This window comes from Siniperca chuatsi, linkage group LG8 (assembly GCF_020085105.1).
Source record: "Siniperca chuatsi isolate FFG_IHB_CAS linkage group LG8, ASM2008510v1, whole genome shotgun sequence".
NCBI lineage: Eukaryota > Metazoa > Chordata > Actinopteri > Centrarchiformes > Sinipercidae > Siniperca > Siniperca chuatsi.
Window position 1 is genome coordinate 12,133,562 of NC_058049.1, and position 288,358 is coordinate 12,421,919.

General features: G+C 40.3%; 6 protein-coding genes and 1 long non-coding RNA gene across 15 annotated transcripts in view; 3 read left to right on the top strand and 4 right to left on the bottom strand.

The window, feature by feature from the left end:
- LOC122880892 (transmembrane 9 superfamily member 2) overlaps positions 1-3,543 on the top strand; it is an 8,863-nt gene extending 5,320 nt beyond the window's left edge. For both annotated transcript variants that reach the window (XM_044206454.1, XM_044206455.1), the window contains 5 exons: positions 49-208; positions 325-476; positions 596-707; positions 992-1,163; positions 2,872-3,543. In XM_044206454.1, coding sequence (XP_044062389.1) covers positions 49-208; positions 325-476; positions 596-707; positions 992-1,163; positions 2,872-2,939 — 664 coding nt within the window. In that variant the 3' untranslated portion in view covers positions 2,940-3,543. The remainder of the gene's footprint in view (positions 1-48; positions 209-324; positions 477-595; positions 708-991; positions 1,164-2,871) is intronic.
- Positions 3,544-4,821: 1,278 nt separating this feature from the next.
- Positions 4,822-9,269, bottom strand: gpr101 (G protein-coupled receptor 101). 2 transcript variants are annotated; one of them, XM_044206458.1, is made up of 2 exons: positions 8,953-9,269; positions 4,822-8,466 (listed from the first exon to the last, which is right to left on the bottom strand). In XM_044206458.1, exon 2 carries the CDS (start codon positions 8,380-8,382, stop codon positions 7,027-7,029), a length of 1,356 nt encoding a protein of 451 aa, XP_044062393.1. In that variant the 5' UTR covers positions 8,383-8,466; positions 8,953-9,269; the 3' UTR covers positions 4,822-7,026. The 2 variants fall into 2 exon arrangements, with proteins under 2 accessions (XP_044062393.1, XP_044062391.1); XM_044206456.1 differs by having other exon boundaries at positions 8,909-9,269.
- A 19,134-nt stretch (positions 9,270-28,403) lies between these two features.
- On the top strand, positions 28,404-110,204 carry LOC122880897. The gene is made up of 6 exons (XR_006379052.1): positions 28,404-28,793; positions 35,233-35,291; positions 89,446-89,556; positions 91,435-91,575; positions 93,050-93,147; positions 98,071-110,204. It is a non-coding gene; the product is annotated as an uncharacterized LOC122880897 (long non-coding RNA).
- Positions 68,923-74,216, bottom strand: zic3 (zic family member 3 heterotaxy 1 (odd-paired homolog, Drosophila)). The gene is made up of 3 exons (XM_044206460.1): positions 72,945-74,216; positions 71,963-72,126; positions 68,923-71,301 (listed from the first exon to the last, which is right to left on the bottom strand). The coding sequence occupies exons 1-3, from the start codon at positions 73,933-73,935 to the stop codon at positions 71,119-71,121; spliced, it is 1,338 nt and encodes a 445-aa protein (XP_044062395.1). The 5' UTR covers positions 73,936-74,216; the 3' UTR covers positions 68,923-71,118.
- Positions 76,935-85,940, top strand: zic6 (zic family member 6). The gene is made up of 2 exons (XM_044206459.1): positions 76,935-82,497; positions 84,458-85,940. Exons 1-2 carry the CDS (start codon positions 81,540-81,542, stop codon positions 85,081-85,083), a joined length of 1,584 nt encoding a protein of 527 aa, XP_044062394.1. The 5' UTR covers positions 76,935-81,539; the 3' UTR covers positions 85,084-85,940.
- On the bottom strand, positions 104,475-137,177 carry LOC122880896. 2 transcript variants are annotated; one of them, XR_006379051.1, is made up of 5 exons: positions 136,465-137,177; positions 135,290-135,452; positions 125,718-125,787; positions 109,457-110,798; positions 104,475-108,631 (listed from the first exon to the last, which is right to left on the bottom strand). XR_006379051.1 is itself a non-coding variant. In XM_044206461.1 (4 exons), exons 1-4 carry the CDS (start codon positions 136,478-136,480, stop codon positions 110,439-110,441), a joined length of 609 nt encoding a protein of 202 aa, XP_044062396.1. In that variant the 5' UTR covers positions 136,481-137,177; the 3' UTR covers positions 104,475-110,438. The 2 variants fall into 2 exon arrangements, 1 of the variants encoding a protein (XP_044062396.1); XM_044206461.1 differs by having other exon boundaries at positions 104,475-110,798.
- A 59,411-nt stretch (positions 137,178-196,588) lies between these two features.
- fgf13a (fibroblast growth factor 13a) overlaps positions 196,589-288,358 on the bottom strand; it is a 98,950-nt gene continuing 7,180 nt past the window's right edge. For 3 of the 6 annotated variants that reach the window (XM_044205570.1, XM_044205571.1, XM_044205569.1), the window contains exons 3-7: positions 246,306-246,473; positions 220,543-220,653; positions 214,500-214,603; positions 201,760-201,958; positions 196,589-198,534 (exon numbers count right to left, since the gene is read on the bottom strand). In XM_044205570.1, the coding sequence (XP_044061505.1) occupies positions 198,398-198,534; positions 201,760-201,958; positions 214,500-214,603; positions 220,543-220,653; positions 246,306-246,473 (719 nt within the window). In that variant the 3' untranslated portion in view covers positions 196,589-198,397. Of the gene's footprint in view, positions 198,535-201,759; positions 201,959-214,499; positions 214,604-220,542; positions 220,654-223,713; positions 224,685-226,071; positions 226,377-246,305; positions 246,474-288,358 lie in introns of those variants that run through there. The other 3 variants (XM_044205574.1, XM_044205572.1, XM_044205573.1) reach the window with 3 other exon arrangements.

Genomic DNA, 288,358 nt, shown 5'->3' on the forward strand with positions numbered 1-288,358 from the left:
TATTATCTTTCTCTGTGTCATTGTCCTACGTCCACCTCTCTTTTCTAGTATTGTGTTTGCAGACTTCTTCCTGATGAACCTGATCCTTTGGGTGGAAGGTTCTTCAGCAGCAATCCCCTTTGGCACTCTGGTGGCCATTTTGGCTCTGTGGTTTGGAATCTCTGTGCCCCTCACCTTTATTGGTGCCTACTTTGGATTCAAGAAGGCTGTGAGTTAGGCCTCCTAGTTTATTAATTTCTCTAGCTTGAAATTATTGATTGTAGATGAAATGTGTGTGTTTTGAGAGTTTGTAATCATTTCTCCTCTCCTTCTGCTCCTGTGCAGTCAATTGAGCAACCAGTGCGAACAAACCAGATCCCCCGTCAAATTCCTGAGCAGTCATTCTTTACAAAGCCTATTCCCGGTATAGTAATGGGTGGCATCCTGCCCTTTGGCTGCATCTTCATCCAGCTTTTCTTCATCCTCAACAGCATTTGGTAGGGAGACAGGAATATTGTCTTTCCAGTTTGGTCTGCAATTCTTGTTTTGAACAACTAGCACTCTTTACAGCAAGGAGAAATTTGACTCTGCCACATGTTGCCTTTTTATTTTTCAGGTCTCATCAGATGTACTACATGTTTGGATTCCTGTTCCTGGTTTTCATTATTCTACTCATCACCTGCTCTGAGGCCACAATTCTGCTCTGCTACTTCCATCTATGCGCTGAGGTACCTGAATGTTCAGAGAAATTTGTCTCATTTCTCAAATTTGAGTCTGGAAAAATTAATTACTTCAACTTAAAAATAAATTCACTATTAACAACACATACTGTTGTGCCCTTATTTTTCATCATACAGCCCTGACTACATGTTGTGCTAATAATATTTTTGCATAGGGTAATTGTGAATATGGCTTTTTGTTTCTGGATTTTCCATCTGCTCCAAATTTCAGTTGACATATCCTCATTACTGGGTCCTAACATGTCATAACATATTTTGTAATGTGTGTCCAGGACTACCACTGGTGGTGGCGTTCCTTCCTGACCAGCGGCTTCACAGCAGTCTATCTGTTTATCTATGCTGTGCATTACTTCTTCTCAAAGCTGCAAATAATTGGAGCTGCCAGCACCATCCTCTACTTTGGATACACTATGATTATGGTCCTCATCTTCTTCCTCTTCACAGGTGAGGCTTTGCGTTAAGGACGTGTCAGCTCTTTAAGCAGCCACAATGATTTCCTGCTTGTCTTGACACATTGCAGTGAGATTGTGATCGGTTGCTTTTATTGTGGAGCTCAGGGGTGTGTAGCTTCTAGGTGTGAATGACATTGTTTGCTTTTGTAAAGTACCACCCAACATCAGTTCAACTGTATTGTGAAGATTCAGGACCTCCATCCTGTTCCTATGAAGACACCAGGAAGTAGTCCACACTATTGTGCAACATTTTTTTTCCTTCGTCATTTAGTTAAAGCCAAGTCTTGGCCTTTTTATTTCTATACTGACAGTACAGGAGCACTGTGTCAAATACAGTAAAGAGCATATTTTGCAAGGGTCCCATTTTAACTGTCAAATCAGGGAGACTGTGGGAAATGAGACTAGAATGTCCGTCTTGGTCAGATCTAGTTTTGCAGACTTATTTGGGTCAATTTTACTATCTGGTTTACAGTTTGACAAGCCAGAGCCTAGTTTTATCAGGGAGTTCCTTTTTTTTGTTCTTTTTTTCTGTAGATCAAAAGATACAAGCACCACATTTACTCGTTGCTACGGATAATAAGTCTGTATGCACTCAGGATTCCTGACCATCGCTGTTTAGACAATTTCCCTGTGCTTGCACTTAAAATCCAGCTGTGTGACTGAGGTTTTTTCTAACACACGTTATCACAAAGATGGGATGAATAGAACATTGTTGCCGCTTTTGTCTCCATGTTAAAAGAGACAAAAATTGACACATGTTGACATGACAACAGAAATCCTGGCCCTGTCCAGCTCTCTTGCACACCCACTCATATGAGACTAGGGGTGCGTGTGAAGGATAATATACAGGACTAGATAACAGCCTAGTCTTTATGCCGCCCAGAAATATATTGCTCACCATGATGACAGATGATGACATTTTTTTCTGGTGTTATACTGTCATTAGGCCAGATAAAAGTTAGCCCGTAGCCCTGCTTGTCACTGCAGCACTGCTTGACACTATCTTAAGACAGAGCTGTAAGTAGCAAGGGGACGAGATGTCAAAAGATTATCACCAAGAAATAATCCAAGGATTCAAGGAAAAGATGATCAGTTTCCCTCCTTGCTTCCAGTTTTGATCTAAATAATCCTAATCTTTCTCATTCCCCATTTTTAAGTTTTTATTTTCTTGTCTGTCTTTTTCACCGCATCCCAACTTTGATCACAACTTAATTCGGGATTGGGCTGCTTGGCTCCCATTGAGCAGTCAGATAGGACTTTTATACCCACATGAATTGATCCAGGATTTTGACCAATCTGGCTTCTCAACAGTGGGGGAGAATATTCTCTCTCCCTGATAAAATGAAGTGCTGGTGTTTTTGCGGTCTTGTGGAGATTGCAGTCCCAACCCTGTCAAAAGTTATTTTTCAAGCTTTTAGCGGATGAAATTTGGTTTTCCTGCGACAGCAAGCTGGCTGTACAATTTGACACTTTGGTTATTTTTTGTGTCTTTGCTCCTGAAGTACATTAATTTCAGGACCTCATGGCTTTTCATTAATTTTGTGCTTTACTCATATTTGTCCCAAACAGATTTCCAAAGACAACTAGTCCCACTTGGGTGTTTTTAAGTTTGTCAATGTGGTTGCTTGGTTTTTGTGTTATTTTTACCTTTTGTAATAACATTTGTCAAATAATTCCTCTAACCTGTCTTTTCTTCTCAGGTACAATTGGCTTCTTTGCCTGCTTCTGGTTTGTAAATAAGATCTACAGTGTGGTCAAGGTGGACTAGAGGACTGAGGGAAAGACTGACTTCTTGCTGTCGCAGTACTGGCCTCCCCAGTGCTGCCTGTGGGATAAAGTGGTCTGAATGGACCTGAACTGAAACCATCACTTATCATAGACAAAACCCGAAGAGCTGAGCCCGTCCTCTTTTGTGCTTTAAACCTATGTTGCTGTTGTTTTCTTTTTAAATATATATATAATTTTGTGTTCACTGTTGACCGTTAATATTTTGAGTGGCTCCTTGCAAATCAGTGTGGGTTCCAATGATCTAGCTGTCATAGTGAGCAGTTTGTTTTGGTCAGTTTAACAAGAATGTTTTGAATTTTAATTTTCTGAAAAAAGTAAAATGTTGTGTATTTTGCTTTTCTACTCCCATACGGCAAAATGTTCTGTTTTTCATTACCTGTACTGATGATGGAAAAAATGCGTGTACATATACTGTATAGAGAGACTGAGCGAGAGAATGCTACTTAAAGATTGTCACCATTACGGAATTTTCTGTAGGAGTTGTTTTTCTTTTCTTTTTTTAAAGTAAAGATGGGGCTATAAATCCTTAAATATCAGCCTGTATTGTAGTTCAGAAATTATATAAAACACTGACATTACTATGATACATGTCCATTCTTTTGTATTTGATGGCTACATTTAAGTTTGAATAGAAACAAAGGGTACACTTGATTAAGAAGCATATCTGTATCATAAAAGAATATGCTACAGTATGTTTCATATGAAGGATTATCTCTGTGACATGCCTGATTTGTTTGGTCATAAGAAGATTCTCGCCTAGTTATCGTAACACAGTCCATGCATTTACTGATTAAGTACATATGCACCACTGAGATACATTCTTTTAGATTTTCATAAGCAATTTGCTGAACTTTAACTACATAAAACACTGCTGCCTTTTGCTTCGAGCAGTGTGGAGTCATCACCCAAGGTGATAACATTTTTACAAATAAATGCAGTTAATTCAAAATGAAGGCCACCTGTTTTTTTTCTTGTAGTCACTAGAATGCATGCGTCAACAATTTACACACAATTAACCACGATTTTTACCTTTTGAGGCTGGACATGAGGCTATGGGATTCAGTGTTCAGCACCTACCCATAGTTTTTCTTGGCTGAAACCAAAACACAAAGCAAACTGAGCATGCTTACAGGAGACAGAGTTCTAAGGATAAATATGCAGTAATTGCAAGAATTCTCTGAGTCTTAACGATTTAATGCAGACAAATGCAGTGTAGTGCGCAATTTGAGACCCCATCTTATTCTCCTTCCTCGGTCACAATTATTCACATATTGTATATAATAGCCTTTGCATCTGTGTGGGGATGACACCTAATTATATGAGGACAGGAACAAACATTAGCACCTTCTAAACTTGTTCATCTAATTGTTTATTAATTTTAACAACTTATACACTTTTTTGTCCTGACTTTTAAAACCGTAAAACTTTACCACAAATGCACAAAAACCTCAAAGAATCTTTGACTTTTGATAATAACTAATTTAATTTCTAGCAAGTATTTTAAAAGTGCTGCACAGTCATGATTCAAAACTGTCCTAACATCATCTGATTTAGATCTCATTCATGCATTTATTTAGTCTCATTTTGATTTCTGGAATTTCCTTCACTCATGCCTCACTCAAATCCCCTGGTTATACAGAATGTTGCTTTGCTTAGTGTCAAATGCAGAGACCTGATTACACAGACGTCCTGTAAGTTAGTAATTCTTTGAAGATCCTACTCATCAAATCTAAAGCCAGGCATTGGTTGATGGGGGGCAAGGAAGAACCCTGACACTCTCATGCACACATATTGTAAGCTTAGTCTCAAGCAAGGATTTGATATGAAAAATGTGTTGAATTGAATATAACATTTTGCACATATTACATTTAATTCACTTTTATTAAACAACAGACAGCTTTTGATGTTTGAGCCAGAAATAATACAAAAGCACAATAGAAATCACAAAAATATGCAGTTTTAAAGCACTTAAAAACATTATTTTCTCTCATTTGATGATGAATTTCATTATACTGTACTGTACCCCTTTGTCCTTTACAGAGCAACACTCTGACAAACATATTATACAAGTTTGATTGTCATTTATAATACTGTAGTATGGATTTATCCAGTGGCCTTTAGTATAAAACCAAGGCTCAAAGTCCAGTCAGGTCCGATACATATTGTTCCCACTTTCCCAGAAAACTATCAGTTTGATAATAATAATAATAATAATAATAATAATAATAATAATACACTGGGAGCACCCTGGCTAAATTATGTTCCCAAAAGGTTACAAAAACATGACAAAATGGGGACTAGACACACTTCAAATAATGCACATAATGTTATGATGCACCTATGACATCCTTTGGCAACACATCATCTACCCAAACAACTCAATGGATTGCCTTTCTCTGAGATGAGTCATGGCAAGCATATCAAACTTACATAAGTACTCACCCTTGCTGTGGCTTTAAACAGACAGGGTTTTCTATTACAAATACTGTATCAGGAGGTATCTTTTCAAATCTACATGTGTTCAGTGGACTATAAGAAATCTGTTACATAACATCTTGCGGCATCCAGCCTATGTTTAATAACAGGTGCAAGAAGTCCACTGGAGTTATGTTTTTATCATACCCTGCTCTCTATGCATGGTATTTTTTCAACAAAAATACCATGCTTCAAATAAAGGTAGGCATTACAAAGGCAGCAAATACCAAATATACAGTGGCACACAGTGAGACATAAAATTTCAACCTCGGCTGAGCTAAAGTTCAAGGAAACAAATAGGCTAAGACAATGCAGCCATGTGTGGCCATCCCATCAGTAAGAGGGAGTCACCAACTCTTGTGTGTTCTGTAACTGGATAGCACAATAAACCAATATTCTACTCATTTACTCAAAAGGCGCTTTGAGACTAACAACAGTTACTGCGACAGGGAAGTAAACACACATGTTCACTTGCTCAACAAGATTCAAGAACAGGGATGGGCATTACAAATATTTTCGCAAGCATACCCTGAGTTCGTTAGTTGTAGGCAAAGCTTGCTTGTACTAACACAAGGACAGTACATCCTATGCCCTCAGGCAGGAATCACAGAGAATACAACACACAAAACGTTTAAAGGACATAGAGTAGTTGTGCAGAGAGACATCTATGGCCCATAATTAGAGCAAAGTGGTCAGAACACCACCTACTTTGATCCAACATAACAATTTGTATCTCGACACGAGTAGGTTAAAAAAAACAGTGGCATTTATAACAGACCTGCAGGCAAAAATGTTAAATAAAAATTAAATGTGGTTTTACTTTAGTTTTAATATTTTTAAAAATTTGAGTGATTTTTAGTACAATAATTGCCAGGGTTCCCACAGGTCCTTGAAATCCTTGAAATTTTGTCAATTTGAGGGGCTTGAATTTATATGTTTTGTGCAAGAATAGAAATTGAAGTTCTTTTTTTTTAAACTTAAAGTAACATCACTGTAACACAGCAGAATTGAGAAGTGTTCACACATTCAAGCCTCTCTCTCTATGCTGTGTTGGGTCCTTGAATTTGAGGGAATTGGGCTTGGAAAGTCCTGGAAAAGTCTTTGAACTTGATGTTTAAGAAGGTGTGAGAACCATGAATTGCATAAATGTAAAACAGTAATGGTTTGTAGAGACAAAATATAGTAACAGCTACTCACATTCTGACTTATCTGACATGTGGTAACTCTTAAAACTACATTTACATATAAAACCCTCAAAAAACATTATTCGTTTCTCAAAATTTGACCAAATGAAAATAAAGTAATACTCATTGTTTAGGATTTCTTTCACACAGCCAGTTCTATTATACATTCATAATGCAACAATGAATGGACCTCAAGTTAATCATTTAATCAAGCTTATGACAAAATAATAAAAGATCATTATGTTGGTGATCAAGTAGGTAATACCACTATTCCTAATGCCAGCGACTTCAGAATGAATAACCCTGTTGTCATGTAGGCCTATTAGCTTATGTGTGAACACACTGTATGAATATACATATCTTCAAGTAAGACCAAATATGGTCTATCCGATGAATCCTCGAGGCAGTTTATGTGCTTTGTTTGCTGTGGACGGTGAGCTCCCTCTCAGAGCTGATGCTGGTAGAGGTGGTCTCTTTACGGCTGTCCCTCGACTTCCTCTCACAAGTGGGAGAGGAGGATGTTGTGCACTCTTCCCAAGTCCGCAGAGGGAAGACTCGAGCAGTCAGGCTGGGCACGTGAGAGTGGGCACCAAAACGTCCCTCTGTAGTTGTGAAGCAGCTCTCCACGGCAGAGCTCTGGCTGGGACGACCCTGTTTGCAGAATAGCCCACACAGCAAAGCTAGGAATTCCTTCCTCACACTACGGTGCATGTAACCGTAAATGTACGGGTGGAGGCAGCACTGCAAAAAGAAGAGCACAAGGGCAAGGGAGGACAACCATGGGGGTACAGCTGCTCTGGCACTCATAGATATTGTATTTAGTATGCTGTAAGGCCCCATGCTGAGGATATATGAAGCCATAATCACAAAAACTACACGAGCTGCCTTGCAGTGGTAGTGGAAGCGTCTGTGCCTTACTCGAACAGGGTACCCCCTGGCTGAGTAGGGGCCATCAAGTGAACTGGCCTGCTGGGGCTGGTGCTGGGGCTGAGGCTGCCGCTGTGGACTGCTAGGTCCCTGGAAGTCCTGTGGGCAGGGCTGGGAGTAGGATTGTGTCTGTATGGGGTGCACAAGTGCATTTTGCCTCCGAGCTGCTCTGAACACCATCCAGTAACATCCGAGCATGATGAGCACAGGCAGCCAGAAGGAGAAAGTGGACACCACAGCAGAGTAGGACAGGCTAGAGGACCACACCACTGAGCACACGCTGTGGTGCCGATCAAAGTCAATGGCCCCCCAGCCGTAGAGGGGAGGCGTGCTCTGCAGGAAACTGAGAACCCAGGTGCAGATGATCAGGTTGGTACCCAGATGAGGGGTCATGCGCGTGGGATAGGACAGAGGGTGGATGATGGCCAGGTAGCGATCCACAGAGACAACTATGATGGTGTTGACTCCAGCAAATGCAAAAAGGTGCATGAGCACCACCAGAGCCTGGCACAATCGGGCATCCAGGGGCCACACACCTGGCACAGTGGCTGCAATGGCAAAGGGCATGACTAATATGGTCTGAAGTAGATCTGCCAAGAGGAGGTTGAGGACAAAGCGGTTGGCCACGTGAAGGAGCTGAGGCTTCCTCTGGAACACCAGCAGAACCACCACATTCCCAAACAAGGACACACACACAATGAGAGATATGAGCACCATCTTCACCACACTGTTAGCAGTGGAGGACCAGACTGGGTCTTGACTGGAGCCGGTGGAACCAGGCTCCCAGGGAACATCAGTGAAATCCGTGCCCATACCGGGCGCCTGAGAGCTTGGCATTGTTCGTCCGACAGCAGGGCCAGTGAGTGCATGTGTGGCCTCACATCCAGCGTTGACATAAAATCAGGTTAGTCCCATCTTGAGCTTCAGTAGAATGACATGAGAGAAAACCTGCTCAGGTTTTGTTTGCTTTTCAGGGTGTCAAACAATAAGCTGCTGTAGCCTGTCCTGTTTAATCAGTGGATTTCAGGTGCTAAATTCAACACGCATCTCACATTATTCTCATATGCATCTCACCTAACATGGAATATCAAACTTTACATGTCAAAATAGTTCAGGAGACACATCCTTGAGTAGCCTGTAATGCTGCACATTATCAACACTGATTCGCTGTTCATCGTGATCAGTGATTAATCCCTGAACGTTTCACCCATCGACTAGGCCTTATTCTTCTTGCAGCCCACATCTGCAGAACGAAAACTGGAATTTGTCTGGCGACAATAAATGCCACCGTTCAGCATCGACTGACAATGTCCAGACAGTGGCAAATATCGCGAATTGCTAATCTGTAAATGATGTATAATACCTTGAAATGATCAGTGATGCGATGTTTGGCTTGATGATGCTCACCCTCCAACGCTCGGTTTTCATCGTTTTGCTCCCATTTCAGCCTCAGCTCCAGTCAATGGCAGCGAGCTTTCACGGCTCAGCTAACATACGCTGCGTGTCTTCACCCAGCGGGGGTCTCTCATCCAGACGAGCATATCTTCCCTTTGCTGCTCTTTTCGGATTTCATGGCAGATCAAACATTTATTATTTTATCAGCCTTGATTCCTCCTCAACAGTCTTAGGCTACTTACGGTCGGGTCTTGTCTCCGAGGTGTCAGGGGAAAAAAGAAAAGCAAGGACACCTGCACTGAAATCTCCCCCCGCTGGAGCTTGTCACCGACCCCCTCCCATCCGTTTCCCCCTTTTGTTGTGGATGTGCAAGTGCGTTTCACGATCCTGTCTGACACTTTTTAAACATGGTGGAATCATAACATACAAACTCTATCCCCATTTTCTATTTTCTTTACTGGATGTTAGAAGAAAGAAAAACAGCACAGAGCATCAATATGAGCGTTAAACATGTTCAGTTATTATTATTTATTTATTTCAGCAACATGTAGCCATATTCCTATTTATAGGAATTATAGAAATCAGTTGTTGTTTTTTTGTCTTTTGCTCCCCACAATAAAAAGGGCTGATTTTCCATTTAGCCACAGCCTATAGTATCTCAACCAGTCTCACAGATCTCCTTAGTAACACCCAGTGATTCAATCAGATGGCTGTTTATGTGATCTTCACATAATAGGATGGCTGTCAGGGCAGAGAACAACATAAGACTAAATTCAACCTCCATTGTGGGAATCTCTGCAGAGGATGTTTATATTTTGTTTATAATGATAAGTATCAGTATTTTAACATCCAAGTTAGTACACCTGTTTCCTGGTGAAATATTTTTTAACACCTTATGGCACTATGAAAGCAAAATTAAAAATTCAATCAAAACTATAATACAAACTAGAGTGTTTTAAGCATTTTCTATTTGAATGAGCCCTGAAACACAACACAATTAACATTTTCTCAAAGTTCTTCTTTTGGTAATATCACAGCACTACCATATAGTTGGCAAAACAATCTCACCTCAAGGTCCAGTTACTACTTGTTCTGGAGCTTTTGGTCATATCACACTATCTTCATTAGCAGATGTAGTTTGCCCAGTTGTCATGGAGTTTTCCAGAGCACTTTAATGACCTCTCGTCCATGTTGGCTTAAGATGCTGAGCTTCCGAATTCATTCTTGACTTTGGAAACAGCATTTGACAAAACAATGTCTCTTAAAGGTCCATTTAGTAGCTGCTCTGGCGCCTTCAGTCATATCACTTAATCTTCATCAGCAGATACATACCTATTTTCATGCTGATTTCTTCTTTCTTTCTGCACCACCTCAGATCAGCTCTCCCACCTTTTCTACCAAGGATTCATACAGACAGAATTACACTACCTTTTTTAGTGTTGCACTGGTTCACCTGACATATAGCGTTACAGTAACAATCCCAAAGTACTGTAGGAGAATTCATATTTTATCTTAAACTCCATATTCGCTGTTATATTTGGCTGTAGTTCTGTCTGATCTGTACCAGACTTGCTACATCAATACAACATTTTAAGAAGCACTTGGCATAAAGCAAATCATTTATTTGTCAAACAAGCAATTCGTTTTGACATTAAAACCTTCATCATTTACTGATGTAAAAAGGAAATGAACTGCATGTGTTCCAGTATTACAACTCTTTCAGGCTTCATTATTCAATCTCTGACAGGATGAAGCTGAAAACTAGACCTCAATTCGTTCTAAATGTAACAGAGGCTGAATAGATAAACAGAACCCCATTGTACCAAGATGAAATGTATTTACATGGAACTTCTGACGGTTCTTTTAACACAAAAAAGCTTTCGCATTTGGTGTTTATGAATATGTGGATAGCTCAGTTTTGATCAAATAACTCCAAACTGAGAGTTGAAGGCTCTTCTATGAATGTTTGTATAGCATATTCCTTTGTATAAGCCACCATTTTTATTGCTGGAAACACAAAAAATGCTTCAACATTTCGGCCTTTCTAGCAAAAAGACTTCATTAAGATACACAAAAAACAAAAGCAGTACTACATTGTGAAATCCAATTAGTCTGTAGCTTACATGGCCTACTAATCAACACTCGTAATTAGCCATTTTATTTCAAGTCTTTGCTCTATCCGAGCTATCAAAAAGCCCTTTGATGTGACTCTCGAGCACCCTGTGTTTTAGATTTAGATTGCAAATGAAATGCTGGTGACTGTAAAGGGGTGGGGAGATGTTTCCCTGTTATTATGTTGAATGGACTGCGGTTCAAAGGGAGACCCACAGGCCTGCTGCCTCATGGGATTATTATACTGTTAATACAAATGAATTTTCACAGTGGCCTCAGGTGCCCATCTTTCTGTCTCTACCTCTGTCATGCAGTTTGTCTCTCATTCACTGTCAGTCAGTGACACCTATGGGCCAACAAAATCAAACACAATGGAGGACTAGATCTGCAACCTCACAACTTGTGCATAACCTATTCTCTCTTTCTCTCTCCCCCTGTCTATCTCTGTGTCTATTTTCAATTTAGTTCATCTGTCAGTTAAAAGGGGCTTTATTGGCATGACTGTAAATGTAAATTACAGAAGTGTAAATAATAATGTAAGAATCTTGTATTATCACTGTTATTAATGTAATGAAGAGAAAAAGACAAAAAATACATTATAGAGCTAATCAAGTCCCTTATTCATTTAAACATAAACATTGCAAAACTGACATAGTTTCCTTTTTCTAACTTAAAAAAGTGGATATTTTTAATTTCTTAAAATCTCTCTCTAGCTGTTTATCCTCCATAAACTGGCATCTTTATCACAGTCTCTGCTCCTTTGATTGACACAATTTTAGATCAGCTTGCCCCTGACATTGCCTTATAAAAGTATTATGGCTGACGTGACAACAATTGCCTATTACTCACTGCCTAAAACTTGCCTGCTCCTGAGAAAAATATCTGGGTCTTTAGACTGCTCTTCCGTTCATCACTAACACTTTCTGTCCGGTGTTTGGTTCAGTGTACAGTGGTGGTGTACAGTGTACAGTGGTACTGTTTGCTGAAAACAGCTCCCTGTTGCTGCTGGTATCAAGAAAGCAGCAGAAAAGCTTTGACTCACCATATGCTAGCTACCTGCCCAGCACCGAAAGCCATACAAAGTAACTCAAGACAGCAGCTAGTATCTAGTATTGTTCTTTCTTCACCAACACTGTCCGTCTGCTGTATGGGAGCTACTTGCCCAGCACCAAACGGCAGACAAAATAACCTTATGCCTGGGGAACACAAACACTAGCATCTGGCTAGATAAAGACCCAGATATCTCAGGAGTTGGTGGAGACCAAAATAGAGCTAAATGGTCAGTAAATGTTAGTGGCCAGAAACATGACTCCAAATTAATGATAACGTTGCCATGACTGCTAGATGTGAAAGTATAGGCTATTGTTTCTCATTTTAAATGTTTACATTTAGTAATTTTTGGCCACTAGGGAAAAGAGTAACTATAAAACAAGCTAATAGTTAACAGCCCTGACATATCACTTTATAAAAGGTTTTATGGCTGATATAATGCCTGCTCCTGAAAAAAATTATCTGGGTCTTGCACTTGCTAAATGCTCTTTCTTTCTACACTAACACTGTCAGTCTGGTGTTTGTTGATTGTACTATCTGTCACTTTGTTTTAATGTGTTCTGCCCTCTGCTGGCCAAAACTAGATTCATGCAGCTTTAAGGGTTTTGTTAAAGACAAGCTGAACTTGAGCTATGAAACAGAGAGAAGAGGATTCACTGCCACAACCACTAATCGTCTTTGTCCCTCTGCTTATGTCAGCAATGCATCTGTTGGCATAAACAGTCAGGAAAACCACTAACCATATACCCAGATAACAACACCCAGCACTGTTGCAGGTGAGAAAGGGCCTCTGTCTGTTTCTGTATTAGCATGCATAAGTATTAGCCATTGTTGCTAGACCAAGTATATGGCTCAACATAAAAACAAAAACAATAACAATAACAATGAGAGCAAACATAACCCAAACAATGATTAACATTGATTTATTAAGTATTTAATGATATGTATATACACATATAAACAGTGTATTTACCTGCAAATTACTCATACACATACTATACACATACAAACATGTATATACTGCAGTCTGTACATTGAATTAACGGTGGTATCATTAGACAGCTCTTTTCTCTCTTGGCTGATTGCAGGTGAAGATGTAATATACAGATGTTTGTGTTGTTCCTTTATTTTAACCCAGCAGAACACAGGCATGCTCCTCACAGCTTAGTTCACTCAAATATGTTTTTCTAACATTGTATATTTTGAGCAGGAGAGCAAAAACACTCTCTATGTGTTTTAACTAAGAATGCAATGTTTACATATTTTTCCTGGGGCAGCCAATCACTTTTACAAACCACTGCCTTATAAAATAGATTGAATTATGTAAGTAAAATGGTATAACAATTCTTATTGGTGGATTTAATTCATTTTTTAATTTTTTTGATAGCATGATAAGTCCTGTGGTTCTTTCCAGTCAGGCCCCACATGACCGTGTCAAACCGACGAGATGGGCTTATGGTGAAGCTAAAGTAGGTGACGGTGGTGTTGTGTAAATCTGCACTCAACAGTGAAATGAAAGTTACTACATGAAATGTCATTTCTTGTCTGTATTGTCTTGTCTCTTTATTGATAATCCTTGTATTAATTAATAATCTCTATATCTCACACACATACACATATAAAGCATGTGAATATGGTGTTTGAAGCAAACAAGTGTTTGATATTTGATATTAAAGAGATTGCAAGGAATATTGAGGTCTTATGACATTAGAACCATTTTCTTGTTGTCACAGGAACGGTTTTAGAGATTACAAAGATTATGTCTAAGTGTCTCAGTCACAGTAATCTAAACAATTTTCTTTACTGATGCAATAAACAGATGTCTGATTGGCTGTAAATCAAATAATTTTGTCAGTGGGGCACTCTTTAATGAGGCATAGAGAAAAGGTCAACAGGTTACATTAAAGTCAACACTGACACAGGGTACTTTTAACTGATAATGTCACAAAAGATCAGTGTTCACCCCAAGAAGAGAAAAATTATGGCATCACAGCAACGGCTCAACATCATCACTGTGTACCCACACACAATAATATATTTCTTAATGCTTTGCAGTTCCTAATATTTTGTGTTGTGGATCTAGTATATATTTTTGTTTATAGAATATGGCAGTGCCAGCAAACCAAAACCTTTAAGTAAAGTCTCTGTACTACATGCACCTTAATCCATAAATACTGTGGTAATTGTCAGTGTTGGCATACATGACGCAGGAGTTCATCTAAGCTGCTCTGCTGATCTACCAGCTCCGGACCTGGTAAGATAAATCTTTTACTATAGCTCTTGTGGAAACAAAATTAGCAACATTCTTGGATATGATGTGATACAATGACATTCTTAGCTATGACAGTTTTAAGTAAGCATTAAGGTGATTAGAGCCATTAAAGTGGCAATAGATTTGCCTGTTAGTGTTACTGAAAATCATACCAAAAAAAATAAAAAATTAAGAGCACAAAGCATCCTTTACTTTTTTGAAAGTATTTCTACAATACATAATATTTTGATAATTCTGCTAGGTGATAAACATTTAATTTGTTGCAAAATGTATTTTGAAATTTGTCATTTTGAAGGCTGTTTGAGAATTCAGCATAATGTTAGTTTGTTTTGTCTTTAATTTCTATCTTGCTGCTTTTCTCCAGTAGTGCTCCCACCCATAATGAGCGGAAATGGACATGTCATGTGGTAACAGAAATGAGACGTATGCTTGATCATTGAAAACTATATTATCTCATCAGTGCAGTTCAGGAAATAGTCTTAGACATTCTCCCATCGCTCTCATTCAGAGCCCAATAGAGGATGAATACAGGTTGAATGCAGGAATGTGCTTAATTAACATACTCTTTAGGAGTGGAGGGAACATTACATTTGTTTAATTGTGTAATTGAAATTAAGAGACTCTTCTTAATATTATAGCTTATACAATTCAAAGTGTGTTTTTGTATGCATGATGAATGTCCTTTCTCTGGTCAGGAATACAGACATAGAAGTGCGTAAGGGGACACGCATACATTAAAACACATGCACACACACGCACATATATGATAAAGCATGGCTGCAGTGGGCAACTGCAAAGAGAAAGCTCTGTAAACAAACAGATGACAAAAAGATTGAGAGCAACCATCACAGCACTGCTCTCTAAAGGGAGCCTTTCATTTTATTGCACAATAGCAGTTGTCTCCGAAGCCCAAACAGTTTAGAAGTAATTACTAGTGTTTTCCCCAGAAGGTGATTACTTTGCCACACTTGGCAGCTATTGTCACCGGCCGGGCACCACACTCATCAGCCATACAAAGGCGAGAAGTGCTCGATTGATGATGAGCCCTCTGTGGCTCCGGGAGAATTTAAAAGTACTTGTATGAGGCTCTTTCAGGAGATTAACTTGCAATAAGGGCTACCTGCCATGGACACATTCCCTGTATTCATGGTTCTGGCACAAAGACTTTTTTAAGAGGGGCACAGCTGCATGAAAGCAAATGGTGAATGGGGATAATAGTCACAAAAGACAACAAACCTCAAGTGTAAAGAAATAAAGTGTTTTTTTTAAGATGGGAGGCTTCCATTCAAAGCCAGACCATTCCTTCTTTTGACCATTGAGGATCCGGCCACTCCACCACCCAAGGCCTCAATCTAATTATTTTAGGACAAGACATGTTATGGTGCAAAGTGGCAAAGAGAGAGCACTTCGGACCAAAGTGCACTTTAATTCAATCATTCTATTGGACAGATTCCCCCTTCAAATAGATGTCACACACCAGTAGACTGGCACAATCGGGAGGCTCCTGGCAAGGCCTCGGGCACATTTGGCTGAGGTAAATAATAGAGAAATCACATGCACTTGTATATATGAGTAAATGTATAAGTATATATGAGTAGAGGTCTTATTTGCTGGTGTATTTTGCAAAAGAATACAACTGTATAAGGAGGTTCGGGTTTAGTTTTTTTATCGGAAAATTGTAGAAATCTTCAAAGGCAGATTAGACTGCAGCCACGGGGGCCCAGATCTGATTCCATTCATTAAGCAGAGAGAGAGAGAGAGAGGGAGAGAGAGAGAGAGAGAGAGAGAGAGAGAGAGAGACTGCATGTGTCCTTGCTTGCCTAAATGTGAAAATTGCTCATGCCATTATTTCAGATGAGAAAGTAGGAACTGAATGGGTTTGCTTTAATATAACAGACATGGGATACCACATACAGAGAGACAGGGGGGGGGCCAGACTTCTTTGCTTTTGCTCACACAGTGGAAAGGCCCTGACAGGTGTGCTTTTGTATGCGTATGTCTATGTGAGGGTGAGGCAGATTTCGTGTGTGTGTGTGTGTGCACGTGCACTTGCGAACGTGAATAAACACAGACATGATGTGTGTATGTGTGTGCATTTGAGAGTGTTTTAAGCCTCTTCATGTTGTGCTGCCACTCCCTGGTGAAGAGAGGGGCCTTCTCACTTCTTCTTGGTCTGGTCTTATAGCAGGCCAGGATTCAGTGCTGACCTTTTTAAGACTCAAACTAACTGATCCTGAGATGGAAAGAGAGAAAAATTTAAGTGTGAGCATGTGCGCAGTGAAAAGCCAGTGGTAGCTGATGAAGAAAATAGTATTTAAATAGCAATTAAAGTAAGTAACTTGATTCTTACTGCCATTTCGGAGTATCTCTTGTCTGGATTAGTTCAAAACTGTGCAAGAAAATCGTCAATCCCAGTTTGCATCTCGGATCTTTGGTAAGAAAATTTTAATTGTCTGCTTTTATGTTTTTACTCTGCATTTCATCCAGTTTTTTAACTCTACAAACTATAATGTAGTATTGGGCAAGTTATATGTATAATGGTTGTGTGATGGCAGGTCTTGCAATTAAAAAAATGCCTGTCTCGCCAAGCGTCCCCGTATGCCAGTTCATGCCTCCTCAGAAAGGTATCAGCTCTTTAATTTTGATGTCAGTGCCACGGTCAATGAGGTGAATGACACTTAAAGGTCAGAGGTCACCTCACCCAATTTAGTGATCAGGGATCAGAGATCAGGGAGTAATCTCAAAGCTGAATCTGGATAACCTCTTTGTTGAAGGCCTATTGTTAGACATGTTAGGCATAACTTATATGTATAAGTTTAAATTCTTTCTATAATAACAAGATACATTGCTCAAGAAAAAGGAAAAATGCTTTTCTTTTATTGTGGCAGCTGGAGACTGATGCAGTTTTATATTTGACCACTAGATGTCAGGATTTGACTAGTAACCGTGCACTACCCCCCACCTTTCACCAACACCTGAGGGGGAAACTTGTGAGTAGCCTACACATGGTGTGACAGCTTCCCCAGGAAGCTCGGGTGACATTTGCCTCACTTAATGACACAAGCTAATTAATCATTAGCTGTCCCAGAGGTATTGCTGTTTGAGAGGCTTTGTCGTGCCTCTCCCCAGTAGGGGGTCCCAGCCTCAACATGTTATGTATGCATAACTGCCTCATTCCACGCTACAACATCTTAATTCTCACTCGTTTAGCTACTTTGACTGAACTACACTCGTTCTTTTTCAACCCTTCATCTCGGATAAAGTATAATCTGCTGAGAGATAGAACACCTTAATTTTTCTCAGCCTCTTGCATGTAACATAGTAGGCCATGGAGTCTCTTTCCCTATGTAAGGTAGGGCTTGGCCAGTGTTGTAATTGTCTGCCATTGTGAAGAGGAGATATTTTATTGATAGCTGATTGGGCAGACAAGGGGATGGGGGTTTAGATTTGCTGCATCAATGGTTTTAACCACATCACTTTATCAAGGCCCAATGGACACTTTCACAGACATATCAAATTAATGCAGGGTTACTACGAGTAGCATTCCTGTCTTTTTTTAAATGATTGTCCTTCATGGTCCTTGTTCTCTAAGCTGCTGGTGGTTAAAGTTTGTCTTATTTTTGTATCACTGTCTATGGACATGTAAGGGAAGCTCACTCTCCAACTCCAAGCAAATGGAAATGTTTTACTGCGGCTCTGCTTGAGTAAACCTAAGATGATAGAACAGTTGAAGTTTGAGTGAATGTGTATATGAACCCAAGCTAACAGGGCCATGTGGGTTATGAGTAATTATCTCTCATGGGGTGAAACCCTCTCTGGCTAGGCTTTGAGTCCAACAAGTATGTGCGAAAAGTCTTTGTGAAATATGGAGAAAATGAAATCTGCCCCCTGTATGTGTTTCTGCCCCTTCAGCATCATTAATGCTCCCCCCCCCCACTGGGTCTCAGGCTTGTTTTGGACAGACCGAGCCTGTTTGTCATGCACTGGGGGCTCCAGGTGATGCACTCAGGTTCCCCCTTCACCTACCAGAGAGGAGCGTGGGGAAGTGCATATGTGCACAGGGCCATTGGGGCACTCGCTGATGAGGGCCTGGGCTGCAGGAGGGCTTTGAAAAATGTTAGAGGTTTTGGGATGAGACTCAAGGTACCCTTGGGATGCCGTGACCCCTGACACCTGCTCGCTGGCCCTGGTACTTTGTTCTGTGACCTGAGAATGGTGCGTACATGTGGAGAAATACAGGCCAGTTTACAGCTAATACAAAAGTTTCATCGTGATGCAGGTTGCAGTGGTGAGTCACCAAATGATTGCTGTACACTTTAGCACTGACGTATGTCCACTCTACAGTGGCATTATCGCTGTGTCTATTTTGCATGTTGTTAAAATATGTTTCTCTGTATTTGCATGTAATGTTTACCTTTATCCACTGCCATCTGCGCTAATGGCAGCCATTATAAAACAAGGAGTGGCAACATGTTTTGATGCTCTCTTCAAGTTCTATTTGTTATTCATTTTCTTTTTTGATGATTATTTTATGTATGTCATCTGGGCTGGCTTTGCATGCAAGTTGTGGCTCGAACATCAAAAATAATTATTGTAGTCCAATACACGCATGGTTGAATTATTCCATTTCATGGGAGCGCCTACTTATTGATATGCAAAGGAGTACCGGGTGAGGCTTTAGCACCCCTGCTCTGCCAGGTGCCATTTAATATCACTTGGATATACACAAGATCCTTCATTTCCACTCTAATCACGGGCAAGATTTCACTCTGCCGCGAACAGCCATTGTAATTCTGCTAGTATAGAACAAACACAGACCCTTTTACTGCAGTGAAGATATAAAGTAAACTTGAGTTCTGATCCATAGTGGTGAGAAAGAAGTCTGTAAAACAAACACAGGTCCCTGAGTAAACCCATCCTCCAAAGATGAGAGCCACTGAGGTGCATTTATATGCTATTACCGTGCTCACACTATGTCACCTTGATGAAACTCTACATGAGTTTTCTCTGTTACAATTAAAATGAAGCCTACTAAAGAAAATCTTTGTGCAAGACATCTAAGCCTTGACCTTGTGGATACAGACACTGTAGTTTCCACAGCGCTAGCAGGAGGCCTTTGGACATGACACTTGACGAGACAACAAGAACTTGCTGTTCTCAGCTATAGAAGTATCTGCTGAACCTTTAAGATGCAAAGATGGATCTGCCACCATGTTTGCCTTCGTCTCTGTCTCGGAAAACACCGGGGCGTGTCCCTCCTGTGGGAACCCCATCTGCAGGCCTAAAGTGATGGCACCACCCTTTCCTCCACACCCATCACCATTCACTGTCAGTAAGATAAACACAAACACACACACACACACACACACACACACACACACACACACACCCACCTGCACACACACAGATTGAACAGGGAGCAGGCTGTGCAAATGTACCTGACAGTGGCAGCATTTGTGCCCTGGAACATATTTAACAATGCACACTCGACACCCGTACCATCTCAGCAGGAGGCCACAGGAAATAGATGAGGACTAGTCAGGTTGATCAGGAAAACTCCAGCCTACATATACTTGCCATGCACCATGCTCGCACTGCCAACCCCTGGGCTTATTAACAATGAATCAAAATAATTTTCTATAGAAAGCAGTGTTCAGACTCGAAAGAGCCTATACCATGAAGCTGATAGTGCAGCGAAAAAGGGGAGGGGAATCACTTGTCGCTCGGTGCGGTATCCACCCTTCCTGATTTCTAATGAGGACAGCGAGTCCTCCTGCATCTGTCAAGCTCCGTGCACAAAATTACCTTTTCCAAGGCAGCAAGTGGTGGATTTGTACCAGGACCTTTAAGATAACTTATTTACTCACTTGTTTATTGTGCATCAAAATGAAGTAAACTTTTCTGCCCCACCCCCTTTGCAGTTGAAGCTTCACAACCCTTTCATGGTGTCAGGGGCAGGGCTAAACATTGCATGTGATTCTCTATCTCCAGGAACCCCGCAATTACATCTGGCACAACTCAACATGAAGTAACGCTTTATAAGCCTTTGTGCATTGGTGCTTTGAAGAGCCGTGGCCCTCTATAAGTTTGCTTTTTGTCTCCCCTCTGTTGTACCCCCCCCAAAAGTACCCCCATCCCCCACCTCGGGACAGAAGACAGAATGTGATGTGTCGTCTCCCTCCCCACACAAAGCCCCAGTGCATTGGACACACCTTGGACAGCACAAAGGATGAAAAGCACGACGAGGCTTGGACACGCAGGACCACGCTGCCAAGCCCGATAAAGACGCTTCAAAAGTCGAGCAGCAAACAGTGGCCTTCTTCTCTTCTGCTCTCTTATTTTTCTTCCCAGGGCCTTGCAGTGAGAGAGAAAAAAAAGAGACAGAAAGAGAGGCTGAGTAAAAAGATATTTTTGTCTTATGTGTTTTTACTCGCATTAGACCTATGAATGCAATTTTGGGTAATGTTGTGTCTACGGCAAAGTAGACAGTGTAAATGTGCGTGTAAACACATAGATTAACATTTGTATGTCTGCTTTTGGTATGAGTACAGGATTAACCAAAAACATCCCAGCTTTGAAGCAGGCGGTCCATAAATAAACTCTGCTGCCCCATCTCCAATCCCCTTGTCTCTTCAGCCGTCTGCTCACAGCTAGACTGAAACCTGCCATTTAAACTGGAAATGGACGCCATTTTACCTCTTGTCTAGAATAAGTCCATATAAGGCCTATTTGTGTTTTTACACCAAGTTTGGTTATATGGCAATCATTTTCACACCCACTCATTAATTTATGGGCCTAAGCGTTTTTTGCATCAAACGTTTTTTATTCTACTGTCATTGTGAATTTAAGACAAGCAAGAGAGTTGCAAATGTCGCTGTAGGCTACATTACTTTTTCTTCCCCTTGTTAGTATACAAAATTGTCCAGACATCATAAAACATGACTTTTCACCGGTAGCTCCCTCCTCCTTCTCTCTCCCTCATTGAAACAGATGGTGTTTTATGCTGGGCACAATCAGGACTATTCAGCGTCAGGCAGGGCAGGCCCTCCCCACCTGCGCTCAGCCCAATCACAACCTAATGAACACATTGGGAGCAGTCTGTTCCAAATTACTCCCAGTTGGAGCCAGGGCCACAGGTAACCCCCCCCTTGCCATCACACTCTGCCCCTTCCCTTCCACCTCATCTCCTTCGCAACAGTCTCCCTGCCTACCCACCCAAATTGATATTGGCTCCAGCACTTAGACCCTCAACTCTGACTCATAATCAAATCAAGATTCATATCTCTGTGCTGTCAGCATTCCAACACAGCTCAGAGAAGCTGTGTATGCAGCAACAAGCATATAAATTACATGTGGATTGACAGCTAAGGTGTTTATGGATTGAAACTGAATTGGTTCTATTTGATATGCCTCTGAGAGCTGTTTTTCCATATGTGTATAGAGATATGCTTTAATCGTCTCCCTGACCTGTGCACAAAAGCACACACACACACACACACACACACACACACATGCATATACGTACACATATTAAGGAACATTCAAGGTCCCTATAAATGCTGTGGTGTTAATCACATCTGTGTGCCATATCAGCATGTTTCTACTGCTTCAAAGGGTGTCATTTATGCATTTGTGTTCAGATTGTTTAAACTCTTAGCTTCATACAATCTGTGTTCGCAGCATATAGGTTCTGTACATTCATGTTTTATTCATGTAATGAGGTTGAAACAAAAAAAGAGAAAATTACTGTTTTTTTCCACCTTCTAAGACACAGTGTACTTGTACATCACAGCCACTTGAATATAATTTTTCTTGTTGGTGTATGTGTGGGCAGACAAGGGGCAGTTGTATATCGTAGGAAGTTGACACCAGAAGTGTGCTGTAGCCAAGAGCCTCTGACATTCTGATACATCCTCCAACATCCCCAGGGACAAAAGAATGAAACCAGGGCGCCTGCCTCGTCATGTCCCATCAATTGCTATATGACCTGAGAAACTGCAGGCCAACTACCATCCCCCATGTGGATGTCCATCACTGGATTTGACAGGAGCGCTGCCCTGCTGGTTGCTCTTCTTCACTGTCCCTCTGGTCAATCTGCACCTCAATTGGCCCTGCACTGGTGGGTGATGCCTGCTCCTTCTGCTGCATGTCAAAAAGAGCCAGGAGCCACAGAGGAAGTGCAAATATCCTCTAATGGCCTTGATCCAGATGGATGTGCCCATGACAATAGGCCCCCGTGCCTGTGGTTTGGGTTTTTGTCAGTGAGTAACGCACAGGCCACCACAATAACACAGCAAAATTATGCATGCAGGCCAAGTACCATTGACATGTTAAAGAGCACTGCCAGTTGCTATGATAATTAAGTTAGCTCATTCCAAGGCAGAGAGCTCTTTTCTCTTAACATGTCTTTAAAGGCACTTCGGGCTCATAGGGCAGGCTTTAAGACAATGGATATTGAAGGAGAAATAATGGTTTCAGTGGGTCACCATTTCTCTGCCCATTTGCTTAACATTGAGCTATACATCTCTTAGTGAATGCTGCTTGATGGGATTGCCTTTAGGGGGTGTTTTGTGAGTTTTACATTCTATCACTCAAGAGATTGACACATTCTATGAAGTCCATATGGACGTTTAAGGATAAGGTAGATTAAAGAACAGAGTATGAAATATTCAGATAACCGCCCTACTTAATGACAGTGACAACATTTGAAGAGGCCTCTGGGCTTGAACCATTGCTCACAAGTATATTACTTTCTGTAATATCACACTTGCCATGGGTGAATGCTGACCTGTTTAAGCAAGCAATAACATCAATGGCATCCCCTCTGTTCACTTTGCTTTTAACTGGGATGTTTGGTTACATCAAGGGGTGTCTGATCTCCCTCTGCCTCCATAGGGTCTCATTGAGAGTGGCCACTTTGTGTACAGCTGGGGCGTGTTTGGCCAGTAACGTAAAACCAGGAAGCCTTTGAAACTTAACCAAAGCCTCTACAGGAAGAGGTTGGAAGTTCACTCTTATTTGGACACTCCAAAGCTTTCTCCTTGGACACACTGGGGTAGGTCAGGGACGCCAGAAGCCACCATTCTTCCTGCATCCATGCAGCTGTAGGATGAACTCAAAGTCAGGGAAAGTGTCTGTGTCCTAGTTTTTTCTCTGTGGATATGTCTGTGTCTAGATGGTTTTCTTTCATCATGTTTTAGCCAGACATCAGTACATCAAGAATGGCAAATCAAAGTTACCTTCAGTGGTCACTATCCTGTTCATTCAGATCAGAGACCCATGCATGAGGAGTGTACACACTTTCACGTTCATTTTTATATTTCCTCTAAATGGTGCCAATCTGCCACAACAGACAGGCGCTGAGTGAAAAGATTTTAAAATGCGACTCCAGCACTTTCAAGGCCGGTCCTCTATGTTAACAAGATGGTAGTTAATGGTTCTGCTTTTATGGCGGTGGTCGCATGTATAATTAAGCTGCTGTTGTATTTGTCATAAAAATCACCGGGGGTGCAGGAAATGTTGCAGGAGCCATTTTTACTTTGAGTAGTGGAAAATTAAAACCGTCAAACCTCACAATGTTGTTTTGACATCATTCCAATGTTTATGGATTTTCCTGTGTGTGGTTGAGGTTTTGGTATTAAAAAACACTTAAGTGCCTCACCTTGTGTTTGTTGGGGGAACAAAGGTTGCAGTTTTTGCACAATGCAGATTGTCACTTCTGGGAGGTCTTGCCTCTGGTGCTACTTGTTGGGAAACATGTTGTATGTCTGCCATTAATGGATGCCTGGCTGTTACCTGCATTGTTCCTGAATTATACAGTTCATGTAATGGATATTTGATCCATTTTTGATACAGCCATTCATAACATCATATTGGGGATTTGCTTCACTAGCATGTCATGGGTATAATGCCAGGCCAACTCTTTAAAATCCTATTGAAACAGATATCACCACATCTTGAGCAGATGTGTAATCATGCATGCTAGAAGCAAGGATATAAACACTAAGTAGCCTCTCCAGGATTATCTATAAGTCATGCAGTTTGTGGAAGCAGCCATCATTCCGTCACTGTGCGACCATTTAAAAACAATCACTCTGACAGCACAGCATTTTTAAGACGTGTTTCATTTCAGCGTTTTGGGGGCACCCGATGCAGTATAACGAATGAATCACTTACAAGGATTACTGAAACTTAAGGTGGCAGCTTGTTGGCAGAATGTCATGCACTACAGACGTATCTTAGATAAGCCTGATGTATGATTTACCTGCATGGCCCCAGTGATATCTATGGAGATGAGTTGGGGTGTCGTAGCCTTTATGTCACCCCCACAACACCAGTTTCCTGCCATGCTGGTGACAGTATCTATGCTAATATGGGGATCAGTGGGGTAGAAAGCTCATCTGGCTTGTGCTTTTGCTTTATCTTATCACTCTACTCAGTCTGCTCCTTTCTTCACTGCATCACCACACACCTGGCATGCTGCGCACATGAAAAGAGTGCCGCCTCTTCTCACTCTTCCTCCATCTCTCACCTTCACACTTTTCCTCTATTTCACATTTCTACATTTCAACTTTTGCTTTCACTGCATCAACTTCTGTAATGCTTTATTAAGTTATCACCCACTGTTACCTAGTGTTATATGCTAGACCTGGCATTAAAATTACAGGCAGTGCTCAGTCAGATTTATCTAGTTAATTTCAGTTCCTGATATCCTGACAAAGTAGAAAAGCTTTAGTTGGATCTTCTATGAATGTAACAAACCAAACAGTCAAATCAAAAGAACATCCAAAAAAGTTGTCATGTCTTCCATGTAAATGTTTAGTCAAGAATGGGCCCGTCCAGACAGTAAATCCTGTCTGACTTAACTAACCTCCCCGCCTCATCCATCTTAGCCTCTTTGTCTCCATCGTGCCCTCCCTCCATGGCATGATTATTTCTTATCATGTATTTATTTGTTTAATCCACCCCTCCCCCCACAACACTTGGCGGGCCTCTCCCTATGCACGAGCTGCCTGTCTGGCAACGAGGCCCCCTCATCCCCCACCTCCTCCTACTTGTCCATATCCAGTCCCCATCCCATCCCCACCCAGCTCCAGGCCAGCCACAATGGGCGGATGTTGCTTCCAGAGCCTCAAAGCTTCACTCGGGGGGAAGAGACACCCCTCACTTCATCCTTACATCCCTCCCACTTGAATGTGGCCACCACTAGCCAGCCTCTATGCACACTATAAATAATGGATGCATTAGCATGCATGAATATCTTTTTAGAAGGGGGGTGGGAGTACCTTAATTCATTATTAATCCCCTTCAAGGAAAAATGGGCCGTGGCTCTGGTAGAGCTGGGCCCCTACTAAACCCTGCTTTTGGGACTTCACTTGTCTGTGCTGTACTCCTCTTTCTCCCAAAATTGGTGACCAGCTCCACCCACGTAACTATACCCAGCCCCCTCTTTATCAAAGCTCCTCCTTCTGACCCCTCAATCTCTGCAAAAACAGATCTCGAAGGGTGGGGTAATCTGTCATTTTTTTTTAGGGGTTAGGGGGAAAATTTGGATCCTAGGCCGAACATCTCCAAAAACAGCCTGACGTGTGAGTAAGTATCAGTTGGTTGATTGGAGAAAGGTGGACACCACAGCTCAGTCAGCTGGTCTGGTTGTACTTCCCTAATGTTCTATAGCAGAGGAAACGGGATGTTCCTTTTGAAGGTTGGGTAGTCACAGAGCTCCTGACTTTGAAGTTGCCATCAGTGCCATTTGGTTCAAGAGCAGGGTTTGGCTGTGGGAGGACGGAAGTAGGAGCAGGGGGTGTAAGGTGGAAGGGATAGGAGGGAGGGCTGACATAACATTGCGTACAAACCTGGTTAGAGAGCATTAAGTCATGTATGTGGGTGGGTTGTAGGGAATTATCTGTTATTTTTAAACCTGGAACACTATGTCGGGTATTGAGGACATTAGATCAAATACATGAGTTAGAGGTTAAGAGCATGTGTTTCAAGGAGATAAATTACTATAGAGCGAATTAACAAAGCATATTGGTTTGACTGTATGTGTGTGCGCGTCGGTGTGTCTGTGACCAAGATAAAAAGTATGTATTTGTGAGTGTATCTATGTGATCCGTAGTACACTCCCCTCTGCACCATACAACCCTCTTCCACCACTAGGTTGCACTGCCTGCCTCTCCGCCTCTCCGCCTGCTTGCCACAGCCCGCTGACTAATCCAACCAATCGTAGACCTTTACAACAGAGCCACATGAGAGCATCTTCCTATCAAAAAATACTACATTACACACATGCATGTATACTTCTGCACAGGCTGCATACACCAGCACAGTCCTACACATACTGGATATCTGCCCGCTTTACTTAGATTGATACAATGTACATAATCCTATTTGTTTGAATCACTGTGGCATATAAATAACGAATCCACATAACAAAGTCAAATACAGCTTCATTATCCTTGTGTTTGTAATACAGTATGTGTAGATTTTTCTTTCAGAATATTGTTACAGTATGAGAAAAAAGGATGAAATTTAAAAAAATGCACGTTCTACCGGAAAACATGTTGAACATTTTCTTCTCGTTAGGTACTTTTAAGGATTTTATTATAAAGCTGGTGTTTGTCATGATTTTTTGAGACATAAAACAACCATGAGATGTGGTTAAAACCCCCCGACAAAAGCAAGCAAGACCTGCAGTTAAGATTTTTCTGTCAAACTGTTGTTTTCAAGTTCAAGAATGAACTTTCATGCTCAACAAATACAAATTCTTGTCTTGTGTTTCATTAATTCAGAAGTGACAATAATATCAATATGAATTAAACAGTGTAATCCACAACCATTATATAAAGAATAAATGTTTCCATGTTAAATAGTAGGGTGGGAATTTGAAGGCCAAAATAACATTTTTTTATGACTGAAATAAGTGATAGCTAAAATATTTTGTTAAAATATTTAGTACTAATTTCACCATTTTCCAAAGCACTTTATTCCAAATGTTTTACCTTATGGAGAAGTTTTTGAAACCTCATATCAGCAGTGAGTAGCACAACAGGTCAATACCAGGCAAACACCGGCCTAACCCTGCAGACAGAATATTCACCTTTTGAAGAAAACAATCTGTGTAATGTTGCACTCACAGAGGCTGCTGGGTCTCCAGTCAGTGTCCTCTGTGCTGCTGCCTGTCAGGCAGGACGATGGCGGCAGGGGTTGTTTTGTTGACACAGAGAGGACCTGGTTTCTGGAATGTTCTCAGCTGCATGTTTGGATCTCGGGTCTTTGGCATGAGGCTGGGGGCTGGTTGTGAGCTGGAGGCACCACACTGTGCCTCTGAACTTCACTCAACCCCTTAAATTCCTCTTCCTGGGCAGGAAATTGAAATATTGTGCAGTATTGGCATGCTGATGGTCATCTATCACAGGGGCCTGCGAGGGGACAGGGGTAAGAGGAGACCCTCTGTAGATCAGAGATGGGCTGCTGGGCCTGGGTTCAAAGGTAAAGAGGAGAGACCTGGGCAAGGAAAGAGGATAGTGCTCTTAGCAGGAGTCGACTCTCAGAGCGACTTCCAACACCCATCTTGCAGATCACCTCCTGTGCCTACCTCATCAGACAAGAGCAATCAGTCTCCCCCAGGCAGCCAGAACAGTAATATGCGTGTCCTCATTATGACTCTTCTGAGTTATCATGAATGTGTGTTAAAGGACATGCAGACGTCTTAAAGCAATGACTGGCTTGAAGCTTAAACAGCAGTGAGTAATAAAGTCCAAATAGGCCGTGAACTCTTTGTGAACAGAATTTTAACATTATTTTGATTTGACATCAACAGGTGTCCCAGGACTTTGTGATTAACTATAGCTTTTAGAGTGCCTTATGTGCTCCATCATATTCTCACCGGTTGTGATGCATAGTCAAAACAGCCAAAGTGATGATGCGCCTTCATCGTTGCATAACCGTGGCCGTAAATGCGCACAGCGTACCAGGAAATGAAACTCGCCGGCGCATCACGGGGGGGTAGGGTGATGTGGATGTGACTGGTTATATAAAAGTATAGGGCACAGTTGGAATTAACCAGATGGGATGATGGCTGTCATTTTAAAGACTAACGCGCTTCTTGTCTGCTTTTGGAAATGTCGCCTCTGCGTGACCTTGTGAACTTGCCTGCCGCGTGACCTCGAGAATTCCCTCAAACGGCTCCCCGAACACCCCTCCACATCTTTGTGCTCATTTGTACAGGCTATCACCCAGGCAGGAAGTGACATCAACGGGTCCAAACTAAAAATATGTCGCAGGACGGGCTGTGTAGGATGCCCAGGACCGGTGTTTGTAAAGGAGGATACCTTGCACCGGCTCTACAAAGTGATGCTAACTGAAGGATGCAGCAGAGCGCCATACAGGCGAGACAGACAGACGCACTGGAGACTGAGTGAGTCGCCTGCTGACTGAGTGCTTTAATTCCGTCACTTTCATTCATGCAAGTTCAGATATGGTGCCATACTTTGCCCCTCTCTGAAGCCGGTGACGCGGCGAATAGCAGAGGCGATAAGACTTATTGTGTAAATTAACGAATTGTGTCGGTGTCGCTCTTATGAGACGGAGCTGAGGTGTGTGGTGCGATGGAACAGAAAACACCACTGTTGTGACATGAATGGAAAGTGCAGGAGGGAGGAGTGAAATCCGTGCGGGGTTGGTAGTGCGCTTTTAGTGCGCATTTTGATACAATAAACTGTGCAGATTGTTTAAAAACTGATTTGTAATGATACCACTAATAAAAACACGCGGCTGTGATGACGTTTACCAAGTTGGATGTGTATTATGTAGCTTTGTAAGCGTCCTCTCAACACATGAATGGCGTCTATTTTTATCCGTCCAGTGCGCGCGTGTGTGTGTGTGTCGTCCTCACCAGGGAGGATCTGACAGACCCTGCCGTGCGTCCAGACGGAAAGTGCTGCAGTCACGTGGTGTCTGCTATTATCCACCCTCACGTCAGGTACAGCCTACCGCTGTGTAGAGGCAGTATGAGGGAGGCTTTTGTTCCACAATTAAAGATTATAGGAAGATGTTTAGAAAAGTGCGTGTAACTAAAATATAATATTATATAGATAAGAAACGCATTTATTGATCCCCAGAGGAGAAAGTCGGTTTGTTGCGGCAGCACAAGGACAGAAATATGTGGGCCACAAATAAACAGCCAAGGTGAAATAAAAATAATGATAATAATAAAAGGTATATTTAAAAAATAAATAATATAAAGTAAAAATAAAGGTTAGAAGAGCAAATTAAAGGAATTACAAGGCAAAAGTGACAGTGATGTATGATAGAATAATATAACAAGAGGTATAATATGCATGCTGATAATCTAACTGCACTGTAAAAAAAATAAATTAATTTTATTGATAAATGTACACTAAATTAAAGTTACACTGCACCTCATTGCAGAAGTGTGTTACAATAACTTTAAATACATCAAGTTTACAAGTCTCATCACAAAAAGCTGCCTGTCAAAGAAAGATGGACAGATGGACATTATTTTTGAACAGGCTGCTTGCATCACCTCACCACCTGCTGTCCTGACTGCCAGCACTTAGTCTGACATGAGGTGGAGAGGTCATAGTTTGCCTTACAGGTAATAATTATTTATGATATTACCTAGACACATCTTCAACTATACCTAGCAATCAATTCCTGTCAAATTAATATCGCTGGTACTGCCAGCTAATAGCTATCAAACTGACAGATGTTACCTTCCTCCTTGTAGTCCACATTTTCAAATAACCATCTTAAATTTAACAGTTGAACTGAAACATTAACACATTCACAGGTATATTTATTTATGTATCCACGGATATATTGTGTCAATGTCTTACTCCTGTCTAAATGGATAGTGGCAACTGTTATTTGAAGTAGTTTCCAAAGGCACTTGTGCAAAATTAGTGTGTAGTGGGGCCATGTAACACTTCTTTGCACCTGGGCCCCTCGGCTTTTCACATCAGTTGAATTGTCCTATTGTAAGATAATAGTAAAGCTAAGTTGAAGCTCTTAATACTAAAACTCGAGGCCATTGAAGATCTTTAATTGGCTCTACATAAGTGAGTCTTCTGCAATGTGAAATAATGCGTGAGTTATACAGTGGTGCTGCTACTGTATACGTTTGGCACGTGTGTGTAGCAGCCTATGGGATTACTGGTGTATATAACTCACACTGCTGTTGCCTGCCTGTCCAGTGTGATAGCTTCATTATTCATGGTTGCGTGTAGACAGCAGTGCTTAATCTCTGGGTTGAATGGGGCAGCCTGTGACTCTGGGAATAAATGCTCATGCTCAGTCAGCCTTATCTGGCCCTTGTTGAGGAATAGAGGAGCACCAGAGAGAGAGAGGACTGCTGGACTGGGCCTCAGGGTGGCAACAGCAGCTAAACGCTCCGTCCCGTTGTGGCTTTGTGGTCCAGTTTGAGGCCAGTAGCAATTAGCCAGACTGGACCAGAGAGCAGGGCCATATATTCTCTGTGGTGAAAGGGTCTGGGCAGGGGGTCTATTGGTGCTCGACAGGTGCAGTGGGAGGAAGGCGTCAGGAGTTTAGGGAATCGAAACCGGAGACGAGGGCAAACGACAGCGTCTCTGGCTCCTGGGGTCAGATGCTTCCTTTAACCCCTGGAGGCTCCAAAAGCCCAGCGAGTGCCTCTTCCTGCCCTGACACTGTATCTTTGTGAACGTATGTGCATTAGTGCATGTGTGCAGGGTTATCTTTGTGCATGTACAGGCATATGTGCTTAAATGTATGTGTGTGTGTGTGTGTGTGTGTGTGTGTGTGTGTGTGTGTGTGTGTGTGTGTGTGTGTGTGTGGGGGTGTTTTAGGGGTGTGTGACACTAGAATGAGAAGATCACAGGGGCATATTTTGACTTGCGGTAATCATCTGTCTTACTTTATCTAGCTCACACTTGCTCAAAGAACATTGGCAACACTTTCTGTATAAACACCCATGTGTCCACTAGTATTATACAACACTCCAAGAGGACCTTTGATCACTCAGCTGTAACAGTGGTGGGGGGGATAAAAAGCCATGATGAGTTTTGGCATGTTTTTGATGCCAAAAGTTGTAGCATTGATTCTGCTGTGCAATTATATTGAGGAATAATATGGACTATTCTGTACTGTAAAGGTCGACGCACATGAGTCTTTCTACTGGCTGTTAGAGGGAGGAAAAGCAGTGTTGCCGACCATGTCATGTTTTTTTTTTCTTGCTTCCTGGCTGTTCTGCTTGAACTCAATAATCCTGGATACAGCCATTACAAATCCTGCTGTCTTGACTTGAGACCCCAGACAGGAGACAGGCTCTGCAACTTGGTTTCATTTAGCATTCCTCTGGGCTTTACGGGCAGGTGTTTAACATTACTGGCAGGATATTTATTGGCAACTTTAAAGGCAACTTTTTTGCTTACCTCTCAATTAGGCACACACACATACAATGTGTGTACTGTAGATGCAAGTGCACACGTACATGCACGCAGACAAGGATGTTCCTTACATGCAACATACTAATATTGACAGTGTGGGTGCTTAATGGAGAATATTCTTACTTCTTTTTCCAACACTGTCACACACACTTTATGCCTTTTGAAGCACAGATCCACATCTTTAGAATTCACCCCTGACCCGTGACCATCTCTATCTCTCTGTATGCACCCCCTTCTCCTCCACCCATTATGCCATGTCAGTGTATGATGTTGGGTAGAAATAGGATTGGAAGCACGATAGGATGTGTGGCCTGTAATTACCGAAGCTTAGCGGAGCCAGTGGCTGTGATGTGCAATTCTCAAATCAAGGTGCAGCCTGAAGACTCAGTCGGTCCCACTGCTGCCCTCTGCTACTTGATTGCTGGCAGCTGGGTGAGCCATGTCAAGTGGCAGGCTGGGAAATGTGAAATCCCAGATAAAGCACAGAGCCCTAAAAAGCCATGAAGCTCCAGTAATGAGGAAAGCGATGGGGTTTGGGGTTTGGGCATGCTTAGCAGGCAGGCAGCAGCCAACAGCCAACCGTAACTCTTTCTACCTTTCCCTCTTCTTGATGTGTCTGTATGTGAGAAAGAGAGGAGAGGTGAAGGTGTTTGTATATTTGACTTTTCTAATCCTGGATTTAGAAGGATCCACCAAACTCCAACAATGCAGAACTGGTGGGTAGGTCGGCACAGCTCTAGGTACACCCAACCTAAATCCTTCTCGGTCACCCTCAGACATAAATCATAAACCTACAGTACATCCTGCCTATGCTTCTCATGTTTTCCCAGGACCAGTTCCTTTGAAAATCATGTTAAAAGCCCTGTAACGTTCCCTGCTCAAGAGCAGTAGAATAATTCCTGATATTAATGGCGGCAGTCCGATTTAGAACGATTCCGGAGCCGTCGTGGCAGTTAAACACATTCCTAGTTTTGTGGAGGCCATTATTCCTGCTTCTTAATCACCCCCTCGGCTTTTATAACCTCCCCAAGCCTTAGTGTGTGGCTGGGGGGGAACCACATGTGGGCAGAGACCAGGAAATAACGGCACTGCCGGGCCCTCCCCTTATCTAAACTAACCACCACTAACAACGCACAGGACACCGGCGCATATATCATGTCTTTTTAAGTATTTCAAATGCATATTTTACTTTAATGTTGAATACCAATTTCTTTGTATCATGTTGTATTATGTGTTCATAGAAATTTATGTTTTTATTAAACCTAGCTTCTTCCTCCAAATAGAGTTTCATATATTTGTCAGATTTAACAGGGTATTTTTGTTATTGTCAACAAATAACATGAAAAGACCAAAATCTGTCTGTCTCTCTGGCTCTCCACCTCAAGCCCATTCGTTCCTACTGAAGACGTAAATCTTTAAACATGAATCGCATGTAATCATAGAACATGTAACCCAGTGCTAGGGTGTGGCTCATTGATGTGTTTATAATAGATTGATGTGTTTATAATCTATAATAAATAGATTTTGGAACAAATCTATTCTATTCTCAAGTGTGCATTGACGTGATAGTGAGCAGCTGTAACGAAAGGGATTAATAAAGTATTTCTGATTCTGAGGTCTATGGCACAGATGAATAAGATATATCAGGATTCTGCTACACAGACAATAGAACAATACAATCAATTCATTGTTGGTTTTTGTCTTTTTATGAGACTTGTTGACAAGAAGAAAAACAAAGAATATCACCAGTCATATCCTTTAAGATTTCTTTGATTTTTGTGCCAAAACAGTGTGATTTTAGTTTGTATTGATTGTACTGTTAAATTGGCAGCAGCTTTCTGTCTTACTGAATAGCTCCTATAAAAATAAAATTAAAAAATCATCCTCTTGTGATAAGACAGTAACATATTGGTCTGTGGATATTGTGATGAGGGCAATGTCCCATGCAACAGAGAGCAGGAGAGGGAAACAGACCCAGAGTGGAAGATGGGGCAAAGTAGACCTCACTGTTTCCCTGCTTCCATCCATCACTCTCTCCTTACCTGCTCCCAGGATTGTGGAGCTACAGAGAAGATTTAGAGGTGAGAGTAGGCGGCACAGATTATTTGTGTTAACGAGCTGTTCTGAGTGGATCTTCCGCTGAGCTAACAGTCTATTTAATGCAGCTAGCCTTTAGCCTCTAGTTTCTAGTTGACAGTATGTGTGAAGTGGCTGATGGTTTAGTTACAGTTAACTGAAACGCCTGGGTACTCAGACACCAAACAGACGAAGTTCACTGTGAACGGTGACATGCTGTCACGCCAGGCTTGATGGCATAATTTACCCAGGTCACAGCCATGCATACTGTTTAGTGGGGTGGGATTGGGGGGTATAGAGAGTCATTGCTTGTTTATCCTGTGCCTGGTGACCCCCTGCCAGCAGCTACATCAATTATCACCTTAGAAGAATGTGGGACCCTTGTGTTAAATTCCCTTTGACCCCCCTGTTGGAGGAGGTCAGGGGGTGGGCATGCTCCCCAGGAGGGGGGGCATGCAGTCAGTGGGTGTAGGGTGAGTACTGTATGTGTTTATGTGTATGTGGTGGTCCAGGGAGATTCCCTAGATCTCCATCCTCTGTCCTGCTACCAACCACTGGGCCCGTAGACCCCCAACACAGTAAACAAGATTTGCATGGTGTGTTTACAATGTAAATTGGTTTTTAAAGGTCTAAATTTCACTAAGGGCAGCACCAAAGGTGGTCTGGGAGACCCAGGTTTCATGTATGATAGAGGGTTCTAGAAAAAGTTGCGTAGAAACTTGTAGTTAAACTAGAAGGAGAAATCGGTAAGTGTATTATGTGAAAAAAAACTGCTGTTTTCTGCACAAGCTTTTAACAACTATTTTTTGCCTCACTATTACATTTAGGATGCCTCAATAAATTAGCCCAACTGCTGGCACACTTTGAAGACCTCAGCATTTGTGATTTTAATGTGTTTGTTTGTCTCAAGCTGTTTTTAGTACACAAGTGTAAATCCCTGACTTTACAAGTCAGTGTAGCGCACTGTAAAGGACGGCTGTTAATGGGCATGTGTGTGAGTGAGAGAGAGAGTAAGTGAAAAAGAAAGAGAGTGAGAGAGAGGTTTAGACATGAGAGGTGTATTATGTATTATGTTCTTCTCTTAAGAGGGAAATTATTGTCAACATATATGTCTTGATTGGGCATGTAGCCAGACACACACATCTTTTTCTCCCCTCGGTTCTTCCTGTGCCCCGTATCAAATGTCTTCGTGAGTGTGAAGAAAGTCGTTGGGAAATAGTATCATATGTGCTGTAGGGAGTGAAGATACCATGGAAATCGATTGCGTATGGAATCACTATTTTCTGACCATGATTGATGCTCTGAGCTTATGCATTTTTATCTTCTCTTTTACAGGCTCTCTATCATGGCTGTCTGCAGAATGTGGTGCTGTCTGCTATCCAGTTATGGCTGAGGTAAGGTACTAAAATCATGAGCTTGTCTGCTGCTCTGTCTGTTTTAGATGACAATGTTGACATAATATATTGGTACAGTTTCTTGTGTGATGCATTGCTGAAGGAACAGTTTATGTGTTGTAATAGCTTCAAAGTCAGTGGGGGAAGTAAATGTCCTGAAATGTCTTGCTGGTTTTAACCTCAGTTACCCCGGGACCAGCAACTGTGCTCTGTCCTGAGTATTCTGCATTAAGCTGTGCATTGATTAACTCCTTAAAGGCAGCCACCCTTGAAATGTGAGTGCCTTTACACGTTGTGACAAACCAAAGTATCCCTGCAGTGTCATTAGATCACCCCACCACTTCCAATTAGTGGTCATCTTGGACCCTTTTTCACCTTGTTGACAGGATGGAAAAGCAGCAGCGGACCAGACCAGCGTCCTAGCCCTTTCCCAAAGATCCAACACACTCATCATTTATTTATCCACACACAGACAGACAAAACAACACACACCCATCCTGTACCAGGACCAACAGCTGCCAGCTGGAAGAGGGTGCAGCAGAGTTGGGGTAGGGTAAGGTGGAAAAGGGAGGGACCAGCTCAGCCAACACACACTCTCACACACAAGGCACAATCAGCACATCATCTGCACTTCTTGTCAGTAGTTGAACTTCTTCAGCGTTGTCATGGCGACGTAATTTTCACCTCCAGAGGGGCTGTTCTTCTCTGTTTCAAATTGCACTGTAATGTTGATGGTGGCTGGAAGTAAGGGGGGGGGGGTGCGCACTTGGCTACTCTGATAAGGAATTCTTTGAGGAGAAGGCTATGATGTGCTGAACTTGAGAAAGCCTTTTGATCTCAGTTTGTATGCTAATGAATCTGGTCTTGTGTATGCATTGTAAAGCAACTCTTTGCCTTTGTTTATTTAGATGGTTTTATGTGGAGCATTTATCCTTCATTATTGTGTCATTTCCATTACCCTCATTCCAAAAATAATTGCAGCGGTTGCAGGGTTTCTTTTAATTTGCCTGTGTTGTGCGTGCAGGGGCAGACACATCCGAACTCCTAACTGTGGGTTTTTGTCTGTTTGATAGCCTGACTGTAAGTAAGCCCCTCTCGCTTTGCAGACTTCTGTCTCCCTCAGCACACTCGCTGCCACAGTACACATGCACAAGCAGCACACTCATTCACACGTGCTTTCGCATGACTACACAAATGCACAAACAGGACTTCAGCCTTGACTGGCTCACGCACACAAAACACACTTGCTTACTCACTCAGGAATTATCGTGGTAGTAAAACTAAAGGAAGAGTGAGAGAGACAACAAGAGAGGAAGAGGGACTTAGATGGGGGCAGAGGGAGGGGAAAGGAGAGCGATTGCCCCAGCAGAAGTATTTATCCCCAAGTGGTTTTTAAATGCTGCCGTGTCCGTGACCCAGCCATTAGGACAAGCCATTGTTCTCTCCTGTAGCTGCTGTAGCAAGGACAGTGTAAGAAATGAAAGTTGCAGTAGTTACTTATTCTATACATTTTTATCTGCAAAGTCTATTCTACACATTGTAATAAAAAATACCGTTTTGTTCGTAACTGTGAAGTGTCACTGTTCTTTTAGTGGCTGGTTAAAGGCTGGACAGCTCAGTAGCTCACATTGTGCTTTGAAGGATGTGACAGACGTGTTCTGGAGTGTGTTGTTCTGCTGCTCCCACTTTTTCCTCTCTCTGTCTGTACTTCTCTTACTCTGGCTGTGTATGTGTTTGTGTGTGTGTGTGTGTGTGTGTGTGTTCTCTCTGGTCTGCTGCTTTGGCACAAAAGGAAGACCAGGCCACCCCATTCTTTGTTTTGCTTCTTGTAGGAAACTAGCAGCAAATTGTGGCTCAATGAGGCGTTGCTGTTTTGTATGGTCTGATAAAGTGCAAACGAAACCGTCTGGGCTGCACTGGCCTGCTGTAGTGTTTTCCATTGTAGCTGTGAATGTAGGTCTCTGTGATGCTTGGTTAGTGTTGAACATTAGGTGATGGGGGCTGCTGGGGTAGGGACCATTCACACAGTTTTAAGATGTCACCCAGTGTTTGAAGCTGCTGTCCGCTGTGTTTAATTGTGATGAGGGATGATTAGAGCTCTGCTTGACTGGAGAAGAGTTTTCTGTCTTGCTTGCTTTCAAGGGTTTCAAAATCCCAATATTGTAGAGTTCTCAGATAGCGCCAACATGACACACGTGTCAAAGTGATCAGAGCAAGGCATATTTCTGTGGGTGTATTGATGTGCATGCGGGAAATAGCCCAGTTTTTACTTCAATGCATTCATCCAACACCTGCAGTAACTACTTACGTTCGAAATGAAAAGGGTGACTCACTAAATATGCAATAATTTCATGAAGATTTTGCACTGAGCAAGCCAAGCTGGAAGCAAACAACTACTTGAACATGATCTTAAGAGTTTATTGCATCAAGGATCGAAACATTCCTAAGCAGTGAAGTATGGAAATATTATTAAATAACTTGTACTTTTTAAGAAAAATGTTGTGCATTGGATTACACATTAAGTTAAGTAGACATATGCATTATTCTATTATATTTTTTACACCTACTTAAGTGTGAATTTATGCTCTTTTACAGTAAATAAAAGTGAAAGTGCATCATCTTCTTGAAGCTTAAAACACAAGAGGAGAAAGAAAAGGCTAAATTGCAAAAATAGAAAATCAAGGTAGCCTTTGCATATTGCATTTTCAGACTTGTTCCATGGCTTGATTTAACATTTTTCAACACCACTAGGATGGACAGTGAACAAAATGCTGTAAAGATCCATGAATCAAGTTCATTAAGTCAAGCAAAACAAACACATAGCTTGGGAGATAGACAAAGAAAGAGGGTCTTGGGTGTGCCATGGCCCTTGTCTAAAGCGGTTATGGGGCCCACATGGGCGTTCTGCTCTCCAGAGGCTGTTAGGGTAATTATCTGCCAGGGTGCATGCGTGAGAGCGAGCGTGTTTCTGTGCTCATGCCTGCGAGGTGCACATGGGATTGTAGCACTGGATGTTTCCGAGCATCCTGTCCTGCATCCTGGTGCTATGGCCCCAAACAGGATGAAATGCATATCCGCTCAAACCTATATACTTCTTCAAGCTTGTGTGATCTATATGTTCCCCCCAAACACCCAGGACACACCCTTTATGTCCATCTTTTTTTACACCCCAGATTTGAGAAAGGGGACCTGGGAGTCTCAGAGTAGGAGAGTGGCTGGAAGAAGAGGCTCTGGAGCCATCTTTGACATGGGACATGGGGCCCGACGGCACAAAGTCCCATTCCCTGCTCCTTCATGTGGAAAATGGCAGGAGAGCAAGAGGAGGAGGCAAAAGAGTGGAGGAAAGAGGAGGAGGGAGCGAGGGAGCCACAATTAGTGGAATCTGCTAATCACCAGGGCAACACTCATGTAATTGACATGTGAATCTTGAATTTAAATAACAAGTCGATAGGCAGTTCGACAATAGACCAGTCGTTTAAGGTCTTCTGGTGGAAGCCAAGGAGTGGAAGCGACAGCTGAGGGCTGAGGCCAAGGTCTTTGTTAGAAGTAGCAGTGTTGTTGGGTGAGAAGGTTGTCCACAAGGAGATTATAACCCATTATGCATTTGACCCTTTTGGATAAGTAACTCAATGGCTGCCCTTAAACACTAACACACAACAGACACACACCATCACAAGGGTTGTTTATGTGTTTGTTATGTTCTTATTTTTATTTTCAGCAGAAGGCAGATTGAGTAAACAATTATTTTTTATACCACAATAAACCTGACCCTGATAATTCCAATAGCTTGGAAGAGAAACAACACAAAAGGAGGTGGGCAGTGAAAAAACCCCTGCAGTCTGTCAATTCCTGCTTTTGCAGAAATCAATAAGCTATTAAAGGTCATCAGAAAGCAGCATCACTGTCATCCAGCTGCTACTGTATGGGAAGCATACAACTCTCACTGTCACCTCAAGAAGTGACTTGGAAAAGATGCAAACCTTTAGTCACTGCTCATTTATTCAGGCTATTACAAAAAACACAGTGAACAGATGCTTCTAAGTACAGAACGGTACATACAGCCTGTGACCAACACATTTTCTCACAAAATCACATTTTAGGAAGCAATTTCTTGCCACACTAGGCTGACCAATTTGGTCCAGACTGAAATATCTTGATTAATATCGGATGGTTTGCCATGGAATTTATGTTTATGTTCAACATAGGATAGTCGGTAATGAATAGTAGTAACTTTAGTGATCTCCTGACTTTTTATCCAGAGCTGCCATCATGTCAAAATCTTCATTTGTCCAATTATTTGGTTTATGACTAAATACCTTCAAAACTATCAACATTCCTATCAGCCTCAGCTGTACTTTGTGTTTAGTGCTTATAAGCAAATATTAGCATGCTAAAATGCTAAACTAAGATAGTGACTATATTTTAAACATGAACATGTTAACATTGTCATTGTGAGTATGTTGCCACGCTGACATGTAGATGAAAGCACTACTTTGCTTAACCTGCACAGCTCAAGAGCAAAAGCATTTCAAATGACAGAACCACAGAAGGAATTGAATATTTTTAGGAAAAGGCCCTTTAAGTTATGAGCCTCCTACTTCAGGAAATACCAATTAACAAATGACAGTGATTTATCTGTTAATTTATCTAAATAGATAAATATGCTAAGTTAATAGTCACCAAATCACACTAAATGTGTAATCAGACCAAAAACTACTCAAAAACTAGTATTTTCTCAAAATACATTATACCCCCCCTACACCTATACCACATTTGGTGCATTCCCCCAGGAACACCTCCATAAAAGGAGTCCAAATAGACTGGAACTGGTTTGGCACTTCCTGGGTCTAAAACAACATGGTCAAGTGCAGCCTAGAGGAGAGGTAAGAAAATCAAACATGATAATTAAATAAAGATGTTGAAATATCCCAAATGTATGTGATGTTTCCTGCTTAACAAACAAATGTTTGACTTTGTGCAAACATATCCACAATAAACAAGACTAACACTATTGTCAACAGGCCTCAAACAGTCATAATCGGTCTGGTGGGCTGAGTAAAGTGTGTGTCTTACTCAGATTAGAACGCAGGGGGTGAAAGTTTCATACAGCCTGCATCATATTATTTATAGTTGTGGCCACCATTTCTGTTGGTGATAACCACAAGACACATGAGCTGTCACTTATACATATTTATACAAACCACCAGATTAGTCAAACTTGTTTGGAAGACAGAACAAAGGTGACACTTTCCACACTGTCTGCTGGAGATGTCCATCACAGTTTACAGACAGACAGACTTCCCAGTTCAACTTTGACCTACTGTACTAGCACACAGATTTCCTGCGCAATATGGGACTGTTAGAAACACTTTCAGAGTTTCCTCAAAATAAAGTGTTTTAGATAGGATGGCTAAACTGTTGCCTTGTTTACCACCTATATGATCATTCTTGCCCTGTGAGACTTTGTCTCTTGTTTGTAACAAAACTGTTGTATTTCCAAATCTCAGCAATTACTCTGGAAAATACAATGTCAATGTTAGACCCAGGTTGTAAAAAAAAATCCTTTAAAGTCTATTGTCCTTAACCCTAACAGACACTGATTGTCTTCCTGCAGCCTCCCTGGTCTGGTTGGAGCTGACTGACACATACAGTTCTGGATAGCATTGAACTGGCCCTCTGTGCCACTGGTGGGTCCCGTCCACACTGTAAACAGACCACATCCTGGGCAAATGATTCCAGTTTTCCCCATTTCCCCCATGGACATGCTTAGTCAACCCCACAGGCACTGCTCATCTGCTTATTCTGTAGCATACATCTGTTTATCTTTTGTTTGGGACATTTGAGTGACCTCCACATCACTACAGCATACTTCCCAAATGCACTTTTTGATCTATCTCTCTGCTAACAGATAGTTCCATTGTCAGAGGTGACTTTGTAGAAGTGGCAGAGAGTCAGAGGAGACTCAGGATACTTCCAAGTCTCTCAGCCAGTGTAATCCTCTTCCTTTATCTCTCTGGCTGATCTGGGCCAAAGTGCTGTGTGTGAGAATGGTTCAATGACTGCCTGCTTTTCTGTAGCTCTGTCACGTGTTCTCTCCCTCACTTACAGTCTCTCTCTCTTGTTCTTTAATTCTCAGTTATATGTGTATTGTTCTGTCATCTTGCAGAGTGACCTGTGCTCTGTCAGTGTTCACCTCCTCTCTGTTTTGTGTGTGGGCAACAATGATCGCTGATATGAAGCTGCTCTCTTTTTATGATAGAAGATCATCGCTTTCACTCACACACACACACACACACACACACACACACACACACACACACACACACACACACACAGACGCCACCTTCCACTACACACCAGACAGGCAACTTGGATTATGTCCAAGAATCACAGCTGGATTGATGTGTGTGCATACTGTAGATATTTGTGTGTTTTCGTGGGGGGGTTGGGGAGTGGGCTGCATCTGGGGCATCTGATTGGCCGACTGGCATGGGAGCCAGGCAAGATGCTGATTGGATAGATGTATGGAGACTAGTGTGCAGGTTTCTGTGTGCCATGTAGCTTTGCCTCCCAGAGCGCTGGCCAATAGCTCCACATATTGGATGCATTACAGATTAAAGCCAATGTGTGTGTGTGTGTGTGCACATAAATGTGTGTGTGTCTATGTGCAAGTTTGTGTCTACACAGCTCATCTGTGCAAGAGCACTTTTATCCTCTATGAACAAATCTGCACTGTCTCTGTTCATCGAAGTGATCACGAAATGCATTTGCCTCTCCCAGACTAATCATTAATTATTAACGGCAGATTTGACTTGGCATCCCAGATCGATGCAGTAGCTACCCGTCGTTAGACGATTAAGACTGCTCCTAAATACATTTTCAAACAATGAAAATGTGAGAATTTATTGAAAATTCCTTATGATAACGGTAGGCAATTACTACATGATTAACTGCAGAGTTGGTGAGCTCATCTTTCAACATCATGGTACAATCAGATGAGAAAAGATACACTGATGCAGCATTTTTAGCCAGCTTGAAATCTGTGCAGGTATTGAATCTGGTCAAGGGCCACAGTACCATCAGCTTGGATGTCTCACACTCAGAAAATTGTGATAAAAGCTATCCCATATTTACTGTTGTTCATGTGTTGGTTTTGTCCTTTGATTGAATTATATATCAAAGTGTAGGAATATTTCATACTTTTATCAAATGAAATTCCATTTTACCATCACCATCATCAAAGAGATTCAACATCAGTGTGAAACATAAAATGAAATTATTAAAACCCCAACCCACAATCTGTAAACACAGAGCATCTTCAACCATAGTGTGGATGAGTCTACATGGCTGATTCCAGATCAAGACTTTTAAAGAAAATTTGGCTTCATCCTTGACGGTATGACAAAAGCTCTCTATGGGTACACACACAAAAAAGTGGCAATAGCTTTGACAAGCTCATCAAGTCTTAAATTGAATCCCGATTCCTCTCAACTAAATTTGGAATTGTTTCTTACAGAGACAAAAAGAGATGGACACTCAAGTGACACGACCAAAACATAGTGTAGTAGTTTTAAATATGTAGTTATTGAATTTAAATCACCATCAGAATCGAGTTGTTCGGTTTAGTGCAATCAGGAGTTACCTCTTTTCTTCTTTTCTCAAGGAAAGAAGCAAAAATAGAGGCCAAGTGAGTGGAAAAGACGTAAGACGTAAGAATAGCACACAGAGAGGAGAAAAGAAAGGAGACATGAAGTGGGTGCTGCAAACAGTAGCTTATACTCCTCTCAGTGGCAGGATCTGGCCTATTAGAAATCCTAACTCTGTCATTACACTTGTCAACACCATCCACTGCAATTGATGCAAGTGCAGGGCTAAACCACCAAGGCTTACCATACATGAGACACACACACATGCATTAGAAAATAAACTAAATGTGACCATACACGCACACATACCGCCCATATGGACACACAGAAACAGAATAACAGACACACATACATATTCACACACAAAAACAGTCGCACCATCAGCATGGCTGCACATGCCACACGGTAAGACACACATGCACACACATACACAGCACTGCTTATGGAAAACATGGCAGCTCTGTCAGCCCCAGACGGCTCTTCTCAGCCCACCTGTCAAAAAAAAATTGAAAGGAAAAATTCACCTGGCTGGTATCTCAATCTTCTTCGGCGCTTAGCTTAGCTTAGACCAACCATCTGGCTCAGCAGCTCTGCTTCCCTCCCTCCCTCTTTACCAACTCTCACTCTCTCTCTTTTAAAGCATGTCAGCAGTTACCCGGCACAGCGGTCTTAGTAAGGCTGCTAACGTGGCTAAGTGTCCCTGGGCCTCCTAGTTAGTGGGTGCCGTCTTTCTTTATATGTGTGTGTGTGCTTCACAGATGGCAATGGGAGGGGAGGGGGAGTTGTAGGGGGTGATGGAGAGAGCTGTCTGAGGCTCCGGCAGCTCTCGTGTCTCTCAGGCAAGGCGGTCTGTCTGCGGGCATCTGCACTGGCAACCCCTCCACGTCCCCCCCTTCCCCGTCCACCGTCGCCACGGCCACCTCACCATCCAGTGCCGCGGCTTGGCACGGTGCACCCACAGCGCATAGCAGTCCCTGAAAGATGATTCCCCTTGACCTCAGATGTGTCACTTCACCGCCAAGCTTCTGCGTTTGCCCCAGCTGATGATCATTTTGATAAATGATAGGGGTGAATTATACATTATGGTTACATTTGGAGAAGAACAGGCTGTGACTGAGGCTAAAAGTTGCCCTGTGCGTGTGAATGCATGTCTGTGTACACATCTGCATATGTGCGTGCATACATGGACGCACATGTGCTGTGTTGTGTCTGCCTGGTTGTTGGAGTCTTTGATTCAGAGCTGGTTTCAAGGTTTGAGTTGGGCTGCGAATCTTTGAAGATGATTAGATGAGTCGTGTTTGTAGTGTACCCTGTAAGATTGCTTCGGTCTTTCTGCTGCTGGCTTATTGATCACAGCGCAGCGAGTCGCAACATTATATTTAACGACATGGCTCCTCACTATAGGCAGATAGGTCAAGGTATTTTTTTCCTTGTTACATTTTTCTTTGAACCTGTAGTTTTAAGTACCTCTCACATTTTCCTATCCATCTGCTCTTCTTCTGATTTGTCAGACAGAAGAAGCTGCTAGATGTGGAATTTTCTACAGGAATCTAATGTAATATTTAGTGGGGTTTTTTGTAGTTTGAATTCAACAGTCATGCCAGAGCACACTGTACACTTATTTGAAATTGTGTGCAAATTTGACCTCTTTGTCTCCAGGTGGCACTTGGACAAAGACGAGAAAGGACTTGTCGTGAATTCACTGCAGAGTGTCCCTAGTTCACTGACTGCAAAAAATACAGGAGTGTCCTTTTTTGTTTTAAGTGACAATAATTTATGCAACCATTCTCTTTGAGTAACACAGTTCTGATTGGCTTAGACACTGCAGCGGCACAGCATAGGGGCCGGCACAGTTGACACATCTGTTCCTGAGTAATTCATGGAGGTTTGGGCGCTGGAGGTGTTGGTATGCACTGATTAGCACAAGGCTGTCTTTACCCAACCGCCAGGTTTCCTACTGGGCTTCCATAAACTGTTTACTAAGGAGTCTGTTGCCATGGTTTTCAGCCATGTTCCAATCAGTGTTTTTTGACCATTCAGCTTTATTTATTCCTCAAAAAAACCCATGCCTTCTGCATCAACCAACTGTTGTTCCCCTCAGACCAATTGTTCTAAATCATGTATATACTGAATTTGATTTATTTGCAGGATAGGAGGCTTGGATGATGATTTGAGCCTGATTGGATGAGCTGTGGAGAGAGAGTCTTACAAGCTGACACCTTTGGCTCATGGGTGGTTTTGAAACAGAGGCTTTGATTAGAGAAAGAGAACACTATCATAATAACCTAATAACACCATGTCCTGTGTGTTTGCTGGGGTTCTGGTTAGAAACACATGCTAGCCATACTTTTTGATCTCCCAAGACAACAACATTTTCCAAAAAAACCTGGGCAAGATATGATAAAAGTGAGATAAGACCAAATATAACCAGAATTGTCTTTACTCTCGATCATGTGTCCTTTCTCTTTCATCCTTTCATTTTCCCCCCTCTCTCTGTGTCTCACTTCCTATTTTGGCTGCTTTAATAACGAGGAAAAACTCTTTCATAGATCAGACAAGGCTAAAGCAGCACAATCATGAAGCAGCTCCCGGAGGTCAGGTCACACCTGAGGAGTGGACTGATGCTCATTGTGTCAGTAAGGTCAGGGCTTTGTCCTTCTATAGACTGTAGGCTGCAACTTTAGTGTTTAATAGTCTTGTAAGCTGTTTATGTCGACCCTTTGCACCTCTCTTAACAGGAAGCCGTATCCCTCAATTGGATTACAGCTAATTAAATACTACACACGTGTAGAGTCAACAGACAGAGGTGTCATATACCCCCATCCCCAGCCTTTGTCATACCATTCCTCCACAGGAGCAAAGTTACAGCTCCACTTTGAGTTGTTCTTTTAACTTAAACATTCTGCTCGAGTATTATGAATTTTTAAACATTTACTCCACTTTTACTTGAGAGCTCTCTGCCAAGGAGGTTATATCTTCAACTCTCATTTTCTGTTTTATTAACAGATATCTGTTAAGGTTGGTGAACAGTTTGGTTATAGTCTTCTCAAGGAAAAAAATATAAAATGTGTTTGTTTGTTTTTTTGCCATACAAAAATTAACTGAGTGTTTTCAAATCTCACTGTGTAGCCAGGCCATGAAATCATGTTAAAGGAGTAGTTCAACATTTTGGGGAAATGTGCTTATTCATTTTCTTGCTGAGAGTTAGATGAGAAGATCCTGGAGACGTCACGATGATGACAAGACAGGGAGTCACTGCGACTAGTCGGTGGTTGCCAAGAAATAGTTATAGCACTTATGTTATTCACAAAAAACTAACTTAAGAACATGCTAATTAGTGAGCTTTAGAGCTGCTGCGTACTGTATTTTTGAACTTAGGAGTAAATTAGCCTAGTTGTTTCCTCCCGCTTCCACTCTTTAAGACTTAGCTTATTGACTCCCAGTTTAGTTCCATGCACAGACATGAGAGTGATATTGATCTTCTAACTCTTGGCAAGAAAGTGTATACATGTATTTCCAAAAATGTTGAACTGTTCCTTTAATCTAAATTTACGTGGTAGGAGTAATGTCTTTGGTTTAGTAGGTTAGTGTGTACAGTGCACCCATTCTATTCTTTAACCTCCTCCTGACCTGTAAAGCATCTACTTTCAATCATCAAGTTATTTCAGCGACCAACTGAATCCGTGTTTTTTAAATTTTTTTTATCAACCTTCCCCCACTCTTCTCAGCCCCTACCTTCCAAACCAGCCTTTCATTGGCCACCTTGTTGGCTCTGTGGTGACACAAGGTGACGTGTGACTGTTTGCAGAGTGTAAAGATAATCATTGGGCAATTAATGGTCACCAAAAGGGAACCATTAGTGAAGTGTTAACTTGCAATACCTGCTTGGTCTATGATGAGGGCTTGGAGGAGGAGAACTCAGAAGAAAAACAAACTTGGAATTTAAATTGCACCATGCAAATGCAATGAATTGCGATATAAAGTTCATTGGTCTCTGATGCATATTTATTTGACTGTATTACTGATGAGTGTATATATCTGCTGAATGAGAGCAGCTGTAGAAGCCTGTGTAAACTGTGGTGCCAGCTGTAGCACTGCTTTGACCTACTGTTTGTCTTTTTGGGTCTTTGCAAGATTTGCAAGGTCAAATGCATTATATTTACAGATAAAATGCAGAGTTTATTGCCACTATGAAATCCAATTTCTACTTTCATAGTGTTTTCCTTTGGAAGCATCTTCTCTCTACCAGCTTTCCTGCAGCTCACTTGCTCTCCTTTTCTTTTTTTCAATTACATCCCTGTCTCATTATTCAGTCAGTCAGCTAACTCATTTGTTCAATGTTTCAACTCCTACTTCTTCCATCTTGGAAAAGGAAAAAATAAAATGACAGGAAAGACATGAAATGATGGACTTCAGCAATTTGTTTTCCCTAGCAACAGGCCGCTGCCTGTCCTTAATCTTTGCCCTCCCTTGTGATAGTTGTGGTTGTTGTTATCAGTGGTTTGAATGTTCTTGAAACATAAATTTTGCCTGAATGGAAGTGAGTGACAGTGGGATCCAGTGATCACTGAGGGAAAGCAATAAATACAAGAACTTCAAGGATGCTGGAAGCTTAAAGAGTGTTATCATCCTCTGAAAACCTCTCCAATGGATTCAGGGCTTGCCTAGAACCATATACGCACACAAGTGGTCATGTGATTTCACAAACCTCCTCACACACATGCATACACACAGACACACACTCTCACAGACAAAGCCTTTGCAAGACTCAAGAGAGTTGTTCTCTTTTTTTTAAGTCCTAAATCTTTTTATTTCCATTGCTGTTTGAGTATAGTGCTTGTGTGTGTGTGTGTGTGTGTGTGTGTGTTTGTATTCTTCTATAATCAAAGGCATCTATTTTATGTTACTACTGCCCTACATATTGTAGCTTAGGTGGAGACCCATAAAGGGGAATGTTCTAATTAAAAATGCTGCCATTCTAGCTGACACCTCTGTCTCTGGCAATATCTCTTCAACTTCCAGTATCCTCAACTCAAAAGCATCCGTTCAACAGGGAATGCACAAAACACACACAGGGTTATGTGTATTCTTTGCTGTGAGGAATATCCTGAACACTGATCTGGACAGGAGTCATTTTGCTTCAAATAGGACAGTAAAGGGGGTTGGATGCAGGCAGGCAGGTTGCCACGAAGGGGAAATGCACACAGATGGCCTGACAGACTGACAGACAGAGGATGAGGAAAAAGTAGAATAACGAAGAGACAGACACAAAGACACATACGTACAGGATGCATATGCATGCAGATACCTGCACATAAGTGTAAGCACCTCTGTGTGTTGTAATTAATCCACACAGGATTTTGCATTCACACATATATACATGAGGATTAGACCTGTATGTTGAACCATTATTGGCTTTTTATTAAATATCTTCCAATCACTGTCCTCCACTTCTGATATGATACCCTGGTCATGGTCTATGTAGTCAGCAATACGTTCTTTTCTTTTGTATGGAAAATTAGCTACTCTGAATTAATTTCACATTTGTCAAGCAAAAATCCCAAACATTTGCTCTTTCCAGCTTCTCAAATGCAAGAATTTGCTACTCTTCTCTGTTTTATGTCACTGTAAATGTAATATTTTTGCATTTTGGACTGTCAGTGAGGCAAAACAAGAATTCACCCTGGGCTTTTTAATGGGAGTTTTTCCACATTCCATTGACATTTTATAAACAAAGCTATTAATTAATTAATCAAATAAATAATTGTTAAAATAATTGATCATGAAAATAATCATTAGCTGCAGCCATAGTTCTTCGTTTAAGAGTGAAAATTAATGTGTCTGTCAAGTCACAAAATGTTCATACTGAATGTAATGTTGACTGTCAATGTATTTAATCCTTTTCCCCACAATATCTGCTTGTGGCAAGTAAAACATAACTTCACATATTTTATGGTCATGTTGAGGCACTTAAAGCAATTTTCTAAGGTTAGTGAAAGGTCGTGGTCTTTGTTAAATATTCAAAAAGTCAACACTGATTTGAAGCATGAGACAGGACTTGTTTACGTTATTGTAACTTGTAATTGATCTTTCCCTAACATTAAGTGTTTTTGTTGCTTAAACCTAACTACATGGATGCGTCTGTGGTGCAGACCTAGCACTTATTTCATTGGAAAAAATATTGCAACTGAACATAATGGCAGCAGATACATTTCCATCAAAATCATATTTGGCAAAACAAACAAGTAATATATAAATGTACTTTTTAGGAGACATGGTTGCCCTACTATACCATCTCCATAACAACAAAGCAAACTTTCATCCAATGATGAAAGCCAGGATATGTGGCAAAAGCTCTGGAAAATGTCCAGTTAGTGAATTTATACATTTTTGTTAAATTCCGAACTATAAAATTGATGGACTGAGTCATCTTGCTGTAAAAGCGGCTAAACCTAGACAATTTCATTTTTCAGGATTTAAATGCCTTTTTTTCTGACATATTGACTTAAATACCATTCAGGGAGTTGACAAGACCATTCATGTAGGAGACATCTTTAGATTGTTGGCATGAATGAAAGCATATTGAATATTGACAAAAAACATCAATGTTCAGTAGCCTTAATAGAAAAGCACTGGTATTAGTTACATCTATGATAACCCAATGACACATAGGCACAGGTTGGTGGCAGCAGGCGGGCCCCTGCTTGTGGTGGCTGGTGTTATTTCAGGGTTGGGGGATGCTGGGTTGGATCCTGCTGGGTCTTTTGTCACCCCTGTTAATTGAGTGATCCTGGTGACCCTGTCGTCGCTGCCTGGTAACACGTCAGCAGGAGCCGGTGTCGTTGTCCTCCGCTTTAAGTAATAACTACATGTCTGCCTCTGTGATGGGTGGTGGTAGTAGGATGTACTGGTACATTGATGGATGAAATGATGGAGGGATAGATTGTAGAAGAAGGTAGATATACCAGCTATACTATGGTGTTGAAGCAAGGTTAAGTGCAGTTCAGTGGCTCAGCATTGATGCTGTTAACGTTTCTGCTGTGTTTCCTTGTAGGGCTGACAGAGCTAGAATTGACTGAAATCACAGTGCTTTAAGGCACATTGAGTAAAAGCATCCAACTACTGGCCTGTGACTTTATGAAAGTGTGGGTGGATGCATACAAGTGGAGGGAGAAATAAACGGTTTATTGTTCCTTGAGGAATTTTCCTTGCTGCAGGTATACAGGCATAATGACGAGAATGAAGGGATGGAGGGACTGTTGGACCGTTTCGAAATTAGTATGCTACGAACATATGAGAATAACACTTGACAGATGCTCACAGGGTGATGATATGCCCCATCTTATGATTTTTCATTAAGTATGCTATAACAGCTGCACTTGTACATCTCACTCAGTGGCGACAGCCATAGCATGCCAAGTCTTCACAAAAAAATCACTCATATTTCAATGCATGCCTTTGGAATCTCTTTCAGTGAACATGTGACACTTTTCAGATAAGTGTTTTTGTGTTAACAAAATGGAAATCTTAATTTTGCTAAGCTAATTATAGCTTGTAGCCCGTTGCTAAGCAACCTAATGACAGGAGACAGCGGGGAGTCAAGAATCTAACCTTTGGCTGGATAGACCCAAGAGGTGACATTTCCTTCATATCACCCTCTATTGATGCACTGCGTTCTGACTGTGGCTGTATTGCACTTTACAGTTCAAATGGTGTAAAGTGTGCTTTAAAGTAACTGTATTTTTACATAATAAGAAAGAAAAACAGTTGAAAGCTTTCAATCAATGTCAGGCAGATTTAACACAGTGCTGTTATGAAAATGATAGTCCTTTTTATATATGGATGTGCTTGAGTCATTCTGCACTGTAGAAATGTACATTTTGTTATGTCATCAGCAGCTTTATATTTCTACTCACAGGGCGTAAAACAATTGGTTAATCAGAAAATGTATACATCATGATTCTTCCCATAATGGAAAATGGAATTATATGTGAATAATGGGCTGACTTATGAGGCTGAGGCTCTTCCGTTGTAACCACCATACAAGATTCTTTACCCTGACTCTGTGGTAATACAATATTTAGAAATCCTGTCTTTTGAAGGGTTGGAGCAATAATGCACATAGAATTTAAATAGGGACCTCTGTTATAGCTTCATATATAGTCATGAATGGATTGCTGTATGTCTGACTTGGGTTAAATAGTATTTTTGATCTACATATAATGCAGCACATGCACAATCTTTCCATCTGAGATCCCCCAAAGACAAGGGCTGTATGCTCTGAAAATTTCCCTGTGGGTGTCTGATTTTTCCTCCTATCGAGGGGGAGTATTTGGGGGGGATCCATGGCTCAGCGCCAAAATAGTTTTGAAGTATCTGTGAAAAGACTTCTCTTAATCCGTTTTATTTGCTCTGCTACCTCCGAACCATTTGTCCACGCAGAGCTCCCAAACCCTCCACTCCACCCAGCCATCTCAGGGATTTAGTGTGGTAGAGCAGAGGTGCAAGAACCCACAGACAGTTAAAAAAAAAAAAGCCATCTGGCTAGGGGGGGTGTAGTGAAGTGGGGGTGTTGGGAGGTTTGGGGCGGAGGAGTCGTGCTGGGCAATCAAAATGACGGACAGCAGTGAGAAGTGTTTTGCGGGCTCCCATGTACATGCAAAGTAGCCCGACTTGTGAGCTTTCACAGCTCCCTCTGGTCTTCAGGTAAACAACTGACCGGCTGAGGTATGCGTGGTCTTTCCCCACCTCAGTCTGAGTGTGTGTATTTGTGTTTGTGTATGGTAATGATGTGTTTGTTGGCTTGCTTGTGAGAGGAAAGAGTGGACTTTCTTGTGTTTACGTCCATGTCAGTGACTCGTGTATTTGTGTGTTCTACAAGAAAGGCTGCCAAGTTTATTTCTGTAGTTTTTCTTCCTTTTTGCCAGCGATAGTGTTTGCCAGTGGAAGGTGTTTGACCAGAGAAGTCAGGGTTAGCAGGTGAAATAAACAGCATCCATATTTCATGAACCATCAAAAAAAAAAAAAAATCCCTTCTTGGATTCGACACAGACTCAGTTCTAAGGACACTGTGAAATGGGCACACAATTGTTCCTCTTCGCTCTGAGCAAATATTATAATCCTATTCTCTTATGCTTTCCATTTTGCCCTCTCTCCCTAATGTTCACCCCAATTGCGGCCCCTTTCCCTGAGTGAAAACCCCTCAGAATGTGTAGAGGCTTCATTTTTCACTCTCCCTTTGGGGCTCTGTTGTCAGAGAACAGCCCTTAGGAAGTCTTTATTTCTGCCAGGCAGGGCCTCTTGCGTTCCTCCACCCTCTCCCTCCGTTCTCATGGCTGTCCCCCCCACCTGCTGGGATCCTGATCCCAGCCGGGGCAGGGCTTCAGCGGGGGACAATTACTGCTGCTCCCCAGCTTTGATCATCTGACCACATGGAAGCATAACAGCTGACCACATGTTTCAACAGACAAGAAGAAGAAGTAAAGAGAGAAAAGAAGAAGAGTTAGAATAGGGTGAAAAGAAATCCCCTTTTCATTTAAGTTGAGCCCAAAGTTCCATTCCACTTTGGAAGCTTTATGGAGAGTTAGCCAGAATGGTCAAATCTGTGTTTCAGACCGTTTCCTTTGATGGTGATTATTTATTTGGATCAGGGCAACCATACTTATTGCGGACTATGTCTGGCTACAGCCTCCAATAAAGTTCAGTTTCACTTTGCAACTCTCTCTTTTGCAAGAGTGCCGCAGAGAGAGAAAGACAGAAGCAATTTGAGGCAGCAACCCTTGTAAAAAGTGAGTGCTAAGTCTGCTGGTATTGTCGGCCAAATTGTCAGGAGGCCAACTGGGCTCTGCTGTCGCGTTCTGAACACTGTCTGGCTTTTTTGCAACCTAGGCCACATCCACACCACGGATAATAAATAACACAAGGGAAATAGCTACCAAGACATCGAGAGCAACGGTAGATATAAAGGTGAGAGAAATGTGTTGTCAATCAGCCACAAATTGATTCAGCTGCATTCAGAATATCACTTACTGAACAAAATACAATCAAAGTACTTGTTATTCTGAAAGGATACAAGTGTTGTATGCAAATGGGTAAATAAGATAAAAAAAGAGTACAGATATTTTATGTTGATAAAATTATTTTTTGCTCTATAACTTCCCCATGTTGGGGGATATCTACCGGCAGGATCCGAGCCAAGGGGGTTAGATGGAAACTGACAAGGCTGAGGGAGAGGGGAGGGAGTTTGCTTTGCTCTGGTTGTCAGGGATGGCCTCTTGGAGTGTCCCAATTGTGGAGGAGATCACTTTACCACATTAAGGGTGCCTCAAAAGAACCTCTTCAACAGCACTTTGGCCCAGCCTGGAAGAACAGGGCTTGTTTTGACTGTTCTGCCACCTTTTATTGTCACAGCTCTGCCGACCAACAGCTTGCTCCTGCCTCAGCTATACTGCCACTGTGGCTCTTTGAGAGATGCTCACACAACATATGTGCACACGCATGCATTGCAAGCATTAATGCAAATGTGCGCATACACACATGCACACAGACATATGCACTCCCAAGTACACTTGTGTGCACCCCTCCAATCACACACGAAAACCCCAGGACATACTGAAGAGACTGGAAAGATTGGAATCGGCTTTGATAATGACACTGGTCAAATAAAGCATATGAACATAATGAATGTACTAAGGGTGTATGAGAAAGGGAGATCCACTTGTTAACGAACAAAAGAATCACAAGTTCATGTATCATCAAAAAACTGCAGAGCATATTTGAGTATCCTAAAATTACTATTACATAATATCCCTCAGCAGTGAGCGATATATCAGCTAAATTAAATGTTTGAGATAAGTGTACACAAATATTTAGCATTTAACAGTCTGCTAGTAAGCAGTAGCTATGATAAATTGTAGATATAAATTAATATCTGCATTTTTAATGAGGTGAAAATGGTCAGAGTTAATATTTTCTGACTTGTGGTGACAACTATTTGTAAAACTGTCTTTTGAATCCACTGATATTTCTCAGAAGCACTCTATGTATGTCTGAATCAGAGAATCAGTTAAATGCTTGTTTATTAAATTGGAAAGACAATTGGGATGAATAATTTTACTTACTGCTGTCATCAATATAACAAATAAATAAGAAATTACAAAATTTAAAATATGGTATGAACTCACTGTAATGCATTTTTTATTACCATCGATTTTATGTAGATATGTTTTTTACGGGTTTTTTTTCCTTTTTATTATCTGTTAATAACAGACACAAGCTTAAAAAATCAGGTGTGCATTCTTGAAGACAAAATAAATGTGTTTTACTAATCTTTACTTTCTAATCAAACAGGAAAAACTAACAGAGGTAAAACTTTAGTTATTTTTCTCCAAAGACAGGGGGTCACTTTATGATGTGGCCTCGGCCATTTGTGTATCCTGCCTTACTTCATAATCATTTTTATCCGGCAGTTAAAAATAATTAACAAGTCATACTCTTTTGTCGTCCACCATTTTAGGTTCTCGCTCCAGCAATGAAAGGCCTTTCCATCAACATGGTCGCGTAATAGTGTCAGGATGCATTTTAAAGTGCAGTAATTCAGTGGTTTACACAGCCTCATAAAATACCGACATGCCCCGATAATGAGAAGCATGAATGGAAACTTGGAGTTCCCTGTGGCCCCTGTGTGTATGTGTGTGTGTTTGAGTGAGTGGGGAGATGTAGATTGAAGGAAAAAAAGAAGAAAGAAAGAAAGACAGAAAGAAAAGAGATTTTTCAAGCCACACAGCTGCTTTCTAGTGTCCTTCTTTATGGCAAAATAAAATGAGATGACTGGAGAACTATACTGCTTAGATAAATGCATGTGCTCCAAAAATGCAGATAGTCTGAGACTGGTATGCAGGTTCAGAGTGGCAGGATTGGGACTGAGGCATCCCGAGGTTTCCTCCTCTCTGAGTGATATCATATGGACAAACAGCAAAGGTCACTCACAAGCTCAAGCACGTAACTCTTCGTCTTTCAGCCTGCTCTGACTCTCTTTATGGTGCCTTGACCTACTGACAGGCAGGCTGTGTGTGCACTGTGTGTGTGCACTGGTGTGTGCATATATGTACTGTACATGGATAAATGTAACTAAATCTGAATATCTACAAGCAGTGGGAGGCTGTTTGTGTGTGTGCTTAAATGCTTATGTACATGTCTTCCTCCACCAGGTGATCAGTGTCAGGCATCTTGCAGAACGTGTCTTAATTTTACAGTCCCAACGTCTTGCTGTCATGGAATAAATCATGATACAGCGTGGAGGTGGTGGCAGGCAGCGTGAGTCAGAGAAGCAGTCTGCTTGACTTCACACTCGCTGGGGATCTGGTAACTCAGCAGGTAGTCCGAGTACAGATTGAAACTAACTCTGCCTTTCTGCGCTCCACACACACCCCGAGAGCTCTATTCAACAGCATGGCTGTTCCTTTATTGTAGAATAAATTACAGGAGTTCTTTTTTTATTGTGTACAGATGGGATAGGTTCAGGGTTGCTCAGCTCCCAGTCATTTTCTCATAAAGTGCGTGTGTGTCACAGACTTGATGTCATTCAGATTTTACTGGGATAACCTGTGAGAATGCGACTTTATGATCAAAAAAATCTCTGCGTTTAAGGGATACTTGTTTAAAGAAATCAAGAAGGAGAACTGAAGTCATGGCCGGGCCAGTGATTTGTTAGTCTCAGATGGTCACTGGGCATTAGTGAGTTAAATCCTGGAATCAGCCTACGACCTCTCGGTGAGGTTACCACCACAAGGGCTGTTTTTCATCTCCCCTGTGTTTTTGTTAGCACTAACAAGATTGACTTATAGCAGATTTGCACTACTGTGCATGTCGTAACCGCTGACTAACTAGCAGTTATTCGTATGCCAAGCAGTATAGTACTGTCACGAATGGGGATGTCTGATTTATATTAACAGCTCAGCAGTCACATCTGTGTTTATCAGGCAACAGTTGTGAACATGACTCTTTGACAATCAAAACTATCTGTTTTCTAATATCTTCTATTGCTGAGGTAGTGTGTAAATCAGTATTTCTGTATAGCAGGCAGTTGCTGGGGCCAGTGCCAATGAGTGTGTGAATTACACCCATGCATAAAGCTGTCCTTGTGTCCCGCTGGCCAAGAGCTACGGGGAAGCTGGAAATGATCGTAAATTAAGCAGCACTTGGCTGAAGAAATCATACAAAATCTGGGATTGAAAGGAACATTTGGAAAGATTACTGGAGACCATAAGAGGAGTTCCCATAAAGGGAGGAAGGCCGACAGAGGTGGGGCACGGGATGTACAGTATCAGGGTGCTAGACTACATAACAGACTGGTGGAAGAGATGCAGGAAAGGTCAAATTTGGGATACGTCTCTCATAGCAACAGTAGTAGTCATAAATGGTTGTCCCAGCTGATGCCTGCCACTAGAGATGAATTATTCACTCACTTGTCAAATCAATAATGACCCGGTCTTTAGTGGCCTACTCTCCCCATGCCCTACTTATCGGTTTTGGGGGGAGAGGACACATTTTGATAATTTAGCTTTTTGCATTCTTTGTAGTGGACATGTGGCCCCTCGCTGAGGTAAACTGGCTGTCATTTGGTGATTTTAAGGATTGTTTCTGGAAAATTGGAACTTTGAACAGAGCGTAACAAAAAAAAACCTCACTGAAGCTGTATTGAAGTGAGCACACAAGATTAATATGGCAGTTTTGTTGAAATGGAATGTGGCAAATTGAGGGGGGGGGCTGGTGGGGGAGTTGAAGGGGATCGGGGGGATCAGGCAGTATGGAGGGATGTTGCCATGGCTTTTAAGGGCATGGGCATGTTTGGATGGCACAGCCCACCCCCTGCCCCTCTGCCTCTGTTCATGTGTCACTCACTGTCTTCCAGCCTGTAATTTTCCATCTACTGTAACAGTCTGGGCACATTGCCACCCAGGGAACTTTTAAAATAAATAAAGAATTCATTAAATAATTAGTATCTCCACAACAATCTCTTTCGTTCTGTCAATCCCAAAGCGCTCAAAAGTCACCCTGAGAGATGAAGAGAGAAAAAGGGTGAGCAAGCGAGAGAGGGGGTGGGAGAGAGAGAGAGAAATTAGTGGAAAAATCAATTAAAAAAATTTAAAGCATTGAATTTTTTGAAATGCTTTTTACTTATCCGCCATTGATTACATCTAATTGGACCTCATTTCCTGAAAAAAAGTGTGTGTGTGTGTGTGTGTGTGTGTGTGTGTTTACGTGCATGTGCGTGTACACACATGCACGTGTGTGCGTGTGTGTGTGTCAGCTTGTGTGTTTGTGACATTTCCTAATGGTTGGGTGCATAGATGATAACCACTTGGCTTGGAGACAGACAGATATGAAAGGCTGTCACTCTGAGCAGAGACAGCAATAATGGCCCCACGAGTGTCTGTGTGTGCGTCTGTACATGTGTGTGTGTATGCATGAAAGGGTGATGATACACTTGGGGCCCGGGCATGCTTCCTAATCAAAACCCATCCGCTTTTTGGGTGCTTGTGCATCAGTGTGCTTGCTGTATGGTATTTACATTGGGAGAGATGGAGCAGAAGACCCCACCACCAATGCTGTATGTGAGGCTAGCAGCCTGGAACATCCTTGTATTTATAAACAGCTTGCACAGGGGCTACAGAGAATAATGTAAAGCAGTCATGTAAAAAAAGACTTAAATGCTTGAAGCAACTTAATTAGACTCCTTCAGGGTAACAGGTTGATTTTCATATTATTTATCACATTAGTATCACTTTTTCAAGTGTTTACATTATTTTGTCTACTCTCTAAAAAAACGTGATGTTTGTGGGTATATGTTTGAATATAAATGTATGCCAAACTAAGTGTAATTTTGACATCTGACAACTGAGGTGTCATCCTTTTCCAAACTTAAAAACTGCTGTGTTGTTGGACTATACATAATGACCTCTGATGTATCTTTTTATGCTCAGCCCCAAACAGACAGGACACCTCCTTAAGTGCTTCAATAAAAAAGTACCTTTTAAAAAAAATAATAATAATATATCAATCAATTTGAAGAGCATTGTTACTACACTGAAAAATGGAGAAAAAGTACCCTAAAACCCCAAAAGATATCAACTTTTATGAAATTGGTGAAATAAAAGAATCTTAAGTCGTGTTCCTGTGCCTCCATAAATTAGACTTTTACTGACTGTATTTTCTGTATTTTAGTTGCATTAAATGTTAAACATCATATTACGTTGTTTTTTTTTCTAAACCAATATGTAGTCTTGGAATGTTGCCCTTCAACACTTTTTGGGCAACCAAAAGTACTTGTCGCTCCTGTCTGTCACTCCTGTCTTTTTATTTTGTCTAAGGCACTACACTGAGTCGACATTTAGTTTTTTTCTGAAATTAATGGGGAATTAATGATTCCGTTATTCCCCCGCTGTGCGAGGAAGGGGGGTTTGGGATTCTTTTTTTAATCGCCCAACCTCTAGAAACTGATTGGAGCAGAAAAAATACGCCCAGTCCCCTTCTGCCAGGCCTCACAATGGAGGCGCTGATTTTTTTGATAGGGTTCTATGCTGCCAGGGGGCCAGCTGGAATTAGAAGTGGATTAATAATTTTAAACAAGGCTAAACCGCTTGGACTGTCTGTCTGTCTGCTCTTTCCAATGCTTAGCCAATGGTCCGTCTGCTCCCCAACCACATCAAAACAATCTAAAAACACTATATCTTCCTAATGAAGAGGGTTGGGTTTGGTTTATGGGGTTGAGAGTACATGCAAACATGCTTATTTAGACAGATTTCATGAGGTTCTGACTCTGAAAACAAGCCAGGATTACCATGGACATTTCTACATCACCAGAACAACATCCTTAAAAGAAGCATTAATTTGACTTTACTATGAGTGTATAATGTGCTCTGTTTACCCAATAGTTGATCAACTTTTTTAAATTTTCCACAGTTTTTCTTCTTTTATGCTTTTGATTAAGCAAACCTTTTTTTGAACTATTAGTTTGTGATGAAATATGTGATAAATCCAAACACTCATCTACCTGATCGCTGCATTTCCAGCGCCGATTGATGCTCCTCCACCATGCCTTGTTAATACATGTATGAAAACAAATGAGTACTTCTGTCTGTGTCAGATGTGTGCTTTGATGTGCCACAGACTGTGGACTGAGTTGGTAGAAGTTGGTCCAGTGGCTGGAAAGCTAAGACCACCAGAATAGTGGCCCCAGTCAGAGGAAAGATTAGGTTTAGCAGCAGTGGGAGTGTTAAATGGTGAGTCGCAGGGATTTGGGGGGCTATTTGGAATGATCTAAAAGCAGACTATTACCAGCCACATTTTGGTATAGTAAAGCCTGACAAATCAAGCCCTGCTGGTGACATCTCTCACAGAACAGAACCATGTCTCAAAAATCCCCCATGTAATTTATGTGTGTTGGAGTACGTGTGTGTGTGTGTGTGTGTGTGTGTGTGTGTGTGTGTGTGTGTGTGTGTGTGTGTGTGTGTGTGTGTGTGTGTGTGTGTGTTACAAGGACAGACAGAGAAGGAAGAGGTTTGAGAGAGTTTGAAAGTGCATGTGTGCCCTCTCTGTGGTCATATATGGGACTGAGTGTCTTTGGAGGGACGAGGGAGCAGAAACAGCCTTCAATAATATTAATTCTTCCAACTGGTCCTGCTTTGACAAAGCAGGATGAGAGAGGAGGGCCATAAAGGTCCCAGATGAGCGCCAGGAAAGGCCAGACTGCACTGCACTACACAGGTTATTTCCATTTTACAGCATTGTGGATCAAAATCTATTTACACTGCTTAATCCAAACAGGACAAATGCACCTACAGAAAGCTAAAGCACAGATCAAGACAGCAATACAGTGGGGAAAAAAACCCACACTATAGCATAAATCTATACTTTTTTTTCCCATGTAATTCAGTCATTATAAAAATGTTCTGTGAATGTAGCAGGGACATTAGCCCCCTTCTGAGCTATTATCCTGGCTGTCTGGTGTTGCAATTTCACACTCCACTGATTCCGACAAGCAGTAGAGAGTCTGCATGCCCCAGATTTCACCTTATTTAGGTAATACAGAAAAATCATTCCCAAGACAAGGTAAATTAAACTGGGTACTGGACTGGCACACTGTTGCCAATTTCAACAGAATATCAAAAGTGTCACACAGAGAGGGGAGAGCTATATCACATAAAGTTGACTGTAAAACGCTGGAAATGAAATTGAGCTCTACACAGATTTTGCTCCACTTCATAAACCTGCAGATTTTGAGTTATTTTATTACTGAAACAATCTATTCTAAAATCAGCTATCTCAAAACCTACCAAGTAAGTTTGTTCACTTATTTATCCATATTCTATTTTTTTAGAGGGCCATGTTCTTTATCTCTTCTCAAGGTGTGAACTTTGTCGTTGTAGGTTGAGCCAGTTCCCAATGTCACGTCTTATATCATCTTTTACAACAGCTTCCACCACCTTCATTTCTAATGCATGAAGGATGGCATATTAAATGTTACTGACAGACAGGAGAGGTAATACATTATTTATTCTCGGCAAGAATGAAAACAAACTGCCTGCGTGGTAACGTTTCTCAGCATTAAACTGTATCCTGACCTACGCACAGCGTGAGTTATAGCCCCTCACCCTTTTGTTTTATTTAGAGGAGAAATCTATCTAAATTAAGTTATCTTTATTTGACTCTTTTTGCTGCAGAGAATAAAAGCATTGCGCTGAAACTATTCATTACAGAACAAAAACATTAATGATTTTGTCCTAAGAAAAGTCCTGTGAATTTCGTTTTTGCCGACGCGACGCGGTTATTAATTAAAGCTTTTATTGAAAGGGCTTTCCTCACTGTTTCCTCACTGTTGCACCGGTACTTAAAGAGTTCCTCTCTATAGAAATTGGCCCTGTTTTGATTGAACTCGGTTTCCTTGACTTCATTGCGCCCAAACCTTTGAAGGACAAGACAAATGGGTCGTTAATAATTATAAGTGCGCACATTTTCTTTTTCTGTTTTTTGAGTTGTGCAAGGCGGGAGGAGGGTTTTTGCAGCTGAAAAACTGAGGCCTTGTAGGTTTGTTTTAACTTTAAATGCGCTACATCTAACCATTAAATTAACAAGAATAAAAAAATAAAACATTTAAAAAGAAGAAGAAATAAAAGAATAAAAAGTTGATGTCAGCAGGATTTTACAACCCATCTGATTTCAGCATAATAGTAATAGTAATAATGATAATGACATTCTAATTCCATTAACTTAATAACAGTATTGTATTTGTATTTTTAGTCTAATTAGTATATATAATAATATTCTAATTAGTGAATATATTTACCATAGAAGTTAGGCAGATGGGCCCTGAAAAACAAAAAATGAAGGGAGAATAGCTTATTTAGAAAAAAAAGAACGAAACAACTTTTTAAAAATCACTCTTATTGTTAGAATAACAACAAAGTCAAACTTTCCATTGATTTGGGACTTTTGGGGGAACTGTGGAGAGAGGTTTTAGGTTTCACTGGCCCGCTGAGCTTCACTCCTTCTATCAGGAGAGAAATATGTCATCGGTCATCATAGCAGAGGATGGATAGGGTGTCTCAGAGATGCAAATGAAAATATTTGGCTATGTTACTTTTTAACAAAAAGGAGATTAGTTACAACCTCCGAAGGTCTCCTGAAGGAAAATGTGCAATATATTAAGGAAAGATCTGTCAATCACTCAGCCATGTACAAACATTTGAAAGCACACTCTGTCCGTCTTGCTGGATGTGTCTTTGTGGTATTATTTAAAATTCAAAGCCAATGCTTATGGTGTTTTACATAACGTATTAAGATAAATTGTACTCCTATTTAAAACTATATGGCGATGTGGAGGTGGGTTTGGGTAGCTGTCAGCTGCAGAGGGAGAGGTGGTGGAGTGGCTCAGGTGAGCAGCATTAGGCAGAGGTAATTGGCCCAGCTGAAACTGGTTAATTAATTATGCTCTCCCTAAATACAGTAGCATGCTGGACCTGAAGAGAGCCACGACAGCCAGCCAGGGAGGCTTGCTTTTCTGGACACAGAGGGAGAAGCAGAGGTGCAGTCGGAGGAACGGGTGATGCTATAAGGAAAGATTGTGTGTGGAGGAAAAAGAAAAGAATAAAGAATATTGCCTGAAAACGAGGTCTCACTGTGTGTCTCAGAGCCAAGGGAACTCACGGTAGCGCGATTCTGCTACAGGTGACTATATGGCTCTGAATACAATACACCACGCACTCTTGCAATGGTTGTGAGAAACAAAGTCCCTTCTCTTTTGTTACCAGCCCTCAGACCAGAATTGAAACAGGAAAAGCAATTATTGGCGAGATTGTCCCACAGGCATTGAAAAGCTATCAGCATGAGGGTTGGGATTGGCTTGGGGGACACCTATGGCCCCATGCATTATCCTGGCATGAGGTCGCTTTGGCAATCACCTGCCAATTTCCACCAGCACCTGGCTTTCCCCACCCCCACCCATTCCATCCCCAGGCCCTCCTACCTGGTTCCTTTTTCTCCTCCTACACCTCCTCCTCCCTCTCCAAACCCTGCTCGCCTGTTATTGTTGTCCCAGGATGGTGACCATTAATAGAAAGGAAAAAAAAAATCTGTACTGTCCAGTGAGTATGGCACAAAGTTGAAGGTGTGCAATCACATTGTATTGTTTCCCATCGTGATGAAAGTGATTGTTGATCCTTCTAGGGGTGAAAATATCTTTGACTCTGCTCTGATAGTCTTGTTGAAGACAGAATTGTGAAAATACCCAAAGACCAAAAACCACAGAATAATAGTATGTCTAATGCTGTGAAAATATGAGCTGGTGGTGCGCTGTTTGGGCCAAAAGGCACAGTGGGAGAGTCGAGTCTAGATTAGTGGAAAAGTGGGAAGAAAATAACTGGTGCTATGTCTAACACTTTTTATTATGGCTGTTGAAAACCTGTATAACACAGCTGTTGAATATCACTCTCCTTTATCAGCAGAACCCCCGCCACCCATCCACAAACCTGGTCCTTTCCTTTAAGGCCCAGTTATCTAAACACATGTTATTACAGGATCACCTCTGATCACGGGCTTACAAGAATACAACAAGGGTTGGGGCATTTCATAGGGAAAATCCAGGCTGCATTGTTGTTGTGATGGATTGAGGCTCCTGTTTGCTATTATGTGTCATGCTTCCTCTCTCTACTCATAGTCATCCTTACAATGGTGCCTGTGGCCATTTACAGCAGATGTTAACACACACACAAATATTTCTTAGCCTTGGTAATCCCCTTGAATGATGCTGAAAATGCACAAAGGGACACTTCTCGTTTGTTTAAAAAGAAAGTATTCTTTAACGTTTTTTAGTGGTTCTTTAAATTACAGAGGAACACTGAGACATGTTGTCAATGAAGTAGGAAATGTCCCCATGAAACAAAAGAAAATTATTTAAAGAAACCTTTTCATGTGTTCCTTTTCAGTGTTATTATTGAATTTCACTTATATTTGACATGTATATTCAAGGTCAGAGTAATATAACAGCTTCAGAAGTTAAGTATGATGCCAGCACTGATGGCCCCCCTACTGTAAATGTGTCATCTTTGTCTAATAACAAAACATTTATTTCTTTGTTTGTTTTTCACACATGTAAAGGAAAGTAAAGATGCATAATTTTATCTTAGCTCACCCTTAAATTTTTAATTTTACTTTGTGATGAGCAACTGCTGTGCCAGAAGTGTGTCTGCAGCACTTGTAAAAGTTTATCATGCATTCATGATGAAGAATATTTAGCTTAACAGAAGGCGCCAATATAGCACCACATTAGTCTCAATCATAACAGGTCTGTTCATCTTTCAGAGCCGTTAATGTTTTGGGAAATAATGACTCCGCTGTTCTTAGAGGAGGTGGCTATCAACAGCCGGTAATGTTGAATCTATTTGAATGAGTGTGATTAATTGGGGATGGAGACAGTAATGTAGAGGTAAATAAAAAGGTGGGTAAAGAATGACAAAATCTTAAAATATCTACATTTCCAATAAATTACTAATGTATGTCTTCAGGTTGAAAGACCCTCTATTATCAGCAGTGTGACACTTTACCATGATGTGTTCCATAAATTTACATCACAAAGATTATTGTCACTCTATAAAGGTGAGTGAACTAAAAAAATAGAGCGGTAAACTAGATCTATGCGGGTCCTGAATGGAGAGTTATGTATGTATTTATATATACAGTTGGGTGACAAATTAAAGGAAAAACCAACATCAAGCATCTTAGTAGGGAGTCAGGCCACCTCGAGCCTCCAGAACAGCTTCAGTGCTCCTAGCCAAGTCTGTGGAACTCTGTTAGAGGAATGAACACCATTCCTCCATAAGATATTCCCTTATTTATATATACAACCTTTATTTAATCAGGTAATTTCATTGAGACCAAGATTTTTTTTGCAAGAGAGATCTGAGTACAGCAGATAGAAAGAAAAACAGTCAGACATAACTAAAGGACATATAGTATCAGAGACAGTCACAGACATCACTAAATAGATTTGAAGATGACATTTTTTATCATTTCTTCTTATGGAGCTTACACTTACACGTTGTTCCAAAATCTTCCACAGATGTGAAACTGGGCTGAGAGCTGGTGATTGTAAAGGCCTTAGCATTTTTTTCACATAATTTTCATCCTCACCAAATCATCTGTATTTGATATGTTTCTCCACTGTTATATATATTTATTTATTGTTTCTGTGTTTGTGTGACGCCAGGAATCGCGCACACACGTGCTGAGGCTGTGGCAGGATCAAGCGGATTGTTATTCATAGTGCTATCCCTGCCTCATGCATATCCATAACGGATTAAAGATTGCGCAAACATTATGCAACCAGAGCTCGCTTTTTTTCCGCATTGATTGGCATTTCTGGGACACAAATCGGAATTGTGCAAGAGATATAGGCTACTTTTGTTTCTCGTTGTGTAGTAGTAGTAGTGGCATGTTTTTATTTTGTAAGGAACACATGATATAGACGGTGTATTTATTTATTGCTTGTTCATTCATGCACGTGATCTATCGGGAAATAGCTTTGTGCGCAACCACTGTGCACCGTGTGGGTGTTGATATTAAAACACATTCGCGTCCCTTCCATTCCCTGATGTTAAAGTAAACAACTTGAAGCTTTGCAGAACTCGACTCAGAGCATTGCGCAAGCGCGGAAAAATCACCACGAGAGAGGCAATGAATGAAATCTTTAAATAATGGAAAGGCACTCTCCAATTCTAATTCATTGTCTCCAGAAAAAAAGGGACATTAACGAGCATTGTCCTCTTTATTTTGAAAGGCTGATGAATATGTGAGCACTGCTGTCCGTCCCCTCAGGGGAGAAGCCGTCCTGTGAGGTGGAGGCTGTCCCGGGACGAGGCTGCCTCTCAGGTGAAAAGTTTGTTCAAAGTGCATGCAATCTGAAACAAATGCAACGTTGAAAGTCAAACACACAGTTGTGCTGTGGTTTTAATTAAAACTGTAATTACAGATGGAGATAGTTTATGGTACACATTATTTAACAATTTAAACCTCAACATTACACCTTCATTAATAATCTGCAGTTCAATGATTCATAAAACTACTCTTCACTCCTCAGGGAGACTGGTTATTATTGCGCCGGGTTTGGGCGAAGCATCACTACCACAGCGTGTAGGGCAGAGCAACGGGCCATTAAAAGGATGCCAATTGCTCATTTACCCATTTACCACCTCTCAGAAGTGTTGAAAATATATCTATCAAAAGACAAACGCAAAGCACAATTGCCGAACATCTGCTTTGCTGAATGAGCGTTTGCCGGAGCCCTCACTCGGGACCTATTAGCGTTGATTCCTGCGCCTGCTCTGATAAGGAATTCATCAAGTTTCTGACACCCCGCCAGATGTTGGGGAATTAGCGCTGTCTCCTGTTGGACATCCTACTAATAGTTTGTCTTTCAGCCATAGCACAATAGAAATATCATTTGAGAGGTGGATGTTCTGTGTGTGTTGGGGGCTGTAAATGACGCTCCGTTAGGACACCATTAACTATAAATCTGATTATGAGGGCCCCTGGGTATTTTTATTTTATTTATTTAGCCACTATATAAGGTAACTTATGCTTACTTCTGCCAAAGTACAGTATAAATGCTTTAGGAACTGAGCTTATTGAATAACTTCATATCGTTTTATAATGTTTCACAATTGGCAGGGCGACCACTTTCACTCATTTCCTCATCAGCAGAAATGCCTGCAGGCTGCAGTATACTGTATGATGGGGTATGTAAATGTCTCTGGAGTCAATTGAAGAATAATTGAACTCAAAGACAAAGCCATTGTGTTAATCAGTTTGCATCACAAAAGCCATGAAACACGTTAAGATATAAAAACACACCGTGGATTAAGGTACTTTGTAAATGCATATTCAACACCCTGCTGGAGGTGAAATAATCAACTTCCGTGCAAATGGAAGCCCTCGGTTAAGCAATTATCAGATGTTAGCTCTTATGCAATTATTTGTTTATCAAGCCATATTTTTCCTTATGATGTTACAAATCCATCTCACTGCAATTTAATTGTCACGGTGCGTTTATTGACAAAATATTCTAGTTACCCGTGCAGGCTTAATGTCTCGATTTAAAGACAGGACTGCCATAAATATCTACAGTAATCCACTATGTTAACTTGTTCTGTTGCTATATGTGGAGAGATAAACCCTGCATTTTCACACACGCATTCTCAGATGACTGTATTAATTCATGATGATTCAGTTTTGGCAGCGTCATGTCTATTTAAAGCGGTGATGGGAAGAAATCTGAACATCCTGGTGTGTTGCAGACAGCAGAGTTTGGTAATGCGCTGATGTGCAAGGGCCGTCCCATATCCAAAATGTCTCCGATTCAGGTCAAGGGCCAAGTGCCTTGATAAAGTGCCCTTGAGCAAGACCTTGCACCCTGCACAGCCTCACTCATTGTAAAGCTTTAATGGTGCCAAATAAAAGCCTCAAATAAAACAAGTAGTCTTGCATGTGTAGCTATAGTTTATACACACGGGTACTTTTGAATTCATTGAGATTCATTGATCTGTGAATATTGCGTCTAATAATTGCTAAATTATTAATAAGTGATAAATTAGCCACTGGGTTTATTAAGATCACAGCCTCCGTTGCGTGACAAAAGGCGTCGGGGACCTGCTTGTGTCAGTTTATCCTCTTAGAGCGCGCTCTCCCGCTTAGCCAGCAAATACTCTGCGACTGAGAAGACGGAGGAAGGTAACAGGGGTTGACCAATCAATCCGATATCAAACTTAAGCGACAGGCGCGAGCCAGGAGTATAACCAAGTCCTATTTTCTGCTCCCTTCCTACCTCGGATAGCCTACAACAAGCAGACCCTATAGGCAGAGAGAGATTATAGGCTACTGCACTCTGCCAACAGTCAGCTGCCATCCTCCGGCTCCACACACGGCAGCCAAGTATCGCAATCCATAATTTGAGATGAATGAGCGCTAACGTAGCCTAATTCAGAGCCAGTAGTAGTCTGCTGCTGCAGATGGGCATTGTTGTGATACAGCCGCTAGTCTTTACACAACTGCATCAACGTAACCGTCACTGCTTTCTAATCCATTGAGAATCCACCAGACATGAGCCTTTCATGTTTTTTTCTCTTTTGGATTGAATCGCCTGCTCTGATTTCTCATATAATGTGGAAACGATGATTTGTATTGGGCGTCAGCATAAAGCACATGCATGGGCAATAACATGGGCTGTTTTCGGTGGAGGGTAAACATACCCTCCACAGATGTAGGAAAAACAGATGTAAAAATGTTTAAGTTTTATTTACTTCTTGATCATATTTTGCTTCTTCCCTTATGATGATCACCTACTGCAGGTCAGAGCGCAGCCACCTATACGTTTAGCACATCCCAGATGCATGCGTAAAAGATGCAGCCTCCATGTGAGCCCGCCGTGTTTCGGAGAAAGCCGGGTCTCGGTTATTTTACGTCACGGTGTCTGAGAAGGGGGAACTTGAAATGTGCGACTAGACGAGCCGGGCAGAGAGGGAGGAGGGTGGGATGGGGAAGAGGGGAGGGAAGAAGGGTGAAAAGAAATGAAATCAAACGGAATGCAAGCGGTGCGCTTGCGCAAAAGTCAAAAGCAGAATTTGAATCAATATTCCTAAATCTGTTTATAGTTGAAGATATTGGGGAGTGTGGGGGTTTGAAGCACCTTGTGGGGGGTTGGTGTAAAATGCTCCTTTACTGTTTTACTCCCCTTTGGAATCTAAAGCAGAGTATTCACTTTACAGCAGTCTGACAAATTATACACAGTGTGTATTTGTTGTTTTTTTCCTGCATTTAAACGGATATAGCGTTATAAAACATTGGGTGAATGACGTTATATAATATTATAGATTTCAGGCCCGTGCATGAGCTCTTGTTGTGATTTAAACAGATTTTTTTCGCCGTTTAAATGCTTATTATGGCGTCCATTGATGTGTGGTAACTCCTTTGGTTGTTTTTATGAAGCGGTTCCTTGTTAATCGGGTAGTGGGAGACGCTGAGGCAGCGCCACATTTGGCAACATATCCCACTTCACTTTCACGGTCACTGTGTCCTCAGTTGCCCGTCTTCCAGTCTGCACGTTAGGATTATTATTTGTAAGCTTCATTTAAGAAAACAAAACAAAAAAAACTTTGCATGTGCAACTTTTGCAGCCATAGACGGATGACCCACATCCACCTCTAACCCCCCCACTCTGCCAAGAAGTGGTTCTCTAACTTGCTCCCCCAATATTCCCATTCACACGCACACACATACACACACACACAGCCAAGATACTAAGATGGCGCCTTAATCAGTGTCAAGTTCAAGTGACTCCTACTAGTCTGATACAAACAGCATGGCAAACAGTGCTATATGCTAGATGCAGGGAGCAGAACAACATGGTGATAATAATCAACGTCGCAGTCTGAAAGTCGCTTTTCATAATGTTTTTTTAATTTCAGTCAAAATTTCCGTTCACATTTCTTCATAAATAGTTGGTAAAACAAATCAACCAACATACAGTAGCCTAAAAACTACAAGGAACCTTTCCCTCTGGTAGCTAAATAGGCTAACGCATAGGCCTGCTGTTGTAACATGGTTTGCCTCAATGTGGCACAGTGACACAGTTCATCAGTAAAACATTTTTGCTCTTCAGGAATAACTTGGTGTGACCCATTTCTCCCAGAAAGTGTTACAACATCACATTCTAGCTGTATTACATCAGATATTTTTCTCTGACCTCTGGACATGGGGCAGAAAGGTGGTGGGAATAAGAAAAAAGTACTTCTTTTAAATTAAGGTATAGAAAATAGCATATAAAACATATATTCCTTAAATTATTTAAATAAACTTATTTCATATATCACTGTCACGAGGTACCATTTTTTTTTTACATTTTATTTTAAAAGTAGTGCTGGTGGTCTGAAATTGTTCTCATATGAGTACAATATACTTTGTGTATGCATAATATTTAATTCTTGAGAATAGGTTACAATGCAATGCTGTAACTCTTTTTGCCACTGAACGTATTCTCCCCAAACCCACATAGATCTAGAATTCCTTCCACTAAATTTTGTTAAACACAAAAAATGTCATCTTGACAAGTTATTCACACAAAACAAGCAAATGTGTAATCAAACTGCTCTATATGCAACACCACAACAAATAACACACTTAGTTTCACAGAAGAATTACATTTAAAACAATGCAAGCTGACAGACAAAAAACTTGTTTTATTTTTGAAAATACTGTGTTGTGACAGTTCCATTGTTGCCGATGCACACATTTAAACATACTTGCACAAAGACATTGCTGGAACTATAAAGATTGCCATATTGGCGCAAATATTTGGGTGCTTGACCCGAATTTAAAATACTCAAAATGCTGTCACCTTGATTTGGAAATCATGAACTTTGCACACTCGTCTAAGACCTGTATAGGAGTGCAATAGGCTGATGGGTTTCATCTTCTTCTTTTTTTCCCAATACTGAGTTTATGCTACGAATTGACATCTATTTCTGATTCTATAAAAGTAAAATACACAAAAAAGGTTTAAATTTAACCAAAAATAAAGATATCAACAGAACCGTTTTATAGCTTCACAGCTCAACTGAACTCAGTTCTACAAAGTCAATGATTTACATGTCAATGGTCTCATAAAGAAAATAAAAGTGACGGAAATATCTGCATTATATATAGACAAATCCATAATATTCATATAGATGATTTCTTCGATCCAAATAAGACACATGTAGGCCTATTGGTTAAAAAGAAAATAAACGATACAATCGGATGTTGGAGCTTTAGAGTTTATCATTTGTTCAATGTTAAGCTGGTTATGACCAAAACTGTACAGTTCTTGTTAGAAAACATTTCCATAAATATCATTTAAGTTTCAGAACTTATACCCATAATTAAATTACAAATTGATAAATATGGCATCATGGATATGTATTTACAACGGTATTAACAAAAGGCAACGTTATATTCAACGGTAACAATCGTAACCTAATACCACATTTCTCCACCTGAAAACGGACGTTGACAATAGATTCGACCCCATCAAACAAGGAAATACATTCACGAGTATAATATTTATTTAGGATTTTTTTTTGTGTGTGTGTGTGTGTGTGTTCAAGTTCATGACAAAGACTTTGGCACGTTTCTTAAGACTGTTTGAAGTTCCAACAATCAATTGAAGAGGCGACAATAGCGCGTCACCGTCATATAAAACAGCGTGAAATAATCTTCCTTTTTTATTCTTTTTTTTAAATAAAAATTTGAGAAAATACATAAAATGAAAAATAAAACATTTTTTTCTGAAATCTGTAAACTAAAAGATAAAAAAACATTTATTTATACTGAGAAAGTATTACGTTTATTTATTCGTGATTTATTTGATTTCCTCAAAACTGCGGAATAAAAGTCAAATTTCGTGATCCTGAGAACTGACGTGGCCTGCTTGGTGCTGGCTTTTGCTCTCATCTCCTGTTGTTGTTGTTGTCCCAATCCCATTTGTGTGTGTCTGACTGTGTGTGTGTGCGCGTGTAAAGTGAGCAGGAATAGTTTTTAAGGTTTTTATCCTCGTCCCCGTGGTCCACATTGAGAGATGGTTTGTTCTTCTGACTTCAAACGTACCATTCATTAAAGTTGGGTGCCAGTCCTTCGCTGTGGCCAGACGTGTTTTGTACGGCTAACGGCGGTGTTTTTGTCGGGTCTTCTGTGCTGGCTGAGACCAGCACTGGCGGTGTGGACGACTCGTATCCAGAGCTTGCTGCTGGAGACGATTCAGATCCTTGAGACTCATGTACCTGCAAAAAAAAAGAGGGAGCACGACATAAGCGATGAGTGAGTGAGACTGACATAGCCTGTAATATTCATTTATGCCCTAACAGTGCATTTAAAGTGGCTTGGTAGAAGGGTGTTGAATTTAAATGCGGATTAACCCTGGATTTTATAGAGCAACTATAACAGTAAACAGCAAACTTGAAAGAGGCAGGGCAACTTCTACACTGCAAAAATATCCACATCAATGCACCATTCATGCGTGTCTTAAAATGTAGTTTTTATGTATGTGATTTTCAAAAAAAATGTTAATGAAGAGAGAAAATGGAAACGATTTTCGTTAAAACAGGTTACTTTTTTAAACGAGGCAAAACGGAAGTTGTGAATCTAGCATCAAATAATGACAAACAGGTGAAATAGTCACAACTCATTCACTGCTACATTACTATATTTCAATTGTTTAAGTAAACTATTAGTGACACTAAGTGTCACTAATATAGACTGAATGACATCTTAAATGTTTTTGCAGTGTGACAGTGCTTTAACATGTTAAGAAATGCCTGAAGTTGTGATAGTCCCTGTCTGGAGGAGGGGTGGGGGTGGGGAGTGGAGTGTGTGTGTGTGTGTGTGTGTGTGTGTGTGTGTGTGTGTGTAATGTGTTTAAGGAGTAATGAAGACATTAATTACCTTCATGTGTTTCCTGAGAGAGCTGGGGTGTGTGTATGACTTGTCGCACACTTTGCAGATGTATGGCTTGTCTGATGTGTGCACATGCATGTGCTTTTTCCTGTCGCTGCTGTTGGCGAAGCGTCTGTCACAGCCATCAAATTCACACTTAAACGGCTTCTCACCTGCAAGATTAAATACACACACCGTGAATTACCCCAATAGCCCGCACAAACAAACTCCCTTTGTAACGCCACCTGTAAACCCGAAGCCCGGATCTGTAAATTGTCTGCAGCCTATTATATAACAGAGTAACCTACATTTTCGGGGCGACATGGATACAGCTCCACTACTAGGCTACACACTGCTCTGTCAGGCTTTATTTATTCAAGAGGCCTGCTCCTTTATGCTACTACTGCCTTGCTCTGTGCGTCTGCTCTTATATAGTAAACACTGAATCAACAGGGCATTTCTGCACTACGCGAAAGCACAGCGAGGGCGAGAATTATAAACACAGCAGAAACTGATTCATTGTAATTGTATATCACGTTCAGAAAGTAAACATGAGTCCTAAGGCTGCCTAAATAGCCAAATGCAGCTAATGCACCTAAACTTTGACAAGTGAGTAAAGTATCTATGTTTGTAGGCCTATATCACACACAACTTCTTTGGCATACACGCTACAAGAATGAATGAGGGTTAACACACAGAGTTGCTGAACAGAACCACGTTTGCTGCATTTGTGAGCTAACACTAATTCATCGCTGTTTCTTTTCTGTTTTTTAAATAAATATTTCAGGAAAAAAACTGCACTAACATCAATTTGGGAATTGTTCAACATGATAAATGTGGGCCGAAGTTCTCATATGGTTCTTGTAAACAGCAAAAACATACACTCACACATGCAAATAATGTCTAAGACACACCATTCCTATTCAGAATAGCCTCAGCCTTTTTAAATGTTATTTTACGGACGCCATGCCTTGATGTTGTTGGTGCCTACCTGTATGTGTTCTTTTGTGGATTTTCAAATTTTCCGATCTGGCGAATATTTTCCCACATCCGGGGAACGGGCATGGGAACGGTTTCTCGCCCGTGTGCACACGGATGTGGTTGACGAGTTTGTACTTGGCCTTAAAAGATTTCCCTTCTCTCGGGCAGTCCTCCCAGTAGCAGATGTGGTTGCTCTGCTCGGGGCCGCCGACATGCTCCATGGACACATGAGTGACCATCTCGTGCATGGTGCTGAAAGTCCTGTCGCAAGTCTTTTTGGGTCTGTTCATCTGGTTCTCGTCTATCCATTTGCAGGATAATTCTTGTTTAATCGGTTGCCTCATGTATCTAAAGAAGGCCCCCGGACCGTGGTGTGTCGGTACATTCATCCCCATGTTCATGTTAATAGGATGGCTGTAGTTATGGAGCTGAGCCCCGTAGGGGTCCGTCCGAGGGCTTGCGACCGGACGATACGGATCAGGTCTTCCGAAAATGTCCCCGCGTAAGCCAAGATGCATTTGGCTGTTAACTACATGTCCGCTCGGTGAAGTGTGGCTTACCCCCTGGTCGTGAAGTCCTGGAAACAACAGATGTCCGGGGTTATCGGTGATCCCGGGCGGCCCGTGGAGGCTCCCCGCCGAAGCTGCAAAGATCCCGTGCTGGGCGCTCGGCGCTGTGGACTCTCCAACACTCCGGTTCCGGAAGAGAAAGTCCCGTGTTGAATTGAACGCTCCTCCACCGTACGAGCCCACCTGCCCGCCGTGAGTGTGTCCCAGCGCAGCTGCATATCCAGTGGCTTGCGGGGTGAAAGCTGATGTCTGGCTGGAGGCGATATCGTGAGCCACGGGGCTGATTTTGAAAGCTGCGGAGTGGGACGAATCGGTGAAGGGATTCAGTCCCAGACCCGGGTCTCTGTTCCCGATTTCGTGGTGCCGTGGTGTCCCGAAACCCCCCACTCCTAACGATGCAAATTGCGGACCGCTATCAAGAAGCATAGTCATGAGCTTGAAGCAAACTTAGGAGACGGGAAGAAAACAGATAATAAAATTAAAATCCAGTTTAGCGGAGCGCGCAAACTGCAGACACCGCGCCGAGATTTACCACGTTTAGCGAAAAATCCTAAAATAAAAAAACACACCAAGCCAAAACGGGGAAAATCCTATGCGTAAAGAGTTGGGAGAAAAAAACTCCCGTTGACTGCGATCCGTGAGAAAGAGGATCAAACTTCCCCCCCTTTCCAAGCGGATGATGTCCTTGGACTGATAAAGTCAATCACTCACTCCCAGAACATAAATGAACTCGGGAGGCAGTGCTACGACAGCCAATCGGCACGCAGCTATCCCTCTGACACGTGACTGCGAAGGATGGTGTTAATTGGCTAGATTTCTGGTGATTGGCACAGTTTGGTATTGAAGATGGCAGGTCCTCTCAATTGGTTTCATTTGATTGGCTCTTACAGGCATTATTTTGCAGGTAACGGAGCACTTTAGCGCAGATCCCGTACGAGTTGTGTGTAGCGCATCTCATATGCAGCCTTTCCTGATTTATACTCCTCAAGAAACTCCGAAACAGTTGTATAAATATAAATAAATATAATCGGTACAGGCTGTAATACCTACTGCAGGATTTTTTTTTAAGCAATCAGATTCCGTTCAAACTTTTAGTGGACCTCTTATTTTATTTTACAGAAACAGTTAGTATTAACGAAGTTATTCTGCAACATAAAATGCATTTGGTTTGTCACATTTAGTGGGTAAAAAAACTTTTCAATATATTTTAAAGGCAAGTTTAACTTTTATTAGAGGGTCTGTATATTTGAACAAAAATCAGAAACTACTGATCTATCTATCTATCTATCTATCTATCTATCTATCTATCTATCTATCTATCTATCTATCTATCTATCTATCTATCTATCTATCTATCTATCTATCTATCTATCTATCTATCTATCTATCTATCTATCATTGACTTATCTGCATTATCTTTCTCTTTCATCTGACCAGTTTTGCTCTTATTAACTGAAAACTTGAATGTACTTGGCACAGTTCCAGACTGTGGCTTTCTTGAAGCCGCTTGAAAGGGGAGGGGGTAGGTTTTTTTTTTGCAAAAGCTCTATAGGGTGTAAGACGGAGGGATAAAAGACAGAAAGAAAGATGGCAGTAATTGTAATATCCTGAGATTTTTTCGCTCAGCCACAAATTCGTGCCATTGAGCAAGTTTCACAGGGCTGCCGCTGACTCGCTGCAGGACACATAAAATCTGATCAAGTTCAGAGACGCGCTGAGTGCTTCAAGCGGCGCTTTTTAACTCCAAGCTTTTCACATCCTTTCCCCCTCAGTCTGTCCCAGGAAGGAGCTCACATTCTTTATTTTAGGGGATCTGGACCAGAAAAATAAAAAAAAAAAAAAAAAAAATCTTCAAATCAGTCCTTCATTCTGCTTTCGCCCTCATCCTACCGCATTCACTCCAGAGCATTTCCTCGTGAAAGAGTTATAGATTGAAAAGGTGAGTTTTCTTACTTATCCGTCGTCTTTCTGTGTTAGTGAAAGGGGCCATGATGTAGGCCTGTGTGTACCGTGGAGGTCTGTAAATCTACAGTTTATTATATTTAGCCTGTGGAAGTTACATGGGATTTAGTTTTCTTGAAGTGAACATAGACTGCTCAGTGCTTAGGCCTGTTACTCATATGGTAATTTAATTGTTGCAAGGACCTGCATACCTCTGTTTTTATGGCCGCCGTGCACATTAGTACAACACTTGCGCTTTTTGTACATAACCTCAACAATTTATCTTGAAGCAAAACGACGAATGAGATTCACTTCATCTCTTTTTCCTCCATAAGCTTCTCTCTCTCCCTCTCCCCCCGCTCTCTCTCTCTCTCTCTCTCTCTCTCTCTCTCTCTCTCTCTCTCTCTCCCTCTCACACACACACCACGAAGGCATAGCCTCTCACAGTTTACTCCCCCCCTTTACTCTCACACACTCGTCTTCTCACACAGCAAGCGCGTGCACGAACACACACGCACAGTGTACCACGGTCACACACACAGAAAACACATAGCCTACACACACACACACACACACACGCACACACACGGTTAACAGAGTTTGCCTTTGCAGTTTTGCAGTATGAGATTTATGGCGACCTTTGTGAACTTTCACAAGTGACAAGCAGCCTGTTAAGTTTTCCTGTATTCCCTCCATATTTTATTGGCTTGTTGAAACGTGAAGGCTCCATACGCCACTTAAGGTTATGTGCCGTGTATTTGCAGCCACATTATCACTATGAAATAATTAAGTAACATGGTTTAGATGAGTCACAAATGTTTGTGAGCGACAGAGCAGCAGCGTAGGCACTGAGCTCTTGCTGAGAAAAAGGGGAGCTGTCATCAGCTAGGCCTAATGTAAAGCAACTGTTGCTTGAGAGTTACATTTAAAACTAATGCAGATCTCTTCTGGTATACTGGAATTTATTGAATATTTTATTATTTAATGAATTCTACAAATGTGGAATTTGACGATTGGGGCCTTCAAACACGCATTTTCTAATTATAGCCTATTTCTTTCCCCAGCATTAAAATAAATCTAGAGAGTCAGGATTGCAAGAATATTAGGTGATTTTTAAAAAAATATATTATTTTACTTTCCTATTAAAATAAATTACCTCTTCTTTCCTGAAAGGAGCAGACTGCCATGGCGCATTAATAATATGGAAAATGAGGGAACTTTAAAAGAGGGGGAAAGACAGCTTTATAGACCTCTCATAGAGCTGCACTTTTGTTAACCGTTTGGCTCACTCACACCAGCCATTTTCCCCCCCAAATATTTTACACCGCTTCTCGAGCGTGCCGCCCTCCGTTCAGTGACATTTTCACCTCCATTTTTTGACATATCTGTTTTATTTAATTCTGGTAAATGTTGGACACTTATATGTTCTGGTTGTGCAACCACACGATTTTGTATATTTACTTTAATCTGTAGAAATGTTAAATTCAATTGCATAAAGTGATTAGATGAATATGCATCCATTAGGCCTGTGTATTCTTTGGTTCAAATGTCCGACACAGTTTAAAATCTTTAATGATAATTTAAACGTAGGCGTAATGCAACGTGCTAAATTATAGCAATATATTCTGCAGGACTAAGTATAATTTGATGATTTAGTTATCTCTGCTGGGATTACCTCATTGAGCGTTGGGATAGCCCATTGGTTATAACATAATCTAACTGAGCATGCGCGTTACCTTAAAATATCACAATATTGTAGTGTGCATACCTCTGTGACAGTAAGCCCATGCTGTTGGAAAAGAGCAGAATATAACCATCAGCCTAAATGGTAAACAGCTCACATTTCTACATTTATTCTAACTAGATGTGTTAGAGTCAGTAGCTATAAAGGTTCTTTCAGTGCATAATTTGATAAATGACCTAGCTGCATGATAATTATTTTCTTATATAAACAAATTGACCAATGGCAGCCCAATTTTCTGGATATTTTTCTTAGAGCAAAATTGAGGGTTTTTTTTTTTTAGTCCATGTTGTCTGGCCTGTAGCCTGCAGTGCAGGGTAGTACTGTACTGTAGCTTGGCTGGCTCAGGTCTCTTGTGCTATAGACAAGTTTGTGGACTTGAAGTTAACTCAATAGTGACCAGATAAAAGTGAAATCTTCATTTCCCTAAAACAATGGCAAAACCATAGCCCAATATTACTTACATTTATTGAATACCACTGTATGTGAATGTTTTCCATATTTACATTTTAAACAGAAAATGGTCAATGTATCCCAACGGCACAGTTAAATGAATGATACCGTGATTCACTGTTTTGCTGAAATGGACATTGCGCTAAATTAACTTCCAGGTTTTTCTTGTGGTTTCATGTGGGATATCCCAACTCTCAGACTATGTGCTTTATTTAATAAGAAAATTAGTTTTTGTGTTCTGTGAGCTGCATTGGGTGTATTCTCCATGACACCTTTCCCAGTTCTCGTTTATTCTGCACAGCCCACAAGAGTATAAAGGTTCTGGTCTGCATTCATACCATAATCCAGTAGATTTCATACATTCTCAAAATAAAATAAATTACCATGTCGGCTCACATTTGTTTCAGAATACTGTTTATGCATTCAGGATTTGCATCCTCTTATTTTCAGAATGCTTAGTGTTTTCGCAAAACAAATATTTACATTATGCGTTGTATTTTAAAATACATAGCCTATTTCAAATGTTATTTTACATTTCTGTGCAAGTGTAGCAGCTGATTATGACAATGATTTTGTCACCATAGATACTAGAGCTTTAAATGACGAATGACAATTTAACTGTCTTGTAATTTGTAATGTCACAATGTAATGCTTGACTGTATTGCATTGCTACTGGGCATATTTTTGTGCTGTGTATGTGTTTGTTTTTGTTTGTAATTGGAGAAACATAGTCTCAGAAATGTTTTATCATTCCGCATTTGCTTCCTGTTATTCAACACAGGTTTATACTTGTATATAGCACAAATCGTCATGTATATTTCATAGATTATATGGTCAGTTGGGTCTTGAGTGACGGCTACAGTACTTGGTGTTTGCCTTCATATGGCTGATGGAGAGGGCTAATTGACTTCTTGCTGTGATTTACTGGAGCATCTGTCTGCAAATGGACTTATCCCAAACCTGTTAATTCATCTAAATTTCATAAAGTCATGGCAAGATGGTGCACTGCCATCCCTCATCAATTATAATATCTCAGCACACTCCATACTAATGCATGCAGTTGTTTAAAAGTGCACACCCATGCATAAACACACACATGGGCATTTGTACCACATACATGAAAACACGGTAACTTTGTGTCTGTCTGTCTGTCTGTCTGTCTGTCACACACACACACACACACACACACACACACACACACACACACACACACACACATGGATTTGGATACTTGATGAAATAATTTTGTGCTCCCTATCCTTCTCTCTTTATTATTTTTTGCAATGTTTTGTGTTACATTGACATCAATCACCAAGTGTAACACCCGGTGATTAGTATACAGATAGTTTATTATGGATAAACATGCATATTGACATGTATATTTATATATATGTGTGTGTTTTTATGTTTATTGCCTTTGTGTGTATAGTTTTCCCAAAAAGGTGATGTGTGTTATTTTGAAAGAATTACTAATACTGGGAAGATGTTATAGTAACAAGACAAAGTCCTCAATTAAGTAATAAATAATTGCAGTACATATTTGCATGTCTTGGCTTATAATTTTATTGTTTATCGCTGTGAAGCTAACCTTACCACTCCAAATTTGGTTAAACTTATTTGGCAAATTTTAAACATAAATTTAATAATTAAATATTACACTCATTTAGTTGATCATGTTGTTATTACCAGGCTTACATACTGTACTACAGAGAAATGAATAGACTTGTAATTTATGGGAAACTGCTTATTAGGCTACTCTAATTAAGTTATGACCACATTAAGGGCCATTTGAACATTTAAGCAAATTTAGATGATATGAGCATTTAAATAAACTCATTCCTTTATACAAAATTAAGTATAATCTGCAGATTAGGTGTAAATAGGCACACACTTCACTTGCTGTGACTCTGTGAAAAGGTGAGCCTAAACAGCCTTATAGAGTCGGCATATAGTATTAATTCATAAAAGTGCAGTTATTTTAGATAGTCCTCTTTCTTGTTTTGCCTTCTTGCTGCAAATGAGGACCTGCAATCATTTTGAGCGCAGGTCTGTCAGTCTTTTTGCTTCCTGACTGACAGATTGGAAACTTTCGGTTTATATGCCTTCAACCCTCAGTCATTTTCGGAAATGCATCGGGTTGAAGGTTGACAAACATGAGCGTCCATTACAATCATGACGGAATTAGGCCAGTTCTGGGCCTGTCTACTATTTTGCGGCATTCAATGTCAAGTGGGCCCCTTGCTTTGTCTCTGCAGGTGACGTCAGCATAACAATGTGGAAAAGGATTTTTTTCCTTTTTTTTTTTAAGAAAAAGTTGAAAATTCAGACAACTACAGTCTTTGGAAATAAGGGGGTTTTCACCTTAAACATATAAGCTGCAGTGCGGAGCCAACGCCACGTCGTGTAGATTTAAATAAAAGCAACAGATAAAAGAATTTGGCTAAACTGGTCCAGGTAGAAGAAAGTGCGTTGATAGAATCAGAGCCACGTCAAAGCGAGGAGGCTTGCAGAATATGTGCTGCACTAAAGGAGAGTGGAGAGCTTGAAGCTGCTGTCCTCACAGCACCCCAAAATAAGAAAGTTTATCTGAGTTTCCCGGGAACAGTGGAGCCTAACCACTGCTGTTTGTCACATTTCATAATTTACATTTTACGTAACCAGTTTTTACATCTGCGCCAGCCGGCAAGACGCATGGTGCACTCTTGATGATTATTTATTTCAGCTTTAATAAGAGGAGGTTTGTGTAGAGAAATTGTTCAGACTGGGCTCAAAGGTAAAATAGTACATCATGTTCTGTAGTATTCCACAGTGACACTGCTGGAAAATGTGTGTGAAATAAGTTTTTCCAAAAAGACGATCATGATATTTTGGTGGTCCGTTGCTTCATGTAGAACTACTTGTTGCTTTATCAAAGTTTTATTTTTCTTTGGACATGATGAGGCCAACAAGTAATTATGTGCCCTTATGAAAATGCATGTACTATAAAATAAAAGTGTAACGCAAACATACTCTTATCTCCATGAGAGCTCAGTCACCTATTAGGCCTATATAATAAAATAACTACCTTAAACTTTGTGGTCATACAGGATAATGACGCACAAAATGACGAACATAATTTCCAATTACTGATTTAATCGTAAGAATTAGTTTCCTGTAACTTTCACTGTTTTCAAATGTGGCACTCCACTCATAATGCAAGCCTTGACAATAATTGGCCTGGACACGCAATGACCAGTCTCTATTATTCTTGCAGGGCAGGGAGTGGGACATTTGCTTTGGCAGGATTTCCAGTGAAATAAAGGACGATAGATAGACTGTGATTGTCTTGTGTTTTGCTCATGTCTGCATTTAATCACTTGACTTTTACCTGATGATTAGTATAACGCATTAACCTTTACATTTTTCATATGTAGAGATTTAGAGAAGGGGTTTTATGAGAAGGCGCCTGAAGTTAAAGAGGCAGTAATATTTGCAACTATCGCGGCACATTTCAAAGCATTTTCTGTGCGATATTTGAAAACGGAGTCGTGCAGTGAACGCCTGCGTGTCCCTTTTAAAACAAACCCAGCGCCTGTCAATCACAGCGCATTCCAACCAATCCCAAAGCTCCCTTTTTAAAAGCAGGTTTGCCTGCTGTGCTTTTATATTGCACCATGGCCTGTTTCGAAGCATTTTTACTACCACGGTTATTGCCACAAATCAAGAGGGCAAAGTGAACGGCATGGGACTCACACCAACTTTAACGAAATTGTGTCTGGTTCGTACTTCCGCGAAGTTCACGGCCAAGAATTTCACATGCAGATGATATACAAACAAGGAAAATGGAAACTGAATTTCTAGGTGTATCCTGAGTGCTGAATTGGTTGATTTTGCAAACTCATAGCCAAACTCACAACAAAACATGACAAGCCTTTCGAGGTTTAGTGGCTGTCCTCTCTCTTGCGTCAACCCCGGGGAGAGCAATACTGAACCCAGCGTGGTGCTGCCACCTTTGGCAGGAGAGCACATGGGACACCCCACTGGCAGTTCCTTAAAACTCTGCCCCTCGCACAATTTGCGAGACTACCCCGAGACGAGGTCCAGTGCATATGTTGACCATTCGGTTCCCAATTTTGCAGACTCTGGATACCCCAGCCACCGGTTAGAGCACAGCCCTAGGGGCATTATCATTGGAGCCAATCTTTCTGGAGCCGGCATGCCACCCGTCACTGATCAACTGGCATCAAGAGCTAACCAACATGGCGGGATTGGAAGGTATCGTGACTTTCCTGGCTGCAGAGACAACAGAAGCCATGCTTTTTTCACAAGTTATCAGGAGCAGGCCCATGCCTCCACCGACGCATCTCGAGATCTCGGCAGCCAGATGATGCTGGGTCTACCTGGCGACCTCCTCACCCGGACTCACCACTATGGCCAAACTATCAGCCCCAAGGGAAACAGCCAGCAACTTGTCACACAATTCCTGGGTCTGTACAAACCCCTCAACATGGCAATTCAGCGTGGAGGAGGCGACGCTTTCCTCAGGTGCTCCAGACAAACAGTGAAGCATGAGCTGGTGTGTAAGTGGAGTGACGGCCAAGAGGGGGCTGGGAAGCTGCCTTGCTCCAGAGCCTTCGGGACCATGTATGAACTTGTCACCCATGTGACAGTGGAACATGTCGGAGGACCAGAGCACTCTGAATATGTTTGTCACTGGGAGAATTGTGCGAGGGACAGGAAGCCTTTCAAAGCCAAATACAAGCTGGTGAACCACGTCAGAGTCCACACAGGGGAAAAGCCCTTTCCCTGCCCCTTTCACGGCTGTGAGAAAGTTTTTGCGAGATCAGAAAATCTTAAGATCCACAAGAGGACTCACACAGGTTAGTTAATAATCATACTAAAACACACAGTTTGATGATGATAATAATGATAATGATAATAATACATTTTGATAGGTGAAATTTTATTACATATTTTAATGTCAGTATTTTCAGCTTGACAAATTCTGTAAATATGTGTGTGTGTGCATGTATATGTATGTATATGTGTGTGTGTGTGTGTGTATATATATATATATATATATATAAAATAATATGATCTGTGTGAACATAGCCTGTTTTTTTATTTTTCATTATTTAATTGATTAATGAAGTTTACTAATTCTGTCACAGTATTATTACATTTATTATTAGTATCATTATTATGATTGTTGTTATTATTCTTATTACTATACGGTGCTGGTGTTATCTACATTGCTATGAAAATTGTGTTAAGCAAAGCTTCTCTCACAGCTCCTGGTTTTGCAGGAGGAAAGCATGTACAGGCTCCATGCAGGAACCACAGACGAATAGTAGTAAGCCAGTTACAAACGAGTAGAGTCTGTAGGCCTAGTGGTATGGGTGCCTCTCCCACTTCATTCAGTGAAATTATTAAATAAATGCCGGGACACCGGAGAGCTGTGACGTAGCCGTTACGCTGTCTCTGCCTCCTAAGGACTCATCTCCTGTGCTCAGGAACACTAGCAGAGCACATCACACAGTGATGTGGTAGGAAATAAAAAGGTGAGTGAACGGATGACCTCAGTCAGCAAAAGCAAATCATTATCAATATAAACAAAATTAGTCACATTTTAAAAAGATGATTTATTTATGGCCTTATCTTCGTTTAATTTCCATCACTGTGCACTGTGAAATTATGTCATAAAATGCATTTCATTTTATAACGGTGACTTTCTTGGGGCTTTTCCTTCTATGTCCCTGGTATGAGCAGAGAATCTAATATCTTCTATATGAAAGATGTATATGCAATCTTAATATATTCTTATTTTCACACACATCAGGTTATTGTAGAAGAAACGTGATTTCACCAGGTCTTATTATACTGACATGTGGACATTTAAATTGAAAGTTTAATTAACGAATAAAGTGAATGGCCCTCAGAAAAAAGAGAGGCTGGAGGAAAAGAAATACTTATTAGGCGCCCCCTTTTACTTGTGTAAATTGTTTTACTAATGAAAGCAAAGAGAATAGAGACAGAAAATGGACACTTAATGACATTTATTACACAACTGCACATGCGTAGTGTGTTGTTAATTAGACAAAATTTATGTCAGAAAAACCTATGTTAACAGTTTTTTTTTAAATTCCGAAAGACAGAAATCCATTAAGATGCAGGCCTAAAAACTAATAATTTCACAGAAGCTATTAAAGTTTTCTTTATGAGTCCAGCTCTTCCTGATCGTCCGCTACATCAGTGTGTGTGTGTGTGTGTGTGTGCTGGAGGGACAGTGCTCAGCTGTAGGCAATTTTGTGCTAGAAGATCAATTAGCATCTTGTTGGCCATAATTCATTCTATGCATGATAACTCAATTTAAACAAATCTTTGCATTTGCAGTCGCAGGTTCATCATAATCAAATTCATGTTTAACTACAGCCTTGTTGATTTAGTCCGCAGATAAACTGCCTCACTTGTTGCGATTAGGACTGCACTAAAGTTTCAGCAACTAGTTTGAACTCTGTAATGTAATAACTCATAGCAAGTTTTTTGTACATTGGTAACAATTTATTATACAAATGTGGCATTTTTAAACATTTATAATCAAGGCTGATATGGCCTGAAGCGGCTCTGTGTTTGCAGAGTCACTGATTGAAAGCTGAAGGTCAGATAGTCATTTCACATTCATAGTGTCGAGCCTGTGAAGCCTGGATGGGCATTTTTGGTTTGTATGGTCACTCAATTGACTTAGGCTACATCAGTATTAGCATATATGGCCAGGGAGAGCATGCACGGGTCTGTAAGCAATTTCGTAACCCGCCGTCATTTCTCTCTTTGCACGTTTAGGTGAAAAACCTTTTAAATGTGAGTTCGAGGGCTGCAACCGGAGGTTTGCGAACAGCAGCGACAGAAAGAAGCATTCTCACGTGCACTCCAGTGATAAACCCTACATGTGCAAGGTCAGGGGCTGCGACAAGTGTTACACCCACCCAAGCTCCCTGCGAAAGCATATGAAGCTCCACTGCAACAAGGCCCACGACGCCAAAAGCGGTGACGCGCGTCCTGGTGACGGGGGTCACATTGCGGAGGCCAGGTCAACCCGAATCCAGGATGGAGCCCAGATCAGCCCCCCTCATCCCCCCACCTCAACTCAAGATGTCCCCCTGTCCCCAGAGAGTCGAGACGAGTCGACCTCGAGGTCACGTTTCCATCACACGTTTGACAGCAGTTTGGACTACTCCACACACAGGTCACAGCCCCTCTTAGACCCTTTGTTGCTGCAGAGAGGCAGCTACAGGTCCCAGTCCTCCCAGTACCCCTGCGGCCAGACAGGTCACACTTTTGCCCAGAGCCCAAGGACTTTCCCCTCCACTTCTCCCTTTCAGAAAAGTATTGTCAATGGATGGTACACATGCCACAGCGGCGTGGACTCCTTCCCACCAAAGCAATGTAATAACATCCCGTCTCTCTGAGGTCCTGCTGGGACACATGCGTGGGACTTACAATTTTTTGGCCCTATTTTTATCATGTAGCCTAAAACATACAGCTGTATCTCTATACTCAATGTATTTTTGTGAATGTTGTATCAGATATTTTGTGACACGTCCTGAGTCATCGTATTGAAATCTTGCATTGCGAAATGTGGCGAGCAATATTTGTTGTCGTGAGGCCTGTTTGGTTGAGTCTGGCTTGTAGCCTATACCCACATCTCCCCACAGTGCATGGGTTATAGGGACTTTAACAAAGTGTATATGCCTAATTGTTCGCTGTGTTGCATTTATTAAAGATATCTATCTTAAGTGAGAAAAAAATGACAAAGGATTTTATGGTTTCCTGCGTGTTGAGTCTTTTGAACTTATAGGCTATTACTGGAAAGTAAAAGGAAACGTCTTGCTGAATGTAGCCCCAAGTGTAGGGGTCTTTGTTGAATGTAAACGTGGTGTAATGTATGTCGGGAAGATAGATTATTCATGTCTTTATGTATGTCGCAAGATGAAATAAATATCAAAGATCTTTTCTCAAGTAAAATTTTGAGACCTAACAAGCCTGCGTGATGGGCCTGAAGCATGATTAGTCTGTAATTAAAATACTGCGAGGCTTTTTTTTCTCTTCCCTTGATTAAGTTCCACTTTTCGCCCCCTTTACACATTCCTGTTTGTATTATATGTATATTTCACATTTCTGTGCAAAGAAAAACCAGCGTGAGCATAAACCAGTGTTCGTGATACTATTAAAACGTTTAATTAGCATTCAGTTCTACTGTACATAAGCCTACTGTATAATTAATTATGTATTCTATATTTTATTAAAGTGTCTATATTCTCTTTGATCAGGCGTGTGTGGTTAAACCCAATCACTGCATTTTAATCCTGAACTCAAACTTTTCTTCTTTTTTTATTTTATAATTTCAAGTAGCCTATATTTGCAGGTTTGCAATTTTGTGCAAAGTAATGTAGCCTACCGCCTGGATACGAAGGGTATTCTCACTTCCTGAAGATATATTCTGTGTTTATGGTTGTCAGGAACTGGCCAGGCCTTCAACACATACTGGTTTGGTTGAGGTAAACCTCCTGTGAGTGAACTGTAACGCGATAAACTAAAATTTACCAAAATTTGCTCAAATTTGGCTCAGATGTGATGGTCACTCTTCACAACAAACAAAAAACGACCTTCTCTCAACCAAAGAGCGTTCGCTTTTTTAATCCCAGTGTAGTTCTCTGAACTGCGCCATGACTGCATGCGTTTTTGGGGGATACAGGTGTATTTGCCACAAGGTCACGCGCATTCTTTCTTTCAATGAGGCACGTCCTCATGTGCTTTTTGCTTCTCAATTTAGCTACATTTATATCTTATTAATCAATTTTTGTATTTTCATTTGATCTCTCTCTCTCTCTCTCTCTCTCTCTCTCTCTCTCTCTCTCTCTCTCTCTCAAACACACACACACCACACATACACATACATACATACACACGCCCTAAGGTTTTACCTTGCTGCAAACACAAATATGACCCAAGTAGCCTCAAATTATTTTGTCCAAATACTAATAAATAGTCCATTAATATTCTTGTCTTTATTGTATTCGTAGGCCTCCTACAAACAGAAAGCTTTAATTTACTCTATAAAGGCTTTTACATTCAAAGAATTTTGAGCTCCTCACTTAGAGTCTGGATTAATAGATTTACTAGATTTCACTGCTTAGTGTTCTGTTTCATTTGGCTATTGCTAAAAGTTGAAAAAGTTGGAAAAAAGTAAAAAAAATAATGCACACGCTGATAGTATAGTAGTAAAATATTTGCTTCACTTCACCTAAGTTACAGTTACAGTGTTACAGCATTTGTTCATGTTTGCTTGTTTTTTTTTGTGGTTTCTTGAATGTAACACCTCATTATTTTATAGAAGTAAGCTGAGAAGATTTCTGTTTCTGTCTTTTTCTCAGCAGAACTTGAATTCTGTTTCACTACTAATCCTGGTGCAGAGCTAAAGTCATCTGTAGTGAGTTATTATTGTCATACAGCTCATTCTTAGTTTATGCTAACCTGAATCCTGATTCAAAAATTATACCTCTCTAACAATATTACCTACTTAAAAGGGAGAGTGATTGGAAACTGAATGACCAAGCTGAAGTATAGTTAATGGGACATTTAATGGTGTGTAGCTAAAGATGATGTACACAATGAGTGTCTGTCCTCATCCTGCTCAGGAAAGTACTGCAGTAGCTTGATTATTTTGGAGGTTGGGAGGGTCACAATTATGATGAATAAGGTAATGAAAAAAAAACCCTCTGCTCCACTGCCAGAAGCAAAGCTTTATACTCTGTACCTGTATGTATGGATGTCAGAGTTTTATATCATCAAACGTGTGGATGATGACTGCCATTATATATACCAATTTGCTTCACACATATCAAGAGGAAATCAGGTCAAAAATGTATTCATTTTACATTTCTCTGAAATATATGCTTACAGTGATCTGACCGCTAATTAGCTGTAATAAAGATGTTCTTTATTTCAATGAAAGGGTTTGACAGAGAGACAGTTTTCTGGATGGCCACGAAAATACATGGGGTGAAGGCTCCAAGACTGTATTAGAAGATGTTTTCCTTCCAGTGTCGACCATATTAAAATGCCTTAGGTTCTTTAAAAGTTCATTAGAATTTGGTTATGGCGCTGTTATTTGGATGTTATTCATAAGACAAAATACAAGCAGGATAGGCCTATAAGCCACTCACATTATTTTTGTTGCAACATTCATCCTTCTATATTTATAAAAATGTAAAAAAAAAAAAATGTAAAAAATCCCCAAACAGTTTGAATCCTCATATGCATTCTGAGTGCATGTTAAAAGTGTATGTTGCACATGATACTCTTGGGGATACATCTACAGAGTCAGATATTTTTGATGATGCATTTTGCAAATCCCTCTTGAGTTTGACCACAGTTAATTTTAGGTTTTAGCTTTTCATGAGGCATCTCTTTGAAAACCCTCCACAAGATTCATATTTGGATTAAAAATTTGGTAAGACAACAACCAGTTTGAATTGCGTAAATCATCCATCCATCCATTAGCTATACCCACTTATCCATCCAAACCCAGCTGACACTGGAATTGGACAAGAGGCGGGGTACACCCTGGACAGGTCCTGCATAAATCAGTTTTTTCAAATTTGGTTTTGCTAATGAGTAGCAAAATGACTGCTTTGTGCCTGATGACTGCTGCATCAGTATATACGATAATGAGAAAAATTTTCATGGAGTTTAAGAATTTGTGGTAAGTAGTATGATATGGTCTCTGATAGATCTTTTCAAGTGGTGGATATTGTAAAATATTTCAGTTGTGAAGTACTTCTTTCGTCAAGTAAATTAAGGTGAACTGGGTTGGCTTTGATCAGTGTGCTTTAATGATGTGATGACTGAAATTTATGAGATCACTTTCTCTTGTATTGCAACCTTATCAATAGCTTGCATCAAATTCATTTGGTGTTACTGTTGTATCAATGTGTTTAAAGTAATCTCAAGATATTCTGTATTTCTATCTCAGAGCTCATCTTCTAAACCCCAACTATTGTATGCACTGCCACATTCTGCCCTTTTCTCCAGTCTCTCCACAGTAATCATAATAGAGGTGATCAAACATTATTTTGTGCTCAAAGAAGCCTCTGTATTTTCATATTGAAAACTGATTTTCCGTTTGTTGTGTGAGGACATGTATAGGCCAAAAAGCAGCAACCTAAACTCTGAATTTCTCTGACTACAGTGTGAGCTTTGCGTCGTATATTCTGACCAAGCCATGGTAATATTCCAGAATCATTTAACCCTGCCACCCTTCCCCCAGTAATCACAGCTGATTAGACCTCTGCTTCCCAGTTTGCCACTTGTCCACCGCCATCTTTACTCTTGAGCTCTCTGCCTAGCAACAAGCACAGGCGCCATTTTGGACAGGGTATACATCAATTTAATGTAAATAAATCCATTTCACCATGGGATCCATTGAATTGCTATTTGCCCCCCTAGGTCGCTGTTATGCATACCCACCCCCAGCTGTGTACCAGGGGTTGGGCTGCTTTGTCACACCAGGTCTTTGGTTTTATGCATCATCATAACCATGTATGACATCTTGCGTAACTTACACTGTGCGTCTCCCATACTTTTTCAAGTACGGTTTAAGCACTGGGCTCGGGCTCTGTCAGAGTTGACTCTGACTGACCAAGTGTGATTTTAATTGGATCTCTGGCTCTTTCCCCATCCTCCCCAGGTCAAGCCATTGGTGCTGTTGCTCCCCAACTTGCTTTCTTTTCATCCACCCCTCTGTGCCCCCTCCCCTTTTTTTTCGCCAGGTCCTCTTGTTCCTCCGTCTCGTCTATCTCTATCCCTGCAGCTCCTGGCTATCTTCACCCTCTATGGCTCCTTCATGATGGCCCCCTAATCTCTGCCAGTGTGGTTCCATGGTAAGTAGGTGTCCTCCGCCAGATTCTCCCCCAAACATGCATGGAACATGACTCATATAGCCTATCTGCTTTTTCTGTACACTGCCCCTCTCTCCATGACAAATTGCAACCCCACATGGTAAACTGGATGTAGCTGCACTGCTGCTTTAATTATTTTTTTCACATTTTCTTTCTAGTTGGAGAATGGTAGCTACTGAGGGGTTTGCCATCAAGGCATCAACAATGCATAATGAGGGAAATTGTAACAATGAAGAAAGATTGAACAATATATAATACAACTGTCAATAAGATGAAACATCGGAATGAAATGAATATGTAGCTCATGTCATTTGTTCCTCTCTGAGAACATTAGTAAGGTAATCTGTTACATGTAAGCCTGCGTTAATTTGACAGTTGACAATTAATGACCTTTTAAAACACGCCATCAGAAGCAGGGCTCTTATGTAAGATAATGCAATCATTACAATCATATGCACATGTTTAGTGTGTTTACAAACCATGTAATGGTGAATATAAATGTAGAGTCCCTGTGCTGTGTTATTATGATTTAACCAGACAGATCCTTTAGATCTTCATCTGCACTGCAGTTTTCTGATTTCAGCCGTGCCAGCCCCCTGTGTAGTCCAGCCTGTACCAGGGCTTATTAAACTAGGCTTCTATTCACTCTTCCCAACGGTCGCTCCACTGTCAACTTAAGCCCAAGCCCCTCGAACACTCAGCTCTCCGACTATTGTTGCAGAATTCACCAAAAAGTGTGTATCGCTAAACAGCCAATATGCAGGGGGATAGAGAGAGAGAGGCCCCGCCTACCCTCATATCTAATGCATATTTGTCCTTTGATGCATTGCAATTTACCCCTGTGGATGGTCTTTTTAAAAAAAATTTTCATTTATTATCCATGCCTTACATAAGAGATATATTGACAGTTTCTGATGAACCAGTTTCTGAGATGATATGGAGACTTTAATGGTCTCATATGAGCTGGTAAGCTCAGCAGGTAACTGTATGACTGACAACGATTATCTCATACGATGAATAAACAACAAACTGAAAGCAAAAGTTTTTAGATATGAACTGCAGTATTTTGTTGTGGCCCGTCGCAATGTAAAAGGAAAATAAATTATAAAAATAAAATAAAAATGAAAAGATCATATCTTTCAAAATTCATACTTCCATGGGTTTTTGGGAGTTAGAGTAGGTTGTGTGAGGTGAGCAGACCTTTGAAGATCTTTCAAGTCCTGCAAGCTCCAGGCCTATGAGATGCAATGCCATCCTTTTAAGGGAATGACCATAACTTTGGTCCCCTTGCTTCTAATCCCTCCTCCAGACCCTTGTCATCAGAGATCAACCAGGCTGAGCCTTAATGTCCTCCACTAGCTGGCAAGGGCAGCTGGTATCTTTCATCTATGTGAAGAGCCAGATGAATATGCTTAAATCTGCACGTCAGCAGGAATTGATGCCTTTATCTTCATCTGTGCTTCTTAACAGTTCTACAGTATATGATCATTGAGAAATGATCAGTTACATTTTAGAGCCTCTGCTTAATGATTCACATTTTACAGAATGCATTTGAAGTGTTTGTAAGAAAATGTTAAAAAGGCTTTGATCATGATGCCTAAAGAGCACAATGCCTTAGATTTTACAAAAACAGTGCAAAGATACCCTAAGTGCCTGTTTTCTTTGCTGTCTCTCAAAACTATCACATTTCATTATCAACAATTCGGTTCTGTTGTGAGATACAGCATTTGAATACTTTTTGTATGATTTCTGAAATCTCTGTTGTTTGAGTTTGAACTTAAAAAAGGGATCACATTGATCATGGTCCAGGCTGTTTCAAAGCAATGAGTAATCGCGAGTGTTTAATTTTATCTGTTGCAGTATGCATTGCGAGGCGGCTGTGTAATCTAGCCTGTGAACTCAACATCTGAAGGAAGGATTCTGTTTCTGATCGCATCCCTATTGAAGTCCATCCATTTGCTGAATATGGATTTGTTGACGTGCTCAAGCTTGCACTCATTGGTATGTGGCCGTCAAATTAATATGTACTTGACATGATGCTGTATTTCTAGTGTTTGTAGCAGTACTGAGGGCCCACGGGGCCACATTTTAAAACACTCTAAGTGAGGATACATGGCGATCTTGCTGTTAACCTTCAGCGTCACAAGAACACCCCAGGGCCTAACATCTACAATGATGGATGTAGGGTGGCGGGGGTTAGGGGGCCCCACACACAACCCAGGAATTCCCCTTGGGCCTTTTCAATTACAGTTAGACCAAGCTCCACACTGTGATGATATGTTGCTTTAAGGCTCTGGCATTAATGGAAGGGACAAATGTGATTTGGTGTGGTGTTGACCCCAAAGTGCATGACACAGACAGAAGCACTCTCATGGCACGGAGGCAACAGGAAGAAATACAAGGTAACTTATTGTTGCTTTATTTATTTACAGTCATCAATAAAATAATTCAAACAGACCACATTGTCATTTAGGTCCCTCTGAAGTTAAAGAACTATTGATGGAAATAGTTTATCATTATCCACAGGCTAAAGGGAGCACAAGGAGCATGAGAGAGAGTAATTAGCCACTAGTGCGGCTTTGAGGAGCCCAGGTAACAGATTTAAGAGTGGCAAAGGGAAAGTGATGGACTGTCCCTTCATCTTTTTCATGATCAATAAAGCAGCCTAACCTTGTATTGGACATATACTATGATATGGTAATGGGATGTACAATGTGTGTGTGTATGTGTCTGCGTAGGTGTGTGTGCGAGCAATTGTGCACATTTAACATCAAAAACAGCTGCAGTGATTTTGTCCCAGGATCAGTACTATGCCAGCATCACTGCTGACTTGAACCTGTGAAGGTTGCACCTTTCCACAGAGAACTTTCAAAAAGAGCAAGGCAGAACTGAGAACTGCATCTATTTTATTCCCCAGGGAATAATCCTGTGTTTTAGGTACCTGGAAGATGCAGGGGATGAAAAATCTATCCCCTATGCACCAGCAGACTATTTAATATATGGGTCCATTATTAAAGTGGGATATAGCTGAGGTAATTAGCCCTTGTCCTCAGCTCCACTCCAGTATCTGATACATTATCTGAACTGTTGCTGTTGTGAATGCTATAGTATTCCTTCAGTTATGTAACTGACAGAATTATGCAATCTATCTGTGTAACTGGGGTGTGTCTCAGAAAAAGTTAATCTGCAACAAAAAGAGCACATTCCCTTGAAAATGCAATGCCTTCAGTAAAACAAACACCATGCCTTGAAAGATATCAGGTCAATACCCCAAACAAAATCAGATTTCTGAAAAAAAGTATGTAGTATGAATTTCTTGTTTGAAATTGTACAATATTTGAAACTTTCAAGAGCACCAGCAAAACAAGCCCAGCTATAAATTAATCATGTATACACATGTACTGTATTTGACTGGTATTGTTACCACTTGATCAAACACATTATTAACTATGCTCTGTACGTTAACTTAATTTAGAATATACCACATCTGAGGGACCATGAATAATGCCAAGGAGCCTAAGAGAAACCCCCCCCCCACTCCCTCTCTCCAGCTTATTACCACACAGCTGTACTGTAAGTACCAAACTGTGCTTTTTTCTGCATGTTTTTTGAATGTTATACATTTACTTCCTTTTATCAACACATAAAGTAAAGATACCAGCCACTTACAGAAAAAACACAGTAAACGGATCAAGAGCCAGCGTGGGCTGTCGGTAATTCACACATGTGAACAAGATGCCAGAGGCAACGAGAAGTCACTGTGAAATAATTATCTAAACACATTTTATTATTCATCTCCATAATAAAATAGGCTTTGCTTTTGTTCCATGTTGTAAATCCATCACCCAGGATGCCTACAGATCATATCAGATCAGATCAGATCAGATCATAGGTATTGATATTAATTGATGCTGTTTTTTCTATTAGTTCAGTTTAATTTGTGGGCAGCCTGACCAAAGATGGAGGCTAATAAATGTCTTTTATTGTCCCCTGAGAAAGCCAGATGTTGGGGGTGGAGTAATGGTATACGTGTGTGTGTGTGTGTGTGTCTCCTCCAAAGTTAATATGAAACCTAGGCCGCAGCAGCGTGGATGACTGAAGTCCCCGTATATTCCAGCTCACAGATCACAGAAGTTATGAAAGACTGTTCTTTGATCATTTCCATTTCTAAAATAATTTCCTTTGAACATTTCAAGTCACTTGTGCTTTTATTTATAAAGCCTATTTAGACAATCAAGGGGTTGAAAATAATTAGGCTTGCATGCACATGAGTGTGGACATGTATTCCCTTTCAATCAGTTAAAACCAGCTCTGTTAATTAAAGTTCTGAGCTGTTACTCTGCCCACATAATTTTCTTATTAGTTACTGCATTCCTTAGATCTGTTGTCAGCAGAGCATATTTTCTTTTGGTTGCTCCTTCCTATTTTTTTTTCTCACAGAAATCCCACTGACCCATATAGTTGATCTAATTTTTGAAGCGTATAATATAGATTCCAAGTTAAAAGAATGGAGGGTCTATTATTAGTCCCATTTGAGGTGCGCAGCCTCCTTCTAGGTGCTGCTGTGTGTTGCTGAATTCCCTGAGTGAAGGCATTACCATCTCATTTGGGTAAGGGTGAGATTACCTCATGCAACCGAGCTGTTTCATCACAGAAAATGCAGGGGAGCTGAGCTGTCGCTGCTGACTGTTTATACAGGCAGCTGAAGAGACATTCCAAATACATTTCACAAACATCACACATGACAACTTGTGATGCCACCTTACTGGTGTTTCCCTTGAAAGGTCTCTCACTAACAACAACATCCTATTGATCCTCAGCACCATTTTAACAACCTCCTCACACCCTCTCACACATATACACCTGAGTGGGTTTGGATTGAAAATGTTAGCAGTTAGCGGCTAGCTTTGCCAACACATCCTTTAGTGTTGTTGTTAGTTAGGCCTAGTCATTGTGGGATTGGCCCTAGAGGAGCCCTGTGCAGGGAGAGAGTGACGAAAATCAGTAGTGTAAATAACGGCTCATCCCTCAGTGCTGAATTAATATGCAATACTTAAATTTTTGTGCTGATTAAAAGGCTGTGGCACGTGATGAGCTATCAAAACAAGAAATAAACTACTCGGATTAAAATTCTGCTTTTAATTGGATAGATGAAAGGAGCAATTAGTTGCAGTTGAGTTAAGTTCTTTTCAAGTCAGCTCATCCTTATTTAGAAAAAGGGAAAAAATAATAATTCATTTTAACCATATGTTAGTTTCTTTCTTCAATTTTAGCATTTTTGGCTTGAAGACGTTATTTACACTAAGTGGCCACTTTATTAGGTACACCTGTACAATTTATTGCTATTAAATACAACAGCTATGCCATAAATTCTACCTTTACAAAGTCTATCATGCCCAGTTTTTGTTGACACTGTCAGAAATTTGTAAATTCAATGATATGTTTATCACTGAGGTCATAGTTACAGGTGGTGTTGTACTGGACTACATTACATTGAGAGGTGTTGAGAGGTCTAATTTTTTGTCCTCCCTATTTAAAAACATGAGGGAGACAGAATATTAAAAACACCTTTGAATATAATGCAGTTCCTTACAACACCACCACTATCTATGACCTCAATCCAAAAACATAGAATTGAATTAACACCTCTATGACAGTGTCAAAAAAACATTATAGGCATCTTAAAAGTAGACTTTATGGCAGTACAGTTGTATTGGATTGCATTAGATTGTACAGATGTATCTAATAAAGTGGCCACTGAGTGTATTTCTACTTATTGTGATGATGAGTCTCTGTGTGGTTGTGGTGTAAAACGGTGCTATAGAGCCAGAGGGTCAAACAATGCTGCATCCATCACAAAGTTGCACCTACAAGTAGGCTCGCTTTTTTAGATTTTAAAGAGATATGCACATGCCACTCACTTGCCACTTTATTAGGTACATCTAACTAAAGCTATATAGCATTTATAAGCAGTATATAAACATTTAACAAATGGTTTATAGCACACTATATTGTAGTTGTAAGCAGATATAGGAACAATTTTAAGTGTTAATCAATGTGCCAACAATTATAACTGTGTTTTACTATATTGTTATACATTAGCTGTTTATACAAGAGCCTTCACTTATGAGAGCACATAGGAGGAGTTGTTGATAAATGTTAATAAACAGTTATATCTGCTTACAACTACATTATGGTGTATTATAAACCGTTTATTAAATTTATGTACTACTTATTAATGCTAAATAGGGGGGCTTAAAGTGTTACCAGTGCAACTTTCTGGTTATATTGGAGGCTGTACTTTGTGCTGCTTAATTGTGCTGCATTTCACTGAGAGATGTTTCTAATATTTGTGGACTCATTCATATAAATATTAGAAACACCTCTGAGTATAACACAATACAACTCAAAACTTCATGAGGGTAGCATTTACTGCAGGGCCATCATATTAGACTGCATTAGTTTGAGCTTTGTGTACCTAATAAACAGACACCTGAGTGTATATACTTTGCTCATTTTATATAATTCTTTTGAAATCACAACAAGTACAGGTTTAATGAGAAGTTCATTTATAGATATAAAGTTTTAAACAGGTGATGTGGTAGTTGTTGGAGTCTGAGGGGCAGGGCTGCTTTGCAGTGTTAAAGGATATGTTTCCTGTTGTGAAAAGGGGTGAGATGACCAGTAGTGTCATTCTGTTATTGCACCGACCTTACTCATCAATCAGAAATCAAAGCTTTGACAGTTGCCAACATTAAAGGGCTGCTGCTGGCATCTCCCGTGCCAAGAGGCTTCTTTCTGCTGAGCATATTAACATACTGTAGGTCACAAGGAGGCTCATCACTGGTCATGAAGGGAAGGATAGATGCTCCTGAGCCACACCAGGCACGGTTCCAGTCAAAATTCATACTGGAATATACAGTCATCAAAGACCACAAGTAGTGGACCACTGAAATGATTGAAGTGGTATGATACTTTTTTTTTAATCAACCAGGAATTTATAGTTGTATATTTTTATAAAAACAAGACACCGATAGTAAAAAAAAAAAAAAAACAATATGAGTTTAATTAAGAGATCCGTTCCAGCAATAAATATTGAAATAAAATAATGATTTTGCATTGTTAAGTTTCCTTTATAAATACAAATTATTTGTTTGAAAAGTAAAGCTTTACTTATTGGTGGTAGACTGTTTGCATGTTGCCTAAAGGCCTGCAGCCATTTGTATTCCAGGCTGATTTGGGGATTCGGCTTCAGAAATAAACCTCACATAAAAAAAAAAGAAAAAGTAACCAGGATGTCACAGCTGCCAGTTGAAGGCTGCGTCAAGAAAAAACTTTTCATCCTGATTCCACTCATCTGTGTTTAGGTGTGTTTCTCCTCCCCTTTTGGGATTTTGAGTCAGGCAAGATGTCTGTTTATCTGAACAACTAGCAGAACTTCAACTGAGCCTCTTGTGCATTCAAAATTGTGTCTTTAAAATCTCAAGGAAGTCAGGTTAACAATCAAGCTAATTGCTGGAACTCTCTTTGATCTGCTGCTTTAACCACACACCAATAATCATATTAAGTTGAATGTAATTTGAACTAAACACTAGTTATTTATTTACCTGCCATTAACTGTTTTGCAGACTCTGGGTGGTGTTTTGACATTTTTAGTTTTAGTCAATTTTGGAGTAACTTAACGTATTAGATGTAAAATGTATAAAAGTGTGTAATTTGACAAGTAAATTGAAAGTGTGCATAGTATGTTTATTAGATTTTTTTATTCAAAGATTACTACTTTCAGCTGTTACAATGAGCCTGTCTCTCAATGGGACTAGCCATGCTGCTTATCAGAAGTGAACAAGCAAAATCCATTCATTCTTCATGTGCGCCAGAAAAAATACAGCATTCTGCTGCTTCACAGCATCACCAGTGACTACTAATGTTTTCACTCTCTCTCAAAATTGAGACGGAGCCCCATAACAAATCCCCAGTTAGAAAAAAATATGTGCAACATAACATGCATGTTTCATGATGTATGTGAAAAGACATACTGAGTTGGCACCATGTCCTGAGCAATGTAGTTTATGCCTTTACCAGCATTTAGAGTATCTTAATTCTTATGCAGAGACTGTAATTTAGCCTTTTTTGTGTGTACCAGGACATGTTTATGGGCTAATAGGCCTTTGTTAGTAGTGCTCTATTTATTTAATACAATTGTAGTGTGAACAGAAGGAATAATAAACAGGCTGACTAAACATACGATTCTTCTTTTGGGCTGAGAAAACCCTATGTAAGGACACAAAAGGGGGACGTTTCCACTGCGAAAAGTAAATTCTTTTGAAGTGGAACTAATCATCTGAGGGATGGTTCTCGTTGTCCTAACAACGCAGCTGAATTGGAATGAGCCTGCTTTTTTGTGGAAGATATGTTTTCTTTTTTTCATTCAGAACTGATGATGATAGTAGTTTCACGCCCTGTCCTTCCACATTGTCCATCCAAACTTCTTTGCAGATAAGTCTTTACTTGGAGACGCCGAACACACGGCGGGTGACTCTTGGACTGTGACGTCAGCCTCACTCCTCTGTCTTCCAGTCTTTACGCTTTTTAATACCGTTAGAATGTAAAGGGAATCTCACAGCAAATCCTCTCCAATAACAGTTCTTTCTTAGTGTGAAAAGATCAAGACTTTTAAACTACTCCTATATCGTAATGTACCAGTCACTCTTAAGATAATACTGCTCTAATGTATAAAGTTTTGCTTGCTTTTAACAAAATTAAGTTAAATATGTTCAGCATACATTTTTATGATAATTTATAATATAAAATGGCTGTATGTAACTTAGTAAGTAAACAAATATGTAAATGTTTTCCATCTCAGGATACTCTAATAGGTTTTCTCAGTGTAGAAATGTGTTAGGATAGAAGGCAAAATAGGCAAAATATTCTGTAATAAGTGGATTTAATGCTTTTGTTTCTTGTTTTATATTCCAATATCTTGAATGCAGCAATTAAAGCTACTGTTAAAGGTCTATACAGAGATGTTTCTGCTTTATTTACATTTCTCTAGTTTACAAATCACAACTAGTGGATCTCTTTATTGCTCCTGCATTTTTAAAAACTATGCAACTTTAAGTTGTATTAATTACATAATTAAGATCTGTGTTGTTTTTATTTTTTCTGACATTAATGGGCCGAACGTGGTTGAAGGTGTACCATGTCTGTGTAATTAACCTCTTCAAATTAAGATTATATTAAAAAAATGACCTAAAATAAAATAAAATTAAAGACTTGTTGACATTTGCATTCTTTGTACTCTGAATGTTATTTAGATGATATAGGTCTAAAATAAATCTATGTAGAGCAAATTAAGCTATTCTTTGTGAAGGCTTAGTCGGTCATTTATGATAAATTAGATGAAATGGTCTTTCTCGACATGTTCCATTAGGTGGTAAAAGGTTGCAGCAAAGTGATTGCAGGAGACTGACTATAATTTTCTTCTTACTAAAGATAGTACATCTCATTTACAAACCAAGTAAGCAATTATTGGCTGGAATGATGAGGTCTGTGATTCACTGCAACAACTCCTTTTATTTAGATGCAACGTGTGTGTGTGTGTGTGCTCTAGCTTGTGTCCAGGGTCTCCACATACGTCCTCGGGGAATAGAGAAAGGTAATTTTGGCCGTCTGACCTCAGACTGAGAGAATTCCAATCTCTTACCGTTACTAAATCTTTATCTTCACACAGGCTGTATAGCTTCGCCTCTCTTGAGTTATAAACTGTCGGCCTTTCTGCTAGTCCTATAGTCATCCAGCCGTTTTATTGTCTCAGTGGGGGTACAGAGTTCAGGCAGCAGTCATCCCCAAAACAGAGGTGAACTGTTTAGGGAAGCATCTTGGCTACTGTGCTAACTTATCATTCAGACCTGTCGAGGCTTTGAAGGAGCACAAAAAAACCCAGTGTGGATTCCTCATTGTAAACTAGTTGTAGATTTTAGTGCACAGCCAGTTTGTCCCATGAATAAACAAAAGCTCTTGTTGAAAGTTTAAAATATTCACCTCTTTATCTCAAATAAACAGATAATCACCATCTTCACTATGTAAAGATGATCATTGGAATGGAAATGTTAGCATCAATTATCAATCAAATCTAAATGAACCATAAATTAAGATTTAATTATCATTTGATCAGAACTTATGAGACATGTTTTTACTATTCATACTTTTTCATGGCTCTATTCAAAGCTTTTTTACTGTGTTTTCATGCTTATTATATATTCAAACTTCTGATGGCTATATAAGTCTACATTATTCATAAATTATCTCATAGATGATTTATTAATTATGATATTGCACTTTACAGAGAAGGACACCCAAAGAACAATAGGTTTCAGATTTATATTATGGTGTAAAATAGTAACCAAAGAAAAATGTTTTAATTCAAATAATTTTTCAACCCTCCAGAATAGCAGCATGTTGGCAGTGAAGTCATGCATGTAGCCAGAGATTTGGCAAACAAATTAGACCCAATATAAGTCTATGTTGATAAATATAGTGAAGTATTTGTATTACTGAGAGGCAGGTGGCAGCGAAATGAACAAAGTTGTTCTCAGTCAAAAACTAAATTCAAGCGCAGTACAGTCTCATACTCAGCAGTCATAAATCGACATGATGTTCAGTTAATGCAACAGCTTTTCACACACCAATTAAAGTGTATTTAGACCGCTGATGCAGGATTTGGCAGCAGTGTGTGCCGCAGTGATGTCATGCAGTGGTAGATCTGTGGTTGCAGTGACAGGAGAAGGCAACTGTCTTCCTCAGCTGAAGACAATAACAGCAGGATTAGCCTTGACTTTTTTTTTAATGGTGAAACAAATGTTGGGATGTTGAATCTGTTTCGTCTTGTCACTGTCTGCCTGCTGTACACTGCCTGTTCTCTGCTGAGGCTTCACTAGCACACACACTATTACTGACTGGAACAGGTTAAGGCAGGACACCTCAGATAAGCTCGTGGCACACTTGAATGTAGGCCATTTTTAGTTATTTTTGGTTAGAAGAAATTCAGCCCTTTAGAGGATACAAACTTAGAATCGTAAAAGAACTTAATTTTTTCTTTCCTACTAGAAATTGCCTCTTTCAAAGCTATTGAAAGCACACTGTATTCTAAACATGAATGAAGAGGCTGATGTCCTAGAAATGCAATTAGCAATAGCAATGCCCAGGAATAAATTTTCTTAACAGAGTGATTGATCAGTTGTGTTGTCTTATCTTCATATCTTCCAAATATCTCTTGGCTTGCTTTGTCATTTTTACATGCCATGCGGTAGCTGGTTGCCATTGTCATCATGGCAGACTGGGAGCCGGGGAGAGGATGCCAGCGCTGTGCCAGTTGGCTCAAGTAGTGAAAACACAAGGCAGACACAGCACGATTCTAATCTTTATCGTTCCAGACACGAAGGTCACTTTTGTGGCGATTGCAGTTTTTATGTCCCATTAGTCACAAGACTAAAATACTATGTATAGATCTGTAAAACTACCTGCAGTAGACCATAACTCACACTGCTTTTCGTCATGTGTGTATTTAACTGAGTTACAGTATGTACAAGATTTAGCTCATATACACTATTAAATGTGAATTTTCTTTTTAAATCCAGGGAGAAAAAGATTGAGGTCAAGTTATTCAGACAAGGTTAAGTAACACTGGGTGAATCAGAGCCACTCCAGTGATCGAGCAAACAGGAATTGCACAAGTTTATTATTAGGATATAAGCCACAATCAGAAATGGTAAACAGGTAATTGCATATCTTACTTGCTTTTTCCCCAGAATTGTATAACAACATCATATGTACAGATAGTAGGAATGTTGGTTCACAAGAGGCTCATCATGACTACTATTGTCTTATTCTGTTAAAAATCAAACAAATGCTGCTTTCTTCTTTGCTGTGCTGCATTCACTGTAGCTTACAACTAATAAAAAGCGTGTGTACCTTTACTTATTGTATAGCTTTATCAGTTTTCATGCAGCTCTCCAGCCTGTGGACCTATCCTCCTGGTGGTGCTTTGCCTGGTAGACAATAGTCCTGCAAATATCAGGGGCCAAGTCATTATATTTTGCTCAGCAGGTGTAGACATTATTGGAGTGTTGAACTAATGATATGTAATGAGCTCTCTGTGACACATGTCTAGCCATCCTTACTATCATGGGGCCCATTAATAGATAACAGCATCATAATTAGCTTCGTTGGGAAGCCAAGCCAAAGCTTATAAATATATCAAACTATATTTAAGTTGCGTGTGCAGTTTCATATGCTGTGTGTCCCTGCAATGGACCAAAAAGTGTATGAATCTTGCTTTAATGCTTGTTTAGTGAATTTAGTTTGTTTATCAACATGGCGATGCTTACATACTATCAAAGCACTGATAATGCATAGCATTCACTACTTCCTAAAGTGTGCACATGTACAAATGTCTGTAATGACTCTTTTTTAAACAAACACCAAGAAAAATATTCCATGACTAACATAGGGATGAGTCGTTATTTGTTAGTGTTGTCAGTGTAAATTGAAAGCCCAGGACACAAATACATGGCTGTCTTAAAAATTTATATTGGAAATGGTTTTGATGTTGTACCCCACTGCAAACACTTTCAGCTTTCTGCAGGTCTCTTAGCAACAGCAAACAAAGGCAGGACCCATCTCAAGTTTCCCGTGGAGCGGCCAGTCCGGCGTGCCTTTGATCTTGACTGGGAAAATAGCTGAGTGGGCACTACTCGCATTTGTCTTTCATTTACTCCAGCACCCCCCGCCCCCTCCCAAAATGTTCCCTGAAACAGCCAAATCTTCATCTGTCCCCAGCAACCAACACCCCTCCAGGATAATTAACCATAGCAAGGGAAGTCATTGAGGCACTACAAAGTTTAGTTGAAATTGGATGTTTTCGTTTTGGAGCAGAGTTGCTACCTTTAGTAGGCTATCATTTGTGGTTCTTCTGTGCAGGAAAATGAGTGTGTGAACCAGGATGGTATTTTATCCTTTGTTTCCATTGTCTCAATGTAGTCTTACTGCAGAATTTATCAAGTCCCAGGACTTTGACATAAAAGCCATAATAAATACAAAGTGCCTTTAACCCTGCCTTTGCACTCTATAAACTTATGAACTATATGATCCAAACTGAAAGCACTCATTTTATTCCATAAAAGTCCCAGTGCCCACAGAAAACTGGGCACACAGTGGAGCTGATGTGGATTTTAAAAGTCACGTGGCTGCCACAGAGTGCTCTTATTTTGAATTCTACATTTTATAAGTAGGCTGCACACAGGAAAAATAATATTTTTTACTTGTTTCTCTGTGTTTAATAATGCTTTCAGAGTAAGTCCCAGGAATCAAAATATAAATAACTCCCTCAGTCTGTGCATAAACACGACCAAGGATAGATAGGGTAATGTATCTTAGGCTATTGAATGTTATCTAACTCCAGTACTCTGCTCTGCTTTCATCCAAAACAGCTCAGACAGCTCTGGAGATTTAACAAATTGAAGTGTTACACACTGTTTTGGTGTAATTTACTGTAATTGATGTTTCTATCTTGTGCCGAGGCCTTCTAAAGCAATTGCTTGTGTTTGTAGGAAGACATGCAGCCCAGTGGGGTGTATTGACTCAGTCTGTTGACTAATACTGCTCTGTTGGCATGTTTTAATGCTCTCCCATTGTTTGACTAACAGACTCCTCTGTAAAGCTAAAAGCACACCTTGCACACAGCTTAAGATGGGGATCAGTTTTATACTTTTTTCACACTGTAGCAATGAACTGGAAATAAACCTGTTTTCTTTTGGTGTGAAGAGGCCAACATGGATTGTCTAACCTGGGTCTGTAACCTTTCTTGGGTTCTGGGTTTAAAGGTCCAGTATGTAGAATTTAGTGGCATCTAGCATTGAAATTGCAGTTTGCAACCATTCGAATACCGCTCAGATCACCCTCCCATTCCAAGCATGTAGGAGAAACTACGGTGGCTGCGAAATTCGTACAAAACGCGAAAGGCCCAAATTAGAGCCAGTGATTGGTTTGTCCATTCTGGGCTACTGTAGAAACATGGCAGGGCAACACAGCGACCTCCATGGAAGGGGACCCATTCCATCTGTAGATAAAAACTGCTTATCCCAAGGTAATGGAAACACAATGGTTCTTATTTTTTATTATTATAGCGATTGCGATTATGGCGATTATACACTAATGAAAACATACTTTTGAATATTATATTACATTTCTATCAATAGATCCTCCTAAATGCTACATACTGGACCATTAACGCACAATTTACACTGCTCAGCAAATTCTCTTCCTTTGTTGATCTCAGTGATAATTGTAGATTTTATAATGATGATTGAAAATGTTGTTAAAAGCTACATTGTCTATTACATTGTACATATTGAAATGCAATGACCCTGTTAAGCGATGACATGTACAGCACAGCAGTGGCACACATGCTTATTTTGCTATTGACCCAATATTTACCATTGAGGGTAGCCTGGTGTGAGTGTTTCAATATAAGTTGATTCCATATGCACAGTGGTGTGAAGATTTATTCATATCCTTTACTTAATTAAAAGTAGCGATACCACAATGTAAAAATACTCCATTTCATACTTCATCAAGTCCAAAATTATTATCAGCTAAATTTACTGGTACTAGTGTCAAAAGTACTTGTTATGCAGAAAAATATAAAGTATAAAGTCTCACAAAATAGAAATACTTTCCACCACTGCATATGCCATATCCTGTATCACACATGGGATTCATATGAGTTTTGTGTATGAAAAAGTAGTCCACTGTGTGATGGTGTAAAAAATAACAGATGGAATGATGATAAACAGACATTTATAAAGTGTGCAGGTAGTATCAGAAATTGACAGCAAGGCAAATCAAGTTTCTTTCACCAAATATGGTAGCTTTATGGACAAATATAAGGGAATCTCATGTAACATCACAGAAATCATGAGAATTTATCATTTAATATTTTATGTGATGAAATATTTTTGATTGTAAGTTCAGATGCCTTTAAAAGCTCAGGAAAAAGCTAGTATATTTCAATGAGCTGTAAATTCAGGGGGAGTTTAACTGAGCAATGCTCTCTTTTTCAGGAATGTTGTGATCACATTCCGGGGGATTGTACTGACGACCTCCCAGTCAGAAGCTTGCTTCTGTAACCTTTAGGCCACCACTGCCCCTAAATGTAAACACACACACACAAAACATTTTACATGACAGTGTTTTGTTAACTATATTCTGTATGAGTGCTATTTGTGTATTTTTCAGCACCCTTTAGAGAGAAGAAAAGCCATGTTTCATCTGTTATACTGAAGCTTGTTTGTTCGTCCTAGTCGGATCCTATTTTGGTTTGTCAAAGCAAAGCTGCAGAAGAGCAGGTTTTTACATTCCTTTATGATCCTTATATGGAAGTGACTACGGTTTGGGTTGCTACATGTGACAGAACTGTGAAAAAACTGTCCCACCTCTGCCTTCAACTGCCTGTATTCTCCCCAGCATACACCTTACACACTGAGAAGTCTTACATTCATTACCTCACAATAGTCGATGCTATATAGTCACATTGCTCAGCACTAGGAACTCTGTTACCAAAATGACACAGGATGATAAACAAAAGGTTGCGATGTACCACAGAGAAATTGAAGTGCTCAGATAAGCAGACCCTTAACTTTCAAGCAGTCTTGTGACCTGGAAAGGCCAAGAAAGGTTTGCTTTTACCTCTCACCTTCAAGAACTCTTTTCTAACTAAAAGGGTTCTTCTGGGAAGAAAAAAAGAACATTTGAAGCAGATGTTTTTATTTTCTCTCACAAAAACCTATCGGAACCCATTTTAGCATATTTATTTATAGCATGTTTCTGATTCAGAATCCTGCGCAAAAAGACTGTTATAGCATCAAGTATCATCACATTACCTCTGACAAAAAATGAAGCATGTCTTCATGCTTGTTTGCACCAAACCCCACACAGAGTTATACCGCTCTGATAACTGCATGTGTCATCTGACAACAATGTTGGGGTGGAGAATGTATTAATATCCTCCTGAGCCCTAAGCATGCACATTTACTGTCACCTTAATTTATCCGTTTACATGCTTACCAAATATAGGTGTCCTAAAAGGTACTTTATACTGGAACCATTCCAATATTTAGCATTACTATAGCAAGAGGGTGAGGCTCTTTTTCTCTGAAAGTATCATTTCAACATTTGTTCAATAAAAACAATTTGCCAATCTGCCAGTTTGCCATTTTAGATTTTTTAAAGGCAGAAGCCAACTTACAGACCCCCTTGAGTTGTGGCGATGTGTGCTGTATCTAAGTAACAAAAATATTACTTTGAAGAAGGGGGTCCTTGAAATCCACTGTATTAGATGGTGCATGGTTATTCTTATGAGGGCTGCTCCGTAACATTTCCCTTACTGCTGCCATTACTGTGAGTTACAGATCTTCAGAATAACATCCTTATAAATAATGCAGGTCAACAATTACATGAGGATACTGTACAAGGTCATGTTATTTGCTTATGTATATTAGTAAAAATTTCATCATGTGAAGACAAACATGCTTTCTCTCATTAGATGTTGATATTTTACATTTTCGAGAAATTTGTGTTGCAACTTTCTGCCACCAGTAGCAGCACTGAGGGCAATGCTACAGAGCAGCACTCCAAGCAGTGAGCAAAGAATTTTTTCATCACAGATTCTTTGATTTTACAGCTACCATTTAATACACCCACATACTGTCCTTTTAATTTGTATTGCCACCAGATTTCTTTTGCTTGGCTTAAGGTGTCGCGAACAAGTTCTTGTTCTAGCATAAGATACTTCTTGAGCTCCAGTAGCTGCCAATGTGGCAGGACCTGCATGTGAATTATGCGATATGAACAATGAGCTCCTGACTCAATGTTAGTCCCTTAGATTCCATTTTAAATGGTCGGTATACCCATGTTAAACTAAATAAACATATGTTTCATTTGCCTCTAGTGGTGCAATGAGGTTTGGTTTAAGCCAGTTTTTGAGATATTCATCTCTGACAGTTCGGCCTCCATTCCAATGAAGTTTAATGCAATTTAATTTACATTTTAAAAAATCAATCAAATCAATCAATCAACAACAATGTCTCTTTCCAGAAACAATGTCCTCGTTACTCTGTGTAATCCACAGACCTCACTGTGAAAAGTTTTCATTGGAAGTACTTTATATTGAAGAAATAATCCCGTTTAGGGGTGGAGGCAGAAATTTCAGACATGGATATCTCAAAACCCAGACAAATTAAACCAAAACTATACGAATTGCTAGATACCTAGAGTGTTTTTTTTTTTTTTGTCATTTGGGTGAACTAACCCTTTAACTCAAAGGCCACTCACTGCTCTATAAATTGTTGTATTTCGTCTATATTTCCAATAAAGATTACTTTCTTCTGGGTAGATAGACTTTAATCATTACTTGAGCATATTAATCTTGCTTTCAGGGACCATATTGTTCCTGCAGTCCAGAGTTACCTTAATGTTTCTCCTCATTTCCAGATGATTTGGTCCCAGACACACTACCACCAGACTGGAAAAGAGCACAGTTTAATTTTCATCTCTGAGAGAGGATGTTTCAGTGTGGAGGTGTTTAAGAAGAATTTTGCTAATTTTACTGGTGCAAAAACCCACCTACACTTTTACAATTCATCATAATCTGAATGTAGACCATTGTAGTAGCAGCTACAGTTAAGTTTTGCATCTCATGTTTATCCTTTAAAACGGTTTGTTCTTACACTTAAAGCCTGAGCTCGCTCAAATATCCTAAATTCAAGTTGGGTCTATGAAATGACATAAAGAGAAAGAGATTCTCTTTAAATTGTTGGAAGTAAAAAATGCATCAGTAGATTTACTGAAACTGACATCAGTCAGCATGTTTTAAATATACATTTAACATATGATCTGTTGGCTGTTGCTCTTACCAAACTGAATACGTTAACACCAACTCTCAAGGGATTTATTATGCTGTTTATCGATGCAGTTTTCTGCATGGAGTTTTCTGGAATGTAGACTGCTACACCTACACAGAAACAGGAGTACTATAGATTTTAACACATCACTGAGGTCTGCAGTAATTTTCACCTCTGAATATTTATCTTTTCCCCTCTAGGGCACTGCGTTTTAGTTCCTCTTCCATTTCAAAAAGTTTCCACTGGAATATCTGCATATATAAAGAATGAGTAAAGCCTGCAGGGCTATTTAGAGTAATGCAAAGACATGTTACACCATCTCAATCTGTGTCAGCCTATATGCTATGTACACTTGGAAGAAGTCAGTGTCTGTTTGTGCCATATAGAATTATCACCTCTTAAGTATATGACATTTCTGGAGAGAAAAAACAATCATGGCACAGACGGAGTGGGGGTGGGGTGGCATTTGTCAGTGCTCTCATTGGGGTTCAAAAGTAGAATGTAAAATGTCTGTCTTTGTCTAATCCAACACATTTTATTTTTGTAACTGAGAAATCTGTTCAGGGACCCCAACATTTTTTCCAACTGTCAGGGTGTCATTTGTCAGAAAAAAAGTGAAACTGAATTCCCACCCCCAGTCCTTCTGTATGTTGTGAGGTTATAGCAGTTTCAAACACACAAGGTGGGGGTGTGTAAGGGACGCACATGAGAACATGGTGACCTGTTACCTCAAACACACACTTTTCATGGTAATTTTGCTCTACAGAGAGCATTTTGGCTGATCTCCTGACTTCCTCTTTTCCACTGTTATGCCCTATAGCCTCATCCTCCATCAGTGAACGATGACTTTTATGGAGCCAAAGCCGTTGGACTAGAGAGTATTGTCCCTCGTGATTGAGATGTTAACCTTCAGGGCAGCCCCTTGCTCTTTAGCGTCTCATTTTTTTCTTCCCACACTCCTCCTCCTGCTTCGTCTTCTTTTCCTTTTCCCCTGGTTTCTCTATGCCAGTAGCCTGCACAGTGAGGTCGTCAAACCATTAGTGAGTCCCAGGACTGATAATGAAGCCACAGAGGTGGTCTGAGCCAGTGTGACACAGGAGCTGGAGCACAAGAGGAAGGTAGATTAGGATAATTACCTGGCCACGGGGGGAACGATGAGAAAGATGTCTCACTTCCTGCAGGACCAAGTGCAATATAATCAGGTGTGACACCCTTTGCTCAGAATAAAGAATAAGAATAAAGAAAAATTTAAAAATGTGTTCCAATCATTTATTATGATCAAAATGTGAAATAATGCAATTTTGATATTGTTGTGACAGTGATTGCTCATTCTCTGTTTTTGCAGGTTTCCTCCACATCCCTCACATGTATGTATGTATGTATGTATTTATTTGTTGTTTATGTAGCTGTGGTCTAGGTCTCTCACACATACTGTACGTAAATCCTAAATATCTACGAGACTTTGAAGAGCCTGTGAGGTCAGGTTTTAAATTATGGTCTGCACCGACACCAGGCTTTCTCTCCCCACTCCTGTAAATCCATTTTCCACACAATGCATTTCAAATCAAAGCAGCGTCACCATAACATGCCTTAGGAAACATTAAGCCATAGTGCATTACTTTCATGTATGATAGCATAGCCCCTGTATGCTTTGATGTGCTCACTTTTTTTTAATGCTTTATTAATAACACACTGGCTCCTTCTCACACCAACATCAGCTTCTGGTGCTCCTTTCTCTCTTCCTGAACTACATCCCTCACTCCTTCCATGCCCCAGCTCCTTCATCCCTCCCCAACCCCTGAGTCTTGTCTCAGGATTGGCCTGTTTGTGTTTGGGAGGGGGATTAGAGGGAATGACATGAGCCTCGAGATGAAGAAAGTGACAAAGACCTATCAGAGGGTAGAGAGTACGGAACGCTGCATCACCATTGGTTGCTGTGGAAATCAGACACGTCTTCATTTCTTCCAGCCATCCTCTCCAAGTGCCCAGCATTCATTTCCACGCCTGGGGAGGGAAGGGGGGGTCAGGATTAGAGTTTCTGTTTGTGTGTTTAAGTGTGTGTGCATGTGTATGTTTGCTTGCATGTTGTGTGCTGTAAACATCTTAGAGATACAGAGGGATGAGTGCGTAGACACTGACAGCACTCACCTCCTCCAAAGCTGGCCAAAATACAAATGCTGTAGTAGTCTGCAGATTTCTAGTGTCGTTCTAGCTGAACACATTCCCTATGAATGGTATGCCTGATTCATAGATATGTAAAACCTACTTAGGATACAGATTTCTCACTTATTTCTCGCATTATTTCAACCTTATCACTAGATATTTTGTATTGGTCTTACAGGCAAAGGTATCCCAAGGCACACAATGGCTGTTTAGTATTTGATGATATTTTCTTTCTGATAATTTCCATGCAATGTTGGCAATTTACTGGATCACTTAGCAGATTGGGCACGTGTGCACAAACATCTGCTGATTAAATTTTCTGCTTTTGTGTTTTGTTTGCGCTCCTTTTTGATGTTTCTTTCCTCTTTCTGTTATTGTACTATTATTGAATCTGGATTTTTGTTGTTGTATTATAATTTCAGCCAGCAACTCCTGCAGCAGTTTCTCAAGTCATTTAAATGCAATCTGTGGTTGTATTCTGCGAAAAAATAAATATATTAATATACTAAAGTAACTAATTTCCGTTTATTTCAAAATGTGCTCTTTGCAGCTACATTTTCAAATGCTCTTCATTGACCTGCATCTATTTAATGTTGTCACACATACCATACTAGCATGCACTCACACCAATTATTCAGTGTTATGCAATGTTGGATACACAGATTTGACAGCATTCTGCAGTGAAAACCCTTCCTAAAGTTTTCATATGAAGACACCAGACTGTTGTCAGTATTTGCCTGCTTGTTAGGATGCAGCCAGTTGACTCTGGCTGTCTGAACAGTGATATGACTGGGAGCAGTGGGGCTGGGCCCCAGCCGACTCTCCTCCTTGCCCATAATAGATCTGCGTGGTCTGCAGGCCCTCTGGGGGCACCTGGCTCCCCTCCCTGCCATCTCTGGCCGGATCGATCACTGAGGCCATCCCAATGCAGAGACCAGGGGTCATCTTCAAAGTCCTCCGGCCCACTTCCTGCCACCTGGTGTTCCATTTCAGACAAACGGTACATTTCCTTTCCATTCCCTCCACCCTCCGTTGCCCTTCTCCGAACAGGTTAAGGACATGTAGCCGATACAGCTCCTCCCTGTGATCTCCTTCAGCCTCCTCCTCAGTTGCCCACATGGGGAGAGAGGGTGAGAGATCAGTCCCATCCAAACACAACACAATCACACACTCATTTGATGTGAAAATCTGCTTTTGATTTAATTATGACCTAAGAATGCATATGTCTCTACATGGAAGTGATTTGGTAATATTTGGTTAGGTTACATTTTCATTTTCATGGACTGGCATGGTTCGAGTGGACTTCAATCATTAATCTAGATTTCTATTTCCTAAGTATAGTGCCTTCATAAAATGTTCTCAATTCAGTGACTGACAAAATAACCACATTAACACTGAGCATTATCATTCATTTATTGTATATATTTTAATTAGACACCATGATACAGTTTGATACAAAAGTTAATTAAGGTAATAGCTTGTTTATAATGATGCATTAAATTAAGTGAACTTTTTGGGTCTCACTTGAAACATGTTTCATTATTAACTGATCAACAGATCTGCTATGGTATGAATATCTCTATCTCTCTTTCCCTGTTGGTCAAGTAACAAATGGCAGGGCCATCGAACACACATTTTATCTCCATGAGGGCTGTCGGAGAATTAGCTCCAAGAATACATATTAATCAATCGAGATTTTTGAATCTGTTTATTAAGTCCAGCCATCCCCCCCCCAATACATTAGCAGATCTCAGTATGTCCGCTACTCTTGTGAACAGGGATGAGAAGGAGATAGAGGGAGAGGAAATAAAGGTCTGATGAGTTTGGCAAAGAGAGGATGGAGGCTGAGACAGATGGCATGAAGTCTGCAGCACTCTGGCGTGGCTCTCCTGGTGCTAAAATCCTCCTCTCTCACATTCCAACAAATCCTACCAGGAGGCTGGGGAGTCTGTCACACCATTCCAAGGATCCACCCCCCCCAAAATCCTCTGTCGCCCCAGCCCAACCGAGCCTCTGACCACTCTGTAATGCATTCCTGCTATTTTATCCTCTCATATGTATACATTCCCATATTAACATGTATAGAGGTGCGTCATTTGGACCTTTACAGACCTAGTAAGATAAGAAGCCTCACGGGGTGCAGATATGAAGAAACGCCTTCTGACTGCTCTTATGGAAAAGGAACAAGGGGGGCTTAATTGAGAGACGTGGCCTTTACTGTCACTCCAGAATATCAGAGGAAGAAGGCATAAGAAGCTTTCTGATTAGTTTCACCACAGCCCGCATCAGCCCATGGTCTTGAACAGAAACACTGTAGCCCAATCTCAGTTCAAACATACACTGCTCAGACCCATATTTCAAGGCTCCTGTGGGTCTTACAATCCAAAATGGACAGTAAGTGTAACCGTGATTACACACATAGCACAAGACCAACAACTGGATCATGAGCTCCACATGACATCTTCATCTCCAAACACTGTACTATTAGATATCCTTTGAATTTCTGAAGCATGCTTTCTTTTAACAACTCAAAGTGGTGCATCGAATAAGAACAATCTAATTTATTTTACACTATGCTCTCTCCCCATGTCTCTTTCTGTCTTTCTGCCTGCCTTCTGTTTGTTCTAATGAATGACTTCTGAGATGAGGTGCTGCTGTGAGAAGGTCGCAGGGGGCTTCAGAATCACATTACTGTTAATGATAATAAAAAGAACAATCTGTGCTAAACCTCTTGGATGTCTTCTCTTCTCTCCCCATATGGAATGAATGTTTTATCAGTTGTTTTTTTTTTATATATCTTTACATGTTTGAATTGAAGTATATGCAATTAAAATGCACACTAAGTATTGTTTTGTGTTTGTATGCAAGCATTGTCTACTGACAAAAAAGGATGCTCTGATAAAAGGTATACAGTGGTGCACCATCTGGGTTACAAAGTACACCACCAAGCACAACATCAGGCACATCTTAGCAATATGGTGCTGCATAAGAAAATATATTCCCTACGGTAACATTTTAAGTGCACAATGAATGCCAAGAACACTCAAAATGCAAACACAACTGCTAACATTTGACAAGGGTTATGCAGGCATCGGGCTTTATTGATGTGACTTCACCTTTTTACAGAAAAGGTTGCAGGAGTTCTTAGCTTTTGGTCCAACTCTATTCAACTTAAATTAAGCAATTAAGTGGAATCTGTTTTTAAAAACGAAGCATGCATTTGATGGATGACAACTTTCCTTATGTTTACATGACATGTAGGTTCAACACCAACCCTGATAAGCACTGCATAAGCATTTTTACAACTGGAAAAACTCATATTGAAACAGCTTTAGAAAGTTTTGAGCTGAAAACATGAACATATTTCATCAACCTCAAAATAATACACCGCAGCTCCGGACAACTATGAACAAGTTTCATCTTGCTGTGCAGGTATTCAGCACTGGTACAGGCCGTCATATCAACATCTACTCAACACCAAAGTGTTTGCTGAGGTTGTTTACATGGATCTGACATTCACAAGCAGATCATCAGTGACTTTGCCTCCCACCACCACAGAGATAGAGTTGCTGGCTGTCCTTCCTACGTGGCAGGGCAGCGTGGCGTCCCCAGGCTCATTGGCACTGCAGCTGTCACCCACAGGATGGGAAAGTGGCAGGGTCGATGGCTCCGCGGCGTGGCTTCTGGCAGCATCCCTCCCTTCCTGGCCCAGTGAAAGGGCAGGGATGGGGAGCCCAGTCTCTCAGTGCATTGATCGAGGGCCAGCCCTCCATTAGCCACTGTCAGAGCTAAAGGTCAGTTAAGGCCAACGGATGGGTCCTGTGCGCGCATCCTATGGAGTGACTCACTCTCACACCCAGAGAGTGAGTCCTTGTCACTTTAGTCTGTGCTGCCCCCTACTCCTGGTGGCCACATGACGATGGCCATTCCTCTGAGAATAGTATACCCCTCCCTGATGGGTTGATTTGGGTGAAACTCACTCAATTATCCATTTATTTTGGTTTTATGTCAGCCACATTATGCATTATTGTTGCATTTAGAGATATATACGGAAACCCTGAGAGGCAAGTGAGAAAAAAAATTCTGGTGATCCATTTTCTAAGGCTGATCTAAATTGTTTTCTCTCCTGTGTTTATAACTTAAGAAGAGCAGAAAATAAGTTTTACCAGGATCATTTTTCTAAGTAAAAAAGTTTTGGCAGGTGAAAGAAGTGTTAGTTGTCGTATTACTCATTTCGGCCACAAGAGGCTAAAATGCACCACTTCAGATTAGTGCCAATTAAAATACATTTCTAGCCAAAAGAAAGACATGACAGTAATGTTACATAACGTGCTAACACACAATATATGTACCTTATGTTTAGAGTGCATGGAGAAATTAAAACTCACCTGGAAGAAAAGATGAATGCTTTTAGTCCTATTTAGAACATGGGGTAATGGTGCACTTCAGCCTCTTGTGGCCTTTTTTTTCACCTGTCAAAACTTTTTTCCCCACCTGTTTTTTTTTAAGGAACTTGGAAAGATTATCCTGGCAAAACCTTTTTTTTCACCTGTTCATAAGTGATAAACACAGGAGAGAAAACAATTTAGATCAGACTTAGAAAGTGGATCACCAGAATTGTTTTCTCACTTGCCTCTCCGGGCTTCTGTAGGTATTATTATCTCCTGCCAAATTAAAAGATCCTTCCTTCTAATTTTCCCCAACAGAAATTGCTTAATAAATGAGCAGGCCCTGATTTGCACTGATGATCACACAGCAACACAATTGCATCAAATTGCTCACTGAGAGCTGGTGTACCACATCGTGCTCATCACTCAGTAGCAACTACTGCCTGGTGTGGTTTACATTAATGCAGCCAGGCTGTGAAAAGGGGATAATTGTGGTGCTAAATGCTGTAGAAGCTGACAGGATCCATTTCTTGACTTGTCAAGGGCAGCAGTGATAGAGAGGGTCGTGACGGGGTCTACACACACAGAGGCAGATGAGCTTATTTGCACCAACACGCGTGCACACATGTGGGTACATGAGCACACACACATAGGCAGACAAAATCAGCCACACTCCACATAGAGATGATTGTCTCCTCTCCTCTGTCAGGTTGTGCTTTTTTTCTCCAGCCATGGAGACCTCATCCTGGGAAATTGAGCAATTTCTGATTGAAAACAGTGCCGGTAATTAGAGCACTCAGTATTTGTAACCACTTGGCATTGCATTAGTATGCAAAGCTGGCAGCCAGCTTATCTTGGGGAAAACGTTTGTTTCCTTAATTGCCCTCTTAGGACAAAAGTGAAGGGGGTGGGTGGGGAGGGAAGAGAGTAAAATGTTAGCGTGCTGCTGTAAGAATGGAGACTGGTGTGTTGAGGGGATGTGACTCCCTGAACACAGGGGTTAAACTCCACTAATAGGCTGCATACAACACATGGGCACACACACAGGCACAGAGTAACAGTGGAGCACTCATACACCCACATATGGGCATACACTTGCATTGGCACATGGACACATAGAGGCACAGACAAAAAGACAACTATGATGAGCGCACACATTCCAGGACACACAATTAGGCACAATTAACTCCATAGACATACTGTATACTGTAAAATTAGATATGTAAAAATAACTATTCACCACACTAATGAATTAAATGACTGTCTTTAAATAAAGAATCCATTAAGATGTAAAGCAGGAAATTAGCTTTCTTCAGCTCACTCAAATGGTATAATAAATGCTGTTTCTACATTCAACATACAACACGTTATACTAGAATACTCCGTTTCATCTGCTGATATCAAACTTTCATCCCTTGTCATCTATTGAATGTAAAGCTTTCCCTGCATTTTCCACAGCTTCCACTTCATGTGTTATGTTAAACATGTTAAATCTGTTATTCATTACATGGCCCCTGTCATACTTCTCATGATACTTCTCTCACCGCCACTTTTAGAGGTTAGGCAGAGATAAGTCTTTCATGTCAAATTCTGCATTATTTTGTTGGTCATCTTCTCCTAGTGACATGCTCACAGAGGGGATGGACATGGAAATCTTAACTGGACCCTGATGGGATGAAAACAATATTATTTCCACATTGACATGTTACTTTTTGCAGTTAAAACTAGGATTTAGGTTTGTAAAGACGCAAATTGTTCCTTTTTTTGCTACAGTGACTCCTCAGGCATTGTACTTTGAAGAAGTTGCTGAATTACAATGATTTCCCCTGATTGTTGGACAGGAGTATCTCAGAGAACCAGATAGGGAGGCATTCTCCCTTTCACAAAACAAAGAGGAACAGTTGTATAATTAAAATGTTCTACCACATGTAAAGAGTAAATGTAAATGTAAAGCGGGCAGATTTACTTTTAATCACTATCTGTACACATATGAAATCAGTTTTCACTCTTTATGCTATTGCACATTTAATTAGATAAATGACAGAGTGTTTCCTGATATATATATATGTGTGTGTGTGTGTGTGTGTGTGTGTGTGTGTTTTGTTTTACTATTTTCATAAAATAGATGCAATTTTATTTACAAATCGTGTTCCTCCACGAAAAAGACTTTGGTGTGAAGCTTTATTCCTTCTGAAAAACTAATATGGCAGGCATAAAGGCTGTGGTTTGTAGGCTATATCTGCCTGTTGAAGACAATTAACCCTTCACTCAGTTCAAACCTTGCTCATGTGAAAAGGATCGTGATATTTGTTATATATCTGTTTTGTAAAAAAAAGCATTTAATGAAATATAAGAAACGGTGATGACCCTCTGAAATGTTCTCCTCTTTGAAGAGGTTATCACCACATGTTGAAACTCCTCTTTCGAAGTCTAATCCGCTTACTCACAAACAGACACAAAGATGCAGAATCCTTTCATATCAAGCAGAATCAGTCAGCGCGGGCTTCTAGGCGATTTAAAGTCTTATAGAAACATTAGTTTTTACACGACATCTGAGTGATACAAAATCAAAACCACATGCAAGCGCCAATGATGCTAAATGTTTGTTTTATCATAATTATGGCTTTAATACTAATGGTTTACTCCGAATGGTCTCTTGGACAATTATGTGCCATTGAACAAGGTGATTTTCTCCAAATCGAGATGTGACAATTACAGTTTGGATGAAGTGAAGGTAATTTACATGAATTAGTTTTTTTTCCAACAATGGGTCAGTGGTAATCGTAATCTGCCAAACCAAAAAGCATAATAAAGAAGATATCTAACAGAGTTTAATGTCAAAAGTGAGCGTCTGAATACACTTTTGTACCCTTTAGGTTATTTATTCTAAATAAGCAGGTCGTCAGTCATGATGAAAAACTAATCAACAGCCTGGTTTTAAAAACATGCAGCAAATTATTATCAAAATAATTAAACAACTCAAGCGAAATAGCTGACGGAAGTAAGGCGGCTTTTGAAAAAACACAAAGTTTCAATAATGTATTTCTGATTCTGATTTTAATTTCTACATTTCAGCCGAAGCAAAATCAACAGAAGCCTCGATGCTACAGGTGGATGAATAATGATGAAAACATCACCAGAGTGTGGGCCTGTGCCTTCTGATGCACTTTGGTTATCGGTTCTCCTTAAAAAATACCCGCATTAAAACCGTTCTCCAATCAGCTTTATTTTGATCACCGAAATGATAAAAGAGTCATGATGTTAGATATAGGCCAATTCGACATTAATTTGTGTCCGATGAAATAAAGTTTCCCCTTTATTCTCAGATCTGTTGCGTTTCATATTCTCAATAAGGCAGCAGGAAGTGAAGAGAGTAAATAAAAGTTTTAGTAGAGAAACAGGTTGCTAAAAAAATAGATGGTACTGTATTTATCTCCAAACCGCAAAGTTTGCACAAAATAAAATTACAGAATCTAAGATAACATCACAATGAAATCCCTTCAAAACCACCTGACAATGATGAGGGGCAAGTGACCGCGAGCCGCACCTACCCCCTTTTAAATGATTTGGACAAATCATATTAGGATGATTGATATAAAGATAAAATACGTTCTGGGGCCTTTTTAAATAGCCACAGCTAATAAACCAGCCGTTAAAATCATCTGGCTAAGCCTAATTGGTCCAAATACTTGAATTATTAAGAAATATGTGCAAATGTTAATATTTACACCTCGAAATACGGAATGCGTGCATTCACGTGCACACGCGGCGGGTGGGCTGTGAGGCTGCGTGTGTGAGTGCATGTGTGTGTATGTGTCGTGGAGGGTGTTCAACATTGCCACATTTCCTGATGAATTTCACATCACTCGAATCAATCGTTCTGGCGTCTGCAAATTATTTCTGATTCGATAATTAAAGGTCTTCATCGCTGGCTGTGGTTCAGTAGTTTATTATACAAATTCCGGGAGTCATGTGATGAGTTTAAGACATCAACAGGATGCTTTTCTCTTCTTCTTTGTAAACTATAATGGAGGCTCCGACTGAATTCAATGTTTTTGCATTTCGCCAAACAAAACCTGAACTAACACAATGATGAATGCTGAGTTACTTGAAAAGGAGTCCCCCTTTAGATCATCTCCGGCTGAAGGTTTGGGAATGTAAGACTTCCTTAAAGTTGTGAGGGCCAAAATGGCTTTAGGAGAGCTGAATCAGTTTCCGTGTGTACACACCATGTCCAACAAAAGCAAGGGCTAATCCACCTAATTTACACAATGCACAGGGCCCTGTTTACATGGGATATACCCACAGAGGGCCTCTGTCTCGTCTTCCCTGTATGTCAGACCGGACAGAGGTACTGATTTCTTTTCTCTCGCATATGCGAGTGAAAGGCAAAGTGAATGAGAACTGGTACAATCTACATCAAAACCAAAGCACGTAATGTGGTGCTACAGAGAGCATAAACATGATTTCCTTTAAAAAGAGCATCAGCATCTTCACTTATTGCTGCACCTGTTTACATCACTTTTATAAAGCCACCACTTCCTAAGATAAATCATTCCAGTTTTAGATTTTATTCAGGCATTTATGTTACAAAGGTTGTAAAAGTAGCTACATTTATTAGACTGTGTAACGGATTCAATGAATCAAGGCTTTTTATTCATGTATTTATACTCAGCGAGAACAAGACTGCAGTAACGAATACCAAACCGCGAAATTATTGTGTTCAGGCCTTTTTACTAAAACAAGTTAAGTGACACAACTCTCCGTTACAGCACCTGAACACATCACACAGACGAACAAAAGCAGAGTTATGGATTACGTTATAACCAGCATATAAGGTACCCTTATTGTTTTTGTACGCAGACTCAGGCCAAGACTATGTTATGAGTCACAACTGACTGAATTACAAAAAGCGAATTTCATCTATTTTGCACCAGGACTTTAAATGTACCAATAATCAAAATGTAACATTTACATCCTCAAACCAAGTTTGATGCTAGTTGCTGGATACTGTAATATTAGCAATTAGCAAAATGTTTCTGGCCTATTTAGCCTACTTTTTTTTCTCTATCCCCCAAAGTCAATGATTTCCAATATAACCTAGAACTACTGTTAATCAGTTAGACCCGCAATTACTCTATTTTACTAATATATGATCGATATATATATATATTGAAATGTATTCTCTTAATTTTTTTGTGTGTGGTCTTGAAGTACACACATTGTGCATGGGCCCATTTTAACAGATCATACAGGGTTTTTATGATTTATATTCACTACAAAATCAACACCAAATAGTGAAGCAACCACAATGGACTGAATTTTCCTGCGATAGTATATTCAAGATAGATATTTCATATTCAGATACATTTTTGTTTTCCTTGAACGCATCCAAGAACTATTCCAATATTCACTAAATAGTTACTAAAAAAAAAGATGGCAAATGTTTCAAAAAAATTTTTCTCCTTTCTGTTTTGGAGACTTCATCTTCAAACAGCCTTTTTCAACGGACTATGCGTTTAACCCGAATGGAGCATTGTTTTCTTTTATGTCTTTTCAGCTCAGTCACCTATTGACTATTTAGGTAATGAATTAAGAGTTCTGGCTGCTGCGACAATTTTTAAATTGCTTTCATTACAGTCCTAGATTTCCTGTTTATTCGTCTTAAAGCCCTTTATATCTTCCCCGTCTGTAGGTGTGTTTCACTGTTTCCATAATTGCATTTTCCCAGAAGGGGTAGGTAATTACTTTGGCACAGCCAGGTGAATTCCGGCGCTAAATTGAAATATTCTGCTTTAATCCTCCCTAAATCCCAATGCTCAGGACACGGAGATGTGAGCAGCAGAGGAGTCATGTGGAGCTCCGGTTGCTTCTTCAGGTGAGCGTCGCATCGCAGGGGGGCGGAGGATCTCCTCTCGCCGTCATAAGCATAAAACAAGATTACTAGATCTTTATCACCGAGCGTTTTCCCCCCTCACAGAACAGCAACTTCACAATCTCTCATGTTGCATAATGAGCAGGAAATCAATTGTAAGTTGTATTTTGGGGGGATATTTTGAACGTATATGAGTAAGTCATAAATAAACTTCCCTGCATGTTTTCCAGGGGTTTCATTCCTTTTCACAAAAGAGCAGGCGAGCTTGTTTATGTAGATGAATCAGGAGGTGCATTAGTAATACTGTGCTTGATACTGAGGCTGCTATCATTTACCACTCATTAAAAATAACAACTTTTTTGTTTTATAAACAAAATATATATGAAATGAAATATGATGATATATATGAAATCTAGATTCCGGGTTTTTTAAGCCTACTCCTACTCCTACTTGCAGGAGTAAATACTGGCAGAAGTTTGTTCATTCTGCTTGTCATGGTGCAGCCTGAATTTACCTTCCCCGTATCTTTAATTTGTAGTCACCAGGAATAAAAGGCTGAGTCTCAGCTCTGGCAGCTCCCATGTCAGTCTTTGCAGGAGTGGGTGACAGAAACAGCAGAAGCAGATAGCATGCTAAAATCGCATCACTAGAGACCCCACATCAAAGTAGACCAAACCTCATATTGAGTGAACTTTTAAGCCAGAAAGACTGTGTGACATCAGAGCACCTAAAATGTGACTGTCATGTTTTTCAAACTTCGCTGAACACAGGCTCAAAGGCTTGAGAAGTATTCAATCGCAAGCACTGTTCAAACACACACACACACACACACACACTAAGATTAGCAGTCTTTGTCTTACAGGAACTTCAAAGACCAATTAGATTGAAGGATGGGTGTGACGAATTTGTCAAAAATAAGATGATAGATATCACTTTGGCAGTGAGCAAACATGGCTGGGGATTTCACTCAAGCACAGTCATTGACAAGGCACTGTCAGAAAATGTGTCATCTTCAGCAGACCTGCCAGTTGACAAGGATGCAGCTTGGGATTGAGACTGATCAATTCCAAAACTGCCAACAAGACACGGCTCTGATGGTGGCACATTATTTTGTGAAGTAAAAAGTACTGTTCGCTTGGATATATTGTCAACTTTTTATTTGCATCACAAGCCTGCACCGTCTCAAGATACAGAAGCAAGAGAAAATGTGCAGCAAATTTCGGATAAAATCAAAAAAATCATACTTATCTGTGGTTTCAGAACTTTTAAAGCGGGGTTTTGACCTTCCCCCATTTCTGTTTGGACATGCTCTCGGAAGTTGTGTACAGTGCACATGTCTGGTTTTGTTGTTTAATGTACACCAGTTCAACACGTCTAACACTCGAGCTTGTCTTTGGCCACTATTTCGAAAGTGAAATCCGATACTCAAAGCACTTTCCTCTTCAAAGTACTTTTCTGTTGTGCTTTGTGACCACAATAGTGTCAATCTCATACTTTCAAAGCCTCATCTCTGTGTCAGCTTTGAGTAGCTGTCTATACATGTCTCTGAATAGAGTTGAGGCTTTGATGGCGGGTCTGAAAACAGTTGGGAACATTATGACAAAATCTAAAGAGGAAAAACAATTTCTATTGATTTGGCTGCACATGAAATTTGACCTGTGATTTGAGAAATTGCTTTCATAAGCAAAAAATTGTGTTTGATGGTTACAGCAACTCAGATACATCAGTTAGTAAGCTGAAAAGCATTGTGGGAGCTATAGAAAGGTAATTCCCAATCAGCTGTAAATTGCACAACACAAGCAGAACTCCAGAACATCTGTAGTATAAGGTGATTACAAAGGGCGATCTCTAAATCCACGGCTAGCATCACTCAATTCTGGCTCAAACTGCGTATTAAGCTACTTAGAATGAGCAGCATGTAGCGTCATGTTTGTAATCAACATATCGATTTGCCTCAATTAGTGCTGAAAAGAAAAGAAATTTAACAGTTTTGATAACTGAATAATCGTTTGAGACTGCAAAAATACAAAACATCCGCTGCTGCCAGATGTTCATATTTGAGTATTTGCTGCTTTTCTTTGTTTATATCATTTAAAATCAAATACCTTTAGGTTTTGGACTGTTTGTCAGACAAAACAAGCAATTTGTAGATGGCGTCTTGGTTTATACAAAGTTGTAATGGGACAATCGATAGATTAAACAATCAATTAATGTAAAGAAATCAACAGATAAAATAAAAAGAATCAATAGTTGGCGCTCTGCCCTCAATAGTAATGCATTATACTGTATTTCTGTTTGAGATGTATGCCTTTGTATTGCATTTCTACCACCATGAATCATGCATTCTTGTTTTCACTGATATAATAGTCAAAGATATGAGATTTGGGGACATGTTAGAAAAAAAGCTCGTAGTGTTGTCCTAAACAATAGCCATTTGAAAAGCTACGTTTGAAGCCATGCCAAGTGATTGGGAATAATCAAATGACAATAATCAGATGAAAAGAGAGGCAATCTCAATAAACTTTGTCATTCAACTATTCAAGGTTCAATCATATCAGAGGTGTTTTGCATAACTATGAGACCCTGGTTCTAATCCTCAAAGGGTTTTGAGGCTACTTGGCTTTGCACTGTAGTCATTCAAGGTCTCAACCCGGTAGGAAATATGGGCTGCCATAGCAACACAAAGATGGCCTCTAAAGGCTTAGCATAATTCTTCCCTAATAGAAAAATAACAGCGGCAAATCCCGTCCTTAGTGAACTAGCTTATTTGACAGAGGCAGCTTCCCACCTGTGAAGCACATAGTCACCACACCAATGCGCTAAGACTACGATAAGATGAAAAAGAGCCCATCTCTGGATGGGGATGGGCGACCTAATCTCAAGCCAAATTCTTTCTCTTCTGTGAAGCTGAAAACAGCCCACAGTGTGTCTCTGGCTAGCTTTAGGTTTTTGAAGCTGGACAATATGAGCTGCCAAATTAATCATACTCTCTATATAGTACTTAACTTTGAAGTGCTTAAGCCACACTCTGAGAAAAACTTTTGGCAGAAGAAGATGGCTTATATAGGATCAAATCTCAGCCAGTGAATTGTTTTTACCTTCTCTGTCTCGTTTTAATGTTCGCAGGATGTTCTAGTGGTAGTAATATGGCATTGGGATGTACTAAACCTGCCTAGTAACCGTCCTCTCCCTTTTGATTGTGATCACAAAATATTTGATCCCCCTCCCTTTACCCCTCCTCCCACTTTGTTGCCAGAGACCACAGAGATGGATTCTTGTCACTGTGTGAGTTGCATCAGGATGATGAGCACCGGGGAGAGAATAAATTACCACCACATTGTAGAGTGGGAGGCATGTAAGTATCAGCTGCTACAGCAGTGCATTGCTCTCTGCTTATGGAATCACTAATGAGAAGCAATATCCAACGATGTTGCAGCCATGGTGATCGAGCTAAAATCAAAGGCTTTATGAAATCATTACTGTCAAAGCTGGCTATTAAAATCAAATGATTGCCCAACATGGATTTCTGTAAGAGGTATATGGTGCTGTTTTGTCACGTGGAAAGGCGAAGACAGAGCGTTGTAGTCAAGAGATGTGACGCTTCCTCTGCTGTGCACCTGAGTCAGCCATTTTTAGCTCCACTGGATTTCTGTTTATTCACTATATTCAACAGCTAGAGCCTTGTTGTCTGGCTCAGACGCTGCATCTTCTTGTCAGTATCCTACTTTAGATGCCAGCCGCTTGTCTTAAGTCTAACGGGAATTTCAGCCCTCTGGGATGTGTGTGGCTACCGCATTCCTGACTGTGTATAATCTCATCATTGTCGGTGATGTTGTTCTGTTTCATAGTAGTAGTCAAGATGACAGAGCAGAACTGAAAGGAAGATTATCATTGTATCATAATGTCCTTTCAGCTCAGGGCAGAGAAAGCTACATGTTCTTGGCTTGCTGTTACCTAACTACTATATCAATATAAAAATCACTAAAAACTAGAAAAGATTCACGGCTTAATATCTTAATTTCATTGAGGATATATTCTCCCTATCTTAACATCTGGTACTTGGGGTTCTGATAACCATGAGGTTGATGTATTAGTACTCTAAAGGGACTTTTTTGTCATGCAAATTCACCAGCTTTCTTTTCTTATCAATTCATCTTTTTGCTGTTGGGCAAATATGCAAAACTCATATATTAATATTCTATTCCTCCCATTACATTAAGAGTTATTCAATATATTGCCATTAAAAACAATACCTTTTTCTTTGCCCTTTACACCTTGAAATTCTGCTATTGATACCTTTGGCAAAGAAAACCTCTTTACTGGATCCTCTACATTCCTGCGGCTTGCCTATATTATGGAGTGATTTGCAGTGCTGCCTTCACATTAAATGGGCAATGACATTCATAATGGCCATATGTGGGCGTGAATCTATTTTCTAGTGCAGCCTCAGTGGCAAGGTGAATAGAGTAATTAAATCAACACTGTATGGACGACTGTCCAATGGGAGGCCAGACTCTCCTCCCCGAAGGGAATCTCACTGAATATCGGCCTGTAAGCCTCCTGTTTCAGAGTCTTACGCCGAGCACCTTTCTACATCAAAGCTTGCTCAGCACCATGTCTCAAAGATTCAAATCTCCAGGAAAGAATGGCCTCTGCTGAGATATGGACACCTCTGGCCTCATTTAACGGGCATGGTCCCCTCCCCCCTCTCCAGGCCTGAATCCGAGGATAGAGTGGCTATCTGACGAGATCACACAGAGAGGTGCGGGAACTTAAAGGCAAAGAGTTACTGTGCATCCTACCAGGAGTCTCAAAAGGGTTCTATTAAAACACGTTCAATATGCCGGTCAGGGCTTTCAAACTGCTGCACACCCTCTGGCCCCGGCAAACTCAAAGGGCATCAGTGCACATTGAGTAAGGGGAATCTGGCCCCCATTAATTTAATGAGTCCAGGGTATTAGTATGCCATGGCCAGCTGTGAAGTCTCTCTTTTTTCATCTCTGGTGCAATTTTAAGGAAAGATCCACCAACTTGGGAGTGACAAGGAGAACAGGGAACGAGGTGCACTCATCTAATCTGAGATCAATTTCTAGCTGTCAGTCCTCAGAGGGCAATTTCCAGTGGTTAAGATGTCTTTGTGCTAGCTGGAAATCCAGATAAAGAATGCAGAGTGGCACTTTTACTGTCACCAGGAGAACTTTGCTGTCTCTTTATGATTGCATCCTCAGAAAACAGACATGAAACTTGTAAAAAAAAACAATGGGCAGCGGATTGGCACTTAGAGACATATTTGCATAACATATTAGGAAACATGCTGTGGTCATTATAGCACAGTGAGCTTTTTTTCATTCAAATCTTGTCTACAGTCACTTCACAGTTAATTAGCTTGGTAAACAGCGATGTTGCTTTCTAAAGCTCTGACACCTGACTTAAAGAAGAACACACAGCCTGTCACTAAACAACGAGCTGACGTGCAACTGACAGTCACCTGTAAGAGATTACAGAGACAGTGGAGTTTGCCAGGGCCTGTCAACCAGGAAGTAGCAGCTGCTGGAGCTAATTAAAGGCATAGTAACATAGCCCAGCTCAGGGCCACATCAAACACTCCTCTTCATGCCAGTCTGGAGTCTCATATCTGGGATGTTGAGGCCCTCTGTGACCTGTGCTGGGAGCCTGCTGGGCCGTAGGCCTGACCTGAGAGCTGCGAGGTGACTTAGAATGGGTCAGGATCACTGTGGGGTGCACCTGGACCAGACTTACCTGTGTCTGTGTATCTGCATACCAAAATGTGGCCATGCGGCTGTGTGGGCACGGGTGCATGGACTCTGACCTGCACAACAAAGCAAAAGAGAGAGCCTGGGTGAGAGGTCAGGAGGAAAGAGGAGGCTTAGGGAAAACACACGTAGGACGCATTGACTAAACATGATCAGAGGGACACATATGGCTGAGCTGAGGTAGAACCAGATGCCCTCCGATGTCTTGATGAAACACAAGCTCAATGTTAACATGTCGCCTCAGTACGGATTGTGCTTAAGTTATGCATAATTTAGCGATAAGCTTCAATTAGGAGTCAGTAACACTGTGTTTATCTGGTCATCTCCAGATAAAAAATACTTGCCCAGTTACAAATTTAAAAGCTGTTTCAGATTGCCGTCTCTCAAAATAACACTGAGCTCAATTGTAATGAGCACTCTCGCTGAACAAAAGTACCTGAAGCCCACTGAGGAAAGGTTGTTCCAGCCAATATTTATAGACATGTGATAAAAGAAAAATGATAAAAGAACAGATAGTTGACTCTCTCCGGTCCGTCTGTTTCTTCTCTGGATCTGTATGTCAGTTGTAGAGCCTGTGTGTAACTAACCAGAGAAACACATCCAAACAAATCTCTTATGAAACCTTTGCTGAAATGCAGTTGCAGCAATAATATACCAGATAAAGCTGTGGAAATAGTTTTATCACATAATAATATTTTTGACCTAACCCAAATTCCTTCCCTTAATATTGAGTTAATCCTAAAAGCTTCTGTGAAAATAAGCTACAATGTTATGTTTGAATATTGCACCAGTTCCACCACCATTTTTTGTTCAAATTTTCATCACTTTCTGAACCAAATGTTTTCCTGTTTACTTACTTAGAAGTTTGAATATACATAACGGCATGACGGGGTTGATGAGTTGTATCACATAGGTGGCAGTTGCAGTACTGATTCAATATCTAATCTAAAAGTAGTGTGGCAGAAGGCTGTGGGCGTTGTCTATGCCCAGTGATCTGGCCATGTTAGGTGGAAGGCTCTGGTTTCTGTGTAGTGGCTCTCAGCGCCGGTCCTGCTGCCATATCTAGGAAGACGTCTGCAGTACGGCGACATGGGCCACCTGAAGCAGGTCTCTGTCTCCAGCTGCCACACAGAGCGCAGACATCATACAGGGATGCATGTAGGCAGACCTGTCTACAGGCATGTCACTGTCAGCAGAGACAGACACCAATTTGCCACTGTCTTGGGGAGGTGAACACAGCACATCTGACGTATGCAGACAACGTGTTCAAAACTGCACCATTAAAATAGAGGATTTTTTTTCTTGCCTGCTAATACTTCACAATAGCAGTGAAAAATTCAATCCAGCCCATGTTGGATACTTTGTGTGCCTGCCGAGTAGTAGGCCTAAACAAAATGAGAAAGCCCTTGACTGGATTTTGGGGGCCGAATATTATTTTGCCTCCCTGGGCAGCCCAGGTTCTCTTGTTGTGTAAAATAGAGTGAAGGCAACTTTCCGCTTCATGTCTTTATGGCTTCATGCTCAGAGTGACTGGCTGTGAGGGTCTGAGTGCTGTGTTCTTTCAGCAGTCGTCGTGTGGTCTCAATCTCTTTACACGTTTCACTGCCAGGCTCCTCTCTAACAGGCCTCCCCAAACTGAGTAATCAGCAGATGTCTTTATAGATCAGCCCACTGCCACGTGCACACCCTGCATTCTTTGCCAATTTCATTTTGGCAATATATATTTTTTTCTTTTAGATTATTATTATTCTTTCAAGCCCAGCAGCCATGTTGATTCGGTTCTTAATGTGGTCTGAGGTTGCGAATACTGTGCCACTCAGCAGTTTGAATTCATATGCCTGAATGATATATCCCGAGTGTACATAGGTTAGTCCATTTTATTATACCGCAGACCTGCTGATTTAAACAAACTGACATAAAGTAATTCAACAGAATCCTTTGACATTCAAAAAGACCAAGCCAAACCACCTATGCAGGATTTAAGGCTCACCATCCATGAATAGTTTTAATTATAAGCTTGCCTGAATTGCTTCATGCACAGATACAAAAACTGTAACTGAAATCCAAATTATGGTGAACTCTCTGTCAGCAAAAATGTTTTATAGAATAATGAACAGGAGGTACATATTTTAGAAAAACACAGTTCCAGTGCATCATGTTAACTAGGATGTTTGGTTTTGGTTAGTCTGTGAATACCCTCATCACATCGCATTGCATCAAAACTATGATACAAAACATACGACGATGTGAAATTTATTAGCAGTGAAATTTGTGGCATCGCACTAAAAATATAAAAAATACCTGATATTGCAATGCCTTATTTACACTATGATGAAATGGACATCATAGCCACACACATACAGGAGACATAAAATCAGTGTAGTACTTGAGTTTAATTTTGAGATGCTAGTACTTTACTTGCGTATTTTCATTTTATGCTACTTTATACTTCTACTTCACTACATCTCAGAGGGAAATATTGTGCTTTTTACTCCCCTACATTTATCTGATATCTTTAGCTGCTGGTTTCTTTTCAGATTACTGTGTGAAGAGTTTAAAAAATGATACATTGTTAAGGATTAAACTATGGCTGCATATTTTTAATAATAATCGATTAATCTACAGATTATTTTTCTCGATTAATCAATTCATGGTTTAGTCTATGAAACGTCATGAAGTCGTGATATACAACCATCACAACTTCCAGAGCCCAAAGCAATGTTCTTAAATAGCTTTATCTGACCAATAGTCCAAAACCAAAACATATTTCATTTACTAACATATATGATAAAAACAAGCAGCAAATACTTTTGTACTTTTACTTAAGCAGAATTTTGAAAGTAAGACTTTACTTGTAACAAAGTATTTCTGCAGTGTTGTGTATATATGTATATATATATAGTCAGAAACTTAACTGGCCTGAGCATGGCCTCAGGGGCAACATCCTTCCATCCATCATGGGCATGTGGCAGCATGCATTTTCAGAACCATGACCGCCACCTGGGCACCATCAGGGCACCAACATGCCAGTGTTCGTTGTCTGTCACCATCTTCAATATATTGCTGCAGAAGGTGGCAGACTTGTTAACTCGTGAATTGAGCTGTCAAAATTAGCAACATTTCTGGTTTGTTTAAAAGGCAAAATGGGTTACGCGCTGAGGCAACAACTAAGACCCAAGAGGGATGCTATGATGTTCGGCGCTGTGAAATTATTCATTACTGTATGCTATCACATCGAGAAAATATTTTCAGTTTTTTTCTCATTACCATCTGAAATAACCTGGCAGTTATGGGAACTAATTATTTCACACGATTCTGTCATATTAAGTCATATGATAGTGTTGATACTTCTGTCACTTACTCCTGAATGTCTAACCTGACCTTTGATAGCGATCGTGTTAATGACAACTCCATAAATTCAATTTTTATTAATTGGCGATTTTGCTAGTGTAATGACATGGAGAAAGGGAGGTGTATGTGTGTTTGTGTGTTTGTGTGTCTGTGTGTGTGGGGGTGTGTGTCTCATAAGTGGTGATGTTAGACTTGTATACTTGGCAAGCATTTTTTTTCGCTCCATTTGGTGACAGATTGGGTTTAAATAACATTATATCTTCACAGTTGTGACTCACAAGCCTCAGCGTTACAAAGTCAGGGTGAGGTTTAGCACTTCAGATGAGGACGAAGGAGGACCAGGTCGCATCACTTCGTCTTTTAGTTTATCACTTTCTGCTAGGCCTAATCTGGGACTCAATGAAACAAGCCTTCAACACTGTTTTACTGTTGTCAATCAATCCACTCTTCCCCAGCAGAACCCTTTCTTTCACCACCTATCCTACTGATCTAGCCACTGCATATCTTGAGTGTCTAGCAATAATATGGGCAGATACTGAGATGGCCTGAAACTGCGTACAACCTTGCTTAGGACACCAGCCGACATTTCAGATGAAAAAAGGGTTTTCAAATGTTGTAACATAAAGTAAATTCAACAACACAGGTGCTCAGTGTTCACATATCTGCTTTACCAGTAAAAAGACACAGCTCCACATTGATTATGGCATGTTGCATTGTGGGGTGCTAAGCATTGCTGAATACTTCTTAGCTACCATGCTAACAACAGCGCTACAGTTTTTAACATGACTTTTGACTGAATTTTTGATCTGAGATCATAGCAGGGCGTGTCTCCTCTCTGAGACCCAGGTTGGAGGGCATGCAGGGGGATCTTTTTTAATATTGATTCTCTGGACTCGAAAAAGCTCTACCAACGTTAATGTTGCATTAACTTTGAAGCAGTATATGTGGCGGCCCTGCCCCTCTCATCAGCCATGTTTGTTTTTGCTGGTGTTGTGCTATCAAAGGCTAACTGCTTTACAGCACCTCCTGGTGCTCCCCGGGAGGAAACTTTTCCTTTTGGAATGAAGAATTCAGCCCACAGATTTAAAGGTAATAACAACACTGTTTCGCTATGTGTGAATTTTTTATTATTTTGTTCTTTTATAATTGAACAAAAATGTTGTGAACTTGTGTTGAATGGATTCAGGATCTGTCTGACTATGGGGCCTTAAAATAAGATGGGCTGATGGATTCATTATAGTTGTTTGTCTAAAGATTGACTTCACACACTCCACAGATAACTTCCTGCTCACTACTGTTGCCCTTTAACTTTTTTTTGGCTAAACCTGACTGTATGGCAGATGAAGCATTAACTGTGTCATGTCTTTTTTAAGCAGTAAGTGTGGTGTACTTGTTGTCCAAGAAAGATACACTGGAATGTGGCCTTATGCTCTAAAGCTTTGCTTACTCTCTGCTTTGGCGCACTTGTTCTGTCCTGAGCAGCCTGTCCTTCAAATCCAGGGCTTAGTATGAGGTGGGGCACAGAGGAGTTATAAGGGCTGTCACTGCTGCTGCTGGGGTGCCCACGCCAGCAGTGCCTAGAAACTAATAAAGATGCACACTGGCAGGACCCCGCCGACCAAGCAATGAGACATCACCATAAACTAGCTGCAGGACGTTGGCAGTCGACTTCCTGGTTATATAATGCTGACCCATTTTTACTGAAAAGAAGATTGTAAGTCCCACTCAAGTGTACTGCGCAAATCTAAATTCTGAAAAAACTAGTTTTGTTTGTTATTTCTAATTTTTCAAAATAGAAACATTACCACCAACATTAGTTTGTTTAATATTCTCCGCTGTTTTTTTGTTTTTTTTTACATTTAGGCACAATTCTACCTATCACTTTGCAGTAGGGATGGCAGATGTTGTCTAGCATCGATGCTAGCTGCAATTACGTGTTTTTAAAAACACAAGCCGAGCTAAAGGTTGCTAAATCTCCTCACTTTGTCAGTTGCACTTGCTCATTCAAACTTGCATGTCAGAGTCCTTCAAATAAGCATCAGCTCCACCAGTAACATGTGCACAGGTCACATATCATGTACGTCATCTCTGCAAATACTGAGTGACATGCAGCAGATATTCCCAGAACAAAAAGTGATGCATGGCAGCGCTCAGCTCAGACAAGTGCAGTCAAAATAGAGTACTGATAAATAACAAACACGACAAGTGTAAACTACAAGTGTAGCCCAGATATAACTGTATGTCTTCAAATTTGAATGGGAATGTTATGCAGAGACCGAAAAGTGTCAATCCATCAATATTCAAGTAAAAATGTAGGTTTAAATGACTTAGAGTATTTAAATACGTATCATTGAATTTACCTCCAAAATATTATATCTCTAAATTCAACCTAAGAAAAAAGTCTGAAGATCAAACAGCAGGAATAACACTCATGGAACTAAAATATAAGGGTGCTTTAATTTAACGGTGTGAAATTGGAGCGCCTTTGAAGAACGTCCACAAAAACCTACTCCCTATTTATTTCTCGTCAATAGTGTGACTCTGACATGTCCCTTTTGTACACTAGAATTATGGTCAGGCCCAATTAAGGTACATTTAAAGAAATATGTGACCAGAACCTTCAAGTCAATCAGTTTTAACTCGACAAAATGAAAGTGGGGCCTCTGTGATATAAGCAGGCCTCTCACTTCTTTGAATGCATACTGTGTTCACAATGCTCTCAGCCATCATCATCATCATCATCATCATCATCATCAACTCTGTTTTTATATTTTCTATGTATTCTGATTGGCATCAAAACATTTAGAATATCTATAGAAAAACAAAACACATGAATGCATACATTTTATCGCTCCCTTTTACTAAACGGCCAGTAGTGTAAAAATATTTATTTTTAAACAAATTTTTTTTTCTGTAATAACAAAAAATACGAAAAATAAGACCACAGCGTAATACAATGAATGGTCAAATGTTGTTCGATGTTGAACTTTTAATTTTCCAAGTAAGTAGTACTCCATAACTGTTAATTTTATGATATATGTGAAATTAAAGTAAGACAAATAATAACTAATTTGTTATTGTTACTGTAATTTAAAGCTATGTTTGTAGGGTATTTGGTTATTATTTGATTTAATTTTAGTTTTTGTCAAAACATAAACTTGAAAATTAATCATATTATGAAAAAACTGTTTTATTCAATATATAGATGTAGAAATACAAGACTATTTTAAGATAAAAGCGATAATAAAAAGCGAGATATTTCCAATGTTTTTAATCTAATTCTAATATGTAAGATTAGCATGATAAGTAACAGGGTTCATTTTTTTATTTTTTTCTATAAACTAAAACTAAACTTGCTAAATTGAAATAAAACTGTACACTCCCACTGTCAAGTGTCTTGAAATTAAAAAACTAAAAAAAAAAATTTCATTAAGTGTGCATGAACTTGGTTTGACCTCTTATACACACCCAAATACTTTTTACCAAATAGAAGCAGTTATAAATGGACATTATAGTTGTTATCCTAATTTCAGCAGATGGAGAAAAGAGTTATGCGAGCATTGTTAAAGTTTTCCAGCTTATGTCAGACAAATGGAAAGAACAATCGGAAAGTGATTATGCTACTTTGTGTTAGTTTAGCTGTTTGTTGAAGAAGCCATCTGTTTGTACATTTCTTTGTAATTCTTTTTAATTGTTTTTACATTTGCTAAACTTCATGCGCAGCATCAAAAGACAACGAAATTCATTAGGACTCTATTTCAAGGTGGTATCTAACTGGGAGAAGATTCTTTTATTTCAAGTCTTTTTATTTCTTCAAGGGGTATTGTCTAGAATGGGAAGCTCTCATCATAATATAATAATATGCAATGATAAATAAGAACCAGAGTTTTTGATGAAAAACTGTGAGTCAAATCAGATGTTTTTCTTAGATTGAAATATGAAACTTCTCTCAGTGTGCAGAATGAAAGGCCACCATCTGTTTTTCGTATGTTCAGAGAGGACATTGAACTGTCAGCAGAGTCCCTCCTACTTATCAGGACACTTAGACATCCCCACAACACAAATCCTCAATTCTTTACGAATATTTTGCAACTGTATCAAAAGTGCCAGCAATAAACATTTGCTTATTAATGAAAATGGGGTCCATATCAATCATTTTATTGCTGCTGTAACATCACTGTGAAATTTTATTTTACAAATGCAATCTGATTACAACATTGATATAAAGTAGAGGTTTAAACAGATAAAATATTCACTTTAATTATTAATTACATTGCATACAAGGTTTTTCTTTCGTTCGTTCTGTCAAAAGAAACTATCAAAGACACTTTAGATATTGTGGAACATACTGTAAAAGCTCAAAAATATGTTCACCTCCATAATCTACACCTTAAAATCTGAGATCAGTGGGAAAGTATATTGGGAGAGAAAGTTATCCTTTAAACCTCGATTACAAAGCAACTATCTCTCACATGATTTTCCAAAGTTAACGCATAGGGAGAAAAAAAGGATAAAAAATATGAAGGCTTTCCTTGTGTCATGCTATAAAGGCTTCCAACTGCAAAGACTCAGCCAGACTTTCATATGGAGCTGTCACATTTTACTCATCTCATAACTCACAATTCTGGCTGAAAATATCTACGTAGTCACTCATTCTAATACTGAAGTCTGTTGAATTATGCGCTGTTGTTTTATTTACACAATTTTTATGTGTAAATTGTAAACAATCTCATACTAAGAAAACAAAATTACACATGTTTTAAAAGTCAATCTGAAGCTGTGATATCAGGAAACCTTTGGGAGAGTGAATCGCTTGTATAATACAGCACATTCTGTATATCTGAAACAAAATGTACTACAGCAGTGAAACTGAGAATTTAGCTGCTTAAACAAACTCGACAAACTGTGTTGTGCGCTTTGTGAAAAGTCAACTATGAATGTGTTGCTTTCAAACAGCATTCAAAGAGTATCAGCTCCATCTTCTTCCTCCCCTGTTAGCTTAGCAACAGCGGCCATTTTGTCTGCATTTGCATTGGTCCAAATGTCTTTCTCAGGTCATGTTGAATTTCTTTGTAATTCTGGTCAGGAGATGGTAAAGCGACTTTAAAGACATTTAGCAGGAATGAGAGCTTTTAACCAAGACATATGGTGTAAAATGTGGATTGTATCAGTCATGCGCTGTGCATGTTCCGAACAGTAATGCTTTAATTTTCTTGCTTAGAATGTACCACATAGTGTTTAGTATTAACCACATGGCTGTCACACAAATGCACATGCATACAAGACACATTCGTGTGCATGCACAGTACGGGTGCACACCACACACACACATAAAATAGGATGAGCTGATCCCTTCCTTAGAGTCTGCGTCAACCACCCGCTGCTCCCACCGCCACACTACGTAGACAACCAACCACAGGATGTATAAACCCAGCTGTCCAGAGGTCACCTTGGCTTGTTTACTTGACTGGAGTGGATGCACAGTGGCAGAGTGGACCACCGCCATCCACAACAGCTCATCTGCCAACATGTGTTCAGTTCTCAACTCTTACTGGATCCTTACTCATGCTGTATGGGTAAGTAGCACTATCTGTATTTTTTACCCAAGTCAGCTTCACCATAGAGAAAAACTGTGATGGACAAACCTGCTGAAGACAGCTCTCTCTTAAGTCTTTCAACTCTTTGAAAATCTGTAATTTACAGTCAGGTCATCAATTAGTTATAGTTCTACCAATTAGCATCTTCCTTTTCAACTTTGCCAGAATAATTCACTGGAAATCAATACATTTTTAATCTAGCATTGCAGTAGTAGTTGGTGTGGGCTACCAGGAGACTACTGTAAAACACTTTTCTCCAACACTTGGCTGAGCCTGAATTTGAAATGACCATATTGTATATCATGGAGATGGACAATTTCATGCATGAGATCTTCTCCAAAATCTTTATGAAACAACAGCTGAAAATGGCCTTGCAAAGGCACAAAGATCAAGGAAAAAATCGCAGTTTTAACAACTAAAACATGCTGAAGTGTTAACTGTCTCTGCATTTCAGAGGTTTATAGGCCCGTTGTCGCTTCACAGGCCGAGCCACCAATCCTGAACACTATGACACGTTTACACGGACCAGGTACTAGACTAGCTACTGTATGTTGTCGCATACAGCTCTGCACGCACACAAACACACACACACACCCACACAGACACTCACCTCTGCACTGCTGAAACACACCACTGTGGAAACACTGGAGCCTCTTCTGATCTGGTAAGGTCCAAAATTTCCACGTTATTGGCACAGAGGGGTAAAAAGACTGTCTGGGAGTGAGGCCCGGAGACTGGGCTTTCTGTGTTTCCAGAGAGCTGCCCTGACCACCCTGGTAAATATAGAAGAGCAAATCCTTTTCAGGTTGAGAGTATGACACAGGACTGCCACATAAATCAGTGCAGGCCCAGCCCGGCGCAGACTGGGAACGCCATGGGAGTGGTAGGCGGCTCTACGGTGAGGTTTTTGGGGAAGGATTATGGATTGAGACGTACAGCTGGGAGGCTAAAGTTACACTTTTCATTACCACTTCGAGGGGGTCTTGGCTGCCTGGAAGCCAGTCAGATTTGTGAAGACCTCTTTCTCCCCCTGGAATGGTTGTAATTCTGCAGGCGCATTCTTCACCTGAGGACAATTGTTTTTGATATGGCAAAAACAATTTGGCGAAACGCGATGGGAAAAACTGTTTTTTCTTTTTTCTTTCTTTTTTTTTTGCCAATGGAAGAATGAAAAAATAAAGAAAAAGGAGAGGGCATTGTGAAAAGTCCTCATTCACCAAACAACCAGAGTAAAGAGAGAGCAGTATGCCCCCTTCTGGCTCTTTTCTTCTCTCCCTCTTTTCTTCTCCTTTTTTCCCTGGCGTCTGGAGATGTGAAGAAATGTCTTTTGATCAGCTCTGACAGAGCCTGGGCCATGTGAAGAGGGTGGCTAGTGGGACTCTGCCAATCCATGCAAGGCAAAAATGTTCCTAATAAGAGAGTAATAAGCTAAGGAGTGCTGGGTGTTTGTCTGATCCACATTCTGGGTACTGTTTGTGCCAGCACACCCAGTGCCTTCTGACGTGTACCCGACTCTCATCAGTCTTTGGACTGTTTGCCAGGTCACTGCATTTCACCTGGCCTGTCCCATATGCTTTTACCAATGGTGCAATAGTCTGAAATTTTAAAACCTTGTGGGCACAACAAAATTGAAAGTGGGAGTATTTCTATTTCTGATTTTACACACATTCCAGGATTGTCAATGTTCAGAATGTACTATATGTCTTGTATTTGTTTTGCTGAAAATATATAGGGTTGAAAAAATAAAGTACAGGGTTGGTTTTCGGCAAAGTAAATTTGTCTCACCTTGTCCACACAACATCAGCTTGGGCTATTTCCACAACTGACTGCTTCCATTGTATGTGTGGGTTTGAAGTAGTCACATATCAAAGGGCTCTGTCTCTGCAGGGTGGATTCTCTGGTACTCTGTACAGCACAACAAGGAGATAGTTACCTCTCACAGCTTCTCACTGCAGCATCCCAGCCCAAATAAACACATCACCTCCACTGCAGGGGGAGGAGGACAACAGCACAGCTGCCAACCCCCTCTCTTTTTCCTACCCAGCAGCAGTAGTCCACAGTGCTGCGGGGCATCCCAGGCATGAACAGGTGCTGTGTTTGTGGAGTTGGGCCTGGTCTTAGGCCTGTCTATGGGCCTGTGCTAAATGCTGGATGTGTGAAGGCTGATGAGGACTGGCTGGCCAGACTTTAATGGTGTGTTGGTGAGTTCTGGGCCCAGCGCTGGTAATTATGGTGGGGAGAAGGCGATTAGGCAGTGCTGAGCAGCCCAGCAAGGGGGACGGGCCCACGCCCAGCAGGGAGGGGAGTCCTGCCACGGGAGGGACCAATCAAGTGTAAAGCAGAGCGCAGACCCTGGGCCTTGGTTCAGTGGGAAAAGGCTTGGCCACTGGTTCAGAGCGCCGCAACTTTCACGGATTAGTAGAGACACTATTCTGATGGCTGAAAGGGGGAACACAGCACGGTGGCAGCATCAATGCATGCGTGCACGCACACAAACACACAGTCACACAGGCTGTCTCTTTCTTTTTCTCTCTCTCTCACACACAAAACCCACCAACAGCTGGGAGGAGGGCTGCATCCATTGCCATATTACCATAGCAACGGCATATCTCACATTTGAGCCCAAATGAAGACACTTTGGGCTGCAACCGGGATGTTTATTCTTCCAGTTAATGGAAGTATTTTAATAGTTTCTCTCCATGCTTGTAGAATGCTTCCCCCTGACTGAGTTAATGAGTTGCAATTGGAGGTGCTTGGTGCATCAGGCAAGCATCTTGTCATTTTGCATATTACAGGATATCTACACTGCAAATCTAACTTGTGTATTCATGTAGAAAAGGGGCTTCCACATCTGTGAAGACTTTCAAATTTTGGTTAATGTTCATTACTTCCTTAGGTTCACTGTAGAATTCAATGCAAACAAATGGATCACATATGAGACAAGCAGCACTTTCAAGTAACGTGATTGCAGTTTGCTCAAATTAAACAATTTTCCCTGTTCAGTGCCTTTAGCAGGTCCAACAACGTTGAACAATAAGTGCTCCACATGCATTAGATCCTTTTATACATTTGATTTTAAATGTAATTCTTGAAAAGCAGATAAGAAACTGGAGAGATGATAAATAGTGGGGTTGGGTACTCTGTGGAAAAAGGGCCTCAGTCATGATGAAGTGACTAAAAATGACAAATTACTTAAAGATGAGTTTTAAGAAACCTTTTTGTATTGTAAAAAGTTTAAGTGGTGTAAATTGATTCGGATACAACACTTTTGAAAAACATGTTACTTATCTAGAAACTTTATTATAACACTGTTTATACAACAAACAGAACATTTCGAATCACTGTGTCAGCATCTAAAATTACAAAGGTATACTGTATGCTGAGTTACTTAAGCGAGCGTATTTGCAGTGAAAACACAAAGTGTAATTATCACCGTAAACATCTGGCCCCGGCTGCTGTAGTTGAAGGATATATTAGAGGCTTTTATCAAGCATGACAATGTTTTCAGTTTCCTTAGCATGCTTATTTTCGGTGACTGTTTTGGTTCAGTTTTGTCCTCATTTTGGAAAAAGAGTAAACATGTAAATGGTGACGCTGATTTGTTTCTAGATGGATTTGGGGTAGAGAGCTCAAGTCCTATTCTATTCTGTTTAATGGCATCTCTTCCCCAGACAGCCTGTGTGTGTGTGTGTGTGTGTGTGTGTGTGTGTGTGTGTGTGTGTGTGTGTGTGTGTGTGTGTGTGTTTGTGTGTTTGTGTGTGTGTGTGTGTGTGATTTAGCATTCTTTGAAATGAGGAGAGTACACCGGTATCCAGGGGCCTCCCCCCACTTCACCCCCCCATACCGTGCTTACTTTGGATACTATCATCCTGCAAAGCTTTCTCTCTCTCTCTCTTTCTGACACACACACACACACACACACACGCACGCACATATACACACTTCCTGTCTCTCTTAGTTTCTCTCTCTCTCCCTCTCTCACTGTGCATTGCTCATCATGCTTCGACTTTGAAGTCACAGCTTTCTCTTTCCCTTTTTTGTCTCTGTGTGGCTTTGATGCACTAACATTCTGTGCATAGTTTCTCTAATGCCTGGATCCTTGTGCCTTATTCTTCCTCCTCTGCCAGTGTAGGAACGGTGAGTCTCTTACCTTTGAAACGACGTCCATAAATTACAACTTGTCAAGTGTCATTTTCCTTGTTTACAGCCATTTTGGGCTCCCACTCCCCCATGTTCCTCTCTTGTGTTTCACATTTAATTGCACCAATAATGTTAGTGGTGCTTACCAGCTCTGCACAAGCAGCTTGTTGCCGCTAAGGGGGTGCGGAAACTATTAAAATATTTTCCAGGCTTTATGAGTTTTATGTGTGTAATTTGTGTGGATATATCCCACTGTGTTACCACCAACTAGGAGAACAGAATGAGATTGTGCTGTGGCCTGTGTTACAATAGTGAGAGGGAGTCAGGAAGAGACGGAGGGAATGGGCTGGAGGGTAAGAGGAGGAGTTAGAAAGGAAGAGAGGGAGAAAAGAGAGAACAAGAAAGAGAGGTAAGTCTGTACAGGAAATCTGCACTAAGTGTTCCTAAAGAGCTCGTGTTTTTTCTTCCCCTGCACAAACAGCTTAATTTATTGCATGTCTGCTGAAGTCAACAGCCCTTTATAACCCCACAATAATTTCCCATATGTTCCATATATCACCACAGAGAGAGGGCGGAGGAGAGAGGGAGAGCAGGGAGAGAGAGAGAGAGAGAGAGAGAGAGAGAGAGAGAGAGAGAGAGAGAGAGAGAGAAAAAGACTGAGGCAGCAAATATGCTCAAGACCCTACACACACACATACACACACACACACAGGAGATCTTGCCAATTGCAGCAGGGACAGTACCCTTGTCTTAATAAGACCCACATTGGTATGTGTGGATGTATGTGTTATTCCCTCGCACACCGCTACACCTGTGGGTGGGCCATGAAATATTAAACACTCTTGTTCATGTTGTTTACTTTCATCATTAAGGGAGAGTCCTTGATAATAGAAAACTTCTCTCCTCTGGATCTGCAGCAGGGAGTCCCTTGTAAGGGTCTGGCACAGCCTCCACTTCTCCAGCAGGACCAGTTTGTTCTTGTCAAAACCCATGTGCCACAGTGAGGCTGATGAGGTGTAGGAGTTCTAAAATAAGAGGGATTTTAGTCAGCAGCCTTCCAAATCTTCTTCTTGGTTTCAGTGTTTGGAATGAACAAGGATGGGCAGAGTTTTACCTGTGCTCTGTTGCTATGGAGTAATGAGTGTCTATGTTTATATGTGACCAATTGCATGCCCATAAGTATGTGCACAATGTACAGTATTGGTCAATATTTATAACTTCTTCCATGAAGACATATTTCATATTATATTATTATTATTAACTGTGTTTTACTATATTGTCATTCATTACCTGTTTATACACCAGCATCCACATATGGGTGCCCACATAAGGAGCTATAGTTACATATATATACATATATAGAATTAATATATCTTAATGTATCTGCTTACAACTACATTATGTGTTATAAACCATTTATTAAATGTTTATATACAGCTTATACATTCTAGACAGGGGTGAAGTAAGGTACTACTGATAAATGCACAATAAAAATAGAACAATATATGATTTAAATGGGTTGTACAAAATATGTGCTATCTGAAACACTTATTTCCTTGTGATAAACATTTGGGGTTTTAACATAGGATATGCCTGAAAATGTCTACATTATCCTCCTGTGGGCTATTTCACCAATTGTTCTAAATGTCTTATTGCATCTGTACATGCAGTAGCTTTGTAGAGACAGTGGTTTATGGTTTGTGAGTTTTGTGTCAACTTATGTTGGTATTTGTGTCCTTTGCGCAGCCATGATGTCTTACGGATGTGAACTTCACTCACACCAGAGAAATGAAGAAACAGGCAGCTCCCTGTTGGTCTGGTTGATACAGCCAGGGAAGGGATGGGATTCTGGAGGTGGGGGCCGATTTGTGGGGGTTAGGTTGGGGTGCCAGAGAGCTGATCGATCCCCAGCTGCAGGTGGCCGAGCTGGAGAACAGCGTAGAGCACTCCGAAACATGTCCTGACTACCAAGCAAACTGCATACACAGACACACAAACAAATCAACACATATGGAGGAACTATATGCTTCAGCAGTCAAGGGATCAGACAGATGTACTGACTTGAGAACATAGTTTAGAGTATGAGAGTTGTTTGATTCAATAGTTCATTATAATCCTTATACAGAATGGTATAATTTCATAATTTGACTTCATACATGACATAGCAACAGCTGTGAGAAACAGTTCAGAAAATAGTCAGATTGCTAAAGAAATATTTAACAGTCACCAGACAGTTTGAAAAAAAAACTGATTTCCTCATGATTTAAGTAAATTATGGTTTTTGGCTTAGCCTGTGATTCATGATGTATAATAAAGCTCTATTCCATTGCGTAATTGAAAGCTAAGAAAATGCACCTCTTCCCATAATTGATGAACAAATTGAACTTCCCCATTTACAGGCCAGTCTACAGCACCATCATACATAAGACACATTGTGGTTGATCATACACATAAGATGCATATTCAAGTAACAAAACTTTTAAAGCCATTTCTCTCCACGTATCCACAAATTAGTGAATCATCAAGTAATACGGTGAGAACAGCAACATCCCCTGCTACTCATTATTCATAAAGAAATAGGTTAAGCCTTGATGATTAAATCACAGACAGAGTGTAAATCTCCTAAAATCCTTTCATGCTTGTTAAGACAAAAGGGTCTTGTTTGGGAACATGTCTTTAAGATCATAGTTTGTAGTGGCAGACGTTATGTTTGAATCAATATAAGGTGCAATGGTATAAGAGATGAATGCAAAGCTGAAGACAGAACACAGGAGAATGAGTCAGACAGGAAGAAGGAGTATTTTACTTTAAAGTTTGTCTACCCTGAGAGCTCTGGCAGCTCTGCAGACATACAAGTTAGTTTAAAATGATGAATGATTTAGTATTTGGGTCCCTGGGGATGGAAACTGTCTGGACACGATGTGCACTCAATAGCAGATCAATATCTCTACAATATCAACCAGACCCAACCTGGCTCCCTCCTCCCACTATTCGAAACACAAACAAAATGAAATGAAATTTTATTTGATGTTGCTCTGTGGGCAAATGATTGAAGGTGGCCTTGGGCTAAAGAAGATTTGGTAGGAAAAGAAAACTTAAGTACGTCACAGGTGCTTAATGACTTACTGTATTTACAGATACGGCAGTGCACAGATGTGTTTATCGCAAGTTGTGTCGTATCTTAATTCATGTCTATTTCTGTTCAGCCTCAACACGATTGTAGGCCTGTGTGCTCAGGGCCAGGAGGCAAGTTTTACTGCCTCTCCAAAATCAAACAAACAGGCTTCATTTGCCCTTTCCTACTAACACACAGGGAAATTATTATCCCTCATGTGCAGCAGTAAAGAAGTGATATTTAAGAGGTGATGGATCCAGTATGTTACAGCTGAGGCTACCAGTCTGGCTCATGACTGCTTATAGCAGTTGTTAGAATAGAAGGAAGAGAAAATTGGATCCTGCTTGAAATCCTGACTGCTCACTGGGTTCTTGATGAAAGCCATATATGTTTATGAATGCCCCCCAAAGACTGAAGATAAGAGGAAGATATGTAGCATTGGCTTGAAATGATTCACAGGCTGCAACTGCCACTTGCCAGATGAGAGGTTCTTCTATTTAACTTCTCATTAGGATAGATTCCTGTAACATATAGAAACAAAGACACAGAGAAAGAGGTAAATCATGTAGTTGATTAGAGGAAATGAGTGAAATGTCAAGAACTTCTCTTCATTACCAGAAAGGCCTTCTCAAAACTCTTCCTGGTGAATGAGCGCTTGTGAATAGACTGCACCATTCACCCACTATCCTATGCAAACAAGTTGTCCAAGAACCACATTGTTTCAAAAGACCTTGTGACACACAAAAAAGCAGGCAATGTCTTGGACACACATGCTATCCCAGACTCTTTCAGGCCCAGGCTAAACGTTTAGCCACCCTGGCTAATTAACTGCTGTGAAAGAGCGTGCATCAAAGGGAGGCGGAATATGGAATCTCTCTGACCAACCCTCAGGTCCAGAGGTCAGCACTCTCCAAGACAGAAGTTAGGACGTCCTGGCCCAGGACCTCTGGACGCTAACCCTTAACCCCTGCTGGAGCATATCAAAGTTCCGGCAGCAGAGGGTTGCACAGACGTCCCCCCAACAATAACAGGAGGACATCAAAGAGTTGGTTGGAAAAAGACGAGAGGGGAAAAAAAGCGAGCCAATATCAAATTCCCTCTTATTCTGCAGATATTCCAAAAGATGAATATAATTAATCTCTCCAAGTTGTCATGGGTCTAAAGGGCCCTTGCTGTGCTGCAGCCTCCTTGGGGCACTTGAGGAGAATTATGTGATTAAACAGACCTGTGAATTCTGGACACAGGCAGAGAGAAGAAAGCTTCAGTCCTCTTCATAATGCCCCTAATGAAGTGGCTGGTGGCTCCGTCATCCCTGGCCGGGCCTTGTGCAGCCTGTTCACAATCTGTCTAATGACAGAGCGGGGGCTGCCGAGCGCACCAGTGCTTCCCAATGAGCCACAAAGAGAGATCACAGGCTCCATTGTGGCTAGGCACAGGAGCTTAGCACTCATCAGGCCCAATAAACCTGTCTCTAGTCAGGGTAGGACACACCCCTCAGCCGCCAGCCAAGAGCCCCACACAGCACACTCCTTCAGTCGCTAACTCTGTCATTATGACATCAGGGTGACATGGCCTTATCACCCACTGAAATACAACTTACACTCTCTCTCACTACTGTTTATATTTACATGTTGACACTGGAATAACAAGCCTTTTTTCTCTCTTGGCCACTGCTGTTGTGTGTACTGTAGTGCAGATAATGTATGGGTATGTATCTGCATACACTGGGTGTCTACTTGCCCGCCCTTTCGCCTCCATTTTAAACAGGGCCCCTCCTCTTGGCCTGTTCTGCCTCCCAGAGCTCCTGCCAAACGTATGCAAATGAGCATGTCCACAATGGTGCCCACAGCTGCACGCAGTCGGCCAAAGACAGAGGACAAGGCGGCCATCCCTTTCATCCGTAACCCCTGATCCCCTCTCAGTGATACGTCATGTTCACCCCAACACTGGTCCCCGCCAAAGAACCATGTTGCCTCCCAGCCCAGATACCCACTCCATACAGCTTTTCTCTATACACACAGATGAGCCTTTGGCCTGGCTCTTAGGAGCATTGGACAGAGTGTCCAGAATCTGCTCAGACATTCTGCATCGTGATTCACATACCTCCACCCAGTCGATGGCTCTTGAACCTTTGTTAGACCAAAGTGAAAAAGGAAATGTGGGGGAAAGTAAACAACTTGTGTCTTTTTTTTCTCCACACGTTTTCAACAGGCTTTCCTCTATGGTCATTATGTGGGCTAAAATGACTGTGCCGAGCGGACGAGGAAAGAGGGAGGGAGGGAAGAGGAGGGTTATCCAAAAAGAGTGGGGGTAAAGAACCTGATTGCTTTAATCTCAGTGCTCGCGGCGCACCCCTTTTCATAAAGCTCTTTGGCCGTGTGATTCAGACCCAGGCCCCAGTGTTCTGCGCCCCACTATTGTTCTCACATGAAAATCAATTCCCTTGAAGACCCTCCTTAATCCCGTTTTTGGCGTTAACAATGGCCACTTGTGCACAGCCTGATAGACTAAGAGCTGGGATGATGCGGCTGTCTGCTCTGATTCTAGCCCATTCAGGTAATGGCGGCCCGCATCACTTTGTAGTGCCAAGTGCAGGACTCGACAGGAAGACGTTTGCGATCATAATTTCCTGCAGAGCAGAGGCCCAGGCACCCTACACACCCACAAGACTTTTAATTAGGGCAGACAACCAGAGAGATTAGAGATCAGCCTGTAACAATGACTGTCCCTTTGAACGGGCCTCAGCCTCTGTCCCCACTGAGCCCATATGGAGAGCATAGTGCCATGATCACGCTAATAACAGTCACCTCAGAAATAGCACACAGCAGTAGTCTCCACACTGGACCACATGTTCTGTAGATCTGGACATCTCTCTGTATGCAAATGTGAATATTGAAAAATATAATGATGTTGGTAGTCAGACTCACTCTTACTCAACTAAACTTTAATTTGGGTAAAAGCATGAAAGAAAATAATTAAATTTAGTTTTTTTATCAAAATGTTCAAAGGAGGATCAAAGCTTCTTCTGAGGTGTCTTAAGGACAACTCAGAGTGATTTCCTGCAGGAGTCTGTTCATAATTCAGTTTTTTGTTTCAGGTATATTTTCAGATGCTCAGCCGTCTGATTGTGTCTTAAAGACGAAAACAGCCATGTCTTGGCCTGTCAGGTACTGCTTTTTGACAAGTTCTGATGTCCGATGATCTTTTTATTGGATTCATACATCAAAACAGTGCAGTTTCCATGATTGCTGGACTCCAGATGTAAGCTTTGATGCAGCCTTCCACTAACTCTCCAAAGACCAACAGGAAAGGCAGCAGAGAGCAGCATCACAGCAACAATCCCCCTTAATTACAGTCAGAGCTATATCTAAAAATCCTGATGAGGGATACAAAGGCCTAAGTCTACAGAAGAGATTTCATTACTCGTTCCTCTCCTTACCTTTTCTGTGTTTGGCAAAGAAAAGGAACAAAGGAGGAACCCTACTGATTGAAAACTAGCAGAACAGTGAAACAACAGGACACAACTGATCGCTCATGCATGGCTGGGATTAGGATAAAAGTAGAAAGAGCATGGAGAAGAAAGCACACAACAAAAGAAACAGGGGGCTGACAAACTTTTTTTTCTTTTTCTTTTGTGGTGAAAAGGATGGAATGAAAGGTCTGGTCATATGAAAAGATAGAGAGAGAACGATTACCAAACAGAGGCGGTCCTTTTTAGCCCCTGTACGCCTCCGCTCTCGTTCCTTTTAACCAGCTACATGAAAGATAAAGCTCAGGTCTCTGGTGACCAATATGAGACAAACATACCAGATAAAAATGAATTGTTTATCATGATATTGGTATTAATTCATTCATTAGTTGTTTAACGGCAAGTCGGTTATGTGCCAGCCATCTTCAATGTGAATTTCTAAGAGTACAAGAATGGAACATTGTGATTCCCATTGACCAACTGGCTTGTGAAAGTTGTTCATTACACACTAACTAACAAGACGGCACTCTTTTCAGCCTCTGCCTCCACTAAGTGGAGATCATCCAACAATACTGTGAGTGCCTCCCCTGCCTTTGGCCTCAGTTCAAATTGTATTCTATTCTTTATTTATCTCCTTCAACAAAAAAGGAGGGGAAGGCAAGTGATTAGAATTTCTGTCTTTGACTTCTCCTCATTTAAGGGGGTATTTGTGAATGATGTGGGGAGGTAGTGGCTACGCCTCTATTTCGGCCAGCTCGTTTTAAGTGGTACACCACTCATCCTCCCTCTGTTTGGACCAAGGGTGAGTGGGGGGACATAGTTAACTTGTCTGGAGGTGAATGAGGTCACGGTGTGAGTGTGAAGAGGAGCACAGGCTTCCTAGATAGGGGATGAAGAATTCACAGCTATTGTGTGGACAAAAGCAAAGACTTAACTCATAACTGAACACCTCAAAGTGTTTGTGTTTCATTCAGTGAAAGTGTTTGTATCCAAAATAACTGGGTTAAAATATACTATACCATACACAAACAGACACCTCTTCCTTCTTGTAAGAGGGTTCATTGTACCGTATAACTGATGATTTAGAATTTTATAATCAGAAACTGGTGATATCAGCTGATTTGTTGCTATGTTTATCTCTTACAGTATGTTGACACACTAAAGAAAAATCACAAGTTCCCTACTCATAACTGAAGCATTTTCCCAGGTGATATTGCACATCTACAGACCTGATATAATGTAAGAGCATTATTAAAGCTTCCATTGGCTTTACCTCCTCATTGTTTGTGGTCCCACAGATTCCACTGTTGTATGTGTGAAAATAATAACAATTACTACTACTTGTTTCAAAATTTTGTACTCTTTTATTTTCTTGACCTTATTAAAACCCAATATTTAGAAAAATATTGGAGTGGTAACCCTTCCCTTTGTCACACACTGGCCACATCACAAAATACAAAAATGATCATAAAACATTATTATTACACCAAATAAGGACATATTTCATGTTTCAGATGCCTGAACAAATATGTTCAGGCGTATTTTGTTTGCCTAAAAGTCATTCACAGAAAGAAATGTACAGTAATTTGTCCTACTGGGGGGGAATCACAGATATAGAGCAGATGAAAATCCATTGTATTTAACCATATTTTACAGTTGGGGTCTCTGAGACCCCAAACAAAAGTAATGTCATTTTCTTTGCATCATGCGTTTAGAAGCAATTCTTATAAAATCTAGGAAATGTCATGAAGTATTAAGCTGATAACGTAATGTTAATTTTGTTTTTTGAGAGACAGAGCGCCCAGGGTCTCCAGGACATGAAAAAGAACATTAGGGTTAAAATAACATATTCAGTATCACAGTTAATCAATGTAACTGCAGTGTGAGGTGAACTGTGTTAAAATGGAGATAGCTTGGATTAGGATTATTGATAAGGTAAGTGTGGGTCCTGCATTTGGGTTAAATTATGAACTAGAACATTGAATTGTATTCAGAGAACAGTGCACAATCCAAACTGTTCCTCTTTTGTAAATGTATTGACAAAACCTTCATCAGATTGATCAGGATACTGACAAAAACTCAGAAAACAAGGCCCAGGCTGAAAATAACCAGAACTGTCCTTTAAATTTGTAAGTATCTCTCGTGAGCATTGATGGATACGGAATAAGCCAACAATGGCAGAGAACTAAAACTCAGTTTGATAGATATTGTGTGCAGCACCACACCAGTGACTCTCTGGAGCGCATAGAAATCCCTGAAATACAGATTGGCATAAATGAAGGAGATGAGTTTTTAAGTGTTTGCTGAGAGACAATAGTCTGTCTCACTGGCCAGCTGTGCATGCACCAGCGAAGAGATACACACAACAGTATGAAAGCTGTGTATGGTTTGTATCTACAAACAATAACTACAGGCTCACAATGTAAGACATTTACAAACATAAAAACTTCCTAATTTAAGTATTTTTTGAAAGCTTGTCAATGGCAGTTCAACTTAAAATTTTCTTAGAGTGAACACACATTTTGTCCAGTTTCTCTATTCAACTTAGGGTATAATGAAATGTAAAATGAACACCTGCATTACTCAAAATAATGAATTATTATTATAATTAAAATATGTTTTATTTGCTAATAAAGAAGTAGTCATGTCTGTTTGAATTGCTAATAAAGATGTAGACATTCTCCACTAAAGAAGCATTTATTCTTCAGAGCTTTTTTTGCAAGAAGGGGCAGTCTTAGAATTTGTGCTGATGGTGTAGGACAAACATACAGTATTAAGGTAGTAAACCCAGAAGGGACTAGGATAGAACTGCATTGCACCTCAGGTCTCTCTACATTTAAATGCATGTTCAAGTGTCACTGACTTCTTTGTGCCACACTAAGCCTCTACCATTTATTAATCAGCAAAAATGACCTGTGCAAACACACACAAACATATGCACATGCAGACACACACAAACAACAGTCCAAACACTCAAGACTTTCAGTCAACAGAACAGACATTGTTGCATGTTATTCATATGTTTACTTAAGTGCTCTTTTCTCTTTTGAGGAAGTTCTCGCTATTATCCTGAAATATAAACCACGCATGTTGTCAAAGTGGCTTTTTGGAAAACAATAGTGTCTGTCCTCGAACGCAGGGGGCCAGGATTTTTCTGTGCCACCCCCGATTCTCTCGCATCTTGTAGATGGCTCCTTTAATCGCCATGACTGGCTGACCTTTAGGCCGGTCCCCTTCTGGGATTTACAGCTTTCACTGGCTTGACCTTTGCCACCCAACACTCCTACAGACACTCCCTTCACGTGAATCCAGCCCCAAAGCTGGACGAGAGCTACTGCCGGCCGATGTGTAGGCTGCTACTGCTACCTCAGCATGTCAAAACCTCTCTAGGTGGTATGATTCAGTCGGTGGTTCATTAACCCCCACCTCCGACCACCCCCTTTACCCCCCACCTCCATAAAGAAAGTTTCCCCTTTGGCCTGGAGCAAGGTAGACCTGCTTAAAGCTCGGCCTAATGACGTGTGCCATGGTAGAAGAGGCTAAATGCCACCACCACATGTGGGGATGATTACAGGAAGTGGTGCAAAGTTGCAGGGGACCTCAAGACTTGGGGCGTGGGTGTGGGGGACTCAGTTGGGGCACAGAGGCAGTGAATTCCCAGAGGCCATTGTATCGGGCAACTCAGCAAAAGCCCCATCCTGGCTAGGTCACGCAAATTTAGGACCCAATGAAATTTAGGACTGATGGGGGGTCGTGCTCTCTTAATCTTTAATTAAACAGCCCTCATGCTTTGCCTCAGCACATTCAAAACAAAACAAAACAAACTAAAATCAGTGGTCTTCTTTCATTGGTAAGCAAATGCATAAGTGGGACAACACTGCAATTTTGGGGCTTTTGAATAAAACCTGCCATGCTCAGTCTCAGGTTGAACTTCTTATTCTACAACCCTACTTAGCATAACACTCCCCTCTCAGAAACACAGTAGCTAAAGTAATACAGCATTTCCTGTTTGGGGGGGCACTTAATCACCCCTGAGCAAACATGTGTACTGGAGCATGAAGCCACCATTTCTCACACACTTCACAATGAACCCCGTTTTATTCTGCTGCTCCACCCTGCCATACTGGCCAACACAGCCAGGCAGAGATGGCTTTGCTGTGATTACCTGCAATCACTGAGAACAAAAATGGCCAGGGTGAGATTATGATAATGTGATAACAATAACTGGTTTGCCCTTTGCTCAGCAAACGGCTTCAACAGGCCATAGAAGCGTCTTTGTCAGCTTTGATTTAGACTTGCCAGAGTGAAGCTCACTCTCCCCACTTCTCAGTCTGTAAGACTTCAAAGGTCACAAGTTATTATTTATTGCCTTGTTTGACTGTGGCTAATGAAATCCCCAATGCCTTAACAGAGCAAGTTGGTAACCTCCTACCCAATGAAGTGGTCTTTTCTCTCTTTTCTCACAAACAAACAAAAACAAAACAACAAAGAGAGGCGGTACATAAAAGAGCTTTGGTCAGATGGGTCACATGCTGTCCATTGAGTCTCCGGTCCATCAAGACCATTCAGCAGGCTCTATAAAACCGGCAGGCTGCTTAAATACCTGACAGTAAGAAAAGAAACAAAAACAAAGAGAAAGAGGGGGAACAACAGATAAAATAAATAAGACAGCCCCTGTGACTGATGTGTATAGATGGTGCTGGAGAGTCACTGACAATTCAAGAAATGTGGCTGTGGCCACAAAAGGTGGCTGGAAAATACTGAAGGAGCTTGCTGGGCACATTTTTTAGGCCTTTGCCACTTGGACCCCCTTTTGAGTCTTTGTCTGTGCTCTGGGTCCATGAGAAAAGTCAATCACAGACACTTGGCTGAAGATTCTTGGTTTTCCTTTCCTTCTAGCAGTTAGTTCCCCAATATTAAGCCAAAGCCAAGATACTCTATGTTTATGTAACTAATTAAAGATGGGGATCTCTATTTCAGCGAAACAACAATTAAAGGAAATAGTAGAAATACAGTGCTTTTCCTGTCATACCCTGATTAAGATGTTACTCATATTTTAGCCTGAAAATATGGCAACATCAAAAGATGAGTGGAGAGGAAAGATAAATACTGGGCAGTGATTAAAATCCATATTTATGCAGCCCAATTTTCCTTGCGAGGGAATTCAATGCGTTGGTTAGCTGGCTCCATTTGATCTGTGCTGAGAAAAGCGATGTCTGAACCTCGGGGGCCTGTGATCCCAGGCTAATGCATGGGCAAAAACAGTCAATTATATTGTAAATTATGGGGAGGGGGCGTCAAAATGTTTGAACGGCACAGTTTTTTTATAGATTAAAAAAGTCTGCAGAACACAAAAAATGTGAAAGTAAACAGGTTGGTTCAGTGACCATTTGGGGAATCAGATTTATCAACAGTGATGTTTAATTGTAGCGAGGTAATCACACAGTTTGTGCCACAGTGCCGCTATACTCAAACAGACAAACAAGAAAAAATAACATGACATTAAAATACGTCTTAAACCTCACACAGCACACAAGAATGACATAGGAATTCTTTCAGAGACTGTAAGAACGAAGGTTACATCAATGCCTCTACAATCGACTTCTATGTCTGTGTCTCTTTTTCTGTCACAACAAATAGACTAAACAATAAAATGTTGTTTAGATCTTTTATTTCACAATTCCAGTCAAGTAATCCACCGTAGCACCGACCCCACTCTTCTTTAACAGAACCCCAGAAGAAGTCAAGCTCCCATACAACTCTGAGCTAAGATTTCACAGCCTGCAAAATAACTATAGTAGCAAAGTTTACTCTTTATTTGAATGGGAAGTGTTTTCATGTTCAAGCCAAGGAATAAGTGTATAATTTCCCCAATGCCCCATTGTCTTTCAGACAATATTTGCTATAAATCAGAGTGTATGTGCCCTTGGGCTGTGTGGAGAGCATTTACACTGTGTGTCAGGCTGAAATCCAGCTCAGCCCATGTCTGTAACCCCATGTTCATTCTGACCCTGCAGATATCCTGTAAATCACAAATATTAACTTAATGTTGCTCCTTCTGCTGTAAAGCAGTCTGCAGGCCTTTGCACAGTTTTGATTTGCATAGTCTGACCCTCTAATGCAGACTGAGGCATCTTTTCCACTGCAGTATCATGAGACATAAGCCACAAGACTTCATTAATGCTGTGATGTGCATGTTGGATGAGATATTTTATCTTAGCTTCTATATTGAACGAGAAATGTTTGGTTAAAGCAATACAATTATCAATCAGTCTCAGCAGTTATTGACGGGTATTGTAAATTAAACAATGTGGTGCTGCAGAGCACATCTCACACATTACAGAGAACCAGGCCTGGTTGAGATTCTAATAATCAAAATGTAATACAAAATTATGTATTAGAGAATGCAACCAAATAAGATACAATGAAAAACAACAAAACAAAGCACAAGACACAAAATAGCATGATATACTGTAAGATCCACCTATATTATATCAAGATTAGTCGTAGTGACAACAAATGATAATGTGTTTATACATTTATTGAGGTATTTTGATTCCCTCATCCTGGTGTGCTTCACATGTGCATTCCAAAATTGAAATTCCACTTTGTCATTGTGACCAGTGGGCAAAACCTAAATACCAGTTAATTCTCTGCTTGAAATAGCATATACATGAGTAATCATCTGTTGTAATCTTGGCAATGTTTTTCAGTAATGGAATAGATATTATGTTATTTCTTGCATGATGAGATGTGGTCGGCTCCCTCTTTGATCTCGTGCACTTGCCAGGAAGAAGTAGATTAAAAGGTTCATGAAATCAAAATGAATCTTGAATTGGTTTTTTAGTGGGGTGCTTCAATAAAAAAATTAGCTTTATGCAAAACATCAGGAGCATGTGCACACGGTGGCAATACCAACAGCTGTCTCATGCTCACATAACCTGGTATATTTCTGATGTCCTCATTTGAAATGCAATACCAGCCAGCTGGGTGCAGTTGTATTAAGGGATCACGTGTAACCTGAAAATCCACACTTTTAAGTTATGCTTTTACATGTGCTCAGAGATCACAGTCTATAAAATAATAAGCCTGTCTTTGGTCATATTGCTGTGTGGTCAGAGAAAAGATGAGGGCTCCTTTTAGTGCAGGGCTGAAGTCAGGGGGGTGGCTATTTGAAGTGAGCACAGAGAGCTTGGTTTGATTGGATAAATCTAGGGCTTCACAGAGGAGCTGCCCCTCTTACAGGAGGGGGAGAGTAGATATATATATTTTTTTCCTGTGGCATTTTTCCCTATACAAGAAAACAAGATGGGCACTGGAGCTAGGCTGGAACGTGATCATAGGCCAGCACCAGACCAGAGAGCTCCCCATTAAGGTTTTGGGTTATAAACAGCATCTGTTTCAAATAGGGCTAAGACTAGAGGAGCACTCGCTCCCTCTTTCCCTCTGCCTGTACCACAGATCTGGCACAAACTATCAAGTCTCTCTTCTCTTCCCTCGCTTCTCCCATCTCATCTCTATTCTCCCTTCTCTTTAGACTTTTATACACCTCCTGCTCATTATGGCCCTAAAAGAAAAGGATTTATTTAGTGAAAAAAAAGCACATCATAGGCATGCATACTTGCTTGTGTTTGGTGCCTTCACATAACCTTCACATGCAGTGCTGCCTGCACCTTACAGAGCCATAGTCAAGTGACAACTTAAACCACAAAATCACCAGTTTCCTTAAATGGTTTGCATAACCTTGTTCTTAATATCCCTGTAAGCACAAAATAAGAAGGACAAGGGTAATTTGAGCAGAAATGGAAATGGCTTGTGGCCTACAGAGTAAAATAGTCCTTACAGGTTATTTTCAAATCTTAGATAAATAGCCTGATATTACAGTATACGCAGCATTTAAATTGTCTTAAACTGAAAAAAGTCTGCCAGCTGAGGCCGCTTCTTCTAGAAAGACTCTGAAAGAGGCTGTGTGCCGCCCTCTGCTGGACAAGATATAAAATTCTGTTTGTCACAGATGTGAGATCTGCAGATGGTTCTGGCTATTCAGTGGTGTGACTCTAATGTAGACATCACGGTTTTCTTCTATAATTTATATTTGATTGATTGATTTATTTTTAATTCAACATATGTCATTAAAATTATCATTTACAATCAGGTTAATGTGCAGCTCAATTTCAAATGAAAGAACTGCATCTTTGTGACAAGTATGTTGCATCCACACTGAGACATTATAAAGATTGAGACAGGCTCAAGTAGCTTCTGCTCAGAGTAAACAGGAAGTGTGTTATATTTACACCAAAACCCCACTAATCCTTTCTCTGTGGACTGGTATTATTAGGGACTACTTGATAGTGTTCTTGGCAAGTTGCCTCTTCAAATAACAGCTATTAGGGGGCTGCATCTTGTTTTTATCCAACACCAATGAACATTCGATGCTATCGTAGAAAAGGTTTCAGTCGTAGTCATCTGGACACTGTTTTCAAATTCAATGAATTGAATTTGAATTTGAAAACAGTGTCCAGATGACTACGACTGAAACCTTTTCCACGATGGAACACTCCTGGACGAATGAGGGACTACACCGTCTTATTCGATGCTATGTCTTTGCTCTATAAAATGTATGAGCCATTTCAATTATTTGGACATTCAGATTCACTGAAACAAGAAAATCCTAATCCTAAATCCTATGTGCTTTTGTTAGTAAGTGATAAGGTGACTGATTTCAAGTTGAAAGGCTGGAGAGAGGGTGGAGGTAGGTCTTTGTTCCCAGCTTGCTGAGTGTGTGTGCAGAGCTCTAAGCTGCACCTATTTGAACACTATGTATTAAAGTTTATAGCAGCTTGATGCCCCTGGAGTGAGAGAGAGAAGAGACAGAGAGAGAGAAATAAAGAGTTTCCAGAAAAAAAGTCACTGCTTTGTCTATTCAAAAATGACATGACACAAAGCTGCTGCTTTGTTCCCTGCCTTTTACGGTGTGACAGCTGAGCTGCGATAAGAAATTCGTATGGGGGAGTATGTATGTACACTTAGCCACTCTCTTTCTGACAACCACGTCAAAATAAGCCCTTGCAAAACATACTTTTACCCCTTCAGTTTCCTTCAAATCAGCCAAAGGAGAGAAAGATGAAGGCATGTCAAATGGTCCACTCCATGACTTAAAGGACTTTCTGATGAGACAGGTCTACTACAGTGTAATAGATTGGCCATGAAGCTTGGCACGAAAGGTTGGGTGAGGACTGGCTTACACTATCACCAGACATTGTCTGGACTGAGACTGGCCAACAGATGGTCACCTGGATTAATAGAGTCAATTAATTCATCTCATTATGTAATTAAGGATGGAGTCTGATGAGCAGAGAGGGCCAGGCTTGGCCTCCTAAGATGTTAAGCATCTGATTTAGCTCCTAAAAAAAGTAAGCCAACGCCAGTTATCGATCAAACAGCACCGCAATGTGGAAAAGACATGTTCAAATCATGAGCAAAAGCAGTGCACAAATTGGGGGAGGCCAATTAATTGTTTTTTCATCATACTTTGCCTGTACCTGTCATCTGGAAGACGATGTAATGTCCTAATGAGTCCAGTTTGCTCAAAAATACATAAAAAGATTCACTTGAGACAGACATTTACCATCAGAGGAGTTCTGTCTATTGTGCTCCAAACCCTGGACCTTGTTTTTAATTCCTGCCTCATATTGGATGCTACCGAAACAGGGTGTTGTTGTAAATAGTTTTGTTGTTAAGAGTGAGAAATTAACACAGAATGATAGACCCTTTGCTATGCCTTTATGTGACGTTGCACTTCATTCAGTGCATTACTTTATATCCTAAACAGTAAATGTTTAGAACAAAGTAGGATTAATCATAATCACACCAGCCTCTTTGCAGTGACCCCAGTTAATGCACTAGAGGGAGCTCCAGTGTAACCTGTTCAACTCTGATCTGCTCCACAGCATACATTGACTTGATGTGATGTGCAGAGCGGATCTGAGGTGAAAACAGAGGTGTTTGAGGGCACAGCTGATGAAATGTTGGATCACAGTGAGAAAGGGGTGACATGAAAGTGTTGATGTCTCACTGTTCACGTCCTGCCTTCCTTCCTCAAGATCTGTTAGCACATCCATCTACATCTGGATTCAGACAGAATTAAGTAATCTTAATTATGTGGCTTCCTGTGTTATTGCAATTGCTTTTTCAAGTGTGTGCAAGTCTGTCTGTGTGTTTCCATTTGCATTATTGTATAATAAATGCTGTATTTACTCATCTGGAAAGGAGTTACAATGAGTATCAGCGTTGAAATAGTCAGTGTGGATGATTTCCTGTCAGGATCAATACATTTGATCTGATGCTGTCATCACTTACCTCATGTTTCAGTTATAAACCTTACTTCTACTCTGATGAAAACTCCCTAACAACATGTGTTCTGAAATGAAGGATGAAAGCAAAAGGAGAAGATAACATTCATGGAGAGAATAAAAGCTTATCTGCTATAGCTTTATGTCACTCATAACAGTTAATTTCAAACAAAACAAAATGTTTTATAAGCATAAACATGAACCGTTGCAGCATGTGTCCTTGGTTTAGAATTAAATCCTACAATTTATATCAGGGTATCGACAAAAGTGACATTGTGTTAATTTGGCTGAAGAGGGCAAAGATACAGAATACCAGGAAACCTCTCAAATAGAGACTTTGGCGAGACATTTCCCAGTAGGGAGCACGGTCAGTGGGGGGTATGTCTGGCTGAAGACCTCCTGTGAGCTTGGGAGTCACACACACACACACACACAGATACAAGCATTTTGTAATCTCAGCTACTCCTATTAATTACCACTGTGTAATCTCCCAGGGTTTTCACACATATCAAGTGCTGGCCCTGTGCTCATTTAATTTAATGTAGGTTAGAAAAAGAGAGGATAAGAGACAGGACAGTTAAGCTGATCTCTCACCCGCCCTCCACCCTCCACCCCCGCCCCCACCCCCCAGCAGCCCATTGGAAACCCAGCCCAGCCAGAAAAGAGGATGCTGTCTCAGACATTACTAATCTTGGCGCAAACTCTTAATTTAGCCTGCTTGCAAACTGTTCTAAGAACATCTGAATCTCCACTGACCTTCCTTTGTTTTTGCCCTAAAAGACAGCCATCGGGGACCTGGTGGATTGTTTATCCATCTGCGCGTGCCTGTTTGAGCGTCTGTGGAGCCTCGAGGTCTGAGTGATGGAAGGAAATAGCCTGACCCTCAGTGTGGCCAGTAGGGTGTGGCTCACTGCCGTTTGCTGGATTGCATTTGCTACATCAAAGAGCCTTACTTTCTTTGTGCTTATCCCAGAGTAAAGCTATCCAGTATGGCGTTTAGTTCTCACTGGGGAGCATGGGAAAATGAGGTTAGTGCCACACACTTAGAGGTTAGAGGGGTGGAAGAGAGGAGAGAAGAGAAGAGAGAGGAAAGAGGAGAGAGGAGAGGGAAGAGGAGAGGAGAGGAGACAGGGTATCATGAGGTGACACCAAATTTACACACTATATTTTTAGCTTACGCTGTTCAAAGCCAGTCTGCGAGGCGCTGTAATTAAACATTTCAAACTTCACTTGGCACTTAACATTCCTCAAATAGAAACTTAACTGCAGCATGAAAGCTTTCACCCAACCTAAGTGGAACAGTTGAAAGACAAACCTGTCTTCCTGTTTGTTTTGATCCTAGTAAGATGTGACAGCTGTGTGGTGTAAGTAGAGACGTGTCTTTCAGATGCCAACTCCGTGTTGATCCCATGTCTTACTCTGCAAACATAATCTGCACCAGGTGAGATAAGACATTTCATGTTATACTTAACAACTTATATTTAGTCTAAACTGTTTTTCTACATTTCTGTTTTTCTACTTCTACCTTAGCAGTAAGACACATAGTTTTGCACTTTTTCTTTAAATTCACAAAGATGTCATACATCGCCTTTTGTTTGCATTTCAAAGGGTGTTTCAACACAAATCACTTCCTTGTTTTTTTCAGCAGGTGGCAGCATTGCACATAAAATGCAATCCACAGAAAGAGGGACAAAAATCAGTAATGTGTCACGGGGGCCATAATTAATTCCTTCTATCTCCTTGATGTATTTATATCCAAAGCATTTTTTGTTGTCATCAGACGAAATGGCACAGGTTCTTTTGTGGCAGCCAGATAATTTTTAATGCTCACGTACCAATGACAGAAGTGAACATGTTTTGACATGAGTCTCATGGGATTGTTACAACAGTGCACCTCTGTCCCTTCATCATCTCACTGCCCTAATATCTTTCTGAACAATGACTACAAATAGACAGGCTGAAACATTTCTGTAAAATATATCATATAAACATATAAATAGAAAATATTTTTAAAGAAGTTCAGATATGTTTGAGGTCCCCTGCTGCACAGAAAATAACAACAAAATTGTTGTATTTTAGTCCGTTGTCCTGTCTCTTATTATCTTCCCCACTGAACAGAGTAGTAGTTAAGGCTTGAATCTTCAGCATGGAGCCCTAAAGCCACATAGTCCCAAAGAGCCTTTACTTGCTCTTCTGTCTTATCACTCAGGGCTGGTTATTGACTCTTCTGTGTGAAATGGATCAGCCTGATTGGCCTTAACTCTGCAGGGAACATTTCCACTTGTGAGGGCTAACCTCTGGAGCCACTTTGTGAAAGCACTAATACAGGCTGTGGCTACCTCTGTGGACACCTAATGTACCAAATAGGAAATAGAGGCCAAGCAAAATCATGAAGTTGGTGCAAAAATTAGATGATGTGATGTGGCGGAGGAGGAGGAGGAGGAGGAGGAGGACCAAGCAAGTGGAGGTGGTATGGAGCTGTTAAGAGAAACATGACCCCAGGGCATTTTCCCACTGCAAAGACCTGTGTAAATTGAGATTAGCTGGACCACAGGGGACATTAACACTGGAGTCTCTGGCATCAGTAGTTGATTGACCAGGGTTAAACCCGAAGAATAAGATAAGACAAGGTGAGTGTGTAGTCAGATATAGTACAACTAAACAGACATAGGTCATATCAGATGACCTCTAAGTGGCTTTCTGTTTCCTCTGAGCCCATGCTTAATATGAATAAAATTAATGTTTCTGCTTTTCAGGGTGTGGGCTCTTTGAAGATGAAGCAAGTGAATGGCTTGTTTCTCCTATATTCATGGAGTCTTGCTCTTACAAAGGTTACAGCAACTAATCAAAACTTGTCTGACTTCTAAATAAATCCACAATAGCACTGCCCAGATTTACTCTTAAGAGACAGGTAAGTGATGTCTCTGATGGCTGTTTTAGCTACAATACATATAACTCTTTTTCTTTTTAGCGAGGCACAACATAAAAGAAAGTTGTGCGTGCATGTGTGAACCCACACTAATGTGCAGTATGCATACCCAGACACCTGCACACACATGGCTTGTTGCTGGCCATAAGACCAGTATGGTTTCAGTCTATCTACCATGTAGGGTTAACTGTAAGCGACAAGGGTTTCAGCACCATCCTGCATGTACACTATCTTCATTTCTCCTGTGTCACCATTCATTTTGCCCTGGCGGAAGATGAAAAGTACTGTAGCATCACAATGTAACACACATTGCCCCTCTCCAGCCACCCACCCACCGACTGCAGTAAAAAGACATTTTCCCACACAATCCTTACAAGACTCTCAACTTCTGTCTTCTCTGACAACATTAAAGGAAGATAGTGCTGCTTCACTCCTGCTCTTCTCTTTCACTGTCACTGTCAGCAGATGTTACCTTGACCCATTGCCCTGGCCTTGGCCCACTTCTTTTTCTTCCTGATCTGTTATACATTTGTGCTGTAAAACTGTTATCTTGTTATTGAGCTGCCAAAAATGAACGTTTGCTCTGGACGTGGCATGATATAGACCCCCACCCTCCTCACGCCTGCATCCTTAGAGATATTTCAGATTGATCCAAATGACCAACCTCATTTAAAAAGTGTAGACTGTTCTCAAGAGCTCACAGAGGCTTTCAGGTTTATAAAAGAGATCCATATCCACAGCCTGACATCCAACGCTGTCAGCCTCCACAGACCCGGCATGCTGCAATTACATAACCAGAATCTGAATATGGGAGAGAAGACAGGAAGGAACAGATATACTGTACAGATGATAATTATCTAGCACTCCATCCCAGCACTGTAACAGCCTCTTATGATGCTGGCTATACAACAGATCAGAGACACAAACTTCAAATTCAGATTTCTTTAGATTCTTTGAAAGGTGAATAGATATTATCTCTTTACAGGGTGACACAAATACTTAGAGAGCCTCTGCCAATGTAAGGTAGTGCTTCTGCAGCATTTGTAATGACCTTTTTTAATAATGGCTCATCTAATGATGATCATTCTGTAATCTGACTACACTATCATTTAATAATTCATGTGTAGTTAAAACAATGGGTAGATATAAGTCTTCATTTGTGCAAAATTCACAAAAAAACCTCAGTGTCAGTCAATTAAACAGTTGTACTTAAATAAAGCAAAGACAAAGTTGAGATGTGATTTCTGACATCTCAGAGGAATAAGTATCTTGATGAATCATACATATCTTATCAAGCCCAGCTATGTGTATTTAAAAATCTCCAAAAAAGTGAGGATCTCTATTGGTTTCCTGGCCTGAGTTTTCTCATTTTTTTGAGGAGCAGTGGTGCGCATTTTTGTTTACTCTCTATTGATTGATGACAATAACTTTCCCATCTAGCTTAGCCACCTGCCATCTGGCTGAAGTAAAAATGAGCTTGTGATGCTGTTGTGGGAGAGAATTTCTCTTTGCTTTTTGTGAAAATGCCAAATGTTTATACTGTGTGAACAAATGTGAATACAAGCTACTTAAACTAAGTTCTTTCCATGCTCTAGAGTCGAAATAAGGTAAACTTCATGCCTTTAGACTTTTACACATGGCAGCGTTTATGACACATTTGCTCCTCCAGGAGTCATGTTTATAGCCTGAAATATGTCTGATTATGATGTTGTGTCCTCCTGGGAGCGGTGAGGTTGAGGTTAAGTGCTGTCAGAGGTTAGGTTAGGGTTAAGGCCATAGGTGACATGACTGGGCTTGTAAATCAAATGAAGGAAGCAATGAGACAGAAAGAAAGTGAATACCTATCTGTGTGGAAGGAAGTCGAGCGTTTTATGCCCCCTCTGTTAAGTGTAAAACTCTGCAACCAAAGGCTTATCGGCATTACAACAGCTTAGTGGGCCAGATGGAGGGAGAGAAGAGAACAACTGCCCTCTGATGTGTCACCGAGGAGCGGACAGCTCTGACATGGACCCCTGGTGCATCCCCTGTGGAAATTAAAAGGCCTTTAAGTCAGCTACAGTGCCATTAATCTCCATCCATAAAGCTGCAACTACAGTAGGATACTTGAATGGAGGATTGCTTCATGTTTAAAGTCAACAAGTGTGAGGTTAAATCGAAGCCATCACACTTGAACACTGTGCAGTAGCAATTTGCACTTACAATACAAAAACAATCCTTGTGGAAATACTAATGCAGATTGAAATTGAAATTGGATTTAAGCCTATACATGGTGACTATTACTGGTGCTGGGTGCAATATAACCCTACACTGTCCTACCTCTTATCTGGTGGCTAAAAGTGGTTGCCTTCCATATTTAGCTGTTAAATTTTGTATGTGTCTGAACACGCCCTTGCACATGTTAGTGGTTGCAGTAATGGTGACACAGCATATTTGTGTAGTTGCCTCTCTGCCAACATGGTCAACTGTAACCACTGGCAACCTTGTTCTAAATAAAATTGCTACTCTGTACATGGGTAAAGCAGGTAAAAACATAAAGAAAGCAAGACTGCACTGTTACAACTGGTCTATCATATTCAGTAATAACACATTAATCTATTACATTTGTTTATAAGAACAAAGCAGCCTTTTTTGCACTTAGTAATTCTTGTCCTTTCCAAAACGTAGAAAAGTCTGCAACAAGTGCCTAGTAACAAAAGCATCAAACAATCGAAACAAATTTTAAAACATTTTTCCTCGTGACATCCCCGATTTGGTTCACAACAAAAAAATGCAGTTACAGAAAGATGGCAGTGCTTCAACAGTTTGTCACAGAACATTAGACATGTTATTAGACATTTAGCATACCACAGTAGAAAAGAACAAAAGGTTTCAGGACATCCACTTGATGTCATGCTATTCTGTTGCATGGGCTGCTTTTAACAGTGTGACTAATCCATAAAGTGTAGAGGTAAACTCTCAGATTATTAATTGCAAGAACACTACTAATCATCTAAAACACCATGGTCACATTCCCGTATTACAACTTTCAAAATGATACTTTCTTGCCACAGTGTTTTTGTATCTGTCTGGCTCTTTGACTGCCGGAACATTTCTGTCTGACCACACCCAAGCATCAAACTGCCCCTCTCCCCTTCATCCCTCCATCCTCTGTGTCGCCTGATCCTCCCACAGGATCAGCCTCCTTCTCAGTGTCTCTCACGGTGGCTCCTCAGCTCCTGGGTATGTTGTCCTGGGTGCCATGAATTAATGATAACAGCAGAGACTTCACAGACCAGGCTCATCCATTACATAACCCAGGCAGGTCTGCTGCAGAGCCACACAGTTTTTGACACTTAATGCACAGTACTGTACTGCACCTTCCACAGCTGACCCTTTTTACCCTCCTTTCTCATCTCCTCTGTTTTGCCACTGCACACAACATATGGTGCAGTGGGTATGCAGCTATATGGCAAGTGTCCCAAGTATTTATCCGTAACCTGTGCTGTGGAAGTGATATTTTTGAACACAAAACTTGGCTAGTAGAGCACTGCAGTATAGAAAGAGATAACCTAATTTGATGGTGGATGTTCAAGACTTTTCCCACACCAACTTCCCTGAAAGTAATGTAAGTAATTGAATGTAATGAAATGAAATGAATGTAATGTAATTGTGTGAAGCAAAACTTCACACAATCAGTCACAAAGACAAAGGCTCAAATTTGCTGTTTAGGGGTGAATTAGGGGTGGCAATCTACAAGTCATCTCTCCAGTGCCATTAAGCAGCAGAAGGCTGTTGAGTGTGATCATTAATAGAAATGCATCTGCCTCAACACCCCAGGGAGGCCTGAATGCCATGGTCCCCTCTGCACCTGGGTACACCTCATTACATATTTTCTGCAAAGCCACGCAGGAGATGGTAACTAGGCACTCAGCTCTTTTGTTAGAAAGCCCTTTAATAGACCAAGTCATCTGGCAAATTCTTTGATAATAACCACCCTCAGATGTTCACCAATGCAGGAGACAGAATTTTCAGCATGAACTAGGAACAGAGTCTGCAGAACTTTACACACCCTCAATAATAAAATTCTTATTTTAACTTCTCACAGTGTATTCAGTAAGATGTCTGACATGATGAACTAAGAATTCCCCCTTTGAAAAATACTGTTTGTGAAGTCATGAGTATGCTTTATGGTAGACATTGCTGAGGTGTTTGGTCTAAGAGTTAAAATTAAGCCTTGTTTCAAGGCTGTTAGTTAAGCACCATCAGAGTTTTCCCCATGAGGACTGTTTCTGTTCATCCTACTTGGACATTCTGCACAACAACCTAATGCAATATTGAGTAAGTCCTTGCTGAATAACAAACCTACAAGCTGCCTGTCTTTGTTTTGTTGCACTCTTTCCTTGTTCCTCACATGTGGAACAAAGTTAGTGCACTGATATGGAAAATGGAAAATCAGTGCACTCCTATATTGGGGATTACAAAAAGTAGACTGGATGTAGCAATACCCTTTCCTATGCAGAAGTTGAATAAACAGAATGGTATTAGTTGCCTCACTAAGGATCCTTCACAAAACTGTGCTGTCTGCAAGAGAAGAAAGTATCAAAATGCCCATGAATTTAAGTTTTTAAAACTTCTGTTCAAAACTAAAACTTCAATATAGGATTTTGATGTTCCATTACATGAGAGTGAACATTTGACTCGAATATTTTAAATTGTACAGAGCAGAATATATTGAATTTCACAAATAAAGCAGCAAGCACTGTTGGCACCACAGTGCTGACCCAACAGATGATTGATGAGATGAGAGAAAACCATCAAAAAGTATGCATGTTATTTTTTCAAAATGTTCTCTGCCGTTGTTTCTTTGTTTGCAAGAATGTCAGATTCTTACTGACTGCCTTCTCTGTCTTTCTTGCTTCTGTCTTCTTGAGATAGTCTTACTGTTTTCCCCTCTAGCTTCATCTCTCTCTCTCTCTCTCTCTCTCCCTCTCCCTCTCCTCCTTCCCCTTATCCAACTGCACGGTTAAAGACTGCCATTAAAGCTGTGGAAACCCAGGATAGGCCATTAACAATGGATTAGCTGTAACAATTCCATTTCCTCTCTCCCTGCGTGTAGTTATAACACACAGTCAAACGCTCCAAACCTAGGCTGCTTGAATCATTGTCTCAGGACAAAGGGCTGGGCTGAATAAACTGAATTCAATTTACACAATGCAAAAGATGTGTGGCAATTACAATTTTATACTGTATATTGTTACAATACTCACAGCACCATATGGGCAAAATGCCAAGTGGAATGCCAACACCAATAGGTATTAACGTAATATTTTATTTCTTGTTTTTTAATGAATCTTCCTCAGGACTCTGGGCAGACAGTGTACATTTCTACACTGTGAGCTGGGTAATCTAAATCCAGAAGGCATAGCTTTTAATGTAAACACTCAGACACACACACACACACACACACACACAAACTAATGCCAAAAAATGATCTTAATCACTTCTGACCTCTCCCATGATGGCAAGTTTGCACAGCTGTTAAAAAAGTAGGAAAAGCATGAAGGCACACTGTGGCTGTAATGGAAGTGTCATAAATAGTTCATAGCAGTTTTCCTGCAGGCAGCAGCATACCTTGCAGGTTCTGAATTGTTGCTTGGCTTTACAGTGGGAACTCCTCCAGAATTACATAATGCACCAGAAGTGTGGTTTGTTTGCCAATATGCTGGCACACATTGTGAGCAGTGCTCACATTACATGAAATTAGTGCTCACTCTTACTTACACTCACACAAACACACAATATATACTTAATTTATATAAATATACATATATAGAGAGAGGTTACCTTACAAATTGTCTCATTCCCTGTATTTTTGCCCATTTAAGCTGTAAAGGATATTTTCTTGCAGCAATATGACCTGCCCTCTTCTGGTCAGTCCTTCTGTCCATGCTGTCCACAGTACAAAATTGGCTGTGTCTGTGTATGTTTGTGTCTGAGACAGTAAAAGAAAGTTATCTGGAATTATCTTTCGACTAAGTCGTGATTTGTGAGATAGATATTCGTATGTGATCCCAGCTGAAGTGCCCACTTCATTGTAAATTTTATCTCTCTGCATGCTGGGAAGACATTATAGAATCTAAGCTGATTATGCTGTAGACAACAGACCTCGAATGTAGCAGGGAGCATAAATGGAGACTGAGCAGGAACACAACTGGTGAGCAAGTAACCCTAAATCCCCTGTCTAAATATTTCCATTAAACAAGCCCTTTTTTAGAGATCACTTGGGGAGGTGCCTTTGAATGTTTGCCTGAATGCTTATTGTAGAGTTGAATCACAGCTGAGCGTGAAAGAAGTTAAATGAAAAGAGAGGGTTGTTGGGAAATAGACTACATTGCCTCTGTCACGACTAACTGCTTCCCCCTCTTGTTGTTGCTGCCAACACTGAATGGCCATAAACAGCCACTGAGATGCTGCTGAGATGCTGGACAGGAAGAGAGTATTATGAAACCAGTCCAGTCAAGGCAAATCAAATTTAATTTAAACTGACCAATCACCAATATGTACTTTTGATGTCTTCTTCAAAGTGTGACCAGTGTGCGCTAGGAGTGGTTGTGATGAGAGTCAGAACTTCCAAATCTACAACAATGATGCTCTGCGGATTGACCCTTTTGCATCTGGGAGCAGATTGGTGAAGAAAGGAGTTTTAGTATACCTGGGACTTGTTCAACATTGTGTCTGTGACTGTTGTGATGAAGAAGGAGCTGAGTCTAAATCTCTTAATTTACTAGTTGATCCATGTTCCAAACCTCACCTGTGATCATAAGTTGTGCGTAGTGACCAAAAAAATGAAAGTCACCAAAATAAGTCTCCTTTGCGAGGTGTGTGGGCTCATCCAAAGGGACAGGGGAAGGAGCTCAGACATCCAGAAGAAGCTTCAAGTAGATTGGATGCTCCTTGATATTGAAAGGCACCAGGTGGTTAGGGCATCTGATTGGGATGCCTTCTGGGTGTCTTCCTCTGGAGGTATTCTTGGCAAGTCCAACTGGGAGGAGCTGCTGGTGCAAACCCAGAACATGTTGGAGGGATTATATATCCCATCTGGTCTGGGAATTCCTTGGGATCCTCCAGGAATCACTAGAAGTGACTGGGGAGAAAGACATCTAGGTTACTTAGCTTTTTTTCCACTGCCACCTCAACCCAGACACAAATAAGTGGCATCAAATTGATGGATAGACAGATGGACAGTAATCTATCATAAAGTAAAAGGTCAACATATCCAAATGAAAGATCTAGTACAGATATATACCACAAGATCAAAATTTATGAAAGTAAAAACTTTCACCCTGATTTCTATAGCTTTGTCCTAACACCTTGCCTTGAAAATTGAGGTGTTGGGTAAAACTGGCTCTGTATCAAATTGGTTCCTATAAGTCACAACCCTGCTAACTTTGTGATCAAAGCAACTGGACCCATGGTTCAAGAACGAGCTTGAACAAAACAATGTACATTGTACAGCAGTTCTATGAAACAAAAAAAGCAACCAGTACGTTTCTTCACAGGTTTTAGTGCTGATTTCAAAGGGTGATGATTGTCACATGCATAGTTGCTGAGGCCAGAAACAGAAGAACACATTGCCTGATAAATTAAAGAAAAAATAAGTTAAAAAGAAATTGCCCATTCCCCTTTAAGTTTTTTTTACCCTGAAACACTCCGGCCATTGATTTCCACATTAAGCAGACCTTTACACCAACATTGTTCCCAGACTCTGCTCAGAGAGCTTATTGATTGTGGTGGACAGCCAGACACCACAGATGCATCCTCAATCACTAATAGCAAAATTAAACGTGTCCTTACGATAGATGGGTATCTAATTCTAGTTTGAGTTTGGAGAATGAGCATTACTGAGTAGACAAACAGAGAGATTTAATTATTTGTACCTTAATGTTAATAAATCTCATATGCTATGTACTTTAGAAAGGCAGGATGGCTGACACCATGTTTTGTGTAATTTAAGTTGGGGGTGTATTAATTAGGATGAACCACTCCAAACACAGATAAAAACAGAGTCACACGCTATACATTGTGTAAAATGCATCTTCATTGCAATATCAACATAGACATCCATCAGACATACACATTATTCTCAAGATACAGTCTATCAAGACTGAAAAAAGAAATGTGAGGAGTCAACCGCAGTCTCCATGACAGCGAGATCTGAAGGTGGGTGTTGAACTATTCACCAGGGGCCGGCCTCCGCAGTGTGACCCTGATCAGTGGAATCAGAGGAACTAAGCTACTCGCCTCCGTTGCCTTGGACCTGAAGCCAGGCTCTGGGATGTCCGCTCTTCTGCTCCAGGCTACAGCCTTCTTAAATGCATATTAAGTCTTGGGTTGCTTTATTAAGGAACACTGCTAATACACAATTATATCCTCTTGCATGGTGTTTGGTGTGGAACGCAGAAGTCAGTGGGCAGAATGTGTGGGATTGGATCAGCATACTGTACTTGGCTTTCTGTGTGTGAGCATGATGTAGTTGAAATTGCTCGACATATGAAATATGCATTTGTTCATAAGTAGGTCATGAAATGAGAAAAGATTTTACGGGCTTGCGGATGTATTTACTGTATGCATGTACTATATGAGTGTGTGTATGTATGTATGTATGTATCTATATGTGTATTTGTATAACTATCTATCTTTTTTGGAGCTTGCCAGGACAAAATGGTTAAAAACAGTGGTATGAGTGTTGTACATTTGACTGTTCATGTATGTAAGTTTTACGATCAGAATGTTGTTTCCTACAGTAACATGTCCAAATTATTTATATATTAGATATTTGCATACATGTACTGCATGGACTACTGGGGTTGCGAAACACAGTCATGTACCTACTCTTGATTGGGAAAAGTGACGGAGTACGCTGGACGGATTGCTTGGCAGGCAGGCTGGCTACCGAAGTGGGGTGATCGACAGGGGTGCGTTTCGGCCCCCTGTTGAGGCGCGGCAGGGGGGTATGTAAAGGTGAAGTTCTGGGTCTCAAGGCCCACAATGCAGACCTCCCGGGAGGGTAATCACCATGAGGCCAGCAACAGTCAGCACAGCAGTGGCCCCTCGTCACAAAGACACTCCTCTCCGGCGACATGGCTGCGCCTTTGTGCTCCCTCACACTCTAAATGCGTCCCACTCCAGGGGGTTTGAGAGGCACCACAGGGTGCCCATTAAACCATTAGGAGTGGAGGACAGCCCTGACAGCCTGATACACAAATACCCACACACACTCACATACAAATACACACTAGCATTTGAAACCTACACATGTACTGTAAGTACACAAATGCCTTGAGATGACAAAAGCAAAGTATTGTTCACTTAACATTGCTGTCAGCCGTTTAGAGCTTGAATGGCAGAACAATCTGTCATTTTTGTTTGCTCACTCACTCACTTGCTGGCTAATCACTCATTGACTCTCTCACTCCCTCACTGACTGACTCACTGACTCACTCATGCACTGTTCAAGTCCAATAGGTTATTGCCATGTCACCCAAGTTGATTGAGATTTGTCTTAGTGCGACTCAGATCAAACAGAAACACAAGCATATTGTACATCACAATAAAGAGCACCATAGCACAATATCAAACCAGCACAGGATTCCAGTCCGTGCTAAAGTGCAACACTGATAAAACAGACCATAAAATGTTAAACAGACTAAAAAATATTGATTGTTAATACCTGGCTAAGTGTCACATTTAAGTGCCTGATGGCTTTAAGGTTCTGTGGGTGCTGTCTCTACAGTGAGATGTTCTTCATTTTGTGCTCCTCCAACACCTGCCTGATGGGAACAAGTTGGAGACGTCTCTGGTTGTGCTTTTTGCCTTCCTCGTTATTCTTGTTTTGAAATGTGAAGTAATAGAAGATAAATAGCAACCTAATGTTGGTAATTATAGGTACCAGTATTTTGGTCTGGTGGCCATGTCCGTATCAAATAGAAGTGTGGAAGCGGTCAGCACACTGAGGAAACAGAGTTCTGGGTAGTGAGACACGATTACCAATCAACTTGTTTCCTGTTAGAGCAGAAGTTAAGGATGCAATGACTCAGTGATATATCAGCATATGGTGATTGCAGTGTGTAGAAGCACCTAACAAGAACAATAGTGTTGAACTCTGAACTGTCAAAAGTCATTAAAGAGATCTTAAGCATATGTGGTCTTCATTGTGTAGACGAACTAAATGTGTCACCCACATGGCTGGTTGCCCTAATGCAAACTGGCCAAGTACAACACTGGAGAGATGTTTACTGTACTAGCCAACATGTCTGTAGTCATTAAGACGGGTCATGTCATTTTTCCTTAGGCACTCAAATAAGTAACTATAATTAGAGGAAGGAACCTTAGAGGGTTGTAGTGACCAATTAAAAATGGTAGTGAGTGCTAGGGTAAGTTCATCAGCACAGTGCTTGGAGGGTGGCTGTAATACACCGGCCCTTTAGCCATGGTGTTTATTTGGCAGAGCAAGGTTCTGGCTTCATGTTCTGAGATAGTAAACAGTAGGTTTCCATTAATAAGAGAGACGGGGTGGGTGGTGGTTTACATCAGTTCCAAATCTGCAATAGATCCATTAAAACTGTTGAGGAAAGAAGCACTGCAGTTCAAACTAGGCTATGCTGTTTGGTATTGTGCTCTGTGAAGTCTGCAAGCCTTGACACCCTTGACATCTTTGCTCTGTAGCTGTAGCTAGTCTCTCATTTGTTTTTGTAGCAAGCGTTAGGTTTTTTTTCACAGCCTTTTGAAATTCATAGTTCAAACGTTTGTACTACACACTGACGCTGTTCTTAAAGGCCTCATACTTCTTTCAACAAAGCAACCTGACTTCATCCCTGAACCAGGGCTTGTTGTTGCTAAAAACAGTATTAGTTAGAATGCGTATACTTTCTGAGAAGTTGAAGTGAAATATTACAGCATAATTGTCGATATTAATAATATCCTCTTCATCAGTCTTAAAAACCCTCCAATCTGTGCTGTCTTTCAGCATGTCAGTGGAGCTGTCTATGTTTCTCAACACACTCGAAAGGAGCCTCACCCACTCACTCACTCACTATACTAATAAGGTCAAAACATAAATGCAAGCAAATGATATGTTACATGTGTAGCGTTGTTTGTGTCAACATATAATGCTTGTCTAAATAAAGCACATGTGTTATAGGTACATTTTCTAAACAAGCAGTCAAAATATCACACCCTATGATCACCTCATGACTGATTCATATACTGTGGTATAGTGTGAGAGCATAACCAATCTAACATTGTACTCAACTTCTACCATTCACCCTCATCAGTTTCACCAAATATTAGATACTTTGTGTAAATTAATTATTATTATTTTTTTTTAATAGCATTTTTGCAACATTAAAAGGGCGAAAATTTAAACCGGAAGTGAAATGAAATGCTCCAAATTCGTCTGTTGCCATAATTGTTTTTGTGAAGCATTCAAGAAACACCTTGTAACACGGTTAAAATTTAATTTTGCTGTGCGCCAGAGGAAAAGTTGTATTAAACTGGCTCGACAGAAGACTCTTTCAGGATTATGCTGCCCCTTCAAAACGCAGGAATGTTTGTTTAACGACCTGTCAAGATTTTCAAAGTTAAATTCCATTTAGATGTAACTTGTGTGTTATCTGGAACTAGCTAGCTAACGGTCCATGCTGGTTATAAAAAACAGAAAATAAATGTTAAATAAATAATGAGTCAGAAGATTTTGAGGACATTTCTGACAGATTGTGGAAGACGGACTGGTTGTGTGTCTGAGCAGACATCACTCGCCAACAGCTGTAGAGGAAAGCTTGATACCACCAAAGGAAACGTGAACCTTAAGTATGGAAACATACAGTTGGACTTACAAGAATGACTGTGAGTTGAGACTTTTGTTACCTCAACCTATACCTAAAGGTCACCAGATTGGCTCATGAACTTAATCCTCATGTATATCTACAAACAGTAAGTGCAAGTAATTTTTATTTTCTGATCTTTGTGCATTGTTGTGTTTTGTTGGCCGCCGTGCCATCAGCTCATTGTGTTGTGATCTCTCAGATGTGTTGTGAAGCTAGACTTCCTGTGCAGCTTGTTTTAATGTGGCTGAGTTGTCCAGCCTGTTGTGATCAGACAAGGCCTCTGTCACACTGTTGGATTACATTCTCATTAACTGAGTCTAGTTTAAGACATATGAAATACTCTGTGGGTCTTTACAGTAGGACTATGGTTTTTATTAGCATTATATATTATTATTTTGGCTGCTATTCCATCAGTAAACCTTCTTGTGACTTTATATCTGTCTTGAAGATTAATTATAATAAATTAATACATTAACTACATGTTAAACTCTCTGAGGTTTGTCTGAGATTGGGTAGTTAGAGAGGAAAGCCAGATTTGTGGCATAAAAAGTAAACATGGCCTGAATATTGGCATTCAATTGCTAGTCACCAGATTTGTTTCACTGCCAAGGACAGTGGCATAGTCTTGTGTTATTCAGCCAGTAGGTTGCAGTATTTGTGACATTTTTGGCAGTGAATACAACTGTATGTGATGCTTATTTCCACTGATATGACTCTTCCTATCATAAATTAATATTATAATGCACACTTTGCCAGTGTATTTCTGTTGCAGATTATGTAAACCTTTGACTGAGCTATGTGCTGGTCATCAGATCTTGGTATTACATGAGAATATAATATGTATGGTTGGTAAATATTCCATTCCACAATAATCCATTCCGTTCAGTCATGTTTATGAGGCCTGTCGAGAATAAAAGTGCACAAAACATAAGAGTGAAAGGGTGAGAGGCTGCAACTGTAATTAAACTTTTATGGTTTTAAGTTTCAGAAGCCTTTCACTGCATTTTTTAACATCACTCACTCAGTCTGTATAGGGCCCCACTTTCAGAGCTTTCATATTATTTATTTTTTCAGTACTGTAACTTTTTAGTAAATACTGTGTACTGATTTTCACCTAAAGAGTAGCATTGAACAACATACAGAGTAAGGAAAAATAAGAGCTGGGTTATCTAGCAAAAAGTGTCAGTTGTAGAATAAACAACAAAAAGGATAACAAAAAGCATCTCTGCTGAAGTCATGAATTATGAAAGATGCTGCTCGTTTCAAATACTGAGGTGAAGTGGAATGGCAGTTCTAAGATAGTACTTCTCTCTCTCTCTCTCTCTCTCTCTCCACTACACTTCTATTCTCTTTTTTCTTTAGTCTTACACACTCTTGCATTCATTAACATACACATGTACACAAACATCCGGTAGATACTAAGAAGTGACAAAATCTTTGAACAAAACACTACTCTTTACTCTTTGGTCTCGTATCAAGTTCCCTGCTGTTACTACCAGGTTCAGGGTCAGGCAGACAGCTGTGTGATAGCACGACTTAAAGAACTGCATTATGAAGCAATTGACATTCTCTGCTGGTTGTAGGGATGCTGTGTGTTTATGGTTAGATACATCATTTGTCTTTTTAAGCTGGTCAGTATCAAGCTGAAATCATAATATTACTGCACAATTAATCGCAATATCATCAAAATTGCAATATGGCTGAGTGCAATATCCAAATTGCAGAAGCTGCAATTTTTTGATAAAGTTAAAATATGCGACAAAATAGCATTACAATGATGTACTGTAGTGCTGCAGAGATGCCCTGGCCTACAAATCTTCTCCAGATGTAAGAATATGTTTGATATGTATGTATGTATGTATGTATGATTTTTTTACCATATCATAAAGTCCTAATACTATTCTACTAGAGTGAAACAACATGCATTTAAAGCACACTCTGTATGAGGGTCGTGAGGTACTTATATGGCACATGGCAATATGGTTACATATAGGTCTACTGTGAGATGACATAAATATTCCACAGACAGGGATTTTGTCATACTGTTTATACTGTGGTAACTTTCACTTTAAGACAATATTTTACTATTACAATATTGATATTTTTGTTGGCAGTTTAGCAACATTGGATTTTTTTTAGATATGATTTTTACATCAATGTAATGAAGCACCTTGATTTGTAAGGTATTTAATTTACTGCAGTAGCCATGAACAGGCATTTCTGTGAAGGAGACAGTTTCATCCTCTGTGGTGTAAATGTGTTTGGGAAATGATAGCTGATAGCCTTCATCTATTTTAAAAACGTGATAACTTTTTTCAAGATTGACCTTTATCAAGTATTCTTGGTATTGTGACAATACCAGATAATTGAAAATATGAAACACGTATATTTGACAGGGTATAACTGTGGGCTGGAATATTTTGCATGTGATGATTTACACAATACAGATAAACATATATAGGCTACAACAGAGTAACACACTAAATTAGAAAAGCACTGTCATCCATTTTTATCACCAAGACTTGCTCAGTACATCACAAGGATAATTGAAGATAACTGTACTTGTATATTTGAATTCTGTGTGAAAGTATCAAGAAATACATATGCTGTTGTGAGAAAATTAGGAATAGATGTTCACACAGTGTTGAAGATGAATGATTTTTATTTAAGGATTGTGCCAAAGCAACTGAGAAAAACTGTAAAAGCTGGCCAAGCTGGATAAACCATTTAAATACACAACAAGTCTTTACTCAATTTTGTCACAGTCACTGTTTTACTGATGTTTTATTGTGCCTGTTGAGTGTTTTTATATCAATGAATGGATTATGTTGTGATATGTCACTCCGCTGACACCCACAGGAAAATCAGGAACTAGTCTCTCAAAACATGCTGCCATACACATATTATTGTAAATCCATGTCCTTGGCCTTTAAATGGCAGCTGAACAGAATAATTGAAGAATTCCCGCATTAAAAACTGCCATAATTTTTCAAATGGCAGATTTTTTGTTTTGTAACAAATCTGTGCAGATGCTAGCAACCATGAATGATGACATCATATGCTGGCCAGTCTTGTGTTGGTTTGTACTTACTGCAGGCAGGAACATCTGTTGTCCAGTAAGTGCTTGTGTGCATGCGTGTGTGACTGTGTGTTCAGAAACATGATGGGTGTGGTCAGTCACATAGTAACTCATAACATCGGGTTAGTTTCAACTGCTCACAGTACATGGGCCATTGCCTCATTGTGCATTATCTTATGTGACACAGGCTTTGGGTGTGTGGGAAGTGTGACTTCGGTAACTGACAAAAATTGTATGTGCTGAATAGACAGTCATGAAAACTATTGTTACTGTAGATCACTTAATAGCAAAGGATGACTGCTCATTAAATTCAGATGAAAGCAGAAACATGGAACATAAGAACCATTATCCATTCAGACGTGTCATTTTTTAAATAGATATAAAACAACAAAAGGGGCTGTTGAAATGCTAAGTGGTAATTACAAACTGTGGTAAAAGATCAAGGGAATTTCTTCTCTGTCACACACACAGAAAAATGCAAGGATGAACATATTCTGTCAGCTAGTATTCTAGGTGATGTAAAAAATATCCTGCTGTGAGAAATTACAGACCATGATTTATAGCTGTGTGCAAAATGCATAGCACTCTATAGAAATGATGAATTGCCTGCTGTATCCTTGGGAGTGAAATTAATACATCGAGTTCATACATCGGTGTCATAGTGCATTACACATATTCAGTACAAGTGAATAGGTTTTGCATCTACCAATTCTTCTTATATACTCGATGTACAAAATCTGTGATATAGCAGAGCCTAGCAGCAGGATGAGGTTTGTGGTGAGTTTTTAAGCTTAATTTGACTGGCCTCCTCCATCTCTGTCATCGGAGGGCTGTTTTTGGACCTGGCTACCGCATTATGAATAATGCTGATACATTCTCATTTGGCCCGCCAGGGGAAATGAATTATTCTAATTATTCTAATTCCACTGTTGCTCCAATTCCCCCTGCTTAGCATGTGGGGCAAGATGGATGAGATGTGTGATTGAGTGGAACAGTGACATTAATGTTCTTAAGCTAAGCTGTGAGCATGACCGAAGGGTCTATATATGCTGAGCGGGAAAATAATTTCATCAGCGATTCATTCAAGCAAGCGCAATATGAGAGACATTGTGGGGGGTAGGGAGCTGTTCAATGAGTAATCATGTCATAATGTAATGAATATTAATTAGCTGATATTAACAGGGTCCCCTCTGGCCAAACAATCTTTCAACTGTTCACTCATCTGTGGGAGGTTAGCCAAGCCAGTGCTGTCCAAACACGAAGAAAGCTGTTTGTTTATCGTGATGACTGCTCCATTTCCACTATCACACTCTCCATTCAGTTCAACACTTTGTCCATCTGTCTCTCTCTCTTTCTCTGTATTGTGCGCTCTCTCTCTCTCTCTCTCTCACCCCAGCCAGTGTTTTGGTCCAGGATAACTCTGCTCTTCTACACCCAACCCAACTTTGACAAATGTGCTGTCCATGATGTATAATAAAATCCAGCAACCAGTTGGCATTGCTCGATTTGGTACAGAGCCATGCTCTAATTGGAAACAGCGCCATCATGCTGGACTCCTAATTATGGTTACCATAGCAACTGCACAAAAAAGGTTTCTTCTGTAGAGTCATGAAAGATTTGAAGAAAAAACTATCAAGAGCAAGGTATGGTATGCTTTCATTTGTTCTTTTCCTGCTCTCATACCTATAATACCTGGTGAATTTACATCCAATCAGTATTAATGATTTCATGTCCTCCTGCCTAGGTGCATTGCAAATAATTACAGTAGATATAGGATGATAGAAGTTCTGTGTATGTCTGTGTATATTTCATTCTGCCTAGCTATTATTAAATCTATCTTACCCAGGGTGAGAGCACAGGTCTGTTAAGTTATTAAAGTTCATAGTCGTGGTTTCAGTGATCCTCTGGTTATTGTTTTCAGCTGCCTCCTCTGCTTATCTCTCTTTCTTAACTTTAAAATAACACCATGCACAAAGACACATGCAAGGACACATAAACATGCAAAGATGCATGCACGTGCATGTATGTACATTCCAATAAATTTTTGGAGCAACAGCAGAAACCTCCTACTGCTAGCCAACCTTAAAGCACAACAGAAGCATACCTTGTTACTGTATATGTGTGGTTGTGTACATGCGTGTGTGTTTTTGACAAAAATCTACTTAAATATAGTTTCAGAATACTTTTAGGGTTTTAAAGTTCATGTGCTTTTTGTGAAATCTTAATTAGCTCAAGGAATAAAACTGATAATTTATGATCCTGTAAAACGATCAGATAGAGACTGGGCCATTTGTAAGCAGCATCCAAACTAAATAATACAGCAGATCATTTGTAACTTTACACTTAATGGGTTTCAAAGTTTCCTTTGATGATAAGAGCGAATGGTTTTTATACTTTTTTAATCTATCCATGTACGAGTCTGTATTGTTTGTTTTCCATTCAATTTAGGTTGCTTAAGATCAAACACTGTATTTCTTGTACATGTTGTAAGTCATGTAGCAGAGTTCTAAGTCTCTACTTAAAGACAGCTGACGCCATGGTGCTTTGTTCTGTGTATTCTGGTGGTGAAGATGCTGCCACATAAAAGGCTAAAAGCCTGCTAAAGCCCAGCCATGAATCCCCACAGAGTAGTCTGGTGTCTATCTGTGTGTAAATGTGTGTGTGTGTGTGTGCTATGTGTGGATAGGAAAATGATGACAGGAATGATATGACACATGTAGGCGAGGGACAGTGCCTGTGTGTTCTTGGAAACCTGCGTTGCTCCATCTGCTGCTGTTAGGCAACCAGCTGCCTGCCTCCCATCGGCCCAGCAACGCCAGCCACAACTACTCTGAAACCATGGCAACCGACTCCCGTCTGTGAGGTGCCCAGAATGATGGACCACCCCTACTCTTTCTCCTTCCTTTCTTTTCATCTTCTTTTTGTAAATAATGTCAAGGGTCTTTTATTTAAGATGAATCATGAACTCCTCTTGCTCCTCTTGTTTAAGATCTGCTTTTCAAATGTTGCAAAGACAAATGCAATCCAGTACTGTACTATGCAGTGTACTGTACTCACATGAAACGTATGCACTGTGTCAATACAGTGTGGCACTGGGAATGAACATGGCTAACTAAGCGCACCCACATTACACACCCACACATCACAGTGCCCCGCTTGCTCACAGGCTCACTCATTTGCAGATGCATAAATTCCAGCCATGCACACACAGACACATTAACTTTGACCCAAACTGTCATCATATCTCCCTTAGCCTGAAGTAAACACAACCAGAGAGGATCCCTTCCATTCAGTCAGGGCTTTCTCTCTTTTGCAGGTCTCCTGTTGAGAGATTGATTATCAGCACTCAGAGCTCCAGGGAACCCCACCCCCACCCCTCACCCCCCCACCACCACCACCTCAATCCTCATCACCAACAGAGCCTTCACATTCCCTACTTTAGTCAACGGGCGTCCACACCAAACGAGCACACTCAAAACATCAGAAAATGCTCAGAGCAGATGCACAAAATTAATAAAATTCATAGTAATTTGTAATCATAAAATATAAATATCTATATCTCTACATCTTTATCCATATATTTATCTATATTTATGTGCCCAGGGGTTTCCCCAAAATTCCTGTATGGATGGATGGATATGGCAAATTTATGCACAACCAATGTACGGTACGAGTTTATATCCCTCAATGAGTGTTATTGATGTTATTGATAGGACAGTAGACAGTAGTAATAGTAAGTGGGCTACTCATAATTGATGTAGGTGACCATTTACCAGTCTTTGCAACCTTTCAGAGCTGTATGAAGACCAATAATGTGAAAAGTAACAAACTAATAAGACACAAAACACAAGGTGCAAACAATTATTTTTAAAAAGTGTGTGGAAGGTGTAGATGTAGCCTATGAGACATTTGTGTCCATAATAACTGCTTTTTATGAAAAATATTGTCATTTAGTAAAAAAAAAGGCCATCTCCTGGCACCCTCCCATTTTGTTGTTTCTCCCGTGAAACTCCCGTAATTTGCATGGTCCTCAAACTTTATTATATAAACACGGATCCAAGTTTTGGATGGTCATTTTCAGCTAAGTTAACGTTAGCTGTTGTCAAATTTCAGGACACAACAGCGTCCCCCCCTAGTTTGGACTTAGTTTAGCTAAGATTATTACGCCAAGCAGTAAAGATGGAGTGGTAAAGGATATTATTAATGTAAACACTCATTCCATGTTTATAAGAGGAACTGATGAAAAAGAAATCATTGATATTGTTAAAAATGAGCAAGAAGAAGTCTACAGACTGTAATGCAGTTGACATGTCTCTGGTTAAAAATATTGAGTGTGTGGTGAAACTACAAGCTGGCATATTTCCTAGCAAAATGAAAACGCTAAAGTAATTCCCACACATAAACTTTGAAGTAAACATGCATTCCCTAATTACAGGCCTGTTTCTTTGCTCTTGCAATTCCTGTTTCTTTGCTCTTGCAGTTCTTTAAAATAGTGGGAAAAAATATTATTTAAAAGACACAAAATATGTTCTGCGTGAACAGCAATATGGGTTTAAAGCTAATAGGACTTCCTCTTGCACTAATTGAATTTGTGGAAGAAATATCAACTGCAGTAGAAAATAAGGAATTTGCAGTGATGTATTCCTGGATCTTACAAAGCATTTCATACTATTGACCATGGCTTAGTACTAAAAAAATCAGGAAAGTTGTTGAAGGTGACTTTTGGGGTTCCCCAAGGCTCAGTGTTAGTCCCATTATTGTTTATTTTGTACACACATAAATGATATGTGTGAGGTTTTTCAAAACATTCAAATTAATTTATTTTCAGATTTGCAATATTTGGATATAGTGGAAAAGGAATTGAAATCTCTAAAGAGTTGTTTGATTTAGCAAACTGTCGCTGAATTTATTTAATTTAATATTTTTTGGGAATTGTGCCACAACTACACAAAGCACCTTTTTTGAACTGCAGACATCTTTATGCTGTGTTATTGTGTTGTATTGTTTTCAACTGTGGTGGTTCAGTAACTGCCTTTTTTGCTTTATTGTCTCTTTTGGTGATTGCAGACCGAAAAAAAAAAATCTAATTGAAATTTACATATGAAATAATCACATTTATTACAGTGAACTCTGTGACACTGTTACACATTATATGAGACCAAACTCATCATATGAGTACAAGTAGAACTTGCTTGAATCATTATTTGGATAACACTTCATTATCATTATGATACGTCGTTAAACAATATTTCATTATTGCAGCCCTTTTTCCAGCATATCTTGTAAATTGCATCCTAAAATTGCATTTAACACCGTGTTTTGGAAGTGCAATAATTGTACTACAGTTGAGTATGGTGGTGCAGCACCTGAGGGACAGAGTGAGGGACAGCTATGGCAAACTATCTCTCTAGCTTCCTCTGCAATTGTATGTATTGTATGGTCAACAAGATTTAGTGGTGTTTATGGTCTGAGATTTTGTATCTGGCACTTGCAACCTAACAGTGATTAAGAGAGACAGCTGATGCTGTTTTTTCAGCTTGGTATGAATGCTTTTCATAAGCTGTAATTAATGAGCTCCTGGTCTCAATACATAAAACAGGTCTAGGTTATTACAGATATTGTTTGTGTTATTAAAGTGATTGAACACTCACACACAGGGGAGTGCTTCGACATTATGACCGAAAAAAACAAGATACAAATGCTCAGTCAGCATTGCTGAAATGAACATGATTAAGGTGCATTTAATAAGATGTATTGTAAACAAGAGCAAAGCGATTCTGACAACCTCTTTTGACAGGTTAATCATTATTCATGTTAAGTGACTGCAGGGCCTCATGGCAATATGTTCATTCAACGTAGACCCTCTTAGCATGGACTAAGTTATAATAGGTAATGATAAATGCAACAACACAGTACACACACACACACACACACACACACACACACTCTCTTACTTTCCCACCACAGTAATCTCTAGCCCAGCCAATGCGTAAGACATGTGAAAGTAGACGTACAATATGCGCACATGCAACCACACAACACCCACATACTGCTGATCTATCACCTTTCTTGCTTATGGTGGGAATTGTTGGGTCTCTGTAAATAATATTATAAAGAGTACAGTCTAGCCCTGCTCTATATGAAAAGTGCATTGAGATAACTTCTGTTATGAATTGGCGCTATATAAATAAAATTGATTTGAATTGAATTTCTCAGCAGAATTGTATATGTTGTTTGCTTGGCACTTTCTTGAATTTTGGTGGGGGGGGGGAGAGACTGGACACAGTCCTAACACTTAGCAAACACACCTACCATTTTGAATTATGTGATGATTTATAGAAACTTTACCTGCTCTGTCTTATTGCAGGAGACCAATATGCCTCATGTCAAACAGACCTACTGAAAATGACATCACAGAACACAACCACAGACCACAAATTGGTAGCACCAAATTTTGTGATTTTATTGACCGCAAGCTTTGGCTATTTTTAGCATTGTAGGAATTATTATTTTGCCATTTCACCGGGGGCCAGATGTCTGTGTAGATCCAAGACTAAAACTAAAACTGGACGCATGTGCACAAGGCTGTTTTCCACTTCCACAGCCATAAATGGATGTAGAAATGCCACTAATCACCTCATTACATATCAGTACATCTGCCACTATGGAGACCTGTTCCCCAACAGTGCCAGAGCAGCTGTCATTACGTGCGACCATTACGAGCCCTAGTGGCTATTTATAGTGCCCATACCACTAATTCATCACATGTACCTCTAAACCATCATTGATATCGCAATCATCATTATTAAATGTCAGGAAGATGATCAATGATGAATTTATAGCGCTCATATTGAAACAGACTTTACAAAGTGCAAAGGGCTTTTCAAGTGAGGATTAAATGAAAAGATCATGATCATCATCTTGTGCATACGCAGCATTTATACATCTGGCCCCAGTTCTTCCTGTCAGGGGCTGGCTGTGGTCGGCCCTACTACTAAGCAGAACCACGGCTATCCCCTGCTGCAAGGCAGTGGTGGAAATGCATGTCATGGCTTGGCTCAGCACAGCACGTCTAAAGCGGACCAGACTCATCGAAAAACCCTAACTACCATTCATACAGGGCAGAAATATCTGATCACACTTCAGTCAGTGATGTCAGTTTTTTTCCAACAGCTGCCAATGGCAAAACATGCTACCTACTTCACTGATGTAGCCAGAATTGCAATATGCTGAAAATTTTAAACGCTCAGCACGCACTGCAGAAGAATTGTTCTGCCATATGTGACTCACTGTTGAATTGTTTTCTTTAACTTATAAAGAAAAAAAAAAGAAACTTGGCAGAGCAGAATAACTGAATCTGAGAGAGACAAATGTTATGTTATCATTCATAAATGAGCAGGATCTGCTACTGTATAAAGACATGTCTTGGTTATAGCTTTAAACATAATATGTACTAGTATATGCTATATGTTTTTACTGTATATGTTAAATGCATAGGTTTTTGTGTGTGTTTGTGCCCTGTAGACTCATGTCTTGAAAGGGTCTTGCAAAATGACATATCACTGGCGAGGCTGGGCAGTCTTGTATTTCTGTGTGGGCATATATTTGCAAATCTTTGTGCGCAAATGTACATATGTGTCGCTGATTAACAGTGGGCGGCGGAGATGCCATCTTCTTGCCAGCTCACCCAGTGAGGCTGGCAGACAGTACTGCCTCTTAGTGAAACAAGCTAAACTCTCTGCTTCCCAATGTAAACACTTCATGGCATTATGCTAACACAAGATCAGATAATTCACCAGATACATCTTCTCTGTCCACATCTTGCATAAAAATTGTTACTGAAATGAGTCGCTCTGTCTCCTTTCACACAGTCATCATTATACTATTCAGATAAATGTGGCTGTTTTATTAGGATAGCTTTTAGTGCTGAGGATGAAGCCATCATGACCTCAGGAAACCCATTCATAAGACACACAGGTGACACTAAGTTCTCACCCGCCTCTGCAGAGACCCGAGATTCGATCCCTGTAGTGGTACTGCAATTTGAGTTTGTATTCTAACAAAAACACAACTGTGTGTGTCAGCAAAGTTGTTTTTTTTTAATAAAGAATGAATGTTTTTCATTAAACTCTGAATTCTAAAACTCTAGAAGACTACAAACATAATCACTTTTTATGTTTCATAAGACACATCCTTTTAACAAGAAACCTACCTACGTGCTAGAAACATCCTGATACTGCAAAGCACAGTAGACTTAAGTAGTAAAATGCCGTAGAAAGTGGAATTGTTTGTTCCCCTGACATGAAATTATATTAAATAATAATTATTACCAATGACAGTCCTTTTCATGGTGATAGTGGCAACAGAGAGTGTAGAGATTCTGTGAATTTATATTTCAACACCCGAGTGCACTCATATTAATCTCGGGTGACTTCAACCATGTCAGTGTTTCAACAACACTGACTAATTTCACCCAGTATGTGAGCTGTCCTACTAGGGAGGAGAGGACACTGGACCTGCTGTATGCCAACGTTAAGGACGCATACAGCTCTTCCCCCCTACCCCCTCTGGGTAGGTCAGACCACAACCTGGTTCATCTTAAACCCTGCTATGTGCCTCTGGTTAAAAGGCAGCCTGTGACCACAAGGACAGTGAGGAGATGGTCAGGGGAGGCCTATGAGACACTGCAGGAATGTTTCGAAGTGACAAATTGGGATGCACTCTGTAAGCCTCATGGAGAGGACATTGACGGGCTCACTGAGTGCATCACTGGCTACATTAACTTCTGTGTGGACTGCAATGTCCCAACCAAGACGGTCCATTGTTACCCAAATAACAAACCGTGGGTAACAAAAGACATCAAGGACATTCTAAATGCCAAGAGGAGGGCCTTTACTGATGGTAATAGGGAGGAGGTGAGGGCAATCCAGGCCGACCTGAAGGTGAAAATCAGGAGGCCAAAGAGAAGTACAGGAGGAAGCTGGAGCGGAAACTCCAGCAGAACAATATGAGGGAGGTCTGGAGCGGCATGAAGACCATCACTGGCTTCAGACCGACGGGCAGCAGAGGAGTTGAAGGCAGCTTGGACAGGGCCAACGAACTGAATCTGTTCTTTAACAGATTCGACACACCGGCTCCTGGTCATCCCCCTCTAACTCAGCTGCTGTCGGCCCTCAAGCTCCTCTGAGTACTCTGCTCCCCCTCCCCATCAGGCTAACGGCCCTCTCCAGACCGACGACTCCCCCTCCCCCCCTGTAACTTCTGCTGTGTGCCTGACTGCTGACCAGGTGAGAGGACAGCTGATGAGGCTCCACTCGAACAAGGCTGCAGGCCCCGATGGCGTTAGCCCCGGGGTGCTAAAAGCCTGTGCCCCCCAGCTTTGTGGAGTCCTTCAACACGTCTTTAACCTGAGCCTGAGTCTTCAAAGGGTCCCCAGTCTGTGGAAGACATCTTGCCTCGTTCCTGTGCCGAAGACGCCACGTCCCAGTGGCTCCAAGGACTACAGACCGGTGGCACTGACCTCCCACATAATGAAGACCCTGGAGAGACTAGTGCTGGAACAGCTGCGGCCCATGGTCAGACCCCTCCTGGATCCCCTTCAGTTCGCCTACCAGCCCTGACTGGGAGTTGAGGACGCCATCATCTACCTGCTTAACCGCATCCACACCCACCTGGACAGGCCGGCAAGCACGGTGAGGATCATGTTTTTTGACTTCTCCAGTGCTTTTAACACCATCCGGCCTGCCCTGCTGGGAGAGAAGCTGGCAGCGATGCAGGTGGACGCCCCCTTGTGTCCTGGATTGTGGACTACCTGACTGGCAGACCACAGCATGTGCGGCTGCAGCACTGTGTGTCAGACAGCGTGGTCAGCAACACTGGGGCCCCTCAGGGGACTGTCCTCTCTCCCTTCCTCTTCACCATCTACACCACAGACTTCAGCTACCACACAGAGTCCTGCCACCTTCAGAAGTTTTCTGATGACTCTGCTGTGGTGGGATGTGTCAGCGGTGGTGATGAGACGGAGTACAGGGCTGTGGTGGGTAACTTTGTTTCATGGTGCGAGCAGAACCATCTGCAGCTCAATGCGACAAAGTCAAAGGAGCTGATTGTGGATCTACGGAGGGCCAAGGCACCAGTGACCCCGGTTTCCATCCAGGGGTCAGTGTGGACATTGTGGAGGACTACAAGTACCTGGGAGTACACTTGGATAATAAACTGGAGTGGACCAAGAACACTCAGGCTGTTTACAGGAAGGGCCAGAGCCGCCTCTATTTTCTGAGGAGGCTGAGGTCCTTCAACATCTGCCGGACAATGCTGAAGATGTTCTATGAGTCTGTGGTGGCCAGTGCTATCCTGTATGCTGTTGCATGCTGGGGCAGCAGGTTAAAGGTAGCGGACGCAAACAGACTGAACAAACTGATCCGTAAGGCCAGTAACATTGTGGGGTGGAGCTGGACTCTCTGGCGGTGGTGTCAGAGAGGAGGATGCTGGCCAAACTACACGCCATCTTGGACAGTGTCTCCCACCCGCTCCATGACGTGCTGGCTAAACAAAGGAGCACCTTCAGCGGAAGACTCATCCCACCAAAGAGCACCACAGAGCGCCACAGGAAGTCATTCCTGCCTGTGGCCAACAAACTATTTAACTCCTCCCTCTAAGGATTAGTCTGTTTGACCCTAGGTCACTAAACTGGACATTGAGCATTACATCTTAATAATAATTGTGCAATATTCTGTTTACTACTCAAGTGCAATATTAGTTTTCCCTTGTTAGTTTTTCTTATTACTGTTACGGATATACCTCAATTACTCTCGACAGTACATGCACCTCCGCTTTTACTATTATTTATTACATAATTAGTGACATTGTATTTATACTGTACTTCACCATCTACCAGTAAACCCACTTGGTACTCGACACTTAGTTTATCTTATACTTATACCAACATGTTACTTAATTTATTTCTGACCTGTTTATAGTGTATAATATCGTTTTCTCCTGTGTGCACTGACGTAAAGAAGAGCTACTGGAACAAAGAGTTTCCCTACGGGGATCAATAAAGTATTTCTGATTCTGATTCTGATTCTGATATTGAATACTGATACCTTATGCCCAGCAGGTTTCTAAGTCTCCCTATGTTGCTGGCTCCAGTTCCACTTAGAAAGCTGATAGACAGTTGGCCAAGATATCGATATCCTGGTTCATTTGAGCTCCGAGGCTGAGCCGTTAATGGGGATACAAGCCACAGGTCTCCAAGCATGTACATTATTCGTCCTAACCACAAGTCCCACTATTGACAAGTGGAATCAACACCAAATTATCAAAAAGAGGAAGGGGAAGGTGTACTGGATGAAAGCAATTTCCACAACATTATGCTACTTGTGTAAAGCACAGAGACAACAATCACTCAGAGATAGAGACTAAAGATATGAAACACAAGCATAAAGCACAAGAAAGCTCCAGCCGGAGGGAGAGAGAGAGTGATTGATAGCAGAACAGAGAGCCATGAGAGAAACTGAGAAACGGACTTGTAATGGTGTGGAAGAGGAGGGGAGACTGTGTGGTGTTGTGTGATAGAGGGGGAGATAGAGATAGAGATGAGAAAGGGTGAGAAATCTGAAAGGAGGTTCGCAGCTTGGTGTGTAAAGACATTATTATTCTCTGGCTGATTATATCGATAATCCCGGCGTCACGACTGATCGGCCAAGTTGGACTGTGTCCGTTCTAGTCTTGGCTAGTTGCTATTGACAGTCGAGGGATAAAGTTGTATATGGTGTGAAGTGTAATTCTTTGCATCCTGATTCAGTTAGTCTCCGTCATTGCAATTTCCAGAATTTCATTACATAATTTAATTTCGGAATCTGGATTGGAATCAGGATTGTCACATACAAGCAAAATTGTCTGAAAATGGTGAGCATGCTAAAAGCCTGCTAAAGCCCAGCCATGAATCCCCATGGAGTATGCAAAATAGCGTATTATTGTCAAATTTCCAGCAATTTAAATGCAGCACAAAAAACACATGGCGTGTAGACAGTGGACAAATTAATTCATGAAAATAATATAATCTTACGTGGACAGTAATGAATTTCAATTAGTTAAGAAGTACTAGAGCTTTTTTACACCCTTCTGAGAATATTTTCTTAGCTCTATGTCATTTTTCAGGGCAAAATCATAATAAAAACTGTAATGAGAGCAGCTGCCTTACACAAATGAGAAAATAATCACTGTCTTGTTCGTCCCTATTGTGTCTGTACATGGAACGAGATCCTGAATTGCTTTTTCTCTTGCTGATATTTATGTGAATTGGTCTGAAAATTCACATTTGCTCAACATTTGGATGGAAACATACACTACCAGTACAGTGAGTAAGTACTGGTGTATTGTCTGACACAGATACAGTAGAATTTTTCATCTTTGATAGACTACACAGTAACCTTCTACATCCATGCTCCCTACAAAACATTCAATTATTACAAGCTGTCAACCTATGATCAAATATAGGATATTTTTCCATTTTTTCCTGTTTTTGTATTCTCCCTTCACCCTATTGTGTTTCCTCTGGCTGACAGATGTCTTAAGTCCTTTTTGTTTATCTTCTGTTCACTCACTCCATTCTCCCGTCACATGTATAATGTCAAGGCCATTCATTTGTGTGGGGGTGCTATTGGTGTGCATGCATGGAAGAGGAAATAGCCTTCTGTCATGTTTTCTCAGCAAAACAAATCTCTTTCCTCATTATCAGATCAGTAAATCACGGCATCCCACCAATATGATAAGGGCGGGAATATTGATTCATTCCTGGACCTAGGCTTGTGGTAGTCAATCCAGCAGGATATTAAAGCTGTTCTTGTTGTTTTGACAGGGACAGACATCATAGACTACATCTTTTACACATTCTGTTTTAGTCTTGCTGTTTGCCAGTGATACATATTCAATGTAATATCAAAACATTATGACACACATTTCATTATGTGATCTCAATTTATTAGATATTCTGACGATATCCACTCTAGCATCTGTCGACTCAGTTCTACACATATTTTCTGCTTAGACTGGCAGTGATCTGAGTTCTCATCTCATTAATGTTCCCTCAGGCTCTTTTGTTTCTTGTAGCCCTGTAAGTAGGCTATAATGTAGCCTACTGTATGTTCCACCTCCTTATTTGGAGGGGATGCAGGGTGCAGGAGTGAATGATGCAGGATTCGAGGACTGGAGGCAAAATGTTTTCCACACAACCGTTTACCAAGTGCTGTCTACTGTACTGTAGCAGGGCAGGGGAAGAATTTATGCTGCAGAAGCTTCATACATATTGGATTTGGCCCCTGCCTTCCTGCCTGCCTCTCCCTGCCTGCCTTATTGCTTGACTGCATGCTAACAGAGGTGAGTGCTGGTTGTCTGGCTTGTTCGCTCCCCGTTACGTAATGCCTGACCTCATCCACTGCAGTGAGGCAAGAGTTGGGATTCCCTCCTGCAAATGGAAACAAGCAGTGGGGAGAAAGGAGGAGTGAAACAGAGAGTAGGGAGGGAGAACACCATGCAGCACAAAGAGATAAATGGGTGGTTATTAATGATAAGAGTGGGAAAATAGAAGGAGAATGCTAACTGAAATGCTTTTGCAGATGACACAGATACGATGCTAACAAAAACAAGAATAACAAGAAATGATGAGTAAGATCAGATTCTTCACTTTGTGCTGGTAACGTGATATCTGTTGTTGACTATTTGAGTGGCTGATTATGGTAAATAGGAACAGGTGATTCACAGTGCTGCAGATGACATAATGAGTATGAGTCAGAGGGCAGTGAGTAGTACACCAGTGTTTCCTCCAGTCATGAGGGAATGACTTGGCTTTGCACAAGTGAGATTTAAAAAAAATGAGGTTAAAAGTACTGAAGCAAATCCAGTTGGAACAGGTAAAGAAGTAGTGAAACAAAAAATGGAAGCAGTATTGAAATGTACTGCAGTTGCATAACACACCATGCTGTTTGTGTGGACATCTTTTCAATGAATCTAGTTTCAAATAGTTTTTCAGGTAGCAAAATTAATTGGTGATGTCCCTGTCTGTAAGAATTGATCACATTTATTTATATAACATTGTGATTGAAAGGTGTTTGAGACTAGAAAGAAAATACACAATGATAACTGAGAATAGAGTATAGAAATATGGTTGGTGGGTCTGACACAAGAATAGTTCATAGTATATGATGAAAAAAATATACATCAGGTACACAGTACCTCTTAAAAACATGACTCAAAAGGTGCCATAATAAATGAAATGGTCTCACATTTTGGAAAAAAAGACAATTATGTAACATCTTCTTTTCATTGGTGTGGAGGAGAGTGACTGAAAAGAGTGAGGGTATGACCTCGGAGAGTGGTTGCTATTTGAACCTACAGTATCAAAGTAGATTAAATGTTTCTGATCTTATTCTCTTACATAAGACTTGCAGCCATACAGTCCCAAACCCAGTGCACCAATATATGTTTTCTCCATGTAAAGTAAGAATTAATACTGAATTTGTAGAACACAATAAAGCAGAAATGAAAGGAATAAAAAGCTGCTGATCTAACTAAGCCTAGATGTTTACCCTTCTGTACCAAGTAACAGGTTTGTATATATTGTCACCCATGAATACTAAATAAAAACACCACACCTTACCTTTCTAGGCCAATTTTGTTGTACTAGGGCATATACAGTATATTTCTCATTCCCATGAAAAACTAGCCTATCACAGATAATGTAATGTCACACCAAGACATTTTAGGAGAGCTACAATGTTAATTGGTTGCACAAAAAGTGAATCTAACATCTCTGACAGTAAACATCCGGCTTTGGTGTCAGTCCCACAGATTCAAAGAGGAAGAGCTTCTTGCCAGATAACATTTTCCACTGACATTTAATAATCCTTCAGGGAGAAATGCATCATTAATGAACCAGAGATATAAACTCTCTCCAGACTTTAACCTCAATAGACCAGAATACAATACAGCCACAAGGAAATATTGTAATTTATTATAATTTTGTTTGTTTTGTGCAAAATAACTCCTGGCATTTACATCACAAATTGATCATGTATATGTAAGATCATAGAGATTTAAGATCATTGTTTCTAAAAGCACAACATCTGCAAAACCACTGTTTTCCTATGGTACAGCACATCTGGCATGCATTCCCCTCTTGCAACATGCTTCATGTTATTCTGTCTTTTTTTAACTGATCAAACATTTTCAGCTTTTAAGTGCAAGTCGCACATCTCATCAATGTCACACTCAGGTCAGACATCCCCACGTGTGTCTACATAGGTGTTTTTTGAAGTGCATGCATCTTGCAGAGGCTCCTTTATGAGTATCTTCGAATCATGTTTTTATTCTTTAGTGCTAATTTGCACTTACACTAAGTGCAGCTTATATACTGTACTGTACCTTGAGCAGACAACATCAAGATCTCAGCAGTTGGATAAAACATGTAATGCTAAATACTAAAGTTACTGTAGTTATCCTTGTGGATACCCCTCTGTAATGAGAACGGAGAAAACATTAATTTGTTTGTTTCCTTATATTATCCATAATTCACATCCAAAGCTGCTCTTCCACGTTATTAACTGGGGATTATTCATTAAAGTAATGGGTTGTTCTCTTTGTCTGGATTATAATAATGTTAATCTGTCTTTCCTGGCTGAGACTGGGATATGTGATCACTCATCGGTTGGTCAAAACCCTTCCAGGCTTTCGTGGTGCTGCATCGACCAATTATTTTTCTCCATTCACTCTAATTACTCCTCATGTATTTATATTATCTTTGACATGATGGGTCTTGTGCAAACTGTCACTTTATATACCGTATGATTCCAGTTAAAACATCCAGAAGGTCCAGATGTACAGCAGACCTATGACATATGACAGGTGTGTGAATTAATATGTCATTACTGGATTTTGCAAAAGTCACTCATACCAGACAATAATGGATTTTCCATCGGCTTTTGAGTAATTTGTTATATGTGTGGTCTAAATCTGTTATCTAATACACAGAAAATACAGTGTTATGCTGTAACTAAAACCTTTTCAAATTGATGCAATATTGCATCGGTCCTTGGTACATTACTGAAATGGGAGTGTTACTATAAGTCTTTGAATACAGTCAACTCGCCCACAGCATTGTACTCTGAATACACAAGCATTCATTTGCATTACATTTGAACTATTCCCACTCTACACTGATCTGCCTGCAACTACTGTATGTGCCATCAATGGTAGATGAGATAGATGGATAGACAGACAGACACATACAGTGTATTCAGAAAGTATTAGGACAGTGATGTGATTTTCATTGTTTTCACTCTGCATTTGATTTAAACGAAACGATGACTATGAGGTTGAAGTGCTGACGTTTTTGTAGCCATGCGAGCAGCATGGCTCTAGAAATGGCAATGTTGGTTGGTCCAAACTGAAATATCTCAACAACTGCTGGATGGATTACCATGACATTTTTTTTTTTTTCAAATTTTATTTTGTTCAGAATCCGAAATACTTTATTGATCCCAGAGGGGAAACTCTTTTGTTACAGCTGCTCACTATCACGTCAGTGCACATAGGAATAGAAGTACTAAGCAAAAAATATAAAACACTATAATGTAGGTTGACGACGAGACGGAGCTACGGCAACAGGCAGCATGCACGTTGGCGCATGCGCACTAAATCGAGTTCAATACTTTTATCACCAAACATCTGAAAAATGTTTACATTCTCATTAGTCTTAGCTGTAATTTGTGCTAACAAGCTAAATTAAGATGGTTAAAATGGTAAACATTATACCTGCTAAACATCAGCATTTTAACATTTAGCTAAGCACTTCTAAGTATAACCTCACAGAGCTGCCAGCATGGCTGTAGACTTTTAGTCTTGTTTAAGTGTTTTTACTTAACTTTTACTTCTATTAAAGAATCAACAGTAGAAAGCTGATAGGAAATGAGGGGAGGTACAGATGTTGAATGACAAGCAACAATGGTTATCAGCTGTACTTGAACCAGGGATGTTGCCATCACTCAGCCAGCACCCTAACCCCTAGGCCACCTGAAAAGTGCTGACTTTAATGAAGTTTGAGGGCATTCACATCTATATTGGGTCAGTGAATTCTTTAGGACTTATAGCCAAGCCAGTCAAAAAGTCCCAGAAACAAGCAAGAAGTGAAAATGGCTGCTGTACAGGCCTGATACAGAATCATCAGGGAAGATCCCAAGTGTTTACTGATGTCAATTGGTCACAGACCACAGTAAGTCATTGACTGTGAATGATTTCCAAATTGCTTTCTCTCTAAAATTGGGGAATTATATATGAAAAAGGCCACAATTTCTATGCCATTTAATCTGATATGAATGTAAATACCCTGAAATTAAGGCTTAAAGTCAGCACTTTAACCTTATAGTCATTGTTTCATTTGAAAACAGTGTGGTGTGCTGGAGCACAGAGCCAACACAAAAAACAGTGTCACGAATTCTGTGTTCCAATGTATTTCCCTTTAGTTTCTTTCTCAGTAATCACAAGTTGGTTGAGCCCCCATCTCTGATAAACAATCCACATTAAATCCAATCAAATGAGCAGGAGTTGACACCTCAGCTGTACTGCACCTCTAATGGGGGAAGCAGTCATGTCTTATGCTATTTGTGGTGGATGTTATCAATGTGCATTCTCTGGTTAGTGTGTCTTACCCATCTTTTCTGCCTGTCCCTGGTGCTCTGATGTGCTGGTAGCACTGATAAGCAGAGGTGTTAGACACTCTCTGCTCAGGATAATCTGTTGAGAATGAAGCTACTGCTTTTTCTGTGCCAACCAGGGGCACATGTGGAGCATGATGGAAGAGAGGTTGTTAAAGGGACAAATACCACCAAACTCTATTTGGATTCTTGGCTCTCAGAGGGCACCGGGCTGTAGAGGGACTGAGAAGCTTGGCACTCTCAAGGTTAGCAGTGGTGCATTTCATTAAATTTCATCATTTTCGACCTTACATTTTTTGCCTGCAGAATGTTAGTCAGCTTGTGTTTTTGATTGCTGGCACCTGTTGGCTTATTTTTTGGATTTGTTTTGTTTTTCATGTGAAAGCCCAGGCATATACATCAATCAGCCATAACATTATGACCACTGACAGGTGAAGTGAATAACACTGATAAACTTGTTATCATGGTACCTGTCGGTAGGTGGGATATATTAGGCAGCAAGTGAACATTTTGTCCTCAAAGTTGATGTGTTAGAAGCAGGAAAAAAGGGCAAGTGTAAGGATTTGAGCGACTTTGACAAGGGCCAAATTGTGATGGCTAGACGACTGGGTCAGAGCATCTCCAAAACTGCAGTTCTTGTGGGGTGTTCCCGGTCTGCAGTGGTCAGTACCAATCAAAAGTGGTCCAAGGAAGGAAAAGCGGTGAACTGGCGACAGAACACACAGTTTGTTACATATGGGGCTGCGTAGCCGCCGACCAGTCAGGGTGCCCATACTGACTCCTGTCCACTGCCAAAAGCGCCTACAATGGGCACGTGAGCATCAGGACTGGACTATGGAGCAATGGAAGAAGGCGGCCTGGTCTGATTAATCAAATTTTCTTTTACAGCATACGGATGGCCGGGTGCGTGTGCATCGCTTACCAGGGGAACACATGGCACCAGGATGCTCTATCAGAAGAAGGCAAGCCGGCGGAGGCAGTGTGATGCTTTGGGCAATGTTCTGCTGCCATTCATGTGGATGTTACTTTGACACGTAGCACCTAGCTAAGCATTGTTGCAGACCATGTACACTCTTTCATGGAAACAGTATTCCCTGATGGCATTGGCCTCTTTCAGCAGGATAATGCGCCCTGCCACAAAGCAAAAATGGTTCAGGAATGGTTTGAGGAACACAACAACGAATTCAAGGTGTTGACTTGGCCTCCAAATTCCCCAGATCTCATTCCAATCAAGCATCTGTGGGATGTGCTGGACAAACAAGTCCGATCCATGGAGGCCCCACCTCGCAACTTACAGGACTTAAAGGATCTGTTGCTAACATCTTGGTGCCATATACCACAGCACAACTTCACAGATCTAGTGGAGTCCATGCCTCGACGGGCCAGGGCTGTTTTGACGGCAAAAGGGGGACCTACACAATATTAGGCAGGTGGTCATAATGTTATGGCTGATTGGTGTATGCCAGCTCTGTGCACTGTTTTTACACAATACCTAAACTCATGCGTTACTCATGTCTGCTGTTTTCTCCCCAAGAGGGATGTGCACAACTTTGTTTCCAAATGCAGCTGGCTGGGTGACTTTATTTATCTCGCTGTTAAGCCTTTCTATCATTTTTTTCTCCTCTATCACATTTTCTTTGTCCACATTACTGCCTGTTTAGTGCTGGTATGTCTCCAGGGTTTAGAGCCATATTGCTTGGTATTATTTATAGTCTGTTAGCTTCAATTTCTCCCCTCACTTTGTTTTGGTATAGTCCATTTTCAGGGATTGAGACCTGTGAAAAATGACAATAATGCTTCATGTTCAAATAGACTGATTCTTGACAACACATAATTTTCATTTACCCCTTTCATTTGCAAATAACATATCAATGTATGGAGTAAAAGACTCCTAAATTGTCCACAACGAACAAATAAAGAAGGAGATTGAGAAGGAGCAGAGGAAGAGAAGTAAATGAGAGCTGCAGCTGCTTCTCGTGGGAGGTTTCTGCGTCAGCCAGTCAATTAAATTCAGTTGTCTTGTCTTCTTCCGAAGGTTGCAAAAGCATCAATATTTCTGGGAAGCTGCACTTAACTCAGTTTGCTGTACATTAAATTGTGTGCAAAATGCAAGGAGCAAATCATTCCAGCTTGTTTCATAATTAGTCATTTCATGCATTGACTTCTTGACTGGCAGGTGGAAAATTGTTTTCTGTATAACATACCTCTTGTGGGACAACACTGTAAGAAAAGTATAATAAAAGGCAACAAGACACATCTGTAACATCAACATTGTAAGTGCGGAAGAACCCCTAACCCCTAAGAGTATTAAAGAATATTTGTAATTGTGACTTTATCAATGTTAATAAATCATTTATTATTGATTTGCTTACTGTAGATTTATATTTTATTGCTGATTTGTAAAGCATTAATGAATAATTTAGAAACCATTAATACAGTCAATAATAACAATCGTAAAGTGGCACCAAAATAAAAGATCTGATCATGCTGTGAGCCTTGCCATTCAATTTCCATAAAAGCAATTTATAGAAACATTCATGTCATTTCTGTACATGTAAAGAATGTTGCACTGAAAATTACAAAAAAGCAACAGTGCAATTGTGAAGAAGCTGACAAAGGCGGAGAGACAGAAAGGGAGACTGGGTGAGAGAGAGAAATGAAGCTACTCAGCCTGTGCTGGCAGTAATAAAGGGTAATGAGTTATAGCATTCACAGGTACACAGTGCTCACATATATCACAGCTCCATCAGCTCTGTCTGATCCATGACAGATTATTGCAGACTGATCTCACTCAAGATCTCAAATCCTTGCACACTGGCGTGGCAATAGCTTTGCTTGATGTGTGTATATGTGCATGGCTGTGTGTGTATGTACATGAGACACACCCTCAGGATTTGCATCTGCTCTTTTTGGGTGCTCCATGAAGACTCATTAGTTTGGCCAAGTGAAGGGCAGAATATCTGATTGGCTAGTGAGTGAGAGAAAGAGAAAAAGAGATACCACGGAGTGAAAGTGGCTGTTCCTCACATCACCGTCTCTGAACAAGGCAGGCAGCCTCCGTTAATGAATTGGACTGCCCCATGCTAATGAATGGAGTCTAGAGATAGGCAAAAGGAAATTAAGGGAGAAGGGGGATGTCAAACTACATGAACGATGAAGTAGCTCATATAAGGGCCTATATTACAGAGGTCTATTAGTTCTCCTGTCTCTGCTGGCAATTGGCGTAATGAGGCAGTCTCCAAAGACCAAATTGATGCCTACTCTATCTCACACTCCAAGGATGGAGGGCGAGCTTATTGTAGAGTTGTACAATAGGCTGTAGTACCCAGCAAAGTCTCTTTTGCTCTTATAATATTGTACAATGACACGACTCAGACTTATCTTTACACCAGTGTAATGATTTTTTAAGTTCATTCTACTAGGATCTGAGTTTGTTTGCTATTTGTCATATTCAGATTCAGTAAAACTGTACATCCATTGTGCATCACAAACAATGGAAATGTGTTGTCTTTGACATGTCTCTTTAGTTTTTCATAGTCCTTATTGGTGTTTAAAGGTCTAAGTGATAACTGTGTGCACATTAGCAGCACTTTGGACAGAATTTAAAACTGCAGTCTTTTGCGCTTTTGTTGACATTAGATGAACAACTGTAAGCTGCATGATGCTTGCAGAATACTTGGGTATTTTGTTTGGATAAGGAAACACATAACACTAGTAACATATTTTCATAATTGTAAATAGTCACCTAATGTACAGCAGTACAATGTTGTGTCTGTACTGTCCAGTACACCATTTATCAGAACATGCAATTCTGAAAGGTCTTAAGAGAAACTAAATGCATTGTTACAACATGTAGGTGTTACAACAGTGGTAAAAATTTAAAGTTCGTATTTACTATGAAATAGTCATCACACAGAGTTTTAGTGGTATGCTTTATTTTTCTATCTATTTTTTTATCTCTGGGTCATTACAAGTCTGGGTTAAATCTTTCTACTGATAGGAAAAAAATATAAATTCATTCTCCAACATATATGTATATACTGTGTATATATAAATGTAGTACCTTATGCAGGTATCAACCTTATGCAAAAATGCAAGAATTCCTCATGCTGAATCCTATAACCTTAAATCTTGTCCTGACCATTTTTACCTTTACTTTCCAGGCATATAATGTATTTCTCCACAATATGCATGGACAAGATTACAAATATGAAGATACCGTATTCTGATGCATATTGTATGGAGGTGATGGCGACACTTACTGCAATTGTTCTTTCAGCCTTTCTTTGAGCTTGGTATTTCGGAAACAAAAGAAACAGGGAAAAGTTGGTCAATTGTACATTCTTTTTTCAAGATTTTTTAACAGCATACAGGAGCTAGTTTGCATGTCACAGCTTTGTTACAAGTTCACAGTAGGTTAACACAGTGTCATGCCATCATTCAGATAATTCTTTCCCAGCTTCTCTTAGCAGTGACTGACTCACCAGGTAATTACTACCTCGTGTCACGTCCTCTCTGCACATATAAGACCCTTTAGCACTGAAGTGTTCTGATTTTACCCATCAAACGGGTTTTTTTTTATTTTGTACTGGCCTAATTATGAATAGACATGTTTGATCATGCACAGCAGTTTGCTTCACTAAGAGGGAACCCTGAGGAAGATGGGTCTGGATGTGTGATCTTGTGTAGTGGCCTAAACATGATTTATCTTTTGGGGAAGAGAAGATTTTTCATCACTTTTACCAAAGCCAATCTCAAGATCAATCTCTGGGAAAAAGGTAAAAGTGATCTTGCTTATTTAGTAACATTACTGAGCCAAGGCAGCACTCATACAGACACAGGGAAATGCCATAGCAGTGGAGCAATTTCCAGTCTTCAGCCTTTCTAATCCAAAGTAAATATTGATTTATCAGATAGAATGACCCATATAAGCCTGTTCACCTCAACTCGGAGGCAATTAAAGGCATATCCCACCTTTTTGTGATATGTTGGTGTGAAGAGATGCTGGGTGTGACTGTGTGTTCAGGAGTTCCTCAAGGGAGAAGGCTTTTCAAGCTAGAATGCAGCATAGATGGCTACCAATTCTACACCACCAATCATTACAGATCCTGCCAACAAAAATCTATTTCCCACTACCCGATGATGATGTCTGTAATTGCAATGGCTGGAGGGTGGAATACATAGATTATGTTGAGTACATAAATAAGGCAATTGATAGGACAAAGAAGAAAGTCTGACACATTTTAAAAGTAAATCTTAATATAAACATTTTATTCAGTGCATTTTTGTGTATACAACAAATAATAAACAACTGGAAGTTATCAGGCAGCCACAATGTCTGCCTGTAAATGTTGTTTTATCAGATTTAGCCTGGTAGTTTGGAACACATGATCCAACATGGGTTAATACACATAGCCTACATCATGCAGCTCTAGACCAGAATTTCCCTGCTTTCTCCCATGCAACAGATAGATTCACCTAATACAGCCTCCCAGAAGCATGTACCAGAAAGAAGTTATGTAGCTGAAGGGAAGAGTACCTAGCCCACAAAAAGGGTCCTTTTTGTACATAATTGTGTTTGTACATGCCCTGTGCAAGAAAGGGAAGATGTTCATTTTTGTATATATTTTCTCTTTTTTTTCACTTTTACAAATATGACGTGTCCTATAAAATGTTTAGCCACCTAAAATTCCACAGTATTCTTTTTTAAATATAGAAAATATTGTCACCACAATAAGTTACTCAAACACATAACAAGCATCCTGGGAAAGGGCTTGCACCATATTCCTATGGCAAACTGTATCAGTCAATAGAAGTCGACAGAAAAGGATGGTAGGGGGATCAAAGTATGACACAAGCACAGAGAGAGGAAACGGATCACGAGGACAAGAGATGAACATTGTGACACAGTGGTAAGAGAAGGGAATGGGGACAGACTAGTCGTTTCATGACTCGATCATCGAGCATATCAGCAAAAAGCACAACATCAAGCACGCTGCCAACTTCAAAGTGTTTAAAATCACTTCCTTTCTCCATTTTTCCTCCCCCCCACAAAATCTTTGCTTTCTTTCATCAAAAATGTGCATTGAAAGAAAAATTCCAGCTTTGCCTTTATACTGGCTTGGTTTTCAGCGGCTTAAAGGGACACTCTTTCGTTCTGTCTTTGGTTTGCTGGAACCCCTTTCAATGATGAAACAGCAACAAAAATACAAATACTGAACAATGGTAAGGGAAGAGAACAAGAGGGGACCAAAACAAAACCAGTTATCAAATAAAAAGCTCTCAGCTAATTCAGAAAATTAGCAAAAACCAAGGTGCAGCTGTGGCATTTCTGAAAGGAAACAAAAACTGCAAGAGAGCCCCACTGTCCCTTATATTTCAGGTCAGCTGAACATAGGCTTCATTTTCCCATGCTAGAGAGCTCAGTCTCTGAGCGTGTGCACTAGGACGCAGGAGAGCTACCATCTGGCTGGCCACAGTCCCAGCAGCACTAGGCTGTGCCACACCAGGGAGTTTATAGGCTTTGTATTCACAGAAGCATGGATGAGAAAGAGACCAGGGCTTGTACTGTACCACTGCAGCCTTGTAGACCAGCACCAGTACTGGCTGCCCTGAATACCTACACGTCTAACTTCCTGTCCCTGTCTGACAGATGGATGAGTGCTTGGTGTCTACATGACCTAAGAAAAGTTATTGTCCACAAGAAATTAATAAAAATAAAATAAGATAAAGATGAGCTAACTGGTACGCGATCATCACCAAAAGAGAGTGATCAAGGTAATAGATAAATCTCAAGCCCAAAACAAAACTTTCATTTAGTTTTTTAAGTCCAGAATGGTTTATGTGCCGTTAAGTATCTTACTATCGATGCTGTTTTGATGATGATTGACCAGGCTGGTACCTAACTGTTTTTTATTGATGGTATCTGGGTGTTTGTGTGTGGTTTGTTGTCGTAGCTAGTCCTGAACCGCTGATTGATGAGAGAAGTCTGCTTGGATTCACGCTCTGCTGGAGGTAAGGTTTCATGGTTCGGCCCCAGGCCTGGGTTCGGCTACCGGGCTACGTCGACTCATTCTGGCTCACGGCTTTTCCTCCGTTGAGCACAGCCGAGGCACTCCGACTCTTGGTGGGTGTGCCACTGCCGGAGCGGGAGAACTCTGTCAAGTCATGGAGGGATGGCTCTCTGTACATTGCCACTTTGGAAACACAAAATAAGTGAGAATCAGACAAACTGACATTTTGTATACATTAGACAAGCAACAACAGAAAACAAGAACTGTGATTTATTGTTTATGGATAGCAATAAAAAAAAACTGTTTAGTGGGACTGCACTCTGTTTTGGTTATTAGAATAGGTCCCGTGATGGTATAACATGAGATCTTACTTATAGTTCCCTGCAAACTGCTGAGATCACAGCAGGTTGGTGCTGAAGTAAAAGAAAATCCTATATTCGCAGCATGGCATTATAAATTCAGGAGTTGCTAGTGCTTTAGCTTTGCTGTGTATGCAGCATTGGCCCATTCTGCATCTCAGCAGCTGTTTTTCAGAAGAAATATCAGTAATCTGAGGTTCATAGTCTTTGGTTTCAGGATGTTGTCAACATCCTTCTGCCTAGAATGCCATTTGATGTTTATTCCTAAGGGAGTCTGTGGCTGAAACAGCAAACCCAGTCCTTCAGACACTTCACTTAGCCCAGCATTTTTTGTTACAGCAGCAATCCAGAGACCATCCTTAAACACATCAATTAATGGCAGGGGTTCACTGGGAAACTGAATGGTTCCAGTCTTGTTAGTGACGGTATTGACTTATAATGGTGGGTGACTGACCTCAGGATTACGATATCACCTCAACACCACTGCTGCTATTCATTTTTAAACATTAATCCCCAATAACAACCATCCATCTTGTAATTTTTCACATTCCTCCACAGAAATCTCCACGTGTTTCAGTGACAGACGCCACTTGACAGACTACACAGTTTCCCAATAAAGGCAGCGCTTTGTGTCTCACATCAAGACTTTCTGGAAGGATTGTAAGAGGATTCATGTTTGGGTTTGAATGATGTGAGCTGAACTTGCTTCATCCAGAGGAAGACAGAATGAGATGCTGTGGGCTGAGACTCACAGACTGGAACCAGAAGAGTAGTGAGTAATGGCTGGAAGAGATGCCATTGCCAATGCAGAGGCAGCTCCTTAATTGGTGCCCTGTAACACCACTGGCTCTGAACCTTTATGAGCTGCTGGAACAAATTCTCCTTTATTTCTCTTTCTCTCTCTTTTTCCCTTGCAAAGCTCTTTTCAAACCGCTTGCTACATCTGGAATTTAAATTATGTAAAAGATTTAGTAATGTGTATTGTGCATTACTGGATACATTTTGTGCAAAGGAAGGAGAATGTTTTACATCTTTGGGTATTACAGTAAATGTATTTATTCCATTTATTTTTCTCATTTTGAATATGCTGTTGGACCTCAAAAATACTATAATTCTTGTAGATAAAATGCACTAAAGGCAGCTGAGGGCAATGGTTTTTGGAATCTGTTAGAATTACTGTCTCATCCAGCCTATATTTATCCTCGTCGTTCTCTTTTTCTCAGTATTTTTTCTCTCAGCATAAAGTAATGCAATCATTCTCTGGCTTTTGCTTTTAAGTGTGTTTGAGACCCCCTGGATGGCCTGTTAAATGAAAGTGAAAAGCTATTATAGTGATCTCAGATGGCAGACATAGATTCTTAATATGATGCTGGCTGGAGGAGCTCCACCAAAGATGCAAGAAGGGGCAGCATCACATTGACAAATTGAAGAAATGAAGAATTTAACTCCAAACTGGAATATCCATAACTGCAATCACTGCTGGATATCTGAATGAAACCCCATATTACTAAGATGGTTTACACACAAATGTATAACATCTACAACTTTGGTGTTAAGAGGATGTATCTGGCAAGGAACATTTAATCTCTTAATTGAAGTTTTGTGGCTTGATTTTCATTTGAAATGCAAAAAGTTTGCAATGATCTAATATTGACCCTCTCTGCGGAGGAGCACGTATGTATATAATAAACAAAGTAGAATTAACACTTTTCTGACAGTGTCAACAGAAACTGAAAATGTATAAGCTTTGTAAAAGTGGCAGAGGTGTTCTATTGTATTGCATTAGATTGTACAGTTGTACCTAATAAAGTGGTCAGTGAGTGTATGTCAGTATATGAATCAAAATATCCATTCTCCTGCTCCCCCACAACAGTGTAATGCACAGTAAATTAAAGTAACAATGCAACAACTCAACAAGTAAGCTAAATATATACTGATATCAAAATACCTATACTTAAAACTTTGCCCTGATCACCTAGTCTTGGATAATTGTATGATAAAATACTATATCTGGTACTTTGTAAAACCAAATGGTTAGACTGGGTTTACGACTTAATCATCTTTTTACCCAGTTACGGTAGATACCAGTAATAACTCGACAGTGCAATAGGCATCTTAATGTGCACGCATACACAAGAATGTAGTGAAACTTTAAAATTAGTCACATGTGAAAGATCCAAACTGTGAAACTACTCAACAATCAACAATGTAAAGAAACTGCCCTCTTTTTGTCATTGTTTGAATATTTTGCGCTGCAAGCCTTATTTAAGCCCTACTTTTTACTGAGCTAAAAAAATGTGCTCTTCTTTTATCCCACTGAAGTGAAAACAGACTTTCTCTCTCTCTGGTGACAGGTAAATCTGTGTCTTGTTGAAGATGAAAGGACTGTGGCCTTTTCAACAGAGAGAACAGAACCATTTTTCCCTCTCCACACCCACTCCACCACACAAACATAGCCTGGAATGGGTGCGGTTGTCTGAGACTTTACTGTACTGGAAATAAAGTCCTGGGCACTACTATTAAAAGCATTTAAACATATTGTTCCTGCTGCTTCTGGTCACAGACAATGGCTCAGCCTCCTTCTGCACTGTATCTGCAGCGGAGTGTGACCAGCTAGCGGAAACTATTGAATAGGTCCATGCCAGCATCTCCTAGGAGAATGCTGAATGACAGAGGGTCTTGTAGAAAGCAGCTCATTTAGAAAAAGAATATCCACATGGACTAAAAGTATAAAGAAAATGGGGACATTTAATCAAAGCAAAGCTAATGGTTCTCAGGGAAGGTCTCTTTTTGTGAAAAACAACCCCTTTGCCAACTAGAAAAGTGACATTGCTGAATAATCAAGAAACTTTCTCAACAGATTATGTAGTTACAACAACTTTATCCCTGATGCCAAACATTGTACTTAAGCTGCCAGTATACTCCGTCAGAGCTGCTTGTTGGATGGTCAAATAGCTTCAGAACCCTGTTCTGAACAAGTTCTGATCGAGCATAAGCCAACCATTAGTGTTGAACAGTAAAATGTGAAAGAGGATCTGGGCAGGCTTACCTTTTAGAGGTTTGGGAAGGAAGTGGGCTGCTGGCTTGTTCTTCTTGACATGGTTCCCCTTCATGATTTCTCCTTCCTTGTTCAGACCGAGGTACCAGCCCCTGCCCGACTGCTGCTGTCGGTATGTCATGGAGGAGTATGTCACATAATAGTTCTCGAACACCGACTCCTTGAATTTGCACTCTGGCGTAAAGTGTTCCTGGGGGAAAAAGGAGAAGCAGATACAGTGTATAGTAGTTGTTGGACAGTAATTCACAAGGTCTTAAGAGTCCTGGTATGAACAGAAGCAGCTGAAATGCAATAGTTCATTACTGAGTGCAACTTAATAATGGTACATTGCGCTGCACATCCAGCACACACTTGGGCATGAAAAGAGAGAAGAAGCTATGCCAAGGTTCAAGCCCATGCTTTACAATTTTTGTCTCCTGAGAATCTTCTAAATCTATTCATTCCATTTACTGTAATGAATAATGTAGCTCTCTATAGCATAGATAACAGTGATATGACAGAGACATACAGAGGAGCATTAATAAAACATATAGGCAAGATGAAGCACAGTATATTCTCATTTTGCTTCTAGCTGTTAATTATGTATGGACAGTTCATTATCAGAGTATTGTCTGCTGTATTTAAGATTTTGTTGGACATGATAATTTCTTACTGCCATTTGACTTATTATACTACCTATTTAAGTACTAAGCTTTTGAACTATAAAAAATAATTCAAATGCTTTCTCAAAGTGGCTTTAAGAGGTTTAAATACAATCTGTGTGCACTTGGGTAGTGCATGCAAGGTGTGTGTGTTCTTCATCTATCTTTTCATGTTACCCCTGAGAGGGGTCGAGGGGCAGTGCATGGGGTAAAGGCAACTAAAGACAAGTGAAGGTAGTCAGCAGTGACTTGTTCTTGCCTTGTCTTGTTCTTCTTAGGACACTTTGTCTACAAAATACATACAGTTAATGGAAACACCACCATAACGCACAGTTACAGTTACACACAGTTGGAATAGCCAACGGGTCAAACTCACAATAGGTATTACAAAGTGAGCTTTCTTAGAAAGAGAAAGATGGATGCTTTTTTCAGACTGAAGCAGGTCTAACCAGGATCAGTTCTATCCCAGTTTTAAAAAAAGCACTTTGGTGTGTGTCAGTGGTGAGAGTGATGATGTGTCCCAGGGGACAAAGACCCACTGTAAGATCATGACAAACAACATATCACTACCAGACAGGGAGTCATCGATAACAGCCTCTCTGCTTTTTTTAACAGTTCAATAGCATCATTCTTCATGTGCAGCACTAATAGGACTTCAAAATAGTGTTGTGTCATTCTTGTTCAAAAGAACAAATCTTTTGGGTAAACGAACTGAATCACTTCCTGAAATGATCTGTTCATTTCTCAGTCAGTTCAGTTGAGCTCTCAGTCAGTTGCAAGCCAACGTGCAAGTCATTCATTTGCAGGGATACACTCACTTAGTGAGTGAGTGATTCAAGTGGAATGGAGGAATGGGGTGTGTTCAAGACAGCAAATACACAGCTGAATCAGGTTGCTAACATTTAGCTGCAATGATTATTCAACAACATTGGTCTTGGACTGCAATCTAGATATGACATTATCAAGATATAGGCTAACATTTAACATTACTGCACGTAGTGTGTCCATGTGCGTGCACACACACTCACACACACACACACACACAACGTTACTGTTTTGAACAGAGGCCAGCTATAAGGACTTATAGAATTAGATTTTTTTTTCCAGTACCTGTGTTCATTGCAGTGAGTGGGATTTCGCAGTGGGAGCTCCAGTCAAGCACTGAACGATTCGGTGAACGAATCTTTTTAATGAACTGATTCTAATGATTCAGTACACTGAAAAGAACTGCTTTGCCCATCACTAATTCAAAAGGCTGAATGAGGTTCATGTCTGGTGATGTGCTTTGCTTTGCTATTAAAGCTTTTGTACACAATGTAGTTAAAACATACAAAAGCTATGTAACGTAAAAGCAGTGAACTCTAATGGGTCGAAAAATGTTGAACTAGTTCAGAGAAACCTAGTAATAATACTACCATATTGTATTGTGCCTTTTGTCACACACAGCCACAGAGCCCATTCGAGACACAAAACCCAGACCCATCTACGGTAACTGACAACCACACTCATTCATCATCCCCTCTCACTGATCTCGCCTTTACAGACAACACTGGACAAAAATCTCTTGACAGAAACAAAATCGAAGTCACAGGAAGCTTGAGACATATCACTTCAATGGGATACATCCTGTTGGCTCATCCCTGGTTCTCAGTTAAGCTGCAACATCAGAGTACCAACACTCCATTTGAATAAATGCTAAGCCCACCAGAACCAGCTGGGAGCTTACATTGTTACGGTTCAGTAAGAAATTAGTCCCTGGTTCTTATTTCAGACAAAAGAGTGTTTAAAATGTAAAGACAAAAAAAGCTGAGGGACTAGTCAAGTAAAATGACAACATGGACTCTTCACCTCTGTTTATGCAGATAGATGAAGGTTTACGTTCAGGGTTAGGTTAAGGATAATGATTGTTCTTTGTTACAGAGACATTTTTTTTCTTTCTGGGCCGCTGTACATATACAGTGGTGTGAAAAAGTGTTTGCCCCCCTTCTTGATTTCTTATTTTTTTGCATGTTTGTCACACTTAAAAGTTTCAGATCATTAAACAAATTTAAATATTAGTCAAAGATATCACAAGTAAACACAAAAAATGTTTTTAAATGAAGGCTGTTATTATTAAGGGAAAACAAAATCCAAACCTACATGGTCCTGTGTCAAATAGTGATTGCCCCCTAAACTTAATAACTGGTTGGGCTACCCTGCAATCAAGTGTTTGCTATAACTTGCAATGAGTCTTTTACAGCGCTGTGGAGGAATTTTGGCCCACTCACCTTTGCAGAATTGTTGTAATTCAGCCACATTGGAGGGTTTTCGAGCATGAACTGCCTTTTTAAGGTCATGCCACAGCATCTCAATAGGATTCAGGTCAGGACTTTGACTAGGCCACTTCAAAGTCAAACATGTATCCCCCATATCCCACCACTGTCCCACAGGTGCCCCTACCAAACAGTAGTAATCACTTGTGCAATGACAATAACATGGTCTCTAAATGGCTTCCCATTTGTGTTCAAAGCCGGAAACCTGAAAGTGATGGGGAAAGTGTTTTTTTTTTAATAACTTTTTTTTATTCCTGTCAAACCCAGATGCTCCATAACAAGTCTTTAACATGGCAAATGAAGTAAGCAGATGTGAGATATATATCAAGAACTCTTAATGCCTAACAGATAATAGCACTCAAACTACATTTTAAACACTCAATATTCTGATAATGATAAAGACTATATCTTCCAAACCTTGTGAATGTGTAGTAAAGATGTAAAGTAAAACAAAAACAAAGAAAAATCAAATTAAGCAAATTAACATTTTCTGGTCTTGTAAGGTCTAATGTCAAATTTCATGTTAGGATTCATGTGGTATGAACAAACACGATCAGAGCCCAAGAATTGGGCTTTCCACAAGCAGATTAGCAGATACTGAGGCTGCTATCTGTTGAATAAAGTCAAAACAGGAATGTAGGAATGAAACAAAACTCCAACCAACGTAACTCCAAAGTTACAAAGATATTGAAAGGTAAACATAGCATGTCTCTCTCTATTCGTCTTCATGACCACACACGTTAACCATCAGTTTACCATGATGTACAGCTCAGTTGAGGTCGGGTATGGATGGCCAGCTGTTACCCCCCCCCTACCTCTGTGAGGATGTAGTATAAACAGAAATGTGCTTCAGAATAACATTTCATGCCAAAGAATAAAATTTCATGCCAGATGGAAAATGATGCAACAGTAATATATTTTATGTATCATTGTATACAACATAATATATTTAATTCACCAACAGATTATAAGTGAAAGCCTACACAGAAGAGTGAATTATATGAATTTATTTATTTATTTTTTTATGAAAAGATTTGTTTATACCAATACATGTACTGTCTACATCAATAACATATGAAGAAAAAAACATCAGCTCTAGTTTGACTCAGACCGTACAACTGTACTCACTAACAGTGTGCTTGGTTTTCAATAGTTGAGGTTCTGAGCTGATGCCATAGAAATCAATATCTGTTAGAGGTCTTAGAGGTTAGATGTCTAATGCACTTAGTTTTGACTTTGATCTCAGCCTCGGTCCTAGACAACATGGGGATCTACAGTGGATAGCTTGTGTGTCCTGGCTGTGTCTTCCATTTGCTGCTTGATGCTTTAAGGATAGGTTCACATTTTTTCAAGTCTATTGGTTGCTGCAATTGGTCCTCCTGTCTATACAGGCTTCCAAGAGATCCCTTCCTAAACCAGTTCCAGTGTAAGTGATGGAGAACAAAATCCACCGTTCTTAGTCTGTACAAAATGCATTCTTAAGTTCAACTGAAGCTAATATGAGATGTCTGAGTAAGCCAAATCAAGTGGCTAACTTCCACAGTTAGACTACAATCTTTTCAGTACAAAATTCACATTATATTTACATTGGAATCACTTTACAAAAAGAGTCCCTTTATGGCCAGTAAGGAGAGGAGGAACGATTGCTGTGACCAACAACTCTTTGTACATATGTACATGTGGGCATGCTAGTATTGTTTTAAGATGCATCTGTAACTTGTGTAGTCTAGCATCTAATTTCTATATCTATGGCTACAGTGTGATTTTCTTTCTGTGTGACAATGTGATGTGTGTGGCATGTTTGTGCATATGCTTGGGTCTCAAATCAGTTGTAAGATCTTGCACATGCAACAGAACTAACACGTGATCTTTTTAGTATGTTATATTGAGTGTTATTGTTATCACTTTTTGTTACAACCACTGTTTTTCAAGGTTTGTAAACTTCATAGGTAGTTTATTTTTTGAAGAATTGTGAAGTTATATAGGACAATTCAGTTAATTTTGGAAATGTATATATTTAGTCATTAATTTATTATTTTAATATTAATAATACATTGTTAGTATGTCTTTTCACTCCATTAACAGGGCAAAGGGTGGCAATTCCTGTCTGCTGTCTGCCGACCTTTTAGTCCATTGAGCTGTCAGCCTGTCCATCTAACACTCTGGTCATAATCAAGGTCGTTTTGTGATGTGTATATAGTCAATATTTCTGCTTATATATAAGATATCTCATAATCCAATGAGCAGACTGCTATCAAAGACTGCTATCAAACCGTCTTTTTAAAGGCATGGACTCAGCTATCAGCTTCATTAATACAAGCATTACATTTTTAACCTCACTTGGTTCTAAAACTAGCAAAATTGTCAATACAGTGTTTCTTCTGTCCAACACTAGTTTACTGTGATGTGTAATGAAGTCAGCCTCTAAGGACACCAGTCAGAGCTTAAGATATGGATTTGCAACATTGTGTTGCACATATTAAAGGAAGTAAGCTTCCTTAAAAAATAAAGACTGCCTTGGCCCTTCCCATAGGTAACTCGGCATTCTCCTTCCAGTCCAGTGTGTTGTCAAGGTAGACTTCTAAGATATTTGTATCCCTCAAATTATGGCATTATTGAAAGAAAGTCAGTTGAGCCTCAGAGAGTAACCGTGGTCTGTTAGTTCTTTAGTGGTAAGCTACTGTATAACAGTATTCTTCAAATATTAGACTGCTAATCTAGTCTTTATACATATACTACAATTTAACATAATGAACACAAAGACTACAAAGTGTAAGCAGGAACAGTATTTTCATGTTGCCAATGTGCTGTGCTTTACTTCTTTGGCCACACATTGAACTTGGCGTTAGGTTGAGGCTTTTGTATAGACCATTAAAGGTATCTTAGATGTTCTCCTTCCTATCCTCTCTACTTAATTATAAGTCAGATATTTTGTTTTCCATTACTTTCTTAATCCTTCTAGCACATTGTTCATTTCTTGACTGTTCACCACCCTCAATACCTCAATGTCTTCTTTCTTGTTTGCTGTATGATTCTGATTAGCAGCAGCAGTCTTAGAAAGGCTGGGCAGCATCCATCTCAGTTATGCACGAGCAGCAATTGAAAGCTAAACAGCCGGCTGCTCAGCTCTCGAGCCAGGAGTTCTGTTCTACTCTAATAATGAGCTTATGTGGATTTGGCTGGTTACACTCGCCCTGGAGAAGAATAAGAGTCTATTGATAAACACAGATAGATACAGGCACATTTAGAGCCAAGATGGAGGAGAGGCTGCTGGCCGGTACTGCTGCATTGGAGTGGGTCTATGGACAACAGGCTCACTCAGACTGACACAAGGAGGGGCCAAAATGGCAGGGGATCCCCATTTCTATTCTAACAGGACTGTGATAGACAGAAACATTCAGATTCTTTTGAATGAGCTCCAGTAGCGTCCCCTTCAGTCAATAGCATATCTATTGTTCTCTGAAACCAATCTCCCAGTGAAAAAATCTCTCATCACTTTAATCATGACTCCAGTGCCAGATGGAGCGAGGGGAAATCACTTTAGGAATAAAAGTCATCTCCCTCCCCCCATGTCTCTATGGTGGTTTGACTAAATGGACTTTTAATGATCCCATTACGCGACATGGGCTTTTCCTTGAAATATGCAACTACGACAAGTCTTTGTCCAAATGATGCACAGCTGGCAACCTCACTTACACAATGTCCAGGCAAGCGTTTTTGTAAAAAAAATATTACAGCATTGTCTTATTGTACATAATGCTGCTAGGAGCTTTGCCTCTTTCATATAGAAACAATTGGGCTAAAGGAAAATGAGATGAAAGGCTCTAGTGTGTTTGATACAATAAAGACCGAGATGAGCTGCATACGTACCCCTTTAAGTCTGTCAGCTGTTCCTTGCCCTCTAGCCAATTTTTGTAGCTATGAGAAAATGTGTTCAATAGTTGTGTTGCTGCAGGCTTTGTGATACATTTCTCCACATTTTATAGGAATGAAATGGATAAAATTCACAGTCCAGTTCATTCCTCTTTTCTAAAGCATCTGTGTGGGAGATGAGCAGTGTTCATTTAACTTAGTCTTAACGCATAATGTTGGACCTGCCTGGTAGATAGGACAGTGGATTGAAAGCTTTAGGGTCTTCTATTCATGTTCTATACCAGCTTAATTTTCTTTAACCTAATATAGTGCCAACAGTGACATCTAGTTTCCCCTCCTCCTGCCCATTATTTACATATGAATTTTAGGGTTTGTTGGTACTCGTATGCAGGGTGACTTACATACATGTGTGTATGAGGAGGGGTTTTTTTCACCCTGATGTTGGGCCAGTAATTCTAGAATCCCACTGTATAAAGTATTTCTGATTCTGATTCTGATAGTTTTTAGCAAAATGACAGCATCCATACTTTTTGATGTATTTGATCAAAGTATCCTGAAAATATTAGAAAAACAAAAATATGATAACAATTAATAGGACATGAGGATTTATCTTTTATGAATCACAGCTTCAGATTGAACTTTGTTAAAAGCACAAAAGGTTTGCGTTTGGAGATCCTTCCATCCTTCCTTCTCATCATCCCTCCTCTCTTCTGAAAATGTCTGTAGTTACAGGCATGCAAATCTCATTTCTGTGCAGTGTAGTTCATTTCAAACCTTAACATACAACTGCAACATGTAATATGCCTGTACATTTGTGGAAAAAACATCTTTGCTTTCAGTGTCTCACCTCCCAATAATATATGTTCTTGCATACAGAAATTTCTATTATACGAATCATTTACACTTGTCTTCTAAATGAAGTGAATTTTATCTCATGGGCAAAGGGCAAGGAGAGGCAGAGAACGGTCTTATTTTTTACAGCAAGGGGAGATCCCGGCTTAAATTATGGCAGTATTGCCATAATTGAGTTCTTTATGATCCAATAACTGCCTGTAGGAAGGAGACATTTAAAGGCTGATGCATGTGTTGAGCGTAACGTACTGAAGGATGTTTCCCTGCCAATTTTTAATATCCATGAACGTAAAACACATGCACACAGGATCACAATGCCCATCTGGGAAATCTCTTGTACTCTATCATACAATTACATCATGTCAAGAAAACATGATCAATTATGATGCACTCTCAAACCACATTCTGTTGGCTTCAGGGGAGTATCGTAGAAAAGGTTTCAGTCGTAGTCATCTGGACACTGTTTTCACAATCAAGACTTTTCGGCTCCCATCCGGAAGTCATTCTCAATTGTGAAAAAATGGGACGGGAATGAAAACATTGTCCAGATGACTACGACTGAAACCTTTTCTACGATAGAACACTCCTGGACGAATGAGGGACTACACCGTCTTACTTCAGGGGAATAATTACAGCCCAATAGTGTTTTTCTGATCCAATCAGCAGGAGGAGAAATACTAACACAATGGATCTGATCTCTTCTGTAAAGAAATTGGCTGGATTTTTCACAAGACAAGCCAAATCAATGCTGTGTACTGCCCTATGTGTATTCAGCTGCCGTATCGAAACTAAGATGACACCAATTATGCCAATGGAATCAGGGCTGCGTGCTGTTCTAGTTTCTTTGCTGCGACATCAATGCTTGTGAGACTCACAAAGCTAATGCTATGGCTGGGCAGTGAGGACAAATCTTTCCAAATCCGGCTTTTCAAAGTGGATTAAAAAGCACCTTTTTCTTTAGCTAAAGATAAAGTACACTCAGTGTTCATTTGTTTGGGAATAAATTGGAGAGCTTTAAGCTAGTGGAAAAGACCCTCGCAAATACCAAACACAAATAGACGCACCCACACAGGGTACACATTCAAGCCAGTAGCACATACACATTACACACACAACACAAACTAGTTAATGACACAGCTCAATGGAGTGAAACCTTACAGCAGTGGTTATTTACCAAAGGCATTGTGCTTGCTAAATGGTTGAAAAGGCATGGGTGTGAGCCAACTACGTATCTAAAAGGAGTTTACACTAAAATACAAATACATAATGTACAAGCACAACGATATACAGACTGTGCTGTTTTTCTGTCTGTATTTTTATTTATATATATCCTATATACATACAAATATGATATAATTGTTAGAAACCTTGTTTAAGGGATGCATAGGTTGTATAAGAGCATATTTTATTCTTCAGTGACTCTCCTGAAGCATTCTTAGAATTTATAGACTAGACTAAAAAAGGGAGGAAAATACTGGTATCACATTCATCTAGCAGCCTCTCTTTCTTTTTACATCATCATCATCATCATCATCATCATCATCATCCTTTTGTCTTTCCCTGGGCATGATTCAGATTACCTTTCATTTTAGATGTTTAGCTGGCACTTAATGCATATCCCGGGTGCCTTCATAAATGAGTGAGCAGGACCTCTTTCACAGGATGCATGACCATCACAGGGATTTAATTTGCCGGCGATTTAGGTAAAAAGCGCCTGTAAACCTCAATGCTAACCTGATAAATATCTCCACCCCAAGAGCCCTGAACTCTCCGTTTTATACACACTCACACAGAGCAGTCTAGACAAGACTCAACTGGAGCCTCAGTGACTCACACTAATTCAAATGTGACCCACCAGGAAATTAATAACACCACTTCAAAGGCTCCTCGTGAGATATGTGGATTCCACTTAGCTCGGGATCTAAAAATATATCCACACATCTGAAAACATATCAAGAAAGCTCAAATGCTTTAAAAAAAAAAATCAGATTCAATAGAAATATTCACTGCATTGCTACAGATATGAGAGGGTATTGGGCTGGGAACTGTATGTTTTTACAGATTATTTTAGATTATGTTGACAATACTTTTTTCTTGTGTTGAATAGAGGACACTTCTGCAGTTCTGATGCAAAGTTCCAATTGCTCCACTACTTTTGCAAAAGGGGCAAAAAGGAAAAGAAAGAATAGTAAAGTAAAATACATATTAATTGGTTCTTCCTCTACCACACATTGATGCTTATGGATGAATATATTTTCACTGGTGCACTCTGTCTCACCCACACATGTGCACTATTTTTCTCACTACTCATTTCTCTCACTCTCTCTCTCTTTCTTGGTGTATGCTCTTATATGTACAGAATACACAGTTATGTACAAATAGATGCACATACACCAGATGCATATGTGAGGCAACTCAGTCTACGCTCTAAATGCAACTCAAATTAATGCTATCAAGGGAAATATATAACATCAGGTTAAATCTAAACATACATATACATTTATAATTTAGTATCCATTAGAATTTGTGTCAAAAATGTAAATGAACTATACATGTAAATCATATAAGTCCTATTTATTATATTACAAACATTCACTCACAATTCACTCACGTTTCCATTATTGCATGCACTCATGCACACACATGTAGAATAATGGGAGGCAACCAGATCCCAGCAGCAGGATTTCATCCCCCACCCAGAATACATCATCTGTTGTCTCTCTACTGTTGATTGGGAATCTCCCTCCAATGCTGACCTGCTATTGGCCAGTTTAATGTGTTCAAGGCAGCACTTTACCATAGCAGCAATCCCAGCAAGAGAGGTGCTATTAGGCAGCCAGCTACACATTCAATTCAATCCTCTCTAATTTAGCTGAACAGAAAGCTCTACAACCCATCCCCCAGCTGCATTCTTCCAATTTAACACACCTACAAGATGTACTGAATTTCACATGAGGGCTGGTATTTAAAACAGCATAGATGATATACTGTATGCAGCCAGTAGTATTGTGTTTAGACTGTAGCTTTTATACTCTTCACCATTTGACTAAAATTTAACACATTTATGCATCACAAAAAACACAAAATAGGGTAAAATGCAAATTCAGTGCTTGCAAGAGCCTCGACACAGCTTAAAGAAATCAAGATAGGTGTAAGATTAGACCTTTTTAGAGGACCTGGTCAAACAAAATAGGATCCAGGACAGAACTCTGGGGCACACCACATGTTGCACATGAGAATGCATTGTTAACAAAAGCAACTGGAAAAACTGTCAGAGAGGTAGGACGAGAAGCACTTAGTTTGCCCAGAGATACCCAAACACTGCCTAAGTGTCTCATTTTAGGATACTTTATAATACTTTAGCTGTTTCAGTGATGGAAGCAAGACTGAAACTTATACTAACTAATATAAGGTAGTTGTAAGCTTCTTGGCATCTACTTTTTTCCTAAAACTTAAAAGGCAGTTTAGAAATAGGCCAGTACTTCTATTGCTGCTTCTCTCTGCTTGTAGAGCCTTTGCAAGCAGGATCCATCTTTATTAAATTAATCCTACAGCTTGCTGCATATGCTTAATTACTGACAGCCAAGCTCTTATCATTAACATCACTCACTGGGAGCTGTGGACTGCTGGGGAGCCATGTTAAATACAGTGCATGCATGTGTGTGGGAAAGGGTTGAAGGATTATGTTTTATTTCAATTATTCTTCTATATTCCCCTCAGGCATGCTTAGCTGGGGCAACTCCCATGGATATGTTGTCAAACAAATGCTAGCGCTCATTAAAATGTAATTATAGGCAGACCACACAATGACTCGCCACACTTGCTACAGTGATTATGTTGTCATTCTGTTGGTCTTAAAAATACTACACTGAATGAGATCTTTGTTTCATAAGTGTTAACTAGAAATTAGATATTTATTTTCAATTGATGAAAATATTAAAATAGATTTAGTAAGAACATTACATTTCTATGGTATGATTCATTCATATTTATACAGGTGTACAGGTCAGCCTTTACTGTACATCCTGACAGCTGACAATGTTCATGTATGTGTTTTTTATTTAGGGGATTAGTCCTTTCAGCAGGATGCTTGTTGCTTCTTGGATTCCTTGAGAGCGCCCTCAAAGATGTAAGTGTCTCTGACTGAACTAATGCTTGGTGAGAGCTATCACATTAACCTTGTTTATTAATGCATTTGTGTGTTTCTTAGAGTAAAACTGGGAGAGAGAGAGACGCCAGTTTTCCTTCTTCCTTCATCACATTACTGCCTAAGTATGTAATAGATAATTTGTCACCGGTAGCTGCAGAATAAAGAGCTACAAGATCATTAGGTTTTCTTTGCTGTTTCTGAGCTTGTTTCTATCAATCACCATTGTGTCTGCCTACTGAGACCTTTAACATACAGAACAATCTTTACTTATTTGACTATGAGGATTGTCTGTTAACAGTGATTGTCTGTGTCTGCACGCCCTCTGGGTGCATATCCAACCAGCCTGTCAGTCTTCTCAGTGATGCCTGCCGCACAATGCGATGGTGACATTTGGCATTTGGGAGGAAGACTAACAGGGACATTGTTCGGCCTGCAACTGAATTATTCATAACCTTGCACATTTAATCAAAGATGAAGAGCCAGCTGCCACGATAGGATATGTCACTGCTCAGCCTGCTTACACAATCCTTGAACTTTTTATTCTGAATTACATCAGAAAATGATGTTGCTCTTTAATCAGGCTTGGGATGATGTTGCGTCTGGGTGGGCACAGTGAGAGTGAGTTACCCATTTCCACTAATACGATAAATAAAAGGAAAAAAAAAAACTCTGCTAAAATATAAACACTTTAAGCTAAATAACTGCAAAAGTATTTATCTTCTCTCTCTCTCTCTCACGTGTTTTTGTTGCGTTTCTTCCAATTGCTCATGTCACCGTAGTAACTCAGATTTCTGCAAGAGACCTAGCATTCTCTCTGCATACAGCTGGACTATAAGGTCAGCCACTAGGATTGAGACATACATGCACACAAACACTCACATATACATTAAGTGAGACACTTACTGATGTGTACAGGTAGCCCTCACAGTTCATAGCCAGATAAAGTTTGGTCTGCACCCCTTGGATGGCCACCACTCGCAGCCCCACTGGAATAAGGTTGAATGTGGCTGGAAAGAGAAGAAACAAAGGATAAACACAGCGTACACTTTCATCTCCATTAAGTACACATATACATACTAAATAAATGAACACATACTGTACTTAAGTAGTACTCAGTGAGCTGGAAACAAAGTTAATCTTGACAGAGGCAAAATTAACAGAAAGTGGACAAATGTTACTGAGAGAAATCCAATTTCATAGCAAGACCAAAGCATAGTGAGCTCCACCAGGTGAACTACGTAGCATTCATCATTATGGGGTAAAAATATTGTTCCACATCTTCTATCCATGTCAGGATAGAAGAGTGAGTTGTCAAAACCAAACCACAATAGAGGTACAACATAAGCTCAGAGACTCAGCCACTCTCTCCCAAGGGTGTCTCATAAAGTAAATGAATAAAATCAGAAACAAAAGACAAACGGAGAAGTTGTTGAAATGACGAAGCAGCTCACAGTGTTGTGTATTCACACACAGAAATCATAAGCTGTGTAAAGTTAAGCCTGTGTATTGCAAACACAATATGTAAAATTCTATGAGATGGAAAGAAATTAAATATGAAAACAAATTGTGGAGCCAAATGTAAATCTTTGACGACAACAGTGCTGTTATCTGCCAATGCTGCTCTCTCATTCATGTTATCTACCAGCGGTTACCATGGGCCAGTTGCGATGCAGCATGAGTGTGGGAAGAGAGAACACTTACACACCTCTGTACATAGACTTCATGCTAATGCTCAAACACACACACACACACACACACACACACACACATGTATACCTGTCTGTGACTAGCGGGCTGAGTTTGAGTCGTGAGGCTGAGAGAGTCAGTGACAGCCCAGGTGGTCAATGAGGTACACCTCTACCTAATTAATGTCGGCCTGTACTGTATATGAGTGTGTCTGCGTGTGTTTCATAAGATGCTGGCAGGGAACCCACAGGCTGAATAGAGGAAAGCACATGAACATCCACCTGAAAGTCTGTAGTTGTGCTTCTATCCCAAAAAAGGCCTTTTTGTTCTAATTACTGTTGGACATACTCCCAAACAGTGATGCCATCACCACTGCTGTGGAGTTTTGTTTTACCCTTTTGATAGTACCAAATACAGTACAGTAGTTATAATGTCTACAGGAGATCATAAGATTCAGCTCAAGTTTCCCTCTTGATTGTCACATTAGGATACCGGGTTTAGACACATGTGAGAAGAGAAATGAAACTTCATTCTCTTATTAGTTAAGCTGTGAGTCAATGTTCCCTTACTATAGTTCCTTTTGTCAACCACTTAGTAGATCCCTATCTGCGGACTCCTTTGTGTGAAGTGCACTATAGAGGATTTTTGATGGGCTATTTCATTTGCACTCATCACTTTAACACTGCAGACCTTCTTCTCTCTGGGCTTTCATCGTAAACAGCAGCCATAGGAATGCATAATGTATTTATTTGGTAAACGGGCATTGCCAGCAGGGCATTTAAGTCCCAGAACCATTCACTCTGTGGCTGTCTGTCTTCCCTTTCTTTCAGCCTCTCCTTCTCCATCTGACCTGTTTTTTGTTTCCTGCCACGTGAAAGGTTGTTCTCAACATTACACTCTTGTCTGTTCTCATGTCTCCAATGACATGTTTGAAATAATTTAACAGTCAATTCTTAATGTTTAGCACTTTCTCTTTTATTGTTTTTTTTTTCTTCTATTCATTATGTAAGGGATAATGTACAGCGAGCTGGTCATTATTGCGAAATTAACCTGACAGGGTGATGCAGTCTAGAATCACCCTGAAGGGGTTAATTTCACAATAATGGCCGGCTCGCTGTACATTATCCCGCTTATTACAGAGATATTTACTAAAGAAATCAATAATTTGACACCAAATATTTATTTAATTGATTTAAAAATGTTTTTATGCCACAGGACTTCTTTCTAGCGATTCTATGATCTAGTCTATGATCAGAACTGCGTCCATAGCAACGGTCTGTTATTCATGGCAGCGGTCTGCTCTTCAGAAATAACAGACTGAATGCCATAATTATAATGCCATAATTGACCAGAATCAGAATCGAGTATTCAACAAAGCCGTGTAATAAATGATCAGAACTCCCCGTCCATTTCTCCTGTAACCGACTTCATCTTACTGATACCGATGCTGTTTTTTGCATGGTTGAGTCCTCTGTGCATCTTAAATTCTCAATTATGTTCTCAGATACAGTATGGTTGAGTTACTTTGTTAACTAACTTCAGCTCACATTAAAACTGCACCACCTTTCAAACACATAGTTAACGACAGTCCTATAATAGTACAGCAATTAAAAGATGGCTCCCTAGGGAAAGACACACTACTCTCTATCTTGAAGCTTTCAAAATGACAGATTGGTGTATCTTTTTTGGGAGTGTCTTTGGTGATGCCTGCTTTGGCATCTATGTACTCTACGGCACATGCTGCCAGTAAAATGTATATCTCAAACAGATAGGACCTACTATTTACAACCTCAATATCTGCAGTATTTTTAGGTGTACTGTACAGTAATCTTACGCATGTATTAAGCTGACAAACCAATAATAGATCTGCTTGCCAAATTTGTATTTATTTGTCAACCAAAGACAGAGAAAGTACGACAATATAAATTTTGCAATTAGGAGTCGCACCTGAGCAAGATACACTTAGAACAACTTCCTCTCTCAACCCTAACATAAACTATACTTAACTGGTTCACAATAAATCACTTGCAACATTTTTTTAAACAAATGATTAGAGGGTCTCAAACCATAGACATGAGAGACCAAGAGAAAGCAGGTTATCATTACAAACAAAGACCACACCAGGTCATTTTAGCACTACTTCCCAGTGAGGAGGAACTATGAAAAAACATGCAATACTTTTTTAATGTAGTTTTTATTCATTTTAATAAATGTCTTCCCAAGTTTTGCTACTTTTTTGAGCAATACTGCAATACTTCAATACTGCAGTGCAGAGGCTCAACAATTTCTTGCCAGAAATTCATAGTTACAGGTTACAGTCGGTACTATCAGCAAAATTTCTCCTGAACCATTGTTCAGATTGATCCATCTTGGCTTTGCTGTATACAGAGCTAGAGGGGATGTGAGGATAGTGTTTTCAAATCTCTCCGCACTACCATGTCAAACAGACAAGATTTGCAGACTTATTCAGGTATAAATTTAACACGTGGATCTGTGTAAATACATTTTGTATCTTTTTTCTTCTATGTAGCAAAGTTTTAGATTTGATTTCTTCCTCTCCTGAAACATATTGCTACGTGAGCAGTTCTTGTCTTTATAATTGCACCCTTCTCTCTCTGCGTCACTCACCGAGTTTTCTCCCTTCATACTCCCACCATGAAGCATACGTACACATCTGCAGTCCACTTCATTTCAGAAGGATTACCAGCCGGTATACTGATGGGAGATTTTCAAGAGGGGAAACACAATTACTTCCTGGCTCCTAGAAACACCTGAGCACACTGAAGAGGATGACATGGCCACCACCCACTCACAGACCTTTCCTAGTGCAGAGTGGCACACGGAACAAGAAGGGTGAGGAGCCCTAAGGGACAGTTTTCAAGATTGCTTGCAGCCTGTCTCCGTGTCCAAGTTCCACCCACAGACAGCCTAGCAGTCATGACCAATTCACTGTGACAATAAACCTGAAGGTTCCCAGCAATCGCTAGTCACATTTTAAACATTTATCCTATCTGTTACTCATTCTGGGAGCAGCATGCCTGCAATTAGAGCAGCCTATATATGACAGCACTACATCATATTGGAGCTAATACGTAAGCTGTTGTGACAACATTACAAAACACTTCTGTGGTCTGATTACTGTTCAGCTGCAGTGGCTTTTTGGTTGAGGTAAACTAAGTTACTTTTAAGAATAATGTATGGCTGAAGTAGGAAGCTCAAAAGGGACATTAGTTGTTCATTAGTGAGAGACATGACAAGTTCTCTTAGGATTTAAGTAAGAACACAAAAAGGAGTCAACCTTTGAAACTTGAACAAAAATGTGTTAAACAGTCGGTGGCAATTAAATTGTCATGTACTGTCTCTGATGTGAAATACACTTCAGAAGACTTGCCAATTTCTTTGCCTAATTTTGGGATCCACAGTATCTCCAATCTTGCTGACAATAAATTGGAAAATTGGACATTTTAACAAACTTTAGAATTCAAACTTTTGAGTTGATGAGGGTTGAAAGAAAACAATCTAGGACAAGAATAACATTGAGTACAGTACCCTTTTTCTTTCAAAGAAAAGGATTTAAAGTACATTATGCTCTGTCTTTTTTCTCTAGATACCCAGTGTGTTTGCTCAGTTGTGATGCAACACAAGAACATGGTTGATACTGTATAAAATGGGAGAGAAATCACTGAGATTTATGAGACTTGGCTTTGTTATTTCTGACATTGTTTGCCTTCCTAATGAAAATGTCACAGACATATCAAACTTCTTTATTACCACAGTCAAAGTCTGTCTTCTGAGCAAGCTACAGTAGCAAAGATCAAAACCTTGTTTTTGTGTGTGTGTGTGTGTGTGTGTGTGGGTGTGTGTGTGTGCATTTGAGTAGGTCCTCTCCCACCATCACAAGACACCAGTAGCTCCAAGAGGACTGCGCTCTCCGTCACCATGGAGACAAGCGCACCCAGCGCCTAACAATGCTATTTTTGGAGCAGTGCAAAGAGCTTCACTCTATCTCCTTTTCCTATTCAGCAGCACTCTTTAATTTTCTCTTCAAAAACTATTTTGGTGCCAATGTGGGCCAGTTGTTATGTAAGTCAACAGAAAAGTGAGTCCATGCAGACATGATGGGTGGGGTGGTCCGTGTGTGAAGTGAAGTATAATATTGTGTGTATGTGTGTGTGTATAAGATGTCATTTCATTATCTATGTTTCTACTTCTGCACATAAGTATGTTCCTGTGTAGTAACTTTGCTATCATTTTATTTAGGAAGCAAATTACACACAAATTACAAGGTGTTGTTCTGCTTAGACAACATCCCACTTGCACAGAGCTGCTATTTATATGTAAGATACACACGCCATCTCCACCAAGGGAGTAATTTAATACAGAGGTACTAATTCAGAGGCTCCAGAAGTGTTTACATCCGCTTAGTGTCGGGATTACAGAAAAAGTATTGCATCAACGCTGTTTCAGTGTGCCATGCAGATCTTTTTCTCAACAATATTGTTTTGATATGGAGGCAAAGTGGATATTACATAGGTAACTAACTGCCGTACTGTACTAATCTTTAAAAGCATGTAGTGTTCACTACACTGTCTAATTATAAGGTGGTCTATTTCTGCTGTATTGTTACCAGACAAGTGGCTGTGCTGTTACTCTTCCATTGATCTCCTCTTTAATCTGTCTATTGGAAAACAAAGAGCTGGTGGGTGTAATGGAAATGATAGGGATGCATCAATACATAGTATAAGACAAAATAGGCTCTCGTAACAGAGGCAGTGTGTAGGAGAGTAAAAAGCCAATCATCATCTGTGTTCAGGCTCCCATAGAATGACTTTGATTAGATAAAATTAAACAGCTACTCAGTACCACAGTACTTAAATGGACTGGCAAAGACGAACTTTGTGTTTTTCTCTGTACTATGAACCATTACTGTTTATCCACAGGAGTGAAAATAAAAACAAGCAAAGCTTTGAACAGTGAATGCTGTTCAAAACTAAAATTCAGCAATTCAGAAGGAGAATTCAGCATTTATAATCAAACCTAAGAAAAGAAAAGCTACACTGTCTCTTTTAAACTCATGCAAGGGGCATGAATTTGATGTTCAAGTTGCTGTAATCTTGATACTCTGTTAGATGGTATATAGCTAATGCAGTCCTGTCTGTAGTACATGGAACTGAAAGTAGTAAGGTAAAACGTTCCCCCTGACCAACAGTACAGTAATATGTTAAAAATGAGGGTAACAAAATATTAGAGTGAAACTTACTGTAACCATTGTCCTCCTCCTTCGTTCCATCAATGGTTCCATCTGCCTGCAGCTGCAGGTGGAAACCTTGTCGACTGTACAGCTTTGTCACAATCCCCTTCAGCTGGGGCTCTATGTAAGCAGAGGGGACACAGAAACAGGAAGATGCAAGAATGAAACCACAGACTGTAGAAAAACATGAACGTAGCGGACTCGTCACTCGTAGCCTTCTAAAGGGATATTCTGAAGTTTCAGTTTACTGCTCGCTGCCATTTTGGAAGTTACTGGAGCCACAAAATCCAATTTAGTCAAAGGTTGAGGCTGAGTGGAGCTGTGGTGGGACAAAAAGCAGCAGTTATGATGACTAACTGTGATAGGCTGGAACATATGTCAATCAAGCAAACACGACCCAAAATCACCACCAAAAACATGTCAGAAGAAGCAAATTCAACTATTGAGATCTGGCCTTCTTGTGGAAAAGAATTAGAGACATTTTAAGGGAATCCTGTGTTGTTTGATAGTTTTGGAGCCAGAATGTGGCAGCCATTAGAGGAGCTGCAGTTTAAGATACTTTTACATTGGGTAGACCACTAAGTCATGTTGGTTGCCACTTCATGAAACGAGAGGACTGATAAAGGCTCTTGGCTTGCTGATTTCCGACATGCAGATTCCCACTGATCTTGTGGCCACTTTACAAGGTCCATTTCACTTGTATTGCCCAGGGGTTATATAAACAAATAAAGCAAGATGTGTGATGAATTGAAACAATTTAAAAACATTAATGTTTATGGAACTGTAAGATCAGATACAGAAATTGATGTTAAAAGTATTCAATGGCAAAATGGTAAGAACTACAGTTTGATCAATGCTGCTGTGTCCACAATCTATGAAAACGACAAACTGTTTCTGTCTTTTCTCTACAGTGGAACAGAGGTGACTAAAAGGCAGCACGTATGGCTTAACAACAGAGAAATAAGACCATAGATGGACAAGAGCAAATAGTATCAACTTTAAAAATGGCTTTGGGGATGTGTTGTGGCTCAGTGGTCTAAGACGACTGAGGACATGTCTTGCATGTCACCCCTTCTTTCTCTCTCCATGCTTCCCACCACACCTCTACTGCATGTGAACTGTCCAATAGAGGTAGAATGTCAGAAAAACAATCTCTTAAATGTAATTGCCTTGGTTCGCAGAAAATCATAATAACTTCTTTGGGAAATGTGCAGTTAAAAAAAAATCTAAATAAAAATCTAAACTTAACAACAACAATAAAATCTGTGATATTTAGTGCATACTTTAATTTGAGTAAATTGAATTTAAAGTACATTTAAATGTACATGCAAATGATCGCACTTGTGATAAATATAGTGCTCAACATTTCAACAGGTTGTGACATAGTGAAGAAGGAGATGTATTTTTCAAATATCTGTTAGAAGATTTAAAACGAGGACAAAACAGAGTATAGCGTAATGAAAATAGTAATAGTTTAACTAAACAAAAGCTACACTACTATGTGTAGCAACATTAAAAAACGAGCCTCAATAAGTCCAAAAGACAATAGTTTTAAGGGGCCGAGCATTTACTTTTGAAGTGGCTGGATAGCCTGTCTGTGTTACATCAGTGTAATGATAAGAGCTAAGTGCGCTCCATTCCCTGGTTACTGTCCCTAGTGGAGTGTCCTTTACTGTGGTTTACCACACCTTTCATCTATCCTTTCATCTCACTTACCTTTCAGTATTGCCATTTCTAACCTTACTAAGGTTACTTTTGCTGCAGAGAAGATTTATTCAGTCTGTACACCAGGAATATTGTAATGATTTTGTTGTAAAACTTTGTATATTTCATTATCAAGTTATGACACCTAACTGTAGAAGAAGATCTGCATCAGATCTACAGTTGGATCATTTTCACACACGGACATACATTGAGAAATGTACATATGTCAGCATGTACTATAAACACAGAAGAACATGACCATGTGCACACTACATTACCAGACAATATACCAAAGTACATACACAGTCCACACTGTATATCCAAAAGATGCCAGTTCTTTGTGTTTGGTGAGGCACCATGTGTAAGTCGCATACAGACAACACCTTCTTCTTGGCACTCACTGCTTCCTCCACAAGATAGAAATGGAAACTGGAAGTGAGAGGGGCGCAAAACCTGTAGGATAGTTATACTGTTGCATAAACATGCACCCTCTGTATATGATGCACCCTGCAGGTGCATCATATACAGAGTTATAAAACTGCTTGGAAATTAACAAAGTGGATGGGACTGAATAAAGGTTGGGAGAAAACACAGAGCTGAATCTTGTAAGGCTGTGCAGTCGTCATGTCCACACACATCAAGAAACTGACACAACTGGCAAAAGGTGAGCTTTGAGCCTGAGTAAGATGTGATCAGATGAACTATGCAGCTGTGGTCACTTCTGCAGTGGATTTGTAAGAGAGTGGGTGCTTTAGGCTACAGTGACATACTTCTGTCACTGCAGTAATAAGAGTGCTTTAAGAGCCACTCTGGACCTTGGCTCACATGTCTGGGGATACAGTAACACTTACATTTAATACTTATTGCAAGTGTATAAGTATAGACTTATAAAAACATCATTTTATTTTGAGTTCTGACAATCAGGTACCACTTGTTTCTTCTTATCTGCAAAGTATTTTTTCAGCTGGATAAATTTCAGCAACTAAGAACTTTGCCAAATATATATGAGGAAATATTGTTTTCTCTTATTTTGAGATTCATTATGAAACTATATTCAAGTTAGAGTCTACCCAAGGGTACCATGTATTAATGAATAGTTGGAAACTGATAATACAGAACTTTAAAATTACCTATGATTTAATTCCGAAATCGACTTAATAAGCACGTTTGAATATCTAGTCCAGTGTGGACTGAATAAGTAGACAGTGAAGGATAAAGTATCAGTTTAACATATTCCTCAGCACAGTCTGAGAAGCCAAAGGTGACCTCTCTGTGGACAAACTTCATAAGGGAGCCCCCTCAAACTGCCAGCAGCTTTGACAGAATCATTAATCTTTTGAATCTTACATAGAAATGGATCAGTACTTAGTAGCCTATATTCTGTCGTAGATGATGTTTGAAATATAATGCCACCCTACAAAAGATGAAGAGTTAGTGATCATGAGGATAATAGCCTGATTAAATTGCACAACAGACCTGGTCGCCTCCTTCGCCTCTTCTTGGAGCCAAAGAGTTTGACCCGGGAGAAAACGTTTAGTCGACTGGGTTTTTCACAGCTTCCTTTGGTTTTACTGGGGCTGCTAACGCAGCGGCAGGCATTATTCTTCTCCCGCTCCCTCGCCTGCCTTTTCTGCCTTATGAGGGAGCTGGCAATCGCTGCAGCCATGGCCAGTTTGGCAGCGCACTGGAAAAAACTTCCAGAGAAGCGTGAAAATAATCAACCCCTTTGAATTCAGAAAACTGGATTTTGAAGGAAAACGTCCAGGCGCAGTGGTAACAATCTGCGGCACTTACACCGATTTGTTAAATAACAAATAATTTTCGTGGACTATAAAGAATAAAATGGTCCCAGTAGTGCGGTAAAGCCGGTTAGATAATGTCCAAATGAATAATTATTCGTGAATTTGGGCGTTATTCAGGAATTGTCCGTTGTATCTCCGAGAAAAAAAGTAAACGTTAAAAAAAAAATTAAAAAAAACACACGTTCCACCGTGAAGCTGTACAAACACTTTCACCACCGCACGTTGCATGCAGGCTACATGGCCGCTCACATGGTATTCGGGTAGGCAGAGAGTCGTGAATGAACCTCAGTGCGCAGCTAAAGGATGGAAACACCTGTTTGCAGACGCAGGGAGAGTGTTTGCAATGCTCTGTATCTGGTTTCCCTGAGCCCTTACTGAAGCTGCTGCTGTCAGAAAGAGACTTACACCGCGTTTTAGAAAAGCAACGCAGAGGACGTGAACGAATCACTGAGGAGATTCCATTTGTTTTTCTCTCTTTTGTTGAAGCGAGGCAACGCAAGGTAATTGCAGGAGGCGCCTCATTCTGAATGCAGTATCCGAGCCCAGCGCAAAGCACAGACTCAGCTGTGCTGCTGAGAGCATCCCACCGACAACCTGGAGAATGAGCAGTGGGGAGGAGGGAGAGGACAGGGAGTGTAACTAGTGAGACACAAACCCAGTCAATGTGCACAGAAAATGAATATGTCCATATAGGCCGTCATGTGGGATAATTCATGTTACATATCAAGAGAAAGGGGCGTAAATGGCGTGGGGGCGGGGAGGTGACAAAGAGGAGAACGACAAAAGAGAGAGAAGGAGGGAATACCACAGATTGTCGATATTTTATTAGACAATACTGAACAGAGAGTCACGGAAAAAATTCTACTGATGCAGCTATGACAAATTTCGAAAAATAAATCCCATGTTTTAAACTTGGGTGAGGGCGTGCGTCCAAACGGAGACTACGGGAATCGCATGCCATAAAAAGATAGTTAACTAAATATTAACTATAATAATTCAAAAATATATATTATTTATCACCTGATGTCGTTGCTCGCTTTAGCGTGCAGATGACTGAGGGATAAAACAGCAGGTAGCCATCATTAGACGTCAGCAGCGATGTTAATGCAAAATTAATATATTGGAATAAGCAGTGATTTTGTGGGATGAAATAAGCTCCACAGCCTCAACCCGGTTGACGTCACGACGTCACGAATTCCCATATAATTGATATTAACTTGTATTTCACAAAGAAATATGAATACCTGTGCCATTCCACCTTTAAGATTCTCATATAACTTTTATAATAGGCTACTACTGGTAAATTATTTATTTTCATCCTGAAAATGCCAACTGGAAAAAGTGGCCAATGCTTTTTCAGTAACTATGAACCCCAGAGCAAAGGTTATGTCCTGACACTGATGTCTCTGTCATTTCCACCCCTGACTGCCAGCCTCATCACTCCCTTGCTTTTCCTCACTCTTGGATTGAGCACAGCTAACACCCTAACCAATGGTGCCATCTACAGTCCTCAACCAAAAACTGCTGTAGACGTTTTATTTAGTTCCTATGATTAATAATAGGCGCCAGTAACACACCTCAAGATAATGTATTTTGCGTTGATTAAATATGAGGCGTCACATAGTTAAATCCCGCGAAATAGAGGTACAGTAAACAACTCTCTAAGTAAACATTGCAACTAAAATATAGACCTCCTACACGTATTCTGAATAAACGCACTCTAACCAAACAGCGTCAAAACTCCAGAGCAAAACAGGGAGGAATGAGGCGCTCAAACTGTTAATCGCTAAAGGCGCCTCAACTTCAGCACCACGGACAGCTCCAAGGCGGTTAACTACTGCAGAGTACCAAGAAAATCTCCACTGATCAATAGAATAAAACACTTACCAATAAACTCTACTAGCATTACTAAAAGCCATAAACCATTTTACTGAAGATAACTTGGGAAGCTTTGTCTCTTATTAACACTTATTTTGAAGTAAAAAGAGGAAACAAATGCAGCGTGAATTCTACAACAAGAACAGCAGCCTACCTGAAACAGATTTTCTCAAGGGAAAAGTCATGATTCTCTACAGCGAAGCCAAAGCAGCGACTTGGATACTTGCAGTCCTTGGGTGGTGGAGTGAAGGCGAGTAGTCTGCATTCAGCAAAGTTCAAACAATTGTCAGACAACTGTCAGAGGCGTAGTGGGAGAGAAAGCATCGAGGCGTGGCCATCAACAGGAAGATCATTACAGGACATTAACGACATGCCATTATGACTTCTAAAAAGCTCATTAAACATTCATTTAGAGGTCTTGTTGATCCGGCAAACACGGGCGTGTGTTCACTGTATTGCTGCGCTCGGCGGGGCCGGATTGACGAAAAGTGATTGAAAATGTAGGCTGAGATTGTACTTCCTTCTTGGAGCAGAGACGACTTTGCTCTCATATTACAAAAAATGATGTAAAATGATCCGATAATGCTTTGACTAAACCGGTTATACAGGCCTGACCGCTTTCGACTGAAAAACATCGATGCAACATGCATTAGGCAAAGTGTTTTTTGCAAAGACAATTCTCTGTTCTGTGAAACTGTAGAGGCAGTTTTAGAAACTAATACTGAGATTGACCAAATACGACATGAGATTATTTATCAGGATTATTGCATACATTACTGTCAATACAATGCATGAGGTGTGGTCTCTTGGTTTGCTTGTACAGCTCTATTTCATATTAGTCCAATTATGTAGGTATATAAGTAAATGTAGAGTATGGTGTGTGGCTTTATAGACGTGATTACAGAAGATTTAGTGATGCATTGTATGCAATGATAGACTAAACAAGGAGCTCTGAGATATAGTGATCCTTACAGTAGGTACTTCTGAGGGACAGTGTACTCTGGTTCCCTGTGACTATGCACAGCTCTGAACACTAGATGGAGCAAGTGGACTGGTTATAAAGAGCAGCATATTCACCCTAAAGGGAAAATCCACCTTAGAACACAACTCAAGTCAATTTAGAAGTCAACATACAGTATGTGAGACATGTACCTCATCACTAAGATGAAATGTTTTGAAGTGAAGTGTTGAAAATAAGAGATTTTAATCATTAAAAATATGACAAATACATAGATCAAATTAAATATTTTATTGTTAAAATATTAAATAATAACTAGTCCTGACAAGTACATAGTACTAGTACTTACATGTCTGAAGGAATTCTTGCAGGGTCAGTGTGGTTAGCTTGTGTTAGAAATGTGAGTCAAAAATGACTATAACCATACTTTTTAGAAAAGTAGATCAAATGTGCCATATACCGTGAGAACTCAGTCACGGTCCTTTCTTAATGCAGCACCTTGTAAAATGTGACAGTTCCTACAGCAGCATAGCAATACTTGAGGATGTTGCTATACAGTCGGCACACTGTGGTCCTACCCTCTGATATATGTTACTACTGCACTCTGGAAAAGGTGCATAATGAACTTCTTAACAAACTGATTTACACTGCAACATACAGTATCCATGTCTGGTACTATCTGCCATGAGCAAACATATACAGACAGATCTTACACTACCAGAAGCAGATCCCAGGTTTTGCTTCAGTCATACCACTACTGATAAACCCAGGCCATCACTCAAGCAGACGGTGTGGCCCTTCAGGAGGATGGCTGGGTTTATCACTGACAATTAAGAGGACAGAGACAGGTGATGAGAGTCGGGCTGCACTGTACAACAGCGACACTAATCTAATCAAACATCTAAGATCTAAAGAAAGTGCAAATGTGTATAGGCCTGATAATGTCCATCCTGCTGTTAGTGCTTTTCTTAGCAGCAGCTAAGTTATGATGGAGAAGTAAAAATACAAAGTAGCATACAATGGCACAAATGGAACTCGTGAGATGAGTAAAAGAGAGAGCCGTATTTTAAATAGACAAGAAGGTGTGACAAAAAGTATAAATCATATAAAGCATTTGTTTTATCCTAAATTCGTCTGTATTATTTGTATTCAGATGTGTCGGAAGAAAATATAGCTCTAGTCCTCTTTTGTCTTTTTGCAAGACAAAAGAGGACTAGAGCTATATTTGACTCATTTGAAGTCTACCACAGACTTAAAGGTGGGGTATACGATTCTAATCCAATGTCTTTTTGTCAAATTCAGCGAATATTTCCTCATGGTCCGCTAGCTGTCCGTTCTGAGTGTGCACTGAAAAAAAACTCTGGTGTTTGTACACAGCCCTGGCTCTGTCAGTGGGAAATAAACAAAATAACACTATTCCAGCCAGTCCAGCCGTGATTTGTGTGTCAGGTAACGTTAGATGACTTGCCCACGGACATTCAGTTTACTTTCTAGTTTGCCAAGATATGCTGTTGCTGTGATGTTAGCTATAGTAGCAGGAGAGTTGTGAGTATCGCTGTCTGGAGCTGGTTTGCTGCCTCTGGGAAACCGTCTCGTCCTCTCTGCATATTATCTTTGCAGTAGCAACTGTAGTGACAGTTTGCTAATCCACAACCTAGCTAATGTTAGTTACATTACTTGTTGTGTCGTTGTTCGCTCTATATCATGGTATTTGTCATGGTATTGGATTTCTCCAGAATCGCATACCCAACCTTTGAAGTGTGCTCATTTGCAAGTGAAAGTCAGCCACTGACAAGCATTGCAACAAGATAACGCAGCAGCCTCTGATTTTATCCAAATGCAAAACATGTTTCTGTCTCAACAAATACAGATACAAGTGACCTCTATAACATACACCTATAGACAAGCAAGTAAATAATAAGGACATTCATACACAAACACACACACACACACACACACACACACACACACACACACACACACACACATACACGTCCTTGTACTATCTTTCTGAGGACCATCATTGACATAATGCATAGCTTAGCCCCTTACCCTAACGATAACCTAATTATACCCTAACCCTTAACCTCTTAACCTTCAAACAGCCCTTTGAAGTTGTGAGGACAGGCCAAAATGTCCTCACTCTGTAGGTAAAAAAAACGTGTTTCAGTCCTCACTATGTAGCAAGTACAAGTACACACACACACAACACAGAGACACAGAGGCAGTTTCTCTGTGTGTGTGTGTGTGTGTGTGTGTGTGTGTGTGTGTGTGTGTGCTCGCTTTGGTTACTTGTGTAGCAATGTGCCATGGGTACATTAATTACTGTAGTGCCCCAGAATGCCAGTCTACTGTGGCCTCCCAGGGGCACTTTCACTGTACTGCACTCATACACATACACACACACACATACATACAAACACAGAGAAAGAGTGAGAAAATTATTGAGAATAGCTAAAAGCATACAGTAATGTCAGCACCCATCATAATGCAATCGTACTACATGTAATGTGTACAAAGAACTCTACCTGTATGACAAGAGTACAGTAGTGTCCAAACCTACAACACACATTCTAAATAATTTTGTTTTGCAATATACTAAAATGTATTGTATTAACAGCCCAAGATTAGAAAAGCACCATTCAGCCTTCATACATACCTAACTGTGCAAGGACCGCATGACTTCACACTGACCCAAAAGGTCCCAGCACCCTGCTGCTCTTGCCATCTGTGGCCACTAGAGAGCAGAACTCCAGAGTAAAAGTGGGAGATAGGCCTGTGTGCTGCCAAGGTTGAGGACTGTGTTGACCTTTTGTATTATTAAATATAACCAAACAATTAAAGCTATCTGTTCTTATTAATAACCCGAGGCTGTCATGATAACACCCAGAGTTTAATGAATTTTTAAATTCATAGAGAAAAGTGGCCTCCAAGGGCAAACACTGACTAAATGGGGAAGTTAACCTTGCTCATAGCATGTAATAGAGGGCAAGGTTGCATACTAGGATTGTGCCACTGATTATATCAAGATATTTGATGTCCAACAAAATGAATATCTTCACATACCATTGGAAACTGCAAGTTTAACCTCTTGGTACAGAGTGAGGGGATCAAGTGAAATAGTATCAAGGGAAAAAGGAACAATCTCTGATAAACTCAAAGGGTTGCTGCGCAAACCATTCAGCCCTTTGGCAGCATTCTGCTGGCTGTCTGCTCTTTGTGCGGTCGCTGGTGCAGTAAATCCACTACAACAGCAGCTTGCAGCATGCTAGGCCACCAGTGCCATAGTGATACCACGCGTTACCATGGAGACTGCACATACGTAAGAGGGTGTGTGTGAAAGATAGAGAGAGAATGTACGCTGAGAATGGGGGTTGGATATTACAGAACAAGAAACCATCAGTCACTCAAGGTTCCAGTAGAGGAGGGGGGGGCTAGAATACAGTCATGGCTGGCTGGCAGAGTCATGGCAATGGTTGTGTGATCTATCCCACCCCTTTGGAACCAGAGGGCTGTGTTCAGGACATGAAAGCAAGGAGTCAGTAGATTGAAACTGGAGGACATGAGTCCCATTATTTCTCCCAGCGGGTGTGATCTTCACCTTGGGGACAAACAACCATGCAGGAGTGTAGAAAAAGTGCCCATAACTCCACCATGGGAGCTAACCACCATCATTGCAGAACAGTTATATGTCACAATGTTTTATATGCTGGAACTCTTAGATACATTTATTATGGGTCATCAACTGTGTTTTATCCTGTGTCTAAAGAGCCAGAAAGGTTTTTTTTTTATTAACAGGGTAAGTTTGCCTTTTGTTTTGTCCCAGTGAAAATAACATAAAACACATATTTATAAACATCAATAATAAGATGATAGCTGAGCTGTGTGCCAGTCTGTTTCTCATTAAATCCCCACCAGTTATATCTCCATCTCACATAAAAACACTAAAACTAATTAGGAGCAGACAGAATGCCTGGAATTTGTCATCTAACCTCTCACCTTTTGTGTAACAACTGGCTTCAAAGTCTTTGTCTACTGATCAGCACTGCCATATTTTCTCTCACACAGGTAGAAATAACTGCAGGTCTTTTTGTTACCCAAGCGAAAGAGACACAATTCTATTTTATACATCAATAAAAGCTAAATATGGCACTGACTTTCAGGAGTTGAGCATCTGCCAGACACTTTGTAACCGTTTTCTTGAAAATGATACAAATAGATCAGGAGGTGCACTGCTGAATAATTTTCCTCCATTAGATGTTTATTTGAAATCTGGACCTTCACAGCTAAATGCAAGAGTCATAAAGTGGAAGAAAGGTTTATGATCATCTCAGGAAGTGACATTTCAATTAATCTTCATTCATGTGTGCCTCAACTCGTTGCACAATATATGACGTGATTGTAATAGGTCACTGAAATTGAGGACATTACAAATACAAGGACATAATGAGGGAATATTGGTTCATCTTTCTGCTTTTCACTAACCTCTATACTCAATTAACTGTTTTATTCAAATTAGGGGGACCTATACTGTAAATTCCTGAAAATTAAAAGATACACTTTAAGCTGGATAGTACATCCTGATTAAAATTAATTAAAACACAAACACAACACCAAAGGCTATTATCAAAATGGATTTTACAGAATTTTTATATGTTCCTCTTCAACCTGTACTGTCAATTAGAAAATAACAATTCACATTTAGGTGTTTGGGAGTAGATCAAATTAGCTGTTCCTAGCAGGTACTTGGTATAACTTTAAGAAAAATCACAGCAGAGTGAAAAACAGCAAATACACTAGTGAATATATTCTCAAAGGCTCGACTCTACAAGCTGTCACTTCTTAATTTAACTGCGTGTGAAGTACATAATTTAGCTGGGAAGCACACTGTGGGCTTTCACATGCTATGACCTCTGCGCTCTTTGTGTGTGTGTAAGGCTGTAATAACGTGGAGAAATCTTAATCAGAGGCACCAAACAGTGTGAAATGGCCAGAGTTCAGACAGTAGCCTGCTCGGAATGACTAATGCTGTACCAGCGATGTGCTCTCATTACCCCTACACATACAAGAGTGTAAAATATAGGCCACAGAGGCTCCCTATTTCTCTTGTCCTCTTACCTTAAGGACCCTGCAGCTGATTCTCTCTGATAATAACAAAGTCTGGCATGTCCTCTTTGTGCCTCAGGTGCCCTGAACAGGAATATGAAAAAGAGGCAGGGTTTATTTAACACAGGATCGGTTATGAAACATCAATGAGATGATGTCAGCAGGCTTCAGTTTTGTTTGGGCCACTAATGAAAATTGAAATGTAATATCTATGTGTGTACGCGGACGCATATTTATGCAATGTGTGTGAATGTGTCTACCAATTGCATGACCCTGCAGTTCTCAGGTCCCCTGGGGCATTGTGGGTGAATCATAACCGATGTTGTTGTAAGCCAGTGGAAGGTGGCTAAAAGCCCCTGTGACTGATTGCTGTGGAGGGAGTTCTTGACAGTGTAAATACTTTAAACAGCAGCAGGTCTTACATAACTAAATCCACATTATAAGGTTGATTCAATAACCAAGACTCAGTTCAGATTATATGATAAGCAGTTTTGCCGCACAAAAGGCAGAGGACCAAGTTCAAAGCAACTTCTGGGTTTACAACAATGCAATTTTGTACATAGTGTACTGTATACAATCGACCTGGTGCACATGATGCCTGTTTCTAGGTTAGCTACAGCACACACTCTCTAATGCCACATTACTTTTCCATCAGCTAGCTGAGGCAGAGAGAGTAGAAGCTAAAATCATACAGCATGATGTATACACACAAATGTAATATGAGTCTCTAAATGCCTGCTATCAGAACAACATCCAGTATCTAACATTGCCAGCATCACAACAGGAGGTAGCCTGAGGAGGAAATCAAGTGCGGGAGATGATCCCTAGCCAAAATGGATGACTGAACAGTCACACATGAATGTGAATCATAGATGGTGAGTCAATGGAAGCCCACAATATCTATCATGGTGGGAAAGCTACAGAGAGACAGCATTTAGGAGTTGAAAGACCATAAATAACAAAATCACTTTTATTCTCTTTCAAGTGATCCCTCCTCCATTAACCAGAACACACCCAGGAAATGGGCTCTCGTCACAGTGAAGAGGGACATCTGGTATCAAAGAGAAATCAAGTGTGCTGCAGCCAAAATAAAGAAGCTCAGACTTTTTGAAAGTTTGCATTAATAACTCCATGCTAATTATATCCTGTCTAGCAAGAGCAGTCTTAGTCCCAGAATACAGTAAGTGAAGGGATGCTGTCCTACATATCCCTTCCAGCATGGCACATCAAGGAAGGGAGTAGAGTGAGATTAAAGGCATCATCTCAGACACCAGCTGGCTTAAACTGTCTACTTACTGATGGAAACACAAAGGAAAGCTCTGAGATGGGCACGAGATCACAAGGTCATGCTTGCTTCTTTTTTAGAGTTGCTAATTTAGGACACATTCTCGTCTTAGGCGATGGACACTTCCTAACAAGGATGATGAAAGCACAAACTATGCTATTCTTGAAACTAAACCTATAGCCAACATTGTGTCTTGATTTAGAAATGGAGATGGAAACATTTCTCCTCTCTTGTGCTCACTTGGTGAGATGAAATACTGACTCCTGTCTAGGTGTTTGTCATTTCTTTCATCCAGGTGTTTTTAATGGACTCTGATCTTGGACATTAACCAGGTCTCTGTCCTCAGAATAACCCCATCACATCCCTTGTTTGACCTCAGGAATAACTGTGAATATTATGCAACAAAGTCAAACGTGCAGTGCAGCGAACTGGGTGTGAACATTAATGAAGCACATTTTAGTCCGGCCACACACTCTGGATTTCTCCTGCCACTGATGCATTTCCTCGAGGAAGGTGTTGGGGGTTTCATTCCCCTGGTGGGGGGAGTATGGCACAGTGATGTCTCATGATGCCTGACTGCAGATCTGAGAGACAGGGAAGCTGCATGGAGGAGAATGATCCTTCATACAGTAAGTGATGAATGGCCGTATATGGGTTTTACATCTTTGGCCCTACACTTGAGGTTAAAATGATTATATGTATATACAAAAAGATCAGAATGTGTGTAAACATACCAGTGTGATTGCATGGTTCAAATTGTAATGGATTATTTCAATATACTTAAAAGCCCAACGTGTTAGGTGGAACAGATCGACTAAGCTGGGAATGACACGACAGGAGACGTGACTCAACTTATTGGAGTGGGTGGGTAAATAGGTCATGTTCCCTACCCATGCTTTTCACTTTCAGTCCCTGTGCTTGTTAGTGAAGTCAGCACACAGAGAATTCAGTGGAAACATAATGACAGTGGATGGTATTGGACCCAGTGTTTGGACTATAACAGGTGGGAGGAGCTGTGCAGAGCTGATAGAGAACCCTACAGAGGTATGGAAAGTAGGCCAAAACACAGCAGTAAAGCAGTAATGGCTCTCTGGGATCTGTATAAGGCATATAATATGAAATGCAACACTATTGCAGAAAAGCATTGGACTTAGGGGCTAGGGAATGCATTATGTCAATGATGGTCTTCACAAGTATAGATGTGTTTGGTTGTGTATTTGAATGTGCTTTTTAAAATTTATTTTTGTTTACCCCTGCTGCCGGTCTAGCTTTCGATACATCCATAGATACCTCTAGCTCTACTCCTGTAGCATCTACCTCTCCTCTGTCAATCCTTATGCTCAGTACCTTTTCATGCAGTCATAGTTTCTGCCTGAATCTTCTGTAAGAATCTACATTAAGCAGTACAGGTGTACAGAGATATTTCTGCACACAAGATCTGCATTCCATTTCCTGCCAGTCTACAGTAGCATAGTCATGACCAAATGGATTCTATTTTCAAGGATTATTATGGACTACATCTGGTGGAACTTCTTCCAAATAGTTTTGCCTCACATTGTTGTGTTAACAAGGATCTTATGGGCTTTCAGCTGGACTTTAAAGGTTTTTAACTCACACATTAGAGAAATTCAGTAACCTCATAAAATCCTTCAACAACTTCAGCATAACTAGATGTAAATACCTGCTCTAATAGCAAGCACAAAAACATACACATTTTGCAGTAATTTTCAAGATGATAGTGAAAAGAGATTGGATGAATTTACTAATGTGGCAATGCAGAGGTGAATGACAGTGGAACTCCTTATCTGACTGAGATTTAGTGTGTTCTTTGAATGACAGATAGAGGAATAGTAACACAATGTCCCTTGTTCTCTCCGGGCTCCTCCTTCTATCAGGCCCTACAGCCAGATCGACCCCTGTGGCGTGCAGTAAGTCAGAGGTTAACATGATTGAATGGTTGCACAGAACCCTCTGCTACCGATTGAAAGATCAGTGCAAATGAGTGGAGCCCATATCATATTACTCAGGCTAAGTTCCCCAGCACAGCTGCTGTGGTATTTTGTGTCTGAAGCCCTGTCACTTTACAAAAGTAACTGCCGCAAACATGCACTCAAGTCAGAACAAGTTTATCTCAGTATTGCTGGATCAGATTTGTAGCACAGACTGTAGGAAAATAACCATTCCTGAATGTCTAGGCATGACCTGTGATACGCACCATCATCCAGGGTCAATGTGTGTGTTTGCAATTGAGGAGATAACATGAGAAGATTAGGACATATTAACCAATGCTTTAGATTAGATTAGATTAGAGATGGGAGTGCTGTGTGACACTGGCCTGCTGTGATGATGGTTTATGTGTGATCATCAGTACAGCTGAAGGACTGCCTCCCTGTCTGCCTGATTGCTATCCTTTACATCATACTGAACATGCATCTGAGGCCTATGACATCCTACTCACACACAGCAACAGACCAAAGCTAAGAGCCATTCTTAATATATTCATCATCTCATTAAAGAGGCACTCATTCTTTTTTACAACACGCAAGTAACATGTAGTTGCTTTTTTTGGTTCCCATTTTAGTATTCTGACCTATCACAGCCTTTTGTACACATTTTTTTTAACCTTTTGTCTGTCATTTTTGTCTTTCTTTCCTTCTGTGTGTGTGTGTGTGTGTGTGTGTGTGAGAGAGAGAGAGAGAGAGAGAGAGAGAGAGAGAGAGAGAAAGACAGACAGCTGTCAATGTATGCTGGCAAGGCCTGATGAGATGTGCGATTTCTAATTATCTCACCAGCCAGTGGATTAGCGAGCAAACACTAATGGCTGCCATAAGGCCGTCGGTCCCGGAGAACATACGCGCGCACACACAAACAAAGTGCAAACAGATAATTCTCCTATTACAAAGAGGATAAATGTGCTGTTAAAATTAAAGGGTTAGGTCAATGAGACAACAGCAGAAGGCATTGAGGCCAGGAGGAAGCTTTTGGGAGGACATTTGTCAGAGGGGTCTGTAGGGTTGCCTAGGTTAGCTTAGTTGGCTAAGTAGTGGTAGAATTTTGCCAAGTGCATAGTAAATAGAATGGACTGCGTTTATATAGCACCATTCTAGTCTTCTGACCACTCAAAGCTTTACACTACATGTCAACATTCACCTATTCACACACAGGCTCATAACAACTGCTCATCAGAAAGAAACTCATGCTTATTCACACACACACACACACACACACCGATGGTGGTTCAGTATCTTGCCCAAGGACACTTCGACATGTGGGTTGGGGGGAGCCGGGGACTCAACCGCCGATCTTCTGAATAGTGACTAGCTCTACCTCTAAGCCATAGCCGCACCCTTCCAGTCTGCCGTCATTGCTGCAGTTTAGTGCTCATCTGTGTTAGTATGTTAGCACGCATCCTGCCGTGTCTCACTGGGACCTGACAGCTGAGGTTCAGCACACACATGCACCTCTGTTGTTTATTCAGTCCAATGCACTGGCCTGTCCTGCTTTGTTGCTCGTATGCGTGCTGTAAAATTAGATTTGGGTTCTTAGATAATGACCCGCGGGCCTCATGTTCACAGCATACACCCAAGACACCCAACTGAGGGTGTGTGTTTGTGTGTAGTGATGAGTGTTGAGGAGGAACAACGCTGTACGACACAGAAGTGCTACACTCTGCTGGAGCTTGTTGGAGGCAAAAGGCACGTCATACAGGCCAATTGAGTTACTTACATCAGAGCTCATTTAACAAACACCTGCAGAGGGTAATGGAGGCGCACTGTGAACAGTAAGGCATGCTGGAGGGAGCTGATGAAGGGGAGAGAACTGCCAACTGGGGAAGCAAGAGAGAACACTCTTTGACAGTTGAAGAATTGCCATTTCATTAACAGTGTGCATTATTTATGTCTAACCCATCTATTGTGTTGGCTCATACTGTACATACACCTTGAGCGATCACACTGGGCTGCTAATGATGGAGAGAATATGACAGAATGTTTGAGAAGACAGCTCTACATTTAAGAATTGTCATGCTCAAGTGTTTTCATTAAATATTAGCTTTTCCTGTTTGATATATATCTTTTCTGACATAGATTTCTTTTTATTTTAAAAAGAACTTTGGGATGGAACCATGTGATGATACTTATACAAATCCTAAATTTGAGTGAGAGTAAGAGGTCTGAGTTATTGAACTATGACACATACATGCACACACCTGCTCATATTACAATATAATACACTTGTATTATCACTCAGATGTACAAAGTTGTGGAGGGGAGAGGGGTAAGGTTAAGCAAACAGATCATGGGTCAAACATAAGACTGTGTAAGCGCAGAATACCAATGTAAACAGCCATTGTAATACATCATCATAATGATTAAATATATAACTTGGATGCTTTAGCTGTTTGTTTGTTTTTTACAGTAGCTCCTGTTCCAAAGTTGGGGAGGACATTACACTGCACACAGATCACTGAGTTGGCATTAAATTGGCTAAGGCAACTGTGGAATACCCTGGACACTTTCCAGACATTTAACCACCACTGAGAAGGAAGTAAACAAACAATCTGTCTCTAGTGCAGCACACAAAAATACAACCAAGAAAGCAAGACGGGGGAAGAAGACAGAAACGCTGTCTGGCTGGCACAGCATTTAAAGGTGGGGTATGCGATTCAAATCCAATACACATCTTTTTGTCAAATTCAGTAAATATCCTCACGATCCCCTATCTGTCCTTTCTGTGTGTGCACTGAAAAAGAAATCTGGTGTTTTTGCACAGCCCTGGCTCTGTAAATACGAAATAAACAAAGTGGCTCGGACCGGGCCACACAACACTATTCTAGCCATTCCAGCCATGATTTGTGTGTCAGGTAGCGTTAAATTGCTTGCCCACGGACATTCAACTTACTTACTTTCAGGATTAATATTGTTTATATTGTATTGTATACTATTGTTGTGATGTTTGCTATAGTAGCAGGACCCCGGGATTCCACCGGGCACGGCTGCGTCACGTTACGGCTGCATCGCGTTGCATCCAGAGCTGATCGCGGCCATTATAGACAATGCTCAATGATCCCACCAGATGCACCACAGCGTGTCCCAGAAGCGGCTCTGCTATGTGTTGAATATGCGGCGAGTTTATTTTTGACAGAAGTCGCATCAAGCTGCACAGAGCAGATGAACCAGGCAGGAAGTCAGACACAGACACGGCATAGAGAATCCGGTCAATTTTCAAAATAAAACACTCTGTGTAGACTCCCGGGTCTTATATCACCAAAAAACACGACAAAAACAGACAAAAACAGAAACCATTTAACTACGTAGCCTAATTACCCATGGTAGAAGCAAGTCAACAACGTCAGGCAGGCAAACCAGTCTGCTTCTGAAACGCTCCTGGTGGGGTATGAAGCCACTTGGAGGACGGAACAAAACCGGGTCGCAGACGCGACATTATAGAATCCTGCCAGTGGAATCCTGGCAGGAGAGTTGTGAGCATCACTGTCTGGAGCTGGTGGGACTGTGTGCTGGCTGGGAGAAATTGGGTGTCTATAAGAATCCTAGCCAACATCAGCCCTGGCTGGCAGGCTGGCACATTACTTGGTGCCCTGTGAGATGAAACATGCAAGGTCTTTACATAACCCCGAGAGCACCCAAGATGACCCTCCAACAGCCTGTATGTGTCAGAGCCAAACTGGCCTGTTGTTCTTTCAGTCGCCGCTAATGCGGTACTTAGGCAGTTCCCCTGCACAGAAATTAGAAGGTCTACAGAACTTTTAAATAGTCACAGTGCAATCTTTAATGTCCTTTTTGACAATCTTTAGTGTCAGGGTGCCACAATTTAATACATTTCGATTTAAGTCCAAATACTGTTTTACAAATACTAGCACTGAGATTTCAGTGTTATCAGATTGATTCAGGTTGGTTTGCATTATTTTTGTAAGCTTTACCAACCACCATGCTTGGTTGAACAGACTGTCCAACCTGACAACGTCTCGACAGGAGACATGACCCAACTGACAGTAGTGGATGGGTACAATGGAAAGGAAATCAAAAGGGATCAAACTTGTGACCATTCAGGCGTGTTATTCAGTATTCGTGCCATTGTCTAAACTGGGCAGTAGAGCCTGACCAATACTGGTAGATAGAGATAACAACATGTCAGAAGAAAATTAGTGAGTGCTCACCTAACTTGTGAATTCTATGGACTTTGGCTCCATTGTCACCATCGTCATATTACAGTTATTACTCTTACATAGCCACAAATAGATAGATTGCTTCATCGCTATGCATCCTGCAAACAGCTGTGTTTAAAAAAGAAAAATAGTATTAAAAATAAGTTGCATCTTTCTTTCATTCGCTTCCAAAACAAATGCACACTCTAGCCAAATCAAGATCTATACGACACAAGGCGATGGAAACACTACTGCTTTTTCCCACAGGGACCACCAGAATCAACACTAAATGAAAGTTCCATGTAGTTGCTTTAACAACACGATTCAGTATTTGTTCACCGTTAATACATTACATCTACTAAACTTCTTCTCCCCAATAAGTAACACTAATTTGTGTGTGTCTGTAATCTCTATCCTGGCAGCTGTCAGGAGCCACTTAGCCTCCCATTAATGTGGTGCAGACTCAGCAGTTTGCCTCATTGCCCCAATTAAATAGTTTAATGCTTGTTTACTCTGGGGAGAACTAACACACTGCTTGTGTCACAGTTACTATAACCTGACTACTCTACTGATTGTCCCTCTTTAGCTCAGATTTAGAGCTGGCCTGTAGTTAAACAGAAATTCTATTGAATAAAACAATAATACAGCATATCCAATAGTGATATAAACTGGAATTTTAGTGTCAAGTCTGAGTCAGGCAGTGGGAGTGATGGGGACATGAAGGATAAATATGCATGCTGCATTTGGCTATGTGAAATATAAAACTGCATATTACTACTAACCTGTACCTGCATCTTTTTATCCCCTGGTATGCAGTAAATATGAATTCTGTCATAGGCCATTTACATAAGACAAATGGAATTTATAAAAGTTAGGCTCAAAAGATGCAATATAAATATATTACAGTCTGACTCAACAAATGTAGACTGTTGAGATAAAACCTCCCACTGGTCGACTACTGCATTCTGCTTCCTTCCATTCTTCCCTCCAGTCTCCGTTGCCATTTTCAAGGACGTACAATGACAAGTAGTTGACTTAGCTGACAATCTACATGCTAATGATGCAAAAGTTGTGATAAAGCAGATAATGTGCCACATGTACTACATTTGTCAGGCGCTCTGTGCAATTTAGGCACGCCATTCATCATTCCGATTGGTTTAAGAGATTTTCAAATATGTTTAAATGACATGCAGTGGCTGGCATAGTGTAAATTTAGTGTGAATATTCAGAACATTAATTCATAACAAACCGATTCACTGTATGTCTGAACAGAAAAGTTCCGGTAGTTTGCTCCATTTCTTTCATTTCATTCTTGCTTTTGAATGAGTCTGCCATGAGGAGAGGACATGGGATGTGGAGGCAAATAAGAGAGAAGTGCTAATTAAATAGATAATGATGGAATGTAATAGGCCTGGCAACTTTACTCTGCTTCACTTCTCCGCCGGTCCCCAGAGTAGTTTCTCGTTAATGTTGTCACACACACCCACTCCGACTGTTTGTTTATGCCTTTAGTTTAAGCCTCAGAGAAGCCAGAAATTAATACTGTATCAGGATTTCTGCCTAAATCTGAGGAAATAAGTATGTAAAAATTGTGTGCTTGTGTTTGTACAGTATGTATGCCGTTAAAAGAGTATGTTCAGTTGTGCAGGTAGATTTTGCTCTTACAGATGAAAATACATGAGAGGGTGGTGATTATATCACGCCAATGGAACATGCACTCTACCCTTTTCTTATCCCCTTTTTGTAATGGTCATATTCTCCTTTAGAACGGCTGAAATTTAATTTGCAATGTAAACTAGGCTAATAAAACACTACTCCTTACATGTGGGATTATTTGACATAGATATTGTCTCACTGTGGCTTTAATTCTCGCTCTTCTTATTAGCTATTAAAGGGAATTAAAGCTTCTTCAGGTGCACTCACTGTCCATCTTAAGAGTCAAGGCACATGCTAAAATTTTGATATGATGCAAATTGTGCACTTATGCTCATCCAGGCAACCAGAGAGGTCAGGTAAGCACAGTAGAACTTACAGTGCTGGTGTGACATTGACACTCTCCAGGCACCAAATCACATTATCATACACATTATTTATTCATGCATAGTCTATTTATGTATTGACTCAGTCAAACAAAGTTGTTGCTTTCATGCAGAAAGACAGACTATGAAGGAAAGAAAGATAGTTAAACAAACTGTTATTGGAGCAGGAGTGTATCCTGAGGTTGCATGTTTGTCCCTTGTCAACATTGCAGTAGGTGAGACACTGCAATGGGATACTCTGTTATAAGTAGCGACGCTGGCCCCCTGAAATGTAATTGCGCTGTGTCAACTTTGTGGTGAATCACAGCTATGCATTTTACATTGGGTGTGGGAAATGGATGGGGCTACTACTCATTCCTCTTGCACTTCTGCTTACATTTTATTGGCTGAGTGGGCAGCAAATGAGTTATTTTGTCAATAAGGTTGAAACAGATTAGATAATGGTCTGAATGTTGAGCAACATAGGTGCTGAACCTCATTCTCTCTGTAAGAGACATATCACATTACTGATTCCATTACATTGCTTTAGGTAGTGCATCCTAGAGCTCACAGTTGGTTAACACTGTAATAGGTTCATTGGTGGCTGTGATTACCTCAAGTTGATGTAGCTTTTTAAACAAAGGCTTGATATCGGCCTGGTTAGACTTTGTTAGTTGAACCACTGCTCCTCAAAATGTACATGCAACTCCCGGCCGTGGGCCTGTGCTATTAAAACTCAGATCCTTATAACTCAACTGCTGAGTATGATTACAGCAAGAAAAACCTGTTTAAATGTTCATTTGGGCACTTGACTATTGTTTTTTGAGACAGACTTGAAAAATTGTGAACCTATCCTTTAAATGTTAATGCTTTAAACACTAATGCTGGTCTCAGAATAAACAACATTTGAGTTTAATTCTTGACCCTGAAAACAGCTGGGTAAACTACAACTCCTACAGATCAAATCTGAATCCTGACAACTTTTTGCAAGCTTCACTTGGGACAGCCCCAGTATTTTGTTTTATATTTGTGTGACTCTTGATGGTATGGTGACTGTAAACATTTAAAGAGTAGTGTTCAAGGAGAGGAGATATAATATGAATATGAATGTGTGTAAGACCTAGAGCAAAAGAGTGTGTCTCAATAAAGAGCTTGAAAGAGAGATGAGGATACTTTTTAGAGAGAGAAAAACTGAAGGCAGTAAGTATCTTCTGATAATTTGTAATATTTGTTTGTGTGATTCAAGAGCAGACAGTCTGTGACATTTTATTTCTGTGATGCAGTCAAATTTCGAAGTTGTTTAGCATTTTAAAACTCCTATAATCTAAACCCTGCTGAGGTGAGGCAAAATTCCTCTTGTGTCAGTCACAGCCAAGACAGCTTCTAAGCCAGCGCAGAGGAAGTGAAAATATTTCTAATTAACAGTGAGTATTCCAGTTCAAATTTGGGGCTACAAATGCACAACACTGCTTAATTCAACTAGAAAAACGCTCCTTCCTTGAGTTTATCTCACACAAATGAAAACATACACATACTGCTCATGCCTTATACTTCTGTGTTTACATCTCTATATGGATATCTGTCTGTCTGTGTATATATTGCATAGCCTGGAACTACAAACACAAAGTCTTGCAGTCGTTTGAATTATGGATGGCATATTTACACAGATCGGTCCCCTCGGGCACCATCTTTTGTTTTTTGCTGTGGAGAAACAGAACAGAGCCAAACAGAAAAACAGAAGCAGAGGATACAGGAGAGGATGATTTGAGAATAAAGAGGAATCGAGAGACAATCGTGACACAGATTGAGCCAATGAGAGTAAGCTAGAGAGCAAACTGTCTGATTGACAGCAGGCAGCACACACAGGCCTGATGATGGAGGAAGCAAGTCCAGTGCTCTCTGTCTGTGTTCTTATGCTACCTGCAGCTCTACAGAGGTGAACTGATATGATTTGATGCTCTGGGGTGCTACAGTCCAAGCCATGTGCCATTGATGTGTTGCTCTGTCAAGCATGTCCCCAGCGACTTGTGAAACCGATATCTTGGTCTCTGTATCAGCCACCTCCATGTAACGCTGGGATATGCATCAGAAGAATTAGACTCAAAGGAAATGTTACTTAAGATAACTGACTCCCGTCAAAGCCATGTTAGAGCTTACCTTAATGTTTGTACCTTTCAGAGCACTTGTCACTGTCTAGAGCAGACACACTCCAGCATCTCAACTGAACAAACATCAATAAAATTTTAGAAACACTGCCTTTTACAAACTCAATTTAATATGTAGCGTGTGTTCTAGTGTTCTAGAATCTAGAATCCATGAAAATCAAGCAGTTGGAATGTTGTTGCCATGGTAACAATATGACAAGGCTGACTTTCTTGCTCAGATCTCTCAAAACATACAACCTTGGTGTTTTTCTTTTCAAATCAAATGCCATTTTTCCAACAAAGGTAAGTGCAGATATATCAACAATTGCAATTTCACTAAGTATTTTTGGTGTTTATGTGTTATTTATACCTTTTTGGCAAGAATATCAGCAGACAGCTCAGTAGGTTGTGTGTTTCTGTGTCTTTATAGCCTGCTCCACACATGGTTAAACACAGTTTCCATCTGCATCATGCATCAACATTAATGACGTCCTCATGAACAGCTTACGTAACATCTGTAGTCTCCCCTCCTTCCTTTGTAAATTCAGTCACGTCCAACTGGAGCTGCAGCCAAACTGAATAATACATCTGTACTTTTCTAGCCAGACCTTCGCTAGTTTTCCACTTCTTTATCTCTCTCTCTCTCTCTCTCCCTCCCTCTCTTTCTCACAAGGATAAGTGCATGTGTGTGAGTCCTTCAGCGGTTACACAAACACCCATCAACAGTTTAAAGTGGTCATATTATGCTTTTTGGCTTTTTCTCTTTCCTTTATTGTCTTATATATTTTTTTGTGCATGTAATAGGTTTGCAAAGTGAAAAATCCCAAAGTCCACCCCAAAGGGAGTTACCCTCTCCCACAGAAAACACTGCTCCTGAACTGCCTGAAAACAGCTCGATTGTAGTCCAGCCTTTACTTCCGTAACGTATCTACGTCACTATGTCACAAGCGTCATAATGCACAAATTGAGCAGTTTCCACTAGTACACCTAAATATGAAATTAAAATAACGTTAGATACCCTCCAGGGTAAAGTTGTTACTGTGATGTAGAGACAGTGCACAGTTACCTATGAACGATAAATTTGTTACAAATTGATAACTTACCATGTTTCCACTCTGAAACTCTTGCTCCAGTCTCGGTTGTGAAGCTGGTTCGGGTTGTTGGAACATGTACGGCTGAATCATAACGGCTGAACTGAAGCCAGTAACCGGCTGAAGCAACTTTGTTTTGGATCACACTACCTTGCTCGTCAGGACCCGCCCTACTATGTTTCTGACTGGCTAGTAGTCCTCACCTTGGTACTCCGAACAAAGATCAAATAGAAGTGAGATACTTCACTCGGTAGCTAAAACGGAGCGTTCAAGACACGGTGATAAGAGGTACTGCAGCAATGTGCAGTATGAGTACAAAATATGGTGTTTTTTGAAAATTAAACCATGTAAACCTATTCTGGTACAACCCCAAAATAAAATGATGAACCTGAAAATGAGCATAATATGACCACTTTAACTGATATCTAAGTGTAGAAATACTGCACCAAACATGGACCTCTTTTAGATACAACAGAAGATAGAGCAACACATTGCAGAAAACATCAATAGTGAGATAATTCATATCTTACCTATCAGGAAGTCTGCAAAGGAAAGCAATTTCTACAATCTTAGCACTCTATTGAGGGATAGATGATAAATGAGGCAGTCAAAGAGCCCTTTGTGTCAGACAGTGCAGGGTATGGTAGCATGCTTGGAGAACAAAGGGTTTTTTTAATTTTTACTTTACTGTGTGTCCTAACTGTACAAAGGCTGGTAACATATAAAGTAGGCAGGGATATCCTCATGCTGCTGCAAGCACTAAAGAGGGAAACAGAAATAGAGGTAGGGGAAAAGGTGAACAAGGTTGCAGAAGGGGAAAAAAGTAAGATTAGGGAGGTAAGGAAGGAAAGAAGCATTGAGAGGGTAGGCTGCAGCCACCAAGGCCATATAGCCACAGCCATAGGAAGCATAGGGAAGAAGGGGGTCTTCGCTGTACCTAAGTAGATCACTATTTAGTCATGAATGTGAAACATCTCTCACTTTTACATAGTCTTCAGGACATGAAGATAAAAGAGTTTTACCTTTTTTTCTCTATGAAGCTAGTTGAAGTGGAAGCACATACTGAAATTGCATAGTCATTGAACTCATTAGGGCACCAGCTGCCTCCATCTATAACCCCTTTTCTTTTGCACTTTGTTTTGGTCTGTGCATGCGCCTCAGGGTGGCAATGACCGAGTTAATGGTTTTGGGAAGGGAGGGGTAGGCAGCTACAGATGCTATGCTCCTCAGTCCAACATAAGGGGTGTGCAGGCAGACACACATACACACACTCATACAAACACACCACACTGGACGGGAGCAGAGGGGCCCAGGGAGAGATGTCCTGCTACAGGTTCTCTGTAGGCAAACGTCCTAAGCATTCAGACTTATGCTATGCTCAAACACACACACGCACACACACACACACTCACATTCGTGTGCGAACACACACACATGCTAGAAAGGGGCAGAAACACACCAGCTGCTCTCTAAAAATGGGACAGGAATGAAAGAGAACTTAGTTTGGAGGGGCGGAGAACTATCAGTTCACACAGAATATGAGAGAGAGGGGAAAACAAGATGGGAGTGGGCAGGGTATATGAGGAGCATCAGCAAATCAAAACGGGGGGGGTGCGAACAAACCTTCTGGCTCTGTGCTCTCTTTGTGGACGGCTTGCTTCAGCGGGCAGCAGAAGATTTCGTGACACTTAGCACGAAAGGGGGACCCTTTACTCCTTATGTCCGCAGAATGGATGGAGTCCTGCCGTAACATAATGTACTCCTGGGTACCTGGGGCAGCGTCATCCTGGACTGCGGTGATGCCATAACAGAATGAACTGGGGTTAGAAGGCTCACAACACACAAAAACAAAAGAAAACAACAGCAAAAACACAAGGCAGAAACAGGCAAATAAAAAGACATCACACATTAGCAACAGCAATATCTTTAAATAACAGTACTACAGCACATAGTGAAAGAGAGAGAAGGAAGAGAGAGGAGAGAGGGACAGAAGAGAATAAGAAAGAAATAGACAGGCATAGATCAAGAACACCAAGCTCACAAAACAACTCAAATTAAAGACAACACTGGGGGCTCCATTAAAAATATCCCTGGTCACTGAAAAGGAAAGGTGATAAAATAAAAGGTAAAAGGAACAACAGTTCAATGTTCAGAATCAGTGTTATGGCAGGCTTTTAGCAGGCACAGAACCATGAGCTGCTGCACTTAAATGAGGTGATTGTAGGGCTGGTAGAGGAGTAAGAGGTTGTGGGATTGCAAGGCAAGCGTGCACTCTGCTACTGTCCAAGTCAGCATCACTGAAACTGATTGACTGACTGTCAGGTGGTGGGTGATTATGGCCCCCCTGTTCACCACATATCCACCCCATTTACTGTATGAGTAGGCAAGCAGATGCAAAGACATGCACAGGCCCCCAGGTCACACTGAAGTGGCTAGATTGCTTTCATGAAGTCATGCTTACTGTAAGTGACGTTAAGGAGAGCATCTATAACATCACTCTGCATATGTGTCTATAGGAATTCTGGACTGGGATCCTGTGAAACGCCGTGTGTTTCTGTCTGTATGTATTGGATCTACTGCATCTGTCCTCTTCTGGACACAGTCCCTGTTTGGCTTCGATCAGTGACCTATTTTCTCTGTGTTGATGGATTAGCTAAAAACGAATCAGCCCAAATAAATTGTATCTTCTTTTCCTAATGGATTTGTGCCATGCCTCTCTCTGACACATTTACTACTTAATGAAAATGACTATAGAGAAGGCTGTTAATCTGTAGCAACTATCAAACCACCACAACGCTTAATCCCTCCTCCATTTATGACATGTGTGACCAACATAATTATTTTCAATTTTCTCACCAGAAAAATGGCATCATGAATAGTGTTAAAAATGTACACATGTAACTCATGACCCATTTTCACACAGAGTTGGTCTTGATGACCTGATATCCTCTCTTCTCATACTGTGATAATATCACAATCTTGCACTGCATCTAAACCTCAGGCAGCTATATTCACAAAGCTGAAACATGAATTACAGTACCGCCTCAGTTTCTACTCCCAGTAAGAATACACTAAACTACTAAATATAAACGAAAACATTATGTAGACAGACTCCCACACACTGACTTCCATGTACTTTGTTTTCACACAGTGTCTTCTTCACACAAAAAAGATCAAGAAGCACACATAGACCATTTTTTTCCTTTGTGTCTCAAACACAAACAAAAACATGCATATGAAATAAAAAACAAGACCACACGTATAAGAAGCACATGGGTCCAATTAATAGTGTTTTAAATAGTCTTTAAAAGGACAGGCAGAATTAGAAGATACTGAACACTGTGTACACCCTACAAATGTACAGAAAAATCTGTGTGGTAACTTACTAATTAGAATTTAAGGTTTATGTCCTGTATGTAAACATAGTTTTATGAATTAATCCTGAAACTGTTTGATAATACAGCTCTACTGACTATTGAGTAATAATCAGACCTGTGTGAGTGCAATGTTACTAGCTGCAAACTACAGTACATTTCTGCTCTGTATTCATAAACCCGACGCACTCACCCTTATTGGAGCCAACTAAAAGTAAAGAGCCAAAACAATACACTGTTGATAATTAGCTGTAGGTTTACTTTCATTCATAAAACCCTTTAACACACATAACCATTAAGTGTATTTAATTTCAGTGTTCAACTGTTTACTCTATTTGAGTACAGTATGCCAAATTGGCCTTAATGGGAGTAAAGTGGCGCAATCAACAGGAGGGTGCAGCATGCAAATTTTTTTTATCATAAATAAATTGGTTAAAAAGGGGGAATGACCCCTTGAACTTCAGGATTTAAAGCATTTTATTGTAAGCTTGCAGCATGCATACCTAACATTACACCTGCCTTAACAAAACAGGAGAATGCCTTGCCTTAACATACAAATAAAGAATTGGAGACGAACTTACAATAGAAATGGCCTCTTTAAGCCTCCCAAGAGTAGCCTAATTTTATTCGGGTTTGGCAGAGCCCAGGATAAATCAACTTGAGAAAGGTGGTCATTGATAAAGATGTCAAGTAGACCGTACAAAAGATGATGACAGTTGTCTCTTACATAGAAACAAAAAAAACTCCCTACACCAGATTGGACAAATTGGACTCCCTGAACTGATCTTTACATGTGATTTTCAAATCGTCAAAATTCCTCCAAAACTGTCCACCATTTTTTTTTTTTAAACCTCTACAATGTTTTAATGTGTTGTATTTCTTGTTGTTTTTATCGTAGCTCAGGGATTTGAAGAGGTGGCATGTGAGCTTATCGCTTCAATGTTCACTAACTGGTCAGAGCATATCTGATGATTCTGGAGTAGTTGTATCCAGACTTAAATCTCATAGTAAAAACTGAACTCACTATAGAGAACTGCAGATGAGATAGATCAGGAGGACACCATGTTCAGCTGATAAAACTGGCTTTGAATTAACTTTCTGAGCTGCGTATGTCTTTCAAAAACACCCCTTTAGCAGGCCCCATAAACTGGGCCACAAGCCCTGAAGACAGATCCAAATATTAATGCACATATTGCCAACAAGAGCAGGTCCACTGTCCAGTAGGCCAGCCACTGCCTGACACAAGCCTCCCTAGTGTGTCAACCCCATGAAACACACACATACCAACAGGCAGCAGATAATCAGGGTTCCACCCAGTGCAATTAATCACCACATGCCTTTTCTCCGACGGGACTTATCACTATCTTTGTGCCTGCTTCAGGCTCCTGGATAACCTGCTACACTAACACCTCTGCACCAGCAGAAGGTCCTGCGATGTAGCAGAAGTCTACATCGCAGCCCCTCACCAAGAAAACCACAGCACGAATGAAACGTTAATGGTGCTTTGGAATGAGAGAGAGGACGTCTAAGTTTCCTTCCAGGAATATGACCCCATTCTCTGCTCCTGAGGCACAGAGGTGCTGCTACTGTACTTGATCCAGTAGAAATTTAGCTAAACTAAGATAATCTGCCCTTTCATAATACATTTAAACTGAGAGAGATAGAAAATAACATTGATGAATAGAAAAAAGTTTGTGTGTGTATATATATATATATATATATATATATGTATATGTATATATGTATATATATATGTATATATATGTATATGTATATATATGTATATATATGTATATGTGTGTATATATATGTATATATATATATATATATATGTGTGTGTACAAACTGTCCCTTTACACCAGTGATGTTTCCCTGTTGCCCGATCAGTTTCTTTTCTCCCCAAACAAACTAAACAAAGAATGAAGGATTTGTTTCATCTGCATATGACAGGTGTTGCACTGAGACACATCCACAGGTTAGTTGGCAAAGGGTCAAACTTCAAACTGCTTACTGGCACAAACATTCATGCACTCTGCAGTTGTTTTCTCTCTGTCATCCTCACTATCCTGTCTGCTTATGTATTCCTAACTGAGTTCATAGCTGAGGTAGAAAATATGTGTGTGAAAGACGGGGAGAATAGACTCTCAAGAACTTCAGCAAATGTCTAATTCCAGCCCGCATTTATTAATGAGCCCGCTAACTGCTGGCTCATCTGAAGTAATAAAAATGAGTGATGGTGGGGCTAAGAGGACGAACAGAGGTGGGGGTGGGCACCATCTTTTACAGCCTGTCTCCTTCATCCTAGCCCCAGCCTTGATGAAGAGTGCATATTGGGATTGAAGGATGCATGATGAATGACACAGCAGAGCTTGGGACCAGCCACTCAGAGTGAGCTGTCACCCAAGTTCATGATAGGCAGTGATCTACAGGCACCAGTGTTGCCACACTGGACCTTCAGCAGACTGCAATAGATGTCCTTGCCCCTCTGACAGGAATAAATCTCATAGTAAGGAGAAATTGGTACAAACAGAAGGGGGTGGGGGTGTATCTTGCTTCGGTTAGTTGCTCATCTATTTAAAGCCTCTTATGAATGACAGGGCATGTTCAGGTTTTATGGCAACAGTATGGTAGATGTACTATCTGTGCTGTGCTTATGTTCAAGTGTGGATGCGTCTATAGGACAGAAGAGCAAGCTTAATGTGACAAAGCATTATCAGTGACACCCAAGCTCACAAATTCCACCTGCCTCATGTTCAAATGGAGTTCAAGGATGTGTGTAATCAACTGAAGCACTGTTAGGTCCAGAGAAATGAACTACATTTCCATATATGAGGTGCACAAGTCATGGCTTATATCCATCAAGAAGGTGGAACACAGTCATCATGACTTGACGAATAGCATACTCACTAAATTAGAATCAGAATTAAGCACAGAAACAGGTCTGTAGCCTGAAGTTTGTCTTTCGAAAATAGCTTGGCCTCAATGTGGTTTTACAAGGAGCTGAATCTAGCACATTGTCTTCTGGGATGCCTTCGGTTCAATATGGCTCCATTTCAAGAAAGAATAGTTTTATTTTGGTTGTAAGTCACCTTGCAGGCAGCGGAAAAAAGTGAGTCGAGTTGAACTTGAGGTTTTCTTTGAAAAGCAGAATGAGCTTGCATTTTTATTTATGCTCTTTCATCCCTCTGAGCTCATTGTTTGTCTCTCTCTCTCTCTCTTTATCTCTAACTCCCTCTTGTTCTTTGTTCCTTTGCCTTTTTGTTATAAACAGAGAACAGAGGCTCTATAGTGTGACATGATAGCTTGGGACAAATATTGTAGCCTTTTGTTATCAAGACATTAATCGCTAGATAACTAGAGTGATGAAAATTAAAATGAATATAAAACTGCAAAGAAGAAATCAGCAGCCTCAATTTTAGGTCTCACTGTATCCATGACCACATCTTAGTTAAGGCTTTAGTATATCTACATTGTTATCTTTCATAATGACTGTTTAGCTGTATGACACGGTATAACAGTGCCATTAAAATGTAGCAAAATGTAAAATAGCATTTATGTTTTCAAATAAATTTGTGCATGCACCATTGGTAATATATTAAAACTTATGCCAGTCTAATTCCATTAGTATAAAAAAGGCATGATGCATAAAAGAGCACAGGGAAACAATTTACACTAATGCTGGCAATTACTCAAATGCAATACAATAGGGTCATGGCTCCAGCCATGCTCTCTGCACAAAAGCAATTTGTTTATGCCAATACGCAGTATATAAATAAGCTATGAATCTGCCTCAGAGGGCAGTCCGCCATCTTATTCTATTTATTCATCTAGAAAAAAACCATGTAGAATGGTTTCATCTTCCTCTCATCTCCCACCCAATGCGCATAATGACACCACACACACACACACACACACACACACACACAAGTGGAGGTCCACTGAACTGATTGTGACATGATTGCAAAGGAATTGTAACTAACTTAAATCATGATTAAACTTTAGACTATGTTCAGATTTGATGTGTTTTTCAGAACCTGGGATACATGTATATTCAGATGTATGGAGCTGACCTTTTGAGGCACCTGCAGGCTGTATGATGAAGAGAAATTATGGGCATGAAGTACAGAGCCATACTGAGTAAAGCCTGTCACATACAGTACAGTATATGCCCCATCATCAGAGGTTTGGTTGATTGGTTTGGTGAGTAAGTGTGTCTGTGTGGTGTACTTGCAGAAGAGGGAAATGAGCAGGTGGGGGAGAGCAAGTGTAATACTGCTGCCTGCCCAGTACAGCATGTCTGCAGAGATGGATGTGATGAACTGTTGGTGAAGGCCCAATGATAGATGCATACAACGCTCATGCAGTATGAAAACGTATTGATCCAGCAACAAAGAGTGGCCTTGCAGAAAACCCTTTTTACCGCATTCTGATAGCTTCCTTAGCCTCAGGGTTACTAGTCCATGCACACACTCATGCGACTCCCACTTGATGAGTCAGTGATATATGTCGTATGCCATCTGTATATGAGCATGTTTGTGCGTGTTTGTGTTGGGTGGGGCAGAAATGTGGAATGTCACACTGATTAAAAAATGGTTCACTCTGATAATACTTTACACCAAAGTTTTCCAAAAAACATCTCTCCATAAAATGTCCAGTTTGCAATTGGCTTTCCTCTGAATAACTAAACTACCTAACAAGCAAAGATTAGAAAAAAGTCAGAAAAATACCATCAATTATCTTAAAACCCCTCAGATTTATCTTGTGACACTATTGTGGGATCCCAACAGTTTGGGAATCACTGAGGTAGAGCACCATATAAAAATCTGCAATGCAGCCATTTGCAATTTCAGAAACATTCATGGTGACACCATTCAGAAAAGAGTGACACAGAAAATAACATTCTACAGAATATTAGACTACCCTGTTAATACTCTATAGAGACGTATCCCTTTTGGACAGTCACAGTCATCTTAAAAATCATACATCTCCCTGTTGTGATTTATGATCAAATATAAGAAACTACATTTTTGACCTGGGTTTTGTCTTGCCAACTACATATAAAGATTTTGTGGATCTAACATTTAGAACTATGTGTAGGACATTTTACTTGGAATTCTAATCTAATTTCCACCTGAATACTTTGCTTTTGTGTTTATTTCTTTTCTGTTTCACTCGAATGACGCAGCTGCATTAGAAATTATACCTCCTTTGCTCTTTAAGTCCCATTTGAGACTAATTACTGAACACAAATTAAACACAAAACACAAAATAAAAACTATTCTTGTTTCACCTTTTCACCCTGAAAACAATTTTTGGCACCCAATAGTTTTATAATGGAGGTTTAAATTCCTGGAATGCATTAGTTGGCTTGAAAATATGCCAAGTTGAGAAAAATCAATATGAAGAGACAATATGGGTCCAAACTCACTCACTCTCTCTGTCTCTCTGTCATACACACACGCACACACATATACTTCCACTGTTTTTCTAACTTTTTTGGTATGCTTCAAAATGCTGAGTGCCAGCACAACTCACAAATATGCAGACACAAACAAACTCATGAACATAAAAACGGTGAAGAGCACAACTAATTTCTGGCATGTGAGAGTCAAATAAAATCAAACTCAATGTCAGGTTCACTGTGACACACCTTGGTAACTTTTTTTTTTCAAAGCAGAGCGTGTCCATGTATGGCTACTGCAGGAGAATTAAATGTTGTCTCACTTTTCTTTAAAAGTGTACAGAAATTGTGTAAGACTATGTGCTGCTGATAAAGGACAACAACCCTTGCAAGAGAGCAAATGAGCATGTACACACACAGACACACAAATGAACTAATCAAATATTGTTACGCACACAAGCTCCATCCCTATCATGGATTCAAATGTTTCATGGATATCGTGTCAACAGACAGGGATCAAACACATACTCGTGCTAAAGCGGATTAATGTTAAGGATCCCTTTCAGCAATTATCAGCTGACAAGAGCAAATGGGATTGTAAAGCATATACTACTGCCTGCCGATCATTAGGCCTTTGAGATCAGGAAGACTGAAACATTGTGGGAGGAGGTTCAAGTGTAATAGGATCAACATATCCTGAGCACTAAGTGACACCAAGTAGCTTATGATATATCATATGTCAAATCCGCTCCAAAGTCACATATGATTCATATGTGCTCTCTTCATGTTGACTCTGTGCCTGTTGTCAAACATCATACAATAAGATTACAAGGACAGAAGGACGTGTTGCCTGTCTCGCTATTAGCTGACAGTGTGTTTTATGAGGTTTGATTCATCTCTAGTGAAGGATTTTAATAGGAACAATCTGTCTTCTTTTATGTATAAGACAATTAGCACAGTGTCGACTACCCCCTCCACAAAACTATCATGAACTAGTGAACTAAACGCACCAGTGCTCATATCACGGGTGTGCTTCACAGTGTGTGTTCAGTTAATGGTGCAAAATATGTAACATGACCCACCAACATATGTATACATACTGTGTTTAAAAAAATACACAGTAGACACAGCATGGTTTTATATATTACCTGATACATCATGTTGAATATTACCTATTAGGTTTTTATTATGACAACTGGTTTCAATCATTGATGCAGCCTTGAATTTTCAAAGATTTTCCAAAACACTTACACAGTGACAGCGGATATAAAAATTATAATCAATTTAAAAAATTTAATATTAATCTTGTTTTTAGGCTTTTAAAGGCTAAATCAGTGTTTAATTTAAGTGTTACCAACCTTATGCATTGTTCCACATTTTATATTATCAAAAAAAAATCAGAATGTGAAAGAAAATAATCTGAAATTAACTTGTTCTTTTGACCTCCAAAGCAAAGGGAGAGCAAAATAATTTACCATTACATTTTCCATAAAAACTGCACTGCAGTCATGTATAAACCACTTTAAAGTTTGCAAAAGTCACAAATGTGTCCTTCATTGGCCCAGTGGTAGGAGTGGCCATAAATGCTCAACACAACAAAAAAAAACCCCAGAAAATGTGCTCTGCCAACAGAACACTGTCGTCTAGCGAGTTGCATAACAGGAGGCAATCTCAGTGTGAGACCTGCAGCTCAGAGCAAGAGAGACGGAGAGTCCGAGCTGCTGGATCATGAAGCCCAGCATAACTGTCTGCAACATATCAGATATAAATATTCAATCAAAACAAAGATCTGATTAGAAACCAATCTGTTAACAATTTACAAGCTGTTGGACTAGCATCAATATCTGACATCAAATACTGGCAAATCAATTATTTTAACCCACTGAATGCTACATTAAATGTGTACTGTGTTCTTGTCAGAATAAATAGCATTATATAAGGGGAACAGTATACTTTCTTTCTGCTGGCTATTTAGCAGGAGCATTAGTGACCGTCCCCAACCTTCTGCTCTCTCACAACCCTCAGTGCACTTACTGATGTCTCAATGCATGGCTGACTAAGAGCACAGGCCCATTCCACTTCCATCCATCGCTATAAGTTAATGTGGGATCGACAGGTCCTGGCTCAGTGCTCGATAAAACACCTCAGCTCTGTCAGACACTGAAAACTTAAATGATATACCTTTACCTTACCTTTTTTTTTTTTCTACAGTTAACAGCATCCCTCTCTCGCTCCATCTTCTACTTCCAGATCTCTGTCTGATTTGACAAAACACTGTCGGGCTCAAATCAAACTGAGGTAACAAACAATGGAGACACAAAAGATACAGCATTTCCAAACATTAAATCACTAAATTCAATCCAAAGTTTTGAGCAATTATGTAATGGAAGATCCAAATGATCATATCACCACCAGCCTTCACAAGTTGTGACAAGCCTCTTTATTAAGCATTATTAATCCAAGCGTCTGTGCAAAGAACACAGTCAGAGCAGATATGGAGGGCAGCGTCTTCCTCTGCCCTCTGCCAACCAGTTCAAATCCCAGATGGGCATCAAAACCACACACACTCGCAGTTTATTAATGCACATTTACAGCCTTTCCTGTTTGTTAGAGGAGGAAAGGTAGCAGAGGGAGAGGGCAAGAGGAGGAGAGAAGGCATGTGTGCAGTTTTAAAGAACAGGAGTAAGAGGTGGAGCAGAGAAAAGGAGGGTGACCTTAAAACGCTATTAGTGTGAGTCTCACAGCAGTGATTTTACTGAATGCTTGCCGCAAACACAAACGCTGCAGTCTTTAAATTTGTCATTACTTAAAGATCAATATTTTACAGAGAAACAGCAAGAAGGATGGAAATTAGAGATGGTTAGATTTGAAGTTGAAATGGACAATAAAAACCGCCATGTTAGCGCCTATATCATTTGTTCTGCAGCTGTTTAACAGTTCGATCGGTTTCTTTCACTTTGGATTCATTAAAGTTCCCATGACATTATGATGCATGATTTTTTTTTGTAATTGATTGTAATTAGAATGATGATACAGGCTTGATGAAATTTGTTTATTTTTTATACTTAAAAATTAATGTTGATTTTGAGCATTGAGCTTTTAAGTCATCATAATTGTAGTTCCTATACACTTTAATTACTAAATAGCTTATAATTCTTCTGCAAGTTCCTTATGGAAACTTTTAACTTATTGTACTTATTAGTTGTGTCTTTGTATGTGTTTGTGTGGATCAGTTTCTGTATGTGAATGCTTTTGTAAAGATGTTCTCTAACATTTTTAGCATTTCATGGCTTATTGACTGGAAGATTGTAATTTATCTTTGATGCCAGATGAACATAAATTCCAATCAACAATAAAACCCATGATGAACCACTAATAACCACCAATAACACTCTAGCATTTAATAGATAGAACTGATTTTATGAAGCTTGACAAGCAGTAGAACACTCCAGAATTAAAATGTTGAAATAGTAATGAAGCTAAAGTGTTCTCCAGTTCACTCAGATCCTAAAATATGAATGTTTGGATAGCCAAACATGTGTTTTTGTAAAATAGTTAATTTTATAATTATTGTGACTGTTGCTACGAGTTACAGTAAACATTGTTCTATATGTCCTCTTGGATTAACGTGTTAAAACGATGTAGCGCATGCTACTAATTTGCGGTCATTGAGAGGGAGTTTATTTATGAGGAAATCAGCTCACAACAAATAGAAAGTAATCAAGGGTTGGTTAGGTACTGGAGAGTTACATGTAACCCATGACTTTTAAAAGTAAATGTGAATGTAAAATGTGAATGTTTTAATTATGTCCTGATCATAATTATTTTATCTATACAAGTAAACATGTTCCTGTCTGTGTCTCACTGATATAGAGGTTAAACAAGGTCAGGTAAAAATGAGAACAAGAGCAAGAGGATCGAACAATAGCTCCTCACTTTACTGCATAAGTGAATAAAATTAAAAATACACTATCAGAGAAAAGGATTACGCTGGTATTATGACTAACCCTCCTGCTATATTAACAAGTGATGAACACACTGTCAATTCCAATTGACCCAAGATTCCCAACTAGCTTGGCCTTGATGCAGGATTACATAAAGGATTCAAATCCAGGCATTCAGAGAGAGGAGATTTAGGAACAGCTAACGCCAACGCTATCTGAATCATCAAAAATATGAGATTAGTGTTTGATGGCTCAGTTTCCTGATGATGCATAAGAGGGACAAAATCCACACACACACACACATCCCTTAGTTATTTTGTTTGTGTCAAGTTGGGAAAACATCCAGGCATTTGTTACGCTTTGTGATGGGAACCACAGCGAGAGGCCTAAAAAAAAAAACAAAAGGAGAGGACCAAGTTCTGTGTTCCAGTCTCGGCTCTGAGACGAGCTGAACTGGAACAAATAAGGTTATTCCAGAACAATAGTCATTGTCGGAGACAGTGGTTCAGGCGACAGGAGAGCTAACCAATCAGACTTGTCCCATCCTCATGTGCTCCTTGCATGTGCAGTAACTTTGTAATTTACTGGTTTTTAATCATTCTATTTAAATTTCACTACCCATACCAGTCTTTCGCAAAACTCTTTTATAAATGAAGATGCTAATCCTTCATACATGTTACAAAATGACATTAACTATAATAGAGACTTGAAAACAACCCAGAAATGCAGTTAATCTGACCCAGAAAGCTATAAATAGATCCATGCTGTACTTTGGAAAGTTTGTTTAAAAACTATAAATAGAGATTAGGCAGTGATTTTTGTTTTGCAGATTTATAGAATGACCCTTTCTGCGGCAGTTGCCAAGTTATAAAGCTTGCACAGGTTAAAGTGGTCATATTATGCTCATTTTCACATTCATCATTTTATTTTGGGGTTGTACCAGAATAGGTTTACAGGATTTAATTTTCAAAAAACACCATATTTTTCTCACACTGCACATTGCTGCAGCAGCTCTTTTCACCCTGTGTCTTGAACGCTCCATTTTAGCTACGGACTGAGGCATCACACTTCCATTCGATTTTTGTTGGGAGCTGCATGTGCAGTACCTAGGTAAGGACTACTAGCCAATCAGAAGCAGAGTAGGGCAGGTCCTGACGAGCAAGGTAGTGTGATCCAAACAAAGCCACTTCAACCGGTAACTATGGCTTCAATTCAGCCGTTATGGTTCAGCCGTACATGTTCCAACAACCAGCTTCACAACCGAGACTGGAGCGAGACGTTTCAGAGTGGTAAGTTATCAATTTGTAACAAATGTATCTTTCATAGGTAACATTTTAACTGTGCACTGTCTCTACATCACAGTAACAACTTGATGGCCATTGACTGCCTATCTAATGTTATTTTAATTTCATATTTAGGTGTACTTGTGGAAACTGCTCAATTCATGCATTATGACGCATGTTACATAGTGACGTAGATACGTTACGGAAGTAAAGGCTGGACTACAATCAAGCTGTTTTCAGGCAGTTCAGGAGCAGTGTTTTCTGTGGGAGAGGGTAACTCCCTTTGGGGTGGACTTTGGGTTTTTTCACTTCGGAAACCTATTACATGCACAAAAAAGATATATAACATAATAAAGGAAAGGGAAAAGCCAAAAAGCATACTATGACCACTTTAAATGTTTTGTAGAATTCCCTTCTTATCTCAAACCAAAGTACAGTGGATGCATCATTGTCCTTGTAGCCCGCTATTTAGAATATGAATTGAAACATTTTTTCCAAGTCTTGTGGTCTTGACACCGGACGGATCCTGTTCACTCGCAGCTGTTCACCAGCCTGAACATTTCCTACTACATCAGCCAAGTCATCCCAGCTGTTAACATATCATGTGCTCAACACACTCAACTAAACACACACACCCACATACTCGAATGGGAAACCAGGAGAAAGCGAGTTCACAGGGACAATGAAGGGTAGCGCTGGTGGCAGTCATCAGTGATAGTACTGCCAGAATAGAATAGGAGATTTAGTGCTTAGGACTGGGAGTGCATCAGGAGAGACAGAGATAGTGAGTACAGGCCATGTCAGCCACCATGACTGCACAACTACACAGAAAAATCTTTTCTGTTCTCTTTTCTGTTGGTTTGCTACAACACATTCTACTGTAGCAGGATTTCCACCGAAGTCTCTTTATGGTTTTTGTGTGTGGTAGATCTATCGAGTTAGACACAGATCCAGACACAGAACAGTCCCCCTGTTCGACCGTTCTGTGTTGAAACATCAGGTAACCAATCAGGTTTTTATGTTTTTTATGTTTCGCTCCGTGGTGGTTTCTATAAAACTCTCATGACTTTTGTATGCATGAAATTTTCAAGGCCCAATAGAAGATGTCCATAGAAAAGGTGTCTCATTTTGTCATCTTGTCTAAATACTACAAAACCTTTGTTGACAGTCTGCCTGCACCCTGAAAACAACTCTGAGCTCTGTCACTGTGAAGAAATCAAACCAGAGCTGCAGCACGTAACACCCACGTCACAGCACAACAGCAATGACTACAATATCCACCCTGCTGTTTATGGTGAGGTCATGGTTTCTGGTCATCTTGCTTTCATGTTTCTCAGAACAGACTCGCACTTGTGTGTGTGTGTGTGTGTGTGTGTGTGTGTGTGTGGGTGGGTGGGTGCGCAGTGTGCCTAATATGCTTGTATAACAAATATCACAGTGCATACTGTAATTGTCTGTAGGCGGGCTTGTCTGGGGAGTCCATCTGCCCAAGGGACCTCAGGGCATCTGGAGACTGTGCATGCACGTGTGTTTCATGTTCTTATATCCCGTGGGGACTTTAACCTGAATGCACACTAACCCATGGCAACAAAAATTGAGGTCCCCACGGGTAAGGCAAGGGAAGGCATTATGTCATTGACTGTCCCTGTGGGGCTAGTGTGTGTGTGTGTGTGTGTGTGTGTGTGTGTGTGTGTGTGTGTGTGTGTGTGTGCATGTAAATTCACATATACAGTGCACACATAGCCACAATACACATTTTACAGTGCCATGACATCTTATTGGATTACATGTTACTGATGTCATTTGTGATCTTGGAGTAATATAGATTCACTAAAACCCACCAAAAAAACTACAGGATAACAAGACCACCCATTAGACCAATGTTCAATGTTGCTTTAACGTACGCACACAATTAGTAACGCCTTTACTTTCTGCTTCTGGATGCTCACATGTCCACACAATAAAAGCAGAATATTACCAAATCTTGCTTGAAGAATTGACAGTTGCATGCAAATAGGTAATTCCATTTAAACTCAATGATTTAATGTTTTAAAAATCACAAAAATATTTTATTTGATAATGTTTTTTGTTTCTATACATCAATAGAAACATTGATTACCTAAGGTACTTTACAGTCTTACTCCTTGATGTTACCAGTAGAGCCACTGAACCCAATGTGTCTATTTTGCTCAAACACTCACCAGTTTGGTCTTCATAGAGATTTAGCCCGTGAACATCCGGTTGAAAACAAGTTTCACTAACTGCCTGATAACTCTGTTTTGCTTAAAACTAAACACTTGGGTGTCCTGCTGGCCTAATGGTTAAGATGCAAATCATAATGTTGGCAGATTGATTTTGGACAGATAAAAACCAAACAATGAATTAAGTGCTTCATGTCAAAGGACTAACTGTGAGTTTCTTGTGGGGAATTTTTAGTTTGTGTGCATGAGCATCAACATGTTTATGTGCAGACATGAGTCTGCGCATGATTTTTAAACTGTCTGTGTACAGTTTGTGTATAATAATTTCTGGGTAATGTGTGTGTGTGTGTGTGTGTGTGTGTGTGTGTGTGTGTGTGTGTTTAACCTGGCTTTCCCCATGAGCCCCTGTGAGACATGTACACTGCACTGGTCTTATCCCAAGTGGCACTCTCCCCAACTTAACACTAATTCATTACAGCAAACGCTGTCCAAACACATGCAGACGCGAGCCTGTACACCACCAACTTCAGGGCATGAATCTCACTTCTTTACTTATTTCTGGCTTCAGCTAATAGCTCTAGATGTTAATTGATTATTGTCTCCCTAGAATTAATGTGGAACAGCGGGCGAATAATTTCAACAATCCTCTGAAACAGCAGAGAGAAAATAGTGCCTGATGAATTCTGTAGCCTTCTATAAACATTTTTGAGGTTGTACCTAAAGATTGTCACCAGTGTGTTACAAGCAGAATGTTTCACTTAAAAGCAAACAAATGTTTGGACTGAAGGACAGCGTGATAAATAAAGTATGGCTACAAAGAGCTGCAATTCTGAGCTGAGTGCAGTTCTGGTTCTGACTCTGTACCAGGTTGCGTGCGTGTGTGTTTGTGTGTGTGGAGGGAGTAGGGTGGGCATTAGCTGATGCTACCAGTGTTTTATGATTACACAGAGCCCATTACACAGTTGAGGAGTACAGCAGAGAGAGGGGGAGAGAGGGAAGAGTGTAGGATTTAGCTCTACACCAAGACATGAATTATGCAGTCGGGCCATCCAGACATGCAGCAGTGTATCTTTTATAAATGCCTTACACAGGCAAAGCAAGTTTAGCTAACATTTCCCCCCGCCACTCAGTGCTACACATCCAGAGAGAGTGAAAGAAAGAGAAAGAAGAAAATGGGAGGGAGGGTATCTCAGCAGAAGCTTCTGGCACCACACCCGTGATAAAAACTATCATCCAAGAGCGATGCAGCAAAAGAGTTTGTTAAATCTGTCTTACGTGGGCACTGCACCTGAAGGATTTAAAGGGATAGTTCAGGTTTTTTGTATGAGGTACTTATCGATAGTCAGTGTATTACCTACAGTAGATAGGGGTCGGCACACAGCCAATTTGGAGAAGTAGACAGCTGCTCCGCCACAGACGCTCAGCTTTGTGTTCTTGTGAATGGGGATCAACAGTAATACGTATTTTAACCGCCAAAAAAAGTTTGATCTAAAAAAATCTATATCAGTCTTAAGTGTATGCTATAAAAGTAAAATTCTCACTGCTTTACTGTGCTGTCAGACAGCCCTTTCCTTTGGCACTACATTTTCTCAACCTTCCTCAAACTTCCGTTTTCCTACTTCGCAACGCATTGTATAACGCATTGTAAATCAGCTTTGCTGCTGGTAAGAAAGTGCTGTTACTGGATGAGACTACAATCAAACTGTTCTAAATATTTCCAAGATGGTGCGTGCTTGTGTTTTTCCTGGCTGTTCTAACAAACAACTGTCTAGGTCACCATATATATTTCACCATGTTCCATTGTATTATATTGGCCTTCCTAGTTGCACTGAATATAGACATCAACACTCCACCAGTACGACTGAGACAACTCTGCGTTTGCAGTGTAGCAACGTTGTAGTGCTTAGTTGTCTAATAATCAGTTGCAATATGCAATAAAATGTAGTGAGAACTAAAACTTACTTTGAAGACAAACTGTCATTAGGCCCTGCTGGTCTGGGACGTTTTTTCCAATTTATCTTCAGAAAATTGAAGAAGGTCCGATAGACACAAGCAGTCAATAAAGCAGGTAACTCTGGATGGTTGGTGATGCAGACTGTGTGTGAGGCGCTGGCATCCTCAGATAAAGAAAGATCCTTAAGTTGTGTTGTAACCAAGTCCCACTCATGGCAGCAGTAGCTCTCTGGGTCCATGGGCATTGGCTCACAGTTTATACATCTGCACCACCAGGTAGCTTGGGCTCTCTCTCGGCCTCCAGCTCGGCCTCAAGTTTTCACAGAATTTTCCTCTCTGTCTCTCTCTCTCTTTCGGGCCGTTCAGTCTCCATCCGCAGCAGTTCTTCTTCTGTATACTCCGGTTCATAAAGGTATCCCCTTGTCTGCACAGTGAACGGCATTTATTTGTCGCTCATTTTTATTTTCTTGTATTTGTTGTCTCTTCAATAAACTCTTCGAACTACAACCTAAACAGCTGATTTGCGAGTGGTGTAATACAGTGCACTGCAAAGCAGCACATTGTAGTGCCAAAATGTAGTGCCAATTGAAAGGGCTGTCTGTCAGCAAGTTAAAGTGGTGAGAATTTAACCTTTATAGCAAACACTTAGACTGATACAGATTTTTTTTTTTTTAGGTTGAACTTTTTTTGGCCATTAAAATACTTATTACTGTTGATCCCCATTCACAAGAATACAGAGTGTTCTGTTGCAGAACAGCTGTCTGCTTCTCCAAACTGGCTGCGCGCCGACCCCCAGCTACTGTAGGTAATACACTGACTATCGATAAGTACCTCATACAACCCCACTTCAAAAAACCCGAACTATCCCTTTAAAAATTATACATGGCATACTCCCTCCCTCTCACTTTGATCCCAAGTGAGGGTTTTACAAGAATGGAACTCGGTCATAAGCATAAATAGGGCAAGGGGCACCATCTGTGCGAATTTGGAATGGATGAGGGGGTCATCATGTTTAGCCCTACAGATGGTGACCAATCAAAAACACAAGTGCTGTAAGTGGCCACTCATTTTTTCAAGCATTATACCCTGTGATAATTTGAAGGACAATTCACATATAAGAGCTCCACAAAGGACCAGGAGGCTTCTGTGTGTGTGTGCACGCATCTATAAGTCCAGGTGTCTTTGTACTGGCATGCAAGTAAGTGTATGTGAAATAGAGAGGAAGAGAGAAAAAAAGAGAAACTATGCGCATGCGTGTGTCCAACGCTGAGTCGAGCTCCAGGCTAGGTTTACTATCTGGTGTTTACAGAGAGCCTGATCAGAGGGATTACAATTACACAGGAACTGCTTAAGACTCTGCTTTACTCAGCGTTATCAAACCACCCACGCTCGCCATACGCTGACACCCGACAACACACACACACACAAGTGGTAAATGGAAATCTACACCCTTCCCAGTATTTACGAGCACTTGCACTAGCAACAGGTGACTATCCAGGGTGCTGGTAGTTTTATTGACAACATTTCTCCAGGGATTACTGGCATTCAGACATTTCCAACAACAGGCGAGTCAAACTGTCAAGCATTATTTTTCACTCTACATGATGTGTCAAAAGAACAGCTTAGATAGTGCCATATTATAGTTTCCTGTAACTGTTCAAACGTTTCAAACGAAATCTGTATGACAAAGCCCATCAGTTAGATATAAAAAGCTTGATCTATAATGACAAAAGACATTAACAGGTCTCCCGCTGTAGATACCTATGGTGTGATTTATAGTTCAGATTTCACCCGTTGATAGCGCCACTGCAACACTAGAGGGGTGGATCGTACATGATCAGGCCATATCATGCTTTAATTATGTACCCGACAGTAACTGCGTTTACATTCTTCCCTTTACTTTGTGATATAGAGCAACGTTGAACTACGCACATACTCATAGAGTTACATCCAGGTAACTCTGTTTTGCTTTGTCTCATTACTGAAGAGGAGACAACTACCGTGCAGTCACTGTGTTTGTGTTCTTTCATTCACTGTGATCACAGAGCATTGATCAAGGTGAGCAGAAGGTTTGCAGTGGAAAGCAGCAGAACTTTCTTAATGGTGACCTCACCATCAACAATCTCTACTGGTATTGGAAAGGAGAAAACAGAAGCTCAAGCTGATCAATCACAGTTCTTGCTGTCTCCATGAAGAATCACCGTGTCTACGGTAGCCCTGACGTGAAGTTACGTTTTTGTACTGTAGGCACCGTAGCTATGCATTAACCTCTTAACTCAAAACTGTAAAGCCAGCTTAAGTAGGCTAAAATTTGTTTCAATTAAATAATTAAGGTGCAGTTTGCACTAGCCATTCTTAAGCAGCATTGCCTCATTAACTGAAGGTACTTTAACAGCCCTCTTTTAAAATTTTGTTATTCTGATTGCCAAAATGCACCAATTCAGTCTAAATCCCAGTGAAGCATTTATGCTCCATGTAAAACATTACCATTTTCAATTTCGACAGACTTGGGTCAGCTCCGCAACTGTCAAATAAATCAAGCGTACCACTTTTGATCTGATCTGGCTCAAGATGAGGAAAATTTGCTAAAACCAGAGCCCAATCCACTGGAGAAAAGCTGGTGATATAATGATGGCACAGCAGAATAAAACTACATTAGTGGGGGTTCAGGTTGTCCCAGCAACTATTTTTAACACAACACAAACTTAATCCTTAACCTGGAATGAGACGAGCCGCCGACATATTTATTGATATCATGTGAGCGTGAATGACCGCTACATGGACAGGCCAGTGTGGGGTGAAAGAAAGGACCAGTTGTTGATGATCCCCGTGTGAAAATGGTTCTGTAACTGAAAACCATGCATTACCCTGCCACACTGTTCCAGAACAGTCTACACTGTGAGGCCAGGAGAGCATCTGGTGAACCAGACTGAAATGCTGTCTCAGGTTTAGCTCCAGTTTAATTTTTTATATGACTTCATTGATTTCATTCATTTATTCACTCATTGATAGGTTGCTGATGGATGAATGAATAGCTGAAATGAATCAAATACTTAGCCAGTACTTGCACTCTCTTCCACCTTCACAGAGAGATTATTGTGTTCTTACCTCATCAATGGTCCCACAGCTGTTTGGGTGTTTGTGTTTGTGTGTATTTGAACAGCCAACACTGATAAGCAGGAGCCACAAACACAAACACAAACAAGGCCACAAAACACTAAACTGTTTCACAATGTTGCAGATAATTATCATGACAACATTAATGGCTTGATAGGAGAAACGAGACAAAATGGCTGGAGTAGAAATCTGGAACAGAAATCTATCAAATGAGGCAGTTTTTCCCATGGGATATGGGCATTTAGTGTGGTCGATACCTGTTTAATGAGGAACAATTGTAACAATTAAGAATTAATTGCTACATCATAGTTACCTGCCCTGATGCCTACATTGTTGAGTACATTTTGAGTGGGCTTCACCTGCCGATTAGTGTCAGAGTTGATTCTGTCAGTGCAGCAACCCATCCTTCAAAACAAGATGTGGTAAAATAGTATGCATGTCAGGATTTGTATGCTGTCAACATGAGAAAAGTGTGTATGTTTTTGTCTATACTGCTAACTTGAATTTTGCACTGTTGTTGTAAGTAAAACAAATCGTTTTGCTCGTCACTTCAGCAAACACTCCTGAAATAAAAGATGTGTTTGTGTACTCCTCGTCTGCAGTAGAAATCCTTGACAACTACGCTATGGTGTTTTAAATATTTGATGGCCATATATGTGCAGCACAGGGCTATTTGCAGCAAGCAAGGTTGGCTTTGACTCAATCACTGCAAAATGCACATGTGCTGTATAATACTTGAAATAGCTTTAGCGCAATGACAGCAGAAATTGTATTAATGCTATTCTTAAAAATATTGATAAGCATGCCTACAGTTCATGTTAAAACTAAAAATACTGAAAAAGTCCTTTTTGATGTACACCAAGAATTACCCGCCCAGTCTAAAAGCAATGCACTTTATTATAAACCGATGGCATTGATCTTGTGTTTCTGGGTTGAGATAATGAGCTTGCTCGTCAGTTTCATAGGTCAGTTTGTACTAACAGCCCTGCCCTTTTGTTTTAACAGAAAATCAAGCAGCACACTCTGTCACACTGCTGCACTAGACCAGTGAAAATGGTACTGAGAGAGAGATTCTTGATACAGCATTCATTTCCTCATGTTATTATGGTTGTATTGCTACAGGGCCAGATGTCCTATTCGATGGAGATGGAGATACTAAGAATAAACCCAGTTTCCTTAGTGCTTCATAATATTACAGCATGCAAGCACATAAGGAGTGCAGCATTTGAAATCATGCAGCATGGCTCGCATCACATATGATGATCAGTATCAGCGGTTCTTGTCTTGATTTGACCTCATCCATGACACATGGGAACATGGACAAGGTTTATAATACAAAATCAATGACATACAACCAAGAGGTGTTCTATATTATGATAAAAGTAAAGTACAAATACAGTTTTTGATTCTGTGGATAAACACGTTTAGTTTTAGTAGTACTCCAGCGATTCAGTATTGCATTTCCATTAGATCGAAAGAATATGAATCAGCAACTATTTTGATAATCTATTAATCGTTTAAGCAAAAATGTCTAACATTTCATGCCTCCGGGTTTTCAAATCGGGGGGGGGGAGTTGGACTGGACTTGGACAAAACAAGATATTTGATGATGTACCCTGTGATCTAGGATATTAGGATGTTATATATATTTGGATCTAGGATGGACATTTTTCAGTGTTTTTGCTGTTTTGTAGACCAAACTATCAATTGATTTATTGAGAAAATAATCTGCAGATTAATCGTTATTTGCAGCCCGAATTTCCATAAAGTAAGGGGGGCTCACAAGAGAAAGAACTGAAAAAAGCATGGTCAGCATTGAACCAGCAGAGCCCTCAACATCCTGACTTTCAAGGTCCAAACATGCTGGATCCTACAATTCCCATCTGCCTCCTAAACGCCCACTCCTTTCAAACCCCACACCTCCAGTCTGTGACACAGGCTTTGTGTTAAAATTTCTTATCCTCAAGCCCAAGTTGAGATAACGATGATGATTGATGACATTATCAGGGTCCTTTTTTTCAAACTTTGGAAAGCTCCCTCCAGAGCCACAAACAAATACAGAAAGACACTATACAACATATAACAATATGTAAAATCGGTGGAGTGCCCCATGAGCATATTTTTATTCATGAATTACATAAAATTAAACATTTGGAACCTCGAAGGTGAAATTTGTCTTGTGTGGATTTCTGAGTTTTTACAGAAAGGAAGTCATTAAATGCACATACACTGTCATCATTGCATCATAATGGTTTTGTAACCAACATTTTGGTCAGAGCCCACTATTGTTCCAAATTACTTTTCAATTGTTTTTTTTAAATTCTAGAACGAAATGATAGAATTTAAAAAGGAGAGAGAAACGGCCAGGTGTCCCACTTTCACATCCAAAGTGTCTGCAGGCAATCTGGGGTCATGGATCGAAAATTGTTTGGGCTGGAGGTTGTTGGTTTTCTGCTATTCCCTATAGTATATTGAGCCCTTATTAATGTCAGAGCAGTAGCCCATAACCAGCAAACACGAACATGCAACCACTGGTGACATACTGTATATGGAGGCGCTTACAACTGTACACATGTTGCTCACAGACTCACATCTGGTGCTTTCTCCATCGTCTATCAGGTTTAAGTCTAATACAGACTTGATTAGCCTTTGTCCTTCATATGACCTAACCACAAACACTCCATTATAGCCTGAGGCCATAAAACCCAGAGGGACCATAGTTCAGCACATAAAGCACCTCTGGTCCAGTGCAATTCCCATAACTGAACTTTTCCAGCATAACTCTGGTAACCAGGGTACGTCAAAAAGCCATTAGGGTCAAGTAGCCAGTCTATGCAGTGGGCTTTTTCTGTGCCTCTCATTCTGTCTAGTTTGCACTGTCAATCAATAGGCTTTCACTAGAAAAACCTGAAAGTGAAAGAAGGGAAAATGGAGGTAAAGTGGATTGTTACTCTATGATATAACATGTACCACATAGCGGGGTAAGCTTAGCAATAAGGTTTAATAATGTAGGTTGGGAAAACTAATCTACAAAGGGAGCAGCAGTGGTTGTCCATGACCTTTGCTGCTGCTGGCCTCCAGTTTCACAATACACAGGGGATTGTGGGTAAAGCAGGATTGCACCATTCTGAGAAGGAAGACACAGACAGACAGACAGACAGACAGACAGACAGACAGACGGACAGAAATAAAGACGAGGAGACTGTAGAAGTTATTGTACTGAGGGAGACAGGGAGACAGACTGAAAAGACAAATAGATCGCGATTAGTGTCTAATGGGAAAAGCAGATTGCAAAACACACTGAATGTATATAATATTAATCTAAAAGTATCATCACTCTATCTAATCTACCAATACCAAATTCAGATTTGAAGAGCTATTTAAAAAGATTCAAACAGGTCATATTTCTTACAAACAAGTGACCTTTGGCAGTAAAAGAGGTCTAAATATAGCACAGTCAGGTTATGTACGTCATGATCCTGCAAGTCTGTCTTGTTTTTCCCAGTGTTATCCCTCTGCTCATGTGTTGTTAAGTCCCCTGTTGGTATTGTCTTCTGTCTGAGTGTGTGTGTGTATGTGTGCCTGTCTGGGCGTGGCATCCACTGCAGTCACCACCCACCTGATCCTACCCTGCTACCTGCTGCACACCTGAGGCTCATCCAGTAATCAGACTCCACAGTACAAATACCCGGCTCGCCTCTTGAGTCTTTGCCAGCTTGTCAGTTTAACCACAGTGGTAATTAGAACGGCCCGAAAAAAAAAAAAAAAAAACAACAACCAAGTCTTGTGAATTAGCTGTTTTGTGAACATTGCCTGATCTTGTCTTCTTTGTTTAGAAGTGCGTACTTGTCATCGCTATCTGCCTGCCTACCTTGCTCTCAGCCATGCCAGCCTACAATACCACGGACTCTCAATTCCCCCTCCCAACCGCAAACTTCTAATAAACTGTTACCTGCTCTTCATACTACTGCTCTCTGGGTTTTGCATATTGGGTTCACTCTCTCTTTTGGGTCACCTAACAATGTAACCCCAATGACCTTTTTCCTTTTCTGAGTCGTAGAACTTCCTTCTTCCTCCCTCCACCTGTTACACCCCGTCATCTCAGGGGTCACCCTGAAAAAAAGCTCCATAACCACAAGATAAGGCAAATACTACAGGAGCAATCAGCACCACATCTCTCCATCCATCATCATTCTCCTCATCCTCAGCATGCATTCCAGCCTACTCAGTTCCCTGCCCCCCTGACCTGTGCCAAAAGCAGGTGTAATGACACTCTGTAGGAGAGAAACTGTGACACATGGCACTCCAAAACTGAGAGCATGGTGACAGCTTAGCGACCAATCAATGCCTTAAATTAATCAGGTTCTGCAGTACAACAACTGACCACTACCTTGGGTTTGAGAGCTAAAATGGATGGTGGATTGGTGGCCCCAAGTGAGCTGAGGCCAACACCAGGCCAGAGGGAGTATGTGAGCTGATGAGATTGCTGCAAATAGGGTTCTGACTATGGGAAAGTGTTAATGTATATAGACAAGAAAAGACATGCTGTATGCGGTGCTGATGTTCAAAATAGGAAATAGTTTTTATGCAATTCCTTGTTTTTCCCTTTTTGTCCCAGTTTGAAATAACTAAATCCCCCTACACTGCAGTTTTTATCCCGCTGTAGAGCAGGGTAAGGTGTAGACAGCCAAGTGTCTCCTGTGATACATACTGTATGGGCAAACATTTGATCTCTCAACATCTGCAAACACTGCCAGTTGCGTTTGATAGGGTGCCTGGCCAAGCTAGAAACTACTCTGCTGTGAATTTAACCTCTAACAGGGGGGATTAGAGGTTATACTGCTTTGCCATCCAGGCCCTAAAAATCTTCTTTAAATCCTTTTTTTAAATAAATTTTGACTACCATTTACAAATGGAAGGAAAAATGTTTTTGGTAATATATATAAACATGTCCCCAAGAGTCACAATAAAAACAAGTAAATGACTTTTTTCGAACCCTTGAAATTTCTTGTCCTCCTGCTTACAAGCTACTATATGTTTTAAATTTGTCAAATAAAGAACAAAAGACACACAAAAAACATGGCAATACATTTGAGAGGGATTTCTTTTTTCTTTGTAATATTCAAATGTGACTTTCCAGAAATAGCTTATTGTCAGCTCCATCCAGTTTAGCTCTCACTCAGCGACAAATTTACAGGTGACAATGAGCTCATCCACATACCCCTACACTGTTGCATCAGAGGCAACAAAGATGAAAAAAAATAACACACCATATATAGACATGTACATCATACTCAAGCACTTATATTCTACATCACATATGCTGGTGACACAGAGTGGGCCACTCCATGCCAACTCCATGCTGTGTGTTACCATACTTAGAATATACATGGGCTAGCCTATAGCCTACATTATGACCTAGATGGGAGAAAGGGGGGCAGTGAGGAGACTTAAACACTTTTCTCTGTCTGCTGTCTCAGTGGAAGTGTAAGGCCCTCCTTCTCCGACACACTTAGCCACTTAATGGGGCCTAGTCGGTGTGTTTGTGTGTGAGAGACAGACACATTAATCCTACCTCCCCTGCCACCAGCACCACGACCACCTCACCAGCCACACTAGGCTCAGGCAAAGTGCATGTTCATTATAGTCAATTGCCCAACATGTGAGCCTGTGATTTGGCAAAAGGCAGGGCTTCATGGGAAATTGCCTGCTATAATCAGGCCTTTATAAAATGGGCTGAGTAGTGCAGGTTTCTGTGTAGAGACGGTGAGAATTGTCATAGCATGTAAAGGCACAGTCCACTGGAATAACTTCCACTTTGCAAGGTTAAAATAATCAGTTTGATCTTGGGACTGAGTAACTGGGCTAGTCTGAGCTAGTCTAATCTGGGCCGGGTTGTTCTGCGTCTGTCTGTTGACTGTCCCCTGCTCAGCTCTGCCAGTCTGTACCCAGAGGGCCTGTTATTTTGGGAGCTCAGCTGAGAAGAGATGACAACATCATGGACTGCTTAAGCTGCTTACATTTCCTCAAGCACTCCCAGTGCACCCTGGGATCTACACCCTTGTGTTGCTGCTTTCACTGTTGCTCCACACGCACTGATTGCATGTTAACAGGCATTGGGTTGCATGTGCACACGCAAAGCATTCAAATCTACACACACACACATAATTAGAACACATTAGAAAACATTTCCGGTTTGGGCAACAGTCATATGGAGTGATGTCACAAGGAAGCATGTGACTACCTGATGAATGTGTGCGGATCAAGCAGAGTGCAAAACATCAGGACAAGCCAGAGAAGCATGAAGATGAGAGAATCCCAGAAGACTTTAGAGAGGGGTTGGATGTGGTAAGTGAGATGATGGAGGCATAAGTGTGTGTGTGTGTGTGTGTGTGTGTGTGTGTGTGCGTAGGTCTCTAAAGAATGAGAGCAGATATTTATTGGGAAAAGGCTATATTATCACATAGCTTTTTGTGTTTCTCATCATGCATTATTTTTACTGCAGTTTAATTTTACTGCAGTCCTCTGCAGTTATTACTGCTCACCCTGCACTCATACAACCAGCCACTGTAAAACTTCTGGCCCAGGATATTACAAGCTCGTTGGCCAGCAGAGTGACATAAAATTTGACAACATGAAATCTAAGTGTCGCTGAGGGAGGAAGAGGAGGAGTTGTGCGGCATGTTATTCTGAGTGCAATGTTAACAGAGTAAGTTGAAGTGGAAGTGATAGAAGGGAAAGTAGACAGGCAGAGAGATTTAAACCTGTTCTAAAAAGGGAGTAGTAATGTGCTGCTAGAAGCAGTTTGGAGTGATGAAAAAGAAGTAAGTGGTGTAAGGAAAGGTGATGACAAAAAGTCTAGAGGAGTTTTCTGAGGATTATAGAAGTGGGCTTGTTACTGAAGCATTTATAGAAAAATATTTGGACAGTAGTCATATTTCTTTCTCTGTCAATAGACTATCATTGTAATACACTCGAATAAGGCATTAACCCCGAACTGCAGCTACTCATTTGCCAAAACTGCAAGACTTGTAGTTCTGCACATCTCCCAAAAGCTATGTAAATGTGTATAACCTTCAATCACCCTGCTAATGTTGCAAATTAGGATGTATTCGTGATTTGAACTTGCGCCTGGTTACATAAGGGTTAAATCTGAGTGGAGACAGACAGTGAGATCAGTCGCAGGTTATCTGTGCAGACATTCATCAGCATTCAGACTGCTGCTGGCTCAGACAGGATCCTACAGCACAGCACGCTGGGAGAGAAAGAGAGAAGCGAGAGGAGAGCGAGAGAGAGGCAGAGAGAAACCCTCCAGCCAGAAGAGTCACATGAAGTAACCTTGCAAGACTGTATGTATGGGCCTCTGCCATGCAAACTCTGTACTTACATATATTTGCAGTCACAGGAGGATAATCACAGCTGTGTTCAATGAGTGGGTGCTACTCATTTGAACATTTCTGCATTTTATCATTTATTATTAAAAAACACTACCTGGCTTCATCCCTTAAAATGGCAAGTCACTTTGAGTGGCCAGGAAACCTTCTTTTCAAATAAAAAGGCGGAATATATTTTGCACTGACAAAGTATTAGAATATGGAATGTCAGAAATCACTGAAATAATGATTATTTGAAATCCTGTTGTCCTGTTTTGATGGGAGTTACCTTTCATTTGTTGTAAACTGCAAAGTTATGCTGTGCCTTGAATGAGAATGAGCGTGTGTAGATTATTCTGTGACTTCATTCACGCTACAATACATAAGTGCATCTGCATGCAAATGTTCATTTATATATTCACAAACACACATGCATACAGTACACACACAGACACATACACACACAGAATTTTTACATATTATGATCATGGACTTGATGAGACATGCACACACTCACTGTTTCCAGTAATGTCTTCAGAACAAGATAAAATTACCTGACTGCTCTCCCTCCATGTTGTATATTAGATGACATGCAGGAGCATGGGGCCCCACAACAGCCCAACACTACCCAGACACAGCAGATGGAAAAGTCATTATTAGGTCTATACTAGCTCACACAACCCTTGCCTCTGAGGGTTTGCTTTTACACAGTCTGAAGTAAGGTTTCAAAAACTGATCCTTCAAAATAAGAGCTAGGACTTCACTTTCGATTGCTATAATAGTCAGACTCAACATATGTGGTCAGCAGGGATAAGTTACCTATTAGCTATCCTTTACTCCCTTCCAGTCCTTGTCATTTTTAACACACACATCTATGGGAAACAACAATGGCAAGCACTTAGGCATTAGGCAAAAATTCTTACTCTAAATCTCTATCTGATATTGCTGTAGCTACATTTAAGGAAGTGATCCCATCTGCATTTAATTCAATGTTATGTCTCAATATAACAGAGGACTCCTATGCAAATCGCTGCCCCTCCCAAATTGACCATCTTGTTGATAGTGCTGCAGGCACTCGATTCTATCGCTCCTTTAAAAAAGACGATAATAAAACAAAGAAGGTTAGCTCCATGGTATAGCCCCCAAAACCACAAATTAAAGCAAACATCACAAAAACTTGAAAGGAAATAGCCAACAACCTGGAAGAATCTCGTTTAGTCTGGCAAGATAGTCTTAAAACGTATAGGAAGGCCCTCTGTAATGCCAGAGCAGTTTACTACTCATCATTAATAGAAGAAAATAAAAACAACCCCAGGTTTCTTTTCAGCACTGTAGCCAGGCTGACAGAGAATCACAGATCTATTGAACCATGCATTCCTATAGCCCTCAGTAGTAACAACTTCATGAGCTTCTTTAATGATAAAATTTTAACTATTAGAGAAAAAACCAAGCCCTGTCTTCAACCAGTGCCGACTTCCCTTCAAACACAAGAACCTTGGAAACAGCTGTAGAGGCTGATGTGTGTTTTGGCTGCTTTGCTCCTGTCGATCCTCTTCTGCTGACTTCGACGATTAGTTCATCTAAGCCATTAACCTGTCTCTTAGACCCCATTCTAACTAGGCTGCTTAAAGATGTTTTACCCTCAGTTAGCACCTCTTTACTGGATATGATCAATCTGTCTTTATTAACAGGCTATGTACCACAATCCTTTAAAGTAGCTGTAATTAAACCACTTCTTAAAAAGCCCACTCTTGATCCAGGGGTTTTAACCAACTCTAGACCTATATCTAACCTTCCCTTTCTCTCTAAGTTCCTTGAGAAAGCAGTCGCCAATCAGTTGTGTGACTTTCTAAATAATAATAGTTTATTTGAGGATTTTCAGTCAGGATTTAGAGTGTATCATAGCACAGAGACAGCACTGGTGAAAATTACAAATGATCTTTTAATTGCATCAGACAATGGACTTGTCTCTATACTTGTCTTGTTAGAGCTTAGTGCTGCGTTCGACACCATTGACCATCACATCCTATTACAGTGACTGGAACATGTCATTGGCATTAAAGGAGCCGCACTAAGCTGGTTTAAATCCTATCTATCAGATCAATCTCAGTTTGTACATGTACAAACTGAGATTGATCTTTGGCGTGCACGGAGGACTCACCGTTAACATGTATGTTAATGGTGAGTCCTCCATGCATGCCAAAGTTAGTCATGGAGTTCCACAAGGTTCTGTGCTTGGACCGATTCTATTCACCTTATATATGCTTCCTTTAGGCAATATTATTAGGAAACACTCCATAAACTTTCATTGGTATGCAGATGATACCAAATTATATCTGTCGATCAAGCCAGATGAAACTAACCAGTTAACTAAACTTCAAGCAGGCTTTAAGGACATAAAGACCTGAATGACCTGCAACTTTCTGATGTTAAACTCAGACAAAAGTGAAGTTATTGTACTTGGTCCCAAACACCTCCAAGACACATTATCTAAAGATATAGTTACTCTAGATGGCATTGTCCTGGCCTCCAGCAGCACCATAAGGAACCTTGGAGTTATCTTTGATCAGGATTTAAAATCCCTCTCCTCACCTACAAATCTCTTAATGATCAGGCACCATCGTATCTTAAAGATCTCAAAATACCTTATTATCCGACTAGAACACTGCACTCCCAGAATGCAGGGTTACTTGTGGTTCCTAGAGTCTCCAAAAGTAGAATGGGAGCCAGAGCCTTCAGTTATCAAGCTCCTCTCCTGTGGAATCAGATCCCAGTTTGGGTTCAGGAAGCAGACACCATCTCCACATTTAAGAGTAGGCTTAAGACTTTCCTCTTTGATCAAGCTTATAGTTAGGGCTGGCTTGGGTGAGTCCTGAACCATCCCTTAGTTATGCTGCTATAGGCCTAGACTGCTGGGAGACTTCCCATGATGCACCTCTTTCCTCTCTCCTTCTCTCCCTCTCCATCTGTATGCATTTTTATCCCTTTACTGCATGTTACTAACTCGACATCTTCTCTCTCCCGTAGTTTTGTGCTTTCTCGTTTCTCTCCTCGCTCCTTCTGTCGCTTTCAGCAGGTATTTCTGCCTCCAGTCAACTATTAACTTTTTAAAGGCACTTTTCAAGCTTATAGGGCATGAGTTTTTGATAGTAAAAAGAAATATTTTGAGTATCACTTATTCCAGTATACTTTCTCTTACTTCTTATTGTATAATTCTAATAAATAAAACTCCAATGTGCAACAGCATAGCTTAGCCAAAAGCATAGCCTTAAACCTCAGTGCTTTTCAATTGCAAGAAACCTGGGTTGTCTATAACCTCCACAGGGCCCTTCAGAGCACCCACACAACTGCCTGGTAACAAGCTCAAACTGGCAAGATTCAGCGACGTGTATGACAGCTTCAGCAGTGCCTGTTAGAAAATTTGCCACTATCGGGTCATTTTTCTTCCATTTTTCGGCTTTCATCTTCCCTTCAATCAGCAGGCAGGGTGCCGTGACACAACTACTCATTAGTGAGCAGCAGTGGGCAGGCGGAGATCACTTTGCAAAGACAAACAACTTAATTAGTGGCAGCACAGCTTTAATAAGTTCAGCTCAAAATAGTTTGGAAAAGCGGGTGAGAAACATAACATCACCAGCACTGTAATTATGTCTGGGCTAGATTTGGATTTAATTTCACATGAGGTTTACTGAAGCTTTTACTATATTATTGGTATTCTCCTGGATGTGGTGTCAACAAGCCAAGTAGTGATGCGACTATTTATATTTTAATAACGTAATGTTCATGAGCTTTCAATAATATGGCATTCGTCTATACTGAGCATGTGTACTCACAGACAACCCTTATGTGTAAGTCAACTCTGTGAGTAATAATTTGCTTTGACATTGTAAATCTGAGGGACCCAGAAGATGTATGCACCTGCAATGACAACCCATATCCTCCGCTGAGTTTTGTGTGTATTTGCGCGTGTACTTTTTTCCATGCTCAGACTGTCAAAGAGAGAGAAGCACTGTGCTTCCTGTACACTCCAAGCTTTTTATCTGTCTCAAAATCTGCTACAAAGGAGAGCAAATACAGAGATGATTGAATAAAAACACTTCTGCACCCTTACACACCTGTACACACATGCAAATATATACCCAGTCTGCCATGGTTTTCAGTTTTATTCAGAGCAAGATACACAGAGCTGGAGCAGCAAATCTACCACAAGCTGGAGATATATTAACCTTTTCTCACCCTTCCACTGTCTCCACACGGTAAATTGTAGATCACTAGGGCCAGATTTACACAGGGCAAATATGCACTGCGTTTTTCATTCAATTTGCGCTTGCAATCTGCTGGTAATTAGTGTCTAATTATTAAGGTAGTGACTAATTACGCAATCAGGGCCTGGGACTGCCTTCTAACATAAGTTCACTGGAGTGAATTTGTTTGAGAACAGCAAACTCAGAGGAGCGTGCGAGAGTTAAAGGGGGATGCAAAGGAAGAGACATGAGGCAAAGATACTGCATGAGGTGAAAGGGACAGGCGCAAGGTGTTAAGTTGGTTATTGTAGTTTATCCTGCTGATTTGGCCTGCTCATCAACACGGTCAGCAGTTATAGGCAGCAGCAGTGGCTGTGACACACAGCTCATGGAGGCTATTAAGGTACTTTAAAACTCTGAGCAATTTGTGTCAAAAATAGCATAATAAATAACATTTATAACACCTTATAACTCCAGAACTTACCAGAACTACTGAGAATCATCACATTTTTCACATCACGTTTTCTTCAGTATCAAAGTAATCCAGTGATGCATGGGTACATTGCAAACAGGAACTACTCAAAGCTAATTCAGCATACTTTTAATGTTGCTAGTTTGCCAAAATGTAAACAAACAGGTGGGACGCAGTTGTCTCAATTTTGTCTGATGGGGGGTCCCACAATGGCAGACTTTGAAAAACCATGATCTAAGATAATAAAATGCACTGGCATAATAATTCAGGAAAAAAACAAAATCCAAATATTGTAATGATGAGCAACTCATAATGTTGATGTTATTAAGTTAAATTCATGTAAATTCCATAGGCTTTCATATGCTCATAAAGTAATGTGGCGCCATTAAGTTTAATGAAAAAAACCTGCTGAGCCAGTAGCCTGTCGCAGCTATTAACGTGTTGGTTTGGATTCCAGCATGGGTCAGGTCACTTGCAGCAGCAGGGTTAGTGGTTATCGCAGAGTAGGCAGCTTGGTTAGCCTGCAGGGTAAAAGAAACTCAAATACTTCCGTGTGTGTGTGTGTGTACAGCATGGGTGGGTGGGTATTACTGTGATGCCACGGCCAAGACAGGATAGACACCCAGAGCCAAAGACAAGAGACCGGTAGAGCAACACGCAATGACACTGAGTAGCCATCTGTCCCTCAGAGCTTTGCCGCGTGGAGCACCCACCCACTCACCCACACACACAAACACGCACAAACCCTACACACACACGTACTATACACAATCCCCCAATGCATTTAGCTGATGGAGATGTGCATTTGTAGAATAGCATGTTGTAAGCATCACACTTCATCACTTCCTGAATCTCCAGAATTGGTTGCTGCACCAGTTCCTACTCTGAACATGAGCATCCCTCAGAATCCATGAATGAATGAAAGAATGAATGGATAAATTTGACAATGTAAAATCAATGCATTATAGCCATTTTCAAAAAAGGATTGTCAGGGGATAAGTAGAGGATGGAATTGTGCACCACAAGCTTGTTATGGAAAGGTCTCAAACCGCAGATGGTTAAAAGAAAATACACAATAAATAAAAGTTCAACGACCCGACAGAAAAAATATGATTTTTCATTATTTTTCGCTTTCCTGTGTCTCACAGCTAAGGAGCCATGCAAGTGCTTTTTGTAATGGGTGTTATGACTGATTTTAGAGCAAGTGTGAGGACTGCCTCCACACAGTGTTAACAACACATTCTGTTCATCCTACCAAAAATGCCCACAGGGTCCAAATACAGTATAGATCTTAACAGACACACAAACTTACACTATACGTAAAATCATTCCATAAAAGTGTTGGCATGGATGTATGGAAGTAATGACGTTCACTGGATCGATATTGTTAGAGGGCTGCTTAACTCAACATTTGACATTTGATATAATTTACAAGGATGTGCATTTCACTGGTGACATGAGCATGAAGGCATGTACTATAATTATGTGGAAATGTGTGAATGCATGTGAGTGTCTACAAATGTTCACATTTAAAATTATTATTCATGCTCCAGTGTGGATGTTTTACATTTTAAGTGCATGACACCAGATGTGGGTACCATATTATTTTGTAGATTGATACACAAAGACTATTCTGCAGCAAAGCAGACAGTACAGCGTCCATCCTCTTCAGTTCTTTCTGGTTCAACTCTGACATGACAGGAAAGTAAGAAGGAGCGGGAGAGGTGTTTGGGAGAAAAGAGAGATGCAGCGTACAGGAGGCTATACTGTACATGTAGCAAACAAAACAAACAAACACTCCTATATGTGGGCACCTGTGGAGGAGCACGTATTGTAGGACTAGCTGTTTCTACAATGGCTCAGTCTTTTGCAGAGACACACTAGGGCTGCCACTAACTATATTACTATTATTATTATTATTATTATTATTATTATTATTATTGATTAATCTAACAATTATTTTTCTAAATAATTGATTAATCAGTCTACAGTATGTCAGAAACTAGAGAAAGACAAAAGACAATTTCCCAGAGTTCAATGTGAACTCTCCACACCCAGATATTAAATGTACAATGATAAAACAGAGAAAAGCAGCAAATTCTCACATTTGTAAAGTTTAGCAATTTTGCCTGGCTTAAGCGGTTGATCAGTTTTTTGTCAATCGACTAATTGATTAAGGGACTATTTTTTCCTTTTGAACCACACACATACACACTCACAATGATACATTCATGCTGTATATAGATCCATATATGCACAGTGCAGCACACAGAAGACTATCACAATACAGACACGAAAGAAAAATCAAATCTGGGCTGTAAACAAACACCAGATGCCTTCCATTCAGAGTACAGCCAAATACATGGTAGCCAGTTCTGCTGTTATGGATTACTGTTAGCTCACTGACTGCCATCTCTCTCTCTCTCTCTCTCTCTCTCTCTCTCTCTCTCTCTCTCTCTCTCCATCTTGTTACCCTTCTCTCTCTGCACTGCAGTGTAGGCAGAGACTTGTCTCCTCTAATTACATTGAAAATGATGTGATCATTCACCACAGTGAATTTCTGATGACATCTGACAAAACAAAAAGAAAAGTTTGTCAGGTAGGAAACTGAATCACACTGCAGTCCAGCTAAAGGTCTACTGACTGTGAGGTTAGGTTAAGGTTTGTGGAACTACATCATCAGTGTAAATTTTCAACCATTTTCAACCATTACTACAATATCAAGTATTAATTGCAAACACAGCTAGTAAAAATGTGATTCTGTGAGGCTAATATTTTTAATTCTATAGTTTGTATCAGAGATGTGTGGAAACAAATGCTTATGCTAACACATAGCAGAGCTAATAAAAGGATGTTTATTGTTACTCTGTGTCAAGACTGGAACGTGCTTCTCCAGGCAGTATGTTTGTAGAAGTTAGCATCTCTGTTGCTTTTATATTGTTTACATGTGTTTTCTTCTCTGTTTTGGACCCACCTCCTGACAGGAGTTGGATCAACCAATCACCTTGCGTGACGCTCAGGTCACCACATGTTGAGATTTGAGAGGTGTACAGTAACTCACGGTTACCCATAACACCTTTGTCAGCATACATCCACAGACAAGTTTATCTGTATCTTTGCAGAAGCATAATTCCAGTCTTAGTCTAGTCAAATCATAGCAGTCGTTTGTGCCCACGTGAGCTACAATATGTTGGCTTACCTTGCTAGAGAGCTAAAAAGATTGCAGAACTTTTTTTTTGTTTTCTGATTGTGGAGCTGTTTCGGTGGAGGGCCTACCAAAAAAATGAGGAAATACAAGCTGTAGGTAAACAAGAGCTCTGCTGTCCACTGGATACATATTTTACATCACTTGGTGGATAGTAAAAAGAGTTTTTGGTGGCAAGTTGTGGCGATAAGACTCATCACAGAAAACTGGCCAGACATGTCATCCAATGAAAATACTGTATCTAGTACTGTATCAATGTAGATGCTATATTTAGTTGCAAGTACTGTATCATTGCTTTGTATCAACCTAAAACATAAACGATGAATATTAAGGTTTTGGTCTTGGTTGGCAGAAATACTAATTTCACACTGACAGCATCATCAATCGATCAGAATGCCGAGCTCATTGAGAAAAAATGTGTCCTGTCTCATTTTTAATAAATTCTTCCTTTTGCTTTTACAATGCCATCACTATCACTATCACTATCACTATTAGTGTCTTGTATATACAGTAGCCTAAACCTTGTTGCAAATCAATCTAGGAAAAGTATGAAATATGAGAAAGGTGAGGGGAAGTGGGTCCACCAAAAAAGGACATTATAACAATTGATTACATTGAACCCACTAAATAGCATACAGTTGATATGTTAAATTGTAAGACTGGAATACATTTTAAGACAAATACTAGTGACTGAGTGCTGTAATACACCTCATACACGTCAGGTATCAAAAACACACCAACATGCTCATGCACCAAACCACAGATAAACTCAGTGTTATATGCAAACCACATTGTTTACAATGCCCACCACACACCACTCACTCAAACAGACACTGCCAAACCCTCCGCTAACACCACCCCAGAGGACCGCCCATTTACTGTTGCCTTCCCACCCTATAAAATCAAGTGTGTCTCTCCATACGGAGTCTCTCTCTCGGGCTCACAGCGTATGTTTGTGTGTGTGCATGTGTGACAGCGTTCACAACGCTGCAGCCCCCCGGCGCATCAAGACCACATGGAAGGCACCTTGGTATCCACCCCCCATGACTGACGACTCCTGTGCTTATTGGGGCTTTGTTGCCGTGGCAGCGTCTCATTATGTAAATGATGTCTCCCTGATGAGAAGAAGGCAGGCGCAGCCATGATGTTCGCTGCTCCAGACTGTGTAAAATTGGCTTCAGGAACCAGTGAAGGATCGGTTGCTATATTTAGCTGTCATCTTAACAATGTCTTTCTTCCCTATTCTTTCTCTTATCCTCGAAACAGAAAGCCCTCTCACATGTAACACTTGCTTCGTCATTTTCACACAGTGAGTACTAAAATATTACAGAAATTAACACACAGAGGCATATAAAGGCACACACCCACATTTCATTTGAGAGGTTGACATTTACTACTTCAGGTTTATATATATATTTATATATCTGAATTTCTTTTATCATCTTCTCCCTGTTGAATTTTGTTCCAAATGTATTACCCTTCCATTCTCTGTCCTCATCAGTGCTGAATGAAAGAGCTTTCTCTGAGGAATGGTACTAATGGCTTTCTGCTATATATCATCTTTCATATTCCAGCTTAAGAGAAGCCAATACTAAGTGCCTCGGTCATTCCAGATATTAAACATGTCCCAAAGACGTGACTCTATACAGTGCGTATATATAACGTTAAATTAGGTGCATTGTAAAATGCCTAAAGGTCTTTCAGCTGTCTCTAAAGATGTTAGTGATTATGTCCATCTTCATTGGTAATCTAATCCACACTAATATATAGTTTGTGTTGACCTCTCCTACCCGTCAGTCAAGACACCTGGAAGCTCGAACAAACACACTCCTATTTCCTGCATCCTCAGCCTCTAGAGACTGTGTCCATATCTTAACTCTAATGAAACAGCTATTTTGAGTGAGTGACCCAGAGATCAATACAGTCAATAGTATTAACCTCCAGAGTGCATGCAGCTTGGTGAAGGTAGGGGGGTCTGTCAAGACCTTAATTAATGAGAAATGGCTGAAATTGCTTACTCTTCCTCACGCTTAAAACTCCTGCTGTACAGCAACTACATCCTCTTGTCCACCCAACTCACCAGCCGGTTACATAACAATGCTAAATCTTATCTCCTATAAGAATGACTTTCATATGCTACTATTAGGTATTAGCAATAACATTTTGGGGAAAACTTAATGGTGCTGCAAAATGTTAACTGCAAGTGTTTTTCAGTTGTTTTTTTCGGTTGGAAAAGGGTTGTGGTCCTGGTCAAAATACTAAAAACTCACACACTACTCCCTCCATTTTCACTGAAGGATTCAATAGCACTTAATCACTGATTAGCAAATTTGTTCAATACACACATTTCTGGCCAACATTTACATTCCCACAAAACCTGATTTCTAATACAAAATACTTATATATGAATGTGGTTTACAGGTGGGGCTGCAATGAAAATGAGGTGTCTACAATCCGGGTGTCTGATCACGAGTCCAAGCCATTCCAGTGTATATAAAATATGTTTGACAACTGAATAGCTCTGCTTTAAGAAAATCTAGCTTGCATCACAGCTTTCCTTTATTGTTTTGTACAGTGTCCCATTGTGTTTGTATAATATCCATGGAGACAGGATTTGGACAGTTTATCTTTTAGAGACACGGTGCACCAATGCAAAACAACTAGATCTTTAAACCTGTACCTGCTCTGCTCACTCCTCAATGACAGTGTGGATATCATTAACTGAAACTGCTGGCTGCTGTTTTGTTGGTGCTGCCACACACTTCACTTACACTCAAAGCTGTGTGTAAAGAAACACTTTCAAGGGTTTTTAAGAAACACAGTTGGCCGTTTTTGACATTTGGCATACCCAGAGCACCATATGTTACAACAAACAATGGAACAGGCTTCATAAAGCCATTACCAGCCCGTTGAAAAATACCTTTATCATCCTCAATCTACCAGTCCATAAGGTCAGCTCAGGACTTCCCTTCTGCTTTCCACAGTGATGTTTCTTCTCATGGGCAGTGAGACCTGCTGAGGTGATGCAAGCTGATGTGAGGCCCTGTTTGTAACTTGCTTGTGGAATGAGCTGCAGGATTGGGGAAGAGCAAGAAGTGGGTAATCAAGTTAACTATTCTCTGCATGTGTGCAGAAGAGATGCTGGTTCGCTGTTCTGGTGTCTTCCTTGTGAATCATCGGCATCGCTACACAGACTTCAGCCTTGCTCAAAGTTAAGAAACTGCCAATCACTAATCTGCATTCTGCTCAAACCAGAGGCAATCATTTGCCCTTACCATCAGCACTACAGAGCCCTGCTGGCCAGTTAGCCGCTGTCTCCCAGGCCTGCTCTGTTCCAGCCTGTAGCTCCTGTTTATTACCACTGGTCCAGCCTTATCACCTCCCTTCCTTACCTCGCCTTAATCCCCTTTATAATTTTCACCAACTTTAATTAGTTCATGTCCAGAGAAACGATTAATCCCAAGCATGATTTAAAATATAAAATCCAGCAGGCCATAAAATCTTTGTACACTACATGATTTTGAGACCTTGACTTCGCTTAGAAGTATTTCACTGGTGACATGGTGACCAGAAAACGCCCCGCTCTTCAATCTTTAACTCACAATAATTCTACAGTAGGGTCCTTCAGTCCCACCAGGCTCTGTGCAGGTTGTCTTGGATGATGACTGCAAATCATGGCTTCTACAATGACCTTGGAATACTGTAATTGCTTCTGTGACCTCTTTGTGCCCTCAGCTCTCTGCAGTGCCACACATAAGTAAGGGTTTCACTTCTGTTTTTGCAATATGTTTTACAAAAAACATATTATTCTAGCCTGAGGCATACATGATGAAATGTTCTTGCTTGCAATTTATGGTACAGCAACTCATGCCTTTACAAAAATAACCACTTGAAGTTTTTCAGACCTTCAGTGGTCCCTTATTGTGTTTGGACATAAACGAAGAAGACATCTTTGGTGTTTAGCTCCTGTAGAAGTGCATGTGGCACATACTGTACACAATCTGAAAGCGAGCTCACGGTGGTGTGTGAAGGCTTAAAGACAAATGAGTCAGTGCTGCTACATGCTCAGTTGAACAGATGAGCTCTTTCCTTCATCTCAGATGGGCTAACAGTATTTGATCTGCAGTGAGCCCATTAGCACTCAGAGTTGGATTGTCACACAGCTGGCAAAGGTATTATATGGGGACAAACTGATTCTGCCATTTGTCATCTCCTCTATAAAATGAGTGTAAAAAAAGAAACTAGATAAAGCCATTAAAGTGTGCTCTCCCTTTAGAGCAGCAGTGGAAAGCAGACCAGATAAAGACATACTTTAGGACCATTTTCTACTGACATTTTTGTCCAATTTAGCAGATAATAAGCCATTGGAAAAACATGTCATGCCCTCAGCTTCCCCGTCCCTGCACCAGATGAAGACTGCTAACAACTCAGCTTCTAGGTATTAGAATTTATAGGAAAGGGTTAGTATGACCCATAGAGCTGATGTCAGTATAAAGACATTGTTTTGAATATACAGTGAAAAGCCCACTGAAATATTTCAGTGTTCTGGCCCTGTGGAGAGACATCACTTATTGTTATCAAGGCAGTTTGACAAACATAACCACAATTATGGGGGATTATCTTTAGATGGGATTAACTACTGTAGCATGGAGTGCATTTCTGAAAGTAAAATCGCAGTAATCCAAAATCCACAGGTAGTAGATAATCCCACACCTATTTGTCAGAGATCAGATCTGTACCACTATTTTGATTGAAGAAGACTGAAAAATTCAGGTGTAGAAATTAGATTATTATCATGCGCAATGTTCAACATGAGTGAACCACAGATAAATCTGAAGCAGGCAATAGAAAATCATTTTATTACATTGCTAAGTCGGTGTTTGGCTGCACTAAACCCTAAATCTATGCATCGTATTATTGAAAGAAAACATTTTGCATACAATCATTTCAAAATTATGTTTTGTGTATCAGTTTATATCATGAGTTTTGGCTTAGCATGAATGTGAATGTCAAAACAAAATACTCTTTCTTTTCCCCCACAGCTACAGTGTCACTAATACACATTTGAAAACACATTTTTAGATGGCTGGTTTGTTAGATTACACTAATACATAACCACGTCTGCTGCCGTGTCTGTGTATTCCAATGTTTGCGACACAGCAGTGAGATTCAGCAGAGAGCCAGATGTTTTAACATTCATGGCCATTTTGTTAACGAGGATTAAAACCCTTCAGTCCCTCTGAGTGACAATATTTAGAGAGGAAGCCAAATGACATGACCAACTTAGAGGAGTATTACCACATCAAGAAATGACAAGAAAAAAAAAATTGCAAAGAACAACACTGAGGAAGAGAAAAAACTATGCAGGGAACCAGTGACACCAGTGACGTGTTTTCACTGGCTTTATGGCCTGGCAAATTACAACCAGAGGCAGGCATATTCCAGAAGGCACTGAGGGGACAGCTCATAAAGCCATTCACCTCAAAAGACATGCAGCTCTGTGGATTACCAGCAGCAAGCTGACTAATGCACCAGAACAGTCAGGTATTTAGAGATTTTAGGGACAGAACACTTCTGGCAGTGATGACGTAAGACAGAGCGTGATTCCATTTCAAAGTCAAGAGAAATTAATAGGATGCCTGGACATGTTGGCACATATATTTCACCACTAACTGATCAATAACTAACCACTTCAAACTTTGGCATAACCAACTCCAACGATGTGGTTGGCATACTTAAAAGAACACATCTTTTTTCTCAAAGAAACAAATTGCACAAAATCCCAGAGAACACAACAGACTGGGAACCAATGCTGCACCAGTCACAGGACACCCCGTGTCACTCAGAAACCTAAGCTGACAGAGGAATTGAAGAGAGGGGCTCTCAACATTCCCAAACAGTGATCAGCGTGCAAGTCAGCGATAGAGAGTGGCAGATCTCTGATGCAAGACGAGTCAGTTTCCTCCAGGCAGTGTTGCCGGATCTGCGTCAGTATCAGGAAAACATCTGACAGCGAACAACTCCACCACCCTGACACCACAAATACTTCCAAAAGAATGTGTCCTCACAAACCCCAGTGTTTACATATGGCAAACTGTTTTTGTTGTGTTTAATATATTGTTGGGAATATAGAAATGACTTGTACTGTAATTGAGTACTGTAACTTTTCATTTACTTGAACTTGAAAGTATTTAAAGTAAGTAGCATGTTTTTACTTGTGATTTTTATATAAAGCTTGTTACTGAGTTAAATCTACACCATGCCACATTTTAATTTGTGCTCCCATACCCTTTGCATTGGGAAATCATGATAAGTTAGTCATGTGTTAAGTTAGTTGTTGTAACAAGTGGTGGTCTGAAATGTTCACTGTTTAGATTATACAATCACTAAGAAGGATATAAATGAAAAAAGCCTGAACTGAATTTTGTAATAGTATCTTAGAGAAAAAATAATTTTAAGCTGACCCTGTCAAATAGGAGAAAATCCTGTGAGCTTGCTGGGTTCAAGATTTATTTGGAATAATTTTCCCCACCCTGGGATTAGAATATGAGGACCCCCACATGAAAATCTCCGACACTACCAGTTGAGCTCACACACCAATGTGACTGCGCTAGAAACTGCATCGCTGTAACCTGTCAACATATGCACTGTGGGAAACATACATTTAATATTATACAGACATCTTTTCATATTAGTAACTTTACTTCTGTATTAACTTTCTACAAGTATTATTATTATTATTATTGCTATCATTATTATTACTATTATAATTTTATTAATATTAATATTATTACCACTACCATTACCATTACTATTACTTTATATCTCTATGTGGAACTTGCACTGTGCTACTCTATGTTCTCTTTCATCCTGCTCTCTCTCTCTCTCTTCTTCCCCCCTCTCTTTCTCGCTCAACCCAACCGGTCGAGGCAGATGGCCGCCCACCCAGAGCCTAGGTTCTCTTCGACTTTCTGCCTGTTAAAAGGGAGTTTTTCCTTGCCACTGTCGCCCTGAGATAACTTCTGTTATGATTTGGCACTTTATAAATAAAACTGAATTGAACTAAAATTCCAGCAAAGTACTTGCGCATATACTTTTTCCGCCACTGC

Bases quoted from the DNA above. Each gene is read 5' to 3' on its own strand.
- gpr101 (XM_044206458.1), bottom strand. From the start codon at position 8,382: ATGCCAAGCTCTCAGGCGCCCGGTATGGGCACGGATTTCACTGATGTT.
- zic3 (XM_044206460.1), bottom strand. From the start codon at position 73,935: ATGACTATGCTTCTTGATAGCGGTCCGCAATTTGCATCGTTAGGAGTG. The intron at 72,127-72,944 runs GTAGGCACCAAC...TTAATCTTGCAG, and splicing joins CCACAAAAGAACACATACAG to GTGAGAAGCCGTTTAAGTGT. The intron at 71,302-71,962 runs GTAATTAATGTC...TTTTTTTTGCAG, and splicing joins CTCTCAGGAAACACATGAAG to GTACATGAGTCTCAAGGATC.
- zic6 (XM_044206459.1), top strand. From the start codon at position 81,540: ATGACAAGCCTTTCGAGGTTTAGTGGCTGTCCTCTCTCTTGCGTCAAC. The intron at 82,498-84,457 runs GTTAGTTAATAA...TTGCACGTTTAG, and splicing joins CCACAAGAGGACTCACACAG to GTGAAAAACCTTTTAAATGT.
- LOC122880896 (XM_044206461.1), bottom strand. The intron at 125,788-135,289 runs GTGAGTGTCTGT...TTTGTTGTGCAG, and splicing joins TGTGTTTCAGCAGTGCAGAG to GTCAGAGTCCATGCACCCGT. The intron at 110,799-125,717 runs GTAAGTCTGGTC...TGGGCAACTGAG, and splicing joins ATGCAGATACACAGACACAG to GAGGAGGCTGAAGGAGATCA.